General features: G+C 39.8%; 6 protein-coding genes and 4 pseudogenes across 9 annotated transcripts; 5 read left to right on the top strand and 5 right to left on the bottom strand.

Moving 5' to 3' along the window:
• Positions 1 to 17,731: 17,731 nt before the first annotated feature.
• Positions 17,732 to 20,853, bottom strand: LOC137248460 (putative gustatory receptor 39b; annotated as a pseudogene).
• A 35,049-nt stretch (positions 20,854 to 55,902) lies between these two features.
• On the bottom strand, positions 55,903 to 183,686 carry LOC137249607 (uncharacterized). 4 transcript variants are annotated; one of them, XR_010952453.1, is made up of 4 exons: positions 183,593 to 183,686; positions 56,471 to 56,643; positions 56,247 to 56,418; positions 55,903 to 56,142 (listed from the first exon to the last, which is right to left on the bottom strand). XR_010952453.1 is itself a non-coding variant. In XM_067781254.1 (2 exons), the coding sequence occupies exon 1, from the start codon at positions 58,134 to 58,136 to the stop codon at positions 57,024 to 57,026; it is 1,113 nt and encodes a 370-aa protein (XP_067637355.1). In that variant the 5' UTR covers positions 58,137 to 63,394; the 3' UTR covers positions 55,965 to 56,418; positions 56,471 to 57,023. The 4 variants fall into 4 exon arrangements, 1 of the variants encoding a protein (XP_067637355.1); XR_010952452.1 differs by having other exon boundaries at positions 55,903 to 56,418; XR_010952454.1 differs by lacking the exon at positions 183,593 to 183,686 and adding an exon at positions 63,422 to 63,479 and having other exon boundaries at positions 55,903 to 56,418.
• On the top strand, positions 70,568 to 82,051 carry LOC137248459 (putative gustatory receptor 39b; annotated as a pseudogene).
• On the top strand, positions 132,231 to 134,781 carry LOC137247820 (putative gustatory receptor 2a). The gene is made up of 4 exons (XM_067778763.1): positions 132,231 to 132,594; positions 132,662 to 132,733; positions 134,512 to 134,601; positions 134,666 to 134,781. Exons 1-4 carry the CDS (start codon positions 132,232 to 132,234, stop codon positions 134,765 to 134,767), a joined length of 627 nt encoding a protein of 208 aa, XP_067634864.1. The 5' UTR covers position 132,231; the 3' UTR covers positions 134,768 to 134,781.
• On the top strand, positions 158,969 to 161,576 carry LOC137248458 (putative gustatory receptor 2a). The gene is made up of 4 exons (XM_067779389.1): positions 158,969 to 159,403; positions 159,471 to 159,542; positions 161,321 to 161,410; positions 161,475 to 161,576. Exons 1-4 carry the CDS (start codon positions 158,969 to 158,971, stop codon positions 161,574 to 161,576), a joined length of 699 nt encoding a protein of 232 aa, XP_067635490.1.
• On the top strand, positions 179,688 to 180,707 carry LOC137248456 (uncharacterized). The gene is made up of 2 exons (XM_067779388.1): positions 179,688 to 180,584; positions 180,648 to 180,707. The coding sequence occupies exons 1-2, from the start codon at positions 179,688 to 179,690 to the stop codon at positions 180,705 to 180,707; spliced, it is 957 nt and encodes a 318-aa protein (XP_067635489.1).
• Positions 183,687 to 194,655: 10,969 nt separating the features above from the next.
• Positions 194,656 to 207,297, bottom strand: LOC137248455 (putative gustatory receptor 39b; annotated as a pseudogene).
• A 27,881-nt stretch (positions 207,298 to 235,178) lies between these two features.
• Positions 235,179 to 238,023, bottom strand: LOC137248454 (putative gustatory receptor 39b; annotated as a pseudogene).
• Positions 238,024 to 268,947: 30,924 nt separating this feature from the next.
• On the bottom strand, positions 268,948 to 273,780 carry LOC137248453 (putative gustatory receptor 39b). The gene is made up of 2 exons (XM_067779387.1): positions 273,622 to 273,780; positions 268,948 to 269,568 (listed from the first exon to the last, which is right to left on the bottom strand). The coding sequence occupies exons 1-2, from the start codon at positions 273,778 to 273,780 to the stop codon at positions 268,948 to 268,950; spliced, it is 780 nt and encodes a 259-aa protein (XP_067635488.1).
• A 634-nt stretch (positions 273,781 to 274,414) lies between these two features.
• Positions 274,415 to 285,926, top strand: LOC137248452 (putative gustatory receptor 39b). Its single transcript, XM_067779386.1, has 2 exons — positions 274,415 to 274,526; positions 285,100 to 285,926. Exons 1-2 carry the CDS (start codon positions 274,415 to 274,417, stop codon positions 285,924 to 285,926), a joined length of 939 nt encoding a protein of 312 aa, XP_067635487.1.
• The last annotated feature ends 2,432 nt before the right edge of the window (positions 285,927 to 288,358 follow it).

Genomic DNA, 288,358 nt, shown 5'->3' with positions numbered 1-288,358 from the left:
TTAAGTGTAGATTTAGTACATATATTTTTCTATCTACTGATTTTGAAGTGGAGTTTCTTGGTTTTCCTGCTGGGTACAATTTCGAACATTACGAGTCTGGTTGTATTGTCTATTGACGCTTTGAGTTTGTGCTCCTCTTTGAGCATTATTATTTGTTACTGTGTTATTATTGTATCTCGGTTGTGGTCTAAATCTTCTACCTCGGTAGTTCCCATAGTTGTTACTTCGGTAACCTCCACGGAAATTACTTCGATATTGATTTTGTAGACGAATGTTTAAAATTGTATTAGAGCTGCCTGTGATTTCTGTGCAGCTGTTTGTGAATTTTGAGATTGTGTCGTTCATTGTTGTGAACGTTCCTGCTTGCATTATCATTTTCACTTTGTCATTGGAGCAGTTCTTACACATAGCTTTTACTGCTGCTTGGGTAGCATATCTCGTTGCTAGCTCTGGGTTTAATCCGTCCGAGATATAGGCTCCCTCCAATTACCTAGTTATCTTCTCTATCTCTTCAGTGTATTGATTTGCAGTTTTGCTACGCTGTTGGATATTCAGGAGTTTTGCTGTCAAAACTTCTACTGATTCGCCTTTGATTGCGGTTTTTAGTCTTAGTTTTATTTGTGCGATTGTGACATTTTGGGTTTGAATTTACCGCTCTTCCTCAGTTTTGGTTTGGTACTGGTAATGGGTTAGATACGATTTGTGGCGGGTTTTACCTGCCTAAATTTGTGATTCATATAGTTTTTGAGCATCATGGCTATTGTGATGATTAATAGCATGAATACGCAACCTATAATTGCTAAACATCCGGGATGTTCGGAGTACTTTCTGTATCTACCCTAGTTGATGGCTCATACTTGTTATCTCTTGTTTCAGAGCTTTCTTTTCCTATTTCGTAGCCAGCTATGGCTACCATAATGCCTTGGGCTATTTTTGTCCACCAAGACATCTTGAAGGTTTTAATAGGAAGTTAGATATTTTTGTTTTATAAAATTTTTTTTTCAGGTGCTACCTAACATTTGGAATTGTTGGGGAACACTTTCCTCATCATTCGCATTATTTCTTCCACCCTGGTAGTGGGGTTTATAATGTCCTCAATTGTGGGTTCCCGTTCCATACCTATTGTCTTCCAAAATTTCTTTAAACTCTCTAGTTCTTTGGGTAGGTCCCTAGTGTGTCGGGTATTTTCATCCCACCAATAGAGAGGAAGGTCTGAGGAGTTTCTTTGCATTTTAATAGTAATGGACAGAGTAATTTAAATTTTTAAACTTTATTAAAATGTTCTATGGGATTTTTCTAGAGGTTATAGAAGCGTCCTAAATATTCCAATTTACTTTTCTTTTACTTTTAAGGTAAATTTTTATATTATACTTTTTTTTTCAAAAGAAATTGTTTCTACACATTTTTTTTCTCAAAATTAAATAGTGCAGTTTTTCTATATATTTTAAAGGAAATTTGTTCAATGTTTAAAAAAGGAATTTTCAATTAATTTTATTTCCTACTTAAAGAGAGAAAAAAAATCCTAAGCAAAAACTTTCGTTTTTGCTAATGGTTTAGCGTCCCTGAGGCCGCTCAATTGATTCTAAAAATGTATACTTAAATATTTATAACTCCTTGTCGGTCTGGATGTAGTTTGCCGTTAATTTGCTGTTGCTGAAAATTTCCAACATTTATTCCACCTCTTTTGCTTATATTTGATCCGTCATTTTTATTCCAGCTTGCTTACGTTTTTATTTGATCCGTTCTCCTTATTGCCTTTTTATTCCACTTCGCTTATGCGTTTACTTGATCAGTCATCCTTCGATTCTGATTTGCTCCAATTTTCATAACTGATGATTTTGGTTTTAATTTGTTCAGCTCCTGATGATGTTAGCAAAAAATTTTTGAATCCTCTTTGTAGCGTAAAATATCTTCTTTCTTTGTATCTTGTTACGTTCAGGACTACTTTAGTTTGGCAGGATCTTTAGTCCTTTCTTTTCAAATTCTTGGCAGTTAGTGAGCTGTTTGTGAGATGGCAGGATCTCTGTCCAGGCAAGATCTAGCGAATTTTGCTTATGAGCAAATTTTCAGCTAAGTTAAGATCAAGCTGGCATGATCTTCTCCAGTCAGAACGTTTTAGCAGTTGTGCTGATTTTTGTTCTGAGCTGGCAGGATCTCCATGAAATATTCGTAATTGAAAGACGTTGCACGTTTGATTGTGCGACATTAAGTCTCTTCCTTATTGAATAAATTATTGTCTTTTATACTAATTTACTTAACCTATACATTCATAAATATCTTAATACTAATAACTAAAAATAAGTACATAGGAAATGGGTTATGCATACATGTACGTTTGTATACAGTCTTTGTATACATGTAGTTTTGTATGCATAACTCCATACATGTAGTTTAGTACAATTTGCAGCGTCAGCAGATCAGTTTGAATATTTTGGTATTTTCCCACAATTAGTTGAATATTTGTATGTATATTACAATGGGCTGTGTGTTTATATGTATAATTTATTAACTGTGATATGTGTCTCATATTCGGCATTCCGTGCCGTCTGGGTTAGTTCAATAATTGTAATATGATTATTACTAAACTGTATTTGAATTTGTTATGCGTAAAGCCGCAAGTATGTTACAGTAGGTGTGGCATATAAAGATACAATACAGTGTGTGACGTAGAATGCTACAAATTGGCCTTATTACCACATTGAATGGCCACAAGCTTGATTGAAACTTTGCACACATATCAAGGCTTAAAAGGCTCCGAACTCCGTTGCACCTTTTGAAGCATTTTAAGATAGGTACTTTTAGCTAGTGCAGGCCACCAGACCAAGGCACCATAAAGAAGAATCGGGGCACAATGGCTGTGTAAATCCAGTAGGTCACCTTAGGAGAGAATCCCCAGGAGGTGCCTATTGCCCTCTTGCAGGTAAACAGCTCTGCTGCTTCCTTCTTGGATCGCCCCACTATATGGTCACTCTATAATAGCTTCCTATCCAGAATGGCTCCCAAATACTTGACTTGATCGCCAAACGCTAAGAACGTACCCCCAATTCTTGGCGGTGTACGATTTGGTACTTTGTACCTCCTCGTGAAGAGGACAAGCTCGGTTTTTTCCGGGTTGACTTCCAAACCTGTGGCTGTGGCCCAGTGAGAAATTTTGGATAGTGTCCCTTCCATTAGGTTGCAAAGAGTTTGCGGAAATTTCCCCCGCATGGTGACGCAGATGTCATCTGCATATGCGGTCACTTGGTGACGTTCTGCCTCCATGAGGCGTAGTAGTTGGTTGACGGTAACCACCCAAAGTAGCGAAGAGAGAACGCCGCCCTGCGGAGTGCCTCTGCCGACCGGTCTGGGGATCACGCATCCACCTAGCTCAGTTTTAGTATGCCTACACGTAAGCAGATTGTATATAAACTCCACAAGGCACGCGTCAACCCCCAGATCGGCCAGCGCCGAGGTGATGGCCTCAGAGAGAACGTTGTTAAAGGCACCCGCTATATCTACAAATGCCGCCAGTGTGTATTCCTTGAGGTCAAGTGACCTTTCGATAACGGATACCAGTGAATGTAAGGTCGTGTCAGTTGACCTACACTTAGTATAGGCATGCTGAGCTTGCGAAATAAGCGATGGCTCAATCCTCCTCCTGATTTAGTCCTCTAGGAATCTTTCGAGTGCTTTTAGCAGAAAAGAAGATAAGCTTATAGACCTATAATCATTTGGTTTAGAGTGGGAGGTTTTCCCTGCCTTGGGGATAAAGACCACGTTGACTTCTCTCCACGATGCTGGTACGTAATTGAGCCTAAGACAACCTATAAACATCTCTTTTATCCAGGGCCTTATAAGTTCGGCAGTATACTGTAGCTGAGCCGCAAAAATTCCATCCGGCGCCGGCGATTTATAGGGCTTAAAGGTCTGTAAAGCCCAATCAATCCTTTTATCATCTGTGATTTCGCTTATTAGCTGATCATTAGGTGACCCTCCGCTAACAATATTTGAAGACACGCCCACGCTTGCTGGGAAGTGTGTATCCATAAGCAAGTTTATGGTTTCAGCGCTGAAGACCGTCCAGTACCCATCCGGCTTTTAGACGTAATCCTAGAGCAGCTCCAGGATGTCAGCTGGGTCCGTTGGCGTCACTGGAATCCAGGCTCTAGCCCTTGATCGTGAGGGGATATCACTCGCCTCCACTACCTTGAGGCGCGCGCCCGGATATACCACCCCTATCGCAATTTCTACCCCATTTTAACAGCTATAAGCTTCAAATTTCACTGATTGCTTACGTATATAGCATATATTGGTGTCTGAAAAAATCATAGAGATCGGTTGTATATATAGTATATATCTCATACAACCGATTGTTCAGATAAGAAACTTTTCGCAATTTCTACCCTATTTTAACAGCTATAAGCTTCAAATTTCACCAACTGCTTACGTGTATAGCATATATTGATGTCTGAAAAAATCATTGAGATCGGTGGTATAAATAGTATATATCTCATACAACCGATTGTTCAGATAAGAAACTTTGCGCAATTTCTGCCCCGTTTTAACAGTTGAAGCTTCAAATTTCACAAAATGCTTTCGTATATAGCATATATTGTTGTCTGAAAAAATCATAGAGATCGGTGGTATATATATTATATACTTCATATAAACTGTCATATTGACCCCTTTTTTACGGCTATAAGCTTCAAGATTCATCAAATTTCATCAAATAGTTACGTTTACGTCATATATTTTTGAAATACGTGATTCGTAGCCATAGTTTTTACATGCAGACCACAAAAAACGTGAAGCTTTGCATCCTCACACAGATTACCTACCTATTTTTATACCTTTCATGAAAATGAAATGGTATATTAACTTCGTCACGAAACCGAAAATTGTAAGTCCTTAAAGGAAAATAGATAGACCCACCATTAAGTATACCGAAATAATCAGGTTGAAGAGCTGAGTTGATTTAGCCATGTCCGTCTGTCCGTCTGTCCGTCTGTCTGTTTGTATGCAAACTAGTCCCTCAATTTTTGAGATATCTTGATAAAATTTGGTGAGCAGGTGTATTTGGGTGTCCGATTAGACATTTGTCGGAACCGACCGGATCGGACCACTATAGCATATATCCTCCATACAACCGATTTTTCAGAAAAAGAGGATTTTTGTAATATCTTACCCAATTTAACAGATTGAAGCTTCAAACTTCACCATATACTTTCGTATATTGCACATATTGTTGCCTGAAAAAATGTATGAGATCGGTCGTATACATAGTATATATCCCCCACAACCGATTGTTCAGATAAGGAACTTTTCGTAATTACTGCCCTATTTTAAGAGCTAGAGGCTTCAAATTTCAGCGAATGCTTACGTATATAGCATATATTGTCGTCTGAAAAAATCATAAAGATCGGTGGTATATATATTATATATATGGTGGTATATATAGTATATATATATATTATATATATATATATATTTTCGCAAATTTTAGCCCCATTTTAACAGCTAGAAGCTTCAAATTTCACCGAATATTTACCTATATAGCATATATTGTTGTCTGAAAAAATCATAGAGATCGGTTGTATATATAGTATATATCTCATACAACCGATTGTTCAGATAAGAAACTTTTCGCAATTTCTACCCCATTTTACAGCTATAAGCTTCAAATTTCACCGACTGCTTACGTATATAGCATATATTGTTGTCTGAAAAAATCATAGAGATCGGTTGTATATATAGTATATATCTCATACAACCGATTGTTCAGATAAGAAACTTTTCGCAATTTCTACCCCATTTTAACAGCTATAAGCTTGAAATTTCACTGATTGCTTACGTATATAGCATATATTGTTGTCTGAAAAAATCATAGAGATCGGTTGTATATATAGTATATATCTCATTCAACCGATTGTTCAGATAAGAAACTTTTCGCAATTTCTACCCCATTTTAACAGCTATAAGCTTCAAATTTCACTGATTGCTTACGTATATAGCATATATTGTTGTCTGAAAAAATCATAGAGATCGGTTGTATATATAGTATATATCTCATACAACCGATTGTTCAGATAAGAAACTTTTCGCAATTTCTACCCCATTTTAACAGCTAGAAGCTTCAAATTTCACCAACTGCTTACGTGTATAGCATATATTGATGTCTGAAAAAATCATTGAGATCGGTGGTATAAATAGTATATATCTCATACAACCGATTTTTCAGATAAGAAACTTTGCGCAATTTCTGCCCCGTTTTAACAGTTAGAAGCTTCAAATTTCACAAAATGCTTTCGTATATAGCATATATTGTTGTCTGAAAAAATCATAGAGATCGGGGGTATATATATTATATACTTCATATAAACTGTCATATTGACCCCTTTTTTACGGCTAGAAGCTTCAAGATTCATCAAATTTCATCAAATAGTTACGTTTACGTCATATATTTTTGAAATACGTGATTCGTAGCCATAGTTTTTACATGCAGACCACAAAAAACGTGAAGCTTTGCATCCTCACACAGATTACCTACCTGTTTTTTATTTTATATTTATCTTAAAAATCGTTAAGGTATGTAGATCTGTTCACTATATATTTCTTATCTTATACATCCGATTATTCGGAGATTACGAACGGGATAAGATTATTGTTCAGCCCCATTCATGAAAGGTATGAAGTCTTCGGCACAGCCGAAGACAGTGCCGTTCTTACTTGTTTTTTGTTAAATTATGGGAATTACTAGCAGATTTTTTATATTGGTTTAAGCCTATTCTTATGGACTATTATTTCCTCTTATCTTTATTGTTCCTATACTATTTCCTACTCTAAGTGGTATTAATGTTAAATTGTTGTTTTTATCAATATTATTTACCTTATACTGTCCCTTATATATATTATCTAACTTAGTGCCTCTCTATGGGCGAGGTTTTCTTAACTGAGATCGGCCAATCTTAAATCTACTGCCTTATTTTGTAGATAAGTTAAAGTAGGAACATTTTCCTTTTTGTTTTTATCGGCATATTGATAAATGAATCAAGGTTCGATTCGAGCTCAAGGGCAGAACAATAATTTTTTTCTAATGATAATTACTGTTATTTTAAAATTTTTCTAAATTTGATAAATTGTATTTTGTTTTTGGATTAGTAAGTAGAAAATTTTTCAGAAAACCTGCCATAGCTGCGCAGATAGATCCATTTCGAAGGGTGCTAAGCCTTCATCATCAGTACGCTTTAGGCACGCTGCGCTAACCATTTAGCTATACAGCGGTGGTTTGTTTGACTGGCAAATTTGCTACTTCTATTCCTTTTACCAACTATATTTATTCAGTGTTGCGCCATCTGGTGCAAATCACTGATAATGCTGGATTTTTGTTTCTTGTCTTTTTCAAATTTAGAAAAATTTAAAAATAACAATAATTAGAACATTAGAAAAAAATTATTGTTCTGGCCTTGAGCTCGAATCGAACCTTGAATCATTTATCAATATGCCGATAAAAACAAAAACAATTGTTAATAAACCATGAGCACTTGGGAATGTCAAACAAAGTAATTGACAAGAAACAAAAATCCAGCATTATCAGTGATTTGCACCAGATGGCGCAACACTGAATAAATATATTGGGTAAAAGGAATAGAAGTAGCAAATTTGCCAGTCAAACAAACCACCGCTGTATAGCTAAATGGTTAGCGCAGCGTGCCTAAAGCGTACTGATGATGAAGGCTTAGCACCCTTCGAAATGGATCTATCTGCGCAGCTATGGCAGGTTGTCTGAAAATTTTTCTACTTACTAATCCAAAAACAAAATACAATTTTTCAAATTTAGGAAAATTTTCCTATTAATATTTTCTATTCTACCGGGGGTTAAAATGAAAATATTTTTCCTAAAATTATGACCTCTCTAAAAGGCGAGGTTTTCCTAGATGAAGCCGGGCCAATAAATGTTTGTATTTATTTTACATATATTTTTCTGTTTGTGAGCTCTAGGCCTCTTTTAAATAAAACAACTCGGTTTCTTGCTAGTATGTATTTATTTTTCGATATTTCGATCTCAATCTGAGATCATCATCAGGAATCTTCCGCTGTGGTGCAAAGACACACATCACACATGCATCACAGCGGAAGATTCCTGATGATTGAAATATCGAAAATTAAATACATACTAGCAACAAACGGAGTTGTTTTATTTAAAAGAGGCCTAGAGCTCACAAACAGAAAAATATATATATTTATTCATTAACGGCCAATAAACAAATTAAATGTATTTATTTTATTTTCTTAAATTAATTCCGCATATTATTCCTATTAAACAAAAAAATAATTTTTGTAATTTGACTTTTTTTCCATTTCATTTAGTTAAATCTGTAACTGATTGTATAAACAAGTGAAGAGTTGTAGTTGTTGACGGAAGGGCGAGGTAGTTTATAGTAGTAGCAGGTCAGCTAGAACGGAGGGAGAGTGGATGCAAAAATTTTCATATCTTTATACTTTTTGGATTTTTCGTATTTTCCAGCAATATATTTTTGGCGGGCACCGTGGTGTGATTTTAGCGTGCTCCGCCTACGACACCGTATGCCCTGGGTTCACACCCCGGGCAAAGCAACATCAAAAATTTTAGAAATAAGGTTTTTCTATTAGAAGAAAATTTGTCTAAACGGGGTCGCCCCTCGGTAGTGTCTGGCAAGCGCTCCGAGTGTATTTCTGCCATGAAAAGCTCTCAGTGAAAACTCATCTGCCTTGGTGATGCCGTTCGGAGTCGACATAAAACATGTAGGTCCCGTCCGGCCAATTTTTAGGGAAAACTGAAGGAAACACGACGCAAATTAGACGAGAAGCTCGGCCTTAAATATCTTCGGCGGTTATTGCGCCTTGTATTTATTAATTTATAACGAATAGAAAGAAAAAACAAAACAAGCTCCTCTTTGTATAGCTTGAACTTAAATTTAGAAGTATCTTTGGTATTCCAGACTCCTGAAATCTAGAAGAAAAAGTGTTTGCTTATATTCTATTCACACAACCCAATATTGTTCCAATAGCGCCCACAGGTGTATTTTATACTTAAAAATTTTCGAAAAAGTGCTAAAGTAAAATGTTTCGGGAATTATATCGGAAGCACTACTACCAAATATTTTTTAACTATAGCCGAATATGTTCGTTGTTTTCGAAACTATTTCAAGATCATTTCAAAAGATAAATTTTCAGGGGAGTTTCGTACTCCCGCCCCTCCCACATTTTAAGAAATCTAGTTTATCCTTTCTTCTGTTTATCACTGTGGGCTTATCGCCGGCTCATTAACACTTAACAAAAGATTTTGATTATGTTAGCCCACTTTAATTAGAGCAGTGCACTGTGGCTTAAATGACCATGTTCTGACGCCAAAAGTCAATTTTTTTAGTTTCGACTTTTGGCAAATTATGTTTTCTCTAAATAGGGAATAAACCTTATATATACATACTTTTTTTCCTCTCTGGCAACTCTAGTAGAAGCGGTAACCAGCTGAATTTAACGGTTATTTTAACGTCAATTTTGCGATTTTTATTGTGCGAAAATTAGTTAAGCTTAAAATTGTGCGAAAGGAAAAGTTCTACAGATAAATATGTTTTTTAAAATGGAAAACAATTGCGAAGGTGTGTATAACAATGTGTATAAGTGCAAAAACAATACAAGCAACATATTGTGACGAATATTAGCAACACTAAGGGATACTATCATCTCTAAGCCAACACTAAGCAGTGACTTGTATGCACATCAATAAATCAATCACTATGTGTATACATATGTCCATACAAGCAGCGGAGAGCAACGCACAAACACATGAATTTATCTGAGATACTCCCAAAAGTAGGCAATAATTTGTGCAAGTATCACTCACATATACACGCGCTTATGAGAAGCTTTAAACGTAGTTATAGCTGGAAATTTTACAGCTGGTAACTAACCAGTAAATTCTAGAAATAGAAACGCCTAGAAATATGTCAAAACCAAAAAGTATAAAAGCAGCAGCAGCTGAGGCACGACGAATCAGTTTGACTTAAGCACGCTATTGGTTGCTAAGTATAAGAGTTATTGTGAAGTACTTTAATAAAGACCATTTTGCATTATTGAATATTGGAGTTATTGGTTGAAAAGTTTAGCGATATCAACGTTAGTAGAAGGTTTGAAATAAGCGGAGTTTCCCTAAATTCGTTACAATATATTTAAAATTTCGCAGTAGTTATGTGCTAGTTAAAATTATGTGGGTTTAAAAATGTTGCTCGGGTTTCGTAAAGTAGAAGTTGTGGGGTCCGACTGGGTCCGATATGAAAATTATTTGAGACAAAAGTGTGTTGTTAATTCGGTGTATATATCTTTTGCAAGAGTTTGTTAATCGCTGACTTATCAAACATTTTCAGAGCATATCAAGATCAAAAACGGAGATATGTTTAATGTGTGGGCGGAAAATAATAAGCAACATAAAGCTGTTTTCGATTGAATTGGGCGAAAATTCAATAGTCGACTTAACTGGGAAGAGGTGAAACGAATATATTTAAAAAATAAGAGTTTCTGTTCACATGCAACTCAAAAATGTAAGAAAAATGGACGAAGTTTACAAAATATGATCACGTATGAAAGTCACTGGCTAGCAATGGATATTGTATTTGCATTGTCCAATGTTTAGCAATAAGGGCGACCTACAGTGAGTTATTCTGAAGGAATTGAGCCGCAAAAGCTGAGATTCTCATCAGAAGTTTGCTCTCAGCAATCACATATCTTCTGTTACATGCGGCATCAATTTCTACACGTGCATCGAAGGACAATGACTTAAAATATGTTTTGACTGAGGCAGTTAAATCTCCGACGCGATGCTTCGAATAATGAAATTTTGAAGAAGCTTTAGTATAATTGTTGGAAAATGACTTGACAAGGCAACAGTGCAATAACACACGAGAACTAAACAAATCTAGAAATTGTGATATTTACCCTCTTTATTATAAAGTTATTGAGTGTAAGTTACTGTGTCGGCCTGAAGGTATAATACATAGTGAAACAATGGTGATGGTGCCTTTGCAAAATTTGGTAGAGCAGACAGCAAAATGAATATTATTTCTGCAAAAAGACATGCTGATGCAACTATCAAACATATATGGAACAAGTAAGGAAGCCTAAGTTTGGGTGTAACCGAACATAACATACTCAGCTGAGAGCTTTGGAGACAAAATAAGGGAAAATCACCATTTAGCAAAATGAACCTAGGGTAACCCTGGAATGTGTTTGTATGACATGGGTTTCAAATGGAAGGTATTAAAAAGTATTTTAAGAGGGAGTGGGCCATAGTTCTATAGGTGGACGCCATTACGGGATATCGCCATAAAGGTGGACCAGAGGTCACTCTAGAATTTGTTTGTACGATATGGGTATCAAATGAAAGGTGTTAATGAGTATTTTAAAAGGGAGTGGGCCTTATTTCTATAGGTGGACGCCTTTTCGAGATACTGCCATAAAAGTGGACCAGGGGTGACTCTAGAATGTGTTTGTACGATATGGGTATCAAATGAAATGTGTTAATGGGTATTTTAAAAGGGAGTGGGCCTTAGTTCTATAGTTGGACGCCTTTTCGAGATATCGCCATAAAGGTGGACCAGGGGTGACTAGAATGCGTTTGTACGATATGGGTATCAAATTAAAGGTGTTAATGAGGGTTTTAAAAGGGAGTGCTTAGTTGTATATGTGAAGGCGTTTTCGAGATATCGATGAAAATGTGGACCAGGGTGGCACAGAACATCATCTGTCGGGTACCGCTAATTTATTTATATGTGTAATACCACGAACAGTATTCCGGCCAAGATTCCAAGGGCTTTTGATTTCGCCCTGCAGAACTTTTTCATTTTCTTCTACTTAATATGGTAGGTGTCACCCATTTTACAAAGTTTTTTCTAAATAGATAAAGTGAGTTCAGATATGTACGTGAACTGAGTTTAGTAAAGATATATCGATTTTTGCTCAAGTTATCCTGTTAACGGCCGAGCGGAAGGACAGACGGTGGAATGTGTATAAAAACTAGGCGTGGCTTCAACCGATTTCGCCCATTTTCACAGAAAACAGTTATCGTCATAGAATCTATGCACCTACCAATTTTCACAAGGATTGGTAAATTTTTGTTCCACTTATAGCATTAAAAGTATTCTAGGCGAATTAAATGAAAAAGGGCGGAGCCACGCCCATTTTGAAATTTTCTTTTATTTTTGTATTTTGTTGCACCATATTATTAATGGGGTTGAATGTTGACATAATTTACTTATATTCTGTAAAGATATTCAATTTTTTGTTAAAATTTGACTTAAAAAAATTCTTTTTTTAAGTGGGCGTGTTCGTCATCCGATTTTGCTAATTTTTATTTAGCACACATATAGTAATAGGAGTAAAGTGCCTGCCAAATTTCATCATGATATCTTCAACGACTGCCAAATTAGAGCTTGCAAAACTTTTAAATTACCTTCTTTTAAAAGTGGGCGGTTCCACGCCCATTGTCCAAAATTTTACTAATTTTCTATTTTGCGCCATAAGGTCAACGCACTACCAAGTTTCATCGCTTTATACATCTTTGGTAATGAATTATCGGACTTTTTCGGTTTTTCGAAATTTTCGATATCGAAAAAGTGGATGTGGTTGTAGTCCGATTTCATTCATTTTAAATAGCGATCTGAGATGAGTGCCTACGTACCTACATACCAAATTTCATCAAGATACCTCAAAATTTACTCAAGTTATCGTGTTTACGGACGGACGGACGGACATGGCTAAATGAATTTCTTTTTTCGCCCAGATCATTTTGATATATAGAAGTCTATATCTATCTCGATTAGTTTATGCCGTTACGGATTACCGTTATGCGAACAAAGTTAATATACTCTGTGAGCTCTTCTCATCTGAGTATAAAAATACGACTGGTATCCTATGTCAGCCACGTTACACAAAATTTTGGTTCACTGCGCTCAAATTATGCAATCATCTAGTACACCACTAGGCTGTCTAGGAGAAAATGTTTCAGAAAGCCATAACAAATACTATAAAAGAGATCGCATGTCGTAATATAAAAGATGCCTTTGATAGAGCTATGGATTCATTTGATCCCCTTATATCTAGTATGCACTTGACAAAGAGGATTTATTCAACAACAAAACAAACATTTCCACCTGAAGTAGTTGCACTTTTTAAATCTCTTCCTAATGAGTTTGACAATGATAAGCCTACAACATCACGTCAGGCATTAGAAGAATTAGATGAAATATGTTCCGACGAAAATGAAGATATGAAAGATAATATTGGCTTCTAGATTGAACTAGAGGAAGAAGAAGAATCGTGAGATTAGATCAAGGTGGGATTTTACCTGACACACAAAAAACAAAAATTTGCTATGCTTTTAGTACTCACTCAAAAAGGGAGCACCAAAAATAAACTCGACTAATACTTTTAAATATAATATCAATCTTTCTGAATAAATTGTTTTTTAATAGCCTTAAGTGTTCCATTTTATTTTACATACAACTTAATTAGCGATATCTCGAAAAATAACAGATTCATTGAAAGATTTTAAGAAGAAATATGTAGGTCAAAAAAGTTCTTAAATAATATATGTACCTACTCGTAAGTATAATTTAAAAAAAGGCGTGGCAGTGATCAAATCCCGCACATTATTTTGCCAGAGTTTTAGGGGGTGCCAGATTTGTGTGTGCAAATTTTCAAGCTTCTATCTCCTTTGGTTGATTTTTGGCCGCAGAACATGGTCATTTAAGCCATAGTGCAGTGTTGTTGCTCACAATTTCGTGCACTACTCCCAACTATGGTGTTGTGGCAGTATACAATAGAACATATTAGCGGTTTGGAAACAAATAAAGCTAATTAAATGCACGCTCTGTATATATCATAAACATATAAAGCTCCTATAGTAAGAAATTTGTAAGAAAATGTTGTTTTTAAAAGTTTTGTTGTTTAATTAGGTGTTTGGAATTTTGGCACATACTTTCACCCGAAAACTTAAGCTAAAACGGACCGAGTGTTGTACAACTCTAACTGAAATTAAGAAGTATTTTGATTGTGTTTCATTCCTAAAATCTAGAGGGAAAAGCTATCGTAAGATGAAAAGTAATTGACTTCATAAGGTCCCATTAACACTTAACAAAAGATCTTGATTATGTCAGCCCAGTTAATTTCGAGCTGTGTTGCTACCCAAAATGTATTGCACTGCTTCCACCTTTGGTTTTGTGGCAGTATACAATAGAACATATTAGCAGTTTGAAAACAAATAAAACTAATTAAGTGCACGCTCTGTACTTTTCTGTATTTATTCATATCTAATTAATAACACAATTCAACTATGCGAGTACAGATTTAACAAACAATTACTAAAAAACTAAAGCAAGTGTTTTGCCAGAGCTGAGCTCATTTCATTTTGCTGGAATATGCATAAATTGCTTGAATTTTTTATTTGTTTAAAGTAAAATTTGTTTGTTCAACTACTTAAAAAAAAAAAGATTTTTTTGCATAGCTTTAATCTAAAATATGTGTTCCTGAAATCTATAAGAAAAAGTGTTTCTTTATTTTTTACTCACACGACTCAGTTAGGTATAAATAGCGCCCACAAAATTTACCACTTAGTACTTTATACTTAAAAATTAGTGCAAAAGGTCTTAAACCAAAATGAACTCAGGCATTTATTTCGTGATCCTGTCTCTTATACTTAGCTGCTATTTGACGTATACGAATGCGCAATTTCGCTTTGTAAATGGCGCTGATATACCGATAGAGCGGAGCCCACACTCAGTGGCAATTTTTTATGATCTCAACTATGTATGTGTTGGTTCCTTAGTAAATTTGTATACGGTTGTAACAGCTGCGCATTGCACAGTACAGCGAGAGCCGAGGCAGTTCGTCCTTCTAGCTGGTGTAGCGGATATATGTGAAACAAACAGAGCAAGAGGGCAAGAACGCAGTGTACGGAGTATACATCGTCATCCAAAGTTTCATAGACCATCAAGATATGCAGATATAGCTGTGCTTAAAGTGGATGGATTATTTTCGGAAAAAGCTCAAGTAAAACCTATATCTCTTTGTGAAAGTTCATTAAGACCGGGCACAGCACTGCAAATTAGTGGATGGGGTTCACAATCCGATCAACTTAATCATCTCCAAACTGTTAAATTATATATAGTAGAAGTAGAAGATTGCAATCATATTATTGAGACTCGATATCCACTACGATATTTAGATAACACACTCATTTGTGCTGGATGTCCCCAAATACGTCCGTGTTATGGAGACTCTGGAGCAGGAGCCCTTGTGGGAGGAAAACTTTGTGGGGTGCTACATGGTGGTTGTACGCTCAACGATGTTCCGAGTTTATATACAGATGTAACAAATCCAATTGTTAACGAGTTTTTAATATCCAATATATGAAGTAATTGAAGTGTGTTGTTGTAAATTGACTGTTGGGTGGAATATCACCCTAGCTGGACTGAATGTCGAATTTCGATTTATTTTGAAATGGGGCGTTGTCCAAACAACAGTTGTGATGTGGTGATATTCCACTCAGCAGTCGTAATAGCGATATTTTTTCTTGTGTCATATACAAATAAATTTTTATGATTACGAGTCAATAAATATGTTTGATTGTTTGCAATAAAGGTATGACGCATGTATGTAAATGCCTTGTTGTTGTGAGACCAAACTTTGTTCACGACTGTAAAGTTCAAACTTGTATGAATAGATCATGAGATAGCAAGAAAGTTGGGAAATAACTACCAATCTTATGGAAATTAATGTAATAGGTCATTGAAGCCATAGAATAACGCCTATGTTAGAATGATACCATAGCCAACCAATAAGTTTTTGGTTTTCCGCCATATTCATAATCTATAAATTTTTAGGTTGGCGAATTTATTCACATTTTGGAGATTAAAAAAAGTTTTCGATGTTTCCTATTTTATGAAGTTATCACATTTTTTAGGGTGAGGCACCAATAACAGATGCCAATATAAATAAAAAAATAAAAAATAGATGTAAGGCGCGATAACCTCCGCAGAGATCTAAGGCCGATCTTCTCTTCTAATTTGCGTCGTGCTCCTCTTGATTTTCCCTACAAATTGGCCGGACGGGACCTACATGTTTTATGCTGACTTCGAAAGGCATCTGCAAGGCAGATGAGTTTTCACTGAGAGCTTTTCATGGCAGAAATACACCCGGAGCGCTTGCCAAACACTGCCGAGGGGCGACCCCGCTTAGAAAAATTTTCGTCTTATTGAAAAACCTTATTTCTAAAATTTTGATGTTGCTTTGCCCGGGGTGTGAACCCAGGGCATACGGTGTGGTAGGCGGAGCACGCTACCATCACTCCACGGTGGCCACAGATGCCAATATACATATATGTTATGAATATGGAAAGTTTTCAGGGCCTCTAAATGGTCGTATTAACGTGGCAGACACACCATTGTATTTTAAATAATTTAAACCTCATTCATTGGCAATTATTTAACATTTATTAACGCAAAAAAAAATGTATAGCTGCGCCCGGTTCCGAGAAAAGTGAGTGTCTGTTGGCTTACACATGTACACGACGTTAGCGCACATACATGCTACAAATAGAGAGGTGGATAATAGAGGTGGAAAACTATCGATTATAGTATAGATATATCGATAATTTGTACCTATCGATGATACTATTATTGTTTCATGGCAATCGAAACGATCGTTTCTGTGGTATAAAATCCATTGGGTGTCGCAGTATCGTAGGAGAGCGCTTACACTTGGGCTAATGGAATCACAGGCGCTAATAAATATAGTGAAGATACCGCTAAATAAAAGAAACCCTACGCACTCAACTCTTTATGCTGCATGTACCACTGACCACTCACGACTACAGGCGTTGTTATAAAGCCTGAGGCTTAGCGTTTAATACCTGAGAGGGTATGCTGCAAAGACCTTGTACCATATGGGATATGAGCAAACTCCTAAAAAGTATTTTGAAAAATGTCAGTGCATTTTTTGATTCCGGAGAGTGTTCGTCACTATTCTAGCTAATGTCAGTCAGCAAAGTCCAGTTTCGATACCCATTTGTGAGCCTAATCGCTGCTTCCTCGTAGGCTGGCCTATATTATGTTCCTTTAAACGAAGAACTTGAGTGGCATATTCCCTGTCGGCTATAGATGTGAAGGAAAGCAAGAAATTTATAGAGAGAAGTCAAAGGTTTCATATCTGCTGTTCAGCCAACGGCTTTCGCGGTTTCTTAATCCAAGAGCTCCTTCTGCGGTTAAACTTTGATATTCGTGAGGAAATTGCGGTAAGGGCATAATGACGTTATTACACCAAATCATGTTCTGCTAATAGGTGATAATGTCGTGAGCAATTTCTATGAAGCAGCCTTTGGAGTATGCATTCTGAGAGCTAGAAAATTCACAGAATACTAAACATTTTCAAAGTTTGTCTTTCAAACGTAGTAGAGTCTTTAATATGGCCTGATACCTGAACAGAACATACTGTTAGTCGGCTGTGCTCCAATGAGGATGAGCTGAGCTCACCATGTCTAGGACATCTCCACGTCAAGCCTACAAATGTTTTCAGCCGATAGAAATATAAACGGCAAAAACATTAAAGCAGCTGGAATACTCCCATGTTGAATATGAACGTAAAATAAAATCCACTATAAGTATAATTTCACCTTCTCAATTTTATTTAGTACATATTTTTTTAATAGCATATGAATTGAACATTAATTCTGACAGCTGCGACAGATGCCAGTCCCTGTAAGTGTTGTTGTGTTATGGTAGTCCATCCAAAGTGAAAGAAATTGCAGTAATATGACCAAGTTTCTTGCTGTCTCCGCGAAAATCTGTTTAAAATAAGTGTGAGAATTTTTGAAGAGCAAGCAGCGTACAGGTTTTGTTACAAGTTCCGCGGTCTCTGTGATATTCGGATATTTTTCCAGGCACCCTTTATAATAAATGTTTTGCTGATGTCTCTCTAATATAACAAATTTCACCCCTCCATTTTTCTTTCCTTATTCTTCTATCTCTCCTTGCCTTTCTTTTCCTTCACCACTCCTTCTCTTCCTACATCTTGTACTTTCTGTTCTCCTTCTTCCACTCGTACTTCATCTTCTCGTTCTTCCTTTTTTCTTCTCTCTCTTTTCCATCCCTTTCGTTTTATACTCATCTGAGCATAGCTCACAGAGTATATTAATTTCGTTCGCATAACTGTATCCCGTAACGGCATAAACTAATCGAGATAGATATAGACTTCTATATATCAAAATGATACGGGCGAGAAAAGAACTTTATTTAGCCATGCCCTTCCGCCCGTCCGTCCGTCCATCCGTCCGTCTGTCTGCCTGTCTGTCCGAACTTGGCACTCATCTCCGTATCTTTATTCTTATCCTTATCCTTTGCCCTTACCTTATCCGTATACCTATCCTTCTTTTTATTTTTATTCTTATCTTTATCCTTATCCGCATCTTTATCCACAGTACTTCTCTCCAGTTTTCTCATAACTCAGCTGAGCTGATTGGCGTCAACATCTGTACAAAATCTTCCCAGCTACAAACAGATGATGTTAGCGTTAGTGAGGCTAAATGTGATCAACGGAAATACGAACTGTACCCCACCTATGGCTACCAGGTAGTTCTTTCCAACCATTCGATACGCTAAAATCTAGACGCAATATGCGACTTCTTGTCAGGGCAAGTAGCGAGGAGGTTCGCCCTCCCAGTATAAACGGTTCCCCCAAGTCGAGGATCACTTTAGCTTCAACATGTTGTTGTGTTGTTGTTATATTAACGATAAAGGTTTTGGGGAGTTTTATCGATGTTGATCCTTGACTGGATATATATCCGCTACGTGCCGATAACAGGCAACATTAAGATACTATCCCGAACATCTCGGAAATGATTTATACATATAACCACATTAAACCTTCTAGACCATCCCGCCACACCCAGAGCTAGTTTGTGTTAACTTTATTTTGCATAATCACCCTGTCTACATGAGGCTTCAAAATATTTCACAGGCTGAGCAAAAGCTCCTCCGATGAAACTAATTTGTAGCCTCTAGACGCAAGATACGAGGAAGCTCCTTTACAGCAGTAGAAGGTCATCAGTGGCGTCCTTTTTTCACATTTCTTTGAATAGCGGCCCAACCTACCCCACTCCGATGCAGTTTACGCTCACTGCCTGTGAATAGGTTAAACCAGAGGAACCACGATATGACGAATAGACTATTTCTATAGAGCTTATAAGACTATGAAAAAGCATCCTAGTAAGTCTGAGAGAGCGCCCGGCAAGAGTTAGGCTACATTTCTAAGTTTGGCAATCGATAAAAGGCGATGCCGTCAGTCGCTCTTTAGGAATCTTATACTCAAATATTTGTAAACGTCTAGCCACGCGCTCAAATATTTTTGATATTTCCTTTTTGGTTTTGTGCAACGGGAGTTAACTATACTTCTTAAACGATCTCGTAAGAGATTTGTAATTTCCCGATTCGGATTATACTTGCGCTTTCCAAAGGTAAGTTTTGGTCATGTTCACTGTCCTCAAGTCAAGAAGGTGAAATCAAACTTACAGCTTGTTTGCCTGATTACATATCCGATTTCTGTCTTGTACATATGTAAGCCCTGCATGGTAGCATTCATCCTCATAAGCACTTACTGTCACTAAGAGGTGCATTTCCAATACAAAGAATCCATGCGCCGTAACTTCAATACGTTGTAGTTGTAGTTGTGAAGAGAATTGATGCAAAACAAGATAATATCTGGCCGTAGAGCTCGCAGAATTCAATATCTGCATCCTACTTACGAGACAAGCAACATTACGACCCTAAAAGTATGCAATAAATTTTAAGAAAAAAATTTACTTTCAATTAGACTCACCAATTAATTACACTTATTGCACCAATAGCAAAGCATATAAATAATGACGACACGTGGTATTGTAGCCAAGGGTCCAGCAATATAATAAAGGCGCCGTATGAAGAACCCATCCAAACTAAGAAGCGTCCAATAAATGTTAAAGCTTATGTCAAACAGAAAAGTGAGCACAATGCAAAAGAGCGATCAACCACCAAAATAATTAAGTAACTGAAAAGCATTATAAATCAGAGCATAAATATCTTTAATAGCGAACAAGTACTCCACTGAGTCGAATTTGGCATAATCTATGTCCAACAGCTGCTGTTGCAGCGCCACACGGTAGGCTACAACTTAACGTAGCTTCGCACACAAGCACTCCAAATAATGTTGCATTGTACGCACATAAACTATTAACTGTATGATACGTACACGCATTAAGAGGGACCAAAGACCATTCCAAAAGTAACCAACATAGTTCAACCATAACGAAGTGATCATGAAGAGTATGAGTCCAAGCAGTGAAAGCGCCCCAAGGTATGCTATGATATAATGCAATTGCTTAATTAGTACAAATTTACGCACATCCGTACGCAAACGCAGTTTCAAGGACATTTCAATCTCTTCGAGTAGTAGAAGAAAGTTAGCGTGTTGGCTGCGCCTGCATAACGCTTCCATGAGAATCAAGAAATTTGTTAATACTTGTAGATGAAAGAGCGTAACGGAAGTCAGCCACGTAAGCAGCAAGTTTGTTAATGGGTCATGCGTGTATAGTCCATGTACGTAAAACATAGCCACCATTAATGCTATGAGCGTTATGTAGATACGTTGGATCAAGTGGGATGTGCTTTTGTTGTAGCAAACGCCTGAAGGCTTTTGACACCACGCTTGTTTGTGATATCTCTTTAATTGGGTGGGACACTCGTATTGCCATTGATTTAAGGAAATGCCAAAAAATATGCAGCAGCGCTGCGAAGCGCGGAATTCGTTTGTCATTCTAACTGCGTAGACACTTTTTGTCCTTATTACGGTGTATCGTGAACTTAGAAAAAGTTCTACGTATGCAAGTATGTGCCAAAAGATGTGTTTAGGACATTATCTTCATCTTTTTTGTGATAAAAAATGAATAATGTTTGCCATGCAACTATTAGGATGAGACACAAAAAAATCAGATAAAGGTGGTTTCGAGATACACGATATATGTATGCATGAACGTTGAAAATAGATAGAAAGGTGTTGTGAAAATGAAGCACTGTCTATCAATCCGAACAAAACTGTCATAGTGACTTTTACCCGGAAAAGGAACTATCCATGCCATAACCATCCCTGGGTGGCACCAAAATCTGAGCAAAGCTTTCTTTGCCCACCCCAGCGGGTTAGGGAGCTTAGAATATACACGCGGTAGGTATGCCTGTCGTAAGAGGCGACTGAAATACCAAATTGATTCAAGGGATTGCCAGCGCGATATATAGCTTCTCCAACCCAATTGTCAACCTCACCTACCCGTGGCGAATCCTTTTTCATTAACAACCGAGGCTCTGGCGACCTCGAACTCCTGATGGATCTAGGGATTGGGAGGGCGGGATGGCCTAGAAGGTCTCCCGAGATCGTCGGGCTATTAACTTTATGGTGCTTGTTACCGGAACGTGCCGGATCTGCATCCGGCAAAGGATCATCAACATCGATAACACTCCCCAAGGCCTTCGAGGAGTGTCCTTATTGCTACAACCACCACAATAACAAGAGCTTTCTTTGCCTATAGTAGACTCTATGACAAAGCATAGCAGCTATCTCCCAAATTGGTATTCGTACATTTAATACTGGCCGAATACCACGCAAACAACAGCAATAACAAAATGAAGCCAACTGTATGGACTAGTTTGTATTGGCAAGAACGATGACAACGTCCCCCACATAGTACCTTTGTGGCAATATCTCCCTTCCCTATTATAATAGAGAAAGAGGCAATACTTGCTGCATTAAGATTTCAAAATAACTCTAAGCTGAAGAGTAGAAAAATGACGGGTCATAGGTAAGTAATGAGAAAATTTATTGCAACTACGTGATGTTCGGAATTTTGAGCGGCGCATTGTGGACAGAACTATTTGGGTGAAAGGGAATCCATATACTGACCCTGCCTTATAGGTCTGTTTCACAGAAGGGTTCAAATTTATTGACGAAAAAACGAGAGCTGGCATCTATGGGTCGAACTTTTGAAATGGTTACAAATAGGATGCTACCCCGCTACTTTTGAGGCACTTAGTGCCTTAGCCAAATCCATGCAGAAGAAGTAAGCGGTAAAGAATATCTACAATGTGGCTTATACTCGTGGAGTATCCTCACTATGTCAGACAGCCGTACGTGCCTTGCTGTGTAACACATTACTTTTAAACGAATGGATGAATGCAATGTAGACTTATTGATTTGGAAGCCAAAAACAAAGTTTTGTTAAGTTAGGTTGCCGTAGATCAGAATATAAATGCACAGGCTCACATTCTATGCGATTGCGTCACTCTGGCAAAGCAAGACTCTCCCATCTAAGTGTCGTGGCTCTTAATCCCTTCGTGATTTAGAGTCAAGAGTCCGAAGCGGTACTTAAATACGTTAAAAGCTTCCAATACTACTACTTCTATCCTCGTTACGCTCATTTAGAGAAAAACGGTGAGCAAGACGATAGAGAAAGAAAGAGAAAAACGAAGAAGATGGAGTTTTCGTAAGGAAAAAGTATGTAACAGGAATTGGAAACAAAAGTCGAAAACAAAGGAATCGGCATAGGAAGCCGGAAAGCGATAGAGAGGAAAGACAGGTAAAGGCACAAAGCAAGGCGAAGAGAAGGAGATATAGACTGAGGAAGAGAAGAGATAGGCGAAAGAAACGAAGTGGAACATGAAAAGAGGAGATACCTAACAGGAGAACGATGAGGAGCATAAGAGATGAAGGAGAGGAAAGAAAGAGGAGGAGGGTGAAGGTGAGGGGATAGAAGAAACATATGAGTAAGAAAAAGAATACGAAAACAATGAAAAGGAAAGGGGCAGACACACGGAAATAGGCAAAGGTATGGATGTAGCGTGCTTGTCTACCAACCCAGTGTACGATTCAAGTAGTTTCTCAGAGCAATTTATAACTTCTTCACAACCAATTGGCATATCGTCAAAGCCTTTTCTCTCGGGTGTGGGATGCCAACCCGCTCTCCTACTATGGTTGCACGTACGTCCAGCCACGTCAGGGTTTCAATTGTCAACCTCACCTAGTCGAAGTGAATTCTGTTACAAATATGTGATACACACATATTAAGCAGGCGAGCCTCTGTTGGTGGTGGGCGGGATGGCCAGAAGGTTCAATGTGGTCATATTAAATCGTTTCCGATATGGTCGGGCTAGAACCTGAATGGTGCTTGTTACCGGTACGTATCGAATCTATGTATATCCGGACCATCAATATCGATAACACTCCCCAAAGCTTTCGGGGAGTGTCTTTATCGTTACAACAACAATAACCTAATAGGTAACCATGTCTACGCGAGGCAAGTCTTGTTACAAATATTATTGAATCATACACATATTTAAGGGCACGACTCAAGTTTCTCACAGAAGGAGCTGGTGGCGTATTCTCGAAGGTCACGACGTGGAATCGTTCCCGAAATGGTGGGCTAGTACTATAATTGGGCTAGTACCTAAACGAATCGTACCGTGAAACGATCATCATCACCAAAACCTTCGGGGATTGTCTTTATCGCTAAGGTAAGAAAAATAAGAGTTACCAAGCAGAGCCAAGTTCCGAGCTTACAAAATATTGTTGGTTACACTTTATCACCCTTGCCAGTGATTTGGCGCAGTTCTTGTCATTACGGGCTTCTCTGCAACAAAAAAAATGGAGAAAGGAAGAAAAAGAGTGTCGAATATGTAAAAAGGAGAGACAATTTAATATAGCTGGGAGTGCAGTTCGGAGTAGAAAGTTAAAATAATAGTAAGGGAGGGATGGGGCAATTAAGGAAGAGAGAGCTAGACCGGTTACACTGCTATTATAAAATGGTTGATAGGATAACCGGCAAGATGCAGCATTCGCCAGTTCGGAGTAGAAAGTTAAAATAATAGTAAGGGAGGGATGGGGCAATTAAGGAAGAGAGAGCTAGACCGGTTACACTGCTATTATAAAATGGTTGATAGGATAACCGGCAAGATGCAGCATTCCCATTAACGGACTGGTAATGCCCTGCAATCGGAGATTTTAAATATCTCCTAAAGCCGCCACCAAATAAGTTTATTTAAAATGAAATTTAAAAGATGCTAAATAAACTCTTTTATTTTATGACAATATGCACAACTGGGTATATAATTCGCAACTCCAAGTGATGTTTCAGATATTCATCTATTTGAACTATTGACAAATTGTATTATTATAATAAGGTAGGCCGCTATCGATGTGGAAACCTAGAAACGATAATAAAAGACTTCAAACTAATTTCTACAGGTAGCAACTAAAGCATACTTTGAGGCTTACCGACATTATCAGTTGCATATTCAGGTAAAAAATGCCTTTCGCTTACACCTGAATACGACGGAGTTTTAATTGCGTCGACAATTGATGCAATGTCAAGCGATAAATTGCCAATTCATTTTAAGTGCTTGAAATTACTACTTTGCATAATAAACCCGTTATGACTGCATCCTAAAAGTATGCAAAACTTATTTTATGCAATTAAATTGAGTTTAGCAAATACTTACCACTTGTGAACACGCGTCACCAAACCTGCAAACATGCCAAACTAAGGCAATCAGAGGACATAACCAAAATATAGTGGCTATAAAAAAGTTCTTACGTATGACTATACCATCGAGGCTCAAAAGAGACCAATAAATATTACAACTTATATCCAAAATGTAACAGGTTATAATCGATAAAATTGACCAGCAGGCAAATTTATTAAATAAATCGAAAGCTTCCACAAGTTGGGTGTAGGTATCTTTGATGGCTAAAAGATATTTAGTGATTTAACTTTTGCAAAATTCGCATCCAATGTTTACGCCTTGTAATAGGCTACATCTTGACGTAATTTCTTTGCAAGGCAAATCATGTAATAATTTAGAACACGTAAATAGATTAGCACTTGTATAAGACGTATACGCTTGCGATCATAAACCAAAAAACATACCAAAAGTAGCCAATATATTGTATCCAAATCGTTGAACAAAGAAAGAGCGTTAGACCCACAAGAAAGAATGACGACAAATAGCATAAATATAGGCGCAGCAAAGTTTTTAAAAAATTGTCTTCTTTCATATTAAGATGAAGCCGAAATTTAAGTGAAAACTCAACCTTATGCAGCTGCTCAAAGAATGCTTCATGTTCTACCTGCAGCCATAGTGCCTCCATAATAATGAATAGATTCGCGATAGCTTCCGACGTGAAGAGTATTTTCCAACCACCCAAGTGAGCATAACACCCTTCGTACGGCGCCGAAGCCCAGGGCATTCATAATAAACGTCCACGTTAATAATGCTTTTACATAGAGCCTTTTCAAACGGTATGCGTTGATGATACCATGCCGTGGGGTAACCCATACGCTACGTAATTTGGTGCTGGGGCCTGGTTTTAAGTTGCGCGCTCCAATCTCATACTTTTCTAGACTGCTTGTGGCTATTGAACTTCGTCTTAAATAAATACCAAAAATTACTGTATATCGAAACCAAGCGTGCAATTGTTGTTCCATAGTGCATTATAATTTAGCTAATGGCGGGCTTTCGCTTTATATCGTGATAAAAAACAAAGTGTGCTTTGGGAGATGTTACTTCGCTTAGTTTACAGGCTATTGTGTTGCGGATGTTATCACTAAAAAGGGCATGCAACGAAATTTTGATAAATGTGTACGTGATGTGTGCTGCTGTTGTTTTTAGGTGAGTGTTTCGACTGTCGAGCAGTCATTTGCCGGATATAACTCCGATACGTTCCGGTGCTAGATCTTCTGATACTAACGCGACTGCCTCGGCGAAGATTTTTAACACGCTTTTATTAGATTGGCCTGTATGTAACGGAATCTTTGAGCTTAATTTTCACCGGTTTCTAGAAGTCTGATTAATTTGAAACTTTGCACACGTATCAAGGATCGATGACAATGCATTAATGTGATGGTGTGGTGACATAACTTTAACGGCCATAAGGTCAAATGGCCTTATTACCATTTTGAATGGCCATAAGTTTGATTGAAACTTTGCACACATATCAAGGCTCGATGACAATGCATTAATGTGATGGTGTGGTGACATAAGGTCAACGGCCATAAGGTCAATTGGCCTTATTACCACTTTGAATGGCCATAAGTTTGATTGAAACTTTGCAAACGTATCAAGGCTCGATGACAATGCATTAATGTGATGGTATGGTGACATAAGGTCAACGTACATAAGGTCAATTGGCTTTATTACCACTTTGAATGGCCATAAGTTTTGATTGAAACTTTGCACACGTATCAGGGCTCGATGGCAATGCATTAATGTGATGGTGTGGTGACATAGGGTCAACGGCTATAAGGTCAATTGGCCTTATTACCACTTTGAATGTCCATAAGTTTGATTGAAACTTTGCACACGTATCAAGGCTCGATGACAATGCATTAATGTGATGGTGTGGTGATATAAGGTCAACGGCCATAAGGTCAATTTTAAATATTCGTAATTGAAAGACGTTGCACGTTTGATTGTGCGACATTAAGTCTCTTCTTTATTGAATAAATTATTGTCTTTTATACTAATTTACTTAACCTATACATTCATAAATATCTTAATACTAATAACTAAAAATAAGTACATAGGAAATGTGTTATGCATACATGTACGGTTGTATACAGTCTTTGTATACATGTAGTTTTGTATGCATAACTCCATACATGTAGTTTTGTACAATTTGCAGCGTCAGCAGATCAGTTTGAATATTTTGGTATTTTCCCACAATTAGTTGAATGTTTGTATGTATATTACAATGGGTTGTGTGTTTATATGTATAATTTATTAACTGTGATATGTGTCTCATATTCGGCATTCCGTGCCGTCTGGGTTAGTTCAATAATTGTAATATGATTATTACTAAAATATATTTGAATTTGTTATGCGTAAAGCCGCAAGTATGTTACAGTAGGTGTGGCATATAATGATACAATACAGTGTGTGACGTATAATACTACACCATCCACCTTAGAAAAAAAAGTATTATATAATTGTTTTGTGAACAATTGTATAAGACTTTTTGTCATATTTTCAATTGTTTTGATATTTTATTGTTATTTGATATTGTAGTGAAAGAGGTTGTTTGCTTTGCTTTTGATCTGTTGACCTTGCTATTTTTATTGTTATAATTATTGTTACTTTTTACATATATATATTTGTATAAGTCCATTTATTTTTTCAAAATTGTAGAGAAAGAAAAAATCTTTTAATTTTTCTTATTTTATTTATATTGTTTATTTTATTTATTTTATTAAAATTTTATACAATTGTTTTATTGCCGGATTTTAAATGTGTCGACCCTTCTAAAATCCGATTGTTTTTAGAAATTATTTTTATTAATGAATCGGGTAAATTGGAATGATTATTTGCTAAAAAAATATTTTAAATGGGTTTAAGTCTATTCTTATGGATTATTAGTTCCTTATCCCTATTGTTCTTATTACCAGACTCCTGTCTATATGGTATTAAAGTAAAATTGTTATTTTCGTCGATTTTCTTTACTTTATACCGTCCTTTATATCTATGGTCTAGCTTATGGTTATCTTCTTCTTTTACTAATACTAAATCTCCTAATTTTATTTCCTTACTGGTGCTACTTTTATCATAATTAATTTTTTGTTTTTCCTTGGCTTCTTGGGGGGGTTTCGCAAATATAAGCTCATAAGGGCAATAGTTGTGTACGGTCGGTGGGGTCGTGTTGTCGCAGTACGCGAAATATTTTAGGTATTCATCCCAATCATCTTTGTCACTGGATATATATGAACGTACATATTCATTAAACGTTCTATGACTACGTTCTACAGTGCCCAAAGTTTGATAATGGTATGGTGTTGAGTTTTTGTGTTCAACTTTTAGCAATTTGCACAGTTCTTCGAATAATTTATTTTTGTATTCGGATCCCATATCTGTTAGGATTGTTTTCATGGGACCATAAATCAAAATGAAATGCTCGAATATAGATTTGGCAACTATTAGCGCATGTTTGCTGGGGACTGGGATTGCTACCAAGTATTTTGTGAGATCGCATATAATGGTAACTGCGTATTCGTTTCCGTTTATTGACTTTGGCAATGGTCCGACCGTATCGATCTGTATTATATCGAAGGCTCTCGGAGGTGTCTCCGTTATTGTCATTGGCTCCTTTATATGCTTATTTATTTTATTCTTATTGTAGTGTATGCAGTTATTTACGTATTTCTTTATTTCACCTCGCATATTTTTCCAGCTATAGTTTTGTTTGATTTTCTTTATCATGCGCTTTATTACTGGGTGGCCACCACTAATAGGATCGTCATGATATTTCTGCAGGATTTCTCTAATTTTCCTGGGACTAGTCACGTACACAACCTCTGGGGTTAGTGCAATTGCTAATTTCTTGAGAACCCTTTTTCCTAATTCAATAAATTTGCCTACTCGAGTATAATTATCCTTAAACAATTTGTCCCCTAAGGACAACTGTATCTTTTCAAGTCCTAAATTGGCGGCTTCTTTTTCGAGCCTGATAAAGAATTGTCCTAAGTCAATTTTATCATCTACAATTAGGTTTCTTGTATTTATGGTGCTACTAATTTTCTTTCCCTTTTTGAAATATAATTTCGGGGGATTGAAAACGAGCCTGACATGTCTTTTTACTTCAAATTTATTTACCGCTTCATATATCTTTGGGTTCTCAGTGTGACTTTCTTGAATTTTAGCATTATTTGGTATATTTTTAGCTGTTGATCTAGTTGTGACTTTCATTATTTTGCATGCTTCCACTGACATTTCTTTTAAATTCGTTATGTTAATGCGAGACAATGCGTCCGCGATGTGATTTTCTTTTCCAGCAATGTACTCCACTTCGAAATCGTATTCTTCTAAATCGAGTCTTACTCGTGTTAACTTAGATGAAGGGTTCTTCATCGAAAAAAGGTAAGTTAAAGGGCGGTGGTCGGTTTTGATTTTGAATTTTCTACCATAGACGTATGGTCTGAAGAATGTTATGGCCCAATGGATTGCTGCTAGCTCTTTTTCTATTGTAGCTTTGTTTGTTTCACCTTTTGTAAAGGATCTAGAGGCGTAAGCGATTGGTAACTGTTTGCCGTCATGTTCCTGGCTAAGGACTGCTCCGCAAGCATACCCACTAGCGTCTGTTGTTATGCAGAATTCTTTATTGAAGTCGGGGTATTGCAAAAGTTTTGGGCTGATTAATGCTTCCTTTAAATAGACAAAAGCTTTTTGACATTCTTCTGTCCAGTCGAAGGAAACATTCTTTTTGCAAAGCTTAGTTAATTTTCTTGAGTATTCTGCGAAATTCGGTACAAATCTTCTGTAATAATTGCAGAACGCTACGAATCTTTTAACTTCATCTGCTGTTTTTGGTGTTGGGTAATTTTGAACTATCTCAAATTTGCTTGGGTCGGGTAGTATTCCCTCGCTTGTGCATTTATGTCCTAGATAAGTTACCTCTTCGCTGAAAAATAGGCATTTGTCTGGATGTAATTTTAAGTTGTATTTCCTACAAGTATCAAAAACATCTCTTAAGTTTTTCAGCATGTGTTTTTCTGAACACCCTAGTACAACTAAATCATCCATATATAGAAAGGCTTGGGATGGTTTGAGGCCTGCAAATGCCAGTATCATCATTCTTTGGAATGAGTTTGGTGCTACTTTTAATCCATAGGGTAGTCTTTTAAATCTATATGTACCATTGTCTGCTGTGAACGAGGTTATATCTCTAGAATCTTGGTGTAATTCTATTTGGTGAAAACCTGACATAAGGTCAAGGCATGAAAAATATTTTGCTCTTCCAAGTTGGTCTAAAATATCATCAATTCTTGGAAGTGGAAATTTATCCGCTGCTAGTTTTTTGTTTACTTGTCTGTAATCAACTACCAGTCTCCATCTTTTTTCAGTATTACCTGGTAGTGATTTTTTAGGTACCAGTAAAATGGGGCTGTTATACTCTGATATTGAGGGTTCTATAATGTCATCTTCGATCAGTTTATTAACCTGTTTGCTTATTTCTCCTTTTTGAGTTTCGGGCAATCTATAGTTTTTTATGTATACTCGTGTGTCATCTTTCATGTGTAATTTTTGCTTATAAAAATTATTAGACGAGATTGGTTCTGTTTCTAGTGCAAATATGTCTATAAATTCTGTGCATAATGAGGTTAATTCTGAATTAACAAATTTTGGGAAATTTTTAGTTAATCTTTTTAATTTTTCTGTGTCATTACTTTGTTTATTGCGTGTGTTTGTTTTAATTAAATTGTAGTCATCTAGATTTTCAGTATGTATTTTGTAATTTTGAATAGTTGTGTTTTTGTGTGTGGTGTTTATAATTCTGACAAAAGTTTGTTCTTTATTTGTGATTGTGTTTGCTATGAAAATTCCTTCAGATAATTGTTGATGGGGTATGAAGATGGTTTTATTATCAGAGTTTACTGTTACTTGTCTAATGACTTCAGATCTAGCAGGGATCGTAATTGTGTTGGCAGACAGATAATTTGTTAGGTACATTGTGATTGTTTGAGGAAAATCATATGGTCTTAGTATTAGTTTATCCTCATTTTTGCCATAATCTAGAATACAATTATATTTCTTTATAAAGTCCAAACCTATTATACCATCACACGGTATTGGAAAATCGTCTTCTACGACGTGAAATTTATGATAAATTAGAAGGTCATCGCCTTTTAAATCGGCTTTAATTGTGCCTAATGTACTGGTTGTACCCTGACCGATGCCCTTTAAGTCTGTTATTTGTTCTGTATTAATTTTTGTATGACTAAGTACTTGATTCTTTTTAATTATGGAGGTATCTGCTCCTGTGCCTACTAAAAAATTTGAAAATTAGTTATTTAATGAAGTTCTTGTAGATATGTAACTATTTAAGTGTAGATTTAGTACATATATTTTTCTATCTACTGATTTTGAAGTGGAGTTTCTTGGTTTTCCTGCTGGGTACAATTTCGAACATTACGAGTCTGGTTGTATTGTCTATTGACGCTTTGAGTTTGTGCTCCTCTTTGAGCATTATTATTTGTTACTGTGTTATTATTGTATCTCGGTTGTGGTCTAAATCTTCTACCTCGGTAGTTCCCATAGTTGTTACTTCGGTAACCTCCACGGAAATTACTTCGATATTGATTTTGTAGACGAATGTTTAAAATTGTATTCGAGCTGCCTGTGATTTCTGTGCAGCTGTTTGTGAATTTTGAGATTGTGTCGTTCATTGTTGTGAACGTTCCTGCTTGCATTATCATTTTCACTTTGTCATTGGAGCAGTTCTTACACATAGCTTTTACTGCTGCTTGGGTAGCATATCTCGTTGCTAGCTCTGGGTTTAATCCGTCCGAGATATAGGCTCCCTCCAATGACCTAGTTATCTTCTCTATCTCTTCAGTGTATTGATTTGCAGTTTTGCTACGCTGTTGGATATTCAGGAGTTTTGCTGTCAAAACTTCTACTGATTCGCCTTTGATTGCGGTTTTTAGTCTTAGTTTTATTTGTGCGATTGTGACATTTTGGGTTTGAATTTATCGCTCTTCCTCAGTTTTGGTTTGGTACTGGTAATGGGTTAGATACGATTTGTGGCGGGTTTTACTTACTTACTTACTTACTTACTTAATTGGCGCTTAACCGTCTAAACGGTTATGGCCTTCCAACAAGGCGCGCCAGTCGCTCCTTCGCTCCGCCAACCGGCGCCAATTGGTCACACCAAGGGAGTTTAAATCGTTTTCCACCTGGTCCTTCCAACGGAGTGGGGGCCGCCCTCTACCTCTGCTTCCATAGGCGGGTTCCGATAGAAACACTTTCTTGGCCGGAGCATCATCTTTCATTCGCATAAAATGGCCTAGCCAGCGCAGCCGCTGCGTTTTAATTCGCTGGACTATGTTGATGTCTGCGTATAGCTCGTACAGCTCATCATTAAATCTTCTTCGGTACTCGCCATCGCCAACGCGTAGAGGTCCATAAATCTTATTATATATATATTTGTATAAGTCCATTTATTTTTTCAAAATTGTAGAGAAAGAAAAAATCTTTTAATTTTTCTTATTTTATTTATATTGTTTATTTTATTTATTTTATTAAAATTTTATACAATTGTTTTATTGCCGGATTTTAAATGTGTCGACCCTTCTAAAATCCGATTGTTTTTAGAAATTATTTTTATTAATGAATCGGGTAAATTGGAATGATTATTTGCTAAAAAAATATTTTAAATGGGTTTAAGTCTATTCTTATGGATTATTAGTTCCTTATCCCTATTGTTCTTATTACCAGACTCCTGTCTATATGGTATTAAAGTAAAATTGTTATTTTCGTCGATTTTCTTTACTTTATACCGTCCTTTATATCTATGGTCTAGCTTATGGTTATCTTCTTCTTTTACTAATACTAAATCTCCGAATTTTATTTCCTTACTGGTGCTACTTTTATCATAATTAATTTTTTGTTTTTCCTTGGCTTCTTGGGGGGGTTTCGCAAATATAAGCTCATAAGGGCAATAGTTATGTACGGTCGGTGGGGTCGTGTTGTAGCAGTACGCGAAATATTTTAGGTATTCATCCCAATCATCTTTGTCACTGGATATATATGAACGTACATATTCATTAAACGTTCTATGACTACGTTCTACAGTGCCCAAAGTTTGATAATGGTATGGTGTTGAGTTTTTGTGTTCAACTTTTATCAATTTGCACAGTTCTTCGAATAATTTATTTTTGTATTCGGATCCCATATCTGTTAGGATTGTTTTCATGGGACCATAAATCAAAATGAAATGCTCGAATATAGCTTTGGCAACTATTAGCGCATGTTTGCTGGGGACTGGGATTGCTACCAAGTATTTTGTGAGATCGCATATAATGGTAACTGCGTATTCGTTTCCGTTTATTGACTTTGGCAATGGTCCGACCGTATCGATCTGTATTATATCGAAGGCTCTCGGAGGTGTCTCCGTTATTGTCATTGGCTCCTTTATATGCTTATTTATTTTATTCTTATTGCAGTGGATGCAGTTATTTACGTATTTCTTTATTTCACCTCGCATATTTTTCCAGCTATAGTTTTGTTTGATTTTCTTTATCATGCGCTTTATTACTGGGTGGCCACCACTAATAGGATCGTCATGATATTTCTGCAGCATTTCTCTAATTTTCCTGGGACTAGTCACGTACACAACCTCTGGGGTTAGTGCAATTGTTAATTTCTTGAGAACCCTTTTTCCTAATTCAATAAATTTGCCTACTCGAGTATAATTATCCTTAAACAATTTGTCCCCTAAGGACAACTGTATCTTTTCAAGTCCTAAATTGGCGGCTTCTTTTTCGAGCCTGATAAAGAATTGTCCTAAGTCAATTTTATCATCTACAATTAGGTTTCTTGTATTTATGGTGCTACTAATTTTCTTTCCCTTTTTGAAATATAATTTCGGGGGATTGAAAACGAGCCTGACATGTCTTTTTACTTCAAATTTATTTACCGCTTCATATATCTTGGGGTTCTCAGTGTGACTTTCTTGAATTTTAGCATTATTTGGTATATTTTTAGCTGTTGATCTAGTTGTTACTTTCATTATTTTGCATGCTTCCACTGACATTTCTTTTAAATTCGTTATGTTAATGCGAGACAATGCGTCCGCGATGTGATTTTCTTTTCCAGCAATGTACTCCACTTCGAAATCGTATTCTTCTAAATCGAGTCTTACTCGTGTTAACTTAGATGAAGGGTTCTTCATCGAAAAAAGGTAAGTTAAAGGGCGGTGGTCGGTTTTGATTTTGAATTTTCTACCATAGACGTATGGTCTGAAGAATGTTATGGCCCAATGGATTGCTGCTAGCTCTTTTTCTATTGTAGCTTTGTTTGTTTCACCTTTTGTAAAGGATCTAGAGGCGTAAGCGATTGGTAACTGTTTGCCGTCATGTTCCTGGCTAAGGACTGCTCCGCAAGCATACCCACTAGCGTCTGTTGTTATGCAGAATTCTTTATTGAAGTCGAGGTTTTGCAAAAGTTTTGGGCTGATTAATGCTTCCTTTAAATAGACAAAAGCTTTTTGACATTCTTCTGTCCAGTCGAAAGAAACATTCTTTTTGCAAAGCCTAGTTAATTTTCTTGAGTATTCTGCGAAATTCGGTACAAATCTTCTGTAATAATTGCAGAACGCTACGAATCTTTTAACTTCATCTGCTGTTTTTGGTGTTGGGTAATTTTGAACTATCTCAAATTTGCTTGGGTCGGGTAGTATTCCCTCGCTTGTGCATTTATGTCCTAGATAAGTTACCTCTTCGCTGAAAAATAGGCATTTGTCTGGATGTAATTTTAAGTTGTATTTCCTACAAGTATCAAAAACATCTCTTAAGTTTTTCAGCATGTGTTTTTCTGAACACCCTAGTACAACTAAATCATCCATATATAGAAAGGCTTGGGATGGTTTGAGGCCTGCAAATGCCAGTGTCATCATTCTTTGGAATGAGTTTGGTGCTACTTTTAATCCATAGGGTAGTCTTTTAAATCTATATGTACCATTGTCTGCTGTGAACGAGGTTATATCTCTAGAATCTTGGTGTAATTCTATTTGGTGAAAACCTGACATAAGGTCAAGGCATGAAAAATATTTTGCTCTTCCAAGTTGGTCTAAAATATCATCAATTCTTGGAAGTGGAAATTTATCCGCTGCTAGTTTTTTGTTTACTTGTCTGTAATCAACTACCAGTCTCCATCTTTTTTCAGTATTACCTGGTAGTGATTTTTTAGGTACCAGTAAAATGGGGCTGTTATACTCTGATATTGAGGGTTCTATAATGTCATCTTCGATCAGTTTATTAACCTGTTTGCTTATTTCTCCTTTTTGAGTTTCGGGCAATCTATAGTTTTTTATGTATACTCGTGTGTCATCTTTCATGTGTAATTTTTGCTTATAAAAATTACTAGACGAGATTGGTTCTGTTTCTAGTGCAAATATGTCTATAAATTCTGTGCATAATGAGGTTAATTCTGAATTAACAAATTTTGGGAAATTTTTAGTTAATCTTTTTAATTTTTCTGTGTCATTACTTTGTTTATTGCGTGTGTTTGTTTTAATTAAATTGTAGTCATCTAGATTTTCAGTATGTATTTTGTAATTTTGAATAGTTGTGTTTTTGTGTGTGGTGTTTATAATTCTGACAAAAGTTTGTTCTTTATTTGTGATTGTGTTTGCTATGAAAATTCCTTCAGATAATTGTTGATGGGGTATGAAGATGGTTTTATTATCAGAGTTTACTGTTACTTGTCTAATGACTTCAGATCTAGCAGGGATCGTAATTGTGTTGGCAGACAGATAATTTGTTAGGTACATTGTGATTGTTTGAGGAAAATCATATGGTCTTAGTATTAGTTTATCCTCATTTTTGCCATAATCTAGAATACAATTATATTTCTTTATAAAGTCCAAACCTATTATATCATCACACGGTATTGGAAAATCGTCTTCTACGACGTGAAATTTATGATAAATTAGAAGGTCATCGCCTTTTAAATCGGCTTTAATTGTGCCTAATGTACTGGTTGTACCCTGACCGATGCCCTTTAAGTCTGTTATTTGTTCTGTATTAATTTTTGTATGACTAAGTACTTGATTCTTTTTAATTATGGAGGTATCTGCTCCTGTGCCTACTAAAAAATTTGAAAATTAGTTATTTAATGAAGTTCTTGTAGATATGTAACTATTTAAGTGTAGATTTAGTACATATATTTTTCTATCTACTGATTTTGAAGTGGAGTTTCTTGGTTTTCCTGCTGGGTACAATTTCGAACATTACGAGTCTGGTTGTATTGTCTATTGACGCTTTGAGTTTGTGCTCCTCTTTGAGCATTATTATTTGTTACTGTGTTATTATTGTATCTCGGTTGTGGTCTAAATCTTCTACCTCGGTAGTTCCCATAGTTGTTACTTCGGTAACCTCCACGGAAATTACTTCGATATTGATTTTGTAGACGAATGTTTAAAATTGTATTCGAGCTGCCTGTGATTTCTGTGCAGCTGTTTGTGAATTTTGAGATTGTGTCGTTCATTGTTGTGAACGTTCCTGCTTGCATTATCATTTTCACTTTGTCATTGGAGCAGTTCTTACACATAGCTTTTACTGCTGCTTGGGTAGCATATCTCGTTGCTAGCTCTGGGTTTAATCCGTCCGAGATATAGGCTCCCTCCAATGACCTAGTTATCTTCTCTATCTCTTCAGTGTATTGATTTGCAGTTTTGCTACGCTGTTGGATATTCAGGAGTTTTGCTGTCAAAACTTCTACTGATTCGCCTTTGATTGCGGTTTTTAGTCTTAGTTTTATTTGTGCGATTGTGACATTTTGGGTTTGAATTTATCGCTCTTCCTCAGTTTTGGTTTGGTACTGGTAATGGGTTAGATACGATTTGTGGCGGGTTTTACTTACTTACTTACTTACTTACTTAATTGGCGCTTAACCGTCTAAACGGTTATGGCCTTCCAACAAGGCGCGCCAGTCGCTCCTTCGCTCCGCCAACCGGCGCCAATTGGTCACACCAAGGGAGTTTAAATCGTTTTCCACCTGGTCCTTCCAACGGAGTGGGGGCCGCCCTCTACCTCTGCTTCCATAGGCGGGTTCCGATAGAAACACTTTCTTGGCCGGAGCATCATCTTTCATTCGCATAACATGGCCTAGCCAGCGCAGCCGCTGCGTTTTAATTCGCTGGACTATGTTGATGTCTGCGTATAGCTCGTACAGCTCATCATTAAATCTTCTTCGGTACTCGCCATCGCCAACGCGTAGAGGTCCATAAATCTTTCGAAGAACTTTTCTCTCGAACACTCCCAAAACCGCTTCATCTGCTGTTGTCATGGTCCATGCTTCTGCCCCATATAGCAGGACGGGTACGATAAGTGACTTGTAGAGTATGATTTTCGTTCGCCGAGAGAGGACTTTACTTTTCAATTGCCTACCTAGTCCAAAGTAGCATTTATTGGCAAGATTGATTCTTCGCTGGATTTCAGTGCTGATGTTGTTGCTAATGTTGATGCTGGTTCCCAAATAAACGAAGTCTTTTACTATTTCGAAATTATGGCTGCCAACAGTAGCGTGGTTGCCAAGGCGCATATGCGCTGACTCTTTGCTCGATGACAGCAGGTACTTCGTTTTGTCCTCATTCACCATCAAACCCATCTTTACCGCTTCTTTTTCCAGCTTGGAGTAAGCAGAACTAACAGCGCGGGTGTTTAGGCCGATGATATCAATGTCATCAGCATATGCCAGTAATTGCACGCTTTTATAGTATATTGCTCCAGTGCGGTTAAGTTCTGCAGCTAGTATAATTTTCTCCAGCATCAAATTAAAGAAATCGCACGATAGGGGGTCACCCTGTCTGAAACCTCGTTTAGTTTCGAACGGCTCGGAGAGGTCCTTCCCAATTCTGACTGAGCTGATGGTGTTGCTCAACGTCATTTTGCACAGCCGTATAAGTTTTGCGGGGAAACCAAATTCAGACATAGCGGCATATAGGCAGCTCCTTTTCGTGCTGTCGAAGGCGGCTTTAAAGTCGACGAAGAGGTGATGTGTGTCGATTCTCTTTTCACGGGTTTTTTACAAGATTTGGCGCATTGTGAAAATCTGGTCGATGGTAGATTTACCAGGTCTGAAGCCGCACGGATAAGGTCCAATCAGCCGGTTCACGGTGGGCTTCAATCTTTCGCACAATACACTTGAAAGGACCTTATATGCGATATTAAGAAGGCTGATTCCACGATAGTTGGTGCATTTTGCAGTATCCCCCTTCTTGTGGACTGGGCAAAGAACACTTAGATTCCAACCGTCGGGCATGCTTTCGTCCGCCCATATTTTGCTAAGAAGCTGCTGCATGCGCCTTACCAACTCCTCGCCGCCGAACTTGAATAGCTCCGCAGGCGATCCATCAGCGCCCACGGCCTTGTTGTTTTTCAATCTGGTTATTGCTATTCTAACTTCGTCATAATCGGGCGGGGGGACATATATTCCATCATCATCGATTGCGGGATCGGGTTCTTCATCTCTGCGCGGTGAATTGCTGCCTCCATTTAGGAGAGCAGAGAAGTGTTCCCTCCATAATCTAAGCACTCTCTGGACATCAGTTACAAGGTCGCCGTTTTCATTCCTACAGGAGTTTGCCCCGGTCTTAAAACCTTCCGTCTGTCGCCGTATTTTTTGGTAGAATTTTCGGGCGTTATTCCTGGTGGCTAGCAGCTCAAGCTCCTCGCACTCACGCCTTTCTGCTTCTGCTTTTTTCTTCCTGAAAAGGCGTCTCGCTTCCCTTTTCAACTCACGATAGCGTTTACACACTCCTCTTGTCGCGCTCGCTTTTAACGTAGCCCTGTAGGCAGCGTCTTTTCTTTCGGTTGCAACGCGGCATTCTTCATCATACCAGTTGTTTTTTCGTGGCCGCCGGTAACCAATTTTTTCCTCGGCGGCAGTATGAAGTGCTTTGGAGATATGCTCCCACTGCTCCTGTATTCCTTCAGGATGAGTTGTGCCCTCACAGAGCAGGTGTGAGAGTCGAGTTGCGAAATCATTGGCAGTCTGTTGTGATTGAAGCTTTTCGACGTCTAGCTTTCCTTGTGTTTTTTGTTCCTTGTTTTTAGCCGCGTTGAGGCGGGTGCGTATTTTGGCTGCAACGAGATAATGGTCCGAATCGATGTTAGGTCCTCGGATCGTTCGCACATCTAAAACACTGGAGGCATGCCGTCCGTCTATCACAACGTGATCGATCTGATTGCGAGTATTTCGATCAGGAGACAGCCATGTAGCTTGATGTATCTTTTTATGCATGAACCTCGTGCTTGATATGACCATGTTTCGAGCACCGGCAAAGTCAATCAGCCTCAGTCCGTTAGGAGAAGTTTCATTGTGTAGGCTGAACTTTCCGACTGTAGGGCCAAAAACACCTTCTTTGCCCACCCTGGCGTTAAAGTCGCCAAGCACGACTTTTATATCATGACGGGGGCAGCGCTCGTATGTGCGTTCTAATTGTTCATAAAAAGTGTCTTTCACCTCATCGTCTTTCTCCTCTGTCGGCGCATGGGCGCAGATGAATGATATATTAAAAAATTTTGCTTTTATTCGAATAGCGGCGAGACGCTCGTCCACAGGCGTGAACGCCAGCACTTGGCGACAAAGTCTCTCTCCCACCACGAATCCGACGCCGAAACTGCGCTTATTCGCATGGCCACTCCAATATATGTCACAATTTTTGATCTTCTTTCTTCCTTGCTTCGTCCAACGCATTTCTTGGATGGCGGAGATGTCAGATTTTGCTTTGACGAGGACATCAACCAGCCGGGCATCTGCACCAATCCCATTCAGGGAGCGGACGTTCCAGGTGCATGCCCTCAATTCATTGTCCCTCAAACGTTTGCCATGGTCGTCATCAATAGAGAGTGTATTTATCCGAGGCTTGTTGTTATATTTCATTGGAGTATGGTTTTACGTGGCGGGTCCCAAGCCCAGCGCACAACCCGCTCAGCGGGGGTGAAAATATTACTTGGCACGTTTATATAGCGAGCCGCTTGCTCCAAGACAGACGCCCGCTTGCAGCCGCACCTAGAGGTGTACAGACGCTGCCGATGAAATCTCCCCCGGCTAGCCCTTAAACCGATTATGTCAGAGTGGCCTAGCCAGGTTGTCGCCTTCTCACATTAGCTCACCGCTAAACGGGTGTTTAGCGGCTACCCAGAGGATACTTGGCCGCAAGCGACCGGCAGTAGTGAGCTGCTTGAACCGCATGCAAAAGAATCGCTCTGGCCATTCCCAGGTGAATGGCGGTCAGAAACTTTCCCCACTTTCGTGGACTTCTACACACGGCCCCACCCTCCCTTGTGGCGGGTTTTACCTGCCTAAATTTGTGATTCATATAGTTTTTGAGCATCATGGCTATTGTGATGATTAATAGCATGAATACGCAACCTATAATTGCTAAACATCCGGGATGTTCGGAGTACTTTCTGTATCTACCCTAGTTGATGGCTCATACTTGATTATTTTGTTATCTCTTGTTTCAGAGCTTTCTTTTCCTATTTCGTAGCCAGCTATGGCTACCATAATGCCTTGGGCTATTTTTGTCCACCAAGACATCTTGAAGGTTTTAATAGGAAGTTAGATATTTTTGTTTTATAAAATTTTTTTTTCAGGTGCTACCTAACATTTGGAATTGTTGGGGAACACTTTCCTCATCATTCGCATTATTTCTTCCACCCTGGTAGTGGGGTTTATAATGTCCTCAATTGTGGGTTCCCGTTCCATACCTATTGTCTTCCAAAATTTCTTTAAACTCTCTAGTTCTTTGGGTAGGTCCCTAGTGTGTCGGGTATTTTCATCCCACCAATAGAGAGGAAGGTCTGAGGAGTTTCTTTGCATTTTAATAGTAATGGACAGAGTAATTTAAATTTTTAAACTTTATTAAAATGTTCTATGGGATTTTTCTAGAGGTTATAGAAGTGTCCTAAATATTCCAATTTACTTTTCTTTTACTTTTAAGGTAAATTTTTATATTATATTTTTTTTTTTCAAAAGAAATTGTTTCTACACACTTTTTTTTTCAAAATTAAATAGTGCAGTTTTTCTATATATTTTAAAGGAAATTTGTTCAATGTTTAAAAAAGGAATTTTCAATTAATTTTATTTCCTACTTAAAGAGAGAAAAAAAATCCTAAGCAAAAACTTTCGTTTTTGCTAATGGTTTAGCGTCCCTGAGGCCGCTCAATTGATTCTAAAAATGTATACTTAAATATTTATAACTCCTTGTCGGTCTGGATGTAGTTTGCCGTTAATTTGCTGTTGCTGAAAATTTCCAACATTTATTCCACCTCTTTTGCTTATATTTGATCCGTCATTTTTATTCCAGCTTGCTTACGTTTTTATTTGATCCGTTCTCCTTATTGCCTTTTTATTCCACTTCGCTTATGCGTTTACTTGATCAGTCATCCGTCGATTCTGATTTGCTCCAATTTTCATAACTGATGATTTTGGTTTTAATTTGTTCAGCTCCTGATGCTGTTAGCAAAAAAGTTTTGAATCCTCTTTGTAGCGTAAAATATCTTCTTTCTTTGTAGCTTGTTACGTTCAGGACTACTTTAGTTTGGCAGGATCTTTAGTCCTTTCTTTTCAAATTCTTGGCAGTTAGTGAGCTGTTTGTGAGATGGCAGGATCTCTGTCCAGGCAAGATCTAGCGAATTTTGCTTATGAGCAAATTTTCAGCTAAGTTAAGATCAAGCTGGCATGATCTTCTCCAGTCAGAACGTTTTAGCAGTTGTGCTGATTTTTGTTCTGAGCTGGCAGGATCGCCATGAAATATTCGTATTGATTGTGCGACATTAAGTCTCTTCTTTATTGAATAAATTATTGTCTTTTATACTAATTTACTTAACCTATACATTCATAAATATCTTAATACTAATAACTAAAAATAAGTACATAGGAAATGCGTTATGCATACATGTACGTTTGTATACAGTCTTTGTATACATGTAGTTTTGTATGCATAACTCCATACATGTAGTTTAGTACAATTTGCAGCGTCAGCAGATCAGTTTGAATATTTTGGTATTTTCCCACAATTAGTTGAATATTTGTATGTATATTACAATGGGTTGTGTGTTTATATGTATAATTTATTAACTGTGATATGTGTCTCATATTCGGCATTCCGTGCCGTCTGGGTTAGTTCAATAATTGTAATATGATTATTACTAAACTGTATTTGAATTTGTTATGCGTAAAGCCGCAAGTATGTTACAGTAGGTGTGGCATATAAAGATACAATACAGTGTGTGACGTAGAATGCTACAAATTGGCCTTATTACCACATTGAATGGCCACAAGTTTGATTGAAACTTTGCACACATATCAAGGCTTAAAAGGCTCCGAACTCCGTTGCACCTTTTGAAGCATTTTAAGATAGGTACTTTTAGCTAGTGCAGGCCACCAGACCAAGGCACCATAAAGAAGAATCGGGGCACAATGGCTGTGTAAATCCAGTAGGTCACCTTAGGGGAGAATCCCCAGGAGGTGCCTATTGCCCTCTTGCAGGTAAACAGCTCTGCTGCTTCCTTCTTGGATCGCCCCACTATATGGTCACTCTATAATAGCTTCCTATCCAGAATGGCTCCCAAATACTTGACTTGATCGCCAAACGCTAAGAACGTACCCCCAATTCTTGGCGGTGTACGATTTGGTACTTTGTACCTCCTCGTGAAGAGGACAAGCTCGGTTTTTTCCGGGTTGACTTCCAAACCTGTGGCTGTGGCCCAGTGAGAAATTTTGGATAGTGTCCCTTCCATTAGGTTGCAAAGAGTTTGCGGAAATTTCCCCCGCATGGTGACGCAGATGTCATCTGCATATGCGGTCACTTGGTGACGTTCTGCCTCCATGAGGCGTAGTAGTTGGTTGACGGTAACCACCCAAAGTAGCGAAGAGAGAACGCCGCCCTGCGGAGTGCCTCTGCCGACCGGTCTGGGGATCACGCATCCACCTAGCTCAGTTTTAGTATGCCTACACGTAAGCAGATTGTATATAAACTCCACAAGGCACGCGTCAACCCCCAGATCGGCCAGCGCCGAGGTGATGGCCTCAGAGAGAACGTTGTTAAAGGCACCCGCTATATCTACAAATGCCGCCAGTGTGTATTCCTTGAGGTCAAGTGACCTTTCGATAACGGATACCAGTGAATGTAAGGTCGTGTCAGTTGACCTACCCTTAGTATAGGCATGCTGAGCTTGCGAAATAAGCGATGGCTCAATCCTCCTCCTGATTTAGTCCTCTAGGAATCTTTCGAGTGCTTTTAGCAGAAAAGAAGATAAGCTTATAGGCCTATAATCATTTGGTTTAGAGTGGGAGGTTTTCCCTGCCTTGGGGATAAAGACCACGTTGACTTCTCTCCACGATGCTGGTACGTAATTGAGCCTAAGACAACCTATAAACATCTCTTTTATCCAGGGCCTTATAAGTTCGGCAGTATACTGTAGCTGAGCCGCAAAAATTCCAATCCGGCGCCGGCGATTTATAGGGCTTAAAGGTCTGTAAAGCCCAATCAATCCTTTTATCATCTGTGATTTCGCTTATTAGCTGATCATTAGGTGACCCTCCGCTAACAATATTTGAAGACACGCCCACGCTTGCTGGGAAGTGTGTATCCATAAGCAAGTTTATGGTTTCAGCGCTGAAGACCGTCCAGTACCCATCCGGCTTTTAGACGTAATCCTAGAGCAGCTCCAGGATGTCAGCTGGGTCCGTTGGCGTCACTGGAATCCAGGCTCTAGCCCTTGATCGTGAGGGGATATCACTCGCCTCCACTACCTTGAGGCGCGCGCCCGGATATACCACCCCTATCAGCGTGATGGCGGCCCTATAGAGGTTTACCGACCTGGCGTCGTCACAGGCAATTAGCTTGACATTGCCCTGTAAGCACCCTGCATCGGTGTAAGATGGCAGTGGACCACGGTTGTTTTTCTTAACCTTAACGGCCACCGTAGCGCGCGCGGCCCCGATCCACTTCCACTGTTGTTTCGGGATCCTGCCATCTTCGCTGCTCTCGTCTATAATGCCAATGATCTACCGACCCTTGGCAATTTCGGAGAAAGACCGCTTCCAGCCTCCCTGCGTCTTAGCCCTTTTCGGTGCCGTGGGGTTGGATGCATCCATGGACCGCTGGCGTTTCAAGGTTTCATCACTCTCGACTAAAACTTTTAAAATTATTCGAACTAAAAAATTAAAAATAAATAATAGTTTAAAAAAACTAAAAAAACACGCTTTTATAGCTAACCGAACTAAGAAATAGAAAATAATTTTCAATTAGCAAGAGTTTATATAACAGTAGTAGAAGGTCAAACAATCATTTATAGTTAATCACCTGAAAATAAAATTTAAGTTATTAACAAAAAAGCGTGGGGTGCTTGATATTGAATGTTACAACCATTCTATTGGCAACTATCTGAGAAGAAAGATATGAAATGTAGTCAAATGCACCCAACGCTTTTTAATCTGAATTCAATTATTCTGTTAATAACTTAAATTTTATTATAATTTTATTTTGAGGTGATTAAATATAAATGATTGTTTGACCTTCTACTACTGTTATAAAAATTCTTTTTAATTGAAAATTGTTTCCATTTTTTAGTTCGGTTGGCTATAAAAGCGTGTTTTTTTAGTTTTTTTAAACTATTATTTATTTCAGTACTGCTCGAACCTGGTGGACTCTATCGCTTTAACCCGCTGAAAACAATTAGCGACTGTTACTGAAACGCAACCCGTTTCTGTGTACCAAACACAATCGCAGTTATTGCTGCCAACCGACATCATTTCACTGTAACCCTGTTTAATTCAAGTCTTCTCCTGACGAACAAAAATTTCGCTCTTAAAGTCTCTAGTCATAATGTAATGATCTATGGCTCGGAATCATGGACGGCGTCGAGAGAAGATGAAATGGCTCTTGAAACCGCAAGTTTTCTCGGACTCCCGTTAGAGGATATCGATGACGACTTGTGAGTGGTCGTACCTAGTGGATGTGGCGAAGGACTGCTACAACAATAACAACATGATGAATTTATACATATGGGTGTCTCGCAGAATCATCGTTTAAGCATACTACTACCCTAGTACCACTAACGTCTACATGTACCTACGATCTCAGTCAGGGAGTCTTTTGTCAAGAGCTAAATGTAAGCCGCAAGTTTAAGTTGGCTGATCACTGTAGTGTATTCCAAGCGGAAGTTGCTGCGATTAAAGATGCTGTGGATGGGATGCGTTCCAGTGCTACTACGGTTAGGGAATTTAACATCTACTCTGATAGCCAAGCGGCTATCAAGGCCTTGAGCTCAACTACAGTGTGATCGAGGGTGGTATGGGAGTGCCTGACCTCGCTTGCGATTGCATCGAATTATTTTACAAATAAGATTATCTGGGTCCCGGGCCATAGTGATATCCCGGGTAACTGTCAATCTGATCTCTTAGCCCGCATCGGTACAACTGAACTGGATGAAGATGGCTGTAGCGATTTCGGGATTCCGCAGGCCACCTGTGGATTGCTCCTCCATAACTGGGCCTCGAGTCAGCTTAGCAAACGTTGGGCGGACACCACGTCTTGCAGGGTAGCAAGATATTTCTGGCCGAAAGTGGATGACAGGAGGTCTGCTGAAATAATTGTGTTCAGTGAGGCTCACCTATCAATGGTCATTTGGGTTTTGACAGGGCACTGTCCCATGGGTATCCATGCAGTACGTCTCAATATATTGGAAAATCCATCCTGCTGCAGCTGTATGGAGGATGATGAGGTGGAATCACCAAATCACTTTATGCTTGATTGTCCACCTTTTTCCAGAACTAGGCGAAAGTACTTCGGTCGCGACTTACTTGGATCCCCCGAGGATTTATCCAAAGTTGAGATCGGTATCATTCGGAGCATTATCGTTGCTACCCAACGATTCTCTAAGTAGCTAGATCTAAGTCACCGTTATTTTTGGTGTATGTGGTATCACAACGGACCTTCGCGTTGTCCAAGTGAGCTATACTTATCGGGCCAGCTGCCATATAACCTAATCTAGCATCGGTCTTTGGTCATTTTCACTTCATCAAAGTAAGGTAATGGAACCCTAAGTTAAGTCCGCTCTGCACGTCGGTGACTTTATCACCATTATCATTCCTGCCTGAACCAGTCTTGCAATCTTCTGACGACCGCCGAGCAGCTCAACTTCTTTGCACTCACACCATAGTTCGTTCTTTCAACAAGCTGGAAGCCTTTTACGTCCACAGTGGCGGTGAGTAAGTAATGGGAAATATGCTGTTGTTGTAGCGACCAGGACACTTTTTGGTGGTTTTTTTTTATCGTTAATACAACAACAAACAGAAAAGGACACTTCCCGAAGGCCTTGGGGAGTGTTATCGAATCGTCATTTTCCGCATGCATATCCGTTACGTTACGGTAACAAGCAGCATTAAAGTACTAGCCCGGCCATCTCGGTAACAATTTAGTATGACCACATGAAACCTTCTAGGCCATCCCGTTCTCCCACCCTAGATCAATGAGAAGCATCGGCTGTTAAAGAAACAGGATTCGCCACGGGTAGATGAGGTTGCGTTACGCAACCTCTTGCATCAATTTGGTATTTTAGTATCTTACCACAGGCATACCTGCCGCGGGTATATTCTAAGCCCCCATCACAGATTGTATACATCCAGCTCGCTGGAAGTGTGCCTGCCTTTGTTCATGTGTTATGAATTTGCTTTCGCGCTCCTTTATCAGAGTCAAATCTGGTACTACGCATGACCCTTCTTCGAAGTTCGGCTCCATCAACGTAAATCCGTTGAAAGACGTTACAGCGTGGAGTTAACCAACTGGATGACATAGTACCTCTCCTTTGGTAACATTCAAACCCTGAATCCAAGGGAACTACTAGGCTCCTGCGTCCCATACTGACCATAGCACGGTAGTTTTTGACTTGCAAGTGCAGAACATAAGATACATTTCAAGCGAGGAATGGGAGAAGGCCTAGACAGTAGCAGAAGCATTAAAACCTACACAAACCACTCGAAATTGAGAAAAGAAAACTGGAGCTGGAACATACTCAAACCATCTGCAGGTTTATCAATTGTACCGACTTCCTCACTCATGCAGTGTTATCGAAGTAGGGGTCTATGCGTTGGAGATAGCAGTCAGACTGCTCGAGGGTAGTACTGTGCCAGACATTAATGTTACGATCTTTGTCAACAGCGAGGCGAGAAGCACAGCGATATTGAAGGGAAAGAAGTTGCAGATGAGGTCAGAAAATTTCCGAAATGGCCATAAGCGAGGCCGTAGCGAAAATCGAGGAATGTCGGATTGGGGCAATGGACTTGCTGTGGGCAAATCGGGAATCTTACGAGGCCTTAAGGGTTTTGTGTCCTTGTTTTCATAGTGTTTAAGTGACTTACGTCACTTAAAGGAAACGCAACCCTGCGATCCCAAAGCCCATCACGCATCCCTGCGTGTCGTCCCATAGCGAAGCATCCCTGTTTTATTTCGAACTTCCAACAGTGTTGGAAAGGCTATAAAAGCGCTGCGCGCTCCTGAATTCGCTCTCCTTTGTGTCTACAACTTTCATCAATCAACACAGGTAAACTGTATCAGCACGAAAGCATTCCGATCGTCGCAGTGTTTGTGCCACCGATAGTTGTAGTGCGTTCAATTAAAATCACTGTTCAGAGTTACATAATTTCATTTTAACTTGTTCATTTAAATAACTTTCAAATACGCTTAAGTTAAAACTAAAATCAACGTAAAGTTGAAACTCTCACACTGAATTCTAATTTAAAACATAAGAGGTTTTACGTGTTAACATTAATATACGAACTCAATTGAATTAAATATTGAACTTGTGCCAATATCACACATCTCGCCTTCTTTTATTTCATTCCTTGGATCGACCCTTTTAGTCCAAAGCAGGTGAAATCCCCGTTCCCTTTTGTCCTTATTGGTTAGCACCAAATTTAACATGGTCCTTGCAAGCCGAATTTGACGGCACCGAAACGCACCTAATAAAAAGTGATATTGGCAACGCGAGTAGTTCAACTTCGAAAATCAACGCGCAAGGCAACACTGCTTTGCATTTTATGATACATGCAAGAAAAACAAGAAACAGCATTTCATAAAATTTCCATCGTTGAACTGAACGGCAGCTGTGGCAGTGGTAAGTGCAAAAAGAAGACAAACACAAAAACAAAAAAAACGCTTCTTAAAGAACTAAAAACTTAAATACAATAGAGTAAAAGATAGTGAAAGTGAAAAGCGTCGAAAAGTAGAAATTATAGTCGGGAGTGTCGCGAAAATAAAATTAGCACAGAAAACTGCCGCTGCCCAACGAGGGAGCCTAACACGAAAAACGCACGGGCGGTACAGGCACCTTTGGCCGCTTCCTCAGATTTCCTACATCATACAGGCGGTGGAGTCACCTATAACCGCCACATAACAAAGGCTTGCGGATTCCGATCACCGGAAAAAATGAGTAGTCTCAAAAGCATCAAGTAAGTTATTTTCCACATAAAATTTCTTTCAAACCGTTACTCTAACGGAATTAACGCCATATATATGTACAAGTACATATATGCATACGATCCGCTATTCCCATAAAAGTGGTCAGCAGTGAGAAAAAGAAAAAAATTGGAAGCAGTCGTTCTCTTCCAACGTATAACGTATGCACGCATATACATTCATACATACACATGTAGATAAATACACTACTAGTGGTTCAGTTTTCTACTGACAAGCTGTAAAACAACCGTTTTCCATGCCATATTCTTCAATTCCTCGTTATTATCACTTACGCCGGCTACCAACTACTTGTCCCTTTCTTTATTTCTTCAATGGTATGGAAATTAGAAGTTCATTTTCAAATGCGCATAGTTGTTTCACTTGTGAACAATACTATCGTATTCCTCTCGTCATCTTAGATTTGTTGTGGCTTGCGTCGGCCAGCAACTACTTCGCAATTCCTTCATGTTACAGTTGTTTACATTTGATATTCGCATATCGCCTTTGGATGTTATACCAAAACCTAATGCAATTTATGAAAACAAATTTTATGCATACTTCACCGTACATATGTATGCGCATACATAACATAATACAAATCTAAGACACGCATTTAAATCGACATATGTAACAAAGTGAATAGTTCAAGCAAACAGCGCTGTTCGCGTCAACTGTAAAAGTAAGCAAGGCAGAGAATGAATATAGTACAAATATCGGTACTCTAATGCTTGGAAACCTTTCATGTCACCATATTAATATAATATTGGCTTAGTCCGTGGTGACAATATTTCACAATCCTTCATACATAGATATACATAACTACACTTGTATAAATAGAATTGAAATACATTGAAATATACACATATACATAAAACATACATACATATATGGCAAGATTTCTGCTGGGCATTTAAAGGCTTATTCGCTGCTTATGCTAGCATAGAACCATCGTTTTGAGTTGATTCGATTCACTAAACCACCAATCCGAATATTGTACAAGGAGATAAAATTAAAGTTTCATTCGGGGTCTATAATCAAAACCCTATTATCAAAATAACTTTTCGAAATCACTTTTCATGTTTATACATCCATCATCCCTTAAACGAAACTACACACGTCAATACGGAACTTAATAACCGTTCTAGTTTTCAAAGTATTTACTCCCGATAATCATGGCTACGGGTTCCGCCTCATCGGCGGAGTTCATATTCCGGTCGAATGATTTAATGAACTTCTGTTCCCGTTATGAAAAAGAAGACCCCGAGGAGAATACCGATACATTGCTGGAAGTTAAACTCCAGGACTTAAATACGCGGTGGGAGATGTTACAAACATCTTATAGGATCGTCTGCCTTACAGATGAGATTGAAGTGCCCACCGACTTTAAGGAAGAAGCCACCAACAAGTTCCAAGTGTGTACTGACAGCTTCTATATATGCAAATCTCAAATCCTTGATCAATTAAAGCTTTTCCATGGAAGCAGTTCCGACAACAACGTCACCACTAGACCGTCCACTTCTTTGGTAGATAACTCCACTCCCTGCATCAAAGTTCCTCCATGCGATACCCAAGTTTTTTATGGCAGTTATGAAGAATGGCCAAGCTTCCGCGACATGTTCACAGCGGTATATCTTAATCACCCAAAGCTAACTCCCGCACAAAAACTGTTTCATTTACGAAATAAAACCAGGGGAAAGGCAGGAACAATTGTTAAACAGTACAGGCTCTGCGACGAAAATTTTTCTCTTGCCTGGGAGGCACTTAGAGCCCGCTTTGAAAATAAACGAATATTAATCGACAACCAGTTAAAGACCCTTTTCAACATTACCCCTGTCACGACAGAAAATAGTGAGGGTATTCAACAGATTCAGAGTACAATCAATGACTGCCTTTCGTGCCTACAATTTCAAGGAGTTTCGGTCGCCGAATGGGATCCTATCTTAATTTATCTATGCTCCACAAAACTCCCTGAAGAAACCCTTTCTCTCTGGGAACAGTCCCTAAAGTCTAGGAAAGAACTCCCCGACTGGTCCCAAATGGACACATTCCTTACTAGTCGTTACGAAGTGGTGGAACGATTAAATAACTACAAGGCCTCTAAATCTCGCAATTCTCTCCCTGCGAAAACTCCGCCCAGGATACAATCTTATCATTCCCAAGAACAACTTGCTGTCACCTGCAAACTTTGCAATAACAGTCACACTTTAAGGTCCTGTCCCGAATTCCGAAGCCTGACAGTCCCTGACCGTATCGAGTTCGCTGAGAAAAATGGGTATTGTACCAATTGCTTGGCGCATAATCACACACTCACTCACTGTAAAAGTTTGTTCCGATGTCTGCATTGTAGACAATCACATCACTCCATGCTTCATCCTAGTTCAATAACCAGAGCGGGTGGCAAGCCAACCGTCAAAAATCCAGAACCAAAATCAACACCCCTGTTACACATCCAATCTACCGCATCATCAAATCCCTCTCGGCACCCGATCTTCAACCTAACCGAAGACCAGTACGAGGAATCACCGACCACATCTGCTAACAGGGACTCTTACATCCAAGCGAACTTCTCCGCGAATCACGAGAAGACGCTACTTCCCACCGCCCGTGTGCAAATCGAGCATTTGGGCACACTTTTCATCTTAAGAGCCTTAATTGACCAAGGCTCGCAGAAAACCTTCATATCAGAAAAGGTCCAAAAACGTTTGAACCTCCCTACATATCGCGCGAATTTTTCAGTTACCGGAATGGGAGGAATCATTGTAGAAAACGCCGATAGAGTCTGCCAATTTACCCTCGTCTCCAAGAGATGTCACACCAGAATTAATACCAAAGCGATAGTACTTCACAAGTTGACCAGCTTCCTACCAACATTCTCCCTACCAGAACACAATCTTCTAGAACTAAAAGACCTAGATATCGCCGATCCACACCTCTTCACTCCTGGTCCGATCGATATGGTGATCGGAAGCGACCTAATACCCCAAATCCTTACTCCAGGAGTTAAGCATCAAGTACTAGGAAGTCTCCTCGCCCAAAACACCATTTTTGGGTGGTTTTTGAGTGGGCCCATCCAATCCACGCACTGCACCACTGTCCACACACACGCCGTGGAAGTATCCAATGAAAATCTCAACTCCCAGCTGAAGCGCTTCTGGGAACTCGAGGAACTCCCCGAAGCTCACGTGCCCTCCGAAGAAGATGCCTTTTGCGAAAAATTTTACCAAGATACCACTGTTAGGCGCAGCGATGGTCGATATGTAGTCCGGTTGCCATTTAAATCCGGATTTCCATCAAATATGACTTTAGGACCTTCTCGTACCCAAGCTTTGCGACAAGCAATCAGAATGGAACATACGCTGAGCAAAAATCCCAATCTAAAAGAAGAATACAATCGTGTACTAGAAGAGTACTTAGTTCTGGATCATATGATTCAAATCACTCCTGATGAACTACAGAAAAATGGAACATATCTATCGTATTATCTCCCGCATCACTCGGTTCTCAAACCAGAAAGTAAATCCACAAAACTTCGCATCGTTTTTAATGCTTCTAAATCAACGGCGTCTGGCATTTCACTCAATGATATACTTCATATCGGTCCAACCTTACAAACAGATCTTCTATTTGTCATATTGAATTGGCGTTTGTACCAGTATGTTTTTAATGGGGATATCCAAAAAATGTACCGACAAATTCTTCTTCAGGAAGATGATCAGCGCTACCAACGTATTGTGTTTCGTAGAAATAACGATAGCCAATTCTCGGACTTCGCTCTGAAGACTGTGACATTCGGCGTCAATTGCGCGCCGTATTTGGCCATTCGCACGTTGCATCAATTGGCAAACGATACAAAAGATTCCCACCCTTTAGCTGGAAAGATTTTGAAGAAAGAAACGTATGTCGACGACGTATTATCGGGAGGCCACGATATCTCATCATGCTTAAAAGCTCAAACCGAACTTACTCAATGTTTGCTTTCAGCCGGGTTCCCACTTAGGAAAATAACGGCAAACCATCCGCAACTTCTAAACCACATTCCCGCCGAACATCTGTTAGACTCCGATTTTTTAAAGTTCGATTGCTCAAGTTCTACCAAAACGCTTGGCATCCAATGGAACGCATTGGCCGATTCGTTCTCATATTCGATAGAATCTCTGGAACCCACTTCCAGTGCCACAAAAAGACAAATTTTATCGTCAGTCTCGAAACTATTTGACCCCGCAGGATGGCTAGCGCCTATCCTCATCCAGGCAAAAATATTATTACAACAGATATGGCTAGAGGGTACTGAATGGGACGAGTGTGTCAAGCCTTTATCGCTTCAAAGGTGGCACCAATTTCTAACAGATTTACCTAGCATTGAACAAATTCAAATTCCCAGATGGACGGAATTTTCCCCCAATCGAATTATTCAAATACACGGGTTTTGCGACGCCTCAGAAAAGGCCTATTGTGCATCAGTGTACATACGATCCCAATCAAATGCGACAGTTTCATCACATCTACTGTTTTCAAAAACAAAGGTGGCGCCACTCCAAACAGTAAGCCTTCCGCGGTTGGAATTGTGTGGTGCCGTCTTATTATCTAAATGCATCAAGAATGTTATCAGCCAACTATCCCTCAAACCTGCAGCCATTTTCCTGTGGTCAGATTCTTCAATCGTCCTCTCGTGGCTGGAAAAACCACCATGTACTTGGAAGGTGTATGTAGCAAACCGCACATCAGAAATCATAAAAAATATAGGAAATGTCAAATGGAGACACGTAGCCACTAACCATAACCCTGCAGATCTAGGAACTCGAGGTTGCAGGCCACAGGACCTAATACTAAGAACACTTTGGTGGCACGGACCAGAGTGGTTACTAAAACCCCCCGACCATTGGCCATTATCACTTCGCCAAAATGTCCCCCCTCACGAGGAACGTAAAGTGGAAGCTCTTCACATTTTAGACAACCAGCCTGACATATTAGATCGCTTTTCTTCATGGTCCAAAGCCTTACGTGTGATAGCGTACATGTTCAGATTTGTCCACCGATTCAAACCAATACAGTCCACTGCTCCTACCCGTTACGAGTCCGTCGTTATCACACAAAAGGAAATCCACTGGGTCAAAACACGCCTTATTAAACTTGCACAAGAAAGACATTACCCAAAAGAATTTTCTCAATTAACCCACAGGCAACCAATTTCTAAAAAGAGCTCTCTTTTAACGTTAAACCCCCTACTAGACGAAAATGGACTTCTTCGTGTGGACGGCCGCTTGGCCAACGCTGACCTACCATACAACGAGAGATACCCAGTCATAATTCCGGAATCGTCGAGATTATGCTATCTTTTTCTTAACTTCCTACATAACCTCCTCATGCACGCTGAACACCAACTGATGGTTCGAATAACAAGGCAAGAGTACTACATTCCTAGATTGAAATCGAAAGTAAGAAACTGTATACGTTGCTGCAAAACCTGCACCATTTTTAAACAAAACACCCGTTCCCAAATTATGGCAGCTCTACCACCTGAGCGTGCTACTTTCTCCCTACCATTCACCTACACAGGCTTAGATTTTGCAGGCCCGCTGGATATTAAATCTTCAACGCTCCGGAAGTCCCCACTACTTAAAGGATATGTTTGCGTTTTCATCTGCTTCTCGACCAAAGCTATTCACCTTGAGCCCTGTTCAGACTTGTCAACCACAGCATTTCAGGCAGCATTCGCTCGTTTCGTTGGTAGACGAGGTCTCCCACAGCAAGTCTTCTCAGACAATGGAAAGAACTTTGTTGGCGCAAATCGCGCCTTTCAACAAGATTTCCGTAAATTTTTGAAAGACACCTCCGATGACATACGTGCAAAGTATAGCCTACATGGATTTGAATGGCATTTCTTGCCACCTAATGCTCCCCACATGGGTGGCCTGTGGGAGGCAGCCGTAAAGAGTTTTAAACATCATTTCAAACGGACAGTTGGAAGTCATACCCTTACCTTTGAAGAATTAGCCACTCTGCTTGCTCGAATCGAAGCAGTCCTGAACTCCCGACCTCTCTCTCCCATGTCCGATAACCCCCAGGAATTACTAGCATTAACTCCGGGACATTTTTTGCGTGGAGGGCCGCTCCTAGGTATACCAGAACCCCGATTCGACAATCTATCCCTTCAGAATAGATGGGAAAAACTCAAAGTCTTACATCAACAGTTCAGCCTGCGCTGGAAAGAAGAGTATCTCAAAGAGCTACATCAGAGATACAAATGGAAGCTACCTCAACCAAACCTTTCCATTGGCGACTTCGTCGTCATTAAAAACGAGCTAACACCCCCCAACGAATGGAGATTAGGACGTGTAGAGAAGGTGTATCATGGATCGGATAATCGTGTGCGAGTGGCGGATGTCAAGACACAAAATGGAACTTTCACACGACCGATTGTTAAGCTCTGTCCACTTCCTGTTGCATCTGATACCCCACAGGCCAACTCTATACCGGACATTTAATGATCACAATCACATATATTAGTATTAAGCTTGCAAAGAATTTCTTATTTATTTATACATTTACAGGTTGTGGCCACCAACCGAAGGCACCCGAGATCCAGCCATTCACAAATGTACGGTCTGCCTCAGATACCATCCTCTTCGGTTTTGTAAGGAGTTCCGGGCAATGACGGTCAACGAGCGTAAGGAGATAGTGCGACAGTTCAAACACTGCCCAAATTGTTTGGCTCGCTCGCACGACAACACAAGACAATGCTCAAGTCCAGAAACTTGCAAGGTATGTAATGAACTACACCATACCCTATTACACAAACGAGAGTTCGGAGAAAGAGAACCCGAAAGCAGAGGAACCCGAAAACAGGTGAAGCGACTCAAAGAACAGCACAAGCAACTCGATGTGGCCATTCGCGCACTCGAGAAACTGAGAGCATCCCTTGCACCAGTGCAACAGGGGCGCCATGTTTAAGTGACTTACGTCACTTAAAGGAAACGCAACCCTGCGATCCCAAAGCCCATCACGCATCCCTGCGTGTCGTCCCATAGCGAAGCATCCCTGTTTTATTTCGAACTTCCAACAGTGTTGGAAAGGCTATAAAAGCGCTGCGCGCTCCTGAATTCGCTCTCCTTTGTGTCTACAACTTTCATCAATCAACACAGGTAAACTGTATCAGCACGAAAGCATTCCGATCGTCGCAGTGTTTGTGCCACCGATAGTTGTAGTGCGTTCAATTAAAATCACTGTTCAGAGTTACATAATTTCATTTTAACTTGTTCATTTAAATAACTTTCAAATACGCTTAAGTTAAAACTAAAATCAACGTAAAGTTGAAACTCTCACACTGAATTCTAATTTAAAACATAAGAGGTTTTACGTGTTAACATTAATATACGAACTCAATTGAATTAAATATTGAACTTGTGCCAATATCACACATCTCGCCTTCTTTTATTTCATTCCTTGGATCGACCCTTTTAGTCCAAAGCAGGTGAAATCCCCGTTCCCTTTTGTCCTTATTGGTTAGCACCAAATTTAACACATAGTAAAGGAAAACTAAACAAATCTACAGTGAGAGTACTTATGGATGTTATCACATTTCATTCCGCTATTGCACCAATGCTCCGACGGCGGCGTATATCAACAAGCTCCCTCTGCAGAAGCTGCCAGGATGAGGAGGAAGGGGAGTCGGTTCAACAGTTTCTCTGCCGATTTTCAGGACTGCAAACGAGAAGACTCAGATTTCTGCGCGCACGGTTTTTCGACAAGCCCTCGTGGCTCTACCTAACCTACTTTTGGTATTAGCTACATAGTCCAAATAAAGACAATTTAGCAATATTGAATATTAGAGTGATTTATTCAACAGTTTAGCGATTCGAATGTTCGCAGAAGGTGTATAAATAATCGGAATTCCCCAGAATTCGCTAAACTACTCTTTTATTTTGTTTCATGATTTACACATACTAAAAACACTCAGGGAACTTTGTTAAAATCATACAACTGCAGCTCCAATTTTAAAAATTTATCAAGTATTACCAAATTTGTAGCGGTCATTGTGAAAATCTGGAATGATAATAAAATATTTCTATTATCGAAAAGGTTTACTGCCAACGCAAACAATGCTTATGACGGATGCTAAGTCTCAGCAGACTGACGGTCTGGCTTACTTATTGTCAACAATAGCGGCATTTCTAAAACAAAAAAATTTTGCGCTGTTAAAACATTTTGTTGCATCTTTAGTTGTGCTGAAAATTGTTGTAATACAAGGCGATATTGCGCCATAGATTTAGTAGAACTCAGCACTTTAATGCTGCTCACAAGATGCTGTACTGTGATATCCTAAAAGTAAATTATTTTACGAAAGCATTAGAATCAAAGCTAAAGAGCTTACCAACTCCTTGCACAACAAAATCGGCAACATCACCAAGGGTCCGGCTATATAATAATATTGTCGATTTGGGTAGCCATCCAAACTCAATAGTATCCAATATATAAGTTAAGGAGCCCAAGGACTAGGGCTCCAAAAAGTTAAAGTTGGGGGCCGCCCCGCAGCCCCATTGCAACCTGAAAAGATCCAAATAAAAATAGGTTTTTCCGCTTAACAATATTTACCATTTATTTACGTTCAATGTCAAAAACAGACTGACTCTATCATTCACTTAACCTAAGCTCTAAGCTTCTACATTAATCTAAGTGATTTCATAATTGCTGACACTGCACTTCCCACGGTTGGCCAAAATAATATTTTTCGCTTGTGTGGCGAATCACACGGCTTGCATTTTGTCCGCATATCATATCGCTTACGCTGCAGTTCCCATGGATTGCATTTTGTCTGCTTACACAATATCATATCGGATCGTTGGCTTTGCTTGTGTTTGTTGAAGTGTGGTGTCAGCACATTCTTACAAGTAAGTGTGTCTGCCCCCTTGTTAAGTACCCCCCCTTTAAACATCTGCGTCCCGCAGATGAGCTCCTTTTTCAGAAGTATCCTTTGCATGGCTTGGCTGGTCCTGATCTGTGGTCTGATTTAGTCTAGGAAAGTTGATTGTAGTAGTGAGTTTTCTCCAGATAATGTAGCATACGGCTGCTAGAACGGCCAAGGCAAGTGCGTCAAAAATTAGCGAAAAGTGAAAATTGTTGCCAAGTTGTTTAAGCTGATTAATATTTTCCATGCTCAGGCCGTGAATGTAGTTAAGGTTCAATTTTAGTCCTTCGCTCGTGATGTTTACCAAGGGCGGTGGCAGGGCCTGCGCTGTGCGTACTGATCTGCTGGTGAATGTTTGATTTCCCACCGTGACTGTTTCGTTGTTCAAAATAATGACGTACGTTCCATTTAGGGTTGTGGAGTAGTTCTTCCCTTGTAATAGGCCTTCAAAGTTTGTAACAAATATTGTTGAGTCTGTGATCATCTCGACGGTTTTGGTGTTGTCTGGTTCAAAGCGGCATTTGGCATCGCCACCTTTAACTAGCCTAGCTAGGCACCCGTTTTCCCGTAGTTTAGTCAGGGATTTGGGAGAGCAAATTGTTGTGTTGCTGATCGAAGGGCAATCCTCGGTCACCCCGAACGTTTCAACTTCGTTTATTAGCATTTTTTTATAGCTGAGGTCAACGTGTTGTCCTTTTATAACAGCGGCCCGTGTTATTAGGAGTCGGTAGCCATCTGGTTTTACCTTTGGCATTGAGAGTACGTACAAAAGTGTGCTACCGTTTGAATACACGGAGGCCGAACCGTACTCTATGGCTTCAATGGTGTTCTGATATGGTAGGGAATCTTCCTCCATTATGAGCCTTCCAATCTCGTCTTGATCAAGAAGATTTGTGTTGATTACGCCAGATTTCGCTATTTGGCACGCTTGGACGACTTCTGACACCTGTTCCTTCAAGATAAGGACTTTGCTTAGGTCAAGTAGTTCGATATTCTCCTCGCTAATGTTTTTGCTTATAGCGTTAATGTGGAGCATCGCTTCGTTTGCTTTCTCGATTGCCTCGCGGGTACCGTTGAATAGTTTTTCGTTGACCCGGTACTGGTGATTGTTGTTTATTATCACGTCATTCATGCTTCGAAGAATATAGTCCCAATCCGCTGCATCTGGAGACCCAGCTATCCACTTCCATGCTGAACCAATCCAGTCAATGGAACGTACCCTTCGTGATTTGCTTATTTGTAGTTCGTCGAGACGCAGCTTAGTTTGATTTAGGTGGAAATTGTAGCACAGTCCGCACAGCCCTGCTTGTAATATCGTGCTCTGTTGACTCCATCAATTTGACCAAAGCCGTGTTGAAGTAGTTTAGGTCGACCACATGGACTAAACTGAAGTGTCCGTTCAGGATCCAACCACGCCCGTGCTCAATAGTTACTAGTGGGGAGCCATAATTGTAGATGTTGAGGCCGTACACGCCAGATATTAAAAATAAACTGTGTTCCATTATGGAGAGAAAAAAAACTCATTAGTGTTGGTAAGATTAGTATTGACCATTTTTTGTTTTTAGGCACTTTTATTATTTATCCCTGGGACGGTGAACTAATAATAAATGGTTACATAATGTAAATCTTGTTTTCTTTTGTATTTTTTCCTTTTATTATTATTATTTAAAGAACATTCTATTGTATAATAAAAAAAATCTTTCCACACTAAGGGAAGAGTTAAAAAAAATTAAATTTTTTGTGTGCTTTTTTGAATTTTATTATTTTATTTATGTGTTTTTTGTTGCGTTTAAATGTATTCCTATATCCTACCACCGTCCTCGGCTACCCATCGTGGTACTTGGAAGGTCCACAGGATCCGAGAGCATGGATATGAAAGGGAGGTAGTTTGTAATTCTTTACTTTTGTTTGAAAGGTAGCGTTAAAGGCTACTACCCTTGGATCCTGCCGCCTTACAAAAACTCGTGGTAAAGAAGCTGAGGAAAGAGGATAATATTTCTAAGAATTATTGAAATGTTTCCTCTTTACCCCCTTCTTTAAAGTTTTTTATGTTTTTTTTTTTTTTTAATTTTTTCTATTTTTTCTATTTGTCTAATTTGCCTTTTTAGTAAGCGCATAATTAGTTTTTTGTTGTGGGCAGATTTCTTCTTAAGAAAAAAATTTATTTTTTATTTTGCCTCTTTTATTAAGCGTGTAATTAATATTTTTGTGGGCAGATATTGCTTCATTAAAAATTTTTTAAACGAAAAATCTTTTCCTCTGTTTTTTTTGTATTTTTTGTTTTTTTTTTTTCTTTTGTTTTTTGCAATATTTTATGTTGCCTCTTTAATCGCTTATGTGGTTTGTTATAGAAAAGATCTTTGATCTTGAAATTGACGCCTTTTTCGTGTCGTCTGTGCTATAGAATTTCAAATCTTTGGGCCCTTATTGGGACATCTTTTTGTTGTTGACTTCCCGTGGTGACCTTTTTATCTTTTTTTTTTTTTATGTTGGCGTATTTTTTATCTGCGCTTTATGAATCCTTTTGCCAGTGTCTGTGAGCAATGACACTGTATTGTCTTTACCAACCGTTTCTTTTTTGTAAAGTGCCTTTTGTTTTGATTTTATCTGTTTATCCCTGACGTAAATCTCATCTCCTGGCCTAAATTCCTTAGCTCGTTTCCTTTTTTTATTCAATCGGAGATTTCTTAACTCCTGGTTTCTCTTGATTTGTTCCCTGATCTCCTTGTGGACCCTACTTTTGAAGTTGGTTAGGCCTTGGTAGTTAATTCTTTCGGTTCTGTTGAAAAATATGTCGCTAGGCTTCCTCTTTGTTACAGAGTGTATTGTTGTGTTGTAACGATCGACAGCAATATACACCAATTCCTTTGGTCTAGCGTTATTAATTTCTTTCCGGAGGCACCGATAAATCTCAATAATGGTAGAGTGGAATTTTTCGATCTGGCCGTTTACTTCACTTCTTTGAATTGGAGTCTGATATAGTTCGATTCCCAAACCTCTTATGTAGTTACATACCAATGGAGTCATAAATCCCCTCTCATTGTCGGTGACTATCATTTTAGGAGTTGTGAAATAGTGTATTACTTTGGCTAGCTTAGCGCGGAGAGTGACGGATGCTTTATTTTTAATGTGAAAAAGCTTGGCAAATTTTGAAAATTTGTCTATGCAAGATAAAAATTTCTCCCCTTGAATTTCAAAAATGTCCACATGCACTATTTCGCATGGATATTTCGGCACTGGGGTCTCTTTTATCGGTGGTACTGCCGGATGCCTATCATACTTGTTAGCAAGGCAGGTTTCACAGTTAGAAGTGAAATTTTTTATCCTACTAGCCATTTTGGGAAAATAATACTTTTCCAAGATTTGTTCCCTATTTTCTTTTGAGTTTCTATGGGCCCTCCTATGTTCTGTCTCTATTATACCGCAAATCCTATCCTCGTTGGCCACATCCTCGACCACCCTCTGAGTTATCCTAATTTTGTATAAAAGGAAATTTTCTATATATACTTCTTGTAGGAGTTGTAAGTAACTTTCTGGAATCTTTATTCCATTTATGAGTGCCGGGTTTAGGCGTTCCTTCAAGGCTTCGGTTAAGCTGGACTTTTCAATTACATCTAGTCTCACATAATGACGAGTGAATCCTGGATGTGGGTTTTCAACACAAGTCATTGCATTCCCCTCCGTAAAAATTATTTGGTTTCGGAAAACGTTCAAAGGGGCTTCAACGTGTGGAATAAGGTCCGAAGAATCCTGTTCAGCACTGTGAGCTGTCCCCTCGTCACTTCTAGCTTCTGTTGGTGCATCGTTGGGTTCCGATGGTGCTGTCAAATGGTTTGCCTGGCATGGAATTCTGGAGAGAGCATCCGCCACGACATTCGATTTACCAGGAGTGTAAATCAATTCGTGGTTATACTCTTCTATTCTAGCCTTCCACCGCTTCAACTTGGCGTTATAGTTTCGACTTCCTAACGCAAAAGTGAGAGGCTGGTGGTCAGTGAAAATTCTAACTTCTTTCGCCCCATAGAGGTAGGATCTCAAGTTGTCTAGAGCCCAAACTATAGCCAACATTTCCTTCTCGTTTGTGGCATAGTTTTCCTCTGTTCTGCTTAAAGATCTTGAGATGTAGGCGATGGGTCGATCTTTCCCTGTTTCTCCTTGGGATAGCACCCCACCAATGGCATAGTTTGAGGCGTCGGTGGTAAGGTTGAACGGTTTTTCGAAATCTGGAAATGCGAGAATATCTGAGGAAACGAGTAGTTTTTTTAGAGTATCGAAGGCCTGAAGGGCCTCGGAATTCATTTTGATACGCACTCTTCTAGATTGGTTTGCCTTGACCTGCGAATTCTCACCGCGTGTGAGATTGGTCAAGGGTTTAGCAACCTTAGCGTAATCTCGAATGAACTTTCGGTAATACGACGTCATTCCCAAAAAGCTTTTTAGTTCCTTAAGCGTTTCTGGGGGTGAGAGGTTCTCTATAGCTTGGACCTTTGAAGGATCTGCCTTCATCCCGTCGGATGTTATTACATATCCCAGAAATTCTACTTCCGTTCTCATAAACTTAGTTTTTTCCAAATTCACTCTCAAATTAGCATCCGCAAGCCGTTTAAACACTATCTCTAAATTTACTAAATGTTCGTCGGTACTTTTTCCAAAGACAATAATGTCGTCGACATACACGTAGCATATCCTCCCTATATACTCTTTAAGAACGTCATCAATCATTCGCTGGAATATAGCCGGAGCGTTTTTTAACCCAAAAGGTAATCTCAGAAATTCGTACTTTCCATTCATTGTTGAGAACGCTGTTTTGGGTATATCTGTTTCTTTCATTGTGATTTGGTGAAAGCCTGAGGTCAGATCTATAGTTGTGAAATATTTTGCGTTCCCGAAACTGGCCAGCGTTGCATTAATATCTGGGATAGGATAGGCGTCTGGCACGCTGACTGCATTCAGACGTTTGAAGTCCACTACCATTCTATACTGCTTTTCACCAGAGGGTTTGGGTTTTTTCGGAACTACCCAAATAGGAGAATTGTACGGGCTTTTGGATGGTCGTATAATTCCTTCTTCAAGCAACTCAGTAATTTGTTTTTCTACCTCTTCCCTCATGTTTGCAGGATATGGGTAACTTTTCGATCGATGATGCAGGTCCCCTTTTGAAGGCGTTGTAATTCGTCGGTCGGTTCATGTAGTTCACCTGTCTGGTTTGAACACTGTCGTCGACATCCATTCTTTCCGCAGGTCTTGGGGCTGCGGGTCTAGCAGGAGGTGCGGTGTTCGTCCCTTGATTGCCTTGGTATCTGTTGTAGGATGACCGGCCATTCCCTTGAGTATTGTTCCGATTCGTCCAGTTGTATGTAGACCGTGATCGAGGAGGTAACGGTGGTCTCTGAGTAACCTGTGACACGGTATTGGTGGGGACAACTACTCTATTTGGAGTGTTTGCATGGACTATTGTGTTCCTTAACGTTAGGTTCTGGATGTCAAGGCAGGCCGTGTACGCTTCTGGCAGTGTTTTTGGCTTCTGCACTATAAGCATACGTGACAATTCTGGACTGAGGCCCCGTATGAAAACATCGAGTGCCCTGTTACGGTACGTTTCCACAAGGACCGACACGGTTTCCTGGCTATAGTCATCGCACTTGATTTTGTTCACTATTAGAGACAACTGATGATTGACCGTTGCGTAGAAATCATCTAATTTTGAACCTCTCTGAGCTAGCTGATTCAGTTGGTGCTCTAAAGTCCTAATGTCCCTTTTGTCTGCGTAATGCAGTGATAATACCCTTTTTATTTCTACCCAATCGCTATCGAAAACATTATACGCTACCAGTGCTGCATCGGCAAAGCCACGGATTTTCTGCCTAATATGTTGCAGGATGGCACGATACAGGGGCCTTTCCTTGACGATATCGTAGTCCGACAAAATTCCTTCAACGCTGTGAACCCAAGAGATGTATTGAGAAGGGCTGCCTTCAAAAACTTGCAGCTCCTTCACGCAGTCGGGGAGTCTGCCAATATCCTTTAGGTCTTGCTCCGACAGTGGTGTTCGCACCGCTGCCAATACCCCCTGTGGCTGCGTTCTTACGCCACCCTGTTCTACTCTTCCCAATCGCTCATCGATTCTGGCAAGATTTTGTTCTAAACTCGCGTTATTGCATTCAATTTCCCCTAGCCTAGAGTTTAGAGCAACACCGTTGCTTTCTATACCCCCAAGGCGTGTCTCAAGCCGCCTAATCTGCTCGAGCAGAGCATTAATGCCCCCATTAAGTTCATTAACTTTCGTGGCTAAAGCGTCCATTTCAGATAAAAAAAAATTTTAGTTTGAGATTAAAAAATATATTTTTAAATTTTAATTTGGCACACGGTGGCTCTTTAAAAATTGTTTTTTATTATTTTTTTTTTTGTGTTACTTACTGGCGTTCGCGATCACCTGACGGGATAGTCCTTATAGCACAGACGATTTATTTTTTTTTTTTTGTTTTAGTTTTAAGGTTGTCCTTACACTTTGACAGTTTCCTGCAAAGAAAAAGAGGACTTTAGTTACATTTGTGAAAATTTTACCGTGTTCTTATGGCAACGGCGACATGTACCAAGTTGGCGTTTCACAGTACATTAGTCTTTAACTAATTATGGTTTTGGTCAGGGGAGGCTGTGTCACTCCTTTTTAGTCGTCGACAATCAGATTGAAGGCAACCTACTAAGGCACAGTTGCTCCACAACGCCCTGGACATATTGCGAATCTTTAGCGTGTTCTTATGGGTACGCTGAAAGTATCGCAAGTAACGAGTGACCGTTTCCAGTGTGCGCTGATGTGTACCCTGGAAACTTCACAAAAGGATAAGCCGGCCCAAGTGTGTTCTTATGTGTACGCTCGGGTTAACTTTTAAAGCCGGCCCAAGTGTGTTCTTATGTGTACGCTCGGGTTAACTTTTTCAGAAGGAAATTTTTGCCGTATCCTGAAGGGAGCGGCAAGTTGCATATTGCAAAAAAAAAAATTTTGTGTACATGACACGGTCACAGGAGTCGTTAACCATTTTTCGGCCTTTGGTATGGTGAGGTCCGTCCTAGAAGTATAGGTATACGGACTCACCCAGCCTGTGTGATTATACGTGCACTTGGAATAGCAATAGTGGGGCCGTAGGATAATTCACTTATAAAATGTTTCAATTTTCGTGTTGAATTTTATTCGCGCGCCAGAGGATCTTAGGGGTCACAGGCTCGCTTCTTTTAATATTATTCCTGTATAGCCCTCTGAGGGCTTTTAGGATTGGACGTAGTAACTTACTGCGTGTAGCATCACTTTTCACTCAACTTTTTGTTATTCACTTGTTTTTTTTATTATTCGTTTTACCTCTCCTGGGGAGAGGAGCTTTTATACCCTGGAGGGTCCCGAAGGGAATCGCAGAGTTAAGCTATCGTTATAACCGGAGGGTCCCCTCGAAGGTGAATCTCGGTTTTGGTATTTTCGTTATTGGCTGTACAAGCCTTAAATTATCTAAGCTGAGGTCTTGCCTCTCTATATTTTTTTATTCCTTTATCGGTAAAATTTCTATTATTTTTTTTTTTCTTAGCACTCCACTATCACTATCACTTTGTCACTAATCACTATGGACTTCACATTTAAGGAGGTCCTTTTTGAAGGACCCACTTGCCAGTGGGTCCCTGCTCGGGCGCCAGTTAAGGAGCCCAACGACTAGGGCTCCAAAAAGTTAAAGTTGGGGGCCGCCCCGCAGCCCCATTGCAACCTGAAAAGATCCAAATAAAAATAGGTTTTTCCGCTTAACAATATTTACCATTTATTTACGTTCAATGTCAAAAACAGACTGACTCTATCATTCACTTAACCTAAGCTCTAAGCTTCTACATTAATCTAAGTGATTTCATAATTGCTGACACTGCACTTCCCACGGTTGGCCAAAATAATATTTTTCGCTTGTGTGGCGAATCACACGGCTTGCATTTTGTCCGCATATCATATCGTTTACGCTGCAGTTCCCATGGATTGCATTTTGTCTGCTTAGACAATATGATATCGGATCGTTGGCTTTGCTTGTGTTTGTTGAAGTGTGGTGTCAGCACATTCTTACAAGTAAGTGTGTCTGCCCCCTTGTTAAGTTATATTACAGATTATATCAAGTATATAAAAGATAAAGATGCCAAAGAGTGACCAACCACAAAAGTAATTGAGCAAATGGAATGCCTTACTAATGAGCGCATAGATCTCTTTGATGCACAGCAAATACGCCACCGAACCCAATTGCCCGTAATCAATATCCAATAGCTGCTGCTGTGGCGCCAAATGATAGGCTACAATTTGAGGCAATATTGCGCACAGCCACTCCAAATAGTGTTCCAATGTACGCACATACAAACACAATTGAATAACGCGTAAACGTATTGTTACGATGGCCCAAAGACTACTCCAAAAGAAACCAATATAATTCAACCACATTGATGTGATTATGAAAAGCGCGAGTCCCAGCAGCGAAAGCGTTACAAAGTAAATGATAAGGTAGTTTAAAGTCTTTATAAGCTCGCATTTTCGCACGTCCAAACGTAGACGCAATTTCAAAGCGACTTCGATCTCTTCGAGTACTAGGAGGAATTGAGCATGCTGCTTGCGTCTGTTTGTAGCCTCCATGAGTATTAATAAGGTTGTAAGCACTTGAAAGCTAAAGATTTTGATTGTCGCTACATAGGTGAGTAGAAGTGTTGGTAAGCTGTGACGCCACTATAAGCCATGCAAATAGAGATAGCAAACGGCTATTGCTAACAGACAAATATAGAAACGTTGAAGATTGTTGGTGCGTTCGCGCTCACTAGGAAACAAGCATTGTTTAGTTTGGCTTCGTATGAAAGTTGATTGAAGCTCGACGGAGTACTCGCCCACGCAAGACTTGTTATAAATACCAAAGAATATGCACAGCTGAGCCAAAAGCGTATTATTTGTACCATGTTTTTGTGGTAAGAAATGGATTTAGTTTATGACAGTGTTGTAGAATTCTGCAAGCCTTATCTAATTATCATACACATTTCAATTTAAATTAAATAATTTTAGATCTAGATAATTCTATATTGCGATGAAAGTTGAAGCATGCCATTTTAGTAAGTCTCCACTCATCATTTACCGCTGCGTTATTATTTTCAGAGCCGCGATATTCTCATTTTGTTTCAATCGGATGGTCATTCTTATTCATACTCTAAGTTTCCATCTTTATAAATGGCTCTCCCTCTCGTTACTGGTTATCACAGGACAATGGTACAAGTCGATATTAGGACCTTCTATAGTGGGCATACCCTGCACGCTGAAAATTCCACAAAAACGGTAGTCTTCTTATCGCTACAAGAAGAACCATCCGAAGTCTGCTGAAACGCCATATGTACAAAAACACAATTGAGAGACAATTTGTGGGTTTTTGGTTGCAAAGAAACGTCGCATTGGTTTTGAACGAGTGTTTTGCCGCGGTACGCATAAAGGCGAATACTTTTTCTACGGTAAACAAGAAAATACATACAATGACTGCAGCCGGCAGGGTATTGAAATCATGTTTTGCGACTTCAACGCTTTGTTTGCCCTACAGTGAGAAAATTAAGATATATCCCAACGGGCAAAGGCTGATTTACTTCGCTGCGGCCGGCAGTAAAGTCACCTGCAGTATCAGGTTTCAACATAAACGGATATAAAGCTACCTGGCTGTCGCCGAATCGGAACACCTCATCATTACCTTGAAATAGCGAAGATTTGCGTACGTATCTGTGCAGCGTAGAAATTACACGCAGTGATGCAAGAGAAGTATGCTCTCGAGAAGCTGCACCGAAACAGTCGGATTATGATTACCCCATCGGCTCGAATTCCTTTTCGACAAGAGTAATATTCGACCTGTCAGACCATAGATTTCCCCTTAAAAACAACTGGTATGATGCCCAGTCATGGGTCATGCATATGGGCGTAGCAGCACGTGGTGCATTCGATCGGTGAGTGCTAGGAGCTTGCTAAAGGGAGTACTTTTCCTCTTTGTTAGATAGCGAGAAAAATGACTAACCCAATATTAAAATCGCTGAGAACGGAATATATGTTCCGCCAAACGACTATGGCGAAGTAAAAATGGCAATATCCCGTCTAAGGAATTAAAACGCCCTCGAGCTGTTCAAACACTATCATATGTCTCTATCTTGCAGTCCAAAGGTGGTTGGTCCTCGAAAAGCGACTTCGCAGATCGCGCTAACTACCGTGGAATCACTCTGCTTAACGAACCCTAAAGTCAGCAAACTGATTGGACCTTATCAGTGCAGCTTCATGCATACTAAATCTACTATGTACAAATCTCTGCGATAGGCGGAGAAAACATCCGATAACCGAGTCGAAAAGCACATCTTATTGTAGACGATGTTGGTGATCAACTTCATGAATGGATGTGGCAAAAGGGAAGAGCGATTCAGTGTTCATATTAGTCTAGTATAAGTCTCGGCATTTGTTGAGAAATGACAGTGAGAGATTATCCGCACTCAGTTGAAAATTACTTTAATTTCCTTATCGCTAGATATGAATAATGTTACAGTTAATTATTATCACAGCCAAACATGCCACAAGCTAATAAATTTGTTTTTCTCATTTCATACTTCAGAGGACCATCAAACTTTCAGCTGTCAAAATGGAACAACAATTGAGAAGTTTGTTGCGTGTCTGCATATTTTTCGGTATATATGTGAGTGCAACAAAGAGAATGTCACCGGAGAATCCAATCTACTATCTACAAAGTTGCTATATTTGTATACTCCACAGTGGCATTTGTACATTGTATTGTAACGAGTTGAGGGAAATTCCGCTTATTTGAAACCTTCTGCTAACGTTCGAATCGCTAAACTGTTGAATAAAACACTCTACTATTTAGTATTGCAAACTGGTCTTTATTTAGATTACTTCAATAGTACTACTTCACAATTATACTCCACAAGCAATTGCGTGTTTAAATCAAAACTGATTACTGACTACTCAGCTTGTTGCGGCTTTTATACTCTCCGTTGCTTCATTCGATTATTTCTTCTAAGGTCTAGTAATTTCGTGAACTTCATGCTTGTTTACCAGCCATCTACGTACATGTATATTTGTAGTTTATAATCTCTCGCATAGCCATATGCGTGTGTATATGTGAGTACTACTTCGGCTGATGATAACATGTGTTTATGAGTATCTCTCCGTTGCCTTGTATGTATGTGTGTTACAGAATTTGGATGAGGCTGATGATCGTAGTAATATTTTGTCTGATATTTGGTGGTTCATACCAATTGGCGTTGTAATTTATGTTATGTTTTTATGTGTTATTTATGTTATTTGTGCGATAAGTGCAAGAAAATGGTAAAAATTACAAGTTTAGCAAAATATTGTTTACACATTTTGTTTAATAAATTTTCGCATAAGTTTAGGCGCATGCGATCGATATTGCTATTGCCTTTGATTTAGTTGAATTAAGAGATAGTTTATTTAATTGAGCCCACTCTCCTATGCGTGTTGATTCTTCATTCAGCCTGAAAAATAGGTCTTCGGAAAGACCAATTAGACGAGACATGTATATTTGAGTATCATCGGCATAAAGATGAATGGAGGCATTGCGACAACAGGCGACTATGTCATTAATAAAAAGCGTAAAGAGTATTGGACCTAGGATAGATCCTTGCGGAACACCAGATTTTATGGAATTTAAATTTGAGACTTTATCAGCACATTTTACTTATTGAAACCGGTTACAGAGGTAGCTTTGCATTAACTTTATGGCATATGGGCTGAAGTTAAAACTAGTTTCAAGTTTGTGAATTAGTACTTCAAAATCAACCATGTCAAAAGCTATTGAGAAATCCCAAAGCACGAGCACGGTAATTTCATTATTGTCAAAGGCCGGACGTATATCTTCAAGAATCTTAAGCATGGATGTTGCACAAATTTGCCCCCTTCTAAATCCCGACTGGACTTCGGATAGCAAATTATTATTATATATATGGTGAGTTATTTGCATGCTAATAGTTTCTCAAACACCATAGATAAGGCAGGTAACAAACTTATTGGTCTAAATTCTTTGTAAGAACACGGAGACCTCGTTTTAGGAACCGGAATAATATTTGCAATTTTCCATTGACTAGGAAACCTACTGGACATAATTGAGAAATTAAAGATATGTGTTAGCGAAGCGGTGGCGTAAGGTGGAATAAGTTTTATTAATCGTATGCTAATACCGTCAAATTCCCGCGGCATTAGACTTTATAGCAAAAATAGCATCCAGCACATCGCTTTCGGTGACCACTGAAAAATCAAAGGCACTTATATCCAGTCTTCTGTCTACACAGGTTACAGCGATTCTGTCATCGATATCATTCTTATTCACATCATTATATTTTTCAATATTGTTTGTATTACCACACATGAAATACGAGTTCATAACATTTGGGTCGTGGCTGCACTCAATGTTATGCTTTTTACAGACTCCAAAAGATCGAAGATTTTTCCAGAGCATTCTCGTTGGCAAATTTGTTTCAAATTTAATATTCAGGAATGCTACTTTAGCATTCCAAATGAAAAGGGTAACTTGATTTCTCAGAAGGCGGTAATCTTCCCAGTGCTTATCATCGCGATATCCCTTCCATTCCCTGTAAGCCCCCTCACGTTTTTTTATGTGTTTTAAAACCTCCGGTGTGAATCAGGGCTTTTTATGGCCCTGGATTTTAAAAGATTTTAGCGGAACAAATCTATCAAAAAGGTACCAAATCAGGTTATTAAAATATTTTACCTTCTCGTCCAAATTTGAAATGGACAAGCAACCACTCCAATCAAGACAAGAGGCTTCTTCATTAAGAAGCTCCATATTAACACCTTTGAAATTTCTGTAGGTTATTACAGATTCGGGCTCTGCTGTATTAAATTTCAAATCATAGCACAAGAAGAGCATTCCATGGTCAGAGATACCATCCATCGGAAGCTGGTCAGTATGATTGATATAATTTATATTGTTAACACACATTAAATCTAGCAAACTAGGCTTACTATTAGGAGCAAAACGGGTTGCAAATTTATTTATAATTTTTAAGTCACACGCCTGAAAATTATTAATAATACTTTTACTACGGGAATCACAGTTAAGCAGATCTACGTTAAAATCTCCACAAATAATGACGTGGTCATAATTTAAAGAAAACTCTGTTATTTTGTGAAAATCGTTAGACCTTTTGGGTTATAAACACATGCCACAAAACACTTTGTACTGGCATCGCATATGTCAACAAAAATACATTCAACCTCGTTTGCATGCTGTGAACGATAAACCACTTTTTGATTTAAAACATCTTTGCAGTAAATTGCAACACCACCACCACGAATGTTATCTTTTCTGTCATTCCTCAGCAGTACATATTTATTTATATAATAAGAATCAACATTAACGTTGGATCTGTACCAGCTTTCCGTAAGGCCAATTAAATCAATATATTTTTATCGGCAAATAAATACGAGAGGTAATCAAGTTTCTGAGTCGTAAGACTCCGCACATTTAAGTGACACTTATTTAATCTGTTATGACTTTTACAAATTTGACTCAAAATGCATCGCACATGTCCACTGTCAGTGCAATTATTGGTCAAGTTAACCAAACTCATAGCAACGAAGCAAAAGGAGATCAACAAAGCAGTAAGAGGGGGAAAGTAGAAAAAAGAAAAGAACAATATAGAATGGAAATAAACTAAAAATTAATAACACATAAAGCATTGCATTGCAAATATAAGTATGCATTGTTGTTGTCATTGCTCGCTTACATCAATTCGATCAGCGCTCTCTTTGTCACTGATTTTCTCTGCTTCACCTTGTTGACGTGTACGCACATATACATCTCCACGTATAGAGAAAACAGAAGTAAGTTTTCTCTGTTTTTATACCTTTCATGAAAATGAAATGGTATATTAATTTCGTCACGAAACCGAAAATTGTAAGTCCTTAAAGGAAAATAGATAGACCCACCATTAAGAATAACGAAATAATCAGGTTGAAGAGCTGAGTTGATTTAGCCATGTCCGTCTGTCCGTCTGTCTGTTTGTATGCAAACTAGTCCCTCAATTTTTTAGATATCTTGATAAAATTTGGTGAGCGGGTGTATTTGGGTGTCCGATTAGACATTTGTCGGAACCGACCGGATCGGACCACTATTGCATATATCCTCCATACAACCGATTTTTCAGAAAAAGAGAATTTTTGTAATATCTTACCCAATTTAACAGATTGAAGTTTCAAACTTCACCATATACTTTCGTATATTGCACATATTGTTGCCTGAAACAATTTATGAGATCGGTCGTATATATAGTATATATCCCCCACAACCGATTGTTCAGATAAGGAACTTTTCGTAATTACTGCCCTATTTTAAGAGCTAGAGGCTTCAAATTTCAACGAATGCTTACGTATATAGCATATATTGTTGTCTGAAAAAATCATAAAGATCGGTGGTATATATAGTATATATATGGTGTTATATATAGTATATATATATATATATTTTCGCAAATTTAAGCCCCATTTTAACAGCTAGAAGCTACAAATTTCACCGAATATTGACGTATATAGCATATATTGTTGTCTGAAAAAATCATAGAGATCGGTTGTATATATAGTATATATCTCATACAACCGATTGTTCAGATAAGAAACTTTTCGCAATTTCTACCCCATTTTAACAGCTATAAGCTTAAAATTTCACCGATTGCTCACGTATATAGCATATACTGTTGTCCGAAAAAATCGTAGAGATCGGTTGTATATATAGTATATATCTCATACAACCGATTGTTCAGATAAGAAACTTTTCGCAATTTCTACCCCATTTTAACAGCTATAAGCTTCAAATTTCACTGATTGCTTACGTATATAGCATATATTGTTGTCTGAAAAAATCATAGAGATCGGTTGTATATATAGTATATATCTCATACAACCGATTGTTCAGATAAGAAACTTTTCGCAATTTCTACCCCATTTTAACAGTTATAAGCTTCATATTTCACCGATTGCTTACGTATATAGTATGTATTGTTGTGTCAAAAAATCATAGCGATCGGTGATATATATAATATATATATAATGGTATATATAGTATATAATATGCATTGTTGTTGTCATTGCTCGCTTACAGCAATTCGATCAGCGCTCTCTTTGTCACTGGTTTTCTCTGCTTCACCTTGTTGACGTGTACGCACATATACATCTCCACGTATAGAGAAAACAGAAGTAAGTTTTCTCTGTTTTTATACCTTTCATGAAAATGAAATGGTATATTAATTTCGTCACGAAACCGAAAATTGTTAGTCCTTAAAGGAAAATAGATAGACCCACCATTAAGTATACCGAAATAATCAGGTTGAAGAGCTGAGTTGATTTAGCCATGTCCGTCTGTCCGTCTGTCTGTTTGTATGCAAACTAGTCCCTCAATTTTTGAGATATCTTGATAAAATTTGGTGAGCGGGTGTATTTGGGTGTCCGATTAGACATTTGTCGGAACCGACCGGATCGGACCACTATAGCATATATCCTCCATACAACCGATTTTTCAGAAAAAGAGAATTTTTGTAATATCTTACCCAATTTAACAGATTGAAGTTTCAAACTTCACCATATACTTTCGTATATTGCACATATTGTTGCCTGAAAAAATTTATGAGATCGGTCGTATATATAGTATATATCCCCCACAACCGATTGTTCAGATAAGGAACTTTTCGTAATTACTGCCCTATTTTAAGAGCTAGAGGCTTCAAATTTCAACGAATGCTTACGTATATAGCATATATTGTTGTCTGAAAAAATCATAAAGATCGGTGGTATATATAGTATATATATGGTGTTATGATGGTAGCGTGCTCCGCCTGTCACACTGTATGCCTCGGGTTCAACTCCCGGGCAAAGCAACATCAAAATTTTAGAAATAAGGTTTTCAATTAGAAGAAAATTTTTCTAAGCGGGGTCGCCCCTCGGCAGTGTTTGGCAAGCGCTCCGGGTGTATTTCTGCCATGAAAAGCTCTCAGTGAAAACTCATCTGCCTTGCAGATGCCGTTCGGAGTCGGCATAAAACATGTAGGTCCCGTCCGGCCAATTTGTAGGGAAAATCAAGAGGAGCACGACGCAAATTGGAAGAGAAGCTCGGCCTTAGATCTCTTCGGAGGTTATCGCGCCTTATATTTATTTTTAATTATATATATATATTTTCGCAAATTTAAGCCCCATTTTAACAGCTAGAAGCTTCAAATTTCACCGAATATTGACGTATATAGCATATATTGTTGTCTGAAAAAATCATAGAGATCGGTTGTATATATAGTATATATCTCATACAACCGATTGTTCAGATAAGAAACTTTTCGCAATTTCTACCCCATTTTAACAGCTATAAGCTTCAAATTTCACCGATTGCTTACGTATATAGCATATATTGTTGTCCGAAAAAATCATAGAGATCGGTTGTATATATAGTATATATCTCATACAACCGATTGTTCAGATAAGAAACTTTTCGCAATTTCTACCCCATTTTAACAGCTATAAGCTTCAAATTTCACTGATTGCTTACGTATATAGCATATATTGTTGTCTGAAAAAATCATAGAGATCGGTTGTATATATAGTATATATCTCATACAACCGATTGTTCAGATAAGAAACTTTTCGCAATTTCTACCCCATTTTAACAGTTATAAGCTTCAAATTTCACCGATTGCTTACGTATATAGTATGTATTGTTGTGTCAAAAAATCATAGCGATCGGTGATATATATAATATATATATGATGGTATATATAGTATATATATATAGTATATATATATTTTTTTTACGATTTCGGCCCCATTTTAACAGCTAGAAGCTTCAAATTTCACCAAATTCTTACGTGTATAGCATATATTGATGTCTGAAAAAATCATTGAGATCGGTGGTATATATATTATATATTTCATATAAACTGTCATTTTGACCCCTTTTTTACGGCTAGAAGCTTCAAAATTCATCAAATTTCATCAAATAGTTACGTTTACGTCATATATTTTTGAAATACCTGATTCGTATTCATAGTTTTTACATGCAGACCACAAAAACCGTGAAGCTTTGCATCCTCACACAGATTACCTACCTAATTTTTATTTTATATTTATCTTAAAAATCGTTTAGATATGTTCAAATTTCACCAAATGCTTACGTGTATAGCATATATTGTTGTCTGAGAAAATCATAGATACCGGTGGTATATATAGTATATATCCCATACAACCGATTGTTCAGATAAGAAACTTTGCGCAATTTCCTCCCCATTTTAACAGCTAGAAGCTTCAAATTTCACCAAATGCTTACGTGTATAGCATATATTGTTGTCTGAAAAAATCATTGAGATCGGTGGTATATATAGTATATATCCCATACAACCGATTGTTCAGATAAGAAACTTTGCGCAATTTCCTCCCCATTTTAACAGCTAGAAGCTTCAAATTTCACTATATGCTTACGTATATAGCTTTGGTGGTTAACCAAATATTTAAATATTTATTTTTTAAAAATATTATGTTATTTATTTGAAGTATAAAATATTATTTTTGTTTATTTTTGAGTTTAGATATTTTCCAACTAATTAGAATTTTCTTTTTTTTGAAGTTATTCAAAATTTTAAGTTAACACGAAAACTCAATTAAAATTATTTTAAAAATTAAAGTAAAGAGTACAAAGTAGTTAACACTATATTTACTCCCCCTCCAAGAAAATTTGAAACAAACAAATTATTAATTAATATTAAAAGTAACCTTTTTTTGTTTTTTGTTGTTTAATGTATTTGTATTTAAATTAGTGTTAATAAGTATGTTTGCTGGTTTAAGTAAATCAATTGAAATATTTTTAATAGTATTTTTGTATTGAATTGTAAATGTTTTATTTTTCTTAGAGATAACTTTAAAAGGTCCTTCATAAGGTGATTCTAAATTAGATTTACGAAGAACTTTAACAAAAACATACTCACAATTTTCTAATTGTTTAGGAACGAAAAAATTTTCTTTATTATGATGAAACACTTTAGAACGAACAAGCGAAAAATATTCTCTTATTTTATGAAGAGCGTCATTAGAAAAATCATGTTCTTTATTACTATTTGAAATAATTAATTCACCAGGTATTCTAAGTGTTTGGCCATAAACAAGTTCAGCAGATGAACATTTTAAATATTCTTTAATAGAAGTTCGTAAACCAAGTAGAATGAATGGTAAAATGTCAGACCAATGAACCGAGTCGTTTGATGCTATAATTGCTGCTTTTAAAGTTCGATGAAATCTCTCTATCATGCCATTTGCTTGGGGATGGTAAGGAGATGTATGAATTTTATGAGAACCTAAAAGTTTAGTTAATTCCGTAAAAAATTTTGAGGTGAATTGTGAACCTTGATCTACTGTAATATTCAATGGTATACCAAATCGTGGTATATAATTATGAATAAAAGTTTTTACTATAGTATTTGTTGAAATATCTTTAAGTGGATAAGCTTCAGGCCAACGTGAAAATCTATCAATAATTGTTAAAATATAAGAATTTTCATTTGAAACTGGAAGAGGTCCAACAATATCCATATGAATATGTTCAAAACGGCCTGATGGTATTTGAATTTTTTGGATAGGAGATTTAGTATGTCTTGAAATTTTAGATTTTTGACAATTGATGCAAGATGAAGTCCAATCGTTAATTTCTTTACGCATGTTAGGCCAATAATATTTATTTTGAATTAATTTTCTAGTTGTTCTTATACTTGGATGAGATAATGAGTGAATTTTGTCAAATATAATTCTTCTCATAGAATGTGGAACATAAGGTCGAAAAGGTTGTAGAGAAACATCACACCATATATTTAAATTAATAACTGGAATATGAATTTCTTTTAAATTATTTTTAGAATTTTGATCAGAAATGGTTTTTTGTAAAAATGTATCAGTTTGCTGTTCTTTATATAAAGTTTCTAAATTTATATCTTGAGTTGAAATTGCATTTATTTCTGGAATACGGGAAAGTGTGTCGGCAACTATGTTGTCTTTTCCACGTATATATTGAATATCATTTGTAAATTGAGCAATATATTCAAGATGACGTAGTTGACGAGGAGATCTATCTACTTTAGAATTTAGAACATGAATTAAAGGTTTATGATCAGTATAAATTGTAAAAGTTCTACCTTCAAGAAAATGTTTAAAATGTTTAATTGAATTATAAATTGCTAAAAGTTCACGATCAAATGTTGAATATTTAGTTTCTGTTGTAGTTAATTTTCTTGAAAAATAAGCTAAGGGTTCTAGTATATTATTGCTAGTTTGTTGAAGAACTGCTCCAATAGCAACATTTGATGCATCTACTGCTAATGATAAAATACCATTTTTGTCGAAATGTGTAAGTAAAGTATTTTTAGCAAAAAGTTTTTTAACATTTTCGAAAGCTGTTGTGGTTTCATTTGTCCAATTTAATTGTTTGAGTTTGTTTTTAATTGCATGTGTTAACATTTCATGCAGAGGACTAAGTTCTGTTGCTAACATTTTAATATATCTGTGATAGTAATTTATCATACCTAAAAATTTTTGTAATTTATTTATAGAAATTGGTTTTTCAAAATTTTTTATGATTTCAATTCTATCTAAAGATGGTTTAATACCTTCGCCTGAAATTTCGTAACTTAAAAAATTTAATTTATTTACACCGAGAGTACATTTTGAAGGTTTGATATTTAAATTATATTCTTCAAGTCTTTTGAAAACTGATTTTAAATGATTTATATGTTGATCTTCATTATCACTGGCAATAAGAATGTCATCAATGTATGTAAATACAAAATCGAAATCAGAAAATACTTCATTAATAAAGCGTTGGAAAGTTTGAGCACTGTTTCGTAAACCGAAAGGCATTCTTACGAATTCAAACATTCCAAAAGGGGTAGTTATTGCAGTTTTATGAATGTCTTCTTCTGCCATTGGAATTTGGTGGTAAGCACGCACAAGATCAATTTTGGAAAAAAATTGTTTGTTTTTTAAATCAATTGTTAAATCGTGAATATGTGGTAAAGGATACCGATCTGGTGTAGTAATAAAATTAAGTCTTCGATAGTCTCCGCAAGGTCTCCAATCATTTGGTTCTTTTTTAGGAACGAGATGAAGTGGAGATGCAATAGGAGAATTTGAGGGTCTGCATATACCCGTTTTAACTAAAAATTCAAATTCAGCTTTAGCAATTTTAAGTTTGATTGGATCAAGACGTCTGGGTTTCGAAAATGGTAAAATACCTTTTGTTTCTATCCTGTGAACCGTATGGTGTTTAACTTTTTTAGTATAATCTGGTTCACAGGTAATAGACGGAAATTCATTAAATAATTTTGAAAACTTATTTTCGACAATAGGAATTTTTAGTGAGAAAATATCAGAAAATCCAGAAGAGCCAGTAACTTTAATTTTTGTAGTAGAATCCATTATTTCTTTATTTTTAATATTGACAATAATTCCGAATTTTTCTAAAAAGTTTGCTCCTAAAATTGGTGTATCAATATTCGCAATAATGAATGGAAATTCAAAATCTCTTCTTAAACCTAAATCAATTTTAAGTAGTTTTGTACCGAAAGTTTCAATTGAAGAACCGTTTGCTGCAGTCAAAGTAAGATCCGAATTTCTTTTATAAATTTTAAATTTAGAAAAAGGAATAACTGATACAACTGCACCGGTATCGATAAGAAAATTAAGTTTATTGAATTTATCAAATATGAATAGGCGACGAGTAGGTTTAATAATAGTTCCATTATCCGTCACCGTCATAATGGATCGTTTCAGTTTAAATTTTGTTCGGAATTTGAATTGTGATTTTGATTAAAATTGCATGGGGGTATACATTTAAGAGCGTTATTCTTAAATTTTTTGTGATACCAACAAATATTTGTTTGTGAAGTAAAATTACGATTGTTTGAAAAATTTCTTGATTTTGAAAAATTTCGAGATTTAAATCTATTTCTATCTTTAGATCTTGAACGGATTTGTAATTGATTAATATCATTAGAAATTTTATTTAAATTTTGAAAAATAGCCGTGGTTAATTCAGTTAAATTTTTAACGCATTGTTCTAAAATATTATTATTTATACTTGAGACTACAGGAGATTTGGAAGAATGACGTTTGTTGATTAAATCAAAAAGTTTGTCAGCTAAAATAATTACTTCATCTTTATTTTGATTGTTACTAGAAGTTAAATGGATTTGTATTTCTTGTGGTAATTTATGAATCCATAATTTGAAAAGTAATTCTTGACTTACAATGGAGTCAGTACCTATAAGTGATTTCATAAATCTGAATAATTCAGATGGTGAACGATCACCAAGTTCAGTTTTTGAAAATAATTGTTCTAATCGTTTTTCTTCGTTAAGAGAAAATCTTCTACATAGAATTTTTTTGATTGTATCATATTTATTAAAAAGAGGAGGAGGGTTAATAACATCTAAAATTTTAGATATAGTATCTCGTTGAAGAGTAATTAGAACATTTTGAAATTTTAAATTATCATCATTGATATTGTTAATTTCAAATTGTCCTTCAACAAGCAAAAACCAGGCATCAGGACAATCTTGCCAAAATTGTGGTAATTTAATAGATTTAGTAGAAGGAAAATTTGTAAAGTTATCTTGTGTTGAAGTATTTTGTGTTGTATTAGAGATGTTGTTTTGTGTTGTATTAATGTTAGAATTTTGAGTTGTATTGTGAGTCATGATGTTATTTGTATGGTTGATATTTTGATTTTCTGCATTTGTAAATTTACGAGTTCGTATTGGTGAACGTAGAACCATATGAAAAAAAAAAAAAATAAAATAAAATAAAATGAAAAATTTGAAAATTAGGAAATATTTAAGATTTTTTTTGGAAAGGGAGTTAACAATTTAAATAAAATATTTAATTTTATATAAAAAATAAGTAAATTTAAATAAATGTTAAAATATAAAAATAATCTTAAAATAAATTTGAAAGTTAAAAGGTTTAAAATTTTAATTTAAATTATAATTGAAAAATTTTAAATTTAATATTAGAATAAAAATTGTACTTACATAAAATTAAATTTAATAAAAAAATATTAAAATTAATAAGTAGTTGATTGATGATTGGCAATGGCATTTACGTTATTCGAGAAATTTTGATTGTTGATAAATATTTTCGTTTTGATTGTAGTTGGAAGTCTGGTCAGTCTGGTGACTAGAAGGTCTATTGAGTTATGTATATCGATTTCTCTGATGAGCAAATAGCTTTCATACATGTAGAATGCACAAATTGTAAAAAATTTCATTACTTTAACATTTTTTTTGCTTTCGCAAATCGCAAATCAGTTCGTGCACTTAAAAATGTTGTATGTACATAAATAACTGGTTGTTTGGTTACAAAGCAATTTTGTGTATTGCATAAAATGTTCTAGTTTACGAGTTACACTGGATTGTTTTCATTTTTCTTCATATATTTTTAAGTTGCGTTAAACAATTCATGATAACTTGAACCACACGTGTCTTTTATATTTTAAGTTTTGCATTTAATATTGGCAAGATGACGGTTGAAGACGGTTGAAACTTCGCATGAGCTTCTGTTGGTAGCTACTTTCAGCTAGATGAGAAAAATTGGTTGCGCGGAAGTACTACACCACTTTTGTCAAACGAAAATTATATCGTTCTTGAACTTATTGGGGTTTAATTGATTCGATTGCAGGATCGTTGGTAAGATCGCCAATATATTTGGTGGTTAACCAAATATTTAAATATTTATTTTTTAAAAATATTATGTTATTTATTTGAAGTATAAAATATTATTTTTGTTTATTTTTGAGTTTAGATATTTTCCAACTAATTAGAATTTTCTTTTTTTTGAAGTTATTCAAAATTTTAAGTTAACACGAAAACTCAATTAAAATTATTTTAAAAATTAAAGTAAAGAGTACAAAGTAGTTAACACTATAATAGCATATATTGTTGTCTGAAAAAATCATAGAGATCGGTGGTATATATATTATATACCCCATATAAACTCTAATTTTTACCCCCTTTTTACGGCTAGAAGCTTCAAAATTCATCAAATTTCATCAAATAGTTACGTTTACGTCATATATTGTTGAAATACGTGATTCGTAGTCATAGTTTTTACACGCAGACCACAAAAAACCTGAAACTTTGCATCCTCACACAAAGTACCTACCTCTTTTTTATTTTATATTTATCTTAAAAATCGTTAAGGTATGTAGATCTGTTCATTATATATTTCTTATCTTATACATCCGATTATTCGGAGATTAAGAACGGGATAAGATTATTGTTCAGCCCCATTCGTGAAAGGTATGAAGTCTTCGGCACAGTCGAAGACAGTCCCGTTCTTACTTATTTTAGTTGCAGTCCATGCTGCAGTGTTTCGCGATTGTTCTTAGTTAGGCACTCATGCACAAAGATCTTTCCATTTTCGTTGCGCCCAATATCACTGAGAGTCATAGATCTTTTATTTAATTTTAAAAAATTTGAAATTGCTCTTAAAAGCAAGGAGCGGTCAGTGGGTGAATTCAGTTTTATTATGATGGGAGAGCTACCGTTTTTGTTCTTGGTCTTTTGAATGCGAAATGCAGAGCGTATTGAAGGCGCGGTCAACTGAACCGGGTTACATATTTTTGTGAAGACTTCGCCTATATCTTCGTTTGGTGTTTGGGGGACTCCACTTACCAGCACATCAGATAGCACGGCTTTGTTTTGGCATTAATTCAACTGAGCCTTTAATGAGTTGACATCAGATCGAAGCTGACTGCATTCACTTTCCGCTGCCTGTACTCTGGACTGCAAACTGCTGAAGCTGCTCTTTAAATTCGAGATCTCAGCAGCCAACTCACCCACTCTCTGAAGAACCCGCACATTAGAGATAACATCAAATCACCAATATGTCTGTCAAGAAATTTTATTTTCCAATTTAAAAATTATTTTCATTTTCCAATGAAAACTCGAGAAAAAGTGTGATAAGTCCATTAGTTTCATTTATCAACGACACGATGGATAGGGTTACAGTATTGCATATTTTTTGGAGTTTACGTAGACACAAACAAAAAAGTAAAAAACCAACTAAGACCTTTCTCAGGCAGTAGCGACCAGTTCCGAATGCACCAAAACGGCAATGCTTGGTTTAGAAGCACAGATAATTGTATCTTTAAGTTCTTCAAGCAAAAATTGATATCTACCTTTTGATCTGCGTTCTCTGCGCCATCTATATTCATGGACTTCACTGGCGTAATCTTATACCAGGACTCATGCTTACGTGGATAGCATCCACTATCATATTTACATGTCAAGTTGGCACGAATTTTATTATTATATACGAAGCTATGCACAAACAAACGGAACATGAAAACTTTCTAACGTTACTCGACGAAATTGAAGTGTCTTTGAAGTTGCGTTTAAATTTGAACGTACAACAGATGACGCTGTTAAAGTGTTTTCGTTTTCATATAATTTCTCACATTGTCATTGCAATTATACCGCACTTACTCTATGTAATCACCTCAGTATGGTTGAATTATACAGGCTATTTTTTGCATGGGCTTTGGTCTATTCTTACTCTGCGTATACGCATCGTACAAGTGCTTATTTATGTACGTATTTTGCGTCACTATCTCGAGTGTTTATGCGTGAAAATGCGTCAAATTGAAGTATATCGTAGGGCGCCGCAACAGCGTATGTTGGATGTGAACTATGAAAGGTTGGATTCTCTCGAATGTTTGTTTGCTGTGAAAGATATTTATGCGCTGCTACATCGTGCTTTCGTTTTATTGAATAGCTTTGCTGGTTGGTCGCTATTTTGCACAGTTACTTCTTACTTATTTGATACGAGCGCAAATTTATATTGGACGACGTTATTATAATATTGCAGGAGTAGCTGTGATAGCACCACTCATCATTATAATTTTACATTTATGTTATTTACTAGCTTTTACCCGCGGCCCGTCCGCAAAGAGAAAATGAAATATATGGGCTATTCACGTTAGCCTGTTTATCAAGTTATCTGCTTAAAAATTTGTTTCTGTGTAATGCATTTTATTTTTGTAATTGAGAAAAAAAAGAACTAAATGAGCTGATAACCTGATAGGATCCCCCAATGATCCCGAAATTATCCAGAAAAGCCACGAAATTACCTCGACGCTATCGCGGACGGATCCCGAAAAGCATCCAGAAACGCCCCGGAAGGGTCTCCAAAAGTACCCGAAATAGTCCCAATAAAACCCGAAATGACAACGACACGATTATAGACTTATCCAGAGAACAACACAGAAATGATCCCTGAAGGGATCCCGAAATAATCCCGAAAAAGTTCCGAAATTACCCTGATGGGTTCCCGTATAGATCCCGAAATCCATCCAGAAGTGATACGGGAAGGGTCCCCAAATGATCCCGTATTAGCTCCGAAAAACTCAAGAAATGACCCCGACGGGATCCCGAAAACCATCCATAAATGATCCTGAAATAGTCCCTAAGAAGTCCCGAAATGTTCCTGACGGGATCTCAAACGGGATCCGGACAGATCCCGAAAACAATCCAGAAATGATGCCGAAAGGGTCCCCAAATGATCCCGTATCAGTTGAGAAAAAGTGCCGAAATGACACCAACGGGATTCCGGACGGATCCCGAAAACCATCTAGAAATGATGCCGGAAGGTACACCAAATGATCCCGAAATAGTTCCGATATGACCCCGACGGGATCCCTTAAGGATCCCGAAAACCATGCGGAAATGATGCCGGAAGGGACCCAAATGATCCCGAAAGAGTCCTGAAATGACCCCGACGGGATCCCTTACGGATCCCGAAAACTATTCAGAACTGATGCCGGAAAGGTCCTCAAATGATCCCGTATTAGTCGAGAAAAGTCCCGAAATGCCCCCGACGGAAATGATGACGGAAGGCACCCCAAATGTTCCCGAAAAAGTCCCGAAATGACCCCGACGGGATCCCGGACTGATTCCGAAAACTATCCAGAAATGATGCCGGAAAGGTCCTCAAAAGATCCCTTAATAGTCCCGATATGACCCTGAAGGGATCCTTGACGGATCCCGGAAACTATCCAGAAATGATGCTGGAAAGGTTCCCATATGATGCCCAAATAGTGCCGAAATGACCCTGACGAGAAACGAAAGGGATCCGGAAAACCATCCAGAAATGATAGCGAAAGTGTCCCCAATTGATCCCGTATTAGTGGCGAAAAAGTTTCGAAATGACCCGACGGGATCCCGGTCAGATCCAGAAAACCATCTAGAAACGATGCCGGAAGGTACCCCAATGATGCCGGAAAGGTCCTCAAATGATCCCTTAATAGTCCCGAAATGACCCTGAAGGGATACCCAACGGATCCCGGAAACTATCCAGAAATTATGCCGGAAAGGTTCCCAAATGATCCCCAAATAATGCTGAAATGATCCTGACGGGATACCGGACGGATCCCGAAAACCATCCAGAAATGATGGCGAATGTGTCCCCAAAAGATCCCGTATTAGTGGCGAAAAAGTCTCGAAATGACCCGACGGGATAACGGTCAGATCCAGAAAACCATCTAGAAATGATGCCGGAAGGTACCCCAAATGATCCCGAAAAAGTCTTGAAATGACCCCGACGGGATCCCGAAAACCATCCAGAAATGAAGCCGGAAGGGAACCCAAATGATCCCGAAAAAGTCTCGAAATGACCCCGAGGGGATCCCGAACGGATACCGAAAACAATCCACAAATGATGCCGGTAGGTACCCCGTCGCGATCCCGGACGGATCCCGAAAGCTATCATTAAATGATGCAGGAAAGGTCCTCAAATGATCCCCTAATAGTTCCGGAATTACCCTGACGGGATCCCGGACGGATCCCGAAAACCATCCAGAAATGATGCCGAAAGGGTCCCCAAATGATCCCCAAATGACCCCGACGGGATCCCGGACGGATCCCGAGAACCATCCATTAATGATTACGGAAGGGACCCAAAATGACTCCTAAAAAGTCCCGTAGTGATCCCGGAAACCATCAAGAATTTATCTCTCAAGGGTACGCAAATGATCCCGAAATCCATCCAGAAATGATGCCGGAAGGGTCCCCAAATGATCGCGAATTGGTCCCTTAATTATCCCGGAATAGTCCCGAAATGTCCCAAAATAACCCAGACCGGATCCCGGACGGATCCCGAAAACTATGCAGAAATGATCCCGGAAGCGATCCCGAAATAGTCCCGAAAAAGTACCGAAATGACCCTGGCGGGATCCCGGATTGGCACTGCTCACTTTGTAAGCCCTCGACTTATTTGACCCATTGAGTCTGTAATATTGGTGAAGGCCAGTATAAGTAAAGTTATAACGTGTAAAAATTATTAAAAAGTAATTGTTCGAAGGGGTCGTGGGATCCCCACTCCCCTTTCCATGCTCGAAAAAAATTTCGCTAGTAGACTATTGTCTGTGTCCCAAATATCATCAAAATCCGTGTAGCCGTTTTGGCGTGATTCATTCACAAAGACGAAAAAACACAATAATTAAATTATAACCGTTCCTAATCGGTCCAGCCGTTCTTGCGTGATTGAGTCACAAAGATAAACGTCTGGACAAACATCCAAACTTTCCCATTTATAATATACTAGCCTTTACCCGCGGCCCCGTCCGCAAGGAGAAAATGAAATATATGGGCTATTCACGTTAGCATGCTTATCAAGTTATCTGTTTAAAAATTATTTTTGTTTAATGTATTTTATTTTTGTAATTTAGTAAAAAAAAAGAACTAAATTAGAAGATAAGCTGAAAGGTGCGCTTTCATGAATAGTACAATACAGTTTTCTCGAATTAAAAAAAAAAAACATTTTGTTTTTAAATTAAGTTAACTGATATGAGAGGGGTGAAAGAATTACTACTCATAGTACAAAGGAGTGAAACTACAATTAGCTAAAACCAAAGAGAATTTATTAGATGAAAGTAGTGTTGCTTTTTCGGATATTTAGTTGGTTAAAATATTACAAAAAGTGTAATTATAGTTATAAGAGTTCGTTACACGATTCATTTAAAAAACTCAAAAATAGAACGAAAAAGCTCTGTTAGATTGAAGATAAAATATACCGAATTTTAATTACGAATAATTAGCAGCAAATCCACGGCCATAAAAGCTCATAATTTAAAAAGGCATGTGTGCTGAACTACCGGTTGCGAAGAGACCCAAAATGATCCCGGAAGGGTCCCAAGACGATACTAAAATTTCCAAACAGATTCCGAAAAACATTCAGAAATTAACCAGGAGTGGTCCCAAAATGATTCCGAATTAGTCCCGAAAAATTCCTGACATTACCCTGACGGGATCCCGAAAACCATCCAGAATTGATCTCTGAAGGGTCCGCAAATGATTCCGAAATAGTCCGGAAAAAGTCCCGAAAAAATTCCGACGAAATCCCGGACAGATCACGAAAATCATACAGAAATTATCCCGAAAGCGTCCCAAAATGATCCCGGAATAATCCAGAAAAAACTCCCGAAAAAGTCCCGAAATAACTCCGACGGGATCCCGGCCAGATCCCGAAAATGACCCAGAAATTATTCCGGAGGGGTCACAAAATGATCCTGACGGGATCCTGCAGGGATTCCGAAAATCATCCAGAAATTATCCCTGAAGTATCTATCCTGAAATGATCCCGAAGTACTCCCAAAAAAGTCCCCAAATGTTTTTGACGGAACCCGCTATAGCCCTGAAAGAGTTCCGAAAGTACGCTGACGGGATTCCCTATGGATCCCGAAAAACATCCCGAAATAATGCCGGAAGAATCTCCAAATGATCTCGAAATAGTCCCGAAAAGTCCCCATTTGACCCTGACGGGATCACGAAAACCATCCATGAATCTGGAGGAATACGCAAATGATCCCGGAAAAGTCCAGAAATAATTCCGACGGTATCCCGGACGAATCCCGAAAATCATTCAGAAATTATCCCGAAATGGTCCCAAAATAGTCCCAAAAAAGTCCCGAAATAACTCCGACGGGATCCCGGATATATCCCGAAAATCATGCAGAAATTATCAAGGAGGGGTCCCAAAATGATTCCGAAATAGTCCCGAAAAAGTACCGAAATGACACTGACGGGATCCCGGACGGATCCCGAAAACCATCCAGAATTCATCTCTGAAGGGTCGGAAAATAATTCCGAAATAGTCCCGAAAAAGTCCCGAAATTACCCTGACGTGATCCCGGACGGATTCCGAAACCCATCCAGAAACGATGCCGAGAGGGTCCCCAAATTATCCCGAAATAATACAGAAATAGCCACGAAATGACCCCTAAAGGGTCCCCAAATTATCCCGGAATAACTCCGACGGGATCCCGAACAGATCCCGAAAATCATGCAGAAATTATCAAGGAGGGTTCCGAAAACGATTCCGAAATAGTCCCGAAAAAGTCACGAAATGACACTGACGGGATCCCGGACGCATCCCGAAAACCATCCAGAATTGATCTCTAAAGGGGCCGCAAATTATCCTAAAATAGTCCAGAAAAAATCCCGAAAAATATCCGACGGGATCCCGGACGGATCCCGAAAACCATCCAGAAGTGATACCGAAAGGCTCCCCAAATGATCCTGTATTAGTCCCGAAAAAGTCCAGGAATGGCCCCGACGGGATTCCTGACGGATCCCGAAAACCATCAGAAATGATGCCGGAAAGGTCCTTAAATAATCCCCTAATAGTCCCGAAATGACCTTGACGGGAACCCGGACGGATCCCGAAAACTATCCAGAAATGATGCCGAAAGGGTCCTCAAATGAGCCCGTATCAGTAGAGAAAAAGTCCCGAAGTGACCCCGATGGGATCCCGAAAACTATCTAGAAACGATGCCGGAGGGTACCCCAAATGATCCCGAAATTACATCGACGGGATCCCGAACGGATACCGAAAACTATCCAGAAAAGATGCCGGAAAGGTCCCCAAATGATCCCCTAATAGTCCCGAAATTGCCCTGCTGGGATCCCAAAAGGATCCCGAAAACCATCCAGAAATGATGCCGAAAGGGTCTCCAAATGATCCCGAATCAGTACCGAAAAAGTCTCGAAATGACCACGAAGGGATCCCGGACGCATTCCGAAAACCATGTAGAAATGATGCCAAAAAATACCCCAAATGTTCCCGAAAAAGTCCCGAAATGACCCCGACGGGATCCCGGACGAATGCCGAAAACCATCCAGAAATGATCCGGAAGGGACTCCAAGTGATCCCGAAAGAGTCCTGAAATTACCCCGACGGGATCCCGGACGAATCCCGAAAACCATCCAGAAATGATCCGGAAGGGACCCCAAGTTATCCCGGAAAACCATCCAGAAATGATGCCGGAAGGGACCCCATGTGTTCCCAACAAATTACCGAAATGACCCCCACGGGATCCCGGGCGGATCACGATAACCATCTAGAAATGATGGCAAAAGGTTCGCAAATGATGCCGTATTAATCGAGTAAAAGTCCCGAAATTACCCGACGGGATCCTGGACGGATTTCGAAAACCATCCAGAAATGATGCTGAAAGGATCCCAAATGATCCCGGAATGACCTCGACGGGATCCCGAAAACCATATAGAAATGATGCCGGAGGGTACCCCAAATGATGCCGAAATAGTCCCGAAATGACACCGATGGGATCCCGGACGAATCCCGAAAACCATCCAGAAATTATGCGGGAAGATACCCCTAATGATCCCGAAATAGCCCCGAGATGGCCCCGACGGGATCCCGGACGGATCCCTAAAACCATCCAGGGATGATTACGGAAAGGACCCAAAATGACCCGGAAAAAGTCGCGTAGTGATCCCAGAAACCATAAAGAATTTATCTGTCAAAGGTACGCAAATAATCCCGAAAAAACACCGACGGGATGCTGGACGGATCCCGAGACCCATCCAGAAACGATGCCGGAAGAGTCCCCAAATGATCGCGAAATAGTTCCGAAATTATCCCGGAATAGTCCCAAAAATGTCCCAAAATAACCCCGAAGAGATCCCGGAAGGATCCCGAAAACCATTCAGAAATGATGCGGAAAGGATCTCCAAATGATCCCGTATTAGTCGAGAAAAAGTTACAAAATGACACCGACGCGATCCCGGCCGGATCCCGAAAACCATCCAGAAATGATGCCGGAAGATACCCCTAATGATACCAAAATAGTCCCGAAATGGCCCCGACGGGATCCCGGACGGATCCCTAAAACCATCCAGGAATTATTACGGAAAGGACCCAAAATGACCCCGAAAAAGTCCCGCAGTGATCCCAGAAACCATAAAGAATTTATCTCTCAAAGGTACGCAAATGATCCCGAAAATACCCCGAATGGATGCCGGACAGATACCGAAACCCATCCAGAAACGATGCCGGAAGGGTCCCCAAATAATCGCGAAATAGTCCAGAAATTATCCCGGAATAGTCCGAAAAATGTCCCAAAATGACCCCGGCGGGAACCCCGACGGATCCCGAAAGCCATCCAGAAATGATCCAGGAAGGGTTTCGATATGACCCTAACGGGATTACAAATAAGGTGAAGCTAATTATAAAATCATGTTAGTAAGGCAGCAGGCGCGCTGGAGCCAATTAAGAGTTACATCGAAACATACAGGTAAAGCTAATAAAAGCGTGGCAATAAAAACAATTGAGGGAGGGCGGATGGCAGGAGAAGAGGGAGAGGACCCCTAATCGTTTTTCCAAAATTGTTTAGATCTCGATCTGTATGAGCCAGATACCAAAAATTATTGATTTATCAGAAAATTTACATTGAGTTGTAACAATTTATAGATTTTGCACCAGAGCGGGAGAGGGGGGGTAAGGGTGGTTTTACTGCTCATTTTGTAAGCCCTCGACTTATTTGACCCATTGAGTTTGTAATATTGGTGAAGGTCAGTATACGTTAAGTTATACTGTGTAATTATTAAAAAGTAATTATTCGAAGAGGTCGTGGGACCTCCGCCCTCTTTCCATGTTCGAAAAAAATTTCGCCAGTAGAGTATTGTCTGTGTTCCAAATTTCATCAAAATCCGTGAAGCCGTTCTGGCGTGATTCAGTCACATATACGAAAAAATACAATAATTAAATTATAACTGTTCCTAGGGGGCGGGGACCTCCCCCCTTTTCAAAAAAATATAGCTAGTAGATCCTTCTAGACTATTGGCTATATGTGTGCCAAATTTCATCCAAATCCGTCCAGCCATTCTTGCGTGATTGAGTCACAAAGCCAAACGTCTGGACAAACATACAAACATACAAACATCCAAACATCCAAACTTTGCCATTTATAATATATACTAGCCTTTACCCGCGGCCACGTCCGCAAGGAGAAAATGAAATATATGGGCTATTGACGTTAGCCTGCTTCTCAAGTTATCTGTTTAAACATTTTTATCTGTATAATGCATTTTATTTTTGTGAGTACAAAAAAAAGATCTAAATGAGCTGATAACCTGATAAGATCCCCAAATGATCCCGAAACTATCCAGAGAAAGCCACGAAATGACCCCGTCGATATCGCGCACGGATCCCGAAAACCATCCAGAAATGCCCCGGAAGGGTCTCCAAAAGTTCCTGGAATAGTCCCAAAAAAAACCGAAATAACAACGACACGATTCTAGGCTTATCCAGGGAACCACACAGAAATGAACCCTGAAGGGTAACAAAATGATCCCGAAATAGTCCCGAAAAAGTTCCGAAATGACAGTGATGTGCTCCCGGGCGGAGCTCAAAATCCATCCAGAAAATATCCAGGAAGGGTTCCTAAATTATCCCGACATAGTCCAGAAAAAGTTCCGAAATGACACCGAGGGTATCCACGACGGATCGCGAAAAACATACAGAAATGATTCCGGAAGGGTCCCAAAACGATCCCGAAAAAGTGCGGAAATGACCCCGATGGCATGCCACACGGATCCAAAAATGATCCGGGAAGGGTCCCAAAACAATTCCGAAAAAGTAACAAAAAAATCTCGAAATGACTCATGTGGTATCACGGACGGATCTAGAAGTGACCTCGGAAAGGTCCCCAAATGATCCCAAACTGATCCCGAAATGACCCCGATGGATCCGGCAAACCATCAAGAAATGATGCCGTAAGGGTCCCCAAATGATCCCGAAATAATAAAGAAAAAGTCATGAAATGACCCTAAAAGGTCCCTAAATGATCCCGAAAAGTCCCGGAATTACCCCAATGCGTTCCCATACAGATCCCGAAAACAATCCAGAAATAATGCCAAAAGTGTCCCCAAATGATCCCGTATCAGTCGAGAAAAAGTCTCGAAATTACCCCGATGGTATCCCGGACGGACCCGAAAACCATTTAGAAATGATGCCGGTAGGTACTCTAAATGATCCCAAAATAGTCCCGAAATGACTCCGACGGGATCCCGAAAACTATCCAGAAATTATGCCGAAAAGGTCCTCAAATGATCCCCTAATAGCTCCGAAATGACACTGACGGGATCCCGAAAACCATCCAGAAATGCCTCGGAAGGGTCTCCAAAAGTTCCCGGAATAGTCCCAAAAAAACCCGAAATGACAAAGACACCATTTTAGGCTTATCCAGAGAACCACACAGAAATGAACACTGAAGGGTACCAAAATGATCTCGAAATAGTCCCGAAAAAGTTCCGAAATGACCCAGACGTGCTCCCGGACGGATTTAAAAATCCATTCAGAAAATATCCAGGAAGGGTTCATAAATTATCTCGACATAGTCCAAAAAAAGTTCCGAAATTGATCCCGAAATAGCCCGGAAATGACCCAGATGGGATCCCGCACAGATCCAGAAATGATCCCGGAAGGGTTCAAAAACTATCCCGGAAAAGTAAAAAAAATGGCTCCTACGGTATCCCGGACGGATCCAGAAATGATCTCGGAAGGGTGCGCAAATGATCCCAAAATGGTCCCGAAATGACCCTGATGGATCAAGAAATTATGCCGGAAGGGTCCCCAAATGATCCCGAAATAATACAGAAAAAGTCACGAAACAACCCTAGAGGATTCCCAAATGATCCCGTATTAACCCCGAAAAGGTCCCGAAATAACCACGACGGGATCCCGGACAAATCCCGAAAACCATCCAGAAATGATGCCGGAAGGGATGCCAAATGATGCCGTATTAACCCCGGAAAGGTCCCGAAATAACCACGACGGGATCCCGGACAAATCCCGAAAACCATCCAGAAATGATGCCGGAAGGGATCCCAAATGATTCCGAAAGAGTCCCGCAAAGATTCCGACGGGATCCCGAACGGATACCCAAAATCATCCATAAGTGATGCCGGAAAGGTCCTCAAATGATCATCTAATAGTCCCGAAATGACACTTAAGGGGTCCTGGACGGATCCCGCACACCATCCAGAAATGATCCCGATATAGTACCGAAGAAGTCCCGAAATGACGCTGACGGGATCTCGAACGCATCCCTAAATGACCCTGACGGAATCCCGGATAGATCCCGAAATCCATCCAGAAATGATCTTGGGAGGGACCCCAAATGATCCCGAAAAAGTCCCGCAATGATTCCGACGGGATCCTGAACGGATACCGAAAACCATCCAGAAGTGATGCCGGAAAGGTCCTCAAATGATCACCTAATACCAAAATAACCCTAACGGCATCCCGGACTAATTCCGAAATCCATCCAGAAATGATCTTGGGAAGGTCCCAAAATGATCCCGAGTCTCGGAAACGTCCAGAAATTACCCTGACGGATTCCCGGAGGAATCCTGAAAGCCATCCTTAAATGATCCCGAAAAAGTCCCGAAATGACCCTGACGGGACCCCGAAAGGATCCCGAAAACTATTTAGAAATGATGCCGGAAAGGTCCCCAAATGATCTCCTAATAGTTCCGAAAAGACCCTGACGGAATCCCTAACGGATCCCGACAACTATCTAGAAATGATGCCGAAGGGCCCGCAAATGATCCTCTATTAGTCGAGAAAAAGTACCGAAATTACCCCGACGGAATGCCGGACGAATCTCAAAAACCATCCAGAAATGATTCCGGAAGGGACCCCAAATTATCCCGAAAAAGTCCCGCAATTATTCCGACGGGATCCTGACCGGATACCGAAAACCATCCAGAAGTGATGCCGGAAAGGTCCTCAAATGATCCCGAAATAGTCCCGAAATGTCCTCGTCGGCATCCGGATGGATCCCGCAAATTATTCAGAAATGATGCCGGAATGGTCCCCAAATGATCCCCTAATAGTCCCGAAATTACCCTGATGGGATCCAGGACGGATCCCGAAAACCATCCAGAAATGATGCCGAAAGGGTTCCCAAATGATCCCGTAAATGACCCCGACGGGATCCCGGACGGATCCCGAAAACAATCCAGAAATGATGCCGGTAGGTACACCAAATGATCCCGAAATAGTCCCGAAATGACCCCGTTCGGATCCCGAAAACTATACAGAAATGATGCCGAAAGGGTCCCCAAATGATCCCGTATTAATCGAGAAAAAGTCCCGAAATGAACCCGACGGGATCCCGAACGGATCCCGAAAACCATCCAGAAATGATGCCGGTAGGTACCCTAAATGATCCCGAAATAGTACCGAAATGACCCCGTCCGGATTCCGGACGGATCCCGAAAACTATAAAGAAATGATGCCGAAAGGGTCCCCAAATGATCCCGTATTAGTCGAGAAAAAGTCCCGACATGACCGCGACGGGATCCCGAACGGATCACGACAACTATCCAGAAATGATGCCGAAAGGGTCCGCAAATGATCCCGTATTAGTCGAGAAAAAGTCCCGAAATGACCTCGTCGGCATACCGGAATGATCCCGAAATAGTCCCGAAATGACCCCGTCCGGATCCCGGACGGATCCCGAAAACTATACAGAAATGATGCCGAAAGGGCCCCCAAATGATCCCGTATTAGTCGAGAAAAAGTCCCGAAATGACCCCGATGGGATCCCGAACGGATCCCCAAAGCCATCCAGAAATGATGCCGGTAGGTACACCAAATGATCCCGAAATAGTCCCGAAATGACCCCGTCCGGATTCCGGACGGATCCCGAAAACTTTACAGAAATGATGCCGAAAGGGTCCCCAAATGATCCCGTATTAGTCGAGAAAAAGTCCCGAAATGACCGCGACGGGATCCCGAACGGATCACGACAACTATCCAGAAATGATGCCGAAAGGGTCCGCAAATGATCCCGTATTAGTCGAGAAAAAGTTCCGAAATGACCTCGTCGGCATACCGGACGGATCCCGAAAATTATCCAGATATGATGCCGGAAAGGTCCCCAAATGATCCCCTAATAGTCCCGAAATTACCCTGATGGGATCCCGGACGGATCCCGAATACCATCCAGAAATGATGCCGAAAGGGTTCCCAAATAATCCTGTATTAGTCGCGAAAAAGTCCCGAAATGACCCCGACGGGATCCCGGACGGATCCCGAAGACCATTCAGAAATGATGCCGAAAGGGTTCCCAAATGATCCTGTATTAGTCGCGAAAAAGTCCCGAAATGACCCCGACGGGATCCCGGACGGATCCCGAAAACCATCCAGAAATGATGCCGGAAGAGCCCCCAAATGATCCCGAAAAAGTCCCCAAATGACTCAGACGAGATCCCGGACGTATCCCGAAAACCATCCAAAAATGATGCCGGAAGAGCCCCCAAATGATCCCGAAAAATTCCCCAAATTACCCCGACGGGATGCCGGACGAATCCCGAAGACCATCCAGAAATGATGCCTAAAGAGGCCCAAAATAACCCCGAAAAAGTCCCATAATGATCCCGGAAACCATCAAGAATTTATCTCTCGAAGGTACGCAAATGATCCCGAAAGTACCCCGACGGGATCCTGACGGATCCCGAAAACCATCCAGAAATGATCCCGGAAGGGTCTCGATATGACCCTTACGGGATTACAAATAAGGTGAAGCTAATTATAAAACCATGTTAATAAGGCAGCAAGCGCATTGGAGCGAGTGAAAAGTTACATAGAAACATACAGGTAAAGCTAATAAAAGCGTGCTAATAAAAACAATTGAAGGAGGGCGGATGGCGGGAGTAGAAGGAGAAGACCACTGATCGTTCCTTCAAAATTGTCTAGATCTGGATCTGTATGTGCCAGATACCAAAAACTATTGATTTAGGAGAAAATTTAAAGAAAGAAGAGACCCTGACGGAATCCCGAACGGATCCCGACAACAATCCAGAAATGATACCGAAAGGGCCCTCAAATTATCCCGTATTAGTCGAGAAAAAGTCCCGAAATGACCCCGACGGTATGCCGGACGAATCCGAAAAACCATCCAGAAATGATGCCGGAAGGGACCCCAAATGATCCCAAAAAGTCCCGCAATTATTCCGACGGGATCCTGAACGGATACCGAAAACCATCCAGAAGTGATGCCGGAAAGGTCCTCAAACGATCACCTAATAGTCCCAAAATGACCCTGACTGCATCCCGGACAGATCCCGAAATCCATCCAGAAATGATCTTGGGAAGGTCCCAAAATGATCCCGAAATAGTCTCGGAAAATTCCAGAAATTACCCTGACGGGTTCCCGGACGAATCCTGAAAGCCATCCTTAAATGATCCCGAAAAAGTCCCGAAATGACCCTGACGGGATCCCGAAAGGATTCCGAAAACTATCCAGAAATGATGCCGGAAAGGTCCTGATATGATCCTCTAATAGTCCCCGAAAACCATTTAGAAATGATGCCGGTAGGTACTCTAAATGATCCCAAAATAGTCCAGAAATGACTCCGACGGGATCCCGAAAACTATCCAGAAATTATGCCGAAAAGGTCCTCAAATGATCCCCTAATAGCTCCGAAATGACACTGACGGGATCCCGAAAACCAGCCAGAAATGCCTCGGAAGGGTCTCCAAAAGTTCCCGGAATAGTCCCAAAAAAACCCGAAATGACAAAGACACCATTTTAGGCTTATCCAGAGAACCACACAGAAATGAACACTGAAGGGTACCAAAATGATCTCGAAATAGTCCCGAAAAAGTTCCGAAATGACCCAGACGTGCTCCCGGACGGATCTCAAAATCCATTCAGAAAATATCCAGGAAGGGTTCATAAATTATCTCGACATAGTCCAGAAAAAGTTCCGAAATTGATCCCGAAATAGTCCGGAAATGACCCAGATGGGATCCCGCACAGATCCAGAAATGATCCCGGAAGGGTTCAAAAACTATCCCGGAAAAGTAAAAAAATGGCTCCTACGGTATCCCGGACGGATCCAGAAATGATCTCGGAAGGGTGCCCAAATGATCCCAAAATGGTCCCGAAATGACCCTGATGGATCAAGAAATTATGCCGGAAGGGTCCCCAAATGATCCCGAAATAATACAGAAAAAGTCACGAAACAACCCTAGAGGATTCCCAAATGATCCCGTATTAACCCCGAAAAGGTCCCGAAATAACCACGACGGGATCCCGGTCAAATCCCGAAAACCATCCAGAAATGATGCCGGAAGGGAGCCCAAATGATGCCGTATTAACCCCGGAAAGGTCCCGAAAAAACCACGACGGGATCCCGGACAAATCCCGAAAACCATCCAGAAATGATGCCGGAAGGGATCCCAAATGATTCCGAAAGAGTCCCGCAAAGATTCCGACGGGATCCCGAACGGATACCCAAAATCATCCATAAGTGATGCCGGAATGGTCCTCAAATGATCATCTAATAGTCCCGAAATGACACTTAAGGGGTCCTGGACGGATCCCGCACACCATCCAGAAATGATCCCGATATAGTACCGAAGAAGTCCCGAAATGATGCTGACGGGATCTCGAACGCATCCCTAAATGACCCTGACGGAATCCCGGATAGATCCCATCCCATAGAAATCCATCCAGAAATGATCTTGGGAGGGACCCCAAATGATCCCGAAAAAGTCCCGCAATGATTCCGACGGGATCCTGAACGGATACCGAAAACCATCCAGAAGTGATGCCAGAAAGGTCCTCAAATGATCACCTAATACCAAAATAACCCTAACGGCATCCCGGACTGATTCCAAAATCCATCCACAAATGATCTTGGGAAGGTCCCAAAATGATCCCGAGTCTCGGAAACGTCCAGAAATTACCCTGACGGATTCCCGGAGGAATCCTGAAAGCCATCCTTAAATGATCCCGAAAAAGTCCCGAAATGACCCTGACGGGACCCCGAAAGGATCCCGAAAACTACTCAGAAATGATGCCGAAAAGGTCCTCAAGTGTTCTCCTAATAGTTCCGAAAAGACCCTGACGGGATCCCGGACGAATCCCGAAAACCATCCAGAAATGATCCGGAAGGGACTCCAAGTGATCCCGAAAGAGTCCTGAAATTACCCCGACGGGATCCCGGACGAATCCCGAAAACCATCCAGAAATGATCCGGAAGGGACCCCATGTGATCCCAAAAAATTCCCGAAATGACCCCCACGGGATCCCGGGCGGATCACGATAACCATCGAGAAATGATGGCAAAAGGTTCGCAAATGATGCCGTATTAATCGAGTAAAAGTCCCGAAATTACCCCGACGGGATCCCGGACGGATCCCGAAAACCATCCAGAAATGATGCTGAAAGGACTCCAAGTGATCCCGAAAGAGTCCTGAAATTACCCCGACGGGATCCCGGACGAATCCCGAAAACCATCCAGAAATGATCCGGAAGGGACCCCAAGTTATCCCGGAAAACCATCCAGAAATGATGCCGGAAGGGACCCCATGTGACCCAAAAAATTCCCGAAATGACCCCCACGGGATCCCGGGCGGATCACGATAACCATCGAGAAATGATGGCAAAAGGTTCGCAAATGATGCCGTATTAATCGAGTAAAAGTCCCGAAATAACTCCGACGGGATCCCGGACAGATCCCGAAAATCATGCAGAAATTATCAAGGAGGGGTCCCAAAATGATTCCGAAATAGTCCCGAAAAAGTCCCGAAATGACACTGACGGGATCCCGGACGGATCCCGAAAACCATCCAGAATTCATCTCTGAAGGGTCGGAAAATTATTCCGAAATAGTCCCGAAAAAGTCCCGAAATTACCCTGACGTGATCCCGGACGGATTCCGAAACCCATCCAGAAACGATGCCGAGAGGGTCCCCAAATTATCCCGAAATAATACAGAAAAAGCCACGAAATGACCCCTAAAGGGTCCCCAAATTATCCAGAAATAACCCCGACGGGATCCCGAACAGATCCCGAAAATCATGCAGAAATTATCAAGGAGGGTTCCCAAAACGATTCCGAAATAGTCCCGAAAAAGTCCCGAAATGACACTGACGGGATCCCGGACGCATCCCGAAAACCATCCAGAATTGATCTCTAAAGGGGCCGCAAATTATCCTAAAATAGTCCAGAAAAAATTCCGAAAAATATCCGACGGGATCCCGGACGGATCCCGAAACCCATCCAGAAATTATCCCGAAATGGTCCCAAAACGATCCCGAAATATTCCCGAAAAGTCGCGAAATAACCCTGATGGGATCCCGGACGGATCCTGAAACCCATCCAGAAATGATGTCGAGAGGGTCCCCATATGATCCCGTAATAATAAAACAAAGTCACGAAATGACCCCTAAAGGGTCCCCAAATGATCCCGAAATAGTCCCGAAAAAGTTACGAAATTACCCTGATGGGTTCCCGTACAGATACCGAAATCCATCCAGAAATGATGCCGGAAGGGTCGCTAAACGATCCCGTATTAGTCCCGAAAAAGTACCGAAATGCCCCCGACGGGTTCCCAAACGGATCCCGAAAACCATCCAGAAGTGATACCGAAAGGCTCCCCAAATGATCCCGTATTAGTCCCGAAAAAGTCCAGGAATGGCTCCGACGGGATTCCTGACGGATCCCGAAAATCATCAGAAATGATGCCGGAAAGGTCCTTAAATAATCCCCTAATAGTCCCGAAATGACCTTGACGGGAACCCGGACGGATCCCGAAAACTATCCAGAAATGATGCCGAAAGGGTCCTCAAATGAGCCCGTATCAGTAGAGAAAAAGTCCCGAAGTGACCCCGATGGGATCCCGAAAACTATCTAGAAATGATGCCGGAGGGTACCCCAAATGATCCCGAAATTACACCGACGGGATCCCGAACGGATACCGAAAACTATCCAGAAAAGATGCCGGAAAGGTCCCCAAATGATCCCCTAATAGTCCCGAAATTGCCCTGCTGGGATCCCAAAAGGATCCCGAAAACCATCCAGAAATGATGCCGAAAGGGTCTCCAAATGATTCCGAATTAGTACCGAAAAAGTCTCGAAATGACCCCGAAGGGATCCCGGACGAATCCCGAAAACCATCCAGAAATGATCCGGAAGGGACTCCAAGTGATCCCGAAAGAGTCCTGAAATTACCCCGACGGGATCCCGGACGAATCCCGAAAACCATCCAGAAATGATCCGGAAGGGACCCCAAGTTATCCCGGAAAACCATCTAGAAATGATGCCGGAAGGGACCCCATGTGATCCCAAAAAATTCCCGAAATGACCCCCACGGGATCCCGGGCGGATCACGATAACCATCTAGAAATGATGGCAAAAGGTTCGCAAATGATGCCGTATTAATCGAGTAAAAGTCCCGAAATTACCCCGACGGGATCCCGGACGGATCCCGAAAACCATCCAGAAATGATGCTGAAAGGATCCCAAATGATCCCGGAATGACCCCGACGGGATCCCGAAAACCATATAGAAATGATGCCGGAGGGTACCCCAAATGATGCCGAAATAGTCCCGAAATGACACCGACGGGATCCCCGACGGATCCCGAAAACCATCCAGAAATTATGCGGGAAGATACCCCTAATGATCCCGAAATAGCCCCGAAATGGCCCCGACGGGATCCCGGACGGATCCCTAAAACCATCCAGGGATGATTACGGAAAGGACCCAAAATGACCCGGAAAAAGTCGCGTAGTGATCCCAGAAACCATAAAGAATTTATCTCTCAAAGGTACGCAAATAATCCCGAAAAAACCCCTACGGGATGCCGGACGGATCCCGAAACCCATCCAGAAACGATGCCGGAAGAGTCCCCAAATGATCGCGAAATAGTTCCTAAATTATCCCGGAATAGTCCCAAAAATGTCCCAAAATAACCCGAAGGGATCCCGGAAGGATCCCGAAAACCATTCAGAAATGATGCGGAAAGGATCTCCAAATGATCCCGTATTAGTCGAGAAAAAGTTACAAAATGACACCGACGCGATCTCGGCCGGATCCCGAAAACCATCCAGAAATGATGCCGGAAGATACCCCTAATGATAGCAAAATAGCCCCGAAATGGCCCCGACGGGATCACGGACGGATCCCTAAAACCATCCAGGAATGATTACGGAAAGGACCCAAAATGACCCCGAAAAAGTACCGCAGTGATCCCAGAAACCATAAACAATTTATCTCTCAAAGGTACGCAAATGATCCCGAAAATACCCCGAATGGATGCCGGACAGATCCCGAAACCCATCCAGAAACGATGCCGAAGGGTCCCCAAATAATCGCGAAATAGTCCAGAAATTATCCCGGAATAGTCCCAAAAATGTCCCAAAATGGCCCCGGCGGGATCCCCGACGGATCCCGAAAGCAATCCAAAAATGATCCCGGAAGGGTTTCGATATGACAAATAAGGTGAAGCTAATTATAAAATCATGTTAGTTAGGCAGCAGGCGCGCTGGAGCCAATGAAGAGTTACATAGAAACAGACAGGTAAAGCTAATAAAAGCGTGGCAATAAAAACAATTGAGGGAGGGCGGATGGCAGGAGGAGAAGGAGAGGACCCCTAATTTATCAGAAAATTTACATTGAGTTGTAACAATTTATAGATTTTGCACCAGAGCGGGAGAGGGGGGGGTAAGGGTGGTTTCACTGCTCATTTTGTAAGCCCTCGACTTATTTGACCCATTGAGTTTGTAATATTGGTGAAGGTCAGTATACGTTAAGTTATACTGTGTAAAAATTATTAAAAAGTAATTATTCGAAGAGGTCGTGGGACCTCCGCCCTCTTTCCATGTTCGAAAAAAATTTCGCCAGTAGAGTATTGTCTGTGTTCCAAATTTCATCAAAATCCGTGAAGCCGTTCTGGCGTGATTCAGTCACATATACGAAAAAATACAATAATTAAATTATAACTGTTCCTAGGGGGCGGGGACCTCCCCCCTTTTCAAAAAAATATAGCTATTAGATTCTTCTAGACTATTGGCTATATGTGTGCCAAATTTCATCCAAATCCGTCCAGCCATTCTTGCATGATTGAGTCACAAAGCCAAACGTCTGGACAAACATACAAACATACAAACTACAAAGATCCAAACATCCAAACTTTGCCATTTATAATATATACTAGCCTTTACCCGCGGCCCCGTCCGCAAGGAGAAAATGAAATATGTGGGCTATTCACGTTAGCCTGCTTATAAAGTTATCTGTTTAAATTTTTTTTTCTGTCTAATGCATTTTATTTTTGTAATTGAGTAAAAAAAAGAACTTTATGAGCTGATAACCTGATAGGATCCCAAAATGATAACGAAATTATCCAGAAAAAGCCACGAAATGACCCCGACGCTATCGCGGACAGATCCCGAAAACCATCCAGAAACGCCCCGGAAGGGTTTCCAAAAGTTCCCGAAGTAGTCCCAAAAAAACCCGAAATGACAACGACACGATTCTAGACTTATCCAGATAACCACACAGAAATGATGCCTGAAGGGTACCAAATTGATCCCGAAATAGTCCCGAAAAAGTTCCGAAATGACCCTGACGGGATCTCGAACGCACCCCTAAATGACCCTGACGGGATCCCGGACAGATCCCGAAATCCATCCAGAAATGATCTTGGGAGGGACCCCAAATGATCCCGAAAAAGTCCCGCAATGATTCCGAGGGGATCCTGATCGTATACCGATAACCATCCAGAAGTGATGCCGGAAAGGTCCTCAAATGATCACCTAATACCAAAATGACCCTGACGGCATCCCGGACTGATCCCAAAATCCATCCAGAAATGATCTTGGGAAGGTCCCAAAATTATCCCAGAAATAGTCTCGGAAAAGTTCAGAAATTACCCTGACGGGTTCCCGGACGAATCCTGAAAGCCATCTCTAAATGATCCCGAAAAAGTCCCGAAATGACCCTGACTGGACCCCGAAAGGATCCCGAAAACTATCCAGAAATGATGCCGGAAATGTCCTCAAATGATCACCTAATAGTTCCGAAAAGACCCTGACGGGATCCCGAACGGATCCCGACAACTATCTAGAAATGATGCCGAAAGGGCCCGCAAATGATCCCGTATTAGTCGAGAAAAAGTCCCGAAATGAACCCGACGGGATGCCGGACGAATCCCAAAAACCAGCCAGAAATGATGCCGGAAGGGAAACCAAATGATCCCGAAATGTCCCGCAATAATTCCGACGGGATCCTGAGCGGATACCGAAAACCATCCAGAAGTGATGCCGAAAAGGTCCTCAAATGATCACCTAATAGTCCCAAAATGACCTTACGGCATCCCGGACAGATCCCAAAATGGACCACGCCCCTTTTGAAAAATATATAGCTAGTAGATCCTTCTAGACTATTGGCTATATGTGTGCAAAATTTCATCCAAATCGGTCCAGCCGTTCTTGCGTTATTGAGTCACAAAGACAAACGTCTGGACAAACATCCAAACATCCAAACATCCAAACATCCAAACATCCAAACATCCAAACATCCAAACATCTAAACATCCAAACATCTTAACATCCAAACTTTCCCATTTATAATATATATTAGATTAGATACTAGCTTTTACCCGCGGCCCCGTACGCAAGGAGAAAATAAAATATATGTGCTATTCAAGTTAGCCTGCTTATCGAGTTATCTGTTTAAAAAATTTGTTCTGTCTAATGCATTTTATTTTTGTAATTGAGTAAAAAAAAGAACTAAATTAGCTGATAACCTGATAGGATCCCCAAATGATCCCAAACTTATTCAGAAAAATCCACGAAATTATCCCGACGCTATCGCGGATGAATCCCGAAAACCATCTAGAAATGCCACGGAAGGGTCTCCAAAAGTTCCCGGAATAGTCCCAAAAAACCCGAAATGACAACGACGCGATTCTGGACTTATCCAGAGAACCACAAAGAAATGATGATTGAAGGGTACCAAAATGATCCCGAAATAGTCCCGCAAATGTTCCGAAATGACCCTGACGGGCTCCTGGGCGGTTCTCAAAAACCATCCAGAAAATATCCAGGAAGGGTCCCTAAATTATTCCGCCATAGTCCATAAAAACTACCGAAATGACCCCGAGGGGATCCACGACGGATCGCGAAAACCGTACAGAAATGATTCCGGAAGGGTCCCAAAATTATCCCGTATTAGTCCCGAAAAAGTCCTGAAATGACCCCGACGGGATCCCGGAAGGATCCCGAAAACTATCCAGAAATGATGCCGGAAAGGTCCTCAACTGAGCCCCTAACTGTCCCGAAATGACCCTGACGGGATCTCGAACGGATTCCTAAATAACCCTGAGGGATCCCGGACAGATCTGGAAATCCATCCAGAAATGATCTTGAAAGGGCCCCAAAATGATCCCGAAATTGTATCGAAAAACCCAGAAAATACCCCGACGGAATCCCGGATCCCAAAAATTATCCAGAAATGATGCCGGAAAGGTCCTCAAATGATCCCCTAATAGCCCCGAAATGACCGAAAACCATCCAGAAATTATGCCAGAAGATACCCCAAATGATCCCGAAAACCACACAGAAATGATGCCCGAAAATACCCCAAATTGTCCCGAAATAGCCCCGAAAAAGTCCCGAAATGACCCCAAGGGATCCCGGACTGTTCCCGAAAACCATCCAAAAGGGTCCCCAAATGATCCGACACCAGTCGATAAAAAGTCCCGAAGTAATCCCGATGGGATCCCGGAAGGATCCTGAAATCCATATAGAAATGATGCCGGAAGGTACCCCAAATGATCCCGAAATAGTCCCGAAATGACCCTGGCAGGATCCCGTACGGATCCCGAAAACCATCCAGAAATGATGCCGAAAGGCTCCCCTAATTATCCCGTATTAGTCCCGAAAAAGTCCCGAAATGACCCCGACGGGATACCGGACGGATCCTGAAACCATCTAGAAATGATGCCGGAAGGCACCCCAAAGGATCCCGACATAGTCCCGAAATGACCCTGACGGGATCCCGGACGGATCCCGAAAACCATCTAGAAATGGTGCCGGAAGGTACCTCAAATGATCCCGAAATACTCCCGAAATGACGCCGACGGGATCCCGGACGGATCCCGAAAACCTTCTAGAAATGATGCCGGAAGAGCCCCCAAATGATCCCGAAGAAGTCCTCAAATGACCCCGACATACTCCAGAAAAAGTTCTGTCATCGACAGATGTATGAACATACAAATGTTTCATAACACCTACGGTTTACTGAAAATCGTTTCTATGGTATTTTAATGTTGGTGGTTTTAATATCTGAAATGTTCAATATCTCACAAAGTTATATAAGTTTAAATTTCAATATCATTACATGTTTTTTCTAATAGGCTCACCTTACTCGTGTCTTCCCTGAAACCAAAAGAATCGTATGATTAGCAAAACGGGCAAGCCTTATCCGGAAATGCATTAGAAAATATCTATACCACGTTTCGTTCAGTTTCAGGGTTGCACAAAGGGGAATAAAAATCAGTATTTCATTGCAAATGATGCTTTTATAGAAGAATCTTAAAATTAGGTTATTCGTGCGCAACATTCCGCCCCCCGTGATTCGAAGCGGGAGCCGGAGGATCACCACAAACATCTAGAACTGCCAATTTGGAGGCCGGTCGTCGAAAACTTTCTTGAACCGTTTTTACCATTGCTGATCTCACCTGACCATCTGCTGCCGCGAAGACTTCTACCACTATGCCTCGTTTCCACTGCCCGCGGCTTTCATTGTCGTCACAAATGACTACCACATCGCCAATCTTGATCGGTTCAACTCTACCAAACCATTTTGTTCTACGGGTTAACGTCGGTAGGTATTCCAAAATCCACCGTTTCCAAAAAGTTTGTTTTAACTGTTGCACTATAAGCCATTGTTTTCTCAGGCATCCACCTTCTGCCGAAGCGGGTGTCTGAATAAAATTGGGACAACCCAGCAAGAAATGGTTGGGTGTCAGCGGTTCTGCGTCTGTACTATCTATTGTTATGTGCGTAAGTGGTCGTGAATTGATAAGATTTTCTGCCTCGATCAGCAAACTCTGCAACGTTTCTATTTGCGGTGTTTTCTCCTTTAAGGTAAACGACAGCACTTTCTTTACAGCTTGCACCATGCGCTGCCAAACGCCGCCAGCTGATGGGTGTAGAGGAGTGTTAAAAACCCACTCGATACTCTTTCGTTGACATTCTTTTTGCATATTCCCTTCGATTTCTATCCATTGCGCTTTACTTGCACCTATGAAGTTTGTGCCTCTATCGCTCCTTATTCGCACGGGTACGCCACGCCGATTCACGAAGTTTTTCAGACAAAGCACGACAGCATCTGCCGACAAATCCTTAGCTACTTCTAAATGGATTGCTCTTACCGTAAGACATGTAAAAACGGCAACCCATCGCTTCTCACGTCGTCGGCCTATTGCCACATAAACGGGTCCAAAATAATCTAGGCCAGTATATGTGAACGGGCGAGTGTATGGCATCACGCGATCGCTAGGTAACTGCCCCATTAACGGGGGTCGTGGAACCGCGCTTAAGGTTTTACATACCTGGCATCTTCGTTTAGCTGATTGTACGAGACGACGTAAATTCGGTACCCAAAATTTATATCGGATAGCGTACACTATTGATTCCTGGTTCTGATGGCGGAATACTTCATGGTAATGTTGAACGATCAGACGGGTTAATTCGTGTTCCTTCGGAAGAATTATTGGTCTCCGCGTGCACATTGGCACACAGTCGGCATTGTCCAAACGTCCACCTAAACGTAATATTCCGTCCTCGTCCAGGACCGGCGTCAATTTCCATAAATTACTTGACTAGTTTACCTGAGTATTATCTTTCAAAAGCTCAATTTCGTTCTTAAATTCAATTTCTTGAATAAGGCGACACACGAAACCTTCAGTTTCTTTCATTAAATGAATGTTCACTTGCAATGGCTTCAGGATCTCTTTAGTGCAATATGAACGAAACCTTTTTATTGCGAGTCTAACCCAGCACATTACTTTCAAAAATCGGTAATAATTCGAGTATTTGCTAAAAGGAATAACACTTTCGTCGTATTGCACGTATTACAATTCCTTTGTACGAACCTCGTTTGCCTCTTTATCAGCGATGCCATCCGGCATTGCCGGCCACTTATCGTCGGTTAATTTAAGAAAGAAAGGGCCTTTAAGCCATTTGCTATCGGTGGAGAACGTTTGCGGTCTGGTTCCTTCATCTGCTGGGTTTAATTTGCCCGGAACCCACCTCCATTGATCAGGTTTCGTCGACTGCAGTATCTCGGAAATCCTGTTCGATACATATTGTTTGTAACGTCTTGCGTCAGAACGCAACCATTGTATGACAGTTTTTGAATCCGTCCAAAAAACAACCTTTTCTGGTTGGGTATCATGGTTGGACACGAAAGTTTTCTTCATTCGCACCCCGAGGACGGCGGACTGCAATTCTAGTCTAGGTATTGATAAAGGCTTTATTGGACTACATCTAGACTTGCCAAATGCGAATCGTACGCTGACATCGTTTTTGTATTGTATGCGCCAAAAGGCTACTGCAGCGAATGCCATCTCGCTTGCATCGACGAAAACGTGTAAGTCGACCTGTGTATTAGATGCAGTGAAATGTGGATTGTAGCACCTAAGTGCTCTAAATCCTTCTATCATACCTAAATCGCAATACCATTTGTACCAGTCCTCGTATATTTTATCAGGCACGGGCTCATGCCAACTAGTATTCTGTCGCCATAGTTCTTGCATCATGATTTTCGATGCCAAAATAACATTGCATCATCAAACTTAAGATTTCTGCTTTTGTTGGACGTCGATTACCATTCAAAACCGCCTTTAGTACATTCGAAAATCTGAGCTGAAAACAAAATTCGTCAGTTTTGGCATTCCAGTACATGCCCAAAATTTTCTCTGAATTAGATTCACCATGGAACATATTTTTTATGGTTGTTTCTGTAAGTGCGGTTGGTTCACCGACGACTGCATCTAATATTTCCTTGGAATTCGATACGAAACGCCTGAGCTTGAAATTAGCATCGCAGTGAATAAATTTGATTTGTTTTGTTACCTCAATTGCCTCATCTATTGTTGCGAAGGAGTCTACGTAGTCATCGACATAATGTCGATTAACAATACCCTCTACTGCGCGAGGGTATTTTTCACGAAATTTTTCAGCATTTAAATTTTTAATGTACTGAGCGGAGCAGGGCGAACAAATTTACCCAAATATCATGGCCTTCATCGTGTATACGTCTGGAGCCCTTGTTGGATTGCCATCTCTCCACAGAAACATTTGGGCACAACGATCTTCGTTTCTTATATCGACGCGGTGAAACATCTCTTTGATGTCTCCGCACACACCAATGTTCCCCTGACGGAATTTAAAAAGTATGGATAGCAACGATCTTGGTTGATACTCCTCAGGCCCTTTCATCAGCACTGAGTTTAGTGAAATGCCTTCTTTTTTAGCGGCCGCGTCGAAAACGAGCCGTCTTTTGTTATTTTTTTGTACTACAAAATGGGGTAAGTACCACGTACGCTCGTTTACTTTCGCAGCCTCAAATGGCGTTAATTTGACCGCGTATGACTTACTAACATATTCCGCAATTTTTTGTTTATACCAGTTAGCCAAATCAGTATCTTTCGCCCTTCCACGATTTCCAATCGCCTCAGCGCCATGCTATAACTTTCGCCCAAGTCAACATTATCGCTCTTCCACAATAGCCCAGTTTCATATTTATCGCCCACGTACTTTGTTGTTTTAGCTAAAATGTCTTCAGCTCTTATATCGTATGTTGACTTCACACGCGGCAGTGGCGCTGGCTTTAAATTATCCAATTCTAAATACTCAGTCATTTGTTGTTGCAGATCGGCCAAAATGTCGTTGTCAGTAGCTACGTGGCCAACAGTGGCTTCTTCGCAATTCGGCTCGTTCGACCCGAACAGCACCCAACCGAGTTTTGTATGATGCACGGTAAATCCGTCGTCAAAATTTAACATTTGTGTTGGTCGCACCAAGTTCGTATGAGACATACCAATTAACAGCTTTGCCGTTCCATTATTGTAGTTCTTAACTGGAAGGCATTCTAATTCCCTATGCTTTTTTGCAATTGTGCCGAAGTTGAGCGACTGCTGTGGTAACAATAGCTGTTTGGTTGTACGTACGCCTTTTATACAAAACTTCTCTGCACCCTCGAACGCGCCACTGATTTCAAATGGCACGTCTCGTGATAACTCCTTTGTAGTTTTATCGTTAATCCACCTAAGAGACAAGATGCTGGTTGCTCCTCTTAAACCAAGCAAATCTGCCGTGCTCTCCTCTAGTAGAGATAATTTCGCTCCTTCATCAAGGAAGGCGATTACCTCAATTGTTCCCTTTTACCGCCAGATATTTTAGTAAAGTAAATTGATCAGATGTTTTGTTTTGTTTTTTATTTTCGCTTTTGACAGCCTTAACAGTTTGACAAGCACTTACAGTTTTGCAGCCACTTATGGTAGCGACGACAGTGTTGTTATGCGCGGTGTTATTTTTGTCGACAGGCTTAAATTTTATGTTATGCAAGAGGCGATTATGGGGTTTTCGGCAAGAATTGATTCCACACTCACGACGTTTTATGCAGTTTTGAGTGCCATGACCAGCGTTTAGGCAACTAAAACAAAGCTGGTGTTGTTTAACAAAGTTCCACCTTTGGGTATTTTCTAATTCCTTAAATTTCTCACACAAACTGAGCTTATGATTTCCTCGGCACATTTTGCAATTCTGCTTATTTTCATCCACTGTCAACACTGGTCTTGCGGCTTTAGGTTTGTGAGCAACTGATTCGTTTGTGTTTACATTTTTTGCGCTAGTCATGTCGGTAGCTACGGAAATATATGTGGAAACTTGCTGTAACCAGGCACAAAGTTCGCGTAGGCTAGGATACGGTTGCTGGATGCTAAATGTATGGCGTACCCACTCTTCCCGCTTATTAAGAGGTAATTTGCTCACTAATTCGTCAATCAGTGTTGGGTTTGCCAAATGCGGATATGCGCCGGCACTTTCGAGAAATGCAGTCAGGTCCGATACCATTGTAAATAAATTCATTATTTCACTGGGCTTTCCAGCTGGAATAGCGGGGAATGCACGCGCTTTTGCTATCTGGCTGCGGATAAGAAGCTCTGGCCTTCCGTACATAAATTCAAGAGAGTTCATTACGCTGGGTGTATTAGTAACGATTGCACGCGCTGACGAGCTGCACCCTTAAGCGCCTTTTGTAAACGTAACAAATTTTCGAGGTTCGTATATCCGTACGTGCTCGTCGTTTCGCGAAAGGCGACAGAGAACATGGGCCATTCTTCGGGTGAGCCGTGAAATTCTGGTAAATCGATCAACTTTCGAGTATTGACGTAGGTATGTTGTGCGGAACTTTGCAGAGAATTATTCGAATAGATCGGTGTATTATGACACATAGAACTAATTCCATTTGTCAGAGCATGTGGCACGTTGTGCACATAATTTGAGGTTAGAATCGAAGCTCGGTTCGGTATGCAACGATTGTAGCCGCCGTTTCCGAAATTCCGATATGCATCAGATGGAGCAGTTAGGTGCGTTGGTACGTTGGCAGAGGTAACGCGGCAATGCGGCACATCCGGGGCATTTATATTAAAATTGGATGAATAATTGAGAGCAGAACTTACCGTTGTGGTGTCGTTTCTAGTATTGACGGCAGTAAGATGGAACCTTGAGTTGGTAGCAGTCGAAATTGTAGGAGCATAGCTTTTGGCGGTTCGCGCGTTTACGTCGGCACAGGTGACGTTGGTATAGTTGGCACCGGCAGCAGTGGAATAGGTGGTAGTACTTGATACATCGGCATGGTAGGCATTTGCGCTGGCAGTTTTAGCGCGCGTTTGTATTTCTTTCTTCAGCGAGTTGTTTTCTTCGTAGGACGCATTTAGTGAAGCTTGCAAGGTTTCTAGCTTCTTCCGTAGCTCATCCAGTTCTGTATCTTGCTGCCGATCAGTTCTGTTGTCTTCCTCGCTGTCGGAATTCCCGCGATCGGACATCTTTTAATTTCTTAGATTGTATGAATGACTCTTCATCGATTCACAAGGCGAATTTACTCCAAATCGAATGTTGGAGTAAGATATTAAAATAAAATGTCATCGACAGATGTATGAACATACAAATGTTTCATAATATTTGCAGCAGGGTTACGGCACGCGTATATTAAGAACCCAAAAACACCTACGGTTTACTGAAAATCGTTTCTATGGTATTTTAATGTTGATGGTTTTAATATCTGAAATGTTCAATATTTCACAAAGTTATATAAGTTTAAATTTCAATATCATTACATGTTTTTTCTAATAGGCTCACCTTACTCGTGTCTTCCCTGAAACCAAAAGAATCGCATGATTAGCAAAACGGGCAAGCCTTATCCGGAAAAGCATTAGAAAATATCTATACCACGTTTCGTTCAGTTTCAGGGTTGCACAAAGGGGAATAAAAATCAGTATTTCATTGCAAATGATGCTTTTATAGAAGAATCTTAAAATTAGGTTATTCGTCCGCAACAAGTTCCGAAATGGCTCCGAGGGGATCTACGACGGATCGCGAAAACCATACAGAAATGATTCCGGAAGGATCCCAAAATGATCCCGAAATAGTCCGGAAATGTTCCAGATGGGATCCCGCACAGATCCAGAAATGATTCCGGAAGGGTCCAAAAACTATCCCGGAAAAGTAACAAAAAATCCCGAAATTGCTCCTACGGCATCCCGGACGGATCCAGAAATGATCTCGGAAGGGTCCCCAAATGATCCCAAAATGGTCCCGAAATGACCCTGATGGATCCGGTAAACTATCAAGAATTTATGCCGGAAGGGTCCCCAAATGATCACGAAATAATACAGAAAAAGTCACGAAACGACCCCTAGAGGATCCCCAAATGATCCCGTATTAGCCCCGAAAAGGACCCGAAATAACCACGACGTGATCCCGGACAAATACCGAAAACCATCAAGAAATGATGCCGGAAGGGATCCCGAATAATTCCGAAAAAGTCCTGCAATGATTCCGACGGGATCCCGAACGGATACCGAAAATCATCCCCTTTTGAAAAATATATAGCTAGCAGATCCTTCTAGACTATTGGCTATATGTGTGCAAAATTTCATCCAAATCGGTCCAGCCGTTCTTGCGTGATTGAGTCACAAAGACAAACGTCTGGACAAACATCCAAACATCCAAACTTTCCCATTTATAATATACTAGCCTTTACCCGCGGCCCCGTCCGCAAGGAAAATTTTAAATATATGGGCTATTCGCGTTAGCCTGCTTATTATCTGTTTAAAATTTTGTTTTCTGTCTAATGCATTTGATTTTTGTAATTGAGTAAAAAAAAACAACTAAATGAGCTGATAACCTGATTGGATCCCAAATGATCCCGAAATTATCCAGAAAAAGCTACGAAATGACCCCAACGCTACCGCGGACGGATCCCGAAAACCATCCAGAAATGCCCCGAAAGGGTCTCCAAAAGTTCCCCGAATAGTCCCAAAAAAACCCGAAATGAGAGCGACACGATTCTAGACGTATGTAGAGAACCACACAGAAATGATCCCTGAAGGTGTTCCAAAATGATCCCGAAAAGGTTCCGAAATGACCCTGACGGGCTCCCGGGCGGATCTCAAAAACCATCCAGAAAATATCCAGGAAGGGTCCCTAAATTAACCCGACTAACTCCAGAAAAAGTTCCGAAATGGCTCCGAGGGGATCCACGATGGATCGCGAAAACCATACAGAAATGATTCCGGAAGGATTCCAAAATGATCCCGAAATAGTCCGGAATTGACCCAGATGGGATCCCGCACAGATCCAGAAATGATCCCGGAAGGGTGCAAAAACTATCCCGGAAAAGTAACAAAAAATCCCGAAATGGCTCCTACGGCATCCCGGACGGATCCAGAAATGATCTCGGAAGGGTCCCCAAATGATCCCAAAATGGTCCCGAAATGACCCTGATGGATCCGGTAAACCATCAAGAAATTATGCCGAAAGGGTCCCAAAATGATCCCGAAATAATACAGAAAAAGTCACGAAACGACCCCTAGAGGATCCCCAAATGATCCCGTATTAGCCCCGAAAAGGTCCCGAAATAACCCCGACGGGATCCCGGACAAATCCCGAAAACCATCCAGATATGATGCCGGAAGGAATCCCAAATGATTCCGTAAAAGTCCCGCATTGATTCCGACGGGATCCCGAACGGATACCGAAAATCATCCAGAAGTGATGCCGGAAAGGTCCTCAAATGATCACCTAATAGTCCCGAAATGACCCTTAAGGGGTCATGGACGGATCCCATAAACCATCCAGAAATGATCCCGATATAGTCCCGAAGAAATCCCGAAATGACCCTGACGGGATCTCGAACGCACCCCTAAATGACCCTGACGGGATCCTGGACAGATCCCGAAATCCATCCAGAAATGATCTTGGGAGGGACCCCAAATGATCCCGAAAAAGTTCCGCAATGATTCCGAGGGGATCCTGATCGGATACCGAAAACCATCCAGAAGTGATGCCGGAAAGGTCCTGAAATGATCACCTAATACCAAAATGACCCTGACGGCATCCCGGACTGATCCCAAAATCCATCCAGAAATGATCTTGGGAAGGTCCCAAAATTATCCCGAAATAGTCTCGGAAAAGTTCAGAAATTACCCTGACGGGTTCCCGGACGAATCCTGAAAGCCATCTCTAAATGATCCCGAAAAAGTTCCGAAATGACACTGACTGGACCCCGAAAGGATCCCGAAAACTATCCAGAAATGATGCCGGAAATGTCCTCAAATGATCACCTAATAGTTCCGAAAAGACCCTGACGGGATCCCGAACGGATCCCGACAACTATCTAGAAATGATGCCGAAAGGGCCCACAAATGATCCCGTATTAGTCGAGAAAAAGTCCCGAAATGAACCCGACGGGATGCCGGACGAATCCCAAAAACCATCCAGAAATGATGCCGGAAGGGACACCAAATGATCCCGAAAAAGTCCCGCAATAATTCCGACGGGATCCTGAGCGGATACCGAAAACCATCCAGAAGTGATGCCGAAAAGGTCCTCAAATGATCACCTAATAGTCCCAAAATGACCCTGACGGCGTCCCGGACAGATCCCGAAATCCATCCAGAAATGATCTTGGGAGGGTCCCAAAATTATCCCGAAATAGTCTGGGAAAAGTCCAGAAATTACCCTGACGGATCCCGGACGAATCCTGAAAACCAATCTTAAATGATGCCGAAAAAGTACCGAAATGACCCTGATGTGACCCGGAAAGGATCCCGAAAACTAACCAGAAATGATGCCGGAAAGATCCTCAAATGATCTCCCAATAGTTCCGAAAAGACCCTGACGGGATCCCGAACGGATCCCGACAACTATCCAGAAATGATACCGAAAGGGCCCGCAAATGATCCCGTATTAGTCGAGAAAAAGTCCCGAAATGACCCCGACGTGATGCCGGACGAATCCCAAAAACCATCCAGAAATGATGTCGGAACGGTCCTCAAATGCTCACCCAATAGTCTCAAAATGACCCTGAGGGCATCCCGGACAAATCCCGAAATCCATCCAGAAATGATCTTGGGAAGGTCCCAAAATGATCCCGAAATAGTCTCGGAAAAGTCCAGAAATTACCCTGACGGGTTCCCGGACGAATCCTGAAAGCCATCCTTAAATGATCCCGAAAAAGCCCCGAAATGACCCTGACGGTATCCCGAAAGGATTCCAAAAACTATCCAGAAATGCTGCCGGAAAGGTCCTCAAATGATCCCCTAATAGTTCCGAAATGACCGTGACGGGATCCCGAACGGATCCCGACAACTATCCAGAAATTATGCCGAAAGGGTCCGCAAATGATCCCGTATTAGTCGAGAAAAAGTCCCGAAATGACCCCGACGGGATCCCGGACGAATCCCAAAAACCATCCAGAAATGATGCCGGTAGGTATCCCAAATGATCCCGAAATAATCCCGAAATGACCTCGTCGGCATCCCGGACGGATACCGAAAATTATCCAGAAATGATGCCGGAAAGGTCCACAAATGATCCCCTAATAGTCCCGAAATTACCCTGATGGGATCCCGGACGCATCCCGAAAACCATCCAGAAATGATGCCGGAAGAGCCCCCAAATGATCCCGAAAAAGTCCCCAAATGACCCGGACGATATCCCGGACGCATCCCGAAAATTATCCAGAAATGATGCCGGAAAGGTCCACAAATGATCCCCTAATAGTCCCGAAATTACCCTGATGGGATCCCGGACGCATCCCGAAAACCATCCAGAAATGATGCCGGAAGAGCCCTCAAATGATCCCGAAAAAGTCCCCAAATGACCCCGACGAGATCCCGCACGGATCCCGAAAACCATCCAGAAATGATGCCGGAAGAGCCCCATATGATCCCGAAAAAGTCCCCAAATGACCCCGACATACTCCAGAAAAGGTTCCGAAATGACTCCGAGGGAATCAACGACGGATCGCGAAAACCATACAGAAATGATTCCGGAAGGATCCCAAAATGATCCCGAAATAGTCCGGAAATGACCCAGATGGGATCCCGCACAGATCCAGAAATGATCCCGGAAGGGTGCAAAAACTATCCCGGAAAAGTAACAAAAAATCCCGAAATGGCTCCTACGGCATCCCGGACGGATCCAGAAATGATCTCGGAAGGGTCCCCAAATGATCCCAAAATGGTCCCGAAATGACCCTGATGGATCCGGCAAACCATCAAGAAATTATGCCGGAAGGGTCCTCAAATGATCCCGAAATAAAACAGAAAAAGTCACGAAACGACCCCTAGAGGATCCCCATTAGCCCCGAAAAAGTCCCAAAATGACCCTGACGGGATCCCGAAAGGATTCCGAAAACAATACAGAAATGATGCCGGAAATGTCCTCAAATTATCCCCTAATAGTCCCGAAATGACCGTGACGGGATCCCGACAACTATCCAGAAATGATGCCGAAAGGGTCCGCAAATGATCCCGTATTAGTCGAAAAAAAGTCCCGAAAGGACCACGACGGGATCCCGGACGAATCCCAAAAACCATCCAGAAATGATGCCGGTAGGTATCCCAAATGATCCCGAAATAGTCCCAAAATGACCTCGTCGGCATCCCGGACGGATCCCGAAAATTATCCAGAAATGATGCCGGAAAGGTTGCCAAATGATCCCCTAATAGTCCCGAAATTACCCTAATGGGATCCCGGACGGATCCCGAAAACCATCCAGAAATGATGCCGAAAGGGTTCCCAAATGATCCCGTATTAGTCGCGAAAAAATCCCGAAATGACCCCGACGGGATCCCGGACGGATCCCGAAAACCGTCCAGAAATGATGCCGAAAGGGTTCCCAAATGATCCCGTATTAGTCGCGAAAAAGTCCCGAAATGACCCCGACGGGATCCCGGACGGATCCCGAAAACCATCCAGAAATGATGCCGGATGAGCCCCAAAATGATCCCGAAAAAGTCCCCAAATGACCCCGACGAGATCCCGGACGGATCCCGAAAACCATCCAGAAATGATGCCGGAAGAGCCCCCAAATGATCCCGAAAAAGTCCCCAAATGACCCCGACGATATCCCGGACGGATCCCGAAAATCATCCAGAAATGATGCCGGAAGAGCCCCCAAATGATCCCGAAAAAGTCCCCATATGACCCCGACGAGATCCCGCACGGATCCCGAAAACCATCCAGAAATGATGCCGGAAGGGTCCCCAAATGATCGCGAAATAGTCCCGAAATGATTCCGGAATAGTCCCGAAAATGTTCCAAAATAAACCCGACGGGATCCCGGACGGATCCCGTAAACTATACAGAAATGATCCCGGAAGGGTCCCAAAATGATCCCGAAATAGTCCCGAAAAAGTCCCGAAATTACCCCGGCGTAATCCCGGACCGATCCCGAAAACCATCCAGAAATGATCCCGGAAGGGTCTCGATATGAGCCTTACGGGATTACAAATAAGGTGAAGCTAATTATAAAACCATGTTAATAAGGCAGCAGGCGCATTGGAGCGAATAAAAAGTTAGATAGAAACATACAGGTAAAGCTAATAAAAGCGTGCTAATAAAAACAATTGATGGAGGGCGGATGGCGGGAGTAGAGGAGAGGACCACTGATCGTTCCTCCAAAATTTTCTAGATCTCGTTCTGTATGTACCAGATACCAAAAACTATTGATTTAGGAGAAAATTTATATTGAGTTATAACAATTTATGGATTTTACACCAGAGGGGAGATAAAGGGGGGCGGGCGGACGGTGTCACTGCTTACTTTGTAAGCCCTCGACTTATTTGACCCCTTGAGTCTGTGATATTGGTGAAGGCCAGTATACGTAAAGTTATAATGTGTAAAAATTATGAAAAATAATTTCTCGAAGGGGTCGGGGGACCCCCACAAATTTCATCAAAATCCCGTGTAGCCATTCTGGCGTGATTCAGTAGCAAAGACGAAAAAATATAATAATTAAATTATAACTGTTCCTAGGGGGCGGGGACCACGCCCCTTTTGAAAAATATATAGCTAGTAGATCCTTCTAGACTATTGGCTATATGTGTGCAAAATTTCATCCAAATCGGTCCAGCCGTTCTTGCGTTATTGAGTCACAAAGACAAACGTCTGGACAAACATCCAAACATCCAAACATCTTAACATCCAAACTTTCCCATTTATAATATACTAGCCTTTACCCGCGGCCCCGTCCGCAAGGAGAAATTTAAATATAAGGGCTATTCGCGTTAGCCTACTTATTATCTGTTTAAAATTTTGTTTTCTGTCTAATGCATTTTATTTTTGTAATTGAGTAAAAAAAAGAACTAAATGAGCTGATAACCTGATAGGATCCCAAATGATCCCGAAATTATCCAGAAAAAGCTATGAAATTACCCCCACGCTATCGCGGACGGATCCCGAAAACCATCCAGAAATGCCCCGAAAGGGTCTCCAAAAGTTCCCCGAATAGTCCCAAAAAAACCCGAAATGACAGCGACACGATTCTAGATGTATCCAGAGAACCACACAGAAATGATCCCTGAAGGTGTTCCAAAATGATCCCGAAAAGGTTCCGAAATGACCCTGACGGGCTCCCGGGCGGATCTCAAAAACCATCCAGAAAATATCCAGGAAGGGTCCCTAAATTATCCCGACATACTCCAGAAAAAGTTCCGAAATGGCTCCCAGGGGATCCACCACGGATCGCGAACACCATACAGAAATGATTCCGGAAGGATCCCAAAATGGTCCCGAAATAGTCCGGAAATGACCCAGATGGGATCCCGCACAGATCCAGAAATGATCCCGGAAGGGTGCAAAAACTATCCCGGAAAAGTAACAAAAAATCCGGAAATGGCTCCTACGGCATCCCGGACGGATCCAGAAATGATCTCGAAAGTTCCCCAAATGTTCCCAAAATGGTCCCGAAATGACCCTGATGGATCCGTCAAACCATCAAGAAATTATGCCGAAAGGATCCCAAAATGATCCCGAAATAATACAGAAAAAGTCACGAAACGACCCCTACAGGATCCCCAAATGATCCCGTATTAGCCCCGAAAAGGTCCCGAAATAACCCCGACGGGATCCCGGACAAATCCCGAAAACCATCCAGAAATGATGCCGGAAGAAATCCCAAATGATTCCGAAAAAGTCCCGCATTGATTCCGACGGGATCCCGAACGGATACCGAAAATCATCCAGAAGTGATGCCAGAAAGGTCCTCAAATGATCACCTAATAGTCCCGAAATTACCCTTAAGGGGTCATGGACGGATCCCATAAACCATCCAGAAATTATCCCGATATAGTCCCGAAAAAGTCCCGAAATGACCCTGACGGGATCTCGAACGCACCCCTAAATGACCCCGACCGGATCCTGAAAGCCATCTCTAAATTATCTCGAAATGACCCTGACTGGACCCCGAAAGGATCCGAAAACTTTTCAGAAATGATGCCGGAAAGGTCCTCAAATGATCTCCTAATAGTTCCGAAATTACCCTGACGGGATCCCGACAACTATCTAGAAATGATGTCGAAAGGGCCCGCAAATGATCCCGTATTAGTCGAGAAAAAGTTCCGAAATGACCCCGACGGGATGCCGAACGAATCCCAAAAACCATCCAGAAATGATGCCGGAAGGGACACCAAATGATCCCGAAAAAGTCCCGCAATTACTCCGACGGGATCCTGAACGGATACCGAAAACCATCCAGAAGTGATGCCGGAAAGGTCTTCAAATGATTACCTAATAGTCCCAAAATGACCCTGACGGCATCCCGGACGAATCCTGAAAACCAATCTTAAATGATGCCGAAAAAGTCCCGAAATGACCCTGATGGGACACGGAAAGGATCCCGAAAACTAACCAGAAATGATGCCGGAAAGGTCCTCAAATGATCTCCCAATAGTTCCGAAAAGACCCTGACGGGATCCCGAACAGATCCCGACAACTATCCAGAAATTATACCGAAAGGGCCCGCAAATGATCCCGTATTAGTCGAGAAAAAGTCCCGAAATGACCCCGACGGGATGCCGGACGAATCCCAAAAACCATCCAGAAATGATGTCGGAAGGGACCCCAATGATCCCGAAAAAGTCCCGCAATTATTCCGACGGGATCCTGAACGGATACCGAAAACCATCCAGAAGTGATGCCGGAAAGGTCCTCAAATGCAAACCTAATAGCCCCAAAATTACCCTGACGGCATCCCGGACAAATCCCGAAATCCATCCAGAAATGATCTTGGGAAGGTCCCAAAATGATCCCGAAATAGTCTCGGAAAAGTCCAGGAATTACCCTGACGGGTTCCCGGACGAATACTGAAAGACATCCTCAAATGATCCCGAAAAAACCCCGAAATGACCCTGACGGGATCCCGAAAGGATTCCGAAAACTATATAGAAATGATGCCGGAAAGGTTCTCAAATGACCCCCTAATAGTCCCGAAATGACCGTGACGGGATCCCGAACGGATCCCGGCAACTATCCAGAAATGATGCCGAAAGGGTCCGCAAATGATCCCGTATTAGTCGAGAAAAAGTCCCGAAATAACCCCGACGGGATCCCGGACGAATCCCAAAAGCCATCCAGAAATGATGCCGGTAGGTCCGGACGGATCCCGAAAACTATCCAAAAATGATGCCGGAAGAGCCCCAAAATGATCCCGAAAAAGTCCCGGAATGTCCCCGACGAGATCCCGGACGGATCCCGAAAACCATCCAGAAATGATGCCTGTAGGTATCCCAAATGATCCCGAAATAGTCCCGAAATGACCTCGTCGGCATCCCGGACAGATCCCGAAAATTATCCAGAAATGATGCCGGAAAGGTTACCAAATGATCCCCTAATAGTCCCGAAATTACCCTGATGGGATCCCGGACGGATCCCGAAAACCATCCAGAAATGATGCCGGAAGAGCCCCAAAATGACCCCGAGAAAGTCCCAAAATGACCCCGACGAGATCCCGGACGGATCCCGAAAACCATCCAGAAATGATGCCGGAAGAGCCCCCAAATGATCCTGAAAAAGTCCCCAAATGACACCGACGAGATCCCGGACGGATCCCGCAAACCATCCAGAAATGATGCCGGAAGAGCCCCCAAATTATCCCGAAAAAGTCCCGAAATTACCCCGACGGGATCCCGGACGGATCCCGAAAACCATCCAGAAATGATGCCGAAAGGGTTCCAAAATGATCCCGTATTAGTCGCGAAAAAGTCCCGAAATGACCCCGACGGGATCCCGGACGGATCCCGAAAACTATCCAGAAATGATGCCGGAAGAGCCCCAAAATGATCCCGAAAAAGTCCCAAAATGACCCCGAAGGGATCCCGGGCGGATCCCGAAAACCATCCAGAAATGATGCCGAAAGGGTTCCAAAATTATCCCGTATTAGTCGCGAAAAAGTCCCGAAATGACCCCGACGGGATCCCGGACGGATCCCGAAAACTATCCAGAAATGATGCCGGAAGAGCCCCAAAATGATCCCGAAAAAGTCCCGAAATGACCCCGAAGGGATCCCGGGCGGATCCCGAAAACCATCCAGAAATGATGCCGAAAGGGTTCCAAAATTATCCCGTATTAGTCGCGAAAAAGTCCCGAAATGACCCCGACGGGATGCCGGACGAATCCCGAGGACCATCCAGAAATGATGTCTAAAGGGACCCAAAATAACCCCGAAAAAGTCCCGTAATGATCCCGGAAACCATCAAGTATTTATCTCTCGAAGGTACGCAAATGATCCCGAAAGTACCCCGACGGGATCCCGGACGGATCCCGAAAACCATCCAGAAATGATGCCGGAAGGGTCCCCAAACGATCGCGAAATAGTCCCGAAATGATTCCGGAATAGTCCCGAAAATGTCCCAGAATAACCCCGACGGGATCCCGGACGGATCCCGAAAACTATACAGAAATGATCCCGGAAGGGTCCCAAAATGATCCCGAAATAGTCCTGAAAAAGTCCCGAAATTACCCCGGCGTAATCCCGGACCGATCCCGAAAACCATCCAGAAATGATCGCGGAAGGGTCTCGATATGACCCTTACGGGATTACAAATAAGGTGAAGCTAATTATAAAACCATGTTAATAAGGCAGCAGGCGCATTGGAGCGAATAAAAAGTTACATAGAAACATACAGGTAAAGCTAATAAAAGCGTGCTAATAAAAACAATTGATGGAGGGCGGATGGCGGGAGTAGAGGAGAGGACCACTGATCGTTCCTCCAAAATTGTCTAGATCTCGTTCTGTATGTACCAGATGCCAAAAACTATTGATTTAGGAGAAAATTTAGATTGAGTTATAACAATTTATGGATTTTACACCAGAGGGGGAGATAAAGGGGGCGGGCGGAGGGTGTCACTGCTTACTTTGTAAGCCCTCGACTTATTTGACCCCTTGAGTCTGTGATATTGGTGAAGGCCAGTATACGTAAAGTTATAATGTGTAAAAATTATGAAAAATAATTTCTCGAAGGGTCGTGGGACCCCCACCCCTCTTTCCATGTTCGAAAAAAATTTCGCTAGTAGACTACTGTCTGTGTCCCAAATTTCATCAAAATCCGTGTAGCCATTCTGGCGTGATTCAGTCGCAAAGACGAAAAAATATAATAATTACATTATAACTGTTCCTAGGGGGCGGGGACCACGCCCCTTTTGAAAAATATATAGCTAGTAGATCCTTCTAGACTATTGGCTATATGTGTGCAAAATTTCATCCAAATCGGTCCAGCCGTTCTTGCGTTATTGAGTCACAAAGACAAACGTCTGGACAAACATCCAAACATCCAAACATCCAAACATCTTAACATCCAAACTTTCCCATTTATAATATACTAGCCTTTACCCGCGGCCCCGTCCGCAAGGAGAAAATAAAATATATGTGCTCTTCACGTTAGCCTGCTTATCAAGTTGTCTGTTTAAAAATTTTTTCTGTCAATGTATTTTATTTTTTAATACAGTAAAAAAAAAGAACTAACTGAGCTGATGGGCACGCTTACATGAATAGTACAATACACTTTTTTCGAATTAAAAAAAATACATTTTGTTTCTAAGCTAAATTAATTGATATGACAGGGGTGAAAGAATTACTACTCATAGAACAAAGGAGTGAAACTACAATTAGCTAAAACCAAAAAGAAGTTTTTAAATGAAAGCAGTGTTGCTTTTTCGGGTATTCAGTTGGTTAAAATATTACAAAAATTTTAATTATGGTTGTAATAGTTCGTTACAGGATTCATTTAAAAATAGAACGAAAAAGCTGTGATATATTAAAGATAAAACATACTGAATTTTAATTACGAATAATTTGCCGTAAATCCACGGCCATGTGTGCTGAATTACCGGTTTCGAAGAGACCTAAAATGATCCCGGAAGTGTCCCTAAATGACACCAAATAGTCACGAAATGATGCCGACGGGATCCTGGACAAATCTCGAAAACTATCCAGAAATGATGCCGGAAGGGTCCCAAAATAATCCCGAAGTAGTCACGAAAAGTCCCGAAATGACCCTGACGGGATCCCGGACGGATCCCGAAAACCATCCAGATTTGATTCCTGAACGGTCCGCAAATGATCCCGATATAGTCCGAAAAAGTCCCAAAAAAACTCTGACGGGATCCCGGACAAATCCCGAAAATCGCCCAGAAATTATCCCGGAGGAGTCCCAAAATGATTCCAAAATAGTAGTCACGAAAAAGGCCCGAAATGACCCTGACGGGATCCCGAAAACCATCCAGAAATGACTCTGGAAGGATCCCGAAATGATCCCGGAAAAGTCCACAAACCATCCAGAATTGATCTCTGAAGGTTCCGCAAATGATCCCGAAATAGTCCCGAAAGTCACGAAAAACTCAGACCCATCCCGAAAATCATGAAGAAATTATCCTGGAAGGGTCCCAAAATTACCCCGAAATAACTCTGACGGGATCCCGGACAGATCCCGAAAATCATCCAGAAATGAGCTCTGAAACGTCCCCAAATAATCCAGAAATAGTCCGGAAAAAGTCCCGAAAAAACTCCGTCGGGATCCCGGACAGATCCCGAAAATCACCCAGAAATTATGCCGGAGGGGTCCCAAAATGATTCCGAAATAGTCCCGAAAAAGTCCCGAAATGACCTTGAGGGGATCCCAGACCGATACCGAAAACCATCCAGAATTGATCTCTAAAGGGTCCGCAATTTATCCCAGATAAAGTCGCGAAAAAACTACGAAGGGATTCCGAACAGATCCCGAAAATCATAGAGAAATTATCCCGGAAGGGTCCCAAAATGATCCCGAAATAGTCCCGAAAAAGCGCGAAATAACCCTGACGGGATCCCGGACGGATCCCGAAAACCACCCAGAAATGACCTTTAAGGGCAACTGACCCCGAAATAGTCGTGAAAAAGTCCCGAAATTACCCCGACGGGATCCCGAAAACCATCCAGAAATTATCCCTGAAGGATCCCCAAATGATCCAAGAACAGTCTCGAAACTCCCTAACATTTTCCCGAAAAAGTAAAAAAATAAACCCTACGGGATCTCGGACGGATCCCGAAAACGATCCAGAAATGATGCCGGAAGGGATCCCAAATTATCCCGAAAAATTCCCGAAATTCCCCCGATGGGATCCCGGACGGATCCCGGACCATCCAGAAATGATGCCGGTTGGTACCCCAAAATGATCCCGAAATAGGCCAGAAATGACCCCGTCGGGATCCCGGACGGATCCCCAAAAGTATACAGAAATGATGCTGGAAGGTGAAATGATCCCCTTAAAGAAAGATGAAAAATGAAATGATCCCCTTATAGTTCCGAAATGATCCTGACGGGATTCCCGACGGATCCCGTAAACTATCCAGAAATGATGCCGGAAAGGTTCCCAAGTTATCCCCAAATAGTCCCGAAATTACCCTGACGGTATCCCGGACGGATCACGAAAACCATCCGGAAATGATGGCGAAAGGGTCCCCAAATGATCCCGCATTAGTCGCGGGTTCCGAAATGACCCTGACGGGATCCCCGAAGGATCCCGGAAACTATCCAGAAATGATGCCGGAAAGGTTCCCAAGTTATCCGAAAATAGTCCCGAAATTACCCTGACGGTATCCCGGACGGATACCGAAAACCATCTAGAAAAGTGGCCGGAAGATACCCCAAATGATCCCGAAAAAGTCCTGAAATGATCCAGACGGGATCCCGGACGAATCCCGAAAACTATCCATCTAGGTACCCCAAATGATCCCGAAATGACCCCGCCGGGATCACGGGCGGATCCCGAAAAAGTCCTGAAATGATAAAGGTAGGTACCCAAATGATCCCGAAATAGTCCCGAAATGATCCCGACGGGATCCCGGACGGATCCCGAAAACCAACCAGAAATGATGCCGGTAGGTACCCCAAATGGTCCCGATATGACCCCGTCGGGATCCCGCACGGATTCCTAAAACTATCCAGAAATGATGCCGGAAAGGTCCCCAAATAACCCCCTAATAGTCCCGAAATTACGCCGACGGAATCCCGGACGGATCCGGAAACCATCCAGAAATGATGCCGGAGGAGACCCCAAATGATCCCGCTAAACTCCCAAAATGACCCCGACAGGGTCCCGGACGGATCCCGTAAACCATCCAGAAATGATGCCGGTAGGTACCCCAAATGGTCCCGATATGACCCCGTCGGGATCCCGAACGGATCCCTAAAACTATCCAGAAATGATGCCGAAAGGGTCCCCAAATGATCCTGTATTAGTCGAGAAAAAGTTCCGAAATGACTCCGACGGGATCCCGGATGGATCCCGAAAACCATCTAGAAATGATGCCGGAAGAGACCCCAAATGATCCCGCAAAAGTCCCAAAATGACCCCGACTGGATCCCGGACGGATCCCGAAAACCATCCAGAAATAATGCAGGAGGAGACCCCAAATGATCCCGCTAAAGTCCCAAAATGAGCCCGACAGGGTCCCGGACGGATCCCGTAAACCATCCAGAAATGATGCCGGAAGAGACCCCAAATGATCTCGCAAAAGTCCCAAAATGACCCCGACAGGATCCCGGACGGATCTCGTAAACCATCCAGAAATGATGCCGGAAGAGACCCCAAATGATCCCGCAAAAGTCCCAAAATGACCCCGACAGGATCCCGGACGGATCCCGAAAACCATCCAGAAATGATGCCGGAATGGACCCCAAATGGTCCCGAAATGACACCGACGGGATCCCGGACGGATACCGAAAACCATCCAGAAATGATGCCGGCAGGTACCCCAAATTATCCCGAAATAGTCCCGAAATGACCCTGACGTGATCCCGGACGGATCCTGTAAACCATCCAGAAATGATCCCGCAAAAGTCCCAAAATGACCCCGATAGGATCCCGGACGGATCCCGAAAACCATCCAGAAATGATGCCGGAAGAGACCCCAAATGATCCCGCAAAAGTCCCAAAATGACCCCGACAGGATCCCGGACGGATCCCGAAAACCATCCAGAAATGATGCCGGGAGAGACCCCAAATGATCCCGCAAAAGTCCCAAAATGACCCCGACAGGATTCCGACCGGATCCCGTAAACCATCCAGAAATGATGCCGGAAGAGAACCCAAATGATCCCGCAAAAGGCCCAAAATGACCCCGACAGGATCCCGGACGGATCCCGTAAACCATCCCGAAATGATGCCGGAAGAGACCCCAAATGATCCCGCAAAAGTACCAAAATGACCCCGACAGGATCCCGGACGGATCCCGAAAACCATACAGAAATGATGCCGGAAGAGACCCCAAATGATCCCGCAAAAGTCTCAAAATGACCCCGACAGGATCCCGGACGGATCCTGTAAACCATCCAGAAATGATCCCGCAAAAGTCCCAAAATGACCCCGACAGGATCCCGGACGGATCCCGTAAACCATCCAAAAATGATGCCGGAGGAGACCCCAAATGATCCCGCTAAAGTCCCAAAATGACCCCGACAGGGTCCCGGACGGATCCCGTAAACCATCCAGAAATGATGCCGGAAGAGACCCCAAATGATCCCGCAAAAGTCCCAAAATGACCCCGACAGGATCCCGGACGGATCCCGTAAACCATCCAGAAATGATGCCGGAAGAGACCCCAAATGATCCCGCAAAAGTCCCAAAATGACCGCGACAGGATCCCGGACGGATCCCTTAAGCCATCCAGAAATGATGCCGGAAGAGACCCCAAATGATCCCGCAAAAGTCCCAAAATGACCCCGACAGGATCCCGGACGGATCCCGTAAACCATCCAGAAATGATGCCGGAGGAGACCCCAAATGATCCCGCAAAAGTCCCAAAATGACCCCGACAGGATCCCGGACGGATCCCGTAAACCATCCAGAAATGATGCCGGAAGAGACCCCAAATGATCCCGCAAAAGTCTCAAAATGACCCCGACAGGATCCCGGACGGATCCCGAAATCCATCCAGAAATGATGCTGGAAGAGACCCCAAATGATCCCGCAAAAGTCACAAAATGACCCCGACAGGATCCCGGACGGATCCCGTAAACCATCCAGAAATGATGCCGGAGGAGACCCCAAATGATCCCGCTAAAGTCCCAAAATGACCCCGACAGGGTCCCGGACGTAGCCCGTAAACCATCCAGAAATGATGCCGGAAGAGACCCCAAATGATCCCGCAAAAGTCCCAAAATGACGCCGACGGGATCCCGGACGGATCCCGTAAACCATCCAGAAATGATGCCGGAAGAGACCCCAAATGATCCCGCAAAAGTCCCAAATGACCCCGACAGGATCCCGGACGGATCCCGTAAACCATCCATAAATGATGCCGGAAAAGACCCCAAATGATCCCGCAAAAGTCCCAAAATGACCCCAACAGGATTCCGGACGGATCCCGAAAACCATCCAGAAATGATGCTGGAAGAGACCCCAAATGATCCCGCTAAAGTCCCAAAATGACCCCGACAGGGTCCCGGACGTAGCCCGTAAACCATCCAGAAATGATGCCGGAAGAGACCCCAAATGATCCCGCAAAAGTCCCAAAATGACGCCGACAGGATCCCGGACGGATCCCTAAAACCATCCAGGAATGATTACGGAAAGGACCCAAACTGACCCCGAAAAAGTCCCGTAATGATCCCGGAAACCATCAAGAATTTATCTCTCGAAGGTACGCAAATGATCCCGAAAGTACCCCGACGGGATCCTGGACGGATCCCGAAAACCATCCAGAAATGATGCCGGAAGGGTCCCCAAATGATCGCGAAATAGTCCCGAAATGATTCCGGAATAGTCCCGAAAAAGTCCCGAAATTACCCCGGCGTAATCCCGGACCGATCCCGAAAACCATCCAGAAATGATCCCGGAGGGTCTCGATATGACCCTTACGGAATTACAAATAAGGTGAAGCTAATTATAAAACCATGTTAATAAGGCAGCAGGCGCATTGGAGCGAATAAAAAGTTAGATAGAAACATACAGGTAAAGCTAATAAAAGCGTGCTAATAAAATTTCATCAAAATCCGTGTAGCCATTCTGGCGTGATTCAGTCGCAAAGACGAAAAAATATAATAATTAAATTATAACTGTTCCTAGGGGGCGGGAACCACGCCCCTTTTCAAAAATATATAGTTAGTAGATCCTTCTAGACTATTGGCTATATGTGTGCAAAATTTCATCCAAATCGGTCCAGCCGTTCTTGCGTGATTGAGTCACAAAGACAAACGTCTGGACAAACATCCAAACATCCAAACATCCAAACATCCAAACATCCAAACATCTTCACATCCAAACTTTGCCATTTATAATATATATTAGATATTAGAATAGAATATTAGATAGATATTAGATATTAGATTAGATTAGATTAGATAACGAAGAGTTTTCAATATTGGGCATGGATAGAATATTTCAAGTCCTCTTACAGTAGTCCCATTGATCACTTTGACTTTCTACTCATAACAGTATTTCTTTCTTTGTAGATCTTCGCGGCCATAGCTATGAACTTGGTCATACTTATACATTTTTACAAGCTTAAGAATAGTGAATAATAAAGAAAAATGTAACCTACAAGCGATGGAGTTTTAACTGGACCTTACTTTAGATCCACAAACACAGATGCCGATAATTTCGAAAGCCACTATCGGAAGTTGTTAATTATGATCTTAATGCTATCAGAGGAACTCGATCTTGCAATGTTTTACATTTCTAAGGAGGCTTATTGTATCTGTCGTCGCTTAATCAAACTCATGCCATAAGCTTCGAAATACATACTGGAGCATGCTGTCAAGCGCATTTTCGTCTGCCTGTACATAAGTATGCTACCTGCTCCCCTACCTTCTTTATTGAACCAAATTTTCGCCGTCGAATTTTATCGCAGTTGGATTAATAAGGCTTTTAGGCATGAGACGTGCTTTGCATATGATGGATAGCTGCAATTATTGTCATCATAAATTTTTGAGTCATTTGCATAGTGAGTTGATTGACTAGTCAGCTTCGCACTGTTTTTGACAAGAGTACTGGAACTATGCTAAAATAAACTCAATCGCAAAGTTTTGAAACTAATTCTAACTTCCAATAAGTTAAACATTTTTTAATGGAGTCCTACTGAGTACTTTTAGAAGCGGTTGGGTTTTGTGGTGCTGCCTGCCGTTTAAATTCCTTCCGTGGGCAGTGTTAAAACCTGTCAAATGGGGAACGTGCAGAATGAACTCGCTATTCAACATATACTTCTTTTGTGTCGACTGCCTTCTTGTCACGCTTTCATTTGAACCTATAACAACTCATCTTTTGCTGTTAAGATTGAATAGGTTGGAAAGAAATCTTTATAGTATGGGATATGAGGAAGCTACCTTGGACACCATAAAGGCCAGTTGTGCTTCCACATTATTAAACGGTGACACCAGGTTCAGCTATTTACTTAATCAGTAAAGATTTGCTTCTTTTTTTTGGATAAGTACCTTGGAGATCCAAAAATACTAAGTTCGTAAGTTCTTTGAATCATAAAGGAGTAATATGGCAACTTGCCAATGAAATCCTGCACACTTACAAGATGCAGTGTGAGCTAAGCGCTTGCCCACCTATACAACAAAGAGATTGCAAGTCATCTGGTTGGTCGAATGGTGGCGAGTCTCTTCTGCATCTAGGCTATTGCGCCATTTCGCTCTGGCAAGAATCTTCAATTAACCAATGAAAACGATTCTTATAAACTGTCACATTTTTAAATATTTAAAAAGCTCCGCAGGTAGAGTATTCTAAAACTCCGGTAGGCACACGGAAAAAAGCTTTCCGAGAACTTTTGCTCTACCTCGATCTGTTCATCTGTCTCACAGGAGGTGCTGCACTGTGTGAGGTATTTTATTCTACTACTTTCCTTGATGCAGTAACCCCAGTTAGCAAGTGCCAGTGAGTACCTCAACATATACAAAAATATCCCTTCTATTCAACTTAAGAAAGGCTGGAGACCATATTTCGTTGTATGACGGCAATCGATTCAAACTATATTTAACCTGTTTAAGCCAAAGCTGGTATATATTATCCATGATTTATATATCTTTTGGATAGCGAAAATTTCGAGTTGAATCACGCCCACTGAGTTCAGGAAATGTATTGTTTGGGTGTGTTGTAAAGATTCACTCCCCACTGGCAATTTCAGATAGGTCCGTGAAAACCTAGATTGTGAATCTCTGACTAAGGTACTCATCTTCGTAGGAAAGTAGGGTCTATACTTTGTATTGAGGACTCTCATATTTGCGGTTTAGTTTTCCGAATGATTATTGAATTTTTTTACTCAAAAAGCTCTGGATTGCATCCCATCCGCTGTATGCTCAATGGAACAGTCTGAGATTGCGGTGATTAAGAAAATGGTTTTTGGAGGTCGTACGCTTTCCGTAAGGCTTTAAGAGCGCTGACATTTTGAACGCTGCAGCTGCTGTGCGATAGGTTGGTTAAAGCCGAGCTTAAATAGCGAGTGGAATGGAAAGGAACGAATGTGCGGACGAACTAGTTCTTTTTGAACTACTTCCAAAGCTTCACTGGGTTTAACCATTTAATTGTCTTTACATCAATGACGAGTCAAATCGCAAACTAATGGAAGTCACTTTAACTAAAAGTAAAGCCCATTCTCAATAGTCGATATATTCCTCAAAGACCAATCAGTGCAAAGCCAGTCCTTCTTATATTCATTGGTTTCGCGGATCACAAATTTAAACAAGCAACTTCGTCTGAATTAAACTCCAACCAGCATGCCCTACATGGACATATTAGAGTCGATTGATTTTATGCGCAGGCCCTTGCAAATCGGCGCCCTCCCGTCAACCAAAGTCGACTATAAAAAAAGCAATCTACTCGAATACTACATCATTTGCACATTATTCGCATCTATCGCCATTTTATTTTACGGCGTCTTTGGTAAGAACAGACTTCAACTTACTGCATCGGCGATTGGTGGTATTGGTGATCTCATTGACCTCCTACAATTCACTGGAATACGATTAGCCCATATTGTAACTTTATTGGAGGCATTTCTTCATCGACGAAAGATAAGCGCATTCTTCATCCGCGTGAGAGAAATCGACGACATTTTTGAGCGTTCGTTGAATGTGGATATTGATAATAGGTGAGTAACAAGTATGTGTATAAACGGTAGTCCTTGTACTGCAAAGGTTTTAGAGGAGTCTTATGGAAATGGGGCTTAAGAGCTCATTAGGTTCAATGTCATCAGGAAGCTATTAGGTTCGTTTAAAAGCATGGCTATCTAACTGTGATCCGATACATCATTTTCAGTTCTTTTCGCTTCCTTAGGACCCAATCCTCTGTCTGTGTGTAGAAGTCCACAGAAGTAGGGAAATCTTCTGACCGCCATTCGCATGGGAATGGCCAAAGTGATTCCTTTGCATGTGGTTCAAGCAGCTCACTACTAGGCCAAGCATCGTCTGGGTACCCACTGAACATCCGTTTAGTTTAGGAACCCATACCTCCACCGCCGGCGATATTTGGTTGTGCAGGAATGTCCTGCCTGGTGTGGGCTGCATACCGAAAGCCTTGGTCTAAGTTTCTTTCATCCCATAGGGGGTAGAAGCTGTGACGAAACGTTGGTTGGGTTAGGTTGAACTGGCCTGTCCATGAGGACCTCACATAGACTGAATGAGTTCGTAGTATTACAAGAAGTTTGTTTTTAACGACCAAACTGAAAAACCCTATCAAAAATCAGGGCCTATGTTATAAAATAATTCCGTCCTCTTGGCAAATACTAGAAGCTTTCTAGGACTCAAGTCACTTGCTGCTTCTAGATCTGACAGCTCACTTCTAATAGCTGGAGTCTTGGCCTGGCAAGCGCAGGGCACGAGCACAAAACGTTCTCGATCGTTTCCTCCTCCAACCCGAGGAAACGTTGTAGCGGTTTATTGAGATATAGGAGGGCTATTGTCAGCATAGCAGCATGCCTACTGCAAAGGCAGATCAACGGAAACAGCTATCCATTCGATTGTGAAGCAAATAATCTGGGTTTTCTTTCGAGACATCGCAGTAGAGTTTAGCAATGCCCTTCCTGAAGTCCTGCTTGGTCTGGAAGTCGAGGATTGTATTGTGGAGTTCAATTACAAACTTTCGTGCAATAGAATTGTCCCAGCGGAGTGGAGAGAAGCCAGGGAGTAGTAAGGAGGGAGTCGAGAGCAAGGTGCGTAGGGGAACATCACAGGGTACTGCTCGATCTCCTCTACTCTGAACTGTGATAGTAAACGAGCTTCTGGTAATGCTAGAATGTGTTGGCTGTTGAGTGGTGGCCTACAAAATCCTCATAAGGGGTGAGTCATACGAGCTGGCAATCAATCCTGGCAAGATGAAGGTGGTTCTTTTTACGAAGATGCATAAGATTCCCGCTTTTAGAACTTCATTGATCATGCAGATACCGTTGGTACCTTCTTATAAGTTTAAATATTCAAGAACTAGGTATATAGGACAAAAATCTGTGCTGGAGGCTCAATGTAGAGAATAGGACTAGGAAGTCTTAAATTGGTTTATACTGCTGCAGGTATGCCATCCGTAAGATATGGGGACTCTCGCCAATGGCAGCTCACTGGCATTAGGAGATGATTGTCAAAAAAACCTCCTTTTAGGGTAGCGTTTGGATGGAACAAACTAAATACGGCGAGTTCTTTTAAAATGATAGTGTCAGTACAACGAATAGCGATGGTTGGTATCAGCGGTACTTCTAGAACAGCACCTACCTTGCCATTGAATGTCATGCTGAACATAAATTCAGTAGATATTGCGGGCAGGTCAGCTGTGGTCCTCCGCTGATCAGGATTCGTAACATGGCATTTTAAGCTTTGGGCCAACTTAAACTGTATACCTCTTCTGCAATTTTCACACCAGAACTTCTCTTGAGTGCGGAGTTGAATGATCTGGGGCAATGAACCGGTTAAGTTGGGCGGGAGATTTGGCGGGGGGTTTTCGATGGATGGGATGCTATCCCCAGGGGGTTAGGGGGCTTAGAATATACCCGCGGCAGTGTTCCCGTCGTAAGAGGCGACTTAAATGCCAAATTTATTCAAGGGGTGGTGTAGGCAACCTTTTCAAGGGGTTGCCAGCGCAATATATACATAGCTTCTTCAAATCAATTGTCAATCTCACCTACCCGTAGCGAATATTGTTGCTTTAATAGCTGATGCTCTGGCCACCCCAAGTTCGTCATGGATATAGGGGGTGGGAGGACGGAATGGCCTAGAAGGTTTCATGTAGTCATACTAAATCGTTCCAAAGATGGTCGGGTTAGTTAGTACCTTAATGGAAGGTACCGGATCAGCATCCGACAAAGGGCCATTAACCCCAAAGCCTTTGGGGAGTATCCTTATCGCTAATACAACAACAAAAACAACAACAACAACAACAACAACAACATGGATGGGATGTTGTCCAGTTGTGCTGCGGTCAGAGAATTCCACATCTAGCCAAGCGTCTATTAAAGCCCTGATTCCAACTGTGGTGCAATCGGGGGTCGTATGATAGTTCCTGAGATCGTTTGCGATTTTGTCAAACTTATCGAAGATTAAACTCATTACCAGTACCTTATCAGTACCATAGTAGTATCCCGAACCGAATGCAGATGTCTATAAGTAACTCGGGTACCTATCTAATATTTCTAGAGACTTCCTTAATTAATACCCCCTCTATCTCCTAATTAATTTTTTTTTACAGCTGCTTCCACAAACAGCTAATAAGACGTGCCATCAAAACAATCTCTGCATATGTGTGCGTCCAAATTTTAGTCGTCATCACAGAATCGTTTTCCGAACACAATTCCTTATCGATTTGCTTTATCTTATATATGTTGTCATTCTGTGTTACGATGTTACGTTACTTCCAATTCACGATCTGCATTATGATTATACGTGAACGCTTGAAGAAATTGGTACTAATTTTGGATGAGCAGAAGCTATATGAAGACGTTCATATGCAGGATGGCAACTCTGCAGTTAAGAATTTTTTTCGAACTCAACATAACGGTACTCTGAGTTGCTTCCCTTATATTCGAAATATTGATTTGACACGTTTGCATATTATTCGTGATCTCTACAATCGTTTGTGGGAGTTAACGGCACATGTAAATAGAAATTTTGGGTTTTCGTTATTGACAAATGTCGGTAATGATCTTTTGGCAATCATATCGAATAGTTATTGGATTTTTATAAATTTTAATAATTACTCAAATACAATGGAACAGCTTCTACAATCGACAAGTAACGCTTTATTATCTCTGCCGCATATGTTTAATGTTCTATCATTGGCATTACTTTGCGAAGAAACTTTACAAAAGGTGAGTAAGAAGACTGAAAGTTTTTACGCAGTGACAATGGCTTTTACATATATACTCAAATTAATAGACTACTGAAATCGCCTACGGTCTACATAATCTGGAGACGTGTATGCCGAACAATCATCAATACAACATCGTGGTAAGTAAGATGATCTTACACTTGAATAGGACTCAATCATCTCGACCATTTTGTAGGTAGGCACCACCATGCACAAGCTAAGTGCTTGTAGGGGTACAAATTCATTAAGGGGTTAGACATAGGGATGCTGTTGTTAGAGGTGTAGATTCCACATTAAAATTGAAAAGATAATTGGTATCATGTGGAACACATCGAGGTTGATTTTGGACAAGTAAGAGCTTAACCTGTTACAGTATCCAGAACGAAGTTGAGCCAGTTGGATTCGTGTCTTCCTTGGTAGTCTGCTTTATTCTACTACAAGGATTGAATAGTGCAAATTGATAACGGGGTTCATCGAGCGCGATCCAGCAAAGGTGTTTACGGATTCTGTGTGGATTAGGTTATCTGGACTAATCGGCTGAGCGCCTAGCTACAGGATCTCATCCTAGCGCTATCGAAGATGTTTTCTTATACCTCTCGGATACGGGGCTAGATCAAGCAGGTGTTCTCTGGGGTGTCCGGTTTGTGAAAATTCAACAAAAACTGTCTGCTAAGCATTCCATCAGGCCCTTTTATATTGAGCTATTTTGCCTCACTATTTAGATGATGTTTAATGGTCATAAGGAGACATCCAGTGGTAGCTCTGAGCGCAGTATTTTAGCAGACCTGCAGCCGTTTTTAGAGTTTTGGTTTTATAAGTCAGGCGCCCAAACTGGTGATGCGTAGCACATGAGCGAGCGGCCAATGGCTTTGTAAGTTACTAGCAGCGCTCCTTTATCTCTTCCCTAAGTGCTGCCGAAAACGTCTTGAGGATCTTGTTGTGGCCTTGTAATTTAGATACAATTTTGGGGGCATGTGCCTTGAAGGTAAGTGTGTTATCGAACGTTACCACTAAGAGCTTAGGGTTACTGATAGGCAGTTACGATATCGACTTGAAAGTCCAATATTTGCGTCGTATGTTCATTCCATGTCGTAAACAGGGTAGCCGTGGACTTGCTTGGTGGTAGCGCCAGGTCAAGCGAGGTGAAGAAAGCAGAAATACTTGGGAGATAGCTTTCCGGTAACAAGCGACATCAAGGCACTAGCCCGACCATCTCGGGAACGATTTAGTATGACCACAAGAAACTCTCAAAGCCATATCGCCCAACCGCCATAGATCTATGAAGAACTTGTGGTCGCCAGAGCCTCGGCTGTTAAAGAAACATATATATTGCGCTGGCAACCCCTTGAACCAATTTGGTATTTTAGTCGCCTCTTACGACATGCATACCTGCCGCGGGTATATTCTGAGCCCCCTAGCCCGCTGCGGCTGGAGCGGTTGGCCGTGACGACCACCTTACCTACAGGACACGTGTCTGCTCGGCCACCATATATAATTTGCTTTGTCAAATCATTTGAGATTTTGATGGTGTATGTTTACTGGATGGCTGTTAAATTTCGCTAGTTCTTTTACCCTCTTACGTAATATGTTGTGTAAGCTCCGGTACGGACATATCCCTTCTCGGCGCCATTTATAAAGTTGGTTTTGAGGAATTCTCGGGTCAAAAATCCACACTGCCATACATCCCCTTTACTTGTATATATCTGCCTCCCCCTACCAACTGCTGGCGATATTCTGATCCTGCTTCATAATGCTCCCAATTTTTTCGACTCTTTGTACAAGATTTAGTCATAAAATATAGCACAAGTAGTTCCCCGATATTTTCTTTACGCAGCAAGTCCTGAACTCAAATATTTTGCCTATTTATATCCAAATATATGCATAGTCAAAGAACTTTTAGTACTTTTCTCCTTCGCAGATCGAGCAATTCTCTTTACAGCTACTTCATCAAAAGATTACCTTCTCTGCAGCTGGGTTCTTCAACATCAATTGCAGACTACTTTATTCGGTGAGAACTTACCTCAAAAGAGCTTTGTGTTACAGAGAGCCATCGGTTTTGTTTTTTGTTGCAGATTGCTGGCGCCACAACCACATACCTAATCATTCTTATTCAGTTTCAAATGAGTGGTGACAGGGTACCACAAAACTGTACCATATCAACAGATGATGTATAAATATCTCGAAATTTTTGTGAATCGAAGTTGTTTGTATTGTATGGTTTTTTTATTTATTTTAATATTTTAATAAAATCAATTATTCTCCTTGGTATCAAAGTTGGGCCCTAATCATTTCTACACCAAGGACGTAGATTAAAATGTTAACGCCTCTACATACGATCAAGAGCCTAGGAATATCTTCGTTAGGGCATCCCATCTCATTTTACACGTCTCTTCCCTTCCGACGCTGTTACGTCTACCTATTTAAGCTAGTCTTCAAAAGGCATTCCCTGTCATGTATCTTCCAAAAAAATGGACAGAAGTCTTAAACTTAAGGCGAACGCATAGAAACGATTTCTGTCGAAGCAGAACGGACATAGAGGAGATAGAAAGTATTGAGCACTTCCTCTCATATGCCCTCCTCTGACCAAGACAACAAGGGCAGCTCAACGCCCGTTTAGTGGAGCTAGTCGGATTAAGTGTGCCTCCTTGCTTTGTAAGGCGACCGTTTTAGCCTTACTTAAAGACATTTAGGCATATTGTGTATTTCGCAGGTTGGCATCTTGACTAGGACAAAGTCAGTGCCGTATTATGTAGTTTAACCACTGGCGCTCGCCAAGCTTTGTAAGTTATCCTCACTATAGCAAGTAGAGTGATATGCGAACATGGTGTGGCATTACAGCAACGCAGTGCCCCGCTGAGACAACTGTACTTTAATATGAGGAAAGGTGTCTTTACTTTTTTGTGAGTTGCTCAGAGATCCTCCTTGTACTTGCCCTGACTTAAGGGGCCACAGAGACCCCCAAATGTGTTTCTCATAGAGGTTGTCACTCCGAAATTATTTCATATATTTAGCTCAAGACCTTAAGATATCACCCTGATCTAGAGGAGTTTCATCATAGCGAATGCGGCATGCGGTACAAAAATTACTAAGGCGACGACGCAATGTGCTGGTGGACAAGACCAAACATAGAGTCACCATATGAGATTGCGAACTTAGATCATCTGATGCGTAATTGCTTTTTCATGACGGAAAGTCCTAATTGGCAGGAAAGAAGGAAGGTTTGAGTATTGTATCACCTATTTCTTACGGTAGTCGGCTATCTCACAAAAGTCCTAAACTGCCACACGCTATCTATATAAATGCTGACCTGTAAAAAATGGTCTCAGTTACTGCTGGATTTAAATAAATTGTATATCATCACATCAATGACAATCAAAAAAGTGCTTTAATGGAACTCCATTTTACTAATTGGCATTTACACTGAAAAAAGTTTCAAATAGTCATTTTAATGTTTTTTTTAGGAAATGTAATTCAAGGACTTGCCAGTTCAAAGGTTGAGCTCAGTAAGTTGTGTAGATTTCCGAATAAAAAATGTCTTTTTAATTTAGATAGATGACTTCAATTAAGAATTCCGCAGCATTAAAGTTGGGCATTATTTGCTGACGTGAGTATTTACCTTCTCCAGTCTTTTCTAAGAAAGACTGTTGACCGTTCCTATATAAGAAAACATTTTCGAGATATTTCTTGCTGTTAAATTAAACCAAAAGAACATGAACAAAGCTTCCCCTCTGGTCAAAGATGAGTCAATAAAAGAATTGGCGTTCAAGAGCTTTTTCACCACTTGCGACTTACAAAAACGGACTACATTCCTCCAAAGATCATCTCCCACACAAACTATAAACTTTTAGCTCCTCTACCAAACGTGGTGAAATCTGAAATTATGTGGAAGTATCCGTTCTCGTTGGCGTACTTAGAACATTTCAATATATCTCTATCCCAGGTTACCACTCACAGCAATATTAAAGTTCACGAGAAAAAGAAATATGTAAGTGTAATTATACATTTTAGAAAGTTTGTTAGAAACTTTCTTAAAACTTTGATTGATCAGGAGCTTGCTGTGGACCAATCAAGATAATTACGAAGGTTCAATACTTTATTGGGTATGTTTTAACCTTAAAACGCATATTTTTGCTGCTTTGAAGTCATAAAGGGTGCAGCTCTGTGAAGTTGGCACCTACTTGGGCCAATAATTAAAAAAACCATATCTCATTCGTTTGTCCACCGTTTGTCCACGTTTGTCCGGGAAAAATTTTCGTTTGTCCACCTTTTGTTAAAAAGTTATAACAAAAAATTTTTTTTCGAAAAAACCCAAAAAATTTTTTGTTTCGCTTTATTGTGCTAAATCGTATGTCTGTCGTTTGCGTTAAAAAAACCAAATGCCATTCGTTTGTCCATCGTTTGTCCACGTTTGTCCAGGAAAAATTTTCGTTTGTCCACCTTTTGTTAAAAAGTTATTTCAAAAAAAAAAAAACAAACCTGTGTGAAGTTGGCACCTCCATTTGCGAGTATTTAAAAAAACCAAATGCCATTCGTTTGTCCATCGTTTGTCCACGTTTGTGCAGGAAAAATTTTCGTTTGTCCACCTTTTGTTAAAAAGTTATAACAAACAAATTTTTTTTTCGAAAAAACCCAAAAAAATTTTTGTTTCGCTTTATTGTGCTAAATCGTATGTCCGTCGTTTGCGTTAAAAAAACCAAATGCCATTCGTTTGTCCATCGTTTGTCCACGTTTGTCCAGGAAAAATTCTCGTTTGTCCACCTTTTGATAAAAGTTATAACAAAAACATTTTTTTTCGAAAAAAACCCAAACAATTTTTTGTTTCGCTTTATTTTGCTAAATCGTATGTCCGTAGTTTGCCCATCGTTTGTCCATGTTTGTCCAGGAGAAATTTTCGTTTGTCCACCTTTTGTTAAAAAGTTATTTCAAAAAAACAAAAATCGTGTGTGAAGTTGGCACCTCCATTTACGAGTAATTAAAAAAACCTAATGCCATTCGTTTGTCCACGTTTGTCCACGTTGTCAAGGAAATTTTATTTCAAAAAAAAAATCCTGTGTGAAGTTGGCACCTCCATTTACGAGTAATTAAAAAAACCAAATGACATTCGTTTGTCCATCGTTTGTCCACGTTTGTCCAGGAAAAATTTTCGTTTGTCCACCTTTTGTTAAAAAGTTATTTCAAAAATAAAAATCGTTTGTGAAGTTGGCACCTCCATTTGCGAGTATTTAAAAAAACTAAATGCCATTCGTTTGTCCATCGTTTGTCCACGTTTGTCCAGGAAAAATTTTCGTTTGTCCACCTTTTGTTAAAAAGTTATTTCAAAAAAAAAAATCCTGTGTGAAGTTGGCACCTCCATTTGCGAGTATTTAAAAAAACCAAATGCCATTCGTTTGTCCATCGTTTGTCCACGTTTGTGAAGGAAAAATTTTCGTTTGTCCACCTTTTGTTAAAAAGTTATAACAAACAAATTTTTTTCTCGAAAAAACCCAAAAAAATTTTTGTTTCGCTTTATTGTGCTAAATCGTATGTCCGTTGTTTGCCCATCGTTTGTCCATGTTTGTCCAGGAAAAATTTTTGTTTGTCCACCTTTTGTTAAAAAGTTATTTCAAAAAAACAAAAATCCTGTGTGAAGTTGGCACCTCCATTTGCGAGTATTTAAAAAAACCAAATGCCATTCGTTTGTCCATCGTTTGTCCACGTTTGTCCACCTTTTGTTAAAAAGTTATAACAAAAACATTTTTTTTCGAAAAAAACCAAAAAATTTTTTGTTTCGCTTTATTGTGCTAAATCGTATGTCCGTCGTTTGCCCATCGTTTGTCCACGTTTGTCCAGGAAAAATTTTCGTTTGTCCACCTTTTGTTAAAAAGTTATTTCAAAAAAAAAAAAAAAACAAACCTGTGTGAAGTTGGCACCTCCATTTGCGAGTATTTAAAAAAACCAAATGCCATTCGTTTGTCCATCGTTTGTCCACGTTTGTCCAGGAAAAATTTTCGTTTGTCCACCTTTTGTTAAAAAGTTATAACAAAAACATTTTTTTTTTCGAAAAAACCCAAAAAAATTTTTGTTTCGCTTATTGCGCTAAGTCGTATGTCCGTCGTTTGCCCATCGTTTGTCCATGTTTGTCCAGGAGAAATTTTCGTTTGTCCACCTTTTGTTAAAAAGTTATTTCAAAAAAACGAAAATCATGTGTGAAGTTGGCACCTCCATTTACGAGTAATTAAAAAAACCAAATGCCATTCGTTTGTCCACGATTGTCCAGGAAAAACCACCTTTTGTTAAAAAGTTATAACAAAAAAATTTTTTTTTCCAAAAAACCCAAAAACATTTTTGTTTCGCTTTATTGTGCTAAATCGTATGTCCGTCGTTTGCCCATCGTCTGTCCATGTTTGTCCAGGAAACATTTTTATTTGGCCACCTTTTGTTAAAAAGTTATAACAAAAACGATGGATAAACGAATAGCATTTGGTTTTTTTAATTACTCGTAAATGGAGGTGGCAACTTCACACACGATTTTTGTTTTTTTGAAATAACTTTTTAACAAAAGGTGGACAAACAAATATTTTTCCTGGACAAACGTAGACAAACGATGGACAAACGAATGGCGTTTGGTTTTTTTAATTACTCGTAAATGGAGGTGGCAACTTGACACACGATTTTTGTTTTTTTGAAATAACTTTTTAACAAAAGGTGGACAAACGAAAATTTCTCCTGGACAAACATGGACAAATGATGGGCAAACGACGGACATACGATTTAGCACAATAAAGCGAAACAAACATTTTTTTGGGTTTTTGCGAAAAAAAATTTTTTGTTATAACTTTTTAACAAAGGTGGACAAACAACAATTTTTCCTGGACAAACATGGACAAACGATGGGCAAACGACGGACATACGATTTAGCACAATAAAGCGAAACAAAATTTTTTTTGGGTTTTTTCGAAAAAAAAAATTTTGGTTATAACTTTTTAACAAAAGGTGGACAAACGAAAATTTTTCCTGCACAAACGTGGACAAACGATGGACAAACGAATGGCATTTGGTTTTTTTAAATACTCGCAAATGGAGGTGCCAACTTCACACAGGATTTTTTTTTTTTTTGAAATAACTTTTTAACAAAAGGTGGACAAACGAAAATTTTTCCTGGACAAATGTGGACAAACGAATAACATTTAGTTTTTTGAAATACTCGCAAATGGAGGTGCCAACTTCACACACGATTTTTATTTTTAAAATAACTTTTTAACAAAAGGTGGACAAATGAAAATTTTTCCTGGACAAACGTGGACAAACGATGGACAAACGAATGTCATTTGGTTTTTTTAATTACTCGTAAATGGAGGTGCCAATTTCACACACAATTTTTGTTTTTTTGAAATAACTTTTTAAAAAAAGGTGGACAAACGAAAAGGTTTCCTGGACAAATGATGGGCAAAGGACGGACATACGATTTAGCACAAGAAAGCGAAACAAAAAATTTTTTGGGTTTTTTCGAAAAAAAATTTTTTTGTTATAACTTTTTACCAAAAGGTGGACACACGAAAATTTTTCCTGGACAAATGTGGACAAACGATGGACAAACGAATGTCATTTGGTTTTTTTAATTACTCGTAAATGGAGGTGCCAACTTCACACAAGATTTTTGTTTTTTTGAAATAACTTTTTAACAAAAGGTGGACAAACGAAAATTTCTCCTGGACAAACATGAACAAACCATGGGCAAACGACGGACATACGATTTAGCACAATAAAGCGAAACAAACATTTTTTTGGGTTTTTTCGAAAAAAAAAATTTTGTTAGAACTTTTTAACAAAAGGTGGACAAACGAAAATTTTTCCTGTACAAACGTGGACAAACGATGGACATACGAACGGCATTTGGTTTTTTTAAGTACTCGTAAATGGAGGTGCCAACTTCACACACGATTTTTGTTTTTTTTTTTGAAATAGCTTTTTAAAAAAAGGTGGACAAACGAAAATTTTTCCTGGACAAACGATGAGCAAACGATGGACAAACGAATGGCATTAGGTTTTTTTAATTACTCGTAAATGGAGGTGCCAACTTCACACACGATTTTTTTTTTTTTGAAATAACTTTTTTAAAAAAGGTGGAGAAACGAAAATTTCTCCTGGACAAACATGGACAAACGATGGGCAAACGACGGACATACGATTTAGCACAATAAAGCGAAACAAAAATTTTTTTGGGTTTTTTCGAAAAAAAATGTTTTTGTTATAACTTTTTAACAAAAGGTGGGCAAACGAAAAATTTTCCTGGACAAACGTGGACAAACGATGGACATACGAATGGCATTTGGTTTTTTTAAGTACTCGTAAATGGAGGTGCCAACTTCACACACGATTTTTTTTTTTTTTGAAGTAACTTTTTCAATAAAGGTGGAGAAACGAAAATTTTTCCTGGACAAACGATTTGCCTTAGGTTTTTTTAATTACTCGTAAATGGAGGTGCCAACTTCACACACGATTTTTGTTTTTTTTTTTTTGAAATAGCTTTTGAAAAAAAGGTGGACAAACGAAAATGTTTCCTGGACAAACGATGGGCAAACGATGGACAAACGAATGGCATTTGGTTTTTTTAATTACTCGTAAATGCAGGTGCCAACTTCACACACGATTTTTGTTTTTTTGAAATAACTTTTTAACAAAAGGTGGACAAACGAAAATTTCTCCTGGACAAACATGGACAAACGATGGGCAAACTACGGACATACGATTTAGCAAAATAAAGCGAAGCAAAAAATTTTTTGGGTTTTTTTCGAAAAAAAATGTTTTTGTTATAACTTTTTAACAAAAGGTGGACAAACGAGAATTTTTCCTGAACAAATGTGGACAAACGATGGACAAGCGAATGGCATTTGGTTTTTTTAATTACTCGTAAATGGAGGTGTCAACTTCACACACGATTTTTGGATTTTTGAAATAACTTTTTAAAAAAAGGTGGACAAACGAAAATTTTTCCTGGACAAACGTGGACAAACGATGGACAAACGAATGCCATTTTGTTTTTTTAACGCAAACGACGGACATACGATTTAGCACAATAAAGCGAAACAAAAATTTTTTTGGGTTTTTTCGAAAAAAAAAAAATTTGTTATAACTTTTTAACAAAAGGTGGACAAACGAAAATTTTTCCTGGACAAACGATGAGCAAACGATGGACAAACGAATGGCATTAGGTTTTTTTAATTACTCGTAAATGGAGGTGCCAACTTCACACACGATTTTTGTTTTTTTGAAATAACTTTTTAACAAAAGGTGGACAAACGAAAATTTCTCCTGGACAAACATGGACAAACGATGGGCAAACTACGGACATACGATTTAGCACAACAAAGTGAAACAAAAAATTTTTGGGTTTTTTTCGAAAAAAAATGTTTTAGTTATAACTTTTTAACAAAAGGTGGACAAACGAAAATTTTTCCTGGACAAACGTGGACAAACGAATGGCATTAGGTTTTTTTAATTACTCGTAAATGGAGGTGCCAACTTCACACAAGATTTTTGTTTTTTTGAAATAACTTTTTTAAAAAAGGTGGAGAAACGAAAATTTTTGCTGGACAAACATGGGCAAACGATGGGCAAACGACAGACATACGATTTAGCACAACAAAGTGAAACAAAAAATTTTTTGGGTTTTTTTCGAAAAAAAATGTTTTTGTTATAACTTTTTAACAAAATGATGCCGGAAGAGCCCCAAAATGACCCCGAGAAAGTCCCAAAATGACCCCGACGAGATCCCGGACGGATCCCGAAAACCATCCAGAAATGATGCCGGAAGAGCCCCCAAATGATCCTGAAAAAGTCCCCAAATGACACCGACGAGATCCCGGACGGATCCCGCAAACCATCCAGAAATGATGCCGGAAGAGCCCCCAAATTATCCCGAAAAAGTCCCGAAATTACCCCGACGGGATCCCGGACGGATCCCGAAAACCATCCAGAAATGATGCCGAAAGGGTTCCAAAATGATCCCGTATTAGTCGCGAAAAAGTCCCGAAATGACCCCGACGGGATCCCGGACGGATCCCGAAAACTATCCAGAAATGATGCCGGAAGAGCCCCAAAATGATCCCGAAAAAGTCCCGAAATGACCCCGAAGGGATCCCGGGCGGATCCCGAAAACCATCCAGAAATGATGCCGAAAGGGTTCCAAAATTATCCCGTATTAGTCGCGAAAAAGTCCCGAAATGACCCCGACGGGATCCCGGACGGATCCCGAAAACTATCCAGAAATGATGCCGGAAGAGCCCCAAAATGATCCCAAAAAAGTCCCGAAATGACCCCGAAGGGATCCCGGGCGGATCCCGTAAACCATCCAGAAATGATGCCGGAAGGGTCCCCAAACGATCGCGAAATAGTCCCGAAATGATTCCGGAATAGTCCCGAAAATGTCCCAGAATAACCCCGACGGGATCCCGGACGGATCCCGAAAACTATACAGAAATGATCCCGGAAGGGTCCCAAAATGATCCCGAAATAGTCCTGAAAAAGTCTCGAAATTACCCCGGCGTAATCCCGGACCGATCCCGAAAACCATCCAGAAATGATCGCGGAAGGGTCTCGATATGACCCTTACGGGATTACAAATAAGGTGAAGCTAATTATAAAACCATGTTAATAAGGCAGCAGGCGCATTGGAGCGAATAAAAAGTTACATAGAAACATACAGGTAAAGCTAATAAAAGCGTGCTAATAAAAACAATTGATGGAGGGCGGATGGCGGGAGTAGAGGAGAGGACCACTGATCGTTCCTCCAAAATTGTCTAGATCTCGTTCTGTATGTACCAGATGCCAAAAACTATTGATTTAGGAGAAAATTTAGATTGAGTTATAACAATTTATGGATTTTACACCAGAGGGGGAGATAAAGGGGGCGGGCGGAGGGTGTCACTGCTTACTTTGTAAGCCCTCGACTTATTTGACCCCTTGAGTCTGTGATATTGGTGAAGGCCAGTATACGTAAAGTTATAATGTGTAAAAATTATGAAAAATAATTTCTCGAAGGGTCGTGGGACCCCCACCCCTCTTTCCATGTTCGAAAAAAATTTCGCTAGTAGACTACTGTCTGTGTCCCAAATTTCATCAAAATCCGTGTAGCCATTCTGGCGTGATTCAGTCGCAAAGACGAAAAAATATAATAATTACATTATAACTGTTCCTAGGGGGCGGGGACCACGCCCCTTTTGAAAAATATATAGCTAGTAGATCCTTCTAGACTATTGGCTATATGTGTGCAAAATTTCATCCAAATCGGTCCAGCCGTTCTTGCGTTATTGAGTCACAAAGACAAACGTCTGGACAAACATCCAAACATCCAAACATCCAAACATCCAAACATCTAACATCCAAACTTTCCCATTTATAATATATACTAGCCTTTACCCGCGGCCCCGTCCGCAAGGAGAAATTTAAATATATGGGCTATTCGCGTTAGCCTGGTTATTATCTGTTTAAAATTTTGTTTTCTGTCTAATGCATTTTATTTTTGTAATTGAGTAAAAAAAAGAACTAAATGAGCTGATAACCTGATAAGATCCCAAATGATCCCGAAATTATCCAGAAAAAGCAACGAAATGACCCCCACGCAATCGCGGACGGATCCCGAAAACCATCCAGAAATGCCCCGAAAGGGTCTCCAAAAGTTCCCCGAATAGTCCCAAAAAAACTCGAAATGACAGCGACACGATTCTAGACGTATACAGAGAACCACACAGAAATTATCCCTGAAGGTGTTCCAAAATGATCCCGAAAAGGTTCCGAAATGACCCTGACGGGCTCACGGGCGGATCTCAAAAACCATCCAGAAAATATCCAGGAAGGGTCCGTAAATTATCCCGACATACTCCAGAAAAAGTTCCGAAATGGCTCCGAGGGGATCCACGACTGATCGCGAAAACCATACAGAAATGATTCCGGAAGGATCCCAAAATGGTCCCGAAATAGTCCGGAAATGACCCAGATGGGATCCCGCACAGATCCAGAAATGATCCCGGAAGGGTGCAAAAACTATCCCGGAAAAGTAACAAAAAATCCGGAAATGGCTCCTACGGCATCCCGGACGGATCCAGAAATGATCTCGAAAGTTCCCCAAATGTTCCCAAAATGGTCCCGAAATGACCCTGATGGATCCGTCAAACCATCAAGAAATTATGCCGAAAGGATCCCAAAATGATCCCGAAATAATACAGAAAAAGTCACGAAACGACCCCTACAGGATCCCCAAATGATCCCGTATTAGCCCCGAAAAGCTCCCGAAATAACCCCGACGGGATCCCGGACAAATCCCGAAATCCATCCAGAAATGATCTTGGGAAGTTCCCAAAATTATCCCGAAATAGTCTCGGAAAAGTTCAGAAATTACCCAGACGGGTTCCCGGACGAATCCAGAAAGCCATCTCTAAATGATCCCGAAAAAGTCCCGAAATAACCCTGACTGGACCCCGAAAGGATCCCGAAAACTATCCAGAAATGATGCGGGAAAGGTCCTCAAATGATCTCCTAATAGTTCCGAAAAGACCCTGACGGGATCCCGAACGGATCCCGACAACTATCTAGAAATGATGCCGAAAAAGCCCGCAAATGATCCCGTATTAGTCGAGAAAAAGTCCCGAAATGACCCCGACGGGATGCCGGACGAATCCCAAAAACCATCCAGAAATGATGCCGGAAGGGACACCAAATGATCCCGAAAAAGTCCCGCAATTATTCCGACGGGATCCTGAACGGATACCGAAAACCATCCAGAAGTGATGCCGGAAAGGTCCTCAAATGATCACCTAATAGTCCCAAAATTACCCTGACGGCATCCCGGACAGATCCCGAAATCCATCTAGAAATGATCTTGGCAGGGTCCCAAAATTATCCCGAAATAGTCTCGGAAAATTCCAGAAATTACCCTGACGGGATCCCAGACGAATCCTGAAAACCAGTCTTAAATGATGCCGAAAAAGTCCCGAAATGACCCTGGTGGGACCTGGAAAGGATCCCGAAAACTAACCAGAAATGATGCCGGAAAGGTCCTCAAATGATCTCCCAATAGTTCCGAAAAGACCCTGATGGGATCCCGAACGGATCCCGACAACTATCCAGAAATGATACAGAAAGGGCCCGCAAATGATCCCGTATTAGTAGAGAAAAAGTCCCGAAATGACCTCGACGGGATGCCGGACGAATCCCAAAAACCATCCAGAAATGATGTCGGAAGGGACCACAATGATCCCGAAAAAGTCCCGCAATTATTCCGACGGGATCCTGAACGGATACCGAAAACCATCCAGAATTGATGCCGGAAAGGTCTTCAAATGCTCACCTAATAGTCCCAAAATGACCCTGACGGCATCCCGGACAAATCCCGAAATCCATCCTTAAATGATCCCGAAAAAGCCCCGAAATGACCCTGACGGGATCCCGAAAGGATTCCGAAAACTATCCAGAAATGATGCCGGAAAGGTCCTCAAATGATCCCCTAATAGTCCCGAAATGACCGTGACGGGATCCCGACAACTATCCAGAAATGATGAAGAAAGGGTCCGCAAATGATCTCGTATTAGTCGAGAAAAAGCCCCGAAATAACCCAGACGGGATCCCGGATGAATCCCAATAACCATCCAGAAATGATGCCGGTAGGTATCCCAAATGATCCCAAAATAATCCCGAAATGACCTTGTCGGCATCTCGGACGGATAATGAAAATTATCCAGAAATGATGCGGAAAGGTCCACAACTGATCCCCTAATAGTCCCGAAATTACCCTGATGGGATCCCGGACGGATCCCGAAAACCATCCAGAAATGATGCCGAAAGGGTTCCCAAATGATCCCGTATTAGTCGAGAAAAAGTCCCGAAATGACCCCGACGAGATCCCGGACGGATACCGAAAACCATCCAGAAATGATGCCGGTAGGTACCCCAAATGATCCCGAAATAGTCCCGAAATGACCCCGTCCGGATCCCGGACGGATCCCGAAAATTATCCAGAAATGATGTCGAAAGGGTCCCCAAATGATCCCTTATTAGTCGAGAAAAAGTCCCGAAATGACCCCGACGGGATCCCGGACGGATCCCGAAAACCATAAAGAAATGATGCCGGAAGAGCCCCCAAATGATCCCCAAATGACCCCGACATACTCCAGAAAAAGTTCCGAAATGGCTCCGAGGGAATCAACGACGGATCGCGAAAACCATACAGAAATGATTCCGGAAGGATTCAAAAACTATCCCGGAATAGTAACAAAAAATTCCGAAATGTCTCCTACGGCATCCCGGACGGATCCAGAAATGATCTCGGAAGGGTCCCCAAATGATCCCAAAATGGTCCCGAAATGACCCTGATGGATCCGGCAAACCATCAAGAAATTATGCCGGAAGGGTCCCCAAATGATCCCGAAATAAAACAGAAAAAGTCACGAAACGACCCTTAGAGGATCCTCAAATGATCCCGTATTAGCCCCGAAAAAGTCCCAAAATGACCCTGACGGGATCCCGAAAGGATTCCGAAAACTATCCAGAAATGATGCCGGAAAGGTCCTCAAATGATCCCCTAATAGTCCCGAAATGACCGTGACGGAATCCCGACAACTATCCGGAAATGATGCCGAAAGGGTCCGCAAATGATCCCGTATTAGTCGAGAAAAAGTCCCGGAATGACCACGACGGGATCCCGGACGAATCCCAAAAACCATCCAGAAATGATGCCGGTAGGTATCCCAAATGATCCAGTCCCGAAATGACCTCGTCGGCATCCCGGACGGATCCCGAAAATTATCCAGAAATGATGCCGGAAAGGTTCCCAAATGATCCCCTAATAGTCCCGAAATTACCCTGATGGGATCCCGGACGGATCCCGAAAATCATTCAGAAATGATGCCGAAAGGGTTCCCAAATGATCCCGTATTAGTCGCGAAAAAGTCCCGAAATGACCCCGAAGGGATCCCGGACGTATCCCGAAAACCATCCAGAAATGATGCCGAAAGGGTTCCCAAATGATCCCGTATTAGTCGCGAAAAAGTCCCGAAATGACCCCGACGGGATCCCGGACGGATCCCGAAAACCATCCAGAAATGATGCCGGAAGAGCCCCAAAATGATCCCGAAAAAGTCCCCAAATGACCCCGGCGAGATCCCGAAAACCATCCAGAAATGATGCCGGAAGAGCCCCCAAATGATCCCGAAAAAGTCCTCAAATGACCCGACGAGATCCTGGACGGATGCCGAAAACCATCCAGAAATGATGCCGGAAGAGCCCCCAAATGATCCCGAAAAAGTCCCCAAATGACCCCGGCGAGATCCGGACGGATCCCGAAAACCATCCAGAAATGGTGCCGGAAGAGCCCCCAAATGACCCCGGCGAGATCCCGGACGGATCCCGAAAACCATCCAGAAATGGTGCCGGAAGAGCCCCCAAATGATCCCGAAAAAGTCCCCAAATGACCCCGAAGAGATCCCGGACGGATCCCGAAAACCATCCAGAAATGATGCCGAATGATCCCGTATTAGCCGCGAAAAAGTCCCGAAATGACCCCGACGGGATGCCGGACGAATCCCGAGGACCATCCAGAAATGATGCCTAAAGGGACCCAAAATAAACCCGAAAAAGTCCCGTAATGATCCCGGAAACCATCAAGAATTTATCTCTCGAAGTTACGCAAATGATCCCGAAAGTACCCCGACGGGATCCCGGACGGATCCCGAAAACCATCCAGAAACGATGCCGGAAGGGTCCCCAAATGATCGCGAAATAGTCCCCGAAATGATTCCGGAATAGTCCTGAAAATGTCCCAAAATAACCCGACGGGATCCCGGACGGATCCCGAAAACTATACAGAAATGATCCCGGAAGGGTCCCAAAATGATCCCCAAATAGTCCCGAAAAGTCCCGAAATTACCCCAGCGTAATCCCGGACCGATCCCGAAAACCATACAGAAATCATCCCGGAAGGGTCTCGATATGACCCTTACGGGATTACAAATAAGGTGAAGCTAATTATAAAACCATGTCAATAAGGCAGCAGGCGCATTGGAGCGAATAAAAAGTTACATAGAAACATACAGGTAAAGCTAATAAAAGCGTGCTAATAAAAACAATTGATGGAGGGCGGATGGCGGGAGTAGAGGAGAGGACCACTGATCGTTCCTCCAAAATTGTCTAGATCTCGTTCTGTATGTACCAGATACCAAAAACTATTGATTTAGGAGAAAATTTATATTGAGTTATAACAATTTATAGATTTTACACCAGAGGGGGTGATAAAGGGGGGGGGCGGAGGGTGTCACTGCTTACTTTTTAAGCCCTCGACTTATTTGACCCCTTGAGTCTGTGATATTGGTGAAGGCCAGTATACGTAGAGTTATAATGTGTAAAAATTATTGAAAAATAATTTCTCGAAGGGGTCTTGGGACCCCCACCCCTCTTTCCATGTTCGAAAAAAAATTTCGATAGTAGACTACTGTCTGTGTCCCAAATTTCATCAAAATCCGTGTAGCCATTCTGGCGTGATTTAGTCGCAAAGACGAAAAAATATAATAATTAAATTATAACTGTTCCTAGGGGGCGGGGACCACGCCCCTTTTCAAAAATATATAGTTAGTAGATCCTTCTAGACTATTGGCTATATGTGTGCAAAATTTCATCCAATCGGTCCAGCCGTTCTTGCGTGATTGAGTCACAAAGACAAACGTCTGGACAAACATCCAAACATCCAAACATCCAAACATCTTCACATCCAAACTTTGCCATTTATAATATACTAGCCTTTACCCGCGGCCCCGTCCGCAAGGAGAAAATGAAATATGTGGGCTATTCACGTTAGCCTGCTTATAAAGTTATCTGTTTAAAATTTTTTTTCTGTCTAATGCATTTTATTTTTGTAATTGAGTAAAAAAAAGAACTTTATGAGCTGATAACCTGATAGGATCCCAAAATGATAACGAAATTATCCAGAAAAAGCCACGAAATGACCGCGACGCTATCGCGGACGGATCCCGAAAACCATCCAGAAACGCCCCGGAAGTGTTTTCAAAAGTTCCCGAAGTAGTCCCAAAAAAACCCGAAATGACAACGACACGATTCTAGACTTATACAGATAACCACACAGAAATGATGCCTGAAGGGTACCAAATTGATCCCGAAATAGTCCCGAAAAAGTTCCGAAATTACCCTGACGGGCTCCCGGACGGATCTCAGAAACCATCCAGAAAATATCCAGGAAGGGTCCCTAAATTATCCCGACTAACTCCAGAAAAAGTTCCGAAATGGCTCCGAGGGGATCCACGATGGATCGCGAAAACCATACAGAAATGATTCCGGAAGGATTCCAAAATGATCCCGAAATAGTCCGGAATTGACCCAGATGGGATCCCGCACAGATCCAGAAATGATCCCGGAAGGGTGCAAAAAATATCCCGGAAAAGTAACAAAAAATCCCGAAATGGCTCCTACGGCATCCCGGACGGATCCAGAAATGATCTCGGAAGGGTCCCCAAATGATCCCAAAATGGTCCCGAATTGACCCTGATGGATCCGGCAAACCATCAAGAAATTATGCCGAAAGGGTCCCAAAATGATCCCGAAATAATACAGAAAAAGTCACGAAAAGACCCCTAGAGGATCCCCAAATGATCCCGTATTAGCCCCGAAAAGGTCCCGAAATAACCCCGACGGGATGCCGGACAAATCCCGAAAACCATCCAGAAATGATGCCGGAAGGAATCCCAAATGATTCCGTAAAAGTCCCGCATTGATTCCGACGGGATCCCGAACGGATACCGAAAATCATCCAGAAGTGATGCCGGAAAGGTCCTCAAATGATCACCTAATAGTCCCGAAATGATCCTTAAGGGGTCATGGACGGATCCCATAAACCATCCAGAAATGATCTCGATATATTCCCGAAGAAGTCCCGAAATGACCCTGACGGGATCTCGAACGCACCCCTAAATGACCCTGACGGGATCCCGGACAGATCCCGAAATCCATCCAGAAATGATCTTGGGAGGGACCCCAAATGATCCCAAAAAGTCCCGCAATGATTCCGAGGGGATCCTGATCGGATACCGATAACCATCCAGAAGTGATGCCGGAAGGTCCTCAAATGATCACCTAATACCAAAATGACCCTGACGGCATCCCGGACTGATCCCAAAATCCATCCAGAAATGATCTTGGGAACGTCCCAAAAGTATCCCGAAATAGTCTCGGAAAAGTTCAGAAATTACCCTGACGGGTTCCCGGACGAATCCTGAAAGCCATCTCTAAATGATCCCGAAAAAATCCCGAAATGACCCTGACTGGACCCCGAAAGGATCCCGAAAACTATCCAGAAATTATGCCGAAAGGGTCCGCAAATGATCCCGTATTAGTCGAGAAAAAGTCCCCAAATGACCCCGACATACTCCAGAAAAGGTTCCGAAATGGCTCCGAGGGAATCAACGACGGATCGAGAAAACCATACAGAAATGATTCCGGAAGGATCCCAAAATGATCCCGAAATAGTCCGGAAATGACCCAGATGGGATCCCGTACAGATCCAGAAATGATCCCGGAAGGGTCCAAAAACTATCCCGGAAAAGTAACAAAAAATCCCGAAATGGCTCCTACGGCATCCCGGACGGATCCAGAAATGATCTCGGAAGGGTCCCCAAATGATCCCAAAATGGTCCCGAAATGACCCTGATGGATCCGGCAAACCATCAAGAAATTATGCCGGAAGGGTCCCCAAATGATCCCGAAATAAAACAGAAAAAGTCACGAAACGACCCCTAGAGGATCCCCAAATGATCCCGTATTAGCCCCAAAAAAGTCCCAAAATGACCCTGACGGGATCCCGAAAGGATTCCGAAAACAATACAGAAATGATGCCGGAAAGGTCCTCAAATGATCCCCTAATAGTCCCGAAATTACCGTGACGGGATCCCGACAACTATCCAGAAATGATGCCGAAAGGGTCCGCAAATGATCCCGTATTAATCGAAAAAAGTCCCGAAAGGACCACGACGGGATCCCGGACGAATCCCAAAAACCATCCAGAAATGATGCCGGTAGGTATCCCAAATGATCCCGAAATAGTCCCGAAATGACCTCGTCGGCATCCCGGACGGATCCCTAAAATTATCCAGAAATGATGCCGGAAAGGTTCCCAAATGATCCCCTAATAATCCCGAAATTACCCTAATGGGATCCCGGGCGGATCCCGAAAACCATCCAGAAATGATGCCGAAAGGGTTCCCAAATGATCCCGTATTAGTCGCGAAAAAGTCCCGAAATGACCCCGACGGGATCCCGGACGGATCCCGAAAACCATCCAGAAATGATGCCGAAAGGGTTCCCAAATGATCCCGTATTAGTCGCGAAAAAGTCCCGAAATGACCCCGACGGGATCCCGGACGGATCCCGAAAACCATCCAGAAATGATGCCGAAAGGGTTCCCAAATGATCCCGTATTAGTCGCGAAAAAGTCCCGAAATGACCCCGACGGGATCCCGGACGGATCCCGAAAACCATCCAGAAATGATGCCGGATGAGCCCCAAAATGATCCCGAAAAAGTCCCCAAATGACCCCGACGAGATCCCGGACGGATCCCGAAAACCATCCAGAAATGATGCCGGAAGAGCCCCCAAATGATCCCGAAAAAGTCCCCAAATGACCCCGACGATATCCCGGATGGATCCCGAAAACCATCCAGAAATGATGCCGGAAGGGTCCCCAAATGATCGCGAAATAGTCCCGAAATGATTCCGGAATAGTCCCGAAAATGTTCCAAAATAACCCCGACGGGATCCCGGACGGATCCCGTAAACTATACAGAAATGATCCCGGAAGGGTCCCAAAATGATCCCGAAATAGTCCCGAAAAAGTCCCAAAATTACCCCGGCGTAATCCCGGACCGATCCCGAAAACCATCCAGAAATGATCCCGGAAGGGTCTCGATATGACCCTTACGGGATTACAAATAAGGTGAAGCTAATTATAAAACCATGTTAATAACGCAGCAGGCGCATTGGAGCGAATAAAAAGTTAGATAGACACATACAGGTAAAGCTAATAAAAGCGTGCTAATAAAAACAATTGATGGAGGGCGGATGGCGGGAGTAGAGGAGAGGACCACTGATCGTTCCTCCAAAACTGTCTAGATCTGGTTCTGTATGTACCAGATACCAAAAACTATTGATTTAGGAGAAAATTTAGATTGAGTTATAACAATTTATGGATTTTACACCAGAGGGGGAGATAAAGGGGGGCGGGCGGAGGGTGTCACTGCTTACTTTGTAAGCCCTCGACTTATTTGACCCCTTGAGTCTGTGATATTGGTGAAGGCCAGTATACGTAAAGTTATAATGTGTAAAAATTTTGAAAAATAATTTCTCGAAGGGTCGTGGGACCCTCACCCCTCTTTCCATGTTCGAAAAAAATTTCGCTAGTAGACTACTGTCTGTGTCCCAAATTTCATCAAAATCCGTGTAGCCATTCTGGCGTGATTCAGTCGCAAAGACGAAAAAATATAATAATTAAATTATAACTGTTCCTAGGGGGCGGGGACCACGCCCCTTTTGAAAAATATATAGCTAGTAGATCCTTCTAGACTATTGGCTATATGTGTGCAAAATTGCATCCAAATCGGTCCAGCCGTTCTTGCGTTATTGAGTCACAAAGACAAACGTCTGGACAAACATCCAAACATCCAAACATCCAAACATCCAAACATCCAAACATCCAAACATCCAAACATCCAAACATCTAAACATCCAAACATCCAAACATCTTAACATCCAAACTTTCCCATTTATAATATATATTAGATTAGAATAGAATATTAGATAGATATTAGATATTAGATATTAGATTAGATTAGATTAGATAACGAAGAGTTTTCAATATTGGGCATGGATAGAATATTTCAAGTCCTCTTACAGTAGTCCCATTGATCACTTTGACTTTCTACTCATAACAGTATTGCTTTCTTTGTAGATCTTCGCGGCCATAGCTATGAACTTGGTCATACTTATACATTTTTACAAGCTTAAGAATAGTGAATAATAAAGAAAAATGTAACCTACAAGCGATGGAGTTTTAACTGGACCTTACTTTAGATCCACAAACACAGATGCCGATAATTTCGAAAGCCACTATCGGAAGTTGTTAATTATGATCTTAATGCTATCAGAGGAACTCGATCTTGCAATGTTTTACATTTCTAAGGAGGCTTATTGTATCTGTCGTCGCTTAATCAAACTCATGCCATAAGCTTCGAAATACATACTGGAGCATGCTGTCAAGCGCATTTTCGTCTGCCTGTACATAAGTATGCTACCTGCTCCCCTACCTTCTTTATTGAACCAAATTTTCGCCGTCGAATTTTATCGCAGTTGGATTAATAAGGCTTTTAGGCATGAGACGTGCTTTGCATATGATGGATAGCTGCAATTATTGTCATCATAAATTTTTGAGTCATTTGCATAGTGAGTTGATTGACTAGTCAGCTTCGCACTGTTTTTGACAAGAGTACTGGAACTATGCTAAAATAAACTCAATCGCAAAGTTTTGAAACTAATTCTAACTTCCAATAAGTTAAACATTTTTTAATGGAGTCCTACTGAGTACTTTTAGAAGCGGTTGGGTTTTGTGGTGCTGCCTGCCGTTTAAATTCCTTCCGTGGGCAGTGTTAAAACCTGTCAAATGGGGAACGTGCAGAATGAACTCGCTATTCAACATATACTTCTTTTGTGTCGACTGCCTTCTTGTCACGCTTTCATTTGAACCTATAACAACTAATCTTTTGCTGTTAAGATTGAATAGGTTGGAAAGAAATCTTTATAGTATGGGATATGAGGAAGCTACCTTGGACACCATAAAGGCCAGTTGTGCTTCCACATTATTAAACGGTGACACCAGGTTCAGCTATTTACTTAATCAGTAAAGATTTGCTTCTTTTTTTTGGATAAGTACCTTGGAGATCCAAAAATACTAAGTTCGTAAGTTCTTTGAATCATAAAGGAGTAATATGGCAACTTGCCAATGAAATCCTGCACACTTACAAGATGCAGTGTGAGCTAAGCGCTTGCCCACCTATACAACAAAGAGATTGCAAGTCATCTGGTTGGTCGAATGGTGGCGAGTCTCTTCTGCATCTAGGCTATTGCGCCATTTCGCTCTGGCAAGAATCTTCAATTAACCAATGAAAACGATTCTTATAAACTGTCACATTTTTAAATATTTAAAAAGCTCCGCAGGTAGAGTATTCTAAAACTCCGGTAGGCACACGGAAAAAAGCTTTCCGAGAACTTTTGCTCTACCTCGATCTGTTCATCTGTCTCACAGGAGGTGCTGCATTGTGTGAGGTATTTTATTCTACTACTTTCCTTGATGCAGTAACCCCAGTTAGCAAGTGCCAGTGAGTACCTCAACATATACAAAAATATCCCTTCTATTCAACTTAAGAAAGGCTGGAGACCATATTTCGTTGTATGACGGCAATCGATTCAAACTATATTTAACCTGTTTAAACCAAAGCTGGTATATATTATCCATGATTTATATATCTTTTGGATAGCGAAAATTTCGAGTTGAATCACGCCCACTGAGTTCAGGAAATGTATTGTTTGGGTGTGTTGTAAAGATTCACTCCCCACTGGCAATTTCAGATAGGTCCGTGAAAACCTAGATTGTGAATCTCTGACTAAGGTACTCATCTTCGTAGGAAAGTAGGGTCTATACTTTGTATTGAGGACTCTCATATTTGCGGTTTAGTTTTCCGAATGATTATTGAATTTTTTTACTCAAAAAGCTCTGGATTGCATCCCATCCGCTGTATGCTCAATGGAACAGTCTGAGATTGCGGTGATTAAGAAAATGGTTTTTGGAGGTCGTACGCTTTCCGTAAGGCTTTAAGAGCGCTGACATTTTGAACGCTGCAGCTGCTGTGCGATAGGTTGGTTAAAGCCGAGCTTAAATAGCGAGTGGAATGGAAAGGAACGAATGTGCGGACGAACTAGTTCTTTTTGAACTACTTCCAAAGCTTCACTGGGTTTAACCATTTAATTGTCTTTACATCAATGACGAGTCAAATCGCAAACTAATGGAAGTCACTTTAACTAAAAGTAAAGCCCATTCTCAATAGTCGATATATTCCTCAAAGACCAATCAGTGCAAAGCCAGTCCTTCTTATATTCATTGGTTTCGCGGATCACAAATTTAAACAAGCAACTTCGTCTGAATTAAACTCCAACCAGCATGCCCTACATGGACATATTAGAGTCGATTGATTTTATGCGCAGGCCCTTGCAAATCGGCGCCCTCCCGTCAACCAAAGTCGACTATAAAAAAAGCAATCTACTCGAATACTACATCATTTGCACATTATTCGCATCTATCGCCATTTTATTTTACGGCGTCTTTGGTAAGAACAGACTTCAACTTACTGCATCGGCGATTGGTGGTATTGGTGATCTCATTGACCTCCTACAATTCACTGGAATACGATTAGCCCATATTGTAACTTTATTGGAGGCATTTCTTCATCGACGAAAGATAAGCGCATTCTTCATCCGCGTGAGAGAAATCGACGACATTTTTGAGCGTTCGTTGAATGTGGATATTGATAATAGGTGAGTAACAAGTATGTGTATAAACGGTAGTCCTTGTACTGCAAAGGTTTTAGAGGAGTCTTATGGAAATGGGGCTTAAGAGCTCATTAGGTTCAATGTCATCAGGAAGCTATTAGGTTCGTTTAAAAGCATGGCTATCTAACTGTGATCCGATACATCATTTTCAGTTCTTTTCGCTTCCTTAGGACCCAATCCTCTGTCTGTGTGTAGAAGTCCACAGAAGTAGGGAAATCTTCTGACCGCCATTCGCATGGGAATGGCCAAAGTGATTCCTTTGCATGTGGTTCAAGCAGCTCACTACTAGGCCAAGCATCGTCTGGGTACCCACTGAACATCCGTTTAGTTTAGGAACCCATACCTCCACCGCCGGCGATATTTGGTTGTGCAGGAATGTCCTGCCTGATGTGGGCTGCATACCGAAAGCCTTGGTCTAAGTTTCTTTCATCCCATAGGGGGTAGAAGCTGTGACGAAACGTTGGTTGGGTTAGGTTGAACTGGCCTGTCCATGAGGACCTCACATAGACTGAATGAGTTCGTAGTATTACAAGAAGTTTGTTTTTAACGACCAAACTGAAAAACCCTATCAAAAATCAGGGCCTATGTTATAAAATAATTCCGTCCTCTTGTCAAATACTAGAAGCTTTCTAGGACTCAAGTCACTTGCTGCTTCTAGATCTGACAGCTCACTTCTAATAGCTGGAGTCTTGGCCTGGCAAGCGCAGGGCACGAGCACAAAACGTTCTCGATCGTTTCCTCCTCCAACCCGAGGAAACGTTGTAGCGGTTTATTGAGATATAGGAGGGCTATTGTCAGCATAGCAGCATGCCTACTGCAAAGGCAGATCAACGGAAACAGCTATCCATTCGATTGTGAAGCAAATAATCTGGGTTTCTTTCGAGACATCGCAGTAGAGTTTAGCAATGCCCTTCCTGAAGTCCTGCTTGGTCTGGAAGTCGAGGATTGTATTGTGGAGTTCAATTACAAACTTTCGTGCAATAGAATTGTCCCAGCGGAGTGGAGAGAAGCCAGGGAGTAGTAAGGAGGGAGTCGAGAGCAAGGTGCGTAGGGGAACATCACAGGGTACTGCTCGATCTCCTCTACTCTGAACTGTGATAGTAAACGAGCTTCTGGTAATGCTAGAATGTGTTGGCTGTTGAGTGGTGGCCTACAAAATCCTCATAAGGGGTGAGTCATACGAGCTGGCAATCAATCCTGGCAAGATGAAGGTGGTTCTTTTTACGAAGATGCATAAGATTCCCGCTTTTAGAACTTCATTGATCATGCAGATACCGTTGGTACCTTCTTATAAGTTTAAATATTCAAGAACTAGGTATATAGGACAAAAATCTGTGCTGGAGGCTCAATGTAGAGAATAGGACTAGGAAGTCTTAAATTGGTTTATACTGCTGCAGGTATGCCATCCGTAAGATATGGGGACTCTCGCCAATGGCAGCTCACTGGCATTAGGAGATGATTGTCAAAAAAACCTCCTTTTAGGGTAGCGTTTGGATGGAACAAACTAAATACGGCGAGTTCTTTTAAAATGATAGTGTCAGTACAACGAATAGCGATGGTTGGTATCAGCGGTACTTCTAGAACAGCACCTACCTTGCCATTGAATGTCATGCTGAACATAAATTCAGTAGATATTGCGGGCAGGTCAGCTGTGGTCCTCCGCTGATCAGGATTCGTAACATGGCATTTTAAGCTTTGGGCCAACTTAAACTGTATACCTCTTCTGCAATTTTCACACCAGAACTTCTCTTGAGTGCGGAGTTGAATGATCTGGGGCAATGAACCGGTTAAGTTGGGCGGGAGATTTGGCGGGGGGTTTTCGATGGATGGGATGCTATCCCCAGGGGGTTAGGGGGCTTAGAATATACCCGCGGCAGTGTTCCCGTCGTAAGAGGCGACTTAAATGCCAAATTTATTCAAGGGGTGGTGTAGGCAACCTTTTCAAGGGGTTGCCAGCGCAATATATACATAGCTTCTTCAAATCAATTGTCAATCTCACCTACCCGTAGCGAATATTGTTGCTTTAATAGCTGATGCTCTGGCCACCCCAAGTTCGTCATGGATCTAGGGGGTGGGAGGACGGAATGGCCTAGAAGGTTTCATGTAGTCATACTAAATCGTTCCAAAGATGGTCGGGTTAGTTAGTACCTTAATGGAAGGTACCGGATCAGCATCCGACAAAGGGCCATTAACCCCAAAGCCTTTGGGGAGTATCCTTATCGCTAATACAACAACAAAAACAACAACAACAACAACAACAACAACATGGATGGGATGTTGTCCAGTTGTGCTGCGGTCAGAGAATTCCACATCTAGCCAAGCGTCTATTAAAGCCCTGATTCCAACTGTGGTGCAATCGGGGGTCGTATGATAGTTCCTGAGATCGTTTGCGATTTTGTCAAACTTATCGAAGATTAAACTCATTACCAGTACCTTATCAGTACCATAGTAGTATCCCGAACCGAATGCAGATGTCTATAAGTAACTCGGGTACCTATCTAATATTTCTAGAGACTTCCTTAATTAATACCCCCTCTACCTCCTAATTAATTTTTTTTTACAGCTGCTTCCACAAACAGCTAATAAGACGTGCCATCAAAACAATCTCTGCATATGTGTGCGTCCAAATTTTAGTCGTCATCACAGAATCGTTTTCCGAACACAATTCCTTATCGATTTGCTTTATCTTATATATGTTGTCATTCTGTGTTACGATGTTACGTTACTTCCAATTCACGATCTGCATTATGATTATACGTGAACGCTTGAAGAAATTGGTACTAATTTTGGATGAGCAGAAGCTATATGAAGACGTTCATATGCAGGATGGCAACTCTGCAGTTAAGAATTTTTTTCGAACTCAACATAACGGTACTCTGAGTTGCTTCCCTTATATTCGAAATATTGATTTGACACGTTTGCATATTATTCGTGATCTCTACAATCGTTTGTGGGAGTTAACGGCACATGTAAATAGAAATTTTGGGTTTTCGTTATTGACAAATGTCGGTAATGATCTTTTGGCAATCATATCGAATAGTTATTGGATTTTTATAAATTTTAATAATTACTCAAATACAATGGAACAGCTTCTACAATCGACAAGTAACGCTTTATTATCTCTGCCGCATATGTTTAATGTTCTATCATTGGCATTACTTTGCGAAGAAACTTTACAAAAGGTGAGTAAGAAGACTGAAAGTTTTTACGCAGTGACAATGGCTTTTACATATATACTCAAATTAATAGACTACTGAAATCGCCTACGGTCTACATAATCTGGAGACGTGTATGCCGAACAATCATCAATACAACATCGTGGTAAGTAAGATGATCTTACACTTGAATAGGACTCAATCATCTCGACCATTTTGTAGGTAGGCACCACCATGCACAAGCTAAGTGCTTGTAGGGGTACAAATTCATTAAGGGGTTAGACATAGGGATGCTGTTGTTAGAGGTGTAGATTCCACATTAAAATTGAAAAGATAATTGGTATCATGTGGAACACATCGAGGTTGATTTTGGACAAGTAAGAGCTTAACCTGTTACAGTATCCAGAACGAAGTTGAGCCAGTTGGATTCGTGTCTTCCTTGGTAGTCTGCTTTATTCTTCTACAAGGATTGAATAGTGCAAATTGATAACGGGGTTCATCGAGCGCGATCCAGCAAAGGTGTTTACGGATTCTGTGTGGATTAGGTTATCTGGACTAATCGGCTGAGCGCCTAGCTACAGGATCTCATCCTAGCGCTATCGAAGATGTTTTCTTATACCTCTCGGATACGGGGCTAGATCAAGCAGGTGTTCTCTGGGGTGTCCGGTTTGTGAAAATTCAACAAAAACTGTCTGCTAAGCATTCCATCAGGCCCTTTTATATTGAGCTATTTTGCCTCACTATTTAGATGATGTTTAATGGTCATAAGGAGACATCCAGTGGTAGCTCTGAGCGCAGTATTTTAGCAGACCTGCAGCCGTTTTTAGAGTTTTGGTTTTATAAGTCAGGCGCCCAAACTGGTGATGCGTAGCACATGAGCGAGCGGCCAATGGCTTTGTAAGTTACTAGCAGCGCTCCTTTATCTCTTCCCTAAGTGCTGCCGAAAACGTCTTGAGGATCTTGTTGTGGCCTTGTAATTTAGATACAATTTTGGGGGCATGTGCCTTGAAGGTAAGTGTGTTATCGAACGTTACCACTAAGAGCTTAGGGTTACTGATAGGCAGTTACGATATCGACTTGAAAGTCCAATATTTGCGTCGTATGTTCATTCCATGTCGTAAACAGGGTAGCCGTGGACTTGCTTGGTGGTAGCGCCAGGTCAAGCGAGGTGAAGAAAGCAGAAATACTTGGGAGATAGCTTTCCGGTAACAAGCGACATCAAGGCACTAGCCCGACCATCTCGGGAACGATTTAGTATGACCACAAGAAACTCTCAAAGCCATATCGCCCAACCGCCATAGATCTATGAAGAACTTGTGGTCGCCAGAGCCTCGGCTGTTAAAGAAACATATATATTGCGCTGGCAACCCCTTGAACCAATTTGGTATTTTAGTCGCCTCTTACGACATGCATACCTGCCGCGGGTATATTCTGAGCCCCCTAGCCCGCTGCGGCTGGAGCGGTTGGCCGTGACGACCACCTTACCTACAGGACACGTGTCTGCTCGGCCACCATATATAATTTGCTTTGTCAAATCATTTGAGATTTTGATGGTGTATGTTTACTGGATGGCTGTTAAATTTCGCTAGTTCTTTTACCCTCTTACGTAATATGGTGTGTAAGCTCCGGTACGGACATATCCCTTCTCGGCGCCATTTATAAAGTTGGTTTTGTGGAATTCTCGGGTCAAAAATCCACACTGCCATACATCCCCTTTACTTGTATATATCTGCCTCCCCCTACCAACTGCTGGCGATATTCTGATCCTGCTTCATAATGCTCCCAATTTTTTCGACTCTTTGTACAAGATTTAGTCATAAAATATAGCACAAGTAGTTCCCCGATATTTTCTTTACGCAGCAAGTCCTGAACTCAAATATTTTGCCTATTTATATCCAAATATATGCATAGTCAAAGAACTTTTAGTACTTTTCTCCTTCGCAGATCGAGCAATTCTCTTTACAGCTACTTCATCAAAAGATTACCTTCTCTGCAGCTGGGTTCTTCAACATCAATTGCAGACTACTTTATTCGGTGAGAACTTACCTCAAAAGAGCTTTGTGTTACAGAGAGCCATCGGTTTTGTTTTTTGTTGCAGATTGCTGGCGCCACAACCACATACCTAATCATTCTTATTCAGTTTCAAATGAGTGGTGACAGAGTACCACAAAACTGTACCATATCAACAGATGATGTATAAATATCTCGAAATTTTTGTGAATCGAAGTTGTTTGTATTGTATGGTTTTTTTATTTATTTTAATATTTTAATAAAATCAATTATTCTCCTTGGTATCAAAGTTGGGCCCTAATCATTTCTACACCAAGGACGTAGATTAACATGTTAACGCCTCTACATACGATCAAGAGCCTAGGAATATCTTCGTTAGGGCATCCCATCTCATTTTACACGTCTCTTCCCTTCCGACGCTGTTACGTCTACCTATTTAAGCTAGTCTTCAAAAGGCATTCCCTGTCATGTATCTTCCAAAAAAATGGACAGAAGTCTTAAACTTAAGGCGAACGCATAGAAACGATTTCTGTCGAAGCAGAACGGACATAGAGGAGATAGAAAGTATTGAGCACTTCCTCTCATATGCCCTCCTCTGACCAAGACAACAAGGGCAGCTCAACGCCCGTTTAGTGGAGCTAGTCGGATTAAGTGTGCCTCCTTGCTTTGTAAGGCGACCGTTTTAGCCTTACTTAAAGACATTTAGGCATATTGTGTATTTCGCAGGTTGGCATCTTGACTAGGACAAAGTCAGTGCCGTATTATGTAGTTTAACCACTGGCGCTCGCCAAGCTTTGTAAGTTATCCTCACTATAGCAAGTAGAGTGATATGCGAACATGGTGTGGCATTACAGCAACGCAGTGCCCCGCTGAGACAACTGTACTTTAATATGAGGAAAGGTGTCTTTACTTTTTTGTGAGTTGCTCAGAGATCCTCCTTGTACTTGCCCTGACTTAAGGGGCCACAGAGACCCCCAAATGTGTTTCTCATAGAGGTTGTCACTCCGAAATTATTTCATATATTTAGCTCAAGACCTTAAGATATCACCCTGATCTAGAGGAGTTTCATCATAGCGAATGCGGCATGCGGTACAAAAATTACTAAGGCGACGACGCAATGTGCTGGTGGACAAGACCAAACATAGAGTCACCATATGAGATTGCGAACTTAGATCATCTGATGCGTAATTGCTTTTTCATGACGGAAAGTCCTAATTGGCAGGAAAGAAGGAAGGTTTGAGTATTGTATCACCTATTTCTTACGGTAGTCGGCTATCTCACAAAAGTCCTAAACTGCCACACGCTATCTATATAAATGCTGACCTGTAAAAAATGGTCTCAGTTACTGCTGGATTTAAATAAATTGTATATCATCACATCAATGACAATCAAAAAAGTGCTTTAATGGAACTCCATTTTACTAATTGGCATTTACACTGAAAAAAGTTTCAAATAGTCATTTTAATGTTTTTTTTAGGAAATGTAATTCAAGGACTTGCCAGTTCAAAGGTTGAGCTCAGTAAGTTGTGTAGATTTCCGAATAAAAAATGTCTTTTTAATTTAGATAGATGACTTCAATTAAGAATTCCGCAGCATTAAAGTTGGGCATTATTTGCTGACGTGAGTATTTACCTTCTCCAGTCTTTTCTAAGAAAGACTGTTGACCGTTCCTATATAAGAAAACATTTTCGAGACATTTCTTGCTGTTAAATTAAACCAAAAGAACATGAACAAAGCTTCCCCTCTGGTCAAAGATGAGTCAATAAAAGAATTGGCGCTCAAGAGCTTTTTCACCACTTGCGACTTACAAAAACGGACTACATTCCTCCAAAGATCATCTCCCACACAAACTATAAACTTTTAGCTCCTCTACCAAACGTGGTGAAATCTGAAATTATGTGGAAGTATCCGTTCTCGTTGGCGTACTTAGAACATTTCAATATATCTCTATCCCAGGTTACCACTCACAGCAATATTAAAGTTCACGAGAAAAAGAAATATGTAAGTGTAATTATACATTTTAGAAAGTTTGTTAGAAACTTTCTTAAAACTTTGATTGATCAGGAGCTTGCTGTGGACCAATCAAGATAATTACGAAGGTTCAATACTTTATTGGGTATGTTTTAACCTTAAAACGCATATTTTTGCTGCTTTGAAGTCATAAAGGGTGCAGCTCTGTGAAGTTGGCACCTACTTGGGCCAATAATTAAAAAAACCATATCTCATTCGTTTGTCCACCGTTTGTCCACGTTTGTCCGGGAAAAATTTTCGTTTGTCCACCTTTTGTTAAAAAGTTATAACAAAAAATTTTTTTTCGAAAAAACCCAAAAAATTTTTTGTTTCGCTTTATTGTGCTAAATCGTATGTCTGTCGTTTGCGTTAAAAAAACCAAATGCCATTCGTTTGTCCATCGTTTGTCCACGTTTGTCCAGGAAAAATTTTCGTTTGTCCACCTTTTGTTAAAAAGTTATTTCAAAAAAAAAAAAACAAACATGTGTGAAGTTGGCACCTCCATTTGCGAGTATTTAAAAAAACCAAATGCCATTCGTTTGTCCATCGTTTGTCCACGTTTGTGCAGGAAAAATTTTCGTTTGTCCACCTTTTGTTAAAAAGTTATAACAAACAAATTTTTTTTTCGAAAAAACCCAAAAAAATTTTTGTTTCGCTTTATTGTGCTAAATCGTATGTCCGTCGTTTGCGTTAAAAAAACCAAATGCCATTCGTTTGTCCATCGTTTGTCCACGTTTGTCCAGGAAAAATTCTCGTTTGTCCACCTTTTGATAAAAGTTATAACAAAAACATTTTTTTTCGAAAAAAACCCAAACAATTTTTTGTTTCGCTTTATTTTGCTAAATCGTATGTCCGTAGTTTGCCCATCGTTTGTCCATGTTTGTCCAGGAGAAATTTTCGTTTGTCCACCTTTTGTTAAAAAGTTATTTCAAAAAAACAAAAATCGTGTGTGAAGTTGGCACCTCCATTTACGAGTAATTAAAAAAACCTAATGCCATTCGTTTGTCCACGTTTGTCCACGTTGTCAAGGAAATTTTATTTCAAAAAAAAAAATCCTGTGTGAAGTTGGCACCTCCATTTACGAGTAATTAAAAAAACCAAATGACATTCGTTTGTCCATCGTTTGTCCACGTTTGTCCAGGAAAAATTTTCGTTTGTCCACCTTTTGTTAAAAAGTTATAACAAACAAATTTTTTTCTCGAAAAAACCCAAAAAAATTTTTGTTTCGCTTTATTGTGCTAAATCGTATGTCCGTTGTTTGCCCATCGTTTGTCCATGTTTGTCCAGGAAAAATTTTTGTTTGTCCACCTTTTGTTAAAAAGTTATTTCAAAAAAACAAAAATCCTGTGTGAAGTTGGCACCTCCATTTGCGAGTATTTAAAAAAACCAAATGCCATTCGTTTGTCCATCGTTTGTCCACGTTTGTCCACCTTTTGTTAAAAAGTTATAACAAAAACATTTTTTTTCGAAAAAAACCAAAAAATTTTTTGTTTCGCTTTATTGTGCTAAATCGTATGTCCGTCGTTTGCCCATCGTTTGTCCACGTTTGTCCAGGAAAAATTTTCGTTTGTCCACCTTTTGTTAAAAAGTTATTTCAAAAATAAAAATCGTTTGTGAAGTTGGCACCTCCATTTGCGAGTATTTAAAAAAACTAAATGCCATTCGTTTGTCCATCGTTTGTCCACGTTTGTCCAGGAAAAATTTTCGTTTGTCCACCTTTTGTTAAAAAGTTATTTCAAAAAAAAAAATCCTGTGTGAAGTTGGCACCTCCATTTGCGAGTATTTAAAAAAACCAAATGCCATTCGTTTGTCCATCGTTTGTCCACGTTTGTGCAGGAAAAATTTTCGTTTGTCCACCTTTTGTTAAAAAGTTATAACAAACAAATTTTTTTCTCGAAAAAACCCAAAAAAATTTTTGTTTCGCTTTATTGTGCTAAATCGTATGTCCGTTGTTTGCCCATCGTTTGTCCATGTTTGTCCAGGAAAAATTTTTGTTTGTCCACCTTTTGTTAAAAAGTTATTTCAAAAAAACAAAAATCCTGTGTGAAGTTGGCACCTCCATTTGCGAGTATTTAAAAAAACCAAATGCCATTCGTTTGTCCATCGTTTGTCCACGTTTGTCCACCTTTTGTTAAAAAGTTATAACAAAAACATTTTTTTTCGAAAAAAACCAAAAAATTTTTTGTTTCGCTTTATTGTGCTAAATCGTATGTCCGTCGTTTGCCCATCGTTTGTCCACGTTTGTCCAGGAAAAATTTTCGTTTGTCCACCTTTTGTTAAAAAGTTATTTCAAAAAAAAAAAAAAACAAACCTGTGTGAAGTTGGCACCTCCATTTGCGAGTATTTAAAAAAACCAAATGCCATTCGTTTGTCCATCGTTTGTCCACGTTTGTCCAGGAAAAATTTTCATTTGTCCACCTTTTGTTAAAAAGTTATAACAAAAACATTTTTTTTTTCGAAAAAACCCAAAAAAATTTTTGTTTCGCTTATTGCGCTAAGTCGTATGTCCGTCGTTTGCCCATCGTTTGTCCATGTTTGTCCAGGAGAAATTTTCGTTTGTCCACCTTTTGTTAAAAAGTTATTTCAAAAAAACGAAAATCGTGTGTGAAGTTGGCACCTCCATTTACGAGTAATTAAAAAAACCAAATGCCATTCGTTTGTCCACGATTGTCCAGGAAAAACCACCTTTTGTTAAAAAGTTATAACAAAAAAATTTTTTTTTCCAAAAAACCCAAAAACATTTTTGTTTCGCTTTATTGTGCTAAATCGTATGTCCGTCGTTTGCCCATCGTTTGTCCATGTTTGTCCAGGAAACATTTTTATTTGGCCACCTTTTGTTAAAAAGTTATAACAAAAACGATGGATAAACGAATGGCATTTGGTTTTTTTAATTACTCGTAAATGGAGGTGGCAACTTCACACACGATTTTTGTTTTTTTGAAATAACTTTTTAACAAAAGGTGGACAAACAAATATTTTTCCTGGACAAACGTAGACAAACGATGGACAAACGAATGGCATTTGGTTTTTTTAATTACTCGTAAATGGAGGTGGCAACTTGACACACGATTTTTGTTTTTTTGAAATAACTTTTTAACAAAAGGTGGACAAACGAAAATTTCTCCTGGACAAACATGGACAAATGATGGGCAAACGACGGACATACGATTTAGCACAATAAAGCGAAACAAAAATTTTTTTGGGTTTTTGCGAAAAAAATTTTTTTGTTATAACTTTTTAACAAAGGTGGACAAACAACAATTTTTCCTGGACAAACATGGACAAACGATGGGCAAACGACGGACATACGATTTAGCACAATAAAGCGAAACAAAATTTTTTTTGGGTTTTTTCGAAAAAAAAAATTTTGGTTATAACTTTTTAACAAAAGGTGGACAAACGAAAATTTTTCCTGCACAAACGTGGACAAACGATGGACAAACGAATGGCATTTGGTTTTTTTAAATACTCGCAAATGGAGGTGCCAACTTCACACAGGATTTTTTTTTTTTTGAAATAACTTTTTAACAAAAGGTGGACAAACGAAAATTTTTCCTGGACAAATGTGGACAAACGAATAACATTTAGTTTTTTGAAATACTCGCAAATGGAGGTGTCAACTTCACACACGATTTTTATTTTTAAAATAACTTTTTAACAAAAGGTGGACAAATGAAAATTTTTCCTGGACAAACGTGGACAAACGATGGACAAACGAATGTCATTTGGTTTTTTTAATTACTCGTAAATGGAGGTGCCAATTTCACACACAATTTTTGTTTTTTTGAAATAACTTTTTAAAAAAAGGTGGACAAACGAAAAGGTTTCCTGGACAAATGATGGGCAAAGGACGGACATACGATTTAGCACAAGAAAGCGAAACAAAAAATTTTTTGGGTTTTTTCGAAAAAAAATTTTTTTGTTATAACTTTTTAACAAAAGGTGGACACACGAAAATTTTTCCTGGACAAATGTGGACAAACGATGGACAAACGAATGTCATTTGGTTTTTTTAATTACTCGTAAATGGAGGTGCCAACTTCACACAAGATTTTTGTTTTTTTGAAATAACTTTTTAACAAAAGGTGGACAAACGAAAATTTCTCCTGGACAAACATGAACAAACCATGGGCAAACGACGGACATACGATTTAGCACAATAAAGCGAAACAAACATTTTTTTGGGTTTTTTCGAAAAAAAAAATTTTGTTAGAACTTTTTAACAAAAGGTGGACAAACGAAAATTTTTCCTGTACAAACGTGGACAAACGATGGACATACGAACGGCATTTGGTTTTTTTAAGTACTCGTAAATGGAGGTGCCAACTTCACACACGATTTTTGTTTTTTTTTTTTTGAAATAGCTTTTTAAAAAAAGGTGGTCAAACGAAAATTTTTCCTGGACAAACGATGAGCAAACGATGGACAAACGAATGGCATTAGGTTTTTTTAATTACTCGTAAATGGAGGTGCCAACTTCACACACGATTTTTTTTTTTTTGAAATAACTTTTTTAAAAAAGGTGGAGAAACGAAAATTTCTCCTGGACAAACATGGACAAACGATGGGCAAACGACGGACATACGATTTAGCACAATAAAGCGAAACAAAAATTTTTTTGGGTTTTTTCGAAAAAAAATGTTTTTGTTATAACTTTTTAACAAAAGGTGGGCAAACGAAAAATTTTCCTGGACAAACGTGGACAAACGATGGACATACGAATGGCATTTGGTTTTTTTAAGTACTCGTAAATGGAGGTGCCAACTTCACACACGATTTTTTTTTTTTTGAAGTAACTTTTTCAATAAAGGTGGAGAAACGAAAATTTTTCCTGGACAAACGATTTGCCTTAGGTTTTTTTAATTACTCGTAAATGGAGGTGCCAACTTCACACACGATTTTTGTTTTTTTTTTTGAAATAGCTTTTGAAAAAAAGGTGGACAAACGAAAATGTTTCCTGGACAAACGATGGGCAAACGATGGACAAACGAATGGCATTTGGTTTTTTTAATTACTCGTAAATGCAGGTGCCAACTTCACACACGATTTTTGTTTTTTTGAAATAACTTTTTAACAAAAGGTGGACAAACGAAAATTTCTCCTGGACAAACATGGACAAACGATGGGCAAACTACGGACATACGATTTAGCAAAATAAAGCGAAGCAAAAAATTTTTTGGGTTTTTTTCGAAAAAAAATGTTTTTGTTATAACTTTTTAACAAAAGGTGGACAAACGAGAATTTTTCCTGAACAAATGTGGACAAACGATGGACAAGCGAATGGCATTTGGTTTTTTTAATTACTCGTAAATGGAGGTGTCAACTTCACACACGATTTTTGGATTTTTGAAATAACTTTTTAAAAAAAGGTGGACAAACGAAAATTTTTCCTGGACAAACGTGGACAAACGATGGACAAACGAATGCCATTTTGTTTTTTTAACGCAAACGACGGACATACGATTTAGCACAATAAAGCGAAACAAAAATTTTTTTGGGTTTTTTCGAAAAAAAAAAAATTTGTTATAACTTTTTAACAAAAGGTGGACAAACGAAAATTTTTCCTGGACAAACGATGAGCAAACGATGGACAAACGAATGGCATTAGGTTTTTTTAATTACTCGTAAATGGAGGTGCCAACTTCACACACGATTTTTGTTTTTTTGAAATAACTTTTTAACAAAAGGTGGACAAACGAAAATTTCTCCTGGACAAACATGGACAAACGATGGGCAAACTACGGACATACGATTTAGCACAACAAAGTGAAACAAAAAATTTTTGGGTTTTTTTCGAAAAAAAATGTTTTAGTTATAACTTTTTAACAAAAGGTGGACAAACGAAAATTTTTCCTGGACAAACGTGGACAAACGAATGGCATTAGGTTTTTTTAATTACTCGTAAATGGAGGTGCCAACTTCACACAAGATTTTTGTTTTTTTGAAATAACTTTTTTAAAAAAGGTGGAGAAACGAAAATTTTTGCTGGACAAACATGGGCAAACGATGGGCAAACGACAGACATACGATTTAGCACAACAAAGTGAAACAAAAAATTTTTTGGGTTTTTTTCGAAAAAAAATGTTTTTGTTATAACTTTTTAACAAAAGGTGGACAAACGAAAATTTTTCCTGGACAAACGTGGACAAACGAATGGCATTAGGTTTTTTTAATTACTCGTAAATGGAGGTGCCAACTTCACACACGATTTTTGTTTTTTTGAAATAACTTTTTTAAAAAAGGTGGAGAAACGAAAATTTTTCCTGGACAAACATGGGCAAACGATGGGCAAACGACAGACATACGATTTAGCAGAACAAAGTGAAACAAAAAATTTTTTGGGTTTTTTTCAAAAAAAAATGTTTTTGTTATAACTTTTTAACAAAAGGTGGACAAACGAAAATTTTTCCTGGACAAACGTGGACAAACGAATGGCATTAGGTTTTTTTAATTACTCGTAAATGGAGGTGCCATCTTCACACACGATTTTTGTTTTTTTTTTTTTGAAATAGCTTTTTAAAAAAAGGTGGACAAACGAAAATTTTTCCTGGACAAACGATGGGCAAACGATGGACAAACGAATGGCATTTGGTTTTTATACTCAGTTGAGCAGAGCTCACAGAGTATATTAAGTTTGATTGGATAACGGTTGGTTGTACATATATAAAGGAATCGAGATAGATATAGACTTCCATATATCAAAATAATCAGGATCCAAAAAAAATTTGATTGAGCCATGTCCGTCCGTCCGTCCGTCCGTCCGTTAACACGATAACTTGAGTAAATTTTGAGGTATCTTGATGAAATTTGGTATGTAGGTTCCTGAGCACTCATCTCAGATCGCTATTTAAAATGAACGATATCGGACTATAACCACGCCCACTTTTTCGATATCTAAAATTTCGAAAAACCGAAAAAATGCGATAATTCATTGCCAAAGGCGGTTAAAGCGATGAAACTTGGTAGATGGGTTGACGTTATGACGCATAATAGAAAATTAGTAAGATTTTGGACAATGGGCGTGGCACCGCCCACTTTTACAAGAAGGTAATTTAAAAGTTTTGCAAGCTGTAATTTGGCAGTCGTTGAAGATATCATGATGAAATTTGGCAGGAACGTTACTACTATTACTATATATGTGCTAAATAAAAATTAGCAAAATTGGATGAAGAACACGCCCACTTTTTAAAAAAAATTTTTTTTAAATTCAAAGTTTAACAAAAAATGTAATATCTTTACTGTATATAAGTAAATTAAGTCAAAATTCAACCCCAGTAATGATATGATGTAACAAAATACAAAAATAAAAGAAAATTTCAAAATGGGCGTGGCTCCGCCCATTTTCATTTAGTGTGTCTTGAATACTTTTAATGCCATAAGTCGAACAAAAATTTACCAATCCTTTTGAAATTTGGTAGGAGCATAGATTCTATGACGTTAACTGTTCTCTGTGAAAATGGGCGAAATCGGTGGAAGCCACGCCCAGTTTTTATACACAGTCCACCGTCTGTCCTTCCGCTCGGCCGTTAACACAATAACTTGAGCAAAGACCGATATATCTTTACTAAACTTTGCCCACGCACTTATCTAAACTCACTTTATCTTGGTATAAAAAATGGCCGAAATCCGACCATAACCACGCCCACTTTATCGATATCGAAAATTACGAAAAATTAAAAAAATGCCATAATTCTATACCAAATACGAAAAAAGGGATGAAACATGGTAACTAGATTGGTTTATTGACGCAAAATATAACTTTGGAAAAAACTTTGTAAAATGGGTGTGACACCTACCATATTAAGTAGAAGAAAATGAAAAAGTTCTACAAGGCGAAATCAACAGCCCTTGGAATCTTGGCAGGAATACTGTTAGTGTTATTGAATATATAAATAAATTAGCAGTACCCGACAGATGATTTTCTGGATCACCTGATCCACATTTGGTCGATATCGCGAGAACGCCTTCACATATACATCTAAGGGCCACTCGCTTTTAAAACCTTCATTAATACCTTTAATTTGATATCCATATCGTACAAACACATTCTAGAGTCAACCCTGGCCCACCCTAATGGCGATATCTCGAAAAGGCGTGCACCTATAGACCTAATGCCCACTCCCTCTTAAAATGCTCAGTAACACCTTTCGTTTGATACCCATATCGTAAAAACATTCTAGAGTCACCCCTGGCCCACCCCAATGGCGATATCTCGAAAAGGCGTCCACCTATAGACCTAATGTCCACTCCCTCTTAAAATGCTCAGTAACACCTTTCCTTTGATACCCATATCGTACAAACATTCTAGAGTCACCCCTGGCCCACCCTAATGGCAATATCTCGAAAAGGCGTCCACCTATAGACCTAATGCCCACTCCCTCTTAAAATGCTCAGTAACACCTTTCGTTTGATACCCATATCGTACAAACATTCTAGAGTCACCCTGGCCCACCCTAATGGCGATATCTCGAAAAGGCGTCCACCTATAGACCTAGTGCACACTCCCTCTTAAAATGCTCAGTAACACCTTTCGTTTGATACCCATATCGTACAAACATTCTAGAGTCACCCTTGGTCCACCTTTATGGCGATATCTCGAAAAGGCGTCCACCTATAGAACTAAGGATTACTCCCTTTTAAAATACTCATTACCACCTTTCATTTGATACCCATATCGTACAAACACATTCCAGAGTCACCCCTGGCCCACCCTAATGGCGATATCTCGAAAAGGCGTCCACCTATGGACCTAATGCCCACTCCCTCTTAAAACGCTCAGTAACACCTTTCATTTGATTCCCATATCGTACAACTAGAGACACCCCTGGTCCACCTTTATGGCGATATCTCGAAACTGCGTCCACCTAGGGAACTAAGGATCACTCCTTTTCAAAATACTCATTAACAGCTTTCATTTGATACCCATATCGTACAAACATATTCTAGAGTCACCCCTGGTCCACCTTTATGGGGATTTCTCGAAAAGGCGTTCACCTATAGAACTAAAGCCCATTCCCTTTTAAAATACTCATTATCACCTTTCATTTGATACCCATATCGTACAAACACATTCTAGAGTCAGCCCTGGTCCACCTTTATGGCGATATCCCTAAATGGCGTCCATCCATAGAACTATGGCCTACTCTCTCTTAAAATACTCTTTAATACCTTCCATTTGATACACATGTCATACAACCACATTCCAGGGTTACCCTAGGTTCATTTTCCTACATGGTGGTTTTCCTTATTTTGTCTCCATAGCCCTCAACTGAGTATGTAATGTTCGGTTACACCCGAACTTAGCCTTCCTTACTTGTTTTAATTACTTTTAAATGGAGGTGCCAACTTCACACACGATTTTTGTTTTTTTGAAATAACTTTTTAACAAAAGGTGGACAAACGAAAATTTCTCCTGGACAAACATGGACAAACGATGGGCAAACGACGGACATACGATTTAGCACAATAAAGCGAAACAAAAAATTTTTTGGGTTTTTTTCGAAAAAAAATGTTTTTGTTATAACTTTTTAACAAAAGGTGGACAAACGAAAATTTTTCCTGGACAAACGATGGGCAAACGATGGAAAAACGAATGGCATTAGGTTTTTTTAATTACTCGCAAATGGAGGTGCCAACTTCACACACGATTTTTGTTTTTTTGAAATAACTTTTTAAAAAAAGGTGGACAAACGAAAATTTTTCCTGGACAAACATAGACAAACGATGGGCAAACGACGGACATACGATTTAGCACAATAAAGCGAAACAAAAAATTTTTTGGGTTTTTTCGAAAAAAAAATGTTTTTGTTATAACTTTTTAACAAAAGGTGGACAAACGAAAATTTTTCCTGGACAAACGTGGACAAACGTGGACAAACGAATGGCATTAGGTTTTTTTAATTACTCGTAAATGGAGGTGCCAACTTCACACACGATTTTTGTTTTTTTTTTGAAATAGCTTTTTAAAAAAGGGTGGACAAACGGAAATGTTTCCTGGACAAACGATGGGCAAACGATGGACAAACGAATGGCATTTGGTTTTTTTAATTACTCGTAAATGGAGGTGCCAACTTCACACACGATTTTTGTTTTTTTGAAATAACTTTTTAACAAAAGGTGGACAAACGAAAATTTCTCCTGGACAAACATGGACAAACGATGGGCAAACGACGGACATACGATTTAGCAAAATAAAGCGAAACAAAAAATTTTTTGGGTTTTTTTCGAAAAAAAAATGTTTTTGTTATAACTTTTTAACAAAAGGTGGACAAACGAAAATTTTTCCTGGACAAACGTGGACAAACGAATGGCATTAGGTTTTTTTAATTACTCGTAAATGGAGGTGCCAACTTCACACACGATTTTTGTTTTTTTTGAAATAGCTTTTCAAAAAAAGGTGGACAAACGAAAATTTTTCCTGGAAAAACATAGACAAACGATGGGCACACGACGGACATACAATTTAGCACAATAAAGCGAAACAAAAAATTTTTTGGGTTTTTTCGAAAAAAAATGTTTTTGTTATAACTTTTTAACAAAAGGTGGACAAACGAAAATTTTTCCTGGACAAACGTGGACAAACGTGGACAAACGAATGGCATTAGGTTTTTTTAATTACTCGTAAATGGAGGTGCCAACTTCACACACGATTTTTGTTTTTTTGAAATAACTTTTTAACAAAAGGTGGACAAACGAAAATTTCTCTGGACAAACATGGACAAATGATGGGCAAACGACGGACATACGATTTAGCACAATAAAGCGAAACAAAAATTGTTTTGTGTTTTTTCGAAAAAAAAAAAATTTTGTTATAACTTTTTAACAAAAGGTGGACAAACGAAAATTTTTCCTGGACAAACGTGGACAAACGATGGACAAACGAATGGCATTTGGTTTTTTTAATTACTCGTAAATGGAGGTGCCAACTTCACACACGATTTTTGTTTTTTTGAAATAACTTTTTAACAAAAGGTGGACAAACGAAAATTTCTCCTGGACAAACATGGACAAACGATGGGCAAACGACGGACATACGATTTAGCACAATAAAGCGAAACAAAAATTTTTTTGGGTTTTTTCGAAAAAAAAAATTTTTTGTTATAACTTTTTTAAAAAAGGTGGACAAACGAAAATTTTTCCTGGACAAACGTGGACAAACGATGGACAAACGAATGTCATTTGGTTTTCTTAATTACTCGTAAATGGAGGTGCCAACTTCACACACGATTTTTGTTTTTTTGAAATAACTTTTTAACAAAAGGTGGACAAACGAAAATTTCTCCTGGACAAACATGGACAAACGATGGGCAAACGATTTAGCACAATAAAGCGAACCAAAAATTTTTTTGGGTTTTTTCGAAAAAAAAAATTTTTGTTATAACTTTTTAACAAAAGGTGGACAAACGAAAATTTTTCCTGGACAAACATGGACAAACGTTGGACAAACGAATGAGATATGGTTTTTTTAATTATTCGCCCAAGTAGGTGCCAACTTTACAGAGCTAAGGGGTGCACACTTGTGCCCGGAAATTTGATTTCTCAGTTCTCAAGGACGGATCAAAGCGGCACAGCTAAATAACCGATTATTTTTGTTTAACTCCCTGCGTGTTTTGACTCTATGCTGCTTAGAGCCTGCTTTACACTCCACACTATTTATGGTAGATTATTCCCGTATGCACTGAGCATTGGACTACACAGCTGTAATCTTGCGTAGTAGATGAAATTTCTTGTACAATCTTTCAGCAAAAGACTATCAGAACCCAAACAAGTCAGGGCTGTCAAACTTCTCAAGTATTTTAACCCAATAGAATGACTATGAACATATCCCCTACTGTTTTGCAAATTTCTTTTTTGTCATAGGAAACCATGCCCACCGTCTCTATCCTTTCTAATACACTTTTATTTCATTCCAGTTCCCATGAATAGAATAACAGCTAACCATGGATATTGTCGGCGTCCTCGCTTTTTTGCACCGCTTCCTTCAATTTAGTGCTCTCTCAGTATACATGCAAAACCGTAAAAATGGCAAACTCTATAGTTCACGTCTACTCGAATGTTATAGCATTTGCTCTTGGTTATTATCTGTCAGTTTTCTGCTTTACAGCATATTTGGTAAGAACGAGTTTCCAACGGGAAATACTAGGCTTGATGATACCGTTGATTTTGTACAATTTTCTGGTATAAGAATCGTACACTTAGTTATTGTCACAGAAGTATTCATAAATCGTCATCACTTCGCCGAATTCGTGGAACGGGTGCGAGAAATCGATCGAATGTATGTGCGTTGGTTGAATGGGGATGTAGATAATCGGTGAGTAAAGAGCGACGTTAACACGTTGGCTGCCAGAGTATCACCAGTGATCATACAACAATGTATTGTGGCGAATGTTGACATCACTAGGCTAGTTAATAATCACGCAACAACAATAACATGAAGAAGCCACACTTATGTACAAGGCAACAAAGAAATACCTCACACACAGATGTAGTCATCAGCCGAAGTTGTTACTCACACATATATACCCATTATATAGCTCAATTACCAAGCAGGAGATACAGCAGTTCTAGAAGACGAAACGTCTAGACTTTAGTAGAAATATGAAACTGAAGCAAAGGAGAGTATAAAAGCAGCGCAAGCTGAGTAGCCAGTAATCAAATTTTGATTTAAGCACGGTATTGATTGTGAAGTACTACTTTAAAGTAAGCTAAATAAAGACCAGTTTGCAATACGGAATATTGGAGTGATTTATTCAACAGTTTAGCGAATCGAACGTTAGCAGAAGGTTTGAAATAAGCGGAATTTCCCTAAATTCGTTACAGTATCATCGATATCTCCATACAAGAGTTCCGGTTATAATTTTGATTGTGCTAGAGCTTTAAAACTAGCGATAGTAGCGCCATTCGATATTTTCGATTTTTTAATAGATCCTGATATAATCACCAGTGATACGCAGGCAACCAACGTGTTAAGAGACATTTGTTTTTCTAGACCGAACTATGCCGTCGTTGAGTATCTGGAAAATCTTCGTGTAAATGCATTTTCTTACTTTCCAGCCACTTACACCGTTGTCTATTACGTTGGGGTACCATCATGGCTACTTTGTACATAACCATCGATTCTTTTATCATTATAGCACAAACTTTTTCCAAAGAAAGTTTCCTTTCTGTATATTTCATCTTATATCTAGTGCCATTCCTTATTGTCGGCTTACGATATTTTCAAATTGCATGTTTCCTGTCCGTGTTACGTCAACGTTTGGTGAAATTGGTTCTTACCTTGCATGAGCCTGATCTATTGCATGGGATTCAAAAGCTAAATCATGATCTGTCAACAGACTTTATATCCTCCGAGTATCCACAATATCGCGGTACTTGCTTGGAAAACGCAGATCTGCATCGTCTTAACATCACTCGTGATCTTTACAATCGTTTGTGGGAATTATTGTTGCTGTTGAATGAGAATTATGGTTATTCGATATGCGCAAATGTTATCAACGATTTTATATCGATAACTGCGAATTTGTATTGGGTTTTCTTAAATTTCTACAGCAACTCATCTACAATGGAGGAGATATTACAAACGACTAGTGGCGTTTTACTCTTCGTACCGCATATCTTTAATCTTGTCACGTTGATACTACTTTGCGATGATTTATCACTAAAGGTGAGTAAAAAGTATCGAAAAAAATTCGACTAATAAAAAAAATTTCAATTCTTTTTTTAAACACAACTGAACTTGCATTGGGCCTACATCGCATTGAATGGAATGTTGACAATGACAACCACAACACTGCGGTAAGTCAGAAAATTTATCGGTTCTATTCCGATTATTAAGTCGCTCTGTCCCCTGTCCCTCTGAAAAATAGAAAAAGACGTAGAAATCATTAGAGTAACTTACCCACTCAGAACATGTTTGATAAAAGGTCTTTTTAAAGATGACCTATAGTTAATTTGGTCGAAACTCTGATTTTACGGCTAAGCAGTGATTCTGTGATAGCATACAACGGCTTAAAGGACAGCTAAAGAATCTCCAGCTTTTTATAACTCTCCTATAGACTCTCCTTAAATTCAGAAACTGAATGATTAAGCCTACTTTCGGCTCTGATAGAGAATGAAGATAAAGAAATTGAGCCACATCCTAAAAAACTCAAGAAAAAGTCCCGAAATGATACCGCACAAAATCATCCGGTGATAAACTTGAAGTTAGTCATAGAATCCTTACTAGGGTAGGCACTCGTCGATGGTGTGAGGGCTTAGCCGGACTCCATAGCACGCGACTATATAACACAGCAGTTTATCGTTCATGCTGGATGATTTGCAGCCACGGAGAGGTGGTGGTTATATATTCGGGGATATATTCGGCTGTATTTCAACGCCTTCCCCATTATTCAATATTAGACCGCTGAGCCTGCCTTGCCGGACAGATGGTCGTACGATGAATAAAATATGATGGGCGACTTCGACACCTATCGTCAAAATTAGGTATGAGTGGCTAAGAACTTTGAACGTGCATTTTTGTTTATAAGATGTATTATAAAGATCCCTATGATTCGTCGTTTGCAGATCGAGCAGTTCTCCTTGGAGCTATTACATCAAAAGATGACAGTCTCCGCCGCGGGATTCTTTGACGTCAATACTTCACTCCTATATACGGTAAGAACCCAAGATGAATAAAATAAGTAAGTATACAGCGTAGAGAGGCTGAAGTTCTTAGTATCATGTATCAAAAACCAATAGCCCTTGGCATGAAAAGACTTCATTCGAAACCTCTACTCCGCTTTTATTTTCTTTTCCCATTTTTCTCATTTTAGATCACTGGGGCTACAACAACCTACCTTATAATCTTAATACAGTTTCATCTGAGTGGAGATAATGTAACCAAGAATTGTATTAAATAAAATTGGCATGAAACCCCCAGCTTTTTATAATTATTAATAAAAGTATTTGTTGTTTTGTATCTACTCGAGAGAACGTGTAGCTCTTAAAACCCATTTCCTTTAGAACAGTGGTGCACTCGGGAGGAAAACTATTCGGCGTTCACACATATGTATGTCGTGTGAGCGCAACGACAGAGATTTAGTAAAGCAAGCAGTAAATTAGTTTTAGCTTGTACTTCCAGCAGGAAACCACTGGTGATATCGCTCTAGACAAAAAGTGCTCCACCGGAGACGCACCCTCATGTATACCGATGGCTCAAGGACACCAGAGGGCACCGGGCGGGGATCTACAGCCTTAGAACTAAGATATCCATACCCCTCGGATATTATCTGAACATTTTTCATACCGAGGTCAACGTCATAAAATTAACCCGTGCTGAGATCAACCTACAACGAGACTACACTAATAAGATAATCGTTATACTGAGCGACAGCCAGGCCGGACTCAAGGCAATGTCGTCAGCAGAGACTAGATCATAAACAGTCCTTAAGAGCGTGGGAAATTTGAATCGTTTAGGAGCTAATAACAACAGTATTTTGGCTTCGGTACAGGGACAGAGAGGGGTGGTTAGGGACGAGGAAGCGGGTGGGCTGGACTGAAGCACTATAGGGCCTGAGCTCATCATGGTGATGGGGTCTAATACAGTAAGGGAAGAATTCAAGCAAGAGGTGACATGCCTCATAGAACAATGGCGTCATATTCCAGCATTACGGTAGACAAAGGCACTGATGGGAGAATATAACACAAAGCGATATGAAGACATTATTTATCTCCCAAAAAAGTATCCTTAGAGTTTTAACTAGCATACTCACAGGTCACTATGCACACTAGGTATATGGACTTATAACCTGCGTCGGTTCTGTGACCGCGAGGATTAGACTGCAGAACACATCCTTCTCGAATGCAATGCCATCGCGAAACGAAGACTCGGATCGCTAAAATTAGCAAGTAATTACATACACTCTCTAAAGCCGAGCACTGTCCTGGATTTTTCCTAGCAGTTATGCTTGGATGAGGTTCTGTGAAGAAAATGAGGGAAAAAACTCCCACACAGTTCTCCGTAGTTTTTTGTTCAAGTGCTCACAATTTTTGGTTTAATTGGGTTTTTGAGGGCCAAACAAAATGTTTCATTGGTGGCGGCCTTATTCTTTTGTTACTGGGTTACTACCCATTCGCTGGGTTAGATGACTTACTGATAAACTTTAATGGATTTCACATTTCCAAATCATGCACATTTTGATTTTAGCTAAGTCATGCAACCACTTAGGTCTGTGGTATCAGTCGAAAAAATTCAGAAGTTATTAAGCTAGTGACCTAGACAGCGAGCCAGTATCTGTAACGTCACCTCAACATAATGTACTATCAGCAGATTTGCGCATTTTTAATACGTAACTATGTTTTAGTACAAATGTACATAACCCTCCTTATACCACTACCACATCTATCATGGCTTACGACAATGCTCCGCTTGGGCTGGCTTGCTTGGCTAGCTGGACCTGCAACTAAGCTATTATTATCTCTAATGATGACCGTTTATGAAAAGGTCAGTTTTATGGTGGGCAATGTGTTATATTTTCTTAACATTTTCACAAATGTGGTAACCATATGCGAAGTAATGTTGAAGGCAAAAAAATGTCGGCGAGTATTGCGCCTGGAACGTGAGTTGGATGAGTTGTTGCAAAAACAAGTGGACATTAGCGGAATGGAGTTGAAAGTGTGGCTAAATGCTTCTTATCATGTAATCTTACACATCATTTACGATGTCATACATTTGGGAATTGCATTCGTAGGCTATAAATCTCCGGTTTTCTATCAAGCCGCGCCCCTAATGGTTGTGCAACGTATGCGTTATGTGCAAATCATACAAGCAATTGAACGGCAAACTCTACGTTCCTCATATATGATTGATGCGCTTCAAGTGTTAGTGTGTGCTAATCGTACCAAATATAAATATACCAGTGCCGTTTGGCAACCCTATACATTGTGGGAATATGAACGTTTGAATTCGTTGCGTCTTATACAGGGACGTCTGTGCGAGTTACATGAAAGTGTGAGCAATTGTTATGGTTGGTCCGCCATAGTGTTGATCTTCACTACGTTTTTTACATTGGTGAGCAATCTTTTTTGGTGTATTATAATCGCGAAGAATAAATCAAATCCCATGCAATTCTTCTACAATATGATGACCATGTTAAGATTGGGTACTATGATGACAACGCTATTGGTGTTTGGCGATAGGGCGCGTAGAAATGTGAGTATGGTGGCGCTGTTGTGGTTGGTTCATTTGAGTTTCTTATCCGTCGTATCTCCACAGAACGCTAAAATAAGTTGTCTCATCAACAAGTTGGCAAAACCTTTCGGTAATAAAATCTAGAATGATCTTGTCTCAAATTTTGCAATACAATGCCAACATAAAGGACTTACAATAGACGTGAAAGGATTTTGCACATTGGATCTGGCATTGCTGAAACAGGTAAGTAAAACATTATAAGGACTCAGAAACTTGAGTTTTGGAAGAAGTCACAAAATTAAATACCCCTTATCAAACCTTCTTCCGATAGACATGCACATACGGTGTACATCGGCCTAAATCGCACTGAGACTCAGCGACTCTCAGGGCATATCTTTATTTTACTTCCGGTGAGGAAATTCAGTTCCCAAATAGATTATTATCCCCCCAAATCGCACGGTATACAAATCCACACCGACGACTCGAAAATTGACTCAGGCATGGGGGCTGGAATCTATTTGCATTCGCTAGAGATATCCACGTCATTCAAACTATCGTCAAAGTATAGTGTGTTTCAGGCGGAAGGCCTAGCGATTAGGCAAGCCTGTAAATCATTCAAGCTCTTGAACATAACTGGAAAGGTATCTCTTCTGCAGCCATGCAGCAATAAAGCTAGCTCTAAGCTAGTGGGAGCATGCAAGCACCTTATAGCTACATTAACGGACACTCTAGAATTATCCGTTATATGGGTTCTGGGTCATAAGAGAATCGAAAGAAATTAGGTAGCGGATGAGCTGGCGCATGGGGGAACAGCGGATGGAAATGAAAGAATAACCAGCGTCGAGGTAGGCATACTCCTAGGGATAGCCAAAAGGGAAACTCGAAATATTTCTTTTTTTATGTACAAAGCTCAGCTCAAGTGAAAGAATACTTCTAACTGTGCAATTTTAGGAGACATGGCCAGACTACAATAACAGAAGGACAGATATTCTACTGAGTAGATCTAGAGCCGACACCCATAAACGTATAGCGGTCTGCACCAGTCATCGGTATTTGTGCATGCATAGTGAAAAGATAGGTATTCCGCCACTGCAAAAGTTGTATAGACGTAACTACCAACAATACTATGGAGCACTTTCTGTGTAAATGGTCGGATCTAGCTAGAATACTTATGAGATTATTCGGAAGCCCCTTTCTGAAAAATCTGGTTAGATTATCGGAAATAGGTCTTTCACAAATAACAAGCTAGGCAAGGAGGTACCCCAATGCCAAATTTCAAGCAAACCGCACCATAAATTATATTTTTCAAGAACAGGTCGACCCTTGGCGGACTTTCCGGAAAGATATGAAAGGAAAAAGGACCACATTGTGAATCTAAAGCAACATCAAGTCCACTTGAACACAATCATAAAATTTCATTAAAATCGCTCTAGTTGCTTAGAATGAGTTCAATCACAAACACAAGCACAAAGAAATAAATATATATATATACTACCGGACCCGGCAGACATTGTTCTGCTCTAGCTTTGGTCTATCTGCATAAATTTTACGAAGTTATTATCTCTTACTCTCCCTCCCCCTCTCTCCTCTCTCCCCTCTTCAAGATTTTTTACACACTAATCTTTCTGAGTCTCTTTCTCCGTATCCGTCTTTTCCATCCCATATTTTTTCGCTAGCTCCCTCTTCTTCTCCCTCCCCCGCTCCATCTATACCTTTCTCTATCTTCGTCTAACTCTATCTCTTTCTCAGTCTCTTTCTCCTTCTCTCGTTTTTCTTTTCTCTAGTTTTTTATTCTTGTATATATCCTTTATTTCCAGTCCCAGTCCAAAATGGTTGTAAGTATTTTTGAATGCTGTTTCATAAAAGAATAAAAAAACAGAAATTTTGTATAAAAAATATAAGTGGCATAAAATCTTACCTATTTTTCATATAATTTGTTTTTTTTTTTTAGAAAAAAATATCTTCTGGTGTTTTTATTTGTATGACGAATTCTCAAACCTACTCAATATGCTCCCACAATTTTATGAAAATCGGTCGAGCCGTTTCGAAGGAGTTCAACTACAAACAGTGTACCACGAGAATTTTGTTTTATTCATAATACAGATAATACCCCTGAACCACATTTTGGCCCATATCTCGTAAGCGGGTTGAGATATTGCAATCATTTACCTTTGTACTAAGGCCTTCATCAGCATCATTCATTTGATATCCATATTGTACATCCATATTTTGAAAAATACCCGGGTCCATGTTTTGGGTTTCAAGACCCTATTGTGTCTGATTTTAAAAATTTAAGAACCAAAGCAATCGAGGGACCTCTACATAACACGTATGTAAGTTTGGTCAAGATCCCCTCACCCGTTTGTGATCCAAACCTTTACGTGGAAAATGAGCCCCCTTTTTATATATATGTATAGATTATGATTTGTTTTGAAAAGTGTGAGAGTCAAATAAATAACTACTCACCTTACTGGAATAAATCAACCCTCTCTTCTTGAGTGCGTGACTTCCATATTTCTAAAAATTAGGCTTCCCATTTTATTAAGCCACTTTCACTTCATTTGCATGCACACTAACACACATTTTCTTTGCTCGCTACCTCGAATAAAGTGACTGCATTATTACTTAATATTTTATTAAATCGAAAAACATTTATTAACACACTTTTTTCTAACATTTAATGCAACAACGCTTTTTAATCAGCATTTCAACACTTTTATATACATATTCACGTATATATGTAGGTATGCGCATTGATTCGTGTCAATGCCTGCACTGAATAATTGATTTGCAAAGATATCCATCTTGCGATTGTAAAAAAAATTACTAAAAAAGAGGAAAATCACAGAATTTACGTTTGCTTATAAAACAGTCTAATGTGCATACCTACATTCACACTCGCCCACACACGTACATATATATTTTTTCAGAACAAGCATTTGTTGAACTGATGCAGCTTTTCAACTTTACGGTTTTCTTATAAAAATGCCTTGCACGGATATATTTTACATTCTGATATAGCTACTTACATACATTTTATTATCAATATTTTATAATAATAATCATTCTTTTACACTATTTGACACAATTTTCACTGAACTTCAATTTGTTAATCACTTCGCGATTGAGCGCACGTGTTTAAAGCTTCGCGGCGTAACCGAAACTAGCAGCTAGCGGAAACCAGCATCACGAACATAGCGCAGCAGAGTTGCTAGTGAACGTGTCACAATGAAATTTCTCATGTAAATGAGTTTAAATGCAAAATCGAATATTGCCACAACCGCCAAAGATGGTGCGTTTGTAAATATAAAGGAACTTCAAACTTAGAATGAATTGAAGCAATTTTTATACTCAGTTGAGCAGAGCTCACAGAGTATATTAAGTTTGATTGGATAACGGTTGGTTGTACAGGTATAAAGGAATCGAGATAGATATAGACTTCCATATATCAAAATCATCAGGATCGAAAAAAAAATTTGATTGAGCCATGTCCGTCCGTCCGTCCGTTAACACGATAACTTGAGTAAATTTTGAGATATCTTGATGAAATTTGGTATGTAGGTTCCTGAGCACTCATCTCAGATCGCTATTTAAAATGAACTATATCGGACTATAACCACGCCCACTTTTTCGGTATCGAAAATTGCGAAAAACCGAAAAAGTACAATAATTTATTACCAAAGACAGCTAAAGCGATGAAACTTGGTAGGTGAGTTGAACTTATGACGCAGAATAGAAAATTAGTAAAATTTTGGACAATGGACGTGGCACCGCCCACTTTTAAAAGAAGGTAATTTAAAAATTTTGCAAGCTGTAATTTGGCATTCGTTGAAGATATCAATATGAAATTTGTCAGGAACGTTACTCCTATTACTGTATATACGCTTAATAAAAATTAGCAAAATCGGAGAAGAACCACGCCCACTTTAAAAACAAAAATTTTTCTTAAGTAAATTTTTAACAAAAAATTTAATATCTTTACAGTATATAAGTAAATTATGTCAACATTCAACTCCAACAATGATATGGTGCAACAAAATACAAAAATAAAAGAAAATTTCAAAATGGGCGTGGCTCCGCCCTTTTTCATTTAATTTGTCTAGGATACTTTTAATGCCATAAGTCGAACAAAAATTTACCAATCCTTTTGAAATTTGGTAGGGGCATAGATTTTATGACGTTAACTGTTTTCTGTGAAAATGGGCGAAATCGGTTGAAGCCACGCCCAGTTTTTATACACAGTCGTCCGTATGTCCTTCCGCATGGCCGTTAACACGATAACTTGAGCAAAAACCGACATATCTTTACTAAACTTAGTCCACGTACTTATCTGAGCTCACTTTATCTTGGTATAAAAAATGAACGCAATCCGACTATGACCACGCCCACTTTTTCGATATCGAAAATTACGAAAATGAAAAAAATGCCATAATTCTATACCAAATGCGAAAAAAGGGATGAAACATGGTAATTGGATTGGTTTATTGACGCGAAATATAACTTTAGAAAAAAACTTTGTAAAATGATTGTGACACCTACCATATTAAGTAGAAGAAAATGAAAAAGTTCTGCAGGGCGAAATAAAAAACCCTTGAAATCTTGGCAGGTATTACATATATAAATAAATTAGCGGTGTTGCAGAACGCCCTGTGTTCAATAATTTTAGTAGTCAATTTTATGATCTGGTAACCTTGTAATGTAAACTCGCCGCTGTCTGCCAAGTCCCATTTTGTAATATGAAAAACCGCCATTCGTTGGCAAGCAGTCGGATAAGGCACACAGCGGTAAGTAGAAAATTTGTCATTTTGTTTTGTAATGTGATTTTATTAACCTGTAACCTGATTTAGAAATAAACCACCCATCCACCCATCCAACCTACCATCTAATAAACCAACATCAATTGTTCACAACTGGGTGCGTTAAATTCGCAAGCCTGGGCCAACGACATCAAACTTTATTTCGCTACAAACTTTATTTCGCTGTTGACCAAATGGGCTGCGCTTACTGCGCCCGTCACATCAGCAACGCCATGCCCGTAATACTTTGCCAATAACAGCAGCGATCCTTTTTATTGCCAAAAAAATATTCTCCGTTAAATGTTCAACAGGTGGATATCAATGTTGTAATTGTTTGCCATTTTAATGCCAGTAACACACCACCGTGAAAGCCACTACAACGCTACGTCAACGCCGCCGTCTCAGCCAGGAACGTCGCAGCGCTAGCAAAGTCGTAACACCACTTCGCAACGCAAGGTAAATGTATGTATGCATATTTCTGCCTATATTTCCCAACATCGCCGCCACAAAGCAGTAAATACGTTGCTATTTGTGCCATATATATCAAACAAAGATTCTGGTAATTAATAAATTTAGAGCCACGAATCTGCGTAGTTAAGCCACGGGTCTGCCTCTACATATATGTAATTTAATAGCCACGCTTCTGTATTAACTGCTTCAATACACCTGCTACATATGTTGCACACACCGCCACGCAGAAGTGCTCGCCTTATGAATAGTAGTAACAATATGGATAAGAACGCCACATTATCCCCAATAACGGAAACGCCGCCCAGCATATCTGAATCTGCCACAAGGACACGTTCAGAAATACAGGTATACAGTGCCCCTGGTAAGTCCGCGGTAACTGAACCAGTACACATCTATGATGGAGCCCCAATTGCCTCAGCCAGCCAAACGGTTATAACCACGGGTACTTCGCCGACGCCAAGCCATGCCCAAAGTAACCACGGTGGTCATAACTACGACGAGATGGAAAAACGTATAGCCATGTTGGAGCTCCATCTGAAAGCCACTCAGGTACAGTTACAAGAACGGGAGTCCCAGAACTATGCCCTTCGGTCAACGGGATTGCATAACGGCAGTTCTGCTGTTACCTACGCCAGCAGCGTCGTCGCGCAGTCGCAGCTAATGCTGCCGCAGTCAACGCAAGCACCTCCAGTGCTACCACAGTCAACGCGGATTGAGCCGTCGCCAATGCCAACTAGCACACAGTCGAATGCCTCTACGCCATTTATCGAAGCCCCTTGTGTACCTCCGCCCAATTCTAGAAATTTATACAATTTTTGTCAACCCAATGCAATACCTTATGATTTGCGCTATACCTCCGCGCTACATTCAAATAATTTATTTTCAGCTCAGTCGTCAGCCGCTCCGACGTCGACGCCTCAAGTCAGTGGGGCTTGCAATAACGTACAGTATGTACCATATAATTTGAACCCTCCCAAAAAATTGTTAGATTTGCCTGAGTTTAGCGGTAGGGCTGAGGACTGGCCTATGTTTTATGCATCTTTCGTAGAGTCGACGGCGGCATACAGATATAGCAACTTCGAAAATAACCAGCGTCTCCAAAAGTGCCTTAAGGGTGATGCACGTGAAACGTTCAAGTCACTACTCATCCACCCTAACAATGTAAATTGCATTCTAAAACAGTTGAAGTTTAGATTTGGACGACCAGAGCAGCTGGTTCGTAGCCAGTTAGCGCAAGTTAAAGAGATAGCACCAATCTCTGAGAGTATGTTAGGGAAAGTTATATCATTTGCAATGAAGGTAAAAAACATCTGCGCACTTTTGGAATCTGCCGGTGCCGAGCATCATATCGCCAACCCTATGCTACTCGACGAACTTATCGCCAAGTTACCCATGAGCAAACGCATTGAGTGGGGTCGGCATGCAGCCACCATACCTGCTCGAGCCACAATAATACATTTTAGCGACTGGCTAACCTCACTCGCCAATGTCATATGCACCATCAATGATGACTGTCAACTCGCTGCTCGTGAACCTAAACGCCGTACAGTCCTCCATGTAGATGATACTACTCTGCGGAGTTGTCCTATTTGCCAAGGTCAACACAAGCCATCAGAGTGCAAACGCCTCACTGGAGCCACGGTAGCCGATCGATGGACCCTAGTTAAATCTCTACGATTATGTTTTGCCTGCCTAAATGTGGGTCACATCACCAGCAATTGCAGAAGGCGAAAGGTTTGCGGCATCGATGGATGCAGTAGAGCACATCATAAATTACTTCATGAGTCTCGGTCAGAGCGTCCGCCAGCTCCATCAACATCGTCGTCACGAAGCGCCTCCCTTGTTACGTCCAGATCTACTTCGCCACTAAACAATGCTCGGCAGCAGCCGCTTAGCGATAAGGGAGCGACCGTTTTAAGCTGGTCTACCAACTCGCCGAAGGTTAAGTTACTCTACCGCATTCTCCCTGTCACACTGTATGGAAATCAACGCCGCGTGGATACATATGCCTTACTAGATGAAGGTTCATCTATAACGATGATGGAAGACAGCCTCGTAAAGGAGTTAAACCTAGTAGGACGGCCTTACAGTCTGAACGTTCAATGGTTTGGGGGCATTCGGTTCATGAGCCCGCCACCTTAGTCGAATTACAAATAAGCGGTGCTGGTATGAACAAAAAACACAAGCTGCGACAGGTCCATGCCATACGTAATCTAAAGCTGCCAACACAAAGCCTTAGTTGGAGTGACCTGGAAATGGACGACAAGGAAGCAAGTCAACTGCCAGTGCAGCCGCACTCAGGAGCCACACCTCGACTTCTCATCGGGATTGATAACTGCCACTTGGGCATAGGTTCAAAAATCATCACGATGAGGAAACACGGTCCGTTTGTAGCCAAAACAGAACTGGGTTGGGTAGTGTTTGGTCCTGTCAGCAAATCCCCTCCTTCTATAGCTACATGTCTTTTTTTGAAATGTAACCCAGATGAAGTGCTTCATAACATGGTTGCCGATTTTTTCGAGACCGAAAATTTTGGCGTTAGACCATCGTCACCAATCGAAAGCGACGCCGACATCCGCGCACGATCTATCTTGGAGTGGACAACTTGTCGTGTTGGACGAAGATATCAGACGGGACTTATATGGAAGGATGATAATATTCAGTTGCCGAACAGTTACAATATGGCGCTCAAGAGGCTAAAGAGCGTTGAAATGAACTGCGATGCCGAGTTTGCTAAAGCGTATAAAGAAATCATTGATAGCTATATAGGGAAGGGTTACGCACGTAAACTCACTACGTCGGAATCTATCTGGTCATCGCCGCGTACCTGGTACCTGCCCCATTTTGCCGTACCAAATCCGAACAAGCCTGGAAAACTTCGATTCGTGTTCGATGCCGCCGCCCCCGTCAATGGTATCTCCTTGAATAGCTGCTTACTTAAGGGACCGCAGGAGTATAAGCCTTTGCCTTCGATTCTCTTCCGCTTTCGTGAACGAGCGGTGGGCCTGTGTGGCGACATTAAGGAAATGTTTCACCAGATATTAATACGTCCGGAAGATAGGTGTGCCCAGCGCTTTCTGTGGCGCAGTGGTGACTCTGGCCAACCACCCGATATATACGAAATGTGTGTCATTACGTTTGGAGCTGCGTGCTCCCCTTGCGCGGCTCATTATGTTAAGACGCGAAATGCGTTGGAACACGTCGATGACAATCGTTATACGTCACGGGCCGTGACTGCGATCTTGGAAAATCACTATGTGGACGACTTGGTAGATAGTTTCGACTCAGCAAAGGAAGCTATAACCGTTGCAAACCAAGTAAGGGAGATCCACAAGAATGGCGACTTTGAACTCCGTAATTTCACGTCAAACTCGGAGGAAGTGATTGCAGCATTGGGTGGAATGGACGTCGACAAGGCCATCGGATTAAAAGATGGACTGCAGACTGAGAGAGTTCTTGGGTTACATTGGCACTCTACAACGGACTGTTTTAAGTTTGGACTGAAGTTTAACAAAGTAAGCGAGGCGGTAGTGAACGGAGGTAGGTGCCCTACAAAGAGGGAACTTCTCAGTGTGGTTATGTCCATATTCGACCCACTGGGATTTCTAGGTAACTTCGTGATAGGAGCAAAGTTATTGATGCGAGAAGTGTGGAGGCACGAAACACATTGGGATGACTCACTCCCAGCAAACATAGCCGAATAATGGGAAAGATGGCGAAAGCTACTGCCAGCGGTAATGGAGTACGCCTGCCCTCGCTTCTATTTCCGAAATGGTGCGCCGAAATCTCTACAGTTACACGTATTCGTCGACGCTAGCGAAAATGCCTTTGCTGCTGTCACATATTGGAGAACAAGGAATGCGCAAGGGGAGATAGAGGTCACATTCATCTGCGCGAAATCAAAGTGCGCTCCACTAAAAACTTTGACCATACCGCGATTAGAGCTGCAGGCCGCAGTTTTAGGAGCTCGTCTTCAACAAGCTGTGCGAGAAGCACATTCTTTCAAAATCGACCAATGTTTTCTTTGGAGTGATTCGGGAACAGTGATCAAATGGATTCGAAGCAAACATCGTAAATATAAGCCCTTCGTGCAGCATAGAATCGCCGAAATCTTAGCCGCTACTCACGAGTCCGATTGGCGCTGGATAGCCACAGCACAAAACGTGGCCGATGAAGCCACTCGAGCCAATCATAATATCGTGCTTGGTCCTAAGACTCGTTGGGTACAAGGTCCATCATTTCTGCGCGAACAGGAATATGCTTGGCCTACTGAAGATGGAATCTCTGCCGATGTTGTTCATGAAGAAGAATTGCGCCCACAGCATACATTTATCATCGTATGCAAAAATTTCATTGACTTCGATCGGTTCTCTTCATACAATAGGCTACTACGAACTACCGCCTGGGTTGTGCTGTTCGTCAAGATATGCAGCCGAACCCAAAATAAGAATCCGTATGGTCTTACAGCTAACAATCTCGAAGCAGCGAAGCTTCTCCTATGCCGCATCGTTCAGAATGAATGCTTCCCCGAGGAAATCCAACAGATCCAAGATGGAAAAGAGATATCTAGTCAGAGCCCTTTGGTGCAGTTGTCGCCGTATCAGGATGAGAATGGTGTGATACGTGTTCGTGAACGTATAGATGCAGCCAGCTGGCTCCCGATATGTACTAGACGCCCTATAATATTGCCGCCAAAACATGTGCACACGAAACTTATAACGGAGCATTATCACATCCTCATGGGCCATCAAAATACCGAAGCCACCATATGCGCTATTCGCCGAGAGTACTGGGTGCCGCGTCTAAGAACACTTCTACGAAACGTCATCGCTAACTGTAAGGTTTGCCGCCTACGGAAAGCAGCACCAGTCCCGCCATTAATGGGGCCGTTGCCAGTGGATCGACTTACACCCTACGTAAGGCCGTTTACTTACACTGGTATGGATTACTTCGGGCCACTTAACATAACAGTGAGGCGGAGTACAGAAAAGCGGTGGGTAGCACTTTTCACATGCCTAACCACGCGGGCTGTGCATCTGGAGGTAGCTCACGATCTGAGCACTGACTCCTGCATCATCGTAATCAGAAATTTTTTTAATCGTAGGGGCGTCCCTACAAGGTTGAGGTCAGACAATGGGAAAAACTTTGCGAGCGTGTCCAGGGCGAGCTTTCTCGACGTGGTGTAGATTGGGTGTTCAGCTCACCGTATAACCCAGCTGAAGGTGGCGTTTGTGAGAGAGTGGTGCAGTGTGTCAAGCGAGTCCTACATCAAACGCTTAAAGAGGTTGCACCTCGGGAAAATACACTATATAGCTTTCTTGTTGAGGCGGAAAACATCGTCAACTCCCGGCCACTAACGCACTTGCCCATCTCTCCAGACCAAGAACAGCCATTGACGCCGAATGACTTTTTATTGGGGCCGAATAATACTGCGCATACGCCCAGCGTGGACAACGTATCGGCAGGCCCCGTGGCTCTACGACAACAGTGGCGTGTGGCTCGTCAACTCAGAGATCACTTCTGGAAAAGGTGGGTGCTGGAATATCTCCCCACGCTAAAACGTCGAACGAAGTGGTGCCAGTCTACGAAACCGTTGAAAGAAGGAGCGCTAGTGTTCATCTGCGATCCAAATGTGCCAAGAAGAGAGTGGTGTCGTGGCGTGGTGGAGCGAGTGTATCCTTCGAAAGACGGAGTTGTCCGCCAAGTTGATGTACGAACGAACTCTGGGGTGAAGAGAAGAGCTGTAGCCAAGTTGGCCGTTCTGGACGTTGAGTCTGGTGAATAGAGTGATTCACGGGGGCGGGATGTTGCAGAACGCCCTGTGTTCAATAATTTTAGTAGTCAATTTTATGATCTGGTAACCTTGTAATGTAAACTCGCCGCTGTCTGCCAAGTCCCATTTTGTAATATGAAAAACCGCCATTCGTTGGCAAGCAGTCGGATAAGGCACACAGCGGTAAGTAGAAAATTTGTCATTTTGTTTTGTAATGTGATTTTATTAACCTGTAACCTGATTTAGAAATAGACCACCCATCCAGCCATCCAACCTACCATCTAATAAACCAACATCAATTGTTCACAACTGGGTGCGTTAAATTCGCAAGCCTGGGCCAACGACATCAAACTTTTTTTCGCTACAAGCGGTATCCAACAGATGATTTTCTAGGTCACCCTGGTCTACATTTTGGTCGATATCTGGAACCCGCCTTCACATATACAACTACCACCACTCCCTTTTAAAACTCTCTTTAATACCTTTCATTTGATACCCATATCGTACAAACAAAGTCCAGAGTCACCCCTGGTCCACCTTTATGGCGATATCTCGAAACGGCGTCCACCTATGGAACTAAGGATTACTCCCTTTTAAAATACTCATTAACACCTTTCATTTGATACACATATCGTACACACAAATTCTAGAGTCTAACCTGATCCACCTTTATGGCGATATCCCTAAATGGCGTCCACCTATAGAACTATGGCCCACTCCCTCATAAAATACTCTTTAATGCCTTTCATTTGATACACATTCCAGGGTTTCCCTCGGTTCATTTTCTTACATGGTTATTTTCCCTTATGTTGTCACCATAGCTCTCAACTGAGTATGTAATGTTCGGTTACACCCGAACTTAACCTTCCTTACTTGTTAATTTATAATTTATTTAATACAGCTGACCCGGCAAACGTTTTTTTGCCATATAAATAATTTTTGAGTAATTTCTAGTGTATAGATACCAAAAATAGCTTACTTATTGTAAGTGTGTAAGAATGTGGTATATGCGTGAAATAGGCATGGAGCGCTGTGAAAGATGAGGGAATATACAAATAACAAAAGTCCAACATTTTTTTTTTTAAAGTTATTATAATTTATTCCTTATTCTATTTTCACACAGACGGCTTATTGAATAATAAAGGCATTTTTCTACATTAAGACGTTTATTGAGCTCAATCTTCCCTACAAAATTCGAATCTGTAATTATTTCATTAGTAGCTAATCGAATGCCTAATGAAGTCAAAAGCACAATGCAACTCTGTTGGCCGCGTTCCGCTTCTTAGTTTTTGGTGTGTTCAGTGCTTAAAAATGTCATTTGTCAAAGTAAATGTCATTGTCTGCATGGCGGAACGATACAAGGTGGCCGCATCGAACAGCTGATTATAACCTTTTTTATTTGATTTGATACATCAACTACCGGCGCAGTACGATTTTGACAAATGTCCATCGAATTTACAAGTACATGGAATTTTTTTTATGTTTGTAGGTATGTCACCATGCTGCCACCTTGTATCGTTCGGCCATGATTGTCTGTCATATAGCATTGTCATTTTATTCGCTTGACATTTCATCCTTCATACTAATCGAGCAGTTACTTCTGTGGGAAAGCAAAAAATTTACGATTTCATTAGAAGGTGAAATGAGATCATTAAGTTTCTGTGTGAAAACAGTATTAAAATGATATATCATTAATTTATCAATTAAGGCAGTATAACTAACAAACAATATCAATCTCTTAATGCTATAGCGTGAATAATATTTTTTGTTAGTCCATCTTTAGCCAACACAAACAAACTGGATGGTTTACCCACTCGAGAGCATGCCACGTCCGTGTGAAAAACAAAGCCACAAATAGACATCGTTTGACCTTGGGATTTGTTGATAGTCATTGCAAATGCCAATCTAATCGGAAACTGAATACGTTTGAATTTAATTGTCACATCTGTAGTTATAATAGGAATCCGTGGTATTAATATATTTTCACCTCGGAACTTGTCATTTAAAATGCTGGCTTCGATCACGTTTTTCATTCATTTTTGAATGACTAATCGCGTACCGTTGCACAGCCGGGGCGGGTTCAAATTACGAAGCAAGATAATCGCAGATCCAACCTTTAATTGTAAATTATGCGGTGGCATGCCTGGCAAATCCAGTGAGTTCGAAAACTCTGTTGGAAAATTTACTGTTCGCTGTCGTCACAAACAGTATCAATAGATTTATATGATACCAAGTTCCCTGGCAACAAAATTTGTATCTTCACATTTAAATTGTCAACGTCTACATTTTTTGCCGCTAAAATTGCTCTTTCTGCAAGCCACTCATAATTTATGTACTGTGTATGTACATCGGGAAATATTAGTTCAATGAGAGTATCATGCGAATCAACGATTGTGCAGAAATCGGTCTGTAATTTTACGTAGCCAGTTTCATATATAGCAACTTTTCTATCACCGATATCTAAGAGTTGTTTTGAAAATGTTTCAGCGGATGGATCTTGAAGCATTTGAACGCGTATATTTACTTTCAAGTGTACTTTTTCAACATTACGCCACAATGGAGATGATTTTGAGCAAGAGTTGATCTCATCAGCGTATGTTGAACGTGACTGGAAGTGTTTGCATGAAATCACCTGAAAGGACCAACAGAGTTGCGCCAAATAGTTTGTCGTTGTTTTTAATATCTTTCAATGTCCTGTTCAACGCCTCAAGCGAATGTTTGTGTGCCATAGACATTCATCCCAAATGATAATTTTACACTGTTTCAGCACGGTGGCCATGGACGATTGTTTCTTAATGTTGCATACTGCGTCAGGGTTATTCTAAATATTTAGTGGCAGCTTAAATACTGAGTGAGCTGTTCTGCCTCCGTCCAATAAAGTTGCTGCAATGCCCGATGATGCAACGGTCAATGCGATGCCATTATTTGATCGTATTTGAGCAAGAATTAGCGAAATAAGGAATGTTTTGCCAGTTCCACCCGGTGCATCCAAAAAGAAGAACCCACCTTGTCTAGCTGAAACTTTGTTCATAATGCGATCATAAATGGTTCTTTATTCCTCATTCATTAGTGGGAAATTGCGGGCAACAATCGCTGCTATTTCTACCGTGCTATACTGCAGTTCACGATTCATTTCAGTATTCATTAAATCAGATGCAGTTCGATTTGGCGAATTCATACCGAAATGACTGAGTGGTAAGTTGGCAGTGACAATGCAAAGATCCTCAATAGCAATTAATGCTTCATTGTACATTGCGTCGCTGAATGTTATGGTTAGATCGTGACACCGTGTACGATGTTGATGCAATATATCATCAGTCATTGAATCTTTGTGATTATGCCACAATATCTGTGCTCGGGCTGGGAAACATGTAGTCAACACTATAGCGAATAGTAAACAAATTTGTATTGCTGTACAGTTCAATGCAGTTTCAGCAAGCATACGTTCCCACTGGTTGTCGTCTTCGAGCAAGCCGAGTGCACGGCATGCATCTTTATACGTTGGATAGTGTTGCCCATTCACTTTACGTATATCTTTAAATGATAATGGGCCAGTAACATTAACCAACAACAGTCGAAGATAAAAGCACTCAGTTTGTCTTGGATTGACTGTAAATAATCTCCCCAAGCCGTTTGATTTAAATAAATTGTGACATGCAACAACTGGTTAGCCTTGCTTGCGGGGCATCCATTTTTTTGTTTGAGTCCATGTGAAATAGCGTGGTACTTGTGAATAGAGTAATATTCGTGCAAAGGCACCAAAATCATCCGCACAATTACACAATTCAAAAAATTCAGTGAGTATAGTTTTAGGTGGATTTATTGCACGATCAATCACTGTCTCGTTCGTGAAAAATACACGCTGACCGTTTTCGAGATTGACGGCTAACTGAACAACTGCTGGATCCCGTTCATGAATTGGAAACCAAATATACGCCAAGCTGCTTCATTGGAGCTGATGTACCGACCAATTTGGTAGAGCGTTATTTCATCGTTTTTATTCACTGGAGGAGCATTCACATTAGTATTTTATTCACATTATTATTTTAAACACAGCCCCGCAACAAGAGTATCACTCGTTAATCTAAGCAGAGTGGACCTACTAAATCTGACGGACGGATCTAGGGGACACTGTAGTTTACGATATCACCTAATTAAGTTAAATCTATCCGATACACAAATCGGTCACTTCTGTGAGTTGGGGGGATGAAACGCCCCGATTGCGTCGTTCATGCAAGGCGTAGCTCTTAGTTCCACTATGCTATGTAGTAAAAAGTCTGAAGAGGTACTTAAATACATTAAAAGCCTCTACATACAGTAATGGAATGACAGGGCAAGTACAATAGATCTAAAATAGTTCATAGTTCATCGAGGCCTACTAATAATAATAATAATAATCCAAGTTTCAAGAATGAAAAATGACATTGAAGAAGACACCTCACCGGAATCGGTTTGTTTGCAAAACAAATTTGACAAGGGATGACGGAAAATCTTTCCAATATACATTACAAAATGTTCTTGAAACATCTGACGTTAAGTTTTTTTTTTTTTTTTGCTCATCTAGAATAACCTCAAATTTGTATTATCATATGATATGAGTACCTGCCCACTGTGATATCAGTCTCTCACTCAAGCATATCAGTATACCACTAGAACTTAAAAGCTTATCTGGGACGTTATGTGCCTCATCCATGGGGGACGGTAGGCAAATCCAGGGGTTTGTTGATCTTTTCCCGCGGATGTGGAGCATGAAATTATAGCCAGATGGCTGAGTGGTTACAGGGTGCATATCAAATGGCTGCCCATCTGCATTTGTCCCAGTGTACGCCTTGGGAAGTATAATGTGAAGTTTGCTCCATTAAGATAGAACTTTTTCTCCAAATTTACTACTGCGTCTTAAATAGTATTCGTTTATTTATACTCAAAACTTGTTTCTCTATCTACAGATGTTCGTATTAATCGTTATATATCTGATTATGCTGATTCAGTTTTTGGGCAGTGAAAAGCAAATTTCCCAAGATAATGAAGTCCCAGCTAATAAAACTATTAAAGTATTTTATGATTAAAGATTTAAGAATGAAAAAAGTTTTTTAGAGCTTGATGTATCTCTGTATAAATAGCACTTTGTGAAATAAACGGGCGATAAGCTTAAGTTCTACACAGTAGCAAAGAGCTCGGACGACATTACGCACACATGTACAAAGCAAAAAAGAGCCCAGAAGACAATACTCAGCCATATACACAGCAACAAAGAGCGAGCGCTCATGGCATTAAATTAACTACACACATAGGCATAGAAGAAAACAGAGAATATGAGATGGAAAAGGGAATAAGCAACTAATTGAAAAGGTTGTTCGCTAAAAGGCTAGGCCTTGGGAGAAATACATTGCGGTGCGAAGTTAAAATATCCCTTCCTTGGAGATGAAATCTTTGGCTACATATGCAATCGACCTTTCTGTTATTTCTTTAGCTTTGAAAGGATTCTAAGGATGGGAATGCTCTTGATTTAACTCCTTTGATCACTGTAATTTTTTTCAGGCGAGAGTAATAGCTGTGACTAAGGCAGTGGAAATCGTGGAGAAAAATAGCTTAAACTGCAGCCGCGTCAATTTTTACATTGATCTATATTTGGTGCCTGAGAATATGGGAATATATGGAAATTAAAAAGCGGATGAGCTAGCTACACAAGACGCATACCTCGAAGCTTGTCATGTAGACGTCTCAAACAGATTGGGCGAGTGTTACACATGATATGATCGACCAAGCAGAAAATTCGGACACCAAGCGCGGTCTGCAAAGCGTCGAAGCGTAGAAATGTGAGTATGGTGGCGCTGTTGTAGTTGGTTCAACTCAGTTTCTTATCCGTCGTACCTTTACAGAACGCTAAGATAAGTTGTCTCATAAGCAAGTTGGCAAAACCTTTCGGTAATAAAACCTACAATGATCTTGTCCCAAATGTTGCAATACAATGCCAACATAAAGGACTTACAGTAGACGTGAAAGAATTTTGCACATTGAATCTTGAATTGCTGAAACAGGTAAGTAAAATGGTATAAAGGACTCAGAAACTTGAGTTTTGGGAGAAGTCACAAAATTAAATACCCCATATCAAACCTGCTTCCGATAGACATGCACATACGGTGGTCATGGGCCGAAATCGCACTGAGACTCAGCGACTATGAGGCATATGCTTACTTTACTTCCAGTGGGAAAATTCAGTTCCGAAATGGATTATTATCTATTCGCACGGTATAAAAACCCACACAGACGACTCGAAAATTGACTCAGGTGTGGGGGCTGGTATCTGTTTCCATTCGCTAGAGATATCCACCTCATCCAAACCGCCGTTGTTGTTGTTGTTGTAGCAGTGCTTCGCCGCATCCAGTAGGTGGGACCGATCACAAATTGTCATCAATATCCTCTAACGGGAGTCCTCGGAAACTTGCTGTTTCAACAGGGGTGGACCATAATGAGAGGGTTGTTAGAGACATTGAGGTGTCCAGGTTGGCATACCCCTAGGGAAGGCCAAAAGGGAAACCCGAAATATTTTTTTTATATACAAAGCTCAGCTCAAGTGAAATAAAAAGATGATAAAAAAATTTTAAGGACTACCTTTATATAAATGAACCAAAAAATAGAAGGCAATTCTTCCTTTAATACAGACATATTCTTGTTGAATTTTGACTAAAAAACTTTAACAATAGCTCTTGTAAAAGAATGTTGGGATTTAAAACTATAAACTAAATAAAAAGTAGTTTTCTAAGGCAGGGCGCAGTGCACGAAATAAGCTGTGACCTTAGTTTTTGAGATAATTTTAGTTTTTATTAAATAACTAGAAGGCCCGGCAGACGTTGTCCTGCCCTAAATTTGGCCAATCTGCATACATTTTATAAGCTTTTTCCGTCTGACTCTGCCCTCCCCCCTCTTCACTTTTTGCTAATCCTTTTATTCACTCCTCCCTCCGTCTTTTTCGCTTCATCTATCTCCATCTTCGTCTCATTCTATCTCTTTCTCAATCTCCTTCTCCTTCACTGGTTTCTATTTTCTCTTCTCGCAATTTCTTGTCATTCTTCTGCATCCCTTATTGCCTGTCCCAGAAGGTGGTATGTATTTTATTCCAGTCCCAGTCCCACTCCGAGTCTCAGTCCCAGTCCTAGTCCTAATCCCAGTCCCAGTCCGTCTCTGGATAATATTACTCTGTGCTAAAGCACTCGGCTTTCATTTGATATCCATATTCTATAAACACACTCTAGGGGTACCCGGGTCCACGTTTTAGCCTATATCTCGAGACCCTAGTCACCCAGGGTTTTGAAAATTACGTTCTACAAAAGCACTCATCAACAGCTTTCATTTGATATCCATATTCTATAAACACACTCTAGGGGTACCCGGGTCCACGTTTTGGCCTATATCTCGAGACCCTAGTCACCCAGGGGTATGAAAATTACCCTCTACTAAAGCACTCATCAACAGCTTTCATCTGATATCCATATTCTATAAACACACTCTAGAGGTACCCGGGTCCTCGTTTTGCCCTATATCTCGAGATCGTAGTCACCCAGTCACCTATCCTATATTTCAAGTTAGATCAAACAACACACAGGGTGCAAAACAAATTCAAAATCGGTTCAGTAGTTTAGGAGTCCATTGGCCTCAATTGTGTGACACGTGTTTTTTATAAACTAAGATTAGCACAAACGTGTAAACACATTAAAATTAAGAATTTGTTCGAACAGAAACATATTTTTATTAAAACTGTGCATCTGAATTTTTTTGACACCGTCACTAGTTTCCTTTCTATATAGCTCAACAGTTTTGTTCTATAGCTGCACGAAATAAGCTGTGAGCCACGTATATAAACAAACAATTACTAAAAAACCAAAGCAAGTGCTTTGCCAGAGCTGAGCTCATTTCATTTCGCTGGAATATGCATAAGTTCCTTGAATTTGTTATATGTTTAAAGCTAAATTTGTTTGTTCAACAACTTAAAAAAAAACGATTTTTATACTCAGTCGTAAAACCATCCAGAAATGATGCCGGAAGGGTCCCCAAATGATCTCGAAGAAGTCCTGAAATTATACCGACGGTATCCCCAAAACCACCCAGAAATGATGCCGGAAGGGACCCCAAAAAATCCCGAAAAATTCCCGAAATGACCCCGACGGGATCCCGGACGGATACCGAAAACCATTCAGAAATGATGCCGGTAGGTACCCCAAACTGATCCCAAAATAGTCCCAAAATGACCCCGTCGGGATCCCGAACGGATCCCAAAAACTATCCAGAAATGATGCCGGAGAGGTCCTCAAATGATCCCCTAAGAGTCCCGAAATGATCCCGCGCGGATCCCGGACGGATTCCGAAAACCATCCAGTAACGATGCCGAAAGGGTCCCCAAATAATTCCGTATTAGTAGAGAAAAAGTCCCGAAATGACCAAGAGGGGATCCCCGACGGATACCGAAATCCATCCAGAAATGATGCTGGAAGGGACGCCAAATGATCCCGTATTAGTCGAGAAAAAGTCCCGAAATGTCCAAGACGGTATCTCGGACGAACCCCGGAAACTATGCAGAAATGATCCCGATATAGTGCCGAAATTACCCCGTCGAGATCCCCGATGGATCCCGGAAACTATGCAGAAATGATGCCGGAAAGGTCTTCAAATGATCCCCTAATTGTCCCGAAATTACCCTGACGGGATCCCGGACGGATAAAGAAATCCATCCAGAAATGATGCCGAAAGGGTCCCCAAATGATCCCGTATTAGTCGAGAAAAAGTTCCGAAATGACCCCGACGGTATCTCGGACGAACCCCGGAAACTATGCAGAAATGATCCCGAAATGACCCCGTCGAGATCCCCGACGGATCCTGGAAACTATGCAGAAATGATGCCGGAAAAGTCTTCAAATGATCTCCTAATAGTCCCGAAATGATCCCCGACGAATCCCGGAAGCTATGCAGAAATGATGCCGGAAAGGTCTTCAAATGATCCCCTAATAGTCCCGAAATGATCCCCAACGGATCCCGGAAACCATCCAGAAATGATGCCGGAAGGGACCCCAAATGATCCCGAAAAAGTCGCGAAATGACCCCGACGGGATCCCGGACGGATCCCGCAAACCATCCAGAAATGATGGCGGAAGGGACCCAAAATAACCCCGAAAAAGTTCCGTAATGATCCCGGAAACCATCATGAATTTATCTCTTAAAGTTACGCAAATGATCCCGAAAATATCCCGACTGGATGTCGAACGGACTCCGAAACCCATCCAGAAATGTTACCGGAAAGGTCCCTAAATGTTCGCGAAAAAGTCTCGAAATGATCCCGGAATAGTCCCGAAAATATCCCAAAATAACCCCGACGGGATACCGGAAGGATCCCGAAAACTATACAGAAATGATCTCGGAAGGGTCCAAAATTATCCCGAAATAGTACCGAGAAAGTCCCGAAATGACCCCGGCGGGATCCCTGACGCATCCCGAAAACCATCCAAAAATGATCCCGGAAGGGTCTCGATATGACCCCAACGGGATTACAAATAAGGCGAATCTAATTGCAGAACCATTTTAATAAGGCAGCAGGCGCGTTGGGGCGAATGAAGAGTTACAAAGAAACATACAGGTAAAGCTAATAAAAGCGTGCTAATAACAAGTAAGGAAGGTTAAGTTCGGGTGTAACCGAACATGACATACTCAGTTGAGAGCTATGTGACAACATAAGGGAAAATAACCATGTAGGAAAATGAACCTAGGGAAACCCTGGAATGTGTTTGTATGACATGAGTATCAAATGAAAGGCATTAAAGAGTATTTTATGAGGAAGTGGGCCATAGTTCTATAGGTGGACGCCATTTAGGGATATCGCCATAAAGGTGGATCAGGTTTGACTCTAGAATTTGTTTGTACGATATGGGTATCAAATGAAAGGTGTTAATGAGTATTTTAAAAGGGAGTAATCCTTAGTTCCATAGGTGGACGCCGTTTCGAGATATCTCCACAAAGGTGGACCAGGGGTGACTCTAGAATGCGTTTGTACAATATGGGTATCAAACGAAAGGTGTTAATGAGTATTTTAAAAGGGAGTGGGCCTTAGTTCTATAGGTGGTCGCCTTTTCGAGATATCGCCATAAAGGTGGACCAGGGGTGACTCTAGAATATGTTTGTACGATATGGGTCTCAAATTAAATGTATTAATGAGAGTTTTAAAAGGGAGTGGTGGTAGTTGTATATGTGAAGGCGTTTTCCATATATCTACCAAAATGTGGACCAGGGTGACCCAGAACATCATCTGTTGGATACCGCTAATTTATTTATATATGTAATACCTGCAAAGATTTCACGGGTTTTTTATTTCGCCCTGCAGAACTTTTTCATTTTCTTCTACTTAATATGGTAGGTGTCACAACCATTTTACAAAGTTTTTTCCAAGGTTATATTTCGCGTCAATAAACCAATCCAATTACCATGTTTCATCCCTTTTTTCGTATTTGGTGTAGAATTATGGCATTTTTTTCATTTTTCGTAATTTTCGATATCGAAAAAGTGGGCGTGGTCATAGTCGGATTTCGTTCATTTTTTATACCAAGATAAAGTGCGTTCACATAAGTACGTGAACTAAGTTCATTAAAGATATGTCGATTTTTGCTGTAGTTATCGTGTTAACGGCCATGCGGAAGGACAGACGGACGACCGTGTATAAAAACTGGGCGTGGCTTCAACCGATTTCGCCCATTTTCACAGAAAACAGTTAACGTCATAAAATCTATGCCCCTACCAAATTTCAAAAGGATTGGTAAATTTTTGTTCGACTTATGGCATTAAAAGTATCCTAGACAAATTAAATGAAAAAGGGCGGAGCCACGGCCGTTTTGAAATTTTCTTTTATTTTTGTATTTTGTTGCACCATATCATTACTGGAGTTGAATGTTGACATAATTTACTTATATACTGTAAAGATATTAAATTTTTTTGTTAAAATTTTACTTTAAAAAAGATTTTTTTTTTAAAAGTGGGCGTGGTCCTTCTCCGATTTTGCTAATTTTTATTAAGCGTATATATAGTAATACGGGTAACGTTCCTGCCAAATTGCATCATGATATCTTCAACGACTGCCAAATTACAGCTTGCAAAAGTTTTAAATTACCTTCTTTTAAAAGTGTGCGGTGCCACGCCCACTGTCCAAAATTTTACTAATTTTCAATTCTGCGTCATAAGTTCAACTCACCTACCAAATTTCATCGCTTTATCTGTCTTTGGTAATGAATTATTGCACTTTTTCGGTTTTTCGAAATTTTCGATATCGAAAAAGTGGGCGTGGTTATAGTCCGATATCGTTAATTTTAAATAGCGATCTGAGATGAGTGCTCAGGAACCTACATACCAAATTTCATCAAGATACCTCAAAATTTACTCAAGTTATCGTGTTAACGGACGGACGGACGGACATGGCTCAATCAAATTTTTTTCGTTCCTGATGATTTTGATATATGGAAGTCTATATCTATCTTGATTCCTTTATACCTGTACAACCAACCGTTATGCAATCATAGCTATCGAAACGATCCTTTCTGTGGTGTAAAATCCATTGGCTGTCGCAGTATCGTAGGAGAGCTTTTACACTTCTGCTAATGCAATCACAGGCTCTAATAAATATAGTGAAGATACCGCTAAATAAAAGAAACCCTACGCACTCAACTCTTTCTGCTGCATGTACCACTGACCACTCACGACTACAGGCGTTGTTATAAAGCCTGAGGCTTAGCGTTTAATACCTGAGAGGGTATGCTGCAAAGACCTTGTACTATATGGGATATGAGCAAACTCCTAAAAAGTATTTTGAAAAATGTCAGTGCATTTTTTGATTCCGGAGAGTGCTCGTCACTATTCTAGCTAAGGTCAGTTAGCAAAGTCCAGTTTCGATACCCATTTGTGAGCCTAATCGCTGCTTCCTCGTAGGCTGGCCTATATTATGTTCCTTTAAACGAAGAACTTGAGTGGCATATTCCCTGTCGGCTATAGATGTGAAGGAAAGCAAGAAATTTATAGAGAGAAGTCAAAGGTTTCATATCTGCTGTTCAGCCAACGGCTTTCGCGGTATCTTAATCCAAGAGCTTCTTCTGCGGTTAAACTTTGATATTCGTGAGGAAATTGCGGTAAGGGCATAGTGACGTTATTACACCAAATCATGTTCTGCTAATAGGTGATAATGTCGTGAGCAATTTCTATGAAGCAGCCTTTGGAGTATACATTCTGAGAGCTAGAAAATTCACAGAATACTAAACATTTTCAAAGTTTGTCTTTCAAACGTGGCAGAGTCTTTAATATGGCCTGATACCTGAACAGAACATACTGTTAGTCGGCTGTGCTCCAATGAGGATGAGCTGAGCTCACCATGTCTAGGACATCTCCATGTCAAGCCTACAAATGTTTTCAGCCGATAGAAATATAAACGGCAAAAACATTAAAGCAGCTGGAATACTCCCATGTTGAATATGAACGTAAAATAAAATCCACTATAAGTATAATTTCACCTTCTCAATTTTATTTAGTACATATTTTTTTAATAGCATATGAATTGAACATTAATTCTGACAGCTGCGACAGATGCCAGTCCCTGTAAGTGTTGTTGTGTTATGGTAGTCCATCCAAAGTGAAAGAAATTGCACTAATATGACCAAGTTTCTTGCTGTCTCCGCGAAAATCTGTTTAAAATAAGTGTGAGAATTTTTGAAGAGCAAGCAGCGTACAGGTTTTGTTACAAGTTCCGCGGTCTCTGTGATATTCGGATATTTTTCCAGGCACCCTTTATAATAAATGTTTTGCTGATGTCTCTCTAATATAACAAATTTCACCCCTCCATTTTTCTTTCCTTATTCTTCTATCTCTCCTTGCCTTTCTTTTCCTTCACCACTCCTTCTCTTCCTACATCTTGTACTTTCTGTTCTCCTTCTTCCACTCGTACTTCATCTTCTCGTTCTTCCTTTTTTCTTCTCTCTCTTTTCCATCTCTTTCGTTTTATACTCATGTGAGCATAGCTCACAGAGTATATTAATTTCGTTCGCATAACTGTATCCCGTAACGGCATAAACTAATCGAGATAGATATAGACTTCTATATATCAAAATGATCCGGGCGAGAAAAGAACTTTATTTAGCCATGTCCTTCCGTCCATCCGTCCGTCTGTCTGCCTGTCTGTCCGAACTTGGCACTCATCTCCGTATCTTTATTCTTATCCTTATCCTTTGCCCTTACCTTATCCGTATACCTATCCTTCTTTTTATTTTTATTCTTATCTTTATCCTTATCCGTATCTTTATCCACAGTACTTCTCTCCAGTTTTCTCATAACTCAGCTGAGCTGATTGGCGTCAACATCTGTACAAAATCTTCCCAGCTACAAACAGATGATGTTAGCGTTAGTGAGGCTAAATGTGATCAACGGAAATACGAGCTGTACCCCACCTATGGCTACCAGGTAGTTCTTTCCAACCATTCGATACGCTAAAATCTAGACGCAATATGCGACTTCTTGTCAGGGCAAGTAGCGAGGAGGTTCGCCCTCCCAGTATAAACGGTTCCCCCAAGTCGAGGATCACGTTAGCTTCAACATGTTGTTGTGTTGTTGTTATATTAACGATAAAGGTTTTGGGGAGTTTTATCGATGTTGATCCTTGACTGGATATATATCCGCTACGTGCCGATAACAGGCAACATTAAGATACTATCCCGAACATCTCGGAAATGATTTATACATATAACCACATTAAACCTTCTAGACCATCCCGCCACACCCAGAGCTAGTTTGTGTTAACTTTATTTTGCATAATCACCCTGTCTACATGAGGCTTCAAAATATTTCACAGGCTGAGCAAAAGCTCCTCCGATGAAACTAATTTGTAGCCTCTAGACGCAAGATACGAGGAAGCTCCTTTACAGCAGTAGAAGGTCATCAGTGGCGTCCTTTTTTCACATTTCTTTGAATAGCGGCCCAACCTACCCCACTCCGATGCAGTTTACGCTCACTGCCTGTGAATAGGTTAAACCAGAGGAACCACGATATGACGAATAGACTATTTCTATAGAGCTTATAAGACTATGAAAAAGCATCCTAGTAAGTCTGAGAGAGCGCCCGGCAAGAGTTAGGCTACATTTCTAAGTTTGGCAATCGATAAAAGGCGATGCCGTCAGTCGCTCTTTAGGAATCTTATACTCAAATATTTGTAAACGTCTAGCCACGCGCTCAAATATTTTTGATATTTCCTTTTTGGTTTTGTGCAACGGGAGTTAACTATACTTCTTAAACGATCTCGTAAGAGATTTGTAATTTCCCGATTCGGATTATACTTGCGCTTTCCAAAGGTAAGTTTTGGTCATGTTCACTGTCCTCAAGTCAAGAAGGTGAAATCAAACTTACAGCTTGTTTGCCTGATTACATATCCGATTTCTGTCTTGTACATATGTAAGCCCTGCATGGTAGCATTCATCCTCATAAGCACTTACTGTCACTAAGAGGTGCATTTCCAATACAAAGAATCCATGCGCCGTAACTTCAATACGTTGTAGTTGTAGTTGTGAAGAGAATTGATGCAAAACAAGATAATATCTGGCCGTAGAGCTCGCAGAATTCAATATCTGCATCCTACTTACGAGACAAGCAACATTACGACCCTAAAAGTATGCAATAAATTTTAAGAAAAAAATTTACTTTCAATTAGACTCACCAATTAATTACACTTATTGCACCAATAGCAAAGCATATAAATAATGACGACACGTGGTATTGTAGCCAAGGGTCCAGCAATATAATAAAGGCGCCGTATGAAGAACCCATCCAAACTAAGAAGCGTCCAATAAATGTTAAAGCTTATGTCAAACAGAAAAGTGAGCACAATGCAAAAGAGCGACCAACCACCAAAATAATTAAGTAACTGAAAAGCATTATAAATCAGAGCATAAATATCTTTAATAGCGAACAAGTACTCCACTGAGTCGAATTTGGCATAATCTATGTCCAACAGCTGCTGTTGCAGCGCCACACGGTAGGCTACAACTTAACGTAGCTTCGCACACAAGCACTCCAAATAATGTTGCATTGTACGCACATAAACTATTAACTGTATGATACGTACACGCATTAAGAGGGACCAAAGACCATTCCAAAAGTAACCAACATAGTTCAACCATAAAGAAGTGATCATGAAGAGTATGAGTCCAAGCAGTGAAAGCGCCCCAAGGTATGCTATGATATAATGCAATTGCTTAATTAGTACAAATTTACGCACATCCGTACGCAAACGCAGTTTCAAGGACATTTCAATCTCTTCGAGTAGTAGAAGAAAGTTAGCGTGTTGGCTGCGCCTGCATAACGCTTCCATGAGAATCAAGAAATTTGTTAATACTTGTAGATGAAAGAGCGTAACGGAAGTCAGCCACGTAAGCAGCAAGTTTGTTAATGGATCATGCGTGTATAGTCCATGTACGTAAAACATAGCCACCATTAATGCTATGAGCGTTATGTAGATACGTTGGATCAAGTGGGATGTGCTTTTGTTGTAGCAAACGCCTGAAGGCTTTTGACACCACGCTTGTTTGTGATATCTCTTTAATTGGGTGGGACACTCGTATTGCCATTGATTTAAGGAAATGCCAAAAAATATGCAGCAGCGCTGCGAAGCGCGGAATTCGTTTGTCATTCTAACTGCGTAGACACTTTTTGTCCTTATTACGGTGTATCGTGAACTTAGAAAAAGTTCTACGTATGCAAGTATGTGCCAAAAGATGTGTTTAGGACATTATCTTCATCTTTTTTGTGATAAAAAATGAATAATGTTTGCCATGCAACTATTAGGATGAGACACAAAAAAAATCAGATAAAGGTGGTTTCGAGATACACGATATATGTATGCATGAACGTTGAAAATAGATAGAAAGGTGTTGTGATAATGAAGCACTGTCTATCAATCCGAACAAAACTGTCATAGTGACTTTTACCCGGAAAAGGAACTATCCATGCCATAACCATCCCTGGGTGGCACCAAAATCTGAGCAAAGCTTTCTTTGCCCACCCCAGCGGGTTAGGGAGCTTAGAATATACACGCGGTAGGTATGCCTGTCGTAAGAGGCGACTGAAATACCAAATTGATTCAAGGGATTGCCAGCGCGATATATAGCTTCTCCAACCCAATTGTCAACCTCACCTACCCGTGGCGAATCCTTTTTCATTAACAACCGAGGCTCTGGCGACCTCGAACTCCTGATGGATCTAGGGATTGGGAGGGCGGAATGGCCTAGAAGGTCTCCCGAGATCGTCGGGCTATTAACTTTATGGTGCTTGTTACCGGAACGTGCCGGATCTGCATCCGGCAAAGGATCATCAACATCGATAACACTCCCCAAGGCCTTCGAGGAGTGTCCTTATTGCTACAACCACCACAATAACAAGAGCTTTCTTTGCCTATAGTAGACTCTATGACAAAACATAGGAGCTATCTCCCAAATTGGTATTCGTACATTTAATACTGGCCGAATACCACGCAAACAACAGCAATAACAAAATGAAGCCAACTGTATGGACTAGTTTGTATTGGCAAGAACGATGACAACGTCCCCCACATAGTACCTTTGTGGCAATATCTCCCTTCCCTATTATAATAGAGAAAGAGGCAATACTTGCTGCATTAAGATTTCAAAATAACTCTAAGCTGAAGAGTAGAAAAATGACGGGTCATAGGTAAGTAATGAGAAAATTTATTGCAACTACGTGATGTTCGGAATTTTGAGCGGTCCATTGTGGACAGAACTATTTGGGTGAAAGGGAATCCATATACTGACCCTGACTTATAGGTCTGTTTCACAGAAGGGTTCAAATTTATTGACGAAAAAACGAGAGCTGGCATCTATGGGTCGAACTTTTGAAATGGTTACAAATAGGATGCTACCCCGCTACTTTTGAGGCACTTAGTGCCTTAGCCAAATCCATGCAGAAGAAGTAAGCGGTAAAGAATATCTACAATGTGGCTTATACTCGTGGAGTATCCTCACTATGTCAGACAGCCGTACGTGCCTTGCTGTGTAACACATTACTTTTAAACGAATGGATGAATGCAATGTAGACTTATTGATTTGGAAGCCAAAAACAAAGTTTTGTTAAGTTAGGTTGCCGTAGATCAGAATATAAATGCACAGGCTCACATTCTATGCGATTGCGTCACTCTGGCAAAGCAAGACTCTCCCATCTAAGTGTCGTGGCTCTTAATCCCTTCGTGATTTAGAGTCAAGAGTCCGAAGCGGTACTTAAATACGTTAAAAGCTTCCAATACTACTACTTCTATCCTCGTTACGCTCATTTAGAGAAAAACGGTGAGCAAGACGATAGAGAAAGAAAGAGAAAAACGAAGAAGATGGAGTTTTCGTAAGGAAAAAGTATGTAACAGGAATTGGAAACAAAAGTCGAAAACAAAGGAATCGGCATAGGAAGCCGGAAAGCGATAGAGAGGAAAGACAGGTAAAGGCACAAAGCAAGGCGAAGAGAAGGAGATATAGACTGAGGAAGAGAAGAGATAGGCGAAAGAAACGAAGTGGAACATGAAAAGAGGAGATACCTAACAGGAGAACGATGAGGAGCATAAGAGATGAAGGAGAGGAAAGAAAGAGGAGGAGGGTGAAGGTGAGGGGATAGAAGAAACATATGAGTAAGAAAAAGAATACGAAAACAATGAAAAGGAAAGGGGCAGACACACGGAAATAGGCAAAGGTATGGATGTAGCGTGCTTGTCTACCAACCCAGTGTACGATTCAAGTAGTTTCTCAGAGCAATTTATAACTTCTTCACAACCAATTGGCATATCGTCAAAGCCTTTTCTCTCGGGTGTGGGATGCGAACCCGCTCTCCTACTATGGTTGCACGTACGTCCAGCCACGTCAGGGTTTCAATTGTCAACCTCACCTAGTCGAAGTGAATTCTGTTACAAATATGTGATACACACATATTAAGCAGGCGAGCCTCTGTTGGTGGTGGGCGGGATGGCCAGAAGGTTCAATGTGGTCATATTAAATCGTTTCCGATATGGTCGGGCTAGAACCTGAATGGTGCTTGTTACCGGTACGTATCGAATCTATGTATATCCGGACCATCAATATCGATAACACTCCCCAAAGCTTTCGGGGAGTGTCTTTATCGTTACAACAACAATAACCTAATAGGTAACCATGTCTACGCGAGGCAAGTCTTGTTACAAATATTATTGAATCATACACATATTTAAGGGCACGACTCAAGTTTCTCACAGAAGGAGCTGGTGGCGTATTCTCGAAGGTCACGACGTGGAATCGTTCCCGAAATGGTGGGCTAGTACTATAATTGGGCTAGTACCTAAACGAATCGTACCGTGAAACGATCATCATCACCAAAACCTTCGGGGATTGTCTTTATCGCTAAGGTAAGAAAAATAAGAGTTACCAAGCAGAGCCAAGTTCCGAGCTTACAAAATATTGTTGGTTACACTTTATCACCCTTGCCAGTGATTTGGCGCAGTTCTTGTCATTACGGGCTTCTCTGCAACAAAAAAAATGGAGAAAGGAAGAAAAAGAGTGTCGAATATGTAAAAAGGAGAGACAATTTAATATAGCTGGGAGTGCAGTTCGGAGTAGAAAGTTAAAATAATAGTAAGGGAGGGATGGGGCAATTAAGGAAGAGAGAGCTAGACCGGTTACACTGCTATTATAAAATGGTTGATAGGATAACCGGCAAGATGCAGCATTCGCCAGTTCGGAGTAGAAAGTTAAAATAATAGTAAGGGAGGGATGGGGCAATTAAGGAAGAGAGAGCTAGACCGGTTACACTGCTATTATAAAATGGTTGATAGGATAACCGGCAAGATGCAGCATTCCCATTAACGGACTGGTAATGCCCTGCAATCGGAGATTTTAAATATCTCCTAAAGCCGCCACCAAATAAGTTTATTTAAAATGAAATTTAAAAGATGCTAAATAAACTCTTTTATTTTATGACAATATGCACAACTGGGTATATAATTCGCAACTCCAAGTGATGTTTCAGATATTCATCTATTTGAACTATTGACAAATTATATTATTATAATAAGGTAGGCCGCTATCGATGTGGAAACCTAGAAACGATAATAAAAGACTTCAAACTAATTTCTACAGGTAGCAACTAAAGCATACTTTGAGGCTTACCGACATTATCAGTTGCATATTCAGGTAAAAAATGCCTTTCGCTTACACCTGAATACGACGGAGTTTTAATTGCGTCGACAATTGATGCAATGTCAAGCGATAAATTGCCAATTCATTTTAAGTGCTTGAAATTACTACTTTGCATAATAAACCCGTTATGACTGCATCCTAAAAGTATGCAAAACTTATTTTATGCAATTAAATTGAGTTTAGCAAATACTTACCACTTGTGAACACGCGTCACCAAACCTGCAAACATGCCAAACTAAGGCAATCAGAGGACATAACCAAAATATAGTGGCTATAAAAATGTTCTTACGTATGACTATACCATCGAGGCTCAAAAGAGACCAATAAATATTACAACTTATATCCAAAATGTAACAGGTTATAATCGATAAAAGTGACCAGCAGGCAAATTTATTAAATAAATCGAAAGCTTCCACAAGTTGGGTGTAGGTATCTTTGATGGCTAAAAGATATTTATGTGATTTAACTTTTGCAAAATTCGCATCCAATGTTTACGCCTTGTAATAGGCTACAGCTTGACGTAATTTCTTTGCAAGGCAAATCATGTAATAATTTAGAACACGTAAATAGATTAGCACTTGTATAAGACGTATACGCTTGCGATCATAAACCAAAAAACATACCAAAAGTAGCCAATATATTGTATCCAAATCGTTGAACAAAGAAAGAGCGTTAGACCCACAAGAAAGAATGACGATAAATAGCATAAATATAGGCGCAGCAAAGTTTTTAAAAAATTGTCTTCTTTCATATTAAGATGAAGCCGAAATTTCAGTGAAAACTCAACCTTATGCAGCTGCTCAAAGAATGCTTCATGTTCTACCTGCAGCCATAGTGCCTCCATAATAATGAATAGATTCGCGATAGCTTCCGACGTGAAGAGTATTTTCCAACCACCCAAGTGAGCATAACACCCTTCGTACGGCGCCGAAGCCCAGGGCATTCATAATAAACGTCCACGTTAATAATGCTTTTACATAGAGCCTTTTCAAACGGTATGCGTTGATGATACCATGCCGTGGGGTAACCCATACGTTACGTAATTTGGTGCTGGGGCCTGGTTTTAAGTTGCGCGCTCCAATCTCATACTTTTCTAGACTGCTTGTGGCTATTGAACTTCGTCTTAAATAAATACCAAAAATTACTGTATATCGAAACCAAGCCTGCAATTGTTGTTCCATAGTGCATTATAATTTAGCTAATGGCGGGCTTTCGCTTTATATCGTGATAAAAAACAAAGTGTGCTTTGGGAGACGTTACTTCGCTTAGTTTACAGGCTATTGTGTTGCGGATGTTATCACTAAAAGGGCATGCAACGAAATTTTTATAAATGTGTACGTGATGTGTGCTGCTGTTGTTTTTAGGTGAGTGTTTCGACTGTCGAGCAGTCATTTGCCGGATATAACTCCGATACGTTCCGGTGCTAGATCTTCTGATACTAACGCGACTGCCTCGGCGAAGATTTTTAACACGCTTTTATTAGATTGGCCTGTATTTAACGGAATCTTTGAGCTTAATTTTCACCGGTTTCTAGAAGTCTGATTAATTTGAAACTTTGCACACGTATCAAGGATCGATGACAATGCATTAATGTGATGGTGTGGTGACATAACTTCAACGGCCATAAGGTCAATTGGCCTTATTACAATTTTGAATGGCCATAAGTTTGATTGAAACTTTGCACACATATCAAGGCTCGATGACAATGCATTAATGTGATGGTGTGGTGACATAAGGTCAACGGCCATAAGGTCAATTGGCCTTATTACCACTTTGAATGGCCATAAGTTTGATTGAAACTTTGCACACGTATCAAGGCTCGATGACAATGCATTAATGTGATGGTATGGTGACATAAGGTCAACGTACATAAGGTCAATTGGCTTTATTACCACTTTGAATGGCCATAAGTTTTGATTGAAACTTTGCACACGTATCAGGGCTCGATGGCAATGCATTAATGTGATGGTGTGGTGACATAGGGTCAACGGCTATAAGGTCAATTGGCCTTATTACCACTTTGAATGTCCATAAGTTTGATTGAAACTTTGCACACGTACCAAGGCTCGATGACAATGCATTAATGTGATAGTGTGGTGACATAAGGTCAACGGCCATTAGGTCAATTTGAAATATTCGTAATAGAAAGACGTTGCACGTTTGATTGTGCGACATTAAGTCTCTTCTTTATTGAATAAATTATTGTCTTTTATACTAATTTACTTAACCTATACATTCATAAATATCTTAATACTAATAACTAAAAATAAGTACATAGGAAATGGGTTATGCATACATGTACGGTTGTATACAGTCTTTGTATACATGTAGTTTTGTATGCATAACTCCATACCTGTAGTTTTGTACAATTTGCAGCGTCAGCAGATCAGTTTGAATATTTTGGTATTTTCCCACTATTAGTTGAATGTTTGTATGTATATTACAATGGGTTGTGTGTTTATATGTATAATTTATTAACTGTGATATGTGTCTCATATTCGGCATTCCGTGCCGTCTGGGTTAGTTCAATAATTGTAATATGATTATTACTAAAATATATTTGAATTTGTTAGGCGTAAAGCCGCAAGTATGTTACAATAGGTGTGGCATATAATGATACAATACAGTGTGTGACGTATAATACTACACCATCCACCTTAGAAAAAAAAGTGTTACATAATTGTTTTGTGAACAATTGTATAAGACTTTTTGTCATATTTTCAATTGTTTTGATATTTTATTGTTATTTGATATTGTAGTGAAAGAGGTTGTTTGCTTTGCTTTTGATCTGTTGGCCTTGCTATTTTTATTGTTATAATTATTGTTACTTTTTACATATATATATTTGTATAAGTCCATTTATTTTTTCAAAATTGTAGAGAAAGAAAAAATCTTTTAATTTTTCTTATTTTATTTTATTTATTTTATTAAAATTTTATACAATTGTTTTATTGCCGGATTTTAAATGTGTCGACCCATCTAAAATCCGATTGTTTTTAGAAATTATTTTTATTAATGAATCGGGTAAATTGGAATGATTATTTGCTAAAAAAAATATTTTAAATGGGTTTAAGTCTATTCTTATGGATTATTAGTTCCTTATCCCTATTGTTCTTATTACCAGACTCCTGTCTATATGGTATTAAAGTAAAATTGTTATTTTCGTCGATTTTCTTTACTTTATACCGTCCTTTATATCTATGGTCTAGCTTATGGTTATCTTCTTCTTTTACTAATACTAAATCTCCTAATTTTATTTCCTTACTGGTGCTACTTTTATCATAATTAATTTTTTGTTTTTCCTTGGCTTCTTTTACCAATTTTCTAGCTCTTTGTTGTGCTATTTGAAGTCTATATTTAATTTCCTTATCGTATGCCTCGTGATTATATACTGGGCTTAGTTTCGCAAATATAAGCTCATAAGGGCAATAGTTATGTACGGTCGGTGGGGTCGTGTTGTAGCAGTACGCGAAATATTTTAGGTATTCATCCCAATCATCTTTGTCACTGGATATATATGAACGTACATATTCATTAAACGTTCTATGACTACGTTCTATAGTGCCCAAAGTTTGATAATGGTATGGTGTTGAGTTTTTGTGTTCAACTTTAGCAATTTGCACAGTTCTTCGAATAATTTATTTTTGTATTCGGATCCCATATCTGTTAGGATTGTTTTCATGGGACCATAAATCAAAATGAAATGCTCGAATATAGCTTTGGCAACTATTAGCGCATGTTTGCTGGGGACTGGGATTGCTACCAAGTATTTTGTGAGATCGCATATAATGGTAACTGCGTATTCGTTTCCGTTTATTGACTTTGGCAATGGTCCGACCGTATCGATCTGTATTATATCGAAGGCTCTCGGAGGTGTCTCCGTTATTGTCATTGGCTCCTTTATATGCTTATTTATTTTATTCTTATTGCAGTGGATGCAGTTATTTACGTATTTCTTTATTTCACCTCGCATATTTTTCCAGCTAAAGTTTTGTTTGATTTTCTTTATCATGCGCTTTATTCCTGGGTGGCCACCACTAATAGGATCGTCATGATATTTCTGCAGAATTTCTCTAATTTTCCTGGGACTAGTCACGTACACAACCTCTGGGGTTAGTGCAATTGTTAATTTCTTGAGAACCCTATTTCCTAATTCAATAAATTTGCCTACTCGAGTATAATTATCCTTAAACAATTTGTCCCCTAAGGACAACTGTATCTTTTCAAGTCCTAAATTGGCGGCTTCTTTTTCGAGCCTGATAAAGAATTGTCCTAAGTCAATTTTATCATCTACAATTAGGTTTCTTGTATTTATGGTGCTACTAATTTTCTTTCCCTTTTTGAAATATAATTTCGGGGGATTGAAAACGAGCCTGACATGTCTTTTTACTTCAAATTTATTTACCGCTTCATATATCTTTGGGTTCTCAGTGTGACTTTCTTGAATTTTAGCATTATTTGGTATATTTTTAGCTGTTGATCTAGTTGTGACTTTCATTATTTTGCATGCTTCCACTGACATTTCTTTTAAATTCGTTATGTTAATGCGAGACAATGCGTCCGCGATGTGATTTTCTTTTCCAGCAATGTACTCCACTTCGAAATCGTATTCTTCTAAATCGAGTCTTACTCGTGTTAACTTAGATGAAGGGTTCTTCATCGAAAAAAGGTAAGTTAAAGGGCGGTGGTCGGTTTTGATTTTGAATTTTCTACCATAGACGTATGGTCTGAAGAATGTTATGGCCCAATGGATTGCTGCTAGCTCTTTTTCTATTGTAGCTTTGTTTGTTTCACCTTTTGTAAAGGATCTAGAGGCGTAAGCGATTGGTAACTGTTTGCCGTCATGTTCCTGGCTAAGGACTGCTCCGCAAGCATACCCACTAGCGTCTGTTGTTATGCAGAATTCTTTATTGAAGTCGGGGTATTGCAAAAGTTTTGGGCTGATTAATGCTTCCTTTAAATAGACAAAAGCTTTTTGACATTCTTCTGTCCAGTCGAAGGAAACATTCTTTTTGCAAAGCCTAGTTAATTTTCTTGAGTATTCTGCGAAATTCGGTACAAATCTTCTGTAATAATTGCAGAACGCTACGAATCTTTTAACTTCATCTGCTGTTTTTGGTGTTGGGTAATTTTGAACTATCTCAAATTTGCTTGGGTCGGGTAGTATTCCCTCGCTTGTGCATTTATGTCCTAGATAAGTTACCTCTTCGCTGAAAAATAGGCATTTGTCTGCATGTAATTTTAAGTTGTATTTCCTACAAGTATCAAAAACATCTCTTAAGTTTTTCAGCATGTGTTTTTCTGAACACCCTAGTACAACTAAATCATCCATATATAGAAAGGCTTGGGATGGTTTGAGGCCTGCAAATGCCAGTGTCATCATTCTTTGGAATGAGTTTGGTGCTACTTTTAATCCATAGGGTAGTCTTTTAAATCTATATGTACCATTGTCTGCTGTGAACGAGGTTATATCTCTAGAATCTTGGTGTAATTCTATTTGGTGAAAACCTGACATAAGGTCAAGGCATGAAAAATATTTTGCTCTTCCAAGTTGGTCTAAAATATCATCAATTCTTGGAAGTGGAAATTTATCCGCTGCTAGTTTTTTGTTTACTTGTCTGTAATCAACTGCCAGTCTCCATCTTTTTTCAGTATTACCTGGTAGTGATTTTTTAGGTACCAGTAAAATGGGGCTGTTATACTCTGATATTGAGGGTTCTATAATGTCATCTTCGATCAGTTTATTAACCTGTTTGCTTATTTCTCCTTTTTGAGTTTCGGGCAATCTATAGTTTTTTATGTATACTCGTGTCTCATCTTTCATGTGTAATTTTTGCTTATAAAAATTATTAGACGAGATTGGTTCTGTTTCTAGTGCAAATATGTCTATAAATTCTGTGCATAATGAGGTTAATTCTGAATTAACAAATTTTGGGAAATTTTTAGTTAATCTTTTTAATTTTTCTGTGTCATTACTTTGTTTATTGCGTGTGTTTGTTTTAATTAAATTGTAGTCATCTAGATTTTCAGTATGTATTTTGTAATTTTGAATAGTTGTGTTTTTGTGTGTGGTGTTTATAATTCTGACAAAAGTTTGTTCTTTATTTGTGATTGTGTTTGCTATGAAAATTCCTTCAGATAATTGTTGATGGGGTATGAAGATGGTTTTATTATCAGAGTTTACTGTTACTTGTCTAATGACTTCAGATCTAGCAGGGATCGTAATTGTGTTGGCAGACAGATAATTTGTTAGGTACATTGTGATTGTTTGAGGAAAATCATATGGTATTAGGATTAGTTTATCCTCATTTTTGCCATAATCTAGAATACAATTATATTTCTTTATAAAGTCCAAACCTATTATACCATCACACGGTATTGGAAAATCGTCTTCTACGACGTGAAATTTATGATAAATTAGAAGGTCATCGCCTTTTAAATCGGCTTTAATTGTGCCTAATGTACTGGTTGTACCCTGACCGATGCCCTTTAAGTCTGTTATTTGTTCTGTATTAATTTTTGTATGACTAAGTACTTGATTCTTTTTAATTATGGAGGTATCTGCTCCTGTGCCTACTAAAAAAATTGAAAATGAGTTATTTAATGAAGTTCTTGTAGATATGTAACTATTTAAGTGTAGATTTAGTACATATATTTTTCTATCTACTGATTTTGAAGTGGAGTTTCTTGGTTTTCCTGCTGGGTACAATTTCGAACATTACGAGTCTGGTTGTATTGTCTATTGACGCTTTGAGTTTGTGCTCCTCTTTGAGCATTATTATTTGTTACTGTGTTATTATTGTATCTCGGTTGTGGTCTAAATCTTCTACCTCGGTAGTTCCCATAGTTGTTACTTCGGTAACCTCCACGGAAATTACTTCGATATTGATTTTGTAGACGAATGTTTAAAATTGTATTAGAGCTGCCTGTGATTTCTGTGCAGCTGTTTGTGAATTTTGAGATTGTGTCGTTCATTGTTGTGAACGTTCCTGCTTGCATTATCATTTTCACTTTGTCATTGGAGCAGTTCTTACACATAGCTTTTACTGCTGCTTGGGTAGCATATCTCGTTGCTAGCTCTGGGTTTAATCCGTCCGAGATATAGGCTCCCTCCAATTACCTAGTTATCTTCTCTATCTCTTCAGTGTATTGATTTGCAGTTTTGCTACGCTGTTGGATATTCAGGAGTTTTGCTGTCAAAACTTCTACTGATTCGCCTTTGATTGCGGTTTTTAGTCTTAGTTTTATTTGTGCGATTGTGACATTTTGGGTTTAAATTTACCGCTCTTCCTCAGTTTTGGTTTGGTACTGGTAATGGGTTAGATACGATTTGTGGCGGGTTTTACCTGCCTAAATTTGTGATTCATATAGTTTTTGAGCATCATGGCTATTGTGATGATTAATAGCATGAATACGCAACCTATAATTGCTAAACATCCGGGATGTTCGGAGTACTTTCTGTATCTACCCTAGTTGATGGCTCATACTTGTTATCTCTTGTTTCAGAGCTTTCTTTTCCTATTTCGTAGCCAGCTATGGCTACCATAATGCCTTGGGCTATTTTTGTCCACCAAGACATCTTGAAGGTTTTAATAGGAAGTTAGATATTTTTGTTTTATAAAATTTTTTTTTCAGGTGCTACCTAACATTTGGAATTGTTGGGGAACACTTTCCTCATCATTCGCATTATTTCTTCCACCCTTGTAGTGGGGTTTATAATGTCCTCAATTGTGGGTTCCCGTTCCATACCTATTGTCTTCCAAAATTTCTTTAAACTCTCTAGTTCTTTGGGTAGGTCCCTAGTGTGTCGGGTATTTTCATCCCACCAATAGAGAGGAAGGTCTGAGGAGTTTCTTTGCATTTTAATAGTAATGGACAGAGTAATTTAAATTTTTAAACTTTATTAAAATGTTCTATGGGATTTTTCTAGAGGTTATAGAAGCGTCCTAAATATTCCAATTTACTTTTCTTTTACTTTTAAGGTAAATTTTTATATTATACTTTTTTTTTTCAAAAGAAATTGTTTCTACACACTTTTTTTTTCAAAATTAAATAGTGCAGTTTTTCTATATATTTTAAAGGAAATTTGTTCAATGTTTAAAAAAGGAATTTTCAATTAATTTTATTTCCTACTTAAAGAGAGAAAAAAAATCCTAAGCTAAAACTTTCGTTTTTGCTAATGGTTTAGCGTCCCTGAGGCCGCTCAATTGATTCTAAAAATGTATACTTAAATATTTATAACTCCTTGTCGGTCTGGATGTAGTTTGCCGTTAATTTGCTGTTGCTGAAAATTTCCAACATTTATTCCACCTCTTTTGCTTATATTTGATCCGTCATTTTTATTCCAGCTTGCTTACGTTTTTATTTGATCCGTTCTCCTTATTGCCTTTTTATTCCACTTCGCTTATGCGTTTACTTGATCAGTCATCCTTCGATTCTGATTTGCTCCAATTTTCATAACTGATGATTTTGGTTTTAATTTGTTCAGCTCCTGATGATGTTAGCAAAAAATTTTTGAATCCTCTTTGTAGCGTAAAATATCTTCTTTCTTTGTATCTTGTTACGTTCAGGACTACTTTAGTTTGGCAGGATCTTTAGTCCTTTCTTTTCAAATTCTTGGCAGTTAGTGAGCTGTTTGTGAGATGGCAGGATCTCTGTCCAGGCAAGATCTAGCGAATTTTGCTTATGAGCAAATTTTCAGCTAAGTTAAGATCAAGCTGGCATGATCTTCTCCAGTCAGAACGTTTTAGCAGTTGTGCTGATTTTTGTTCTGAGCTGGCAGGATCGCCATGAAATATTCGTAATTGAAAGACGTTGCACGTTTGATTGTGCGACATTAAGTCTCTTCCTTATTGAATAAATTATTGTCTTTTATACTAATTTACTTAACCTATACATTCATAAATATCTTAATACTAATAACTAAAAATAAGTACATAGGAAATGGGTTATGCATACATGTACGTTTGTATACAGTCTTTGTATACATGTAGTTTTGTATGCATAACTCCATACATGTAGTTTAGTACAATTTGCAGCGTCAGCAGATCAGTTTGAATATTTTGGTATTTTCCCACAATTAGTTGAATATTTGTATGTATATTACAATGGGCTGTGTGTTTATATGTATAATTTATTAACTGTGATATGTGTCTCATATTCGGCATTCCGTGCCGTCTGGGTTAGTTCAATAATTGTAATATGATTATTACTAAACTGTATTTGAATTTGTTATGCGTAAAGCCGCAAGTATGTTACAGTAGGTGTGGCATATAAAGATACAATACAGTGTGTGACGTAGAATGCTACAAATTGGCCTTATTACCACATTGAATGGCCACAAGCTTGATTGAAACTTTGCACACATATCAAGGCTTAAAAGGCTCCGAACTCCGTTGCACCTTTTGAAGCATTTTAAGATAGGTACTTTTAGCTAGTGCAGGCCACCAGACCAAGGCACCATAAAGAAGAATCGGGGCACAATGGCTGAGTATATCCAGTAGGTCACCTTAGGGGAGAATCCCCAGGAGGTGCCTATTGCCCTCTTGCAGGTAAACAGCTCTGCTGCTTCCTTCTTGGATCGCCCCACTATATGGTCACTCTATAATAGCTTCCTATCCAGAATGGCTCCCAAATACTTGACTTGATCGCCAAACGCTAAGAACGTACCCCCAATTCTTGGCGGTGTACGATTTGGTACTTTGTACCTCCTCGTGAAGAGGACAAGCTCGGTTTTTTCCGGGTTGACTTCCAAACCTGTGGCTGTGGCCCAGTGAGAAATTTTGGATAGTGTCCCTTCCATTAGGTTGCAAAGAGTTTGCGGAAATTTCCCCCGCATGGTGACGCAGATGTCATCTGCATATGCGGTCACTTGGTGACGTTCTGCCTCCATGAGGCGTAGTAGTTGGTTGACGGTAACCACCCAAAGTAGCGAAGAGAGAACGCCGCCCTGCGGAGTGCCTCTGCCGACCGGTCTGGGGATCACGCATCCACCTAGCTCAGTTTTAGTATGCCTACACGTAAGCAGATTGTATATAAACTCCACAAGGCACGCGTCAACCCCCAGATCGGCCAGCGCCGAGGTGATGGCCTCAGAGAGAACGTTGTTAAAGGCACCCGCTATATCTACAAATGCCGCCAGTGTGTATTCCTTGAGGTCAAGTGACCTTTCGATAACGGATACCAGTGAATGTAAGGTCGTGTCAGTTGACCTACACTTAGTATAGGCATGCTGAGCTTGCGAAATAAGCGATGGCTCAATCCTCCTCCTGATTTAGTCCTCTAGGAATCTTTCGAGTGCTTTTAGCAGAAAAGAAGATAAGCTTATAGACCTATAATCATTTGGTTTAGAGTGGGAGGTTTTTCCTGCCTTGGGGATAAAGACCACGTTGACTTCTCTCCACGTTGCTGGTACGTAATTGAGCCTAAGACAACCTATAAACATCTCTTTTATCCAGGGCCTTATAAGTTCGGCAGTATACTGTAGCTGAGCCGCAAAAATTCCATCCGGCGCCGGCGATTTATAGGGCTTAAAGGTCTGTAAAGCCCAATCAATCCTTTTATCATCTGTGATTTCGCTTATTAGCTGATCATTAGGTGACCCTCCGCTAACAATATTTGAAGACACGCCCACGCTTGCTGGGAAGTGTGTATCCATAAGCAAGTTTATGGTTTCAGCGCTGAAGACCGTCCAGTACCCATCCGGCTTTTAGACGTAATCCTAGAGCAGCTCCAGGATGTCAGCTGGGTCCGTTGGCGTCACTGGAATCCAGGCTCTAGCCCTTGATCGTGAGGGGATATCACTCGCCTCCACTACCTTGAGGCGCGCGCCCGGATATACCACCCCTATCGCAATTTCTACCCCATTTTAACAGCTATAAGCTTCAAAGTTCACTGATTGCTTACGTATATAGCATATATTGGTGTCTGAAAAAATCATAGAGATCGGTTGTATATATAGTATATATCTCATACAACCGATTGTTCAGATAAGAAACTTTTCGCAATTTCTACCCCATTTTAACAGCTAGAAGCTTCAAATTTCACCAACTGCTTACGTGTATAGCATATATTGATGTCTGAAAAAATCATTGAGATCGGTGGTATAAATAGTATATATCTCATACAACCGATTGTTCAGATAAGAAACTTTGCGCAATTTCTGCCCCGTTTTAACAGTTGAAGCTTCAAATTTCACAAAATGCTTTCGTATATAGCATATATTGTTGTCTGAAAAAATCATAGAGATCGGTGGTATATATATTATATACTTCATATAAACTGTCATATTGACCCCTTTTTTACGGCTATAAGCTTCAAGATTCATCAAATTTCATCAAATAGTTACGTTTTCGTCATATATTTTTGAAATACGTGATTCGTAGCCATAGTTTTTACATGCAGACCACAAAAAACGTGAAGCTTTGCATCCTCACACAGATTACCTACCTATTTTTATACCTTTCATGAAAATGAAATGGTATATTAACTTCGTCACGAAACCGAAAATTGTAAGTCCTTAAAGGAAAATAGATAGACCCACCATTAAGTATACCGAAATAATCAGGTTGAAGAGCTGAGTTGATTTAGCCATGTCCGTCTGTCCGTCTGTCTGTTTGTATGCAAACTAGTCCCTCAATTTTTGAGATATCTTGATAAAATTTGGTAAGCAGGTGTATTTGGGTGTCCGATTAGACATTTGTCGGAACCGACCGGATCGGACCACTATAGCATATATCCTCCATACAACCGATTTTTCAGAAAAAGAGGATTTTTGTAATATCTTACCCAATTTAACAGATTGAAGCTTCAAACTTCACCATATACTTTCGTATATTGCACATATTGTTGCCTGAAAAAATGTATGAGATCGGTCGTATATATAGTATATATCCCCCACAACCGATTGTTCAGATAAGGAACTTTTCGTAATTACTGCCCTATTTTAAGAGCTAGAGGCTTCAAATTTCAGCGAATGCTTACGTATATAGCATATATTGTCGTCTGAAAAAATCATAGAGATCGGTGGTATATATATTATATATATGGTGGTATATATAGTATATATATATAGTATATATATATATATTTTCGCAAATTTTAGCCCCATTTTAACAGCTAGAAGCTTCAAATTTCACCGAATATTTACCTATATAGCATATATTGTTGTCTGAAAAAATCATAGAGATCGGTTGTATATATAGTATATATCTCATACAACCGATTGTTCAGATAAGAAACTTTTCGCAATTTCTACCTCATTTTACAGCTATAAGCTTCAAATTTCACCGACTGCTTACGTATATAGCATATATTGTTGTCTGAAAAAATCATAGAGATCGGTTGTATATATAGTATATATCTCATACAACCGATTGTTCAGATAAGAAACTTTTCGCAATTTCTACCCCATTTTAACAGCTATAAGCTTCAAATTTCACTGATTGCTTACGTATATAGCATATATTGTTGTCTGAAAAAATCATAGAGATCGGTTGTATATATAGTATATATCTCATACAACCGATTGTTCAGATAAGAAACTTTTCGCAATTTCTACCCCATTTTAACAGCTATAAGCTTCAAATTTCACTGATTGCTTACGTATATAGCATATATTGTTGTCTGAAAAAATCATAGAGATCGGTTGTATATATAGTATATATCTCATACAACCGATTGTTCAGATAAGAAACTTTTCGCAATTTCTACCCCATTTTAACAGCTAGAAGCTTCAAATTTCACCAACTGCTTACGTGTATAGCATATATTGATGTCTGAAAAAAATCATTGAGATCGGTGGTATAAATAGTATATATCTCATACAACCGATTTTTCAGATAAGAAACTTTGCGCAATTTCTGCCCCGTTTTAACAGTTAGAAGCTTCAAATTTCACAAAATGCTTTCGTATATAGCACATATTGTTGTCTGAAAAAATCATAGAGATCGGGGGTATATATATTATATACTTCATATAAACTGTCATATTGACCCCTTTTCTACGGCTAGAAGCTTCAAGATTCATCAAATTTCATCAAATAGTTACGTTTACGTCATATATTTTTGAAATACGTGATTCGTAGCCATAGTTTTTACATGCAGACCACAAAAAACGTGAAGCTTTGCATCCTCACACAGATTACCTACCTGTTTTTTATTTTATATTTATCTTAAAAATCGTTAAGGTATGTAGATCTGTTCACTATATATTTCTTATCTTATACATCCGGTTATTCGGAGATTACGAACGGGATAAGATTATTGTTCAGCCCCATTCATGAAAGGTATGAAGTCTTCGGCACAGCCGAAGACAGTGCCGTTCTTACTTGTTTTTTGTTAAATTATGGGAATTACTAGCAGATTTTTTATATTGGTTTAAGCCTATTCTTATGGACTATTATTTCCTCTTATCTTTATTGTTCCTATACTATTTCCTACTCTAAGTGGTATTAATGTTAAATTGTTGTTTTTATCAATATTATTTACCTTATACTGTCCCTTATATATATTATCTAACTTATTGCCTCTCTATGGGCGAGGTTTTCTTAACTGAGATCGGCCAATCTTAAATCTACTGCCTTATTTTGTAGATAAGTTAAAGTAGGAAAATTTTCCTTTTTGTTTTTATCGGCATATTGATAAATGAATCAAGGTTCGATTCGAGCTCAAGGCCAGAACAGTAATTTTTTTCTAATGATAATTACTGTTATTTTAAAATTTTTCTAAATTTGAAAAATTGTATTTTGTTTTTGGATTAGTAAGTAGAAAATTTTTCAGAAAACCTGCCATAGCTGCGCAGATAGATCCATTTCGAAGGGTGCTAAGCCTTCATCATCAGTACGCTTTAGGCACGCTGCGCTAACCATTTAGCTATACAGCGGTGGTTTGTTTGACTGGCAAATTTGCTACTTCTATTCCTTTTACCAACTATATTTATTCAGTGTTGCGCCATCTGGTGCAAATCACTGATAATGCTGGATTTTTGTTTCTTGTCTTTTTCAAATTTAGAAAAATTTAAAAATAACAATAATTAGAACATTAGAAAAAAATTATTGTTCTGGCCTTGAGCTCGAATCGAACCTTGAATCATTTATCAATATGCCGATAAAAACAAAAACAATTGTTAATAAACCATGAGCACTTGGGAATGTCAAACAAAGTAATTGACAAGAAACAAAAATCCAGCATTATCAGTGATTTGCACCAGATGGCGCAACACTGAATAAATATATTGGGTAAAAGGAATAGAAGTAGCAAATTTGCCAGTCAAACAAACCACCGCTGTATAGCTAAATGGTTAGCGCAGCGTGCCTAAAGCGTACTGATGATGAAGGCTTAGCACCCTTCGAAATGGATCTATCTGCGCAGCTATGGCAGGTTGTCTGAAAATTTTTCTACTTACTAATCCAAAAACAAAATACAATTTTTCAAATTTAGGAAAATTTTCCTATTAATATTTTCTATTCTACCGGGGGTTAAAATGAAAATATTTTTCCTAAAATTATGACCTCTCTAAAAGGCGAGGTTTTCCTAGATGAAGCCGGGCCAATAAATGTTTGTATTTATTTTACATATATTTTTCTGTTTGTGAGCTCTAGGCCTCTTTTAAATAAAACAACTCGGTTTCTTGCTAGTATGTATTTATTTTTCGATATTTCGATCTCAATCTGAGATCATCATCAGGAATCTTCCGCTGTGGTGCAAAGACACACATCACACATGCATCACAGCGGAAGATTCCTGATGATTGAAATATCGAAAATTAAATACATACTAGCAACAAACGGAGTTGTTTTATTTAAAAGAGGCCTAGAGCTCACAAACAGAAAAATATATATATTTATTCATTAACGGCCAATAAACAAATTAAATGTATTTATTTTATTTTCTTAAATTAATTCCGCATATTATTCCTATTAAACAAAAAAATAATTTTTGTAATTTGACTTTTTTTCCATTTCATTTAGTTAAATCTGTAACTGATTGTATAAACAAGTGAAGAGTTGTAGTTGTTGACGGAAGGGCGAGGTAGTTTATAGTAGTAGCAGGTCAGCTAGAACGGAGGGAGAGTGGATGCAAAAATTTTCATATCTTTATACTTTTTGGATTTTTCGTATTTTCCAGCAATATATTTTTGGCGGGCACCGTGGTGTGATTTTAGCGTGCTCCGCCTACGACACCGTATGCCCTGGGTTCACACCCCGGGCAAAGCAACATCAAAAATTTTAGAAATAAGGTTTTTCTATTAGAAGAAAATTTGTCTAAACGGGGTCGCCCCTCGGCAGTGTCTGGCAAGCGCTCCAAGTGTATTTCTGCCATGAAAAGCTCTCAGTGAAAACTCATCTGCCTTGGTGATGCCGTTCGGAGTCGACATAAAACATGTAGGTCCCGTCCGGCCAATTTTTAGGGAAAACTGAAGGAAACACGACGCAAATTAGACGAGAAGCTCGGCCTTAAATATCTTCGGCGGTTATTGCGCCTTGTATTTATTAATTTATAACGAATAGAAAGAAAAAACAAAACAAGCTCCTCTTTGTATAGCTTGAACTTAAATTTAGAAGTATCTTTGGTATTCCAGACTCCTGAAATCTAGAAGAAAAAGTGTTTGCTTATATTCTATTCACACAACCCAATATTGTTCCAATAGCGCCCACAGGTGTATTTTATACTTAAAAATTTTCGAAAAAGTGCTAAAGTAAAATGTTTCCGGAATTATATCGGAAGCACTACTACCAAATATTTTTTAACTATAGCCGAATATGTTCGTTGTTTTCGAAACTATTTCAAGATCATTTCAAAAGATAAATTTTCAGGGGAGTTTCGTACTCCCGCCCCTCCCACATTTTAAGAAATCTAGTTTATCCTTTCTTCTGTTTATCACTGTGGGCTTATCGCCGGCTCATTAACACTTAACAAAAGATTTTGATTATGTTAGCCCACTTTAATTAGAGCAGTGCACTGTGGCTTAAATGACCATGTTCTGACGCCAAAAGTCAATTTTTTTAGTTTCGACTTTTGGCAAATTATGTTTTCTCTAAATAGGGAATAAACCTTATATATACATACTTTTTTTCCTCTCTGGCAACTCTAGTAGAAGCGGTAACCAGCTGAATTTAACGGTTATTTTAACGTCAATTTTGCGATTTTTATTGTGCGAAAATTAGTTAAGCTTAAAATTGTGCGAAAGGAAAAGTTCTACAGATAAATATGTTTTTTAAAATGGAAAACAATTGCGAAGGTGTGTATAACAATGTGTATAAGTGCAAAAACAATACAAGCAACATATTGTGACGAATATTAGCAACACTAAGGGATACTATCATCTCTAAGCCAACACTAATCAGTGACTTGTATGCACATCAATAAATCAATCACTATGTGTATACATATGTCCATACAAGCAGCGGAGAGCAACGCACAAACACATGAATTTATCTGAGATACTCCCAAAAGTAGGCAATAATTTGTGCAAGTATCACTCACATATACACGCGCTTATGAGAAGCTTTAAACGTAGTTATAGCTGGAAATTTTACAGCTGGTAACTAACCAGTAAATTCTAGAAATAGAAACGCCTAGAAATATGTCAAAACCAAAAAGTATAAAAGCAGCAGCAGCTGAGGCACGACGAATCAGTTTGACTTAAGCACGCTATTGGTTGCTAAGTATAAGAGTTATTGTGAAGTACTTTAATAAAGACCATTTTGCATTATTGAATATTGGAGTTATTGGTTGAAAAGTTTAGCGATATCAACGTTAGTAGAAGGTTTGAAATAAGCGGAGTTTCCCTAAATTCGTTACAATATATTTAAAATTTCGCAGTAGTTATGTGCTAGTTAAAATTATGTGGGTTTAAAAATGTTGCTCGGGTTTCGTAAAGTAGAAGTTGTGGGGTCCGACTGGGTCCGATATGAAAATTATTTGAGACAAAAGTGTGTTGTTAATTCGGTGTATATATCTTTTGCAAGAGTTTGTTAATCGCTGACTTATCAAACATTTTCAGAGCATATCAAGATCAAAAACGGAGATATGTTTAATGTGTGGGCGGAAAATAATAAGCAACATAAAGCTGTTTTCGATTGAATTGGGCGAAAATTCAATAGTCGACTTAACTGGGAAGAGGTGAAACGAATATATTTAAAAAATAAGAGTTTCTGTTCACATGCAACCCAAAAATGTAAGAAAAATGGACGAAGTTTACAAAATATGATCACGTATGAAAGTCACTGGCTAGCAATGGATATTGTATTTGCATTGTCCAATGTTTAGCAATAAGGGCGACCTACAGTGAGTTATTCTGAAGGAATTGAGCCGCAAAAGCTGAGATTCTCATCAGAAGTTTGCTCTCAGCAATCACATCTCTTCTGTTACATGCGGCATCAATTTCTACACGTGCATCGAAGGACAATGACTTAAAATATGTTTTGACTGAGGCAGTTAAATCTCCGACGCGATGCTTCGAATAATGAAATTTTGAAGAAGCTTTAGTATAATTGTTGGAAAATGACTTGACAAGGCAACAGTGCAATAACACACGAGAACTAAACAAATCTAGAAATTGTGATATTTACCCTCTTTATTATAAAGTTATTGAGTGTAAGTTACTGTGTCGGCCTGAAGGTATAATACATAGTGAAACAATGGTGATGGTGCCTTTGCAAAATTTGGTAGAGCAGACAGCAAAATGAATATTATTTCTGCAAAAAGACATGCTGATGCAACTATCAAACATATATGGAACAAGTAAGGAAGCCTAAGTTCGGGTGTAACCGAACATAACATACTCAGCTGAGAGCTTTGGAGACAAAATAAGGGAAAATCACCATTTAGCAAAATGAACCTAGGGTAACCCTGGAATGTGTTTGTATGACATGGGTTTCAAATGGAAGGTATTAAAAAGTATTTTAAGAGGGAGTGGGCCATAGTTCTATAGGTGGACGCCATTACGGGATATCGCCATAAAGGTGGACCAGAGGTCACTCTAGAATTTGTTTGTACGATATGGGTATCAAATGAAAGGTGTTAATGAGTATTTTAAAAGGGAGTGGGCCTTATTTCTATAGGTGGACGCCTTTTCGAGATACTGCCATAAAAGTGGACCAGGGGTGACTCTAGAATGTGTTTGTACGATATGGGTATCAAATGAAATGTGTTAATGGGTATTTTAAAAGGGAGTGGGCCTTAGTTCTATAGTTGGACGCCTTTTCGAGATATCGCCATAAAGGTGGACCAGGGGTGACTAGAATGCGTTTGTACGATATGGGTATCAAATTAAAGGTGTTAATGAGGGTTTTAAAAGGGAGTGCTTAGTTGTATATGTGAAGGCGTTTTCGAGATATCGATGAAAATGTGGACCAGGGTGGCACAGAACATCATCTGTCGGGTACCGCTAATTTATTTATATGTGTAATACCACGAACAGTATTCCGGCCAAGATTCCAAGGGCTTTTGATTTCGCCCTGCAGAACTTTTTCATTTTCTTCTACTTAATATGGTAGGTGTCACCCATTTTACAAAGTTTTTTCTAAATAGATAAAGTGAGTTCAGATATGTACGTGAACTGAGTTTAGTAAAGATATATCGATTTTTGCTCAAGTTATCCTGTTAACGGCCGAGCGGAAGGACAGACGGTGGAATGTGTATAAAAACTAGGCGTGGCTTCAACCGATTTCGCCCATTTTCACAGAAAACAGTTATCGTCATAGAATCTATGCACCTACCAATTTTCACAAGGATTGGTAAATTTTTGTTCCACTTATAGCATTAAAAGTATTCTAGGCGAATTAAATGAAAAAGGGCGGAGCCACGCCCATTTTGAAATATTCTTTTATTTTTGTATTTTGTTGCACCATATTATTAATGGGGTTGAATGTTGACATAATTTACTTATATTCTGTAAAGATATTCAATTTTTTGTTAAAATTTGACTTAAATAAATTAGTTTTTTAAGTGGGCGTGTTCGTCATCCGATTTTGCTAATTTTTATTTAGCACACATATAGTAATAGGAGTAAAGTGCCTGCCAAATTTCATCATGATATCTTCAACGACTGCCAAATTAGAGCTTGCAAAACTTTTAAATTACCTTCTTTTAAAAGTGTGCGGTTCCACGCCCATTGCCAATTTTACTAATTTTCTATTTTGCGCCATAAGGTCAACGCACTACCAAGTTTCATCGCTTTATACATCTTTGGTAATGAATTATCGGACTTTTTCGGTTTTTCGAAATTTTCGATATCGAAAAAGTGGATGTGGTTGTAGTCCGATTTCATTCATTTTAAATAGCGATCTGAGATGAGTGCCTACGTACCTACATACCAAATTTCATCAAGATACCTCAAAATTTACTCAAGTTATCGTGTTTACGGACGGACGGACGGACATGGCTAAATGAATTTCTTTTTTCGCCCAGATCATTTTGATATATAGAAGTCTATATCTATCTCGATTAGTTTATGCCGTAACGGATTACCGTTATGCGAACAAAGTTAATATACTCTGTGAGCTCTTCTCATCTGAGTATAAAAATACGACTGGTATCCTATGTCAGCCACGTTACACAAAATTTTGGTTCACTGCGCTCAAATTATGCAATCATCTAGTACACCACTAGGCTGTCTAGGAGAAAATGTTTCAGAAAGCCATAACAAATACTATAAAAGAGATCGCATGTCGTAATATAAAAGATGCCTTTGATAGAGCTATGGATTCATTTGATCCCCTTATATCTAGTATGCACTTGACAAAGAGGATTTATTCAACAACAAAACAAACATTTCCACCTGAAGTAGTTGCACTTTTTAAATCTCTTCCTAATGAGTTTGACAATGATAAGCCTACAACATCACGTCAGGCATTAGAAGAATTAGATGAAATATGTTCCGACGAAAATGAAGATATGAAAGATAATATTGGCTTCTAGATTGAACTAGAGGAAGAAGAAGAATCGTGAGATTAGATCAAGGTGGGATTTTACCTGACACACAAAAAACAAAAATTTGCTATGCTTTTAGTACTCACTCAAAAAGGGAGCACCAAAAATAAACTCGACTAATACTTTTAAATATAATATCAATCTTTCTGAATAAATTGTTTTTTAATAGCCTTAAGTGTTCCATTTTATTTTACATACAACTTAATTAGCGATATCTCGAAAAATAACAGATTCATTGAAAGATTTTAAGAAGAAATATGTAGGTCAAAAAAGTTCTTAAATAATATATGTACCTACTCGTAAGTATAATTTAAAAAAAGGCGTGGCAGTGATCAAATCCCGCACATTATTTTGCCAGAGTTTTAGGGGGTGCCAGATTTGTGTGTGCAAATTTTCAAGCTTCTATCTCCTTTGGTTGATTTTTGGCCGCAGAACATGGTTATTTAAGCCATAGTGCAGTGTTGTTGCTGACAATTTCGTGCACTACTCCCAACTATGGTGTTGTGGCAGTATACAATAGAACATATTAGCGGTTTGGAAACAAATAAAGCTAATTAAATGCACGCTCTGTATATATCATAAACATATAAAGCTCCTATAGTAAGAAATTTGTAAGAAAATGTTGTTTTTAAAAGTTTTGTTGTTTAATTAGGTGTTTGGAATTTTGGCACATACTTTCACCCGAAAACTTAAGCTAAAACGGACCGAGTGTTGTACAACTCTAACTGAAATTAAGAAGTATTTTGATTGTGTTTCATTCCTAAAATCTAGAGGGAAAAGCTATCGTAAGATGAAAAGTAATTGACTTCATAAGGTCCCATTAACACTTAACAAAAGATCTTGATTATGTCAGCCCAGTTAATTTCGAGCTGTGTTGCTACCCAAAATGTATTGCACTGCTTCCACCTTTGGTTTTGTGGCAGTATACAATAGAACATATTAGCAGTTTGAAAACAAATAAAACTAATTAAGTGCACGCTCTGTACTTTTCTGTATTTATTCATATCTAATTAATAACACAATTCAACTATGCGAGTACAGATTTAACAAACAATTACTAAAAAACTAAAGCAAGTGTTTTGCCAGAGCTGAGCTCATTTCATTTTGCTGGAATATGCATAAATTGCTTGAATTTTTTATTTGTTTAAAGTAAAATTTGTTTGTTCAACTACTTAAAAAAAAAAGATTTTTTTGCATAGCTTTAATCTAAAATATGTGTTCCTGAAATCTATAAGAAAAAGTGTTTCTTTATTTTTTACTCACACGACTCAGGTATAAATAGCGCCCACAAAATTTACCACTTAGTACTTTATACTTAAAAATTAGTGCAAAAGGTCTTAAACCAAAATGAACTCAGGCATTTATTTCGTGATCCTGTCTCTTATACTTAGCTGCTATTTGACGTATACGAATGCGCAATTTCGCTTTGTAAATGGCGCTGATATACCAATAGAGCGGAGCCCACACTCAGTGGCAATTTTTTATGATCTCAACTATGTATGTGTTGGTTCCTTAGTAAATTTGTATACGGTTGTAACAGCTGCGCATTGCACAGTACAGCGAGAGCCAAGGCAGTTCGTCCTTCTAGCTGGTGTAGCGGATATATGTGAAACAAACAGAGCAAGAGGGCAAGAACGCAGTGTACGGAGTATACATCGTCATCCAAAGTTTCATAGGCCATCAAGATATGCAGATATAGCTGTGGTAAAAGTGGATGGATTATTTTCGGAAAAAGCTCAAGTAAAACCTATATCTCTTTGTGAAAGTTCATTAAGACCGGGCACAGCACTGCAAATTAGTGGATGGCGTTCACAATCCGATCAACTTAATCATCTCCAAACTGTTAAATTATATATAGTAGAAGTAGAAGATTGCAATCATATTATTGAGACTCGATATCCACTACGATATTTAGATAACACACTCATTTGTGCTGGATGTCCCCAAATACGTCCGTGTTATGGAGACTCTGGAGCAGGAGCCCTTGTGGGAGGAAAACTTTGTGGGGTGCTACATGGTGGTTGTACGCACAACGATGTTCCGAGTTTATATACAGATGTAACAAATCCAATTGTTAACGAGTTTTTAATATCCAATATATGAAGTAATTGAAGTGTGTTGTTATAAATTGACTGTTGGGTGGAATATCACCCTAGCTGGACTGAATGTCGAATTTCGATTTATTTTGAAATGGGGCGTTGTCCAAACAACAGTTGTGATGTGGTGATATTCCACTCAGCAGTCGTAATAGCGATATTTTTTCTTGTGTCATATACAAATAAATTTTTATGATTACGAGTCAATAAATATGTTTGATTGTTTGCAATAAAGGTATGACGCATGTATGTAAATGCCTTGTTGTTGTGAGACCAAACTTTGTTCACGACTGTAAAGTTCAAACTTGTATGAATAGATCATGAGATAGCAAGAAAGTTGGGAAATAACTACCAATCTTATGGAAATTAATGTAATAGGTCATTGAAGCCATAGAATAACGCCTATGTTAGAATGATACCATAGCCAACCAATAAGTTTTTGGTTTTCCGCCATATTCATAATCTATAAATTTTTAGGTTGGCGAATTTATTCACATTTTGGAGATTAAAAAAAGTTTTCGATGTTTCCTATTTTATGAAGTTATCACATTTTTTAGGGTGAGGCACCAATAACAGATGCCAATATAAATAAAAAAATAAAAAATAGATGTAAGGCGCGATAACCTCCGCAGAGATCTAAGGCCGATCTTCTCTTCCAATTTGCGTCGTGCTCCTCTTGATTTTCCCTACAAATTGGCCGGACGGGACCTACATGTTTTATGCTGACTCCGAAAGGCATCTGCAAGGCAGATGAGTTTTCACTGAGAGCTTTTCATGGCAGAAATACACCCGGAGCGCTTGCCAAACACTGCCGAGGGGCGACCCCGCTTAGAAAAATTTTCGTCTTATTGAAAAACCTTATTTCTAAAATTTTGATGTTGCTTTGCCCGGGGTGTGAACCCAGGGCATACGGTGTGGTAGGCGGAGCACGCTACCATCACTCCACGGTGGCCACAGATGCCAATATACATATATGTTATGAATATGGAAAGTTTTCAGGGCCTCTAAATGGTCGTATTAACGTGGCAGACACACCATTGTATTTTAAATAATTTAAACCTCATTCATTGGCAATTATTTAACATTCATTAACGCAAAAAAAAATGTATAGCTGCGCCCGGTTCCGAGAAAAGTGAGTGTCTGTTGGCTTACACATGTACACGACGTTAGCGCACATACATGCTACAAATAGAGAGGTGGATAATAGAGGTGGAAAACTATCGATTATAGTATAGATATATCGATAATTTGTACCTATCGATGATACTATTATTGTTTCATGACAATCGAAACGATCGTTTCTGTGGTATAAAATCCATTGGGTGTCGCAGTATCGTAGGAGAGCGTTTACACTTGGGCTAATGGAATCACAGGCGCTAATAAATATAGTAAAAATACCGCTAAATAAAAGAAACCCTACGCACTTAGCTCTTTCTGCTGCATGTACCACTGTACCACTCACGACTACATTCGTAGTTATAAAGCATGAGGCTTAGCGTTTAATATCTGAGAGGGTATGCTGCAAAGACCTTGTACCATATGGGATATGAGCAAACTCCTAAAAAGTATTTTGAAAAATGTCAGTGCATTTTTTGATTCCGGAGAGTGTTCGTCACTATTCTAGCTAAGGTCAGTTAGCAAAGTCCAGTTTCGATACCCATTTGTGAGCCTAATCGCTGCTTCCTCGTAGGCTGGCCTATATTATGTTCCTTTAAACGAAGAACTTGAGTGGCATATTCCCTGTCGGCTATAGATGTGAAGGAAAGCAAGAAATTTATAGAGAGAAGTCAAAGGTTTCATATCTGCTGTTCAGCCAACGGCTTTCGCGGTTTCTTAATCCAAGAGCTCCTTCTGCGGTTAAACTTTGATATTCGTGAGGAAATTGCGGTAAGGGCATAATGACGTTATTACACCAAATCATGTTCTGCTAATAGGTGATAATGTCGTGAGCAATTTCTATGAAGCAGCCTTTGGAGTATACATTCTGAGAGCTAGAAAATTCACAGAATACTAAACATTTTCAAAGTTTGTCTTTCAAACGTAGTAGAGTCTTTAATATGGCCTGATACCTGAACAGAACATACTGTTAGTCGGCTGTGCTCCAATGAGGATGAGCTGAGCTCACCATGTCTAGGACATCTCCATGTCAAGCCTACAAATGTTTTCAGCCGATAGAAATATAAACGGCAAAAACATTATAGCAGCTGGAATACTCCCATGTTGAATATGAACGTAAAATAAAATCCACTATAAGTATAATTTCACCTTCTCAATTTTATTTAGTACATATTTTTTTAATAGCATATAAATTGAACATTAATTCTGACAGCTGCGACAGATGCCAGTCCCTGTAAGTGTTGTTGTGTTATGGTAGTCCATCCAAAGTGAAAGAAATTGCAGTAATATGACCAAGTTTCTTGCTGTCTCCGCGAAAATCTGTTTAAAATAAGTGTGAGAATTTTTGAAGAGCAAGCAGCGTACAGGTTTTGTTACAAGTTCCGCGGTCTCTGTGATATTCGGATATTTTTCCAGGCACCCTTTATAATAAATGTTTTGCTGATGTCTCTCTAATATAACAAATTTCACCCCTCCATTTTTCTTTCCTTATTCTTCTATCTCTCCTTGCCTTTCTTTTCCTTCACCACTCCTACTCTTCCTACATCTTGTACTTTCTGTTCTCCTTCTTCCACTCGTACTTCATCTTCTCGTTCTTCCTTTTTTCTTCTCTCTCTTTTCCATCCCTTTCGTTTTATACTCATCTGAGCATAGCTCACAGAGTATATTAATTTCGTTCGCATAACTGTATCCCGTAACGGCATAAACTAATCGAGATAGATATAGACTTCTATATATCAAAATGATCCGGGCGAGAAAAGAACTTTATTTAGCCATGTCCTTCCGCCCGTCCGTCCGTCCATCCGTCCACTTGGCACTCATCTCCGTATCTTTATTCTTATCCTTATCCTTTGCCCTTACCTTATCCGTATACCTATCCTTCTTTTTATTTTTATTCTTATCTTTATCCTTATCCGCATCTTTATCCACAGTACTTCTCTCCAGTTTTCTCATAACTCAGCTGAGCTGATTGGCGTCAACATCTGTACAAAATCTTCCCAGCTACAAACAGATGATGTTAGCGTTAGTGAGGCTAAATGTGATCAACGGAAATACGAACTGTACCCCACCTATGGCTACCAGGTAGTTCTTTCCAACCATTCGATACGCTAAAATCTAGACGCAATATGCGACTTCTTGTCAGGGCAAGTAGCGAGGTGGTTCGCCCTCCCAGTATAAACGGTTCCCCCAAGTCGAGGATCACTTTAGCTTCAACATGTTGTTGTGTTGTTGTTATATTAACGATAAAGGTTTTGGGGAGTTTTATCGATGTTGATCCTTGACTGGATATATATCCGCTACGTGCCGATAACAGGCAACATTAAGATACTATCCCGAACATCTCGGAAATGATTTATACATATAACCACATTAAACCTTCTAGACCATCCCGCCACACCCAGAGCTAGTTTGTGTTAACTTTATTTTGCATAATCACCCTGTCTACATGAGGCTTCAAAATATTTCACAGGCTGAGCAAAAGCTCCTCCGATGAAACTAATTTGTAGCCTCTAGACGCAAGATACGAGGAAGCTCCTTTACAGCAGTAGAAGGTCATCAGTGGCGTCCTTTTTTCACATTTCTTTGAATAGCGGCCCAACCTACCCCACTCCGATGCAGTTTACGCTCACTGCCTGTGAATAGGTTAAACCAGAGGAACCACGATATGACGAATAGACTATTTCTATAGAGCTTATAAGACTATGAAAAAGCATCCTAGTAAGTCTGAGAGAGCGCCCGGCAAGAGTTAGGCTACATTTCTAAGTTTGGCAATCGATAAAAGGCGATGCCGTCAGTCGCTCTTTAGGAATCTTATACTCAAATATTTGTAAACGTCTAGCCACGCGCTCAAATATTTTTGATATTTCCTTTTTGGTTTTGTGCAACGGGAGTTAACTATACTTCTTAAACGATCTCGTAAGAGATTTGTAATTTCCCGATTCGGATTATACTTGCGCTTTCCAAAGGTAAGTTTTGGTCATGTTCACTGTCCTCAAGTCAAGAAGGTGAAATCACACTTACAGCTTGTTTGCCTGATTACATATCCGATTTCTGTCTTGTACATATGTAAGCCCTGCATGGTAGCATTCATCCTCATAAGCACTTACTGTCACTAAGAGGTGCATTTCCAATACAAAGAATCCATGCGCCGTAACTTCAATACCTTGTAGTTGTAGTTGTGAAGAGAATTGATGCAAAACAAGATAATATCTGGCCGTAGAGCTCGCAGAATTCAATATCTGCATCCTACTTACGAGACAAGCAACATTACGACCCTAAAAGTATGCAATAAATTTTAAGAAAAAAATTTACTTTCAATTAGACTCACCAATTAATTACACTTATTGCACCAATAGCAAAGCATATAAATAATGACGACACGTGGTATTGTAGCCAAGGGTCCAGCAATATAATAAAGGCGCCGTATGAAGAACCCATCCAAACTAAGAAGCGTCCAATAAATGTTAAAGCTTATGTCAAACAGAAAAGTGAGCACAATGCAAAAGAGCGACCAACCACCAAAATAATTAAGTAACTGAAAAGCATTATAAATCAGAGCATAAATATCTTTAATAGCGAACAAGTACTCCACTGAGTCGAATTTGGCATAATCTATGTCCAACAGCTGCTGTTGCAGCGCCACACGGTAGGCTACAACTTAACGTAGCTTCGCACACAAGCACTCCAAATAATGTTGCATTGTACGCACATAAACTATTAACTGTATGATACGTACACGCATTAAGAGGGACCAAAGACCATTCCAAAAGTAACCAACATAGTTCAACCATAACGAAGTGATCATGAAGAGTATGAGTCCAAGCAGTGAAAGCGCCCCAAGGTATGCTATGATATAATGCAATTGCTTAATTAGTACAAATTTACGCACATCCGTACGCAAACGCAGTTTCAAGGACATTTCAATCTCTTCGAGTAGTAGAAGAAAGTTAGCGTGTTGGCTGCGCCTGCATAACGCTTCCATGAGAATCAAGAAATTTGTTAATACTTGTAGATGAAAGAGCGTAACGGAAGTCAGCCACGTAAGCAGCAAGTTTGTTAATGGATCATGCGTGTATAGTCCATGTACGTAAAACATAGCCACCATTAATGCTATGAGCGTTATGTAGATACGTTGGATCAAGTGGGATGTGCTTTTGTTGTAGCAAACGCCTGAAGGCTTTTGACACCACGCTTGTTTGTGATATCTCTTTAATTGGGTGGGACACTCGTATTGCCATTGATTTAAGGAAATGCCAAAAAATATGCAGCAGCGCTGCGAAGCGCGGAATTCGTTTGTCATTCTAACTGCGTAGACACTTTTTGTCCTTATTACGGTGTATCGTGAACTTAGAAAAAGTTCTACGTATGCAAGTATGTGCCAAAAGATGTGTTTAGGACATTATCTTCATCTTTTTTGTGATAAAAAATGAATAATGTTTGCCATGCAACTATTAGGATGAGACACAAAAAAATCAGATAAAGGTGGTTTCGAGATACACGATATATGTATGCATGAACGTTGAAAATAGATAGAAAGGTGTTGTGATAATGAAGCACTGTCTATCAATCCGAACAAAACTGTCATAGTGACTTTTACCCGGAAAAGGAACTATCCATGCCATAACCATCCCTGGGTGGCACCAAAATCTGAGCAAAGCTTTCTTTGCCCACCCCAGCGGGTTAGGGAGCTTAGAATATACACGCGGTAGGTATGCCTGTCGTAAGAGGCGACTGAAATACCAAATTGATTCAAGGGATTGCCAGCGCGATATATAACTTCTCCAACCCAATTGTCAACCTCACCTACCCGTGGCGAATCCTTTTTCATTAACAACCGAGGCTCTGGCGACCTCGAACTCCTGATGGATCTAGGGATTGGGAGGGCGGGATGGCCTAGAAGGTCTCCCGAGATCGTCGGGCTATTAACTTTATGGTGCTTGTTACCGGAACGTGCCGGATCTGCATCCGGCAAAGGATCATCAACATCGATAACACTCCCCAAGGCCTTCGAGGAGTGTCCTTATTGCTACAACCACCACAATAACAAGAGCTTTCTTTGCCTATAGTAGACTCTATGACAAAGCATAGCAGCTATCTCCCAAATTGGTATTCGTACATTTAATACTGGCCGAATACCACGCAAACAACAGCAATAACAAAATGAAGCCAACTGTATGGACTAGTTTGTATTGGCAAGAACGATGACAACGTCCCCCACATAGTACCTTTGTGGCAATATCTCCCTTCCCTATTATAATAGAGAAAGAGGCAATACTTGCTGCATTAAGATTTCAAAATAACTCTAAGCTGAAGAGTAGAAAAATGACGGGTCATAGGTAAGTAATGAGAAAATTTATTGCAACTACGTGATGTTCGGAATTTTGAGCGGCCCATTGTGGACAGAACTATTTGGGTGAAAGGGAATCCATATACTGACCCTGCCTTATAGGTCTGTTTCACAGAAGGGTTCAAATTTATTGACGAAAAAACGAGAGCTGGCATCTATGGGTCGAACTTTTGAAATGGTTACAAATAGGATGCTACCCCGCTACTTTTGAGGCACTTAGTGCCTTAGCCAAATCCATGCAGAAGAAGTAAGCGGTAAAGAATATCTACAATGTGGCTTATACTCGTGGAGCATCCTCACTATGTCAGACAGCCGTACGTGCCTTGCTGTGTAACACATTACTTTTAAACGAATGGATGAATGCAATGTAGACTTATTGATTTGGAAGCCAAAAACAAAGTTTTGTTAAGTTAGGTTGCCGTAGATCAGAATATAAATGCACAGGCTCACATTCTATGCGATTGCGTCACTCTGGCAAAGCAAGACTCTCCCATCTAAGTGTTGTGGCTCTTAATCCCTTCGTGATTTAGAGTCAAGAGTCCGAAGCGGTACTTAAATACGTTAAAAGCTTCCAATACTACTACTTCTATCCTCGTTACGCTCATTTAGAGAAAAACGGTGAGCAAGACGATAGAGAAAGAAAGAGAAAAACGAAGAAGATGGAGTTTTCGTAAGGAAAAAGTATGTAACAGGAATTGGAAACAAAAGTCGAAAACAAAGGAATCGGCATAGGAAGCCGGAAAGCGATAGAGAGGAAAGACAGGTAAAGGCACAAAGCAAGGCGAAGAGAAGGAGATATAGACTGAGGAAGAGAAGAGATAGGCGAAAGAAACGAAGTGGAACATGAAAAGAGGAGATACCTAACAGGAGAACGATGAGGAGCATAAGAGATGAAGGAGAGGAAAGAAAGAGGAGGAGGGTGAAGGTGAGGGGATAGAAGAAACATATGAGTAAGAAAAAGAATACGAAAACAATGAAAAGGAAAGGGGCAGACACACGGAAATAGGCAAAGGTATGGATGTAGCGTGCTTGTCTACCAACCCAGTGTACGATTCAAGTAGTTTCTCAGAGCAATTTATAACTTCTTCACAACCAATTGGCATATCGTCAAAGCCTTTTCTCTCGGGTGTGGGATGCGAACCCGCTCTCCTACTATGGTTGCACGTACGTCCAGCCACGTCAGGGTTTCAATTGTCAACCTCACCTAGTCGAAGTGAATTCTGTTACAAATATGTGATACACACATATTAAGCAGGCGAGCCTCTGTTGGTGGTGGGCGGGATGGCCAGAAGGTTCAATGTGGTCATATTAAATCGTTTCCGATATGGTCGGGCTAGAACCTGAATGGTGCTTGTTACCGGTACGTATCGAATCTATGTATATCCGGACCATCAATATCGATAACACTCCCCAAAGCTTTCGGGGAGTGTCTTTATCGTTACAACAACAATAACCTAATAGGTAACCATGTCTACGCGAGGCAAGTCTTGTTACAAATATTATTGAATCATACACATATTTAAGGGCACGACTCAAGTTTCTCACAGAAGGAGCTGGTGGCGTATTCTCGAAGGTCACGACGTGGAATCGTTCCCGAAATGGTGGGCTAGTACTATAATTGGGCTAGTACCTAAACGAATCGTACCGTGAAACGATCATCATCACCAAAACCTTCGGGGATTGTCTTTATCGCTAAGGTAAGAAAAATAAGAGTTACCAAGCAGAGCCAAGTTCCGAGCTTACAAAATATTGTTGGTTACACTTTATCACCCTTGCCAGTGATTTGGCGCAGTTCTTTTCATTACGGGCTTCTCTGCAACAAAAAAAATGGAGAAAGGAAGAAAAAGAGTGTCGAATATGTACAAAGGAGAGACAATTTAATATAGCTGGGAGTGCAGTTCGGAGTAGAAAGTTAAAATAATAGTAAGGGAGGGATGGGGCAATTAAGGAAGAGAGAGCTAGACCGGTTACACTGCTATTATAAAATGGTTGATAGGATAACCGGCAAGATGCAGCATTCCCATTAACGGACTGGTAATGCCCTGCAATCGGAGATTTTAAATATCTCCTAAAGCCGCCACCAAATAAATGTATTTAAAATGAAATTTAAAAGATGCTAAATAAACTCTTTTATTTTATGACAATATGCACAACTGGGTATATAATTCGCAACTCCAAGTGATGTTTCAGATATTCATCTATTTGAACTATTGACAAATTGTATTATTATAATAAGGTAGGCCGCTATCGATGTGGAAACCTAGAAACGATAATAAAAGACTTCAAACTAATTTCTACAGGTAGCAACTAAAGCATACTTTGAGGCTTACCGACATTATCAGTTGCATATTCAGGTAAAAAATGCCTTTCGCTGACACCTGAATACGACGGAGTTTTAATTGCGTCGACAATTGATGCAATGTCAAGCGATAAATTGCCAATTCATTTTAAGTGCTTGAAATTACTACTTTGCATAATAAACCCGTTATGACTGCATCCTAAAAGTATGCAAAACTTATTTTATGCAATTAAATTGAGTTTAGCAAATACTTACCACTTGTGAACACGCGTCACCAAACCTGCAAACATGCCAAACTAAGGCAATCAGAGGACATAACCAAAATATAGTGGCTATAAAAAAGTTCTTACGTATGACTATACCATCGAGGCTCAAAAGAGACCAATAAATATTACAACTTATATCCAAAATGTAACAGGTTATAATCGATAAAAGTGACCAGCAGGCAAATTTATTAAATAAATCGAAAGCTTCCACAAGTTAGGTGTAGGTATCTTTGATGGCTAAAAGATATTTATGTGATTCACCTTTGCAAAATTCGCATCCAATGTTTACGCCTTGTAATAGGCTACATCTTGACGTAATTTCTTTGCAAGGCAAATCATGTAATAATGTAGAACACGTAAATAGATTAGCACTTGTATAAGACGTATACGCTTGCGATCATAAACCAAAAAACATACCAAAAGTAGCCAATATATTGTATCCAAATCGTTGAACAAAGAAAGAGCGTTAGACCCACAAGAAAGAATGACGACAAATAGCATAAATATAGGCGCAGCAAAGTTTTTAAAAAATTGTCTTCTTTCATATTAAGATGAAGCCGAAATTTCAGTGAAAACTCAACCTTATGCAGCTGCTCAAAGAATGCTTCATGTTCTACCTGCAGCCATAGTGCCTCCATAATAATGAATAGATTCGCGATAGCTTCCGACGTGAAGAGTATTTTCCAACCACCCAAGTGAGCATAACACCCTTCGTACGGCGCCGAAGCCCAGGGCATTCATAATAAACGTCCACGTTAATAATGCTTTTACATAGAGCCTTTTCAAACGGTATGCGTTGATGATACCATGCCGTGGGGTAACCCATACGCTACGTAATTTGGTGCTGGGGCCTGGTTTTAAGTTGCGCGCTCCAATCTCATACTTTTCTAGACTGCTTGTGGCTATTGAACTTCGTCTTAAATAAATACCAAACATTACTGTATATCGAAACCAAGCGTGCAATTGTTGTTCCATAGTGCATTATAATTTAGCTAATGGCGGGCTTTCGCTTTATATCGTGATAAAAAACAAAGTGTGCTTTGGGAGATGTTACTTCGCTTAGTTTACAGGCTATTGTGTTGCGGATGTTATCACTAAAAAGGGCATGCAACGAAATTTTGATAAATGTGTACGTGATGTGTGCTGCTGTTGTTTTTAGGTGAGTGTTTCGACGGTCGAGCAGTCATTTGCCGGATATAACTCCGATACGTTCCGGTGCTAGATCTTCTGATACTAACGCGACTGCCTCGGCGAAGATTTTTAACACGCTTTTATTAGATTGGCCTGTATGTAACGGAATCTTTGAGCTTAATTTTCACCGGTTTCTAGAAGTCTGATTAATTTGAAACTTTGCACACGTATCAAGGATCGATGACAATGCATTAATGTGATGGTGTGGTGACATAACTTTAACGGCCATAAGGTCAAATGGCCTTATTACCATTTTGAATGGCCATAAGTTTGATTGAAACTTTGCACACATATCAAGGCTCGATGACAATGCATTAATGTGATGGTGTGGTGACATAAGGTCAACGGCCATAAGGTCAATTGGCCTTATTACCACTTTGAATGGCCATAAGTTTGATTGAAACTTTGCAAACGTATCAAGGCTCGATGACAATGCATTAATGTGATGGTATGGTGACATAAGGTCAACGTACATAAGGTCAATTGGCTTTATTACCACTTTGAATGGCCATAAGTTTTGATTGAAACTTTGCACACGTATCAGGGCTCGATGGCAATGCATTAATGTGATGGTGTGGTGACATAGGGTCAACGGCTATAAGGTCAATTGGCCTTATTACCACTTTGAATGTCCATAAGTTTGATTGAAACTTTGCACACGTATCAAGGCTCGATGACAATGCATTAATGTGATGGTGTGGTGACATAAGGTCAACGGCCATAAGGTCAATTTTAAATATTCGTAATTGAAAGACGTTGCACGTTTGATTGTGCGACATTAAGTCTCTTCTTTATTGAATAAATTATTGTCTTTTATACTAATTTACTTAACCTATACATTCATAAATATCTTAATACTAATAACTAAAAATAAGTACATAGGAAATGGGTTATGCATACATGTACGGTTGTATACAGTCTTTGTATACATGTAGTTTTGTATGCATAACTCCATACATGTAGTTTTGTACAATTTGCATCGTCAGCAGATCAGTTTGAATATTTTGGTATTTTCCCACAATTAGTTGAATGTTTGTATGTATATTACAATGGGTTGTGTGTTTATATGTATAATTTATTAACTGTGATATGTGTCTCATATTCGGCATTCCGTGCCGTCTGGGTTAGTTCAATAATTGTAATATGATTATTACTAAAATATATTTGAATTTGTTATGCGTAAAGCCGCAAGTATGTTACAGTAGGTGTGGCATATAATGATACAATACAGTGTGTGACGTATAATACTACACCATCCACCTTAGAAAAAAAAGTATTATATAATTGTTTTGTGAACAATTGTATAAGACTTTTTGTCATATTTTCAATTGTTTTGATATTTTATTGTTATTTGATATTGTAGTGAAAGAGGTTGTTTGCTTTGCTTTTGATCTGTTGACCTTGCTATTTTTATTGTTATAATTATTGTTACTTTTTACATATATATATTTGTATAAGTCCATTTATTTTTTCAAAATTGTAGAGAAAGAAAAAATCTTTTAATTTTTCTTATTTTATTTATATTGTTTATTTTATTTATTTTATTAAAATTTTATACAATTGTTTTATTGCCGGATTTTAAATGTGTCGACCCTTCTAAAATCCGATTGTTTTTAGAAATTATTTTTATTAATGAATCGGGTAAATTGGAATGATTATTTGCTAAAAAAATATTTTAAATGGCTTTAAGTCTATTCTTATGGATTATTAGTTCCTTATCCCTATTGTTCTTATTACCAGACTCCTGTCTATATGGTATTAAAGTAAAATTGTTATTTTCGTCGATTTTCTTTACTTTATACCGTCCTTTATATCTATGGTCTAGCTTATGGTTATCTTCTTCTTTTACTAATACTAAATCTCCTAATTTTATTTCCTTACTGGTGCTACTTTTATCATAATTAATTTTTTGTTTTTCCTTGGCTTCTTGGGGGGGTTTCGCAAATATAAGCTCATAAGGGCAATAGTTATGTACGGTCGGTGGGGTTGTGTTGTCGCAGTACGCGAAATATTTTAGGTATTCATCCCAATCATCTTTGTCACTGGATATATATGAACGTACATATTCATTAAACGTTCTATGACTACGTTCTACAGTGCCCAAAGTTTGATAATGGTATGGTGTTGAGTTTTTGTGTTCAACTTTTAGCAATTTGCACAGTTCTTCGAATAATTTATTTTTGTATTCGGATCCCATATCTGTTAGGATTGTTTTCATGGGACCATAAATCAAAATGAAATGCTCGAATATAGCTTTGGCAACTATTAGCGCATGTTTGCTGGGGACTGGGATTGCTACCAAGTATTTTGTGAGATCGCATATAATGGTAACTGCGTATTCGTTTCCGTTTATTGACTTTGGCAATGGTCCGACCGTATCGATCTGTATTATATCGAAGGCTCTCGGAGGTGTCTCCGTTATTGTCATTGGCTCCTTTATATGCTTATTTATTTTATTCTTATTGCAGTGGATGCAGTTATTTACGTATTTCTTTATTTCACCTCGCATATTTTTCCAGCTATAGTTTTGTTTGATTTTCTTTATCATGCGCTTTATTACTGGGTGGCCACCACTAATAGGATCGTCATGATATTTCTGCAGGATTTCTCTAATTTTCCTGGGACTAGTCACGTACACAACCTCTGGGGTTAGTGCAATTGCTAATTTCTTGAGAACCCTTTTTCCTAATTCAATAAATTTGCCTACTCGAGTATAATTATCCTTAAACAATTTGTCCCCTAAGGACAACTGTATCTTTTCAAGTCCTAAATTGGCGCCTTCTTTTTCGAGCCTGATAAAGAATTGTCCTAAGTCAATTTTATCATCTACAATTAGATTTCTTGTATTTATGGTGCTACTAATTTTCTTTCCCTTTTTGAAATATAATTTCGGGGGATTGAAAACGAGCCTGACATGTCTTTTTACTTCAAATTTATTTACCGCTTCATATATCTTGGGGTTCTCAGTGTGACTTTCTTGAATTTTAGCATTATTTGGTATATTTTTAGCTGTTGATCTAGTTGTGACTTTCATTATTTTGCATGCTTCTACTGACATTTCTTTTAAATTCGTTATGTTAATGCGAGACAATGCGTCCGCGATGTGATTTTCTTTTCCAGCAATGTACTCCACTTCGAAATCGTATTCTTCTAAATCGAGTCTTACTCGTGTTAACTTAGATGAAGGGTTCTTCATCGAAAAAAGGTAAGTTAAAGGGCGGTGGTCGGTTTTGATTTTGAATTTTCTACCATAGACGTATGGTCTGAAGAATGTTATGGCCCAATGGATTGCTGCTAGCTCTTTTTCTATTGTAGCTTTGTTTGTTTCACCTTTTGTAAAGGATCTAGAGGCGTAAGCGATTGGTAACTGTTTGCCGTCATGTTCCTGGCTAAGGACTGCTCCGCAAGCATACCCACTAGCGTCTGTTGTTATGCAGAATTCTTTATTGAAGTCGGGGTATTGCAAAAGTTTTGGGCTGATTAATGCTTCCTTTAAATAGACAAAAGCTTTTTGACATTCTTCTGTCCAGTCGAAGGAAACATTCTTTTTGCAAAGCCTAGTTAATTTTCTTGAGTATTCTGCGAAATTCGGTACAAATCTTCTGTAATAATTGCAGAACGCTACGAATCTTTTAACTTCATCTGCTGTTTTTGGTGTTGGGTAATTTTGAACTATCTCAAATTTGCTTGGGTCGTGTAGTATTCCCTCGCTTGTGCATTTATGTCCTAGATAAGTTACCTCTTCGCTGAAAAATAGGCATTTGTCTGGATGTAATTTTAAGTTGTATTTCCTACAAGTATCAAAAACATCTCTTAAGTTTTTCAGCATGTGTTTTTCTGAACACCCTAGTACAACTAAATCATCCATATATAGAAAGGCTTGGGATGGTTTGAGGCCTGCAAATGCCAGTGTCATCATTCTTTGGAATGAGTTTGGTGCTACTTTTAATCCATAGGGTAGTCTTTTAAATCTATATGTACCATTGTCTGCTGTGAACGAGGTTATATCTCTAGAATCTTGGTGTAATTCTATTTGGTGAAAACCTGACATAAGGTCAAGGCATGAAAAATATTTTGCTCTTCCAAGTTGGTCTAAAATATCATCAATTCTTGGAAGTGGAAATTTATCCGCTGCTAGTTTTTTGTTTACTTGTCTGTAATCAACTACCAGTCTCCATCTTTTTTCAGTATTACCTGGTAGTGATTTTTTAGGTACCAGTAAAATGGGGCTGTTATACTCTGATATTGAGGGTTCTATAATGTCATCTTCGATCAGTTTATTAGCCTGTTTGCTTATTTCTCCTTTTTGAGTTTCGGGCAATCTATAGTTTTTTATGTATACTCGTGTGTCATCTTTCATGTGTAATTTTTGCTTATAAAAATTATTAGACGAGATTGGTTCTGTTTCTAGTGCAAATATGTCTATAAATTCTGTGCATAATGAGGTTAATTCTGAATTAACAAATTTTGGGAAATTTTTAGTTAATCTTTTTAATTTTTCTGTGTCATTACTTTGTTTATTGCGTGTGTTTGTTTTAATTAAATTGTAGTCATCTAGATTTTCAGTATGTATTTTGTAATTTTGAATAGTTGTGTTTTTGTGTGTGGTGTTTATAATTCTGACAAAAGTTTGTTCTTTATTTGTGATTGTGTTTGCTATGAAAATTCCTTCAGATAATTGTTGATGGGGTATGAAGGTGGTTTTATTATCAGAGTTTACTGTTACTTGTCTAATGACTTCAGATCTAGCAGGGATCGTAATTGTGTTGGCAGACAGATAATTTGTTAGGTACATTGTGATTGTTTGAGGAAAATCATATGGTCTTAGTATTAGTTTATCCTCATTTTTGCCATAATCTAGAATACAATTATATTTCTTTATAAAGTCCAAACCTATTATACCATCACACGGTATTGGAAAATCGTCTTCTACGACGTGAAATTTATGATAAATTCGAAGGTCATCGCCTTTTAAATCGGCTTTAATTGTGCCTAATGTACTGGTTGTACCCTGACCGATGCCCTTTAAGTCTGTTATTTGTTCTGTATTAATTTTTGTATGACTAAGTACTTGATTCTTTTTAATTATGGAGGTATCTGCTCCTGTGCCTACTAAAAAATTTGAAAATTAGTTATTTAATGAAGTTCTTGTAGATATGTAACTATTTAAGTGTAGATTTAGTACATATATTTTTCTATCTACTGATTTTGAAGTGGAGTTTCTTGGTTTTCCTGCTGGGTACAATTTCGAACATTACGAGTCTGGTTGTATTGTCTATTGACGCTTTGAGTTTGTGCTCCTCTTTGAGCATTATTATTTGTTACTGTGTTATTATTGTATCTCGGTTGTGGTCTAAATCTTCTACCTCGGTAGTTCCCATAGTTGTTACTTCGGTAACCTCCACGGAAATTACTTCGATATTGATTTTGTAGACGAATGTTTAAAATTGTATTCGAGCTGCCTGTGATTTCTGTGCAGCTGTTTGTGAATTTTGAGATTGTGTCGTTCATTGTTGTGAACGTTCCTGCTTGCATTATCATTTTCACTTTGTCATTGGAGCAGTTCTTACACATAGCTTTTACTGCTGCTTGGGTAGCATATCTCGTTGCTAGCTCTGGGTTTAATCCGTCCGAGATATAGGCTCCCTCCAATGACCTAGTTATCTTCTCTATCTCTTCAGTGTATTGATTTGCAGTTTTGCTACGCTGTTGGATATTCAGGAGTTTTGCTGTCAAAACTTCTACTGATTCGCCTTTGATTGCGGTTTTTAGTCTTAGTTTTATTTGTGCGATTGTGACATTTTGGGTTTGAATTTATCGCTCTTCCTCAGTTTTGGTTTGGTACTGGTAATGGGTTAGATACGATTTGTGGCGGGTTTTACTTACTTACTTACTTACTTACTTAATTGGCGCTTAACCGTCTAAACGGTTATGGCCTTCCAACAAGGCGCGCCAGTCGCTCCTTCGCTCCGCCAACCGGCGCCAATTGGTCACACCAAGGGAGTTTAAATCGTTTTCCACCTGGTCCTTCCAACGGAGTGGGGGCCGCCCTCTACCTCTGCTTCCATAGGCGGGTTCCGATAGAAACACTTTCTTGGCCGGAGCATCATCTTTCATTCGCATAACATGGCCTAGCCAGCGCAGCCGCTGCGTTTTAATTCGCTGGACTATGTTGATGTCTGCGTATAGCTCGTACAGCTCATCATTAAATCTTCTTCGGTACTCGCCATCGCCAACGCGTAGAGGTCCATAAATCTTTCGAAGAACTTTTCTCTCGAACACTCCCAAAGCCGCTTCATCTGCTGTTGTCATGGTCCATGCTTCTGCCCCATATAGCAGGACGGGTACGATAAGTGACTTGTAGAGTATGATTTTCGTTCGCCGAGAGAGGACTTTACTTTTCAATTGCCTACCTAGTCCAAAGTAGCATTTATTGGCAAGATTGATTCTTCGCTGGATTTCAGTGCTGATGTTGTTGCTAATGTTGATGCTGGTTCCCAAATAAACGAAGTCTTTTACTATTTCGAAATTATGGCTGCCAACAGTAGCGTGGTTGCCAAGGCGCATATGCGCTGACTCTTTGCTCGATGACAGCAGGTACTTCGTTTTGTCCTCATTCACCATCAAACCCATCTTTACCGCTTCTTTTTCCAGCTTGGAGTAAGCAGAACTAACAGCGCGGGTGTTTAGGCCGATGATATCAATGTCATCAGCATATGCCAGTAATTGCACGCTTTTATAGTATATTGCTCCAGTGCGGTTAAGTTCTGCAGCTAGTATAATTTTCTCCAGCATCAAATTAAAGAAATCGCACGATAGGGGGTCACCCTGTCTGAAACCTCGTTTAGTTTCGAACGGCTCGGAGAGGTCCTTCCCAATTCTGACTGAGCTGATGGTGTTGCTCAACGTCATTTTGCACAGCCGTATAAGTTTTGCGGGGAAACCAAATTCAGACATAGCGGCATATAGGCAGCTCCTTTTCGTGCTGTCGAAGGCGGCTTTAAAGTCGACGAAGAGGTGATGTGTGTCGATTCTCTTTTCACGGGTTTTTTCCAAGATTTGGCGCATTGTGAAAATCTGGTCGATGGTAGATTTACCAGGTCTGAAGCCGCACTGATAAGGTCCAATCAGCCGGTTCACGGTGGGCTTCAATCTTTCGCACAATACACTTGAAAGGACCTTATATGCGATATTAAGAAGGCTGATTCCACGATAGTTGGTGCATTTTGCAGTATCCCCCTTCTTGTGGACTGGGCAAAGAACACTTAGATTCCAACCGTCGGGCATGCTTTCGTCCGCCCATATTTTGCTAAGAAGCTGCTGCATGCGCCTTACCAACTCCTCGCCGCCGAACTTGAATAGCTCCGCAGGCGATCCATCAGCGCCCACGGCCTTGTTGTTTTTCAATCTGGTTATTGCTATTCTAACTTCGTCATAATCGGGCGGGGGGACATATATTCCATCATCATCGATTGCGGGATCGGGTTCTTCATCTCTGCGCGGTGAATTGCTGCCTCCATTTAGGAGAGCAGAGAAGTGTTCCCTCCATAATCTAAGCACTCTCTGGACATCAGTTACAAGGTCGCCGTTTTCATTCCTACAGGAGTTTGCCCCGGTCTTAAAACCTTCCGTCTGTCGCCGTATTTTTTGGTAGAATTTTCGGGCGTTATTCCTGTTGGCTAGCAGCTCAAGCTCCTCGCACTCACGCCTTTCTGCTTCTGCTTTTTTCTTCCTGAAAAGGCGTCTCGCTTCCCTTTTCAACTCACGATAGCGTTTACACACTCCTCTTGTCGCGCTCGCTTTTAACGTAGCCCTGTAGGCAGCGTCTTTTCTTTCGGTTGCAACGCGGCATTCTTCATCATACCAGTTGTTTTTTCGTGGCCGCCGGTAACCAATTTTTTCCTCGGCGGCAGTATGAAGTGCTTTGGAGATATGCTCCCACTGCTCCTGTATTCCTTCAGGATGAGTTGTGCCCTCACAGAGCAGGTGTGAGAGTCGAGTTGCGAAATCATTGGCAGTCTGTTGTGATTGAAGCTTTTCGACGTCTAGCTTTCCTTGTGTTTTTTGTTCCTTGTTTTTAGCCGCGTTGAGGCGGGTGCGTATTTTGGCTGCAACGAGATAATGGTCCGAATCGATGTTAGGTCCTCGGATCGTTCGCACATCTAAAACACTGGAGGCATGCCGTCCGTCTATCACAACGTGATCGATCTGATTGCGAGTATTTCGATCAGGAGACAGCCATGTAGCTTGATGTATCTTTTTATGCATGAACCTCGTGCTTGATATGACCATGTTTCGAGCACCGGCAAAGTCAATCAGCCTCAGTCCGTTAGGAGAAGTTTCATTGTGTAGGCTGAACTTTCCGACTGTAGAGCCAAAAACACCTTCTTTGCCCACCCTGGCGTTAAAGTCGCCAAGCACGACTTTTATATCATGACGGGGGCAGCGCTCGTATGTGCGTTCTAATTGTTCATAAAAAGTGTCTTTCACCTCATCGTCTTTCTCCTCTGTCGGCGCATGGGCGCAGATGAATGATATATTAAAAAATTTTGCTTTTATTCGAATAGCGGCGAGACGCTCGTCCACAGGCGTGAACGCCAGCACTTGGCGACAAAGTCTCTCTCCCACCACGAATCCGACGCCGAAACTGCGCTTATTCGCATGGCCACTCCAATATATGTCACAATTTTTGATCTTCTTTCTTCCTTGCTTCGTCCAACGCATTTCTTGGATGGCGGAGATGTCAGATTTTGCTTTGACGAGGACATCAACCAGCCGGGCATCTGCACCAATCCCATTCAGGGAGCGGACGTTCCAGGTGCATGCCCTCAATTCATTGTCCCTCAAACGTTTGCCATGGTCGTCATCAATAGAGAGTGTATTTATCCGAGGCTTGTTGTTATATTTCATTGGAGTATGGTTTTACGTGGCGGGTCCCAAGCCCAGCGCACAACCCGCTCAGCGGGGGTGAAAATATTACTTGGCACGTTTATATAGCGAGCCGCTAGCTCGAAGACAGACGCCCGCTTGCAGCCGCACCTAGAGGTGTACAGACGCTGCCGATGAAATCTCCCCCGGCTAGCCCTTAAACCGATTATGTCAGAGTGGCCTAGCCAGATTGTCGCCTTCTCACATTAGCTCACCGCTAAACGGGTGTTTAGCGGCTACCCAGAGGATACTTGGCCGCAAGCGACCGGCAGTAGTGAGCTGCTTGAACCGCATGCAAAAGAATCGCTCTGGCCATTCCCAGGTGAATGGCGGTCAGAAACTTTCCCCACTTTCGTGGACTTCTACACACGGCCCCACCCTCCCTTGTGGCGGGTTTTACCTGCCTAAATTTGTGATTCATATAGTTTTTGAGCATCATGGCTATTGTGATGATTAATACGCAACCTATAATTGCTAAACATCCGGGATGTTCGGAGTACTTTCTGTATCTACCCTAGTTGATGGCTCATACTTGATTATTTTGTTATCTCTTGTTTCAGAGCTTTCTTTTCCTATTTCGTAGCCAGCTATGGCTACCATAATGCCTTGGGCTATTTTTGTCCACCAAGACATCTTGAAGGTTTTAATAGGAAGTTAGATATTTTTGTTTTATAAAATTTTTTTTTCAGGTGCTACCTAACATTTGGAATTGTTGGGGAACACTTTCCTCATCATTCGCATTATTTCTTCCACCCTGGTAGTGGGGTTTATAATGTCCTCAATTGTGGGTTCCCGTTCCATACCTATTGTCTTCCAAAATTTCTTTAAACTCTCTAGTTCTTTGGGTAGGTCCCTAGTGTGTCGGGTATTTTCATCCCACCAATAGAGAGGAAGGTCTGAGGAGTTTCTTTGCATTTTAATAGTAATGGACAGAGTAATTTAAATTTTTAAACTTTATTAAAATGTTCTATGGGATTTTTCTAGAGGTTATAGAAGTGTCCTAAATATTCCAATTTACTTTTCTTTTACTTTTAAGGTAAATTTTTATATTATATTTTTTTTTTTTCAAAAGAAATTGTTTCTACACACTTTTTTTCAAAATTAAATAGTGCAGTTTTTCTATATATTTTAAAGGAAATTTGTTCAATGTTTAAAAAAGGAATTTTCAATTAATTTTATTTCCTACTTAAAGAGAGAAAAAAAATCCTAAGCAAAAACTTTCGTTTTTGCTAATGGTTTAGCGTCCCTGAGGCCGCTCAATTGATTATAAAAATGTATACTTAAATATTTATAACTCCTTGTCAGTCTGGATGTAGTTTGCCGTTAATTTGCTGTTGCTGAAAATTTCCAACATTTATTCCACCTCTTTTGCTTATATTTGATCCGTCATTTTTATTCCAGCTTGCTTACGTTTTTATTTGATCCGTTCTCCTTATTGCCTTTTTATTCCACTTCGCTTATGCGTTTACTTGATCAGTCATCCGTCGATTCTGATTTGCTCCAATTTTCATAACTGATGATTTTGGTTTTAATTTGTTCAGCTCCTGATGATGTTAGCAAAAAAGTTTTGAATCCTCTTTGTAGCGTAAAATATCTTCTTTCTTTGTAGCTTGTTACGTTCAGGACTACTTTAGTTTGGCAGGATCTTTAGTCCTTTCTTTTCAAATTCTTGGCAGTTAGTGAGCTGTTTGTGAGATGGCAGGATCTCTGTCCAGGCAAGATCTAGCGAATTTTGCTTATGAGCAAATTTTCAGCTAAGTTAAGATCAAGCTGGCATGATCTTCTCCAGTCAGAACGTTTTAGCAGTTGTGCTGATTTTTGTTCTGAGCTGGCAGGATCGCCATGAAATATTCGTATTGATTGTGCGACATTAAGTCTCTTCTTTATTGAATAAATTATTGTCTTTTATACTAATTTACTTAACCTATACATTCATAAATATCTTAATACTAATAACTAAAAATAAGTACATAGGAAATGGGTTATGCATACATGTACGTTTGTATACAGTCTTTGTATACATGTAGTTTTGTATGCATAACTCCATACATGTAGTTTAGTACAATTTGCAGCGTCAGCAGATCAGTTTGAATATTTTGGTATTTTCCCACAATTAGTTGAATATTTGTATGTATATTACAATGGATTGTGTGTTTATATGTATAATTTATTAACTGTGATATGTGTCTCATATTCGGCATTCCGTGCCGTCTGGGTTAGTTCAATAATTGTAATATGATTATTACTAAACTGTATTTGAATTTGTTATGCGTAAAGCCGCAAGTATGTTACAGTAGGTGTGGCATATAAAGATACAATAGAGTGTGTGACGTAGAATGCTACAAATTGGCCTTATTACCACATTGAATGGCCACAAGTTTGATTGAAACTTTGCACACATATCAAGGCTTAAAAGGCTCCGAACTCCGTTGCACCTTTTGAAGCATTTTAAGATAGGTACTTTTAGCTAGTGCAGGCCACCAGACCAAGGCACCATAAAGAAGAATCGGGGCACAATGGCTGTGTAAATCCAGTAGGTCACCTTAGGGGAGAATCCCCAGGAGGTGCCTATTGCCCTCTTGCAGGTAAACAGCTCTGCTGCTTCCTTCTTGGATCGCCCCACTATATGGTCACTCTATAATAGCTTCCTATCCAGAATGGCTCCCAAATACTTGACTTGATCGCCAAACGCTAAGAACGTACCCCCAATTCTTGGCGGTGTACGATTTGGTACTTTGTACCTCCTCGTGAAGAGGACAAGCTCGGTTTTTTCCGGGTTGACTTCCAAACCTGTGGCTGTGGCCCAGTGAGAAATTTTGGATAGTGTCCCTTCCATTAGGTTGCAAAGAGTTTGCGGAAATTTCCCCCGCATGGTGACGCAGATGTCATCTGCATATGCGGTCACTTGGTGACGTTCTGCCTCCATGAGGCGTAGTAGTTGGTTGACGGTAACCACCCAAAGTAGCGAAGAGAGAACGCCGCCCTGCGGAGTGCCTCTGCCGACCGGTCTGGGGATCACGCATCCACCTAGCTCAGTTTTAGTATGCCTACACGTAAGCAGATTGTATATAAACTCCACAAGGCACGCGTCAACCCCCAGATCGGCCAGCGCCGAGGTGATGGCCTCAGAGAGAACGTTGTTAAAGGCACCCGCTATATCTACAAATGCCGCCAGTGTGTATTCCTTGAGGTCAAGTGACCTTTCGATAACGGATACCAGTGAATGTAAGGTCGTGTCAGTTGACCTACCCTTAGTATAGGCATGCTGAGCTTGCGAAATAAGCGATGGCTCAATCCTCCTCCTGATTTAGTCCTCTAGGAATCTTTCGAGTGCTTTTAGCAGAAAAGAAGATAAGCTTATAGGCCTATAATCATTTGGTTTAGAGTGGGAGGTTTTCCCTGCCTTGGGGATAAAGACCACGTTGACTTCTCTCCACGATGCTGGTACGTAATTGAGCCTAAGACAACCTATAAACATCTCTTTTATCCAGGGCCTTATAAGTTCGGCAGTATACTGTAGCTGAGCCGCAAAAATTCCAATCCGGCGCCGGCGATTTATAGGGCTTAAAGGTCTGTAAAGCCCAATCAATCCTTTTATCATCTGTGATTTCGCTTATTAGCTGATCATTAGGTGACCCTCCGCTAACAATATTTGAAGACACGCCCACGCTTGCTGGGAAGTGTGTATCCATAAGCAAGTTTATGGTTTCAGCGCTGAAGACCGTCCAGTACCCATCCGGCTTTTAGACGTAATCCTAGAGCAGCTCCAGGATGTCAGCTGGGTCCGTTGGCGTCACTGGAATCCAGGCTCTAGCCCTTGATCGTGAGGGGATATCACTCGCCTCCACTACCTTGAGGCGCGCGCCCGGATATACCACCCCTATCAGCGTGATGGCGGCCCTATAGAGGTTTACCGACCTGGCGTCGTCACAGGCAATTAGCTTGATATTGCCCTGTAAGCACCCTGCATCGGTGTAAGATGGCAGTGGACCACGGTTGTTTTTCTTAACCTTAACGGCCACCGTAGCGCGCGCGGCCCCGATCCACTTCCACTGTTGTTTCGGGATCCTGCCATCTTCGCTGCTCTCGTCTATAATGCCAATGATCTACCGACCCTTGGCAATTTCGGCGAAAGACCGCTTCCAGCCTCCTTGCGTCTTAGCCCTTTTCGGTGCCGTGGGGTTGGATGCATCCATGGACCGCTGGCGTTTCAAGGTTTCATCACTCTCGACTAAAACTTTTAAAATTATTCGAACTAAAAAATTAAAAATAAATAATAGTTTAAAAAAACTAAAAAAACACGCTTTTATAGCTAACCGAACTAAAAAATAGAAAATAATTTTCAATTAGCAAGAGTTTATATAACAGTAGTAGAAGGTCAAACAATCATTTATAGTTAATCACCTGAAAATAAAATTTAAGTTATTAACAAAAAAGCGTGGGGTGCTTGATATTGAATGTTACAACCATTCTATTGGCAACTATCTGAGAAGAAAGATATGAAATGTAGTCAAATGCACCCAACGCTTTTTAATCTGAATTCAATTATTCTGTTAATAACTTAAATTTTATTATAATTTTATTTTGAGGTGATTAACTATAAATGATTGTTTGACCTTCTACTACTGTTATAAAAATTCTTTTTAATTGAAAATTGTTTCTATTTTTTAGTTCGGTTGGCTATAAAAGCGTGTTTTTTTAGTTTTTTTAAACTATTATTTATTTCAGTACTGCTCGAACCTGGTGGACTCTATCGCTTTAACCCGCTGAAAACAATTAGCGACTGTTACTGAAACGCAACCCGTTTCTGTGTACCAAACACAATCGCAGTTATTGCTGCCAACCGACATCATTTCACTGTAACCCTGTTTAATCCAAGTCTTCTCCTGACGAACAAAAATTTCGCTCTTAAAGTCTCTAGTCATAATGTAATGATCTATGGCTCGGAATCATGGACGGCGTCGAGAGAAGATGAAATGGCTCTTGAAACCGCAAGTTTTCTCGGACTCCCGTTAGAGGATATCGATGACGACTTGTGAGTGGTCGTACCTAGTGGATGTGGCGAAGGACTGCTACAACAATAACAACATGATGAATTTATACATATGGGTGTCTCGCAGAATCATCGTTTAAGCATACTACTACCCTAGTACCACTAACGTCTACATATACCTACGATCTCAGTCAGGGAGTCTTTTGTCAAGAGCTAAATGTAAGCCGCAAGTTTAAGTTGGCTGATCACTGTAGTGTATTCCAAGCGGAAGTTGCTGCGATTAAAGATGCTGTGGATGGGATGCGTTCCAGTGCTACTACGGTTAGGGAATTTAACATCTACTCTGATAGCCAAGCGGCTATCAAGGCCTTGAGCTCAACTACAGTGTGATCGAGGGTGGTATGGGAGTGCCTGACCTCGCTTGCGATTGCATCGAATTATTTTACAAATAAGATTATCTGGGTCCCGGGCCATAGTGATATCCCGGGTAACTGTCAATCTGATCTCTTAGCCCGCATCGGTACAACTGAACTGGATGAAGATGGCTGTAGCGATTTCGGGATTCCGCAGGCCACCTGTGGATTGCTCCTCCATAACTGGGCCTCGAGTCAGCTTAGCAAACGTTGGGCGGACACCACGTCTTGCAGGGTAGCAAGATATTTCTGGCCGAAAGTGGATGACAGGAGGTCTGCTGAAATAATTGTGTTCAGTGAGGCTCACCTATCAATGGTCATTTGGGTTTTGACAGGGCACTGTCCCATGGGTATCCATGCAGTACGTCTCAATATATTGGAAAATCCATCCTGCTGCAGCTGTATGGAGGATGATGAGGTGGAATCACCAAATCACTTTATGCTTGATTGTCCACCTTTTTCCAGAACTAGGCGAAAGTACTTCGGTCGCGACTTACTTGGATCCCCCGAGGATTTATCCAAAGTTGAGATCGGTATCATTCGGAGCATTATCGTTGCTACCCAACGATTCTCTAAGTAGCTAGATCTAAGTCACCGTTATTTTTGGTGTATGTGGTATCACAACGGACCTTCGTGTTGTCCAAGTGAGCTATACTTATCGGGCCAGCTGCCATATAACCTAATCTAGCATCGGTCTTTGGTCATTTTCACTTCATCAAAGTAAGGTAATGGAACCCTAAGTTAAGTCCGCTCTGCACGTCGGTGACTTTATCACCATTATCATTCCTGCCTGAACCAGTCTTGCAATCTTCTGACGACCGCCGAGCAGCTCAACTTCTTTGCACTCACACCATAGTTCGTTCTTTCAACAAGCTGGAAGCCTTTTACGTCCACAGTGGCGGTGAGTAAGTAATGGGAAATATGCTGTTGTTGTAGCGACCAGGACACTTTTTGGTGGTTTTTTTTTATCGTTAATACAACAACAAACAGAAAAGGACACTTCCCGAAGGCCTTGGGGAGTGTTATCGAATCGTCATTTTCCGCATGCATATCCGTTACGTTACGGTAACAAGCAGCATTAAAGTACTAGCCCGGCCATCTCGGTAACAATTTAGTATGACCACATGAAACCTTCTAGGCCATCCCGTTCTCCCACCCTAGATCAATGAGAAGCATCGGCTGTTAAAGAAACAGGATTCGCCACGGGTAGATGAGGTTGCGTTACGCAACCTCTTGCATCAATTTGGTATTTTAGTATCTTACCACAGGCATACCTGCCGCGGGTATATTCTAAGCCCCCTTCACAGATTGTATACACCCAGCTCGCTGGAAGTGTGCCTGCCTTTGTTCATGTGTTATGAATTTGCTTTCGCGCTCCTTTATCAGAGTCAAATCTGGTACTACGCATGACCCTTCTTCGAAGTTCGGCTCCATCAACGTAAATCCGTTGAAAGACGTTACAGCGTGGAGTTAACCAACTGGATGACATAGTACCTCTCCTTTGGTAACATTCAAACCCTGAATCCAAGGGAACTACTAGGCTCCTGCGTCCCATACTGACCATAGCACGGTAGTTTTTGACTTGCAAGTGCAGAACATAAGATACATTTCAAGCGAGGAATGGGAGAAGGCCTAGACAGTAGCAGAAGCATTAAAACCTACACAAACCACTCGAAATTGAGAAAAGAAAACTGGAGCTGGAACATACTCAAACCATCTGCAGGTTTATCAATTGTACCGACTTCCTCACTCATGCAGTGTTATCGAAGTAGGGGTCTATGCGTTGGAGATAGCAGTCAGACTGCTCGAGGGTAGTACTGTGCCAGACATTAATGTTACGATCTTTGTCAACAGCGAGGCGAGAAGCACAGCGATATTGAAGGGAAAGAAGTTGCAGATGAGGTCAGAAAATTTCCGAAATGGCCATAAGCGAGGCCGTAGCGAAAATCGAGGAATGTCGGATTGGGGCAATGGACTTGCTGTGGGCAAATCGGGAATCTTACGAGGCCTTAAGGGTTTTGTGTCCTTGTTTTCATAGTAAAGGAAAACTAAGCAAATCTACAGTGAGAGTACTTATGGATGTTATCACATTTCATTCCGCTATTGCACCAATGCTCCGACGGCGGCGTATATCAACAAGCTCCCTCTGCAGAAGCTGCCAGGATGAGGAGGAAGGGGAGTCGGTTCAACAGTTTCTCTGCCGATTTTCAGGACTGCAAACGAGAAGACTCAGATTTCTGCGCGCACGGTTTTTCGACAAGCCCTCGTGGCTCTACCTAACCTACTTTTGGTATTAGCTACATAGTCCAAATAAAGACAATTTAGCAATATTGAATATTAGAGTGATTTATTCAACAGTTTAGCGATTCGAATGTTCGCAGAAGGTGTATAAATAATCGGAATTCCCCAGAATTCGCTAAACTACTCTTTTATTTTGTTTCATGACTTACACATACTAAAAACACTCAGGGAACTTTGCTAAAATCATACAACTGCAGCTCCAATTTTAAAAATTTATCAAGTATTACCAAATTTGTAGCGGTCATTGTGAAAATCTGGAATGATAATAAAATATTTCTATTATCGAAAAGGTTTACTGCTAACGCAAACAATGCTTATGACGGATGCTAAGTCTCAGCAGACTGACGGTCTGGCTTACTTATTGTCAACAATAGCGGCATTTCTAAAACAAAAAAATTTTGCGCTGTTAAAACATTTTGTTGCATCTTTAGTTGTGCTGAAAATTGTTGTAATACAAGGCGATATTGCGCCATAGATTTAGTAGAACTCAGCACTTTAATGCTGCTCACAAGATGCTGTACTGTGATATCCTAAAAGTAAATTATTTTACGAAAGCATTAAAATCAAAGCTAAAGTGCTTACCAACTCCTTGCACAACAAAATCGGCAACATCACCAAGGGTCCGGCTATATAATAATATTGTCGATTTGGGTAGCCATCCAAACTAAATAGTATCCAATATATAAGTTAAGGAGCCCAAGGACTAGGGCTCCAAAATGTTAAAGTTGGGGGCCGCCCCGCAGCCCCATTGCAACCTGAAAAGATCCAAATAAAAATAGGTTTTTCCGCTTAACAATATTTACCATTTATTTACGTTCAATGTCAAAAACAGACTGACTCTATCATTCACTTAACCTAAGCTCTAAGCTTCTACATTAATCTAAGTGATTTCATAATTGCTGACACTGCACTTCCCACGGTTGGCCAAAATAATATTTTTCGCTTGTGTGGCGAATCACACGGCTTGCATTTTGTCCGCATATCATATCGCTTACGCTGCAGTTCCCATGGATTGCATTTTGTCTGCTTACACAATATGATATCGGATCGTTGGCTTTGCTTGTGTTTGTTGAAGTGTGGTGTCAGCACATTCTTACAAGTAAGTGTGTCTGCCCCCTTGTTAAGTACCCCCCCTTTAAACATCTGCTTCCCGCAGATGAGCTCCTTTTTCAGAAGTATCCTTTGCATGGCTTGGCTGGTCCTGATCTGTGGTCTGATTTAGTCTAGGAAAGTTGATTGTAGTAGTGAGTTTTCTCCAGATAATGTAGCATACGGCTGCTAGAACGGCCAAGGCAAGTGCGTCAAAAATTAGCGAAAAGTGAAAATTGTTGCCAAGTTGTTTAAGCTGATTAATATTTTCCATGCTCAGGCCGTGAATGTAGTTAAGGTTCAATTTTAGTCCTTCGCTCGTGATGTTTACCAAGGGCGGTGGCAGGGCCTGCGCTGTGCGTACTGATCTGCTGGTGAATGTTTGATTTCCCACCGTGACTGTTTCGTTGTTCAAAATAATGACGTACGTTCCATTTAGGGTTGTGGAGTAGTTCTTCCCTTGTAATAGGCCTTCAAAGTTTGTAACAAATATTGTTGAGTCTGTGATCATCTCGACGGTTTTGGTGTTGTCTGGTTCAAAGCGGCATTTGGCATCGCCACCTTTAACTAGCCTAGCTAGGCACCCGTTTTCCCGTAGTTTAGTCAGGGATTTGGGAGAGCAAATTGTTGTGTTGCTGATCGAAGGGCAATCCTCGGTCACCCCGAACGTTTCAACTTCGTTTATTAGCATTTTTTTATAGCTGAGGTCAACGTGTTGTCCTTTTATAACAGCGGCCCGTGTTATTAGGAGTCGGTAGCCATCTGGTTTTACCTTTGGCATTGAGAGTACGTACAAAAGTGTGCTACCGTTTGAATACACGGAGGCCGAACCGTACTCTATGGCTTCAATGGTGTTCTGATATGGTAGGGAATCTTCCTCCATTATGAGCCTTCCAATCTCGTCTTGATCAAGAAGATTTGTGTTGATTACGCCAGATTTCGCTATTTGGCACGCTTGGACGACTTCTGACACCTGTTCCTTCAAGATAAGGACTTTGCTTAGGTCAAGTAGTTCGATATTCTCCTCGCTAATGTTTTTGCTTATAGCGTTAATGTGGAGCATCGCTTCGTTTGCTTTCTCGATTGCCTCGCGGGTACCGTTGAATAGTTTTTCGTTGACCCGGTACTGGTGATTGTTGTTTATTATCACGTCATTCATGCTTCGAAGAATATAGTCCCAATCCGCTGCATCTGGAGACCCAGCTATCCACTTCCATGCTGAACCAATCCAGTCAATGGAACGTACCCTTCGTGATTTGCTTATTTGTAGTTCGTCGAGACGCAGCTTAGTTTGATTTAGGTGGAATTGTAGCACAGTCCGCACAGCCCCGCTTGTAATATCGTGCTCTGTTGACTCCATCAATTTGACCAAAGCCGTGTTGAAGTAGTTTAGGTCGACCACATGGACTAAACTGAAGTGTCCGTTCAGGATCCAACCACGCCCGTGCTCAATAGTTACTAGTGGGGAGCCATAATTGTAGATGTTGAGGCCGTACACGCCAGATATTAAAAATAAACTGTGTTCCATTATGGAGAGAAAAAAAACTCATTAGTGTTGGTAAGATTAGTATTGACCATTTTTTGTTTTTAGGCACTTTTATTATTTATCCCAGGGACGGTGAACTAATAATAAATGGTTACATAATGTAAATCTTGTTTTCTTTTGTATTTTTTCCTTTTATTATTATTATTTAAAGAACATTCTATTGTATAATAAAAAAAATCTTTCCACACTAAGGGAAGAGTTAAAAAAAATTAAATTTTTTGTGTGCTTTTTTGAATTTTATTATTTTACTTATGTGTTTTTTGTTGCGTTTAAATGTATTCCTATATCCTACCACCGTCCTCGGCTACCCATCGTGGTACTTGGAAGGTCCACAGGATCCGAGAGCATGGATATGAAAGGGAGGTAGTTTGTAATTCTTTACTTTTGTTTGAAAGGTAGCGTTAAAGGCTACTACCCTTGGATCCTGCCGCCTTACAAAAACTCGTGGTAAAGAAGCTGAGGAAAGAGGATAATATTTCTAAGAATTATTGAAATGTTTCCTCTTTACCCCCTTCTTTAAAGTTTTTTATGTTTTTTTTTTTTTTAATTTTTTCTATTTTTTCTATTTGTCTAATTTGCCTTTTTAGTAAGCGCATAATTAGTTTTTTGTTGTGGGCAGATTTCTTCTTAAGAAAAAAATTTATTTTTTATTTTGCCTCTTTTATTAAGCGTGTAATTAATATTTTTGTGGGCAGATATTGCTTCATTAAAAATTTTTTAAACGAAAAATCTTTTCCTCTGTTTTTTTTGTATTTTTTGTTTTTTTTTTTTTTCTTTTGTTTTTTGCAATATTTTATGTTTCCTCTTTAATCGCTTATGTGGTTTGTTATAGAAAAGATCTTTGATCTTGAAATTGACGCCTTTTTCGTGTCGTCTGTGCTATAGAATTTCAAATCTTTGGGCCCTTATTGGGACATCTTTTTGTTGTTGACTTCCCGTGGTGACCTTTTTATCTTTTTTTTTTTTTTATGTTGGCGTATTTTTTATCTGCGCTTTATGAATCCTTTTGCCAGTGTCTGTGAGCAATGACACTGTATTGTCTTTACCAACCGTTTCTTTTTTGTAAAGTGCCTTTTGTTTTGATTTTATCTGTTTATCCCTGACGTAAATCTCATCTCCTGGCCTAAATTCCTTAGCTCGTTTCCTTTTTTTATTCAATCGGAGATTTCTTAACTCCTGGTTTCTCTTGATTTGTTCCCTGATCTCCTTGTGGACCCTACTTTTGAAGTTGGTTAGGCCTTGGTAGTTAATTCTTTCGGTTCTGTTGAAAAATATGTCGCTAGGCTTCCTCTTTGTTACAGAGTGTATTGTTGTGTTGTAACGATCGACAGCAATATACACCAATTCCTTTGGTCTAGCGTTATTAATTTCTTTCCGGAGGCACCGATAAATCTCAATAATGGTAGAGTGGAATTTTTCGATCTGGCCGTTTACTTCACTTCTTTGAATTGGAGTCTGATATAGTTCGATTCCCAAACCTCTTATGTAGTTACATACCAATGGAGTCATAAATCCCCTCTCCTTGTCGGTGACTATCATTTTAGGAGTTGTGAAATAGTGTATTACTTTGGCTAGCTTAGCGCGGAGAGTGACGGATGCTTTATTTTTAATGTGAAAAAGCTTGGCAAATTTTGAAAATTTGTCTATGCAAGATAAAAATTTCTCCCCTTGAATTTCAAAAATGTCCACATGCACTATTTCGCATGGATATTTCGGCACTGGGGTCTCTTTTATCGGTGGTACTGCCGGATGCCTATCATACTTGTTAGCAAGGCAGGTTTCACAGTTAGAAGTGAAATTTTTTATCCTACTAGCCATTTTGGGAAAATAATACTTTTCCAAGATTTGTTCCCTATTTTCTTTTGAGTTTCTATGGGCCCTCCTATGTTCTGTCTCTATTATACCGCAAATCCTATCCTCGTTGGCCACATCCTCGACCACCCTCTGAGTTATCCTAATTTTGTATAAAAGGAAATTTTCTATATATACTTCTTGTAGGAGTTGTAAGTAACTTTCTGGAATCTTTATTCCATTTATGAGTGCCGGGTTTAGGCGTTCCTTCAAGGCTTCGGTTAAGCTGGACTTTTCAATTACATCTAGTCTCACATAATGACGAGTGAATCCTGGATGTGGGTTTTCAACACAAGTCATTGCATTCCCCTCCGTAAAAATTATTTGGTTTCGGAAAACGTTCAAAGGGGCTTCAATGTGTGGAATAAGGTCCGAAGAATCCTGTTCAGCACTGTGAGCTGTCCCCTCGTCACTTCTAGCTTCTGTTGGTGCATCGTTGGGTTCCGATGGTGCTGTCAAATGGTTTGCCTGGCATGGAATTCTGGAGGGAGCATCCGCCACGACATTCGATTTACCAGGAGTGTAAATCAATTCGTGGTTATACTCTTCTATTCTAGCCTTCCACCGCTTCAACTTGGCGTTATAGTTTCGACTTCCTAACGCAAAAGTGAGAGGCTGGTGGTCAGTGAAAATTCTAACTTCTTTCGCCCCATAGAGGTAGGATCTCAAGTTGTCTAGAGCCCAAACTATAGCCAACATTTCCTTCTCGTTTGTGGCATAGTTTTCCTCTGTTCTGCTTAAAGATCTTGAGATGTATGCGATGGGTCGATCTTTCCCTGTTTCTCCTTGGGATAGCACCCCACCAATGGCATAGTTTGAGGCGTCGGTGGTAAGGTTGAACGGTTTTTCGAAATCTGGAAATGCGAGAATATCTGAGGAAACGAGTAGTTTTTTTAGAGTATCGAAGGCCTGAAGGGCCTCGGAATTCATTTTGATACGCACTCTTCTAGATTGGTTTGCCTTGACCTGCGAATTCTCACCGCGTGTGAGATTGGTCAAGGGTTTAGCAACCTTAGCGTAATCTCGAATAAACTTTCGGTAATACGACGTCATTCCCAAAAAGCTTTTTAGTTCCTTAAGCGTTTCTGGGGGTGAGAGGTTCTCTATAGCTTGGACCTTTGAAGGATCTGCCTTCATCCCGTCGGATGTTATTACATATCCCAGAAATTCTACTTCCGTTCTCATAAACTTAGTTTTTTCCAAATTCACTCTCAAATTAGCATCCGCAAGCCGTTTAAACACTATCTCTAAATTTACTAAATGTTCGTCGGTACTTTTTCCAAAGACAATAATGTCGTCGACATACACGTAGCATATCCTCCCTATATACTCTTTAAGAACGTCATCAATCATTCGCTGGAATATAGCCGGAGCGTTTTTTAACCCAAAAGGTAATCTCAGAAATTCGTACTTTCCATTCATTGTTGAGAACGCTGTTTTGGGTATATCTGTTTCTTTCATTGTGATTTGGTGAAAGCCTGAGGTCAGATCTATAGTTGTGAAATATTTTGCGTTCCCTAAACTGGCCAGCGTTGCATTAATATCTGGGATAGGATAGGCGTCTGGCACGCTGACTGCATTCAGACGTTTGAAGTCCACTACCATTCTATACTGCTTTTCACCAGAGGGTTTGGGTTTTTTCGGAACTACCCAAATAGGAGAATTGTACGGGCTTTTGGATGGTCGTATAATTCCTTCTTCAAGCAACTCAGTAATTTGTTTTTCTACCTCTTCCCTCATGTTTGCAGGATATGGGTAACTTTTCGATCGATGATGCAGGTCCCCTTTTGAAGGCGTTGTAATTCGTCGGTCGGTTCATGTAGTTCACCTGTCTGGTTTGAACACTGTCGTCGACATCCATTCTTTCCGCAGGTCTTGGGGCTGCGGGTCTAGCAGGAGGTGCGGTGTTCGTCCCTTGATTGCCTTGGTATCTGTTGTAGGATGACCGGCCATTCCCTTGAGTATTGTTCCGATTCGTCCAGTTGTATGTAGACCGTGATCGAGGAGGTAACGGTGGTCTCTGAGTAACTTGTGACACGGTATTGGTGGGGACAACTACTCTATTTGGAGTGTTTGCATGGACTATTGTGTTCCTTAACGTTAGGTTCTGGATGTCAAGGCAGGCCGTGTACGCTTCTGGCAGTGTTTTTGGCTTCTGCACTATAAGCATACGTGACAATTCTGGACTGAGGCCCCGTATGAAAACATCGAGTGCCCTGTTACGGTACGTTTCCACAAGGACCGACACGGTTTCCTGGCTATAGTCATCGCACTTGATTTTGTTCACTATTAGAGACAACTGATGATTGACCGTTGCGTAGAAATCATCTAATTTTGAACCTCTCTGAGCTAGCTGATTCAGTTGGTGCTCTAAAGTCCTAATGTCCCTTTTGTCTGCGTAATGCAGTGATAATACCCTTTTTATTTCTACCCAATCGCTATCGAAAACATTATACGCTACCAGTGCTGCATCGGCAAAGCCACGGATTTTCTGCCTAATATGTTGCAGGATGGCACGATACAGGGGCCTTTCCTTGACGATATCGTAGTCCGACAGAATTCCTTCAACGCTGTGAACCCAAGAGATGTATTGAGAAGGGCTGCCTTCAAAAACTTGCAGCTCCTTCACGCAGTCGGGGAGTCTGCCAATATCCTTTAGGTCTTGCTCCGACAGTGGTGTTCGCACCGCTGCCAATACCCCCTGTGGCTGCGTTCTTACGCCACCCTGTTCTACTCTTCCCAATTGCTCATCGATTCTGGCAAGATTTTGTTCTAAACTCGCGTTATTGCATTCAATTTCCCCTAGCCTAGAGTTTAGAGCAACACCGTTGCTTGCTATACCCCCAAAGGCGTGTCTCAAGCCGCCTAATCTGCTCGAGCAGAGCATTAATGCCCCCATTAAGTTCATTAACTTTCGTGGCTAAAGCGTCCATTTCAGATAAAAAAAAAATTTTAGTTTGAGATTAAAAAATATATTTTTAAATTTTAATTTGGCACACGGTGGCTCTTTAAAAATTGTTTTTTATTATTTTTTTTTTTGTGTTACTTACTGGCGTTCGCGATCACCTGACGGGATAGTCCTTATAGCACAGACGATTTATTTTTTTTTTTTTGTTTTAGTTTTAAGGTTGTCCTTACACTTTGACAGTTTCCTGCAAAGAAAAAGAGGACTTTAGTTACATTTGTGAAACTTTTACCGTGTTCTTATGGCAACGGCGACATGTACCAAGTTGGCGTTTCACAGTACATTAGTCTTTAACTAATTATGGTTTTGGTCAGGGGAGGCTGTGTCACTCCTTTTTAGTCGTCGACAATCAGATTGAAGGCAACCTACTAAGGCACAGTTGCTCCACAACGCCCTGGACATATTGCGAATCTTTAGCGTGTTCTTATGGGTACGCTGAAAGTATCGCAAGTAACGAGTGACCGTTTCCAGTGTGCGCTGATGTGTACCCTGGAAACTTCACAAAAGGATAAGCCGGCCCAAGTGTGTTCTTATGTGTACGCTCGGGTTAACTTTTAAAGCCGGCCCAAGTGTGTTCTTATGTGTACGCTCGGGTTAACTTTTTCAGAAGGAAATTTTTGCCGTATCCTGAAGGGAGCGGCAAGTTGCATATTGCAAAAAAAAAAATTTTGTGTACATGACACGGTCACAGGAGTCGTTAACCATTTTTCGGCCTTTGGTATGGTGAGGTCCGTCCTAGAAGTATAGGTATACGGACTCACCCAGCCTGTGTGATTATACGTGCACTTGGAATAGCAATAGTGGGGCCGTAGGATAATTCACTTATAAAATGTTTCAATTTTCGTGTTGAATTTTATTCGCGCGCCAGAGGATCTTAGGGGTCACAGGCTCGCTTCTTTTAATATTATTCCTGTATAGCCCTCTGAGGGCTTTTAGGATTGGACGTAGTAACTTACTGCGTGTAGCATCACTTTTCACTCAACTTTTTGTTATTCACTTGTTTTTTTTATTATTCGTTTTACCTCTCCTGGGGAGAGGAGCTTTTATACCCTGGAGGGTCCCGAAGGGAATCGCAGAGTTAAGCTATCGTTATAACCGGAGGGTCCCCTCGAAGGTGAATCTCGGTTTTGGTATTTTCGTTATTGGCTGTACAAGCCTTAAATTATCTAAGCTGAGGTCTTGCCTCTCTATATTTTTTTATTCCTTTATCGGTAAAATTTCTATTATTTTTTTTTTCTTAGCACTCCACTATCACTATCACTTTGTCACTAATCACTATGGACTTCACATTTAAGGAGGTCCTTTTTGAAGGACCCACTTGCCAGTGGGTCCCTGCTCGGGCGCCAGTTAAGGAGCCCAACGACTAGGGCTCCAAAAAGTTAAAGTTGGGGGCCGCCCCGCAGCCCCATTGCAACCTGAAAAGATCCAAATAAAAATAGGTTTTTCCGCTTAACAATATTTACCATTTATTTACGTTCAATGTCAAAAACAGACTGACTCTATCATTCACTTAACCTAAGCTCTAAGCTTCTACATTAATCTAAGTGATTTCATAATTGCTGACACTGCACTTCCCACGGTTGGCCAAAATAATATTTTTCGCTTGTGTGGCGAATCACACGGCTTGCATTTTGTCCGCATATCATATCGTTTACGCTGCAGTTCCCATGGATTGCATTTTGTCTGCTTAGACAATATGATATCGGATCGTTGGCTTTGCTTGTGTTTGTTGAAGTGTGGTGTCAGCACATTCTTACAAGTAAGTGTGTCTGCCCCCTTGTTAAGTTATATTACAGATTATATCAAGTATATAAAAGATAAAGATGCCAAAGAGTGACCAACCACAAAAGTAATTGAGCAAATGGAATGCCTTACTAATGAGCGCATAGATCTCTTTGATGCACAGCAAATACGCCACCGAACCCAATTGCCCGTAATCAATATCCAATAGCTGCTGCTGTGGCGCCAAATGATAGGCTACAATTTGAGGCAATATTGCGCACAGCCACTCCAAATAGTGTTCCAATGTACGCACATACAAACACAATTGAATAACGCGTAAACGTATTGTTACGATGGCCCAAAGACTACTCCAAAAGAAACCAATATAATTCAACCACATTGATGTGATTATGAAAAGCGCGAGTCCCAGCAGCGAAAGCGTTACAAAGTAAATGATAAGGTAGTTTAAAGTCTTTATAAGCTCGCATTTTCGCACGTCCAAACGTAGACGCAATTTCAAAGCGACTTCGATCTCTTCGAGTACTAGGAGGAATTGAGCATGCTGCTTGCGTCTGTTTGTAGCCTCCATGAGTATTAATAAGGTTGTAAGCACTTGAAAGCTAAAGATTTTGATTGTCGCTACATAGGTGAGTAGAAGTGTTGGTAAGCTGTGACGCCACTATAAGCCATGCAAATAGAGATAGCAAACGGCTATTGCTAACAGACAAATATAGAAACGTTGAAGATTGTTGGTGCGTTCGCGCTCACTAGGAAACAAGCATTGTTTAGTTTGGCTTCGTATGAAAGTTGATTGAAGCTCGACGGAGTACTCGCCCACGCAAGACTTGTTATAAATACCAAAGAATATGCACAGCTGAGCCAAAAGCGTATTATTTGTACCATGTTTTTGTGGTAAGAAATGGATTTAGTTTATGACAGTGTTGTAGAATTCTGCAAGCTTTGGCCTTATCTAATTATCATACACATTTCAATTTAAATTAAATAATTTTAGATCTAGATAATTCTATATTGCGATGAAAGTTGAAGCATGCCATTTTAGTAAGTCTCCACTCATCATTTACCGCTGCGTTATTATTTTCAGAGCCGCGATATTCTCATTTTGTTTCAATCGGATGGTCATTCTTATTCATACTCTAAGTTTCCATCTTTATAAATGGCTCTCCCTCTCGTTACTGGTTATCACAGGACAGTGGTACAAGTCGATATTAGGACCTTCTATAGTGGGCATACCCTGCACGCTGAAAATTCCACAAAAACGGTAGTCTTCTTATCGCTACAAGAAGAACCATCCGAAGTCTGCTGAAACGCCATATGTACAAAAACACAATTGAGAGACAATTTGTGGGTTTTTGGTTGCAAAGAAACGTCGCATTGGTTTTGAACGAGTGTTTTGCCGCGGTACGCATAAAGGCGAATACTTTTTCTACGGTAAACAAGAAAATACATACAATGACTGCAGCCGGCAGGGTATTGAAATCATGTTTTGCGACTTCAACGCTTTGTTTGCCCTACAGTGAGAAAATTAAGATATATCCCAACGGGCAAAGGCTGATTTACTTCGCTGCGGCTCGCAGTAAAGTCACCTGCAGTATCAGGTTTCAACATAAACGGATATAAAGCTACCTGGCTGTCGCCGAATCGGAACACCTCATCATTACCTTGAAATAGCGAAGATTTGCGTACGTATCTGTGCAGCGTAGAAATTACACGCAGTGATGCAAGAGAAGTATGCTCTCGAGAAGCTGCACCGAAACAGTCGGATTATGATTACCCCATCGGCTCGAATTCCTTTTCGACAAGAGTAATATTCGACCTGTCAGACCATAGATTTCCCGTTAAAAACAACTGGTATGATGCCCAGTCATGGGTCATGCATATGGGCGTAGCAGCACGTGGTGCATTCGATCGGTGAGTGCTAGGAGCTTGCTAAAGGGAGTACTTTTCCTCTTTGTTAGATAGCGAGAAAAATGACTAACCCAATATTAAAATCGCTGAGAACGGAATATATGTTCCGCCAAACGACTATGGCGAAGTAAAAATGGCAATATCCCGTCTAAGGAATTAAAACGCCCTCGAGCTGTTCAAACACTATCATATGTCTCTATCTTGCAGTCCAAAGGTGGTTGGTCCTCGAAAAGCGACTTCGCAGATCGCGCTAACTACCGTGGAATCACTCTGCTTAACGAACCCTAAAGTCAGCAAACTGATTGGACCTTATCAGTGCAGCTTCATGCATACTAAATCTACTATGTACAAATCTCTGCGATAGGCGGAGAAAACATCCGATAACCGAGTCGAAAAGCACATCTTATTGTAGACGATGTTGGTGATCAACTTCATGAATGGATGTGGCAAAAGGGAAGAGCGATTCAGTGTTCATATTAGTCTAGTATAAGTCTCGGCATTTGTTGAGAAATGACAGTGAGAGATTATCCGCACTCAGTTGAAAATTACTTTAATTTCCTTATCGCTAGATATGAATAATGTTACAGTTAATTATTATCACAGCCAAACATGCCACAAGCTAATAAATTTGTTTTTCTCATTTCATACTTCAGAGGACCATCAAACTTTCAGCTGTCAAAATGGAACAACAATTGAGAAGTTTGTTGCGTGTCTGCATATTTTTCGGTATATATGTGAGTGCAACAAAGAGAATGTCACCGGAGAATCCAATCTACTATCTACAAAGTTGCTATATTTGTATACTCCACAGTGGCATTTGTACATTGTATTGTAACGAGTTGAGGGAAATTCCGCTTATTTGAAACCTTCTGCTAACGTTCGAATCGCTAAACTGTTGAATAAAACACTCTACTATTTAGTATTGCAAACTGGTCTTTATTTAGATTACTTCAATAGTACTACTTCACAATTATACTCCACAAGCAATTGCGTGTTTAAATCAAAACTGATTACTGACTACTCAGCTTGTTGCGGCTTTTATACTCTCCGTTGCTTCATTCGATTATTTCTACTAAGGTCTAGTAATTTCGTGAACTTCATGCTTGTTTACCAGCCATCTACGTACATGTATATTTGTAGTTTATAATCTCTCGCATAGCCATATGCGTGTGTATATGTGAGTACTACTTCGGCTGATGATAACATGTGTTTATGAGTATCTCTCCGTTGCCTTGTATGTATGTGTGTTACAGAATTTGGATGAGGCTGATGATCGTAGTAATATTTTGTCTGATATTTGGTGGTTCATACCAATTGGCGTTGTAATTTATGTTATGTTTTTATGTGTTATTTATGTTATTTGTGCGATAAGTGCAAGAAAATGGTAAAAATTACAAGTTTAGCAAAATATTGTTTACACATTTTGTTTAATAAATTTTCGCATAAGTTTAGGCGCATGCGATCGATATTGCTATTGCCTTTGATTTAGTTGAATTAAGAGATAGTTTATTTAATTGAGCCCACTCTCCTATGCGTGTTGATTCTTCATTCAGCCTGAAAAATAGGTCTTCGGAAAGACCAATTAGACGAGACATGTATATTTGAGTATCATCGGCATAAAGATGAATGGAGGCATTGCGACAACAGGCGACTATGTCATTAATAAAAAGCGTAAAGAGTATTGGACCTAGGATAGATCCTTGCGGAACACCAGATTTTATGGAATTTAAATTTGAGACTTTATCAGCACATTTTACTTATTGAAACCGGTTACAGAGGTAGCTTTGCATTAACTTTATGGCATATGGGCTGAAGTTAAAACTAGTTTCAAGTTTGTGAATTAGTACTTCAAAATCAACCATGTCAAAAGCTATTGAGAAATCCCAAAGCACGAGCACGGTAATTTCATTATTGTCAAAGGCCGGACGTATATCTTCAAGAATCTTAAGCATGGATGTTGCACAAATTTGCCCCTTCTAAATCCCGACTGGACTTCGGATAGCAAATTATTATTATATATATGGTGAGTTATTTGCATGCTAATAGTTTCTCAAACACCATAGATAAGGCAGGTAACAAACTTATTGGTCTAAATTCTTTGTAAGAACACGGAGACCTCGTTTTAGGAACCGGAATAATATTTGCAATTTTCCATTGACTAGGAAACCTACTGGACATAATTGAGAAATTAAAGATATGTGTTAGCGAAGCGGTGGCGTAAGGTGGAATAAGTTTTATTAATCGTATGCTAATACCGTCAAATTCCCGCGGCATTAGACTTTATAGCAAAAATAGCATCCAGCACATCGCTTTCGGTGACCACTGAAAAATCAAAGGCACTTATATCCAGTCTTCTGTCTACACAGGTTACAGCGATTCTGTCATCGATATCATTCTTATTCACATCATTATATTTTTCGATATTGTTTGTATTACCACACATGAAATACGAGTTCATAACATTTGGGTCGTGGCTGCACTCAATGTTATGCTTTTTACAGACTCCAAAAGATCGAAGATTTTTCCAGAGCATTCTCGTTGGCAAATTTGTTTCAAATTTAATATTCAGGAATGCTACTTTAGCATTCCGAATGAAAAGGGTAACTTGATTTCTCAGAAGGCGGTAATCTTCCCAGTGCTTATCATCGCGATATCCCTTCCATTCCCTGTAAGCCCCCTCACGTTTTTTTATGTGTTTTAAAACCTCCGGTGTGAATCAGGGCTTTTTATGGCCCTGGATTTTAAAAGATTTTAGCGGAACAAATCTATCAAAAAGGTACCAAATCAGGTTATTAAAATATTTTACCTTCTCGTCCAAATTTGAAATGGACAAGCAACCACTCCAATCAAGACAAGAGGCTTCTTCATTAAGAAGCTCCATATTAACACCTTTGAAATTTCTGTAGGTTATTACAGATTCGGGCTCTGCTGTATTAAATTTCAAATCATAGCACAAGAAGAGCATTCCATGGTCAGAGATACCATCCATCGGAAGCTGGTCAGTATGATTGATATAATTTATATTGTTAACACACATTAAATCTAGCAAACTAGGCTTACTATTAGGAGCAAAACGGGTTGCAAATTTATTTATAATTTTTAAGTCACACGCCTGAAAATTATTAATAATACTTTTACTACGGGAATCACAGTTAAGCAGATCTACGTTAAAATCTCCACAAATAATGACGTGGTCATAATTTAAAGAAAACTCTGTTATTTTGTGAAAAATGCGTGTTAAATCGTTAGACCTTTTGGGTTATAAACACATGCCACAAAACACTTTGTACTGGCATCGCCTATGTCAACAAAAATACATTCAACCTCGTTTGCATGCTGTGAACGATAAACCACTTTTTGATTTAAAACATCTTTGCAGTAAATTGCAACACCACCACCACGAAAGTTATCTTTTCTGTCATTCCTCAGCAGTACATATTTATTTATATAATAAGAATCAACATTAACGTTGGATCTGTACCAGCTTTCCGTAAGGCCAATTAAATCAATATATTTTTATCGGCAAATAAATACGAGAGGTAATCAAGTTTCTGAGTCGTAAGACTCCGCACATTTAAGTGACACTTATTTAATCTGTTATGACTTTTACAAATTTGACTCAAAATGCATCGCACATGTCCACTGTCAGTGCAATTATTGGTCAAGTTAACCAAACTCATAGCAACGAAGCAAAAGGAGATCAACAAAGCAGTAAGAGGGGGAAAGTAGAAAAAAGAAAAGAACAATATAGAATGGAAATAAACTAAAAATTAATAACACATAAAGCATTGCATTGCAAATATAAGTATGCATTGTTGTTGTCATTGCTCGCTTACATCAATTCGATCAGCGCTCTCTTTGTCACTGATTTTCTCTGCTTCACCTTGTTGACGTGTACGCACATATACATCTCCACGTATAGAGAAAACAGAAGTAAGTTTTCTCTGCTTTTATACCTTTCATGAAAATGAAATGGTATATTAATTTCGTCACGAAACCGAAAATTGTAAGTCCTTAAAGGAAAATAGATAGACCCACCATTAAGTATACCGAAATAATCAGGTTGAAGAGCTGAGTTGATTTAGCCATGTCCGTCTGTCCGTCTGTCTGTTTGTATGCAAACTAGTCCCTCAATTTTTTAGATATCTTGATAAAATTTGGTGAGCGGGTGTATTTGGGTGTCCGATTAGACATTTGTCGGAACCGACCGGATCGGACCACTATAGCATATATCCTCCATACAACCGATTTTTCAGAAAAAGAGAATTTTTGTAATATCTTACCCAATTTAACAGATTGAAGTTTCAAACTTCACCATATACTTTCGTATATTGCACATATTGTTGCCTGAAACAATTTATGAGATCGGTCGTATATATAGTATATATCCCCCACAACCGATTGTTCAGATAAGGAACTTTTCGTAATTACTGCCCTATTTTAAGAGCTAGAGGCTTCAAATTTCAACGAATGCTTACGTATATAGCATATATTGTTGCCTGAAAAAATCATAAAGATCGGTGGTATATATAGTATATATATGGTGTTATATATAGTATATATATATATATATTTTCGCAAATTTAAGCCCCATTTTAACAGCTAGAAGCTTCAAATTTCACCGAATATTGACGTATATAGCATATATTGTTGTCTGAAAAAATCATAGAGATCGGTTGTATATATAGTATATATCTCATACAACCGATTGTTCAGATAAGAAACTTTTCGCAATTTCTACCCCATTTTAACAGCTATAAGCTTCAAATTTCACCGATTGCTTACGTATATAGCATATACTGTTGTCCGAAAAAATCGTAGAGATCGGTTGTATATATAGTATATATCTCATACAACCGATTGTTCAGATAAGAAACTTTTCGCAATTTCTACCCCATTTTAACAGCTATAAGCTTCAAATTTCACTGATTGCTTACGTATATAGCATATATTGTTGTCTGAAAAAATCATAGAGATCGGTTGTATATATAGTATATATCTCATACAACCGATTGTTCAGATAAGAAACTTTTCGCAATTTCTACCCCATTTTAACAGTTATAAGCTTCATATTTCACCGATTGCTTACGTATATAGTATGTTTTGTTGTGTCAAAAAATCATAGCGATCGGTGATATATATAATATATATATAATGGTATATATAGTATATAATATGCATTGTTGTTGTCATTGCTCGCTTACAGCAATTCGATCAGCGCTCTCTTTGTCACTGATTTTCTCTGCTTCACCTTGTTGACGTGTACGCACATATACATCTCCACGTATAGAGAAAACAGAAGTAAGTTTTCTCTGTTTTTATACCTTTCATGAAAATGAAATGGTATATTAATTTCGTCACGAAACCGAAAATTGTAAGTCCTTAAAGGAAAATAGATAGACCCACCATTAAGTATACCGAAATAATCAGGTTGAAGAGCTGAGTTGATTTAGCCATGTCCTTCTGTCCGTCTGTCTGTTTGTATGCAAACTAGTCCCTCAATTTTTGAGATATCTTGATAAAATTTGGTGAGCGGGTGTATTTGGGTGTCCGATTAGACATTTGTCGGAACCGACCGGATCGGACCACTATAGCATATATCCTCCATACAACCGATTTTTCAGAAAAAGAGAATTTTTGTAATATCTTACCCAATTTAACAGATTGAAGTTTCAAACTTCACCATATACTTTCGTATATTGCACATATTGTTGCCTGAAAAAATTTATGAGATCGGTCGTATATATAGTATATATCCCCCACAACCGATTGTTCAGATAAGGAACTTTTCGTAATTACTGCCCTATTTTAAGAGCTAGAGGCTTCAAATTTCAACGAATGCTTACGTATATAGCATATATTGTTGTCTGAAAAAATCATAAAGATCGGTGGTATATATAGTATATATATGGTGTTATGATGGTAGCGTGCTCCGCCTGTCACACCGTATGCCTCGGGTTCAACTCCCGGGCAAAGCAACATCAAAATTTTAGAAATAAGGTTTTCAATTAGAAGAAAATTTTTCTAAGCGGGGTCGCCCCCCGGCAGTGTTTGGCAAGCGCTCCGGGTGTATTTCTGCCATGAAAAGCTCTCAGTGAAAACTCATCTGCCTTGCAGATGCCGTTCGGAGTCGGCATAAAACATGTAGGTCCCGTCCGGCCAATTTGTAGGGAAAATCAAGAGGAGCACGACGCAAATTGGAAGAGAAGCTCGGCCTTAGATCTCTTCGGAGGTTATCGCGCCTTATATTTATTTTTAATTATATATATATATTTTCGCAAATTTAAGCCCCATTTTAACAGCTAGAAGCTTCAAATTTCACCGAATATTGACGTATATAGCATATATTGTTGTCTGAAAAAATCATAGAGATCGGTTGTATATATAGTATATATCTCATACAACCGATTGTTCAGATAAGAAACTTTTCGCAATTTCTACCCCATTTTAACAGCTATAAGCTTCAAATTTCACCGATTGCTTACGTATATAGCATATATTGTTGTCCGAAAAAATCATAGAGATCGGTTGTATATATAGTATATATCTCATACAACCGATTGTTCAGATAAGAAACTTTTCGCAATTTCTACCCCATTTTAACAGCTATAAGCTTCAAATTTCACTGATTGCTTACGTATATAGCATATATTGTTGTCTGAAAAAATCATAGAGATCGGTTGTATATATAGTATATATCTCATACAACCGATTGTTCAGATAAGAAACTTTTCGCAATTTCTACCCCATTTTAACAGTTATAAGCTTCAAATTTCACCGATTGCTTACGTATATAGTATGTATTGTTGTGTCAAAAAATCATAGCGATCGGTGATATATATAATATATATATGATGGTATATATAGTATATATATATAGTATATATATATTTTTTTTACGATTTCGGCCCCATTTTAACAGCTAGAAGCTTCAAATTTCACCAAATTCTTACGTGTATAGCATATATTGATGTCTGAAAAAATCATTGAGATCGGTGGTATATATATTATATATTTCATATAAACTGTCATTTTGACCCCTTTTTTACGGCTAGAAGCTTCAAAATTCATCAAATTTCATCAAATAGTTACGTTTACGTCATATATTTTTGAAATACCTGATTCGTAGTCATAGTTTTTACATGCAGACCACAAAAACCGTGAAGCTTTGCATCCTCACACAGATTACCTACCTAATTTTTATTTTATATTTATCTTAAAAATCGTTTAGATATGTTCAAATTTCACCAAATGCTTACGTGTATAGCATATATTGTTGTCTGAGAAAATCATAGATACCGGTGGTATATATAGTATATATCCCATACAACCGATTGTTCAGATAAGAAACTTTGCGCAATTTCCTCCCCATTTTAACAGCTAGAAGCTTCAAATTTCACCAAATGCTTACGTGTATAGCATATATTGTTGTCTGAAAAAATCATTGAGATCGGTGGTATATATAGTATATATCCCATACAACCGATTGTTCAGATAAGAAACTTTGCGCAATTTCCTCCCCATTTTAACAGCTAGAAGCTTCAAATTTCACTATATGCTTACGTATATAGCTTTGGTGGTTAACCAAATATTTAAATATTTATTTTTTAAAAATATTATGTTATTTATTTGAAGTATAAAATATTATTTTTGTTTATTTTTGAGTTTAGATATTTTCCAACTAATTAGAATTTTCTTTTTTTGAAGTTATTCAAAATTTTAAGTTAACACGAAAACTCAATTAAAATTATTTTAAAAATTAAAGTAAAGAGTACAAAGTAGTTAACACTATATTTACTCCCCCTCCAAGAAAATTTGAAACAAACAAATTATTAATTAATATTAAAAGTAACCTTTTTTTGTTTTTTGTTGTTTAATGTATTTGTATTTAAATTAGTGTTAATAAGTATGTTTGCTGGTTTAAGTAAATCAATTGAAATATTTTTAATAGTATTTTTGTATTGAATTGTAAATGTTTTATTTTTCTTAGAGATAACTTTAAAAGGTCCTTCATAAGGTGATTCTAAATTAGATTTACGAAGAACTTTAACAAAAACATACTCACAATTTTCTAATTGTTTAGGAACGAAAAAATTTTCTTTATTATGACGAAACACTTTAGAACGAACAAGCGAAAAATATTCTCTTATTTTATGAAGAGCGTCATTAGAAAAATCATGTTCTTTATTACTATTTGAAATAATTAATTCACCAGGTATTCTAAGTGTTTGGCCATAAACAAGTTCAGCAGATGAACATTTTAAATATTCTTTAATAGAAGTTCGTAAACCAAGTAGAATGAATGGTAAAATGTCAGACCAATGAACCGAGTCGTTTGATGCTATAATTGCTGCTTTTAAAGTTCGATGAAATCTCTCTATCATGCCATTTGCTTGGGGATGGTAAGGAGATGTATGAATTTTATGAGAACCTAAAAGTTTAGTTAATTCCGTAAAAAATTTTGAGGTGAATTGTGAACCTTGATCTACTGTAATATTCAATGGTATACCAAATCGTGGTATATAATTTTGAATAAAAGTTTTTACTATAGTATTTGTTGAAATATCTTTAAGTGGATAAGCTTCAGGCCAACGTGAAAATCTATCAATAATTGTTAAAATATAAGAATTTTCATTTGAAACTGGAAGAGGTCCAACAATATCCATATGAATATGTTCAAAACGGCCTGATGGTATTTGAATTTTTTGGATAGGAGATTTAGTATGTCTTGAAATTTTAGATTTTTGACAATTGATGCAAGATGAAGTCCAATCGTTAATTTCTTTACGCATGTTAGGCCAATAATATTTATTTTGAATTAATTTTCTAGTTGTTCTTATACTTGGATGAGATAATGAGTGAATTTTGTCAAATATAATTCTTCTCATAGAATGTGGAACATAAGGTCGAAAAGGTTGTAGAGAAACATCACACCATATATTTAAATTAATAACTGGAATATGAATTTCTTTTAAATTATTTTTAGAATTTTGATCAGAAATGGTTTTTTGTAAAAATGTATCAGTTTGCTGTTCTTTATATAAAGTTTCTAAATTTATATCTTGAGTTGAAATTGCATTTATTTCTGGAATACGGGAAAGTGTGTCGGCAACTATGTTGTCTTTTCCACGTATATATTGAATATCATTTGTAAATTGAGCAATATATTCAAGATGACGTAGTTGACGAGGAGATCTGTCTACTTTAGAATTTAGAACATGAATTAAAGGTTTATGATCAGTATAAATTGTAAAAGTTCTACCTTCAAGAAAATGTTTAAAATGTTTAATTGAATTATAAATTGCTAAAAGTTCACGATCAAATGTTGAATATTTAGTTTCTGTTGTAGTTAATTTTCTTGAAAAATAAGCTAAGGGTTCTAGTATATTATTGCTAGTTTGTTGAAGAACTGCTCCAATAGCAACATTTGATGCATCTACTGCTAATGATAAAATACCATTTTTGTCGAAATGTGTAAGTAAAGTATTTTTAGCAAAAAGTTTTTTAACATTTTCGAAAGCTGTTGTGGTTTCATTTGTCCAATTTAATTGTTTGAGTTTGTTTTTAATTGCATGTGTTAACATTTCATGCAGAGGACTAAGTTCTGTTGCTAACATTTTAATATATCTGTGATAGTAATTTATCATACCTAAAAATTTTTGTAATTTATTTATAGAAATTGGTTTTTCAAAATTTGTTATGATTTCAATTCTATCTAAAGATGGTTTAATACCTTCGCCTGAAATTTCGTAACTTAAAAAATTTAATTTATTTACACCGAGAGTACATTTTGAAGGTTTGATATTTAAATTATATTCTTCAAGTCTTTTGAAAACTGATTTTAAATGATTTATATGTTGATCTTCATTATCACTGGCAATAAGAATGTCATCAATGTATGTAAATACAAAATCGAAATCAGAAAATACTTCATTAATAAAGCGTTGGAAAGTTTGAGCACTGTTTCGTAAACCGAAAGGCATTCTTACGAATTCAAACATTCCAAAAGGGGTAGTTATTGCAGTTTTATGAATGTCTTCTTCTGCCATTGGAATTTGGTGGTAAGCACGCACAAGATCAATTTTGGAAAAAAATTGTTTGTTTTTTAAATCAATTGTTAAATCGTGAATATGTGGTAAAGGATACCGATCTGGTGTAGTAATAAAATTAAGTCTTCGATAGTCTCCGCAAGGTCTCCAATCATTTGGTTCTTTTTTAGGAACGAGATGAAGTGGAGATGCAATAGGAGAATTTGAGGGTCTGCATATACCCGTTTTAACTAAAAATTCAAATTCAGCTTTAGCAATTTTAAGTTTGATTGGATCAAGACGTCTCGGTTTCGAAAATGGTAAAATACCTTTTGTTTCTATCCTGTGAACCGTATGGTGTTTAACTTTTTTAGTATAATCTGGTTCACAGGTAATAGACGGAAATTCATTAAATAATTTTGAAAACTTATTTTCGACAATAGGAATTTTTAGTGAGAAAATATCAGAAAATCCAGAAGAGCCAGTAACTTTAATTTTTGTAGTAGAATCCATTATTTCTTTATTTTTAATATTGACAATAATTCCGAATTTTTCTAAAAAGTTTGCTCCTAAAATTGGTGTATCAATATTCGCAATAATGAATGGAAATTCAAAATCTCTTCTTAAACCTAAATCAATTTTAAGTAGTTTTGTACCGAAAGTTTCAATTGAAGAACCGTTTGCTGCAGTCAAAGTAAGATCCGAATTTCTTTTATAAATTTTAAATTTAGAAAAAGGAATAACTGATACAACTGCACCGGTATCGATAAGAAAATTAAGTTTATTGAATTTATCAAATATGAATAGGCGACGAGTAGGTTTAATAATAGTTCCATTATCCGTCACCGTCATAATGGATCGTTTCAGTTTAAATTTTGTTCGGAATTTGAATTGTGATTTTGATTAAAATTGCATGGGGGTATACATTTAAGAGCGTTATTCTTAAATTTTTTGTGATACCAACAAATATTTGTTTGTGAAGTAAAATTACGATTGTTTGAAAAATTTCTTGATTTTGAAAAATTTCGAGATTTAAATCTATTTCTATCTTTAGATCTTGAACGGATTTGTAATTGATTAATATCATTAGAAATTTTATTTAAATTTTGAAAAATAGCCGTGGTTAATTCAGTTAAATTTTTAACGCATTGTTCTAAAATATTATTATTTATACTTGAGACTACAGGAGATTTGGAAGAATGACGTTTGTTGATTAAATCAAAAAGTTTGTCAGCTAAAATAATTACTTCATCTTTATTTTGATTGTTACTAGAAGTTAAATGGATTTGTATTTCTTGTGGTAATTTATGAATCCATAATTTGAAAAGTAATTCTTGACTTACAATGGAGTCAGTACCTATAAGTGATTTCATAAATCTGAATAATTCAGATGGTGAACGATCACCAAGTTCAGTTTTTGAAAATAATTGTTCTAATCGTTTTTCTTCGTTAAGAGAAAATCTTCCACATAGAATTTTTTTGATTGTATCATATTTATTAAAAAGAGGAGGAGGGTTAATAACATCTAAAATTTTAGATATAGTATCTCGTTGAAGAGTAATTAGAACATTTTGAAATTTTAAATTATCATCATTGATATTGTTAATTTCAAATTGTCCTTCAAAAAGCAAAAACCAGGCATCAGGACAATCTTGCCAAAATTGTGGTAATTTAATAGATTTAGTAGAAGGAAAATTTGTAAAGTTATCTTGTGTTGAAGTATTTTGTGTTGTATTAGAGATGTTGTTTTGTGTTGTATTAATGTTAGAATTTTGAGTTGTATTGTGAGTCATGATGTTATTTGTATGGTTGATATTTTGATTTTCTGCATTTGTAAATTTACGAGTTCGTATTGGTGAACGTAGAACCATATGAAAAAAAAAAAAAATAAAATAAAATAAAATGAAAAATTTGAAAATTAGGAAATATTTAAGATTTTTTTTGGAAAGGGAGTTAACAATTTAAATAAAATATTTAATTTTATATAAAAAATAAGTAAATTTAAATAAATGTTAAAATATAAAAATAATCTTAAAATAAATTTGAAAGTTAAAAGGTTTAAAATTTTAATTTAAATTATAATTGAAAAATTTTAAATTTAATATTAGAATAAAAATTGTACTTACATAAAATTAAATTTAATAAAAAAATATTAAAATTAATAAGTAGTTGATTGATGATTGGCAATGGCATTTACGTTATTCGAGAAATTTTGATTGTTGATAAATATTTTCGTTTTGATTGTAGTTGGAAGTCTGGTCAGTCTGGTGACTAGAAGGTCTATTGAGTTATGTATATCGATTTCTCTGATGAGCAAATAGCTTTCATACATGTAGAATGCACAAATTGTAAAAAATTTCATTACTTTAACATTTTTTTTGCTTTCGCAAATCGCAAATCAGTTCGTGCACTTAAAAATGTTGTATGTACATAAATAACTGGTTGTTTGGTTACAAAGCAATTTTGTGTATTGCATAAAATGTTCTAGTTTACGAGTTACACTGGATTGTTTTCATTTTTCTTCATATATTTTTAAGTTGCGTTAAACAATTCATGATAACTTGAACCACACGTGTCTTTTATATTTTAAGTTTTGCATTTAATATTGGCAAGATGACGGTTGAAGACGGTTGAAACTTCGCATGAGCTTCTGTTGGTAGCTACTTTCAGCTAGATGAGAAAAATTGGTTGCGCGGAAGTACTACACCACTTTTGTCAAACGAAAATTATATCGTTCTTGAACTTATTGGGGTTTAATTGATTCGATTGCAGGATCGTTGGTAAGATCGCCAATATATTTGGTGGTTAACCAAATATTTAAATATTTATTTTTTAAAAATATTATGTTATTTATTTGAAGTATAAAATATTATTTTTGTTTATTTTTGAGTTTAGATATTTTCCAACTAATTAGAATTTTCTTTTTTTTGAAGTTATTCAAAATTTTAAGTTAACACGAAAACTCAATTAAAATTATTTTAAAAATTAAAGTAAAGAGTACAAAGTAGTTAACACTATAATAGCATATATTGTTGTCTGAAAAAATCATAGAGATCGGTGGTATATATATTATATACCCCATATAAACTCTAATTTTTACCCCCTTTTTACGGCTAGAAGCTTCAAAATTCATCAAATTTCATCAAATAGTTACGTTTACGTCATATATTGTTGAAATACGTGATTCGTAGTCATAGTTTTTACACGCAGACCACAAAAAACCTGAAACTTTGCATCCTCACACAAAGTACCTACCTCTTTTTTATTTTATATTTATCTTAAAAATCGTTAAGGTATGTAGATCTGTTCATTATATATTTCTTATCTTATACATCCGATTATTCGGAGATTAAGGACGGGATAAGATTATTGTTCAGCCCCATTCGTGAAAGGTATGAAGTCTTCGGCACAGTCGAAGACAGTCCCGTTCTTACTTATTTTAGTTGCAGTCCATGCTGCAGTGTTTCGCGATTGTTCTTAGTTAGGCACTCATGCACAAAGATCTTTCCATTTTCGTTGCGCCCAATATCACTGAGAGTCATAGATCTTTTATTTAATTTTCAAAAATTTGAAATTGCTCTTAAAAGCAAGGAGCGGTCAGTGGGTGAATTCAGTTTTATTATGATGGGAGAGCTACCGTTTTTGTTCTTGGTCTTTTGAATGCGAAATGCAGAGCGTATTGAAGGCGCGGTCAACTGAACCGGGTTACATATTTTTGTGAAGACTTCGCCTATATCTTCGTTTGGTGTTTGGGGGACTCCACTTACCAGCACATCAGATAGCACGGCTTTGTTTTGGCATTAATTCAACTGAGCCTTTAATGAGTTGACATCAGATCGAAGCTGACTGCATTCACTTTCCGCTGCCTGTACTCTGGACTGCAAACTGCTGAAGCTGCTCTTTAAATTCGAGATCTCAGCAGCCAACTCACCCACTCTCTGAAGAACCCGCACATTAGAGATAACATCAAATCACCAATATGTCTGTCAAGAAATTTTATTTTCCAATTTAAAAATTATTTTCATTTTCCAATGAAAACTCGAGAAAAAGTGTGATAAGTCCATTAGTTTCATTTATCAACGACACGATGGATAGGGTTACAGTATTGCATATTTTTTGGAGTTTACGTAGACACAAACAAAAAAGTAAAAAACCAACTAAGACCTTTCTCAGGCAGTAGCGACCAGTTCCGAATGCACCAAAACGGCAATGCTTGGTTTAGAAGCATAGATAATTGTATCTTTAAGTTCTTCAAGCAAAAATTGATATCTACCTTTTGATCTGCGTTCTCTGCGCCATCTATATTCATGGACTTCACTGGCGTAATCTTATACCAGGACTCATGCTTACGTGGATAGCATCCACTATCATATTTACATGTCAAGTTGGCACGAATTTTATTATTATATACGAAGCTATGCACAAACAAACGGAACATGAAAACTTTCTAACGTTACTCGACGAAATTGAAGTGTCTTTGAAGTTGCGTTTAAATTTGAACGTACAACAGATGACGCTGTTAAAGTGTTTTCGTTTTCATATAATTTCTCACATTGTCATTGCAATTATACCGCACTTACTCTATGTAATCACCTCAGTATGGTTGAATTATACAGGCTATTTTTGGCATGGGCTTTGGTCTATTCTTACTCTGCGTATACGCATCGTACAAGTGCTTATTTATGTACGTATTTTGCGTCACTATCTCGAGTGTTTATGCGTGAAAATGCGTCAAATTGAAGTATATCGTAGGGCGCCGCAACAGCGTATGTTGGATGTGAACTATGAAAGGTTGGATTCTCTCGAATGTTTGTTTGCTGTGAAAGATATTTATGCGCTGCTACATCGTGCTTTCGTTTTATTGAATAGCTTTGCTGGTTGGTCGCTATTTTGCACAGTTACTTCTTACTTATTTGATACGAGCGCAAATTTATATTGGACCCTCTTGTCGTTCGATGGTTATGTGAGACGACGTTATTATAATATTGCAGGAGTAGCTGTGATAGCACCACTCATCATTATAATTTTACATTTATGTTATTTACTAGCTTTTACCCGCGGCCCGTCCGCAAAGAGAAAATGAAATATATGGGCTATTCACGTTAGCCTGCTTATCAAGTTATCTGCTTAAAAATTTGTTTCTGTGTAATGCATTTTATTTTTGTAATTGAGAAAAAAAAGAACTAAATGAGCTGATAACCTGATAGGATCCCCCAATGATCCCGAAATTATCCAGAAAAGCCACGAAATTACCTCGACGCTATCGCGGACGGATCCCGAAAAGCATCCAGAAACGCCCCGGAAGGGTCTCCAAAAGTACCCGAAATAGTCCCAATAAAACCCGAAATGACAACGACACGATTATAGACTTATCCAGAGAACAACACAGAAATGCTCCCTGAAGGGATCCCGAAATAATCCCGAAAAAGTTCCGAAATTACCCTGACGGGCTCCCGGACGGATCTCAAAAACCATCCAGGAAGGGTTCCTAAATTATCCCGACCAGAAAAAGCTCCGAAAAAGATCCGAAATGACCCCGAGGGATCCACGACGGATCGCGAAAACCACAAGGAAATGATTCCGGAAGGGTCCCAAAATGATCCCGAAATAGTCCGAAAATGACCCCGAAGGGATACCGCGCGGATCCAGATGTAATCCCTGAAGGGTTCCAAAACTATACCGTAAAAGTAACAAAAAAATCTCAAAATGACTCCTACGGCATCCTGGACCGATCCAGAAATGACCTCGGGAAGGTCCCCAAATGATCCCAACATGGTCCCGAAATGACCCTGATGGATCCGGCAAACGATCAAGTATTGATGCCGGAAGGGTCCCCAAACGATACCGAAATAATACAGAAAATTTCATGGAATGACCCCTAAAGGGTCCCCAAATGATCCCGAATTAGTCCCGAAAAGTCTCGAAACTACCCTGATGGGTTCCCGTATAGATCCCGAAATCCATCCAGAAGTGATACGGGAAGGGTCCCCAAATGATCCCGTATTAGCTCCGAAAAACTCAAGAAATGACCCCGACGGGATCCCGAAAACCATCCATAAATGATCCTGAAATAGTCCCTAAGAAGTCCCGAAATGTTCCTGACGGGATCTCAAACGGGATCCGGACAGATCCCGAAAACCATCCAGAAATGATGCCGAAAGGGTCCCCAAATGATCCCGTATCAGTTGAGAAAAAGTGCCGAAATGACACCAACGGGATTCCGGACGGATCCCGAAAACCATCTAGAAATGATGCCGGAAGGTACACCAAATGATCCCGAAATAGTTCCGATATGACCCCGACGGGATCCCTTAAGGATCCCGAAAACCATGCGGAAATGATGCCGGAAGGGACCCAAATGATCCCGAAAGAGTCCTGAAATGACCCCGACGGGATCCCTTACGGATCCCGAAAACTATTCAGAACTGATGCCGGAAAGGTCCTCAAATGATCCCGTATTAGTCGAGAAAAGTCCCGAAATGCCCCCGACGGAAATGATGACGGAAGGCACCCCAAATGTTCCCGAAAAAGTCCCGAAATGACCCCGACGGGATCCCGGACTGATTCCGAAAACTATCCAGAAATGATGCCGGAAAGGTCCTCAAAAGATCCCTTAATAGTCCCGATATGACCCTGAAGGGATCCTCGACGGATCCCGGAAACTATCCAGAAATGATGCTGGAAAGGTTCCCAAATGATGCCCAAATAGTGCCGAAATGACCCTGACGAGAAACGAAAGGGATCCGGAAAACCATCCAGAAATGATAGCGAAAGTGTCCCCAATTGATCCCGTATTAGTGGCGAAAAAGTTTCGAAATGACCCGACGGGATCCCGGTCAGATCCAGAAAACCATCTAGAAATGATGCCGGAAGGTACCCCAATGATGCCGGAAAGGTCCTCAAATGATCCCTTAATAGTCCCGAAATGACCCTGAAGGGATACCCAACGGATCCCGGAAACTATCCAGAAATTATGCCGGAAAGGTTCCCAAATGATCCCCAAATAGTGCTGAAATGATCCTGACGGGATACCGGACGGATCCCGAAAACCATCCAGAAATGATGGCGAATGTGTCCCCAAAAGATCCCGTATTAGTGGCGAACAAGTCTCGAAATGACCCGACAGGATCCCGGTCAGATCCAGAAAACCATCTAGAAATGATGCCGGAAGGTACCCCAAATGATCCCGAAAAAGTCTTGAAATGACCCCGACGGGATCCCGAAAACCATCCAGAAATGAAGCCGGAAGCGAACCCAAATGATCCCGAAAAAGTCTCGAAATGACCCCGAGGAGATCCCGAACGGATACCGAAAACAATCCACAAATGATGCCGGTAGGTACCCCGTCGCGATCCCGGACGGATCCCGAAAGCTATCATTAAATGATGCCAGAAAGGTCCTCAAATGATCCCCTAATAGTTCCGGAATTACCCTGACGGGATCCCGGACGGATCCCGAAAACCATCCAGAAATGATGCCGAAAGGGTCCCCAAATGATCCCCAAATGACCCCGAC

Source organism: Eurosta solidaginis, chromosome 4 (assembly GCF_040869045.1).
Source record: "Eurosta solidaginis isolate ZX-2024a chromosome 4, ASM4086904v1, whole genome shotgun sequence".
Classification (NCBI taxonomy): Eukaryota; Metazoa; Arthropoda; class Insecta; order Diptera; family Tephritidae; genus Eurosta; species Eurosta solidaginis.
This window is presented reverse-complemented; position numbering and strand designations above follow the sequence as displayed.

Excerpts from the sequence above, each read along its gene's own strand:
- LOC137249607 (XM_067781254.1), bottom strand. The coding sequence starts at position 58,136 with ATGAATGACGTGATAATAAACAACAATCACCAGTACCGGGTCAACGAA.
- LOC137247820 (XM_067778763.1), top strand. The coding sequence starts at position 132,232 with ATGCAGGATGGCAACTCTGCAGTTAAGAATTTTTTTCGAACTCAACAT. Across the intron at positions 132,595-132,661 it reads GCGAAGAAACTTTACAAAAG|ACTACTGAAATCGCCTACGG; the intron begins GTGAGTAAGAAG and ends TCAAATTAATAG. Across the intron at positions 134,602-134,665 it reads ATTGCAGACTACTTTATTCG|ATTGCTGGCGCCACAACCAC; the intron begins GTGAGAACTTAC and ends TTTTTGTTGCAG.
- LOC137248458 (XM_067779389.1), top strand. The coding sequence starts at position 158,969 with ATGATTATACGTGAACGCTTGAAGAAATTGGTACTAATTTTGGATGAG. Across the intron at positions 159,543-161,320 it reads ATCATCAATACAACATCGTG|ATCGAGCAATTCTCTTTACA; the intron begins GTAAGTAAGATG and ends TCTCCTTCGCAG. Across the intron at positions 161,411-161,474 it reads ATTGCAGACTACTTTATTCG|ATTGCTGGCGCCACAACCAC; the intron begins GTGAGAACTTAC and ends TTTTTGTTGCAG.
- LOC137248456 (XM_067779388.1), top strand. The coding sequence starts at position 179,688 with ATGTACTATCAGCAGATTTGCGCATTTTTAATACGTAACTATGTTTTA. Across the intron at positions 180,585-180,647 it reads GCGATAGGGCGCGTAGAAAT|AACGCTAAAATAAGTTGTCT; the intron begins GTGAGTATGGTG and ends GTATCTCCACAG.
- LOC137248453 (XM_067779387.1), bottom strand. The coding sequence starts at position 273,780 with ATGCTCTTCTTGTGCTATGATTTGAAATTTAATACAGCAGAGCCCGAA. Across the intron at positions 269,569-273,621 it reads TTTCAAATTTGGACGAGAAG|TGGCGTCACAGCTTACCAAC; the intron begins GTAAAATATTTT and ends CATGGCTTATAG.
- LOC137248452 (XM_067779386.1), top strand. The coding sequence starts at position 274,415 with ATGACTTTTACAAATTTGACTCAAAATGCATCGCACATGTCCACTGTC. Across the intron at positions 274,527-285,099 it reads AAAAGGAGATCAACAAAGCA|CAAAAATTGATATCTACCTT; the intron begins GTAAGAGGGGGA and ends AAGTTCTTCAAG.